Source organism: Neolamprologus brichardi, chromosome 4 (assembly GCF_056152115.1).
Source record: "Neolamprologus brichardi isolate AB-2024 chromosome 4, ASM5615211v1, whole genome shotgun sequence".
Lineage (NCBI taxonomy): Eukaryota > Metazoa > Chordata > Actinopteri > Cichliformes > Cichlidae > Neolamprologus > Neolamprologus brichardi.
The window spans coordinates 2,199,947-2,481,522 of NC_142107.1; the positions used below are offsets into that span (position 1 = coordinate 2,199,947).

The 281,576-nt window shown below is 41.9% G+C and overlaps 8 protein-coding genes and 1 non-coding gene across 19 annotated transcripts; 7 read left to right on the forward strand and 2 right to left on the reverse strand.

Annotated features, from left to right (window-relative positions):
- Window positions 1–6,273: 6,273 nt before the first annotated feature.
- Window positions 6,274–101,177, forward strand: usp43b (ubiquitin specific peptidase 43b). Of its 2 annotated transcripts, XM_087839583.1 has the most exons (16): window positions 6,274–7,245; window positions 13,228–13,374; window positions 39,587–39,690; window positions 50,201–50,293; window positions 58,275–58,410; window positions 58,565–58,709; window positions 68,521–68,683; window positions 71,277–71,388; window positions 81,915–82,018; window positions 87,260–87,337; window positions 87,417–87,546; window positions 91,804–92,146; window positions 95,332–95,490; window positions 95,929–96,102; window positions 96,960–98,099; window positions 98,554–101,177. In XM_087839583.1, the coding sequence occupies exons 1-16, from the start codon at window positions 6,616–6,618 to the stop codon at window positions 98,562–98,564; spliced, it is 3,669 nt and encodes a 1,222-aa protein (XP_087695709.1). In that variant the 5' UTR covers window positions 6,274–6,615; the 3' UTR covers window positions 98,565–101,177. The 2 variants fall into 2 exon arrangements, with proteins under 2 accessions (XP_087695709.1, XP_087695710.1); XM_087839584.1 differs by lacking the exon at window positions 50,201–50,293.
- Window positions 101,178–114,424: 13,247 nt separating this feature from the next.
- On the reverse strand, window positions 114,425–115,712 carry mchr1b (melanin-concentrating hormone receptor 1b). Its single transcript, XM_006798063.2, has 2 exons — window positions 115,649–115,712; window positions 114,425–115,468 (listed from the first exon to the last, which is right to left on the reverse strand). Exons 1-2 carry the CDS (start codon window positions 115,710–115,712, stop codon window positions 114,441–114,443), a joined length of 1,092 nt encoding a protein of 363 aa, XP_006798126.2. The 3' UTR covers window positions 114,425–114,440.
- Window positions 115,713–118,748: 3,036 nt separating this feature from the next.
- Window positions 118,749–146,160, forward strand: grb2b (growth factor receptor-bound protein 2b). 2 transcript variants are annotated; one of them, XM_006797900.3, is made up of 6 exons: window positions 118,749–118,927; window positions 120,318–120,578; window positions 138,530–138,627; window positions 140,995–141,117; window positions 141,673–141,841; window positions 143,991–146,160. In XM_006797900.3, exons 2-6 carry the CDS (start codon window positions 120,501–120,503, stop codon window positions 144,174–144,176), a joined length of 654 nt encoding a protein of 217 aa, XP_006797963.1. In that variant the 5' UTR covers window positions 118,749–118,927; window positions 120,318–120,500; the 3' UTR covers window positions 144,177–146,160. The 2 variants fall into 2 exon arrangements, with proteins under 2 accessions (XP_006797963.1, XP_035766749.1); XM_035910856.2 differs by having other exon boundaries at window positions 120,452–120,578.
- A 10,152-nt stretch (window positions 146,161–156,312) lies between these two features.
- On the reverse strand, window positions 156,313–156,394 carry trnas-aga (transfer RNA serine (anticodon AGA)). Its single transcript has one exon. It is a non-coding gene; the product is annotated as a tRNA-Ser (tRNA).
- A 702-nt stretch (window positions 156,395–157,096) lies between these two features.
- Window positions 157,097–185,795, forward strand: LOC102788071 (nucleosome-remodeling factor subunit BPTF-like). 6 transcript variants are annotated; one of them, XM_035910796.2, is made up of 32 exons: window positions 157,097–157,845; window positions 159,860–160,682; window positions 162,581–162,801; window positions 165,100–165,285; window positions 165,495–165,677; window positions 167,819–168,031; window positions 168,117–168,196; window positions 168,330–168,682; window positions 168,810–168,941; window positions 169,143–169,272; window positions 169,371–169,506; window positions 169,604–169,873; window positions 169,971–171,498; window positions 171,775–171,899; window positions 171,998–172,126; window positions 172,251–172,401; window positions 172,491–172,614; window positions 172,720–172,963; window positions 173,430–173,582; window positions 174,555–174,694; window positions 174,787–174,895; window positions 174,979–175,214; window positions 175,314–176,472; window positions 176,579–178,086; window positions 178,239–178,321; window positions 178,406–178,631; window positions 178,740–179,269; window positions 179,378–179,554; window positions 179,714–179,906; window positions 182,205–182,289; window positions 182,550–182,736; window positions 183,818–185,795. In XM_035910796.2, exons 1-32 carry the CDS (start codon window positions 157,344–157,346, stop codon window positions 183,831–183,833), a joined length of 10,332 nt encoding a protein of 3,443 aa, XP_035766689.2. In that variant the 5' UTR covers window positions 157,097–157,343; the 3' UTR covers window positions 183,834–185,795. The 6 variants fall into 6 exon arrangements, with proteins under 6 accessions (XP_035766689.2, XP_035766688.2, XP_087695706.1 ...); XM_035910795.2 differs by having other exon boundaries at window positions 184,873–185,795; XM_087839580.1 differs by having other exon boundaries at window positions 174,558–174,694; window positions 184,873–185,795.
- Window positions 185,796–187,570: 1,775 nt separating this feature from the next.
- On the forward strand, window positions 187,571–191,021 carry kpna2 (karyopherin alpha 2 (RAG cohort 1, importin alpha 1)). Its single transcript, XM_006797902.3, has 11 exons — window positions 187,571–187,667; window positions 187,893–188,010; window positions 188,104–188,244; window positions 188,690–188,778; window positions 188,886–189,154; window positions 189,268–189,362; window positions 189,529–189,792; window positions 189,900–190,133; window positions 190,249–190,431; window positions 190,521–190,670; window positions 190,769–191,021. Exons 2-11 carry the CDS (start codon window positions 187,954–187,956, stop codon window positions 190,856–190,858), a joined length of 1,572 nt encoding a protein of 523 aa, XP_006797965.1. The 5' UTR covers window positions 187,571–187,667; window positions 187,893–187,953; the 3' UTR covers window positions 190,859–191,021.
- A 7,480-nt stretch (window positions 191,022–198,501) lies between these two features.
- Window positions 198,502–254,300, forward strand: smurf2 (SMAD specific E3 ubiquitin protein ligase 2). Of its 2 annotated transcripts, XM_006797904.3 has the most exons (20): window positions 198,503–198,744; window positions 198,928–199,022; window positions 223,213–223,251; window positions 224,928–225,036; window positions 232,560–232,693; window positions 235,665–235,730; window positions 236,205–236,289; window positions 236,454–236,537; window positions 236,899–237,113; window positions 239,368–239,452; window positions 240,399–240,557; window positions 240,649–240,696; window positions 246,003–246,204; window positions 247,631–247,734; window positions 247,906–248,020; window positions 248,728–248,906; window positions 249,328–249,586; window positions 249,689–249,890; window positions 251,212–251,287; window positions 251,395–254,300. In XM_006797904.3, exons 2-20 carry the CDS (start codon window positions 198,971–198,973, stop codon window positions 251,492–251,494), a joined length of 2,313 nt encoding a protein of 770 aa, XP_006797967.1. In that variant the 5' UTR covers window positions 198,503–198,744; window positions 198,928–198,970; the 3' UTR covers window positions 251,495–254,300. The 2 variants fall into 2 exon arrangements, with proteins under 2 accessions (XP_006797966.1, XP_006797967.1); XM_006797903.3 differs by having other exon boundaries at window positions 198,502–199,022.
- Window positions 254,301–256,401: 2,101 nt separating this feature from the next.
- On the forward strand, window positions 256,402–261,867 carry LOC102789127 (putative ATP-dependent RNA helicase DDX5). Of its 2 annotated transcripts, none has more exons than XM_087839593.1 (13): window positions 256,402–256,572; window positions 257,300–257,471; window positions 257,583–257,679; window positions 257,759–257,892; window positions 258,011–258,076; window positions 258,230–258,371; window positions 258,478–258,638; window positions 258,764–258,936; window positions 259,026–259,136; window positions 259,227–259,288; window positions 259,378–259,437; window positions 260,705–260,939; window positions 261,104–261,266. In XM_087839593.1, exons 1-13 carry the CDS (start codon window positions 256,520–256,522, stop codon window positions 261,129–261,131), a joined length of 1,494 nt encoding a protein of 497 aa, XP_087695719.1. In that variant the 5' UTR covers window positions 256,402–256,519; the 3' UTR covers window positions 261,132–261,266. The 2 variants fall into 2 exon arrangements, with proteins under 2 accessions (XP_087695719.1, XP_087695718.1); XM_087839592.1 differs by having other exon boundaries at window positions 256,403–256,572; window positions 260,705–260,926; window positions 261,104–261,867.
- Window positions 261,868–266,140: 4,273 nt separating this feature from the next.
- LOC102783613 (envoplakin-like) lies at window positions 266,141–280,425 on the forward strand. 2 transcript variants are annotated; one of them, XM_087839595.1, is made up of 22 exons: window positions 266,141–266,261; window positions 269,468–269,567; window positions 269,784–269,938; window positions 270,128–270,251; window positions 270,348–270,479; window positions 270,560–270,601; window positions 270,700–270,861; window positions 270,980–271,087; window positions 271,181–271,276; window positions 271,353–271,463; window positions 273,101–273,247; window positions 273,340–273,494; window positions 273,587–273,684; window positions 273,813–273,982; window positions 274,076–274,254; window positions 274,997–275,135; window positions 275,239–275,432; window positions 275,521–275,671; window positions 275,780–275,863; window positions 275,975–276,115; window positions 276,394–276,486; window positions 276,647–280,425. In XM_087839595.1, exons 1-22 carry the CDS (start codon window positions 266,221–266,223, stop codon window positions 280,145–280,147), a joined length of 6,123 nt encoding a protein of 2,040 aa, XP_087695721.1. In that variant the 5' UTR covers window positions 266,141–266,220; the 3' UTR covers window positions 280,148–280,425. The 2 variants fall into 2 exon arrangements, with proteins under 2 accessions (XP_087695721.1, XP_087695720.1); XM_087839594.1 differs by lacking the exon at window positions 266,141–266,261 and having other exon boundaries at window positions 269,385–269,567.
- The last annotated feature ends 1,151 nt before the right edge of the window (window positions 280,426–281,576 follow it).

Consider the following 281,576-nt stretch of genomic DNA (forward strand, 5'->3'; position numbering starts at 1 on the left):
ATTAAATTTCTGAATTATTTTTAAATTATAAAAATGATGGTTGTTTTTCTTTTGGGTTTGCTTCTGGGGAACTACAGGCAATTATAAACCCTTTACTGCAGCAAAGCATCCAGTACGGGTGCCTGCTGTTCTACAGTTCCTGACAGATAGAAGCATCATTAACCAGCAGATTTCATTTAACCAAATCTAAGTGTTTTTTGCTATTCATCTCTCGCTTTTCTATTCAGTTTGCAGATACTTCCCGTCATATATGCCCCCCTTTCTTCTAGATGTCAACAATTATAACAGCTTCAAAACAAAACAAACGTTCTCCTTCCATTCATATACATAAATATAATATATATATATAAATATTTTTATTATTCTCGACAGGAATGGCGAGAAAAGTGTTTACTTTTGGGAGAGGACAGAGGATGGTGTCTGGTCTCAAAGCAAACAGCTTGGGATTGACAGCTGATGCCACCACCTGAACTAGCAAAAGAATAATGAGGATCGGGAAGAAAGATAAAAACACACCAGGGGACTTTAATAAAAATACATCTTTAATATTCATGATCTAAGCACGGTGCTGAGCGAAAGAAATAAACGGCATTCCTGCTACAGTGTTAAATGTGAGCCAGTTTGGTTCTTTGCTGAATTCTTGCTGTTACTGATAACAGTCCTGATACAGTGAAAATAGGACTGGTGGTGGATGAAATAGGGCATGAATAGAAATAGCTCAGTAGCCCGGGCACCAGTCTCTGGAGGGAGTACTGTGTTAGTTGCCTCATGTGTGCTGTTAAGCTGATGGCTGTCTATTCTCCATCCAGGTGCGTGTGTGGGAGATCCAGCCCAGGACTCACAGGCTCCTGGAGTCCATGAGAAAGCATAAGGCCTCTGCCAAATGCATTAAGATTAAAGGCATTGACAAGGAATGTGTTATTGCCAGCTCAGATGGGGCCTGCATAATCTGGGACCCGGTTGAAGCCAGAACTCGCCCACTCAACCCCTTCTGCTTTCTTTTTGCTGAAACGCATTCATTTAAAGAAATTATTGAAATGATTTTAGTTCCTAATATTTGCGATTACCTTATTAAACGTTTTAATAACTTTTGCAAAACATCCTGTAAAAACACTTTTTTCCTCAGGGTGTGCTGTTTCCTCTCCGTGTCTGTCAAGTGGTCACAAATAATGGTGATCTGCACTGCCCCACTGTACCTCCCATTATTACTGAAAGAACCACAGTGGGGCTTCCACACCATAAGTCAAATGAAACAAAACTTTCACCGTGCTCCATTATGTTTGATGAAGTTCAGAAATGTTCAGAAACTATAAACTGGTGTGCTCTCGCCTCTGGTTGTATTTTTTCGTGTCAAGGCAGCCCTAACAGGGCAGCGTGACAGTGATAGCGCATTGTTCTATCAGTTAAGGCGGTGTTTGTTCCCGCAGCATACAGCATATGTGACTCAGGAAACCAGATGGGCTCTGCTGTCTACTTCATCTTTAGGAATGACATTTTCTTCTTTGCAGTAAAAGTGTCACGGAGGGAAAACCGGCGCTTCATTTAGAGGAATAACATTAGTTAACTACTGGGCCAAGACGCTGCAGAACTGATTATATATGCTGCGGCACTCTGAAAGAAAAACACTCTGCTGTGTATTTTATCCTTATAATCAGAACTTTGAGTTGGTACTACATTAATGTTTTAAAGGCTTGCGGCTTTATGTGAGAGCCTCCTCACATCAAAGACAATAAAGCATGGGCCGTGCATGCAGGAACATATCAATCTGATTTATAGCATTTTTAATTAAATTCAATATCAATGCAATGCTATTCATAAAGCACCAAATCGCAACAATAGTCACCTCAAGGCAGTTTATATTTTAAGGTAGAGACCCTACAATAATCCAAAGAAAACCCCAATGATTGGATGACCCCCTATGAGCAAGCACTTGGTGACAGTGGGAAGGAAAAACTCCATTTTAACAGGAAGAATCCTCCAGCAGAACCAGGCTCAGGGAGGGGCGGGGCCACCCGGTACATCTGGTTGGGGTTGATGGGGATGAAGACAAAACAAAAGAGTAGAAGAGAGCCAGAGATGAATAATAACTGATGCAAATGCAAAGTGGTATATAAATCAATTCAATTCAATTCAATAAAACTTTATTGTTCCTGAATGTTGACCAAGAAAGGAAATTGGGTGGTTTCCTGCTATGTGAATACATAGTGAGTGAGAAAAGATGAGTGAAGAAGAAATACATCTTGGGAAGTCCTCAGCAGTCGCCTGCAATAAGGCTAGGCTGCTGGGGCCTGAGATGACTCAGAATCATCTAGATATAAAGAAAAGTCGTCCCTCTTCACCTGTGTGTAGTCTTTTCAGGTCCTCTGTGAGAGGCCTGGATGCTTAAGGGTCCTGCCTGGTATCATTGCCCCTCCTAGGACTGCACTTCTAGGCAAAAATCTTGGATGTCCTTCCTGGGATCTGCTAGAGCCACTCACCCTGAACAGACACCAGCAGGAAGAAAGTCCTGGGTTTGAATCCACCATGAGGCAAGGTTTGTGTGTTCTCCCCATGTCTGTTGATTCAGAATTTCTCGTAGGTGTGAATGTTTGTCTGTCTATGTTAGCTCTGTGACAGACTGGCGACTGGTCCAGGGGAGACGGGGGTTTGAAAATCTCTCTAAACATAACATCAAATAACTGAAAGAGGAGGCTGAAACAGGAAGGAGGCCACTGCCAAACAGAGGTGATTACGGCTTTGCCACAGACAGCTCAGCATTATAATGATAGATGGTCGCCACTCAAAGGTGCCCAAGGCTCATTATTTCCGAAGTTAAAAAGTTGGATAGTGAATGAAGCAAATATTTTGGTCCAAGACTTTTGGCTGACTTCCTTGTAGCTTCATTGGACTTCAAAAAAAAAATCCTGAGCAGATCTGTCTGTCTCAGATTTGCTGTGACTAAGAAAACATAAAAAAAAAACCAGTCTGTGCAGAAGCACAACTTCAATTTAAACATGATTTCATTTCATGGAAGTTAGATTTGCTTGACTATATTTTGCATTGCCTCTGTGGCTTCACGTGAAAAGGTGGTGTGTTTGGGAAGTGATGCATGACAGACAGAGAGAGACTTCCTCTTTGAGTCAGATGCTGCTTGGAAAGTAGGCCTCCGGCTTTGCTTGGTTGGGTACGGGCCTTCAGACTCAGCGTGTAGTATTCAGACTGCAAGCCCTTCTGCTGTATGCACTGACAGCTCTTTCAGGCTCTCAGCTTAGAGCACTTCATGATTTTTCTCTCTCTCCCTTCAAATTGAGCCTCCTGGTGGGATTGTTGTTTCCTACCGACAACAACAGCAGGTATTTCATATCATCATCAACGCCACTCTGAAGGGAAGAAGAGTAGGAGGCTCTCGGAGAAAACTTGGCTCAGTCTCACTCATCAGGTTGCATTAGAAGGCAGGAGGAGCTTTGGTCATAACGCTTTTGCTCACTGCTGCAATAAATCTGCAGTTTTTAGTGTTATTATAAATGACAGCCCTGTGTGATTAAACATATCTATGTGGTGAGCAAACGAGATAAGCTCTCCCATGCTTCACGGCCCAGTAATGATAGTAATAATCCAGAACACTGTAACCTGTGATAAAAGCTTCCAAGGCTTAGCTAATGAATTTCTGCTGGAGGCTACTGGGGTCACTCGCGTGCACACACACGCACACACACGCACACACACACACGCACACACACATGTTCATTCAAGATATGCACCCCTTCTTTTTTATTCAGAACTGCTAGAATTCAGGACATTAGACTAGCAGTTTCATTAGCAGCCATATCTCTGTGAAAGGCCAATAAACAAGAGTTTAATTTACTGGCATTGGCCTCAGGGGAGAGAGCTGACTGCAGGGAGCTTTGACAGCGTTACCCACGTAAGTAATATCATCTTCGCAAAAAACGATTCACTGTGTAACAGAAGTTGAGGTATGCTGGCAGTAAAACGTGGAATAATAAAGGAGATTCCATATAAAAGATGCACTGATGCAAATGTATCTTCAGCCAAAGGATCTGTGGAATGTGGAAATGTGAAATGAAAGATCTTACACTTGTGATGACTTTAGAATAGCATTATTGATTTCTTCATAAAACAGCCTCACGCTGCATTCGATTTTGTGCTGACGTCTAAATGGTTTTCTACTTCATTCCAGTATTTCCCGTTAATAGGGTATTTAAAGGTAGAATGGGAGGCACTTCAGCAGAGCCAATTCCCAGTTTGGATTCAGGAAACAAACACCCTCTCTACTTTTAAGATTAGACTTAAAACTTTTCTTATTGATAAAGCTTACAGTTAGGGATGGATCGGGTGATCCTGAACCCTTACTTAGTTATGCTGCAATAAGTCTGGGCTGCTGTCAGCTTTCCATGATGTTTATATGCCACTCCAGATTTAATTATTAGTTATTATTACTCTCTGGTTCTCTTCCACACTGTCATTTGTCTTGTCTTCCTCCCCTCACCCCCAACCGGTCACAGCAGATAGTCGCCCCTTCCTGAGCCTGGTCCTGTTGGAGGTTTCTTCCTGCTTAAAGGGAGTTTTTCCTTCCCACTGTCTTTACAATATAAAGTGACTTGAAATGACTGTTGTTGGGTTTTTTTTGACTCGGTGGTACATAAATAAAAACATTAAAATGAATTGTTCAGTTCAAAACTCTATCTGCCAGATATAAACTAAGATTTTACATTAAAATTCATATGATGTAAAATGTCTATATAATTGCTAAACAAATGGAAAAGTTCTTGAACATAAGTGCAAGGATAAAAAAGCTTTTTCAATTTTTTATTCAACCAAATTGTCAAGTATAAAAACAATTATTCTGTGCGGGGGTGGAGGGGGGGGTCGTGGCAAGAGAAACTAGCGATGCTAAACTAGAAATCCTTTCTTTCATAACAGTTCAGCATTCTCCGACAATGTCTTCCTAAAAAAATGTGACCAACTCTTTCATACAAAACTCATCCACATCTTTATTTTTAATACACATGCTGACTATTTCAAATCCCCCCTAATTCCAACAGGATTCAAATAGGCTATTCCATGACCCTCCCTTTTGAGCCATTCCTTGTTGCAAAGACCCACTCATAGTTCAACTCAAACTTTCAGGCAGATGGTCCCTCATTATCTTTTAGCATCCTGAGACAGGATGTATAACTCACTTGACTACAAGCTTCCAAGCGCTCAAGATAACCTCAGACCTTGAAATTTCCACCCTCATGCTTCACAGCTGGTATGAGGTTGCTCCACTGAAAAGATGTCTTAATTTTGTACCAAACATGTCTGTCTTACCAGAGCATTTGTCATTACTCCAAATGCTCTGGTGTTTTTCCATTTCATTGAAAAACTGTAACATTAACGGTATGTACTCTTCACAGCTCCTCTCACTCTGTCTTAAGAGTAGAAGAGGGTGAGTTCATTCAAGAATTGATAGTATCAATATAAATGTTGGTATTGATATTGGATCAATACTAGTGTGACAGGATCGATACTTTGTTTCTACCCTCAGTGTTCAGTATCCAACTGAATTGTGTTAAATTGTTTTTTCTTTGGAAATGAAAAAATGTACCTTAAACCACTGTGGACTATGAAAAATGTCTGAACCTTTTTGTGTTGACTGTCACATCATGTTATGTGTTATTTATAGCCTGTAGCACATTTAAAGAACAGAAACTGACTGGAAGTGCCTTAGAGACGGACACATTTACATTCCAGGTCTGTTTTTCCAAAAAACTGTTTCAGGATCCATGAAAAAGCTGAGAGGTGTGTTTTGTTGTATTAGCTAATTATTGTGGAAAGTAAAACAGTGATTTAGTGGTCATTGAGATGTGTTCATTTGCAAAATTGATGATGATTCATCTCAGAAATCGTGACACACTCCTCTCCCCTGCCTTGAGCTGCTTTTATAGGTTAAACGTATATTTATATTTGGATCTAAATGCTTATATATATATATATATATATATATATATATATATATATATATATATATACTTCATAAGGTAGCAGGTCCAACTCCAGCGACTCCAGTGCAACTGTATTAATCTTATAACGTCATTGGGGTGATTTTCTACCGAATTTGTTTTGACTTTAGAAGTGCATCACGTTCATAATATTTTATTTGTATTCAGAATTTTAAATGACCGGCCTGTATGACCACAAATCAAGCTATATACAGGGCTCTCTTAGGTCATTCGTGTGTGGGGAAAGTGGGAGGGGGCAGCTACACAATCATAAGCCTTCTTATGAAGGCGAAGTTGGGTGCAGTGGGAGAGGAGCGCGCAGTGCTGCAACTGGACGGCGCAGCGGCTCGCATTGTCCCGGCCATGACGAGATGCTGCTTGTGACAGCGGTGTCGGGATGATAATGAACGTCTTCAGTAAGTGTTGGGATGGACGAGGGAGGTTTTAAGTCAGAGCGCGGTGGAATAACAGTGTGCTGTTGTGTCTCTTGGCTCCTCCGCGATGGTGGCACCCCCGTGCGCTTTCCCCTCTGCTATCCGGACAAGGGACGCTGGCAGAGGAGTGACAGACCGGCATCGGAATTCCTACAATTATCAGTCTCAGAATAGCTCGGCACGGGAGTAGAGGTACTGTCATGGAGAAACAGAGCAGAGCCAACAAGGAGGAAATGCTGACATCGAAGGAGGAGAAGCGCAAAGAGAAGAAGCCGAAATCTGGGAAGCTTTTCCGCAAGAAATCGTTAAAGTCTGTGGGGAGTTTTATGAACAGAATTATCAAAACTTTGGGCACTTTCACCCACTTTGGAGACGCTGACGCGCAGGACGCGGAGGATGATGATGGAGGGTTTCGGAATGGCGCACCTTGCACCCTCAGCGCCAGCTCAGGAATAATCAGAGAGGATGTACAAGTAGTTCGGGATCGGGTAGTGAAAAACACTTCGAGCACGTCGTCTTCTCTGTGCACCGGCAGAGAGAAACTACTTTACCAATACGGAGACAAAATCCCAGGTGTGCTGGGGCTGAAAAACCACGGCAACACCTGTTTCATGAACGCCGTGGTCCAGTGTTTGAGCAACACCGACCTGCTCGCGGAGTATCTGGGACTGGAGCGATACAAGATGGACATGAGCCAAACCAGAATGAACGGGGTGGTGAAAAGCGACGGGACGAGGTTGGTCAGGGGAGAAGTCACGGAGCACTTGGCGTCACTTGTCAGAGCCCTCTGGACTCTGGAGTACACCCCTCAGCTGTCTGTGGATTTCAAGGTACACCTCCCCCCCCCCCCGAATTTAGTCTGCAGGTGGTTGTGAGGCACACATAGGCACAAAATGAAAGGTACTGGAAACAGTATTAAAAAGGGCACTGTAGCAACCAGTTAGTTACTGCATTATTAGCTCCTTGGTAAGTACAGGTGTTCTGTTTAGACACACATAATCACATGTTATTGAGACAGTATGCCTTTAACACCACTATGATTATTCTCAGTGTCCTGTTCAGATGATTATCATTTTATATAATAGCACAGCACCGACTCCTCTGCCATGGTCAACAACAAGGGCGCAGTGCTTTGCCCTGACACTCCAGGGTTTCCCTGACAGGTGATAATGACACTGGTGCTCAGAGTTGCAGCAGTCTGAGGGCACAAGGTGAGCAGGTGCCTGGCTCTCATGCTGTTGCTGGGTTTGCACGTGAAGACTTGATGGATACTACTAACTAAAACTTTAAAATGGTTCACTCTGCTCGCATTATTTTATGAGCACTGGGTTAGAAGAGGTTAAGGGGAAAATGGTTTAGATTTACCTGACTTGGTCACCTCAATATTACAGTATTTATTTATAGTAGGCGAAAAAGTTGTGATGCAAAGTGAGCACCAGAAAGAGATGATTTACTTTACACTTAAGAGACTTTCTTCCTTGAGGATCAGGGACAGTGAGCACTATCAGGAGACCCTCAGGCTTTTCTCTACCCACGCTGAAGATAGGAGGGGAAATGCAACTGTACTTTATCTGCCTGAAGCTCTTCTTTGCTCTGGATTTCTCTGAGCCTTAGCTCAATGCAAGAAGTAGATAATATTGGAGCGGCGAACAAAGAGACTCACAGTGGATCTATTCTTGGAAATGCTAATTACTCTGTGAAGATGACTGCTGGAAGATCTTGACCCCTGCAGCACAGACACGTGCATGATTTTTTTTGTCACACTTCATTGTGGTTACAGAGAAGCGGAAGGTTTACCTGAAAGCCAGTTAGCCAGATTATCAGGGTTTCGCAGCCTATAAATGGAGTGTTGATCATCATCATTTGTCTTGACTCTTTTGCTGTCCCATCTGTTGTGCTCTCCGAAAAAGTCCCCCGTCAAACATAATTGATGCTGCCAATAATTTTTTGATCCCACACTTTCATTTCCTTCTGATATCGGGAGATTTTGATATCACATATTATTACTAAAACAATAAGAGGAGAGCACGGAAACATCTTGCCAAGATTAAAAGAAAAAAAACCGCTAAACCCTCTTTTTTATATGTGATGAGATGTTTCCTGCTACACACACACACACACACACACACACACACACACACATACTGGATTTCTTGGCTGTGGTTTGTGACCATAGGAGGTCCAGAGTTCGTGCTGTCTGGGTTTTCTGAAATTGCCTGTTGAGTAATACCACAGCTGCCTGAAGGGAGGCATTATAAAATGATCAGATAGCTCTGAGGCCTGTTTCTAAGAGGCTAAATTAGCTCCCAGTTGCAGGAACTCCAGACAGCACAAACCAATAATAAACAATTCTCCACAAAGGACTAAGCTTTGCTTTAGTAGCTCTATTAATCTAGTGGGTTTTTTTTAAAAGTTGATTATCTTTCTTTACTGGTCTCTGAAAGTTGCGTCCTTTGTCAGAAGAGGACTAACCACAGTACCCATCTTCATATCAAATTGACTTTTATAAGAAATGACAAGAGGCCAGGCTTGGAAAGGGTTCTCATTTTGAAAATGACCCTAGGTAGAATTTACAGTGCCGCACTTTATATTTTAAGTAATGATGCTGCTGGTGCTGTAAATGTCGAATCATCCTCGTTTGATCAGCAGATCTTTACAGTTAATGACTCAGCAGAGGTCTGTTCCAGTCCTGCAGTGGAGGAAAAACAAGCTTTGTGCTACATTCCAGCACCACCTGGCTTATAGGACAATACAGGTAGAAGGAGGGAGGCAGCTTTTATAAGCATTTGCAAAAAAAACAAAAAAAAAAAGATTAAGTACCTCTGGGTTGCTTTGTGATAACACCAGCACTGGCAGTGTGTCCAGGGCTTCAGCTCTCACTGACGTGTCTCTCACATTGCGGCTGAGGTGCCGAGTTTCTTCAACCTGTGAGCAGATCTGTTGTTTTGATCTGTTCATCGTCGCCCCCCCAACGGGGTGGTGTGTTTGCACAGAGGGGCCTAGATAGGAACGGAGCCTGAAACTCAAACAATTACTCAACAGCCAGTTTACTGGTTTCCATAACATGAGAGGCCTGAGAAAGAAGTGAGTTAGGGTGAGCGAGAGCGACGGCTGGACGGGAATCCTCCTCGCGGCGTGTATTGATAGGCCGGTTTGGGAAGCATATGCTGTGGTGAAAGTGGCTCTTTGTCACAGGTATGTGTGGGTAATTACCAGCTCTATGTTAAGGTTTGCACAATTATCTATGCTGCAGGGTGCAGAACATGACTCACAAAGAGATCTACATTAGACTGCAGTGATAGTGATAATGGTCATTGTGTTGTGAGGTTGTTGTTATTTTAACTGAATCAAAAATACACAAAAAATATTTTAATAATTCATTTGATTACATTTAATTTTTCCATGTAATTTTGTTACATAAGTACAAAATGTTCAATTTAATGGAATCTTACTATATATATATATATATATATATATATATATATATGTTTAAATAGCTAAGTGGAAATAGATGAAATATAAAGCTGAACTTAAAAAAAAAAGTAAATAGTTAACTGATGATGGATGAACTGCATAAATATTTAACATTGTCTAAATACAGTGGCTTGTTATCATTATATCAGAGACACCAAAACAACAAAAAACAAAAACATGGCCTTTTCCACAGCCTTAATTATATCACTGACACAATTGCCACCTTCAGAGGGCTGATGGTAATTACTGTTATTACTTTGCTGTAATGACTAGCTGCACAAACGCTTTAGGTTAGCGCAGGTCATGGTTCACAGTTAATGTCAAAGCATTTCTTCAAAACGAGCCTGAATGCCTCAGGCTTGTTCCCCGGCTGTAAACGGCTGCTGTACTAGACTGACTTTCCCCTGATTGGTCTCATTCAGAAATGTCTGTAATGTAAGGTATGATACTGCGATCCTAGGCTGGGCTGTTGGACCGAATGTAAAGTCTGTTTAGCTCTTACAAGACACATATTTGAGACTGCAGAGGGTTTATTTCAAACACTGGTACATGCCTAAGACTTTTCATAGTAAAGCTACACCATCTATACTGGTAAAAATAAGCCATCATTGCCAGTGTCACTTTACCCATAACCCAGTGTTCATGGTCTGACTCTGCAAATAGCTCTGATTAGAAGTCTACCATAATAAAATATGTAGCTTCTGCACAATCTCATATTATGTTGATAATTCGTGCAGCAGCATCATAAATGCTGCTTCAGGACCAACAAATCACATTTTTTTTAGGCTGTAGCTTTGTAGTTTTGATTAAAAAAAAAAAAAAAGACCACACTTGGAAGAAGTTTGCCTTCAGAACTTCCTGTTTTTGATACACAATTAACAGTGTGAAAGGTCTAATTAAAAAAAAAAGTCACAATCCTTCCCTAAACAAAAATAAACCCCAACTGGCAATTTGTTTTGGGGTTTCTTTTTGTAGAATAAGACCTCTAAGTCCAAAAATTATAAGGTACTTAATGACAGTCCTGGATGCTCCAGTGGCAACATGAACATGGTGATATCACATACATAGTAGCTTCCAGGTCTTCAATTCAATTCAATTCAATTCAATTCAATTCAATTCTGCTTTATTTACATAGCATCGCCTCAAGGCTCCTTGTATTGTAGGGTAGAGCCCCTACAACAACACAGAGAAATCCCCCTGTGAGCAAGCACTTGGTGACAGTGGGAAGGAAAAACCCTTTCTTCCAGGAAGGAACGTCGGAAAGAACCAGGCTCAGGGGGCGGCAGCCATCTGTCGTGATTTGTGGGGGGTGAGATGAGGAACACAAGACGAGCGACATAGAAGAAGAGAGCCAGAGAAAATAACAAGTAATAATTTAAGTGTGGTGTATGAACACGTAGTGAGTGAGGCCTGCAATATTTGCAAAAACATACATAATTTCATATATATTTTCATCAGGGATTATTAAAGTATTCTGATTCTGAAAAAGAGTCTGTTCAGATGCTTCAGTTTATTGTTTTATGACCTCACAAAACACTTGGCTCGTGATGTCGGAGATTCATTTTAAAAGCTAAAAATTCTCAATAATGTTCTGACAGCATAGGCTTTGAAGCGTGTTGACACTGTTGTGTCAGCTGACGGGGACGCCTCCTAAATGAGGAGAGATTTTATGTCTCAGCTGACCTTGAGAATCCTCCAGAAGAGGCTGAGGAGGTGGCCTAAGATGGGTCTTGGCTTCTCCAGAAGTCTTCCAGACTCGGATGTGGGATAGCAAATGGAATAACAGTGAATGGATTGATACTACATATTTTTAGATTATATTGATATACGTTACCAAGAACAAAGACTGTGGACTATAGAGCTAATGTTATCTGAGCATTTTCACAGAAGGAGGCCGGGTGAATCATAAACCGTTGAAAGTGTCAGTGTCCTCAAAGGGTTAACATAACGGAAATGTTGGTCAACAGAGGCGTGGATTTCCAGTTGTTTCAGCTAAAAATAGCAGCTCTGCATTCATTAACTGTGGCGTCTCTTCTGACTGCCGCATCTTGAAGCTATTGCAGTGACAAAACTCTTCACTTTTTGCTTCCTCGAGATGCACGAGGCAAGGGAAACTTCGCTTTCATGACAAGATCAGAAGACAAGATTAGAGAACCTTATTGCTCAGCCGAGTTTATACCAGCATTTTTTATGTTTATGAATTTTTATGTTCACTTTTTGCTCCTGTCCACATTTCAGTAATTACTTTGAAGAGGCAGTCCCAGCTCCACATCTATCCCTCTATCCTCCTATCAAACAGCTGCACACAGTCAGGCTGGACAGCTGCCCAGCACAACTGCACCTTTTATATTGCAAGCTGAAGCAAAATTCATTTACTTGCTTTTGCACAAGGACACTTCAGGGCTGGTTTAGCTGTTTTTTGTTTTGTTTTTTTAAATTCAGCCTATCTACCCATTAAAGAACTGAAATGGTAGCTCTCGACTCCCAATCCTCCAGCTTAGGCAGACACCCTACATCACGTTGGGGTGTAATAGCTTTAAGAGGCATATCACATATTAGTGTCAGTCTTTTGTTCCCTCTGCAATGATCTCTCATCACAGCCTCTGCTTCTCCGGGCTGCCAGCTGCAGTTCACGAAGCAAATTCTTTGCCTAATTGAGTTGTGTGCAATTCACATGTGAAGTGACATTAAACTGTACTTGAGTTGATGCAGTCTTCAATCTGCTTTTAAGCAAAATGTTATTCGCACCTCTTGTTTGATATGAAAATCTTGAAATTTTTGTTAAATTAGACAACAAGGTGGGCAGATGATAAATGCAGATTGGCTAAACTTTTACTAGAAAGCATTTTTTTTTTTTTAAGTATTACACAAAAGGCAGATTTTGCACATTCTTAAGTCAAAGCGTGGGCTGGGCTGAGACGAGGGAAGCGTGAAGTGCGTTAGTGCAAATTTGCAATTCTGGGATTCCTCTGATCAGCGTTCTGTGGAGAAGCCCAGGGTACATCTGCCCATTCAGGAGGCTCAGCTATACCAGCGAACACACTGGGGCTGTTAAAACCAGTAAACAAGCAGTCCAAGAGATTCGCATATTGTGGGAGTAACTTGTGTAGAAAGGATATCTTAACAAGGCACTTTTTTTGGGTTCTCCTGACACTGCTTTAAATCTAACAGGCTGTCAAATTATAAAACTCAAATAACAACCAAAACAGAATGGGGGAGTATGTGAATGGAATAGATATTATTTTAATGAAGGTTTCTCTCTGAAGTCGATCCATCCGTTGAAAAAATAAATAAATAAAATAAGAGACTTAAATTGTGTCTGCTTTTCTTTTCTCCAGGCTACAGTGTCCAAGTATGGATCACAGTTTCGTGGTAATTCCCAGCACGATGCCCTGGAATTTCTCTTATGGCTTCTGGATCGCGTCCACGAAGACGTCATTCTGGCCTCCCACAATAACAACAACAAGACCAAAGCTCCTGGAAAGGTAGGACCGAAGTTAGCATGTATGCAGTTAATTTCCAAAATTTACATAGAAACTCTTATACATATGTACTCTTGGAAATGATCTTCGTAAAGTCATAAAAGAGTATAATGAACCATGTAAAATACGTCACATCTGGATCTCAGCTCTACAGACACATCAGTAATAATTTAATATAAATAATCTACTTGCTTAACTAATGCAGAAGTAATACATGACTAAACATGTGATTTAATGAATAATCTGTTTCTCCTTCTTTGGCTTGATATATTATACAGGCATTGTTATTTCGTGAGCTTAAATAATATTTAAGGAGTCATCATTTTGTCAATGTTAATCAAAGTTAACGCAGTTATATAATTAGGGTTATGAATCAGTGTGTTTGTAGTGTAAGTTGCCTAAACGCTCCACTGTACACTTGGTCTTTGTTTATGCATCTATAGTATTCATGGCCTGAAGCAGTGTAGCTAATGAGAGAGCATCCATCATTCAGATCTCATGTGCTTCTCTTCCCCCCAGTGGCTCATATCTCGTGTTGTTTATTATCAAGCCAACGAGTCTAACCTCACTGATAACGGCTTCGATAATTCCACAGATAACATCGCCATAGTCGCATCTTCGCAGGTTAGCTTCAAAATTTGTCTTGCAAAGCAGCTCTTCATGTCACCAGATGTAATGTGGCAATCTGCACTTTGCGATATTGCCCTGTGTCTAATGCATTGCCAGTGGACAAAGGGAATACAAGTGTGGCAATTTAGTGTTTGATTTGTTCTCAGCATGTCTTCTCCTGAAGCCATGCCTGCAGGCACGATGCATCCAGATACCCCTTGAAGAGAACTTTGAACTGCTCTGCCGTGAGACATTAAAGCAGAATTTTCATGCATTATTAAAAATATGTTTTTACTTCTGAAATAGATATACCTCTTTATTTGAAGTGTTATTGGGCTGATAACCAATTTATGAGAAGTGCTGTTGGTGAGTCATTGCAAATAAATCCACTCATCTCACTGCCCCATGTTTCCCAAGGCAATAATTTAGCATGTTGTTTCATCGTCATGTGATTGTGAGATAGGGATAAAGAAGCCTGACACTCCCAAGGTTATATGTTAATTAGCTTTAGATATGAAATGTGCCTTTTTCTATGAGTTTCGTATAATTGAGTTATAATACATAAATGAATGGTAGTTATGTAGTTTCTTTCTACTCAATTTGAGCACTCAAAGCTCAAAATTGCAAGTCTCATTCACCCAGTCACACACAGACACATTCAAAAGCGCTTTTATCTGTGCTTAAGTGCTTTTTATCTTTGATCACTCACATGTCAAAGATACTTCAACTGTAGATTAAAAACTTTACATCTACTAATTTCAATTCGTCGATGACCCACACTGCCACCTGAGTCAGAGCCGCCCCATGTTGGGGAGTAAGTCACTATTTGTAAAACAGCGAAACAGCCCAAAATATGCGTTCTTAATCAAAGTTTTCCTGGAAAAAATATGGTTTAAGTTAGTTAAAAATGCAAATGTTAGAGATTGTAGTCCAAATGTATTCTCTGTAAAAAAGATTGTGTAGAATATCACTTTTGATCCTTGTTTATTTTTGTTTTGTTTTGGTATGAACACGTCATCTGGACAAATTTCACCATCAGTACTAGATTTGCTAACGAGTAGCTGTCTCTACATCTAGTCAACTTTCACTGATTTTGGATCATCAGGTTATATTTTGAGTGTTGTTTTTGAATGGTTTTCTTGTTTGAGTTTAACCTCCTAGGATCTGATGTCCACATATTGGGACATCACATTTTGGGTTGTCTAGACCACAATACAAAATTTTGCTCTTTCAAATGGCTTTCAAATGAGCCGTATTATTCTAAGCAGCACAACTGTTGTGGAAAAATGCTGTTGTGTTCAGACACCAAATAAAGAGTTTTGCGCATCATTACTCAGTTGTACTTTATAGTGTTGTATCGAACACTACAAAGCCCAAATAGCAAAGAGAAATTAAAAATGCATGCCATGAAAAAATTTGGGCCTTAGGAGGTTAAACAGCCTTTTTAACAACAAACTGCTGTCCAAGCAGTGGCCAAGAACATGTTTCAGTACAGGAAATGCATCAATATCGAAAGCTGAAAATGGCTCTTGTGTACAGTGTAAAAGATGTTTACATAGAAGTGCAGTTGACATCAGAATCCAGTTTAAAACCAAGTAGCAACCTTCGACTAGCTTCAAATTTTACAGCAGTAATAATCACGGTTACAGTTTGGGTATCTTTATGTCTAATCTCTTTGCAACTAGATTTGTCTTTTATATGTTTTCTAGACAAATTATCAAAGAATATTTAACGGTAACAACTTACAGTGCTTTGATGAAGTAATCACCGAAGTTATATCATTGATTTTTAACAGGGTAACTAGCATCTGTAGCCTATTATATTTCAAAGTGACCTTCCAAGTACTTATTGGGATGTCTTTTGTTCTCAGTTAGAAAGGAGGAAAGTCCTTGTTTTCAGAAGGTGCACTGTCAGCATGTCATTAAAAGGCCAAAGCCACACTGTAAAGTATAGCATGTCTCCTGTCTTCTCTGTAGTGTAGCTGTGAGAATTTGGAGCACTGTTCACTTTGCCCTTTTGTGTGACCAGCCCGATGAATCACTTTTTTTCAAAACGTCAATTTTTTCTTCTATTTTTTTTTACATCACACAAAGACCCATCTGATGTCTCTTAACTGGAGTTTACCTCCTGCTGTAATCTCAGCTGGCTCCTCAGTTCAGAGTTATAGTGAAAGATGGGGTGAGGCTTTAGGCCAAAGGAGGGGGGGTCCGGACTGTATCTTTGAGTAAACTTGGGTGTGCAAGGGACATGAGAGGATCTTAGGACTGGAAAGCTGCTGATAAGGTATGTCACGCGCCTGCAGCACCCCCTGGGAAAATTTTGTCACACCTTGCTCAGCACAGCTGGTGTGGCTTGTAGGATATAAAGGTTTAAAAAAGCATGTTGACTTTTTCCTTGATCCTGATATATGATGGTGTCAGCATCAGGATTGATTTGATCAAAGGAGCTGGATGTTTACTGGGGTGTTCCTGCTCAACACCTTTACATCCAGTTAGAGAAAAATTGCAACAGTATGTGAAGCTCATTTGTTTTTTCTTAATCCTTAAATTAGTTTAATATTGTAACCAAAATGTTTTACCTTGTTAAATACTTGATACTTTATATCAAACAATGCAGATGTGATTGAACTGCAGACTTTAAGCTTTAATTCGAGGGGATTAACACCAGGTTAGGAATTAGTGCCATTTTTAAACAGTCTCCCATTTCCAGAGCCTCAAAACTAATTGGAAAACTGACTAGCAACCCATTTCATGGCAAGGTGGTGGTGATGCCTATGCGGTCGTTAAGTAATGACGTGACGAATCCTGCTTCCGGGCCTAAAGTAGTCTGCGTTTAATATGGCTGTTGCGTTGTTAACATGTTTAATGTTATGTATTTTCTTCTATTTAATCTCAAAAAGCTCCTAAAACAGTCAGTGATCACTGTTGACCTCCTTTTATTACCGCTAATCATTTATTTAAGCTCAGTTTTTAAAACCTTGGGATGTAACTACAGCCCAGCCCATGCAGCAGTATATGAATGACTAACCTCGTATTGTGGATGGATTATCTCAGTTGTTCTCCTGGCTGAAGTTTGGTCCTTTTACAGCATCCTGCCATGCGATTACATTTGTTCCTGACCACCGAGAACACTCACGTTGACTTTTATCGAGTGGAAAAAAAGTTAGCTCTTTTATATTATGCTAACATAGCTGTGTCACTAGCGGTCACGTAGCACATCATTATATACCAGCTAGCCAAACTTCAGTAACCCTACAAACGTCACTGCTGTTTAGTTTTCTGTCTTCAATTATGTTGGAAGTGATAACAGAGCTGTACGTTTTAATTTGTTTCCAAAACCCCGCAGTCAGGACATGCTATATTGTATTTAGATAGAAGCTAGCAAGCTAACTTCCTGCTAACTTCTAACTCTGTTAAATGTCATAAATTGCATTTTCATGGATGCCTGGATGTTAAACTCAATTGTTACACCTGGTAGAGCAGAACACTGATCATTTTATTAAAGATGAAAGACTTTAGACAGTTTTTCAACTCTCAGTAATGCCATAGTGATCGTTTGATATATGGACCTGCAGCGGAGTTTAGGCCCAGACACGGCTAGTGACGTCAGACTTAACAACCGGATACCCTCTTTATTTCATAGCAAAAGAACCTGAAGTTGGTTCAAAGTGTTGAATATGTGTTTTATAGATTGTCAATGCCATTTTAAACCTGAGACCCAAAGAGATAGTTAAAAAGAATGAATGCATCGACCAGCTCAACAACACCAAAGTGCCTGAAAGACCACTGAGAACAACTAAATTGCATAATGCCAGAATTGTTTCCATGGTTAAGAAAAACATCTTTACAACATTGAACTAAGTCAGGAAAACTTTAAAAGATGTGGGCCTATCATTAATAGGAGCGACAGTCTATAGGAGATAGAGGGTTTACGTCAAGATGCAAATTGCGCTCCAGAACAGAAAGGTCAGATTACACACAAAAAACCCTGCATTGTTTTGCAAAACAAAAAAAAACAAACAAAAAACTATTTGAACAGATGAAACCAAGATTAACTTATTAACTTATACCAGAATGGGAAGAGAAAAGTGTGGACGAATGGAGAAACAACACATGGTGGGTAAACACCACATCAGCTGTGAAACATGGGGGAGGCAGTGCTATGGCACGAGCATGTGTGGCTGCCAATGTGACGGCTGATAGAAGTAGCTGAATGAATTGTGACGTGTACGGGGCTGTACTCTCTGCTCAGAAGAGCCAAATGCTGCAAAGCTGATCACACAGCTCTTCACGGTACAAAGTGATGATGACCCAAAGCAAACTTCAGAAGCGACTCAAGAGATTTTCAATGCAATGGCCATGTCAGTCAACTCAGCTCTACCCAGTAGAGCAGCTTTTCAGTTACTAAAGACAAAACCAAAGTCATAGAGACCCACAAATAAACAGCAAATCACAGCAGCTGCATTTCAGGGGAGGAGACATAGCAGCTAATGATGTCCATGGTGTCATGAGCGGGCTGTGCGCAGCAGGCAGGATAGGACAGCTTAGGATAGGACACAGCTTCATTGCTGGTGTGCAGGTGATACAAAATTAAACTAAACTAAACTGCAAATCTGGAACCTAAACATACGGAGAAACACACGATGAAATACACAGCCATGAATGAGGGAGAACATGATAGTGGACTGAGGCAAACAGAGGCTTAAATACCGAGGGAATGACAAAGGAACAGAAAACACATGAGAGACACAGCAGAGACGAATTAGACACAACAAGGCCAGGGGAGCAAAACTAAACACACTGAACAAGGGTTGCAAGACTTTCACAATAAAACAGGAAACAACGGAACACAAGGCTATCAAACAAGCTTGACACAGGCAGATGGGGGGAGCGAGGGAACATGAGAGACAGAGTGAGAAAGAGAGAGGAGACGAGAGAGACATGACAGGCTGGGGATCCATGGATAAGGATGATGGGCGGGGGTGAACATGGAATGACAAACAAGGAAGGGAACATGGGCGTAGAAGAGGGAAACAAGGCACAAGGACTGGGTCAAAAGGACCCAGGACCATGACACATGGGTTCTAGAAATCAGGAAGTTATTGACTGCAAAGGATTTTTTTTAAATCCAAGTATTAAAAGCAATATGCATTTAAAATTATGTTGGTTTTTCCCAGTTAACTATAGATATCTCTGTTGTTTTCAAAAGCAAAATTTAAAAAAATAAAATCTCTGCTAAGAGACGTCAGACCCTGGAACAAGCTCCTCTGATGTGTTTTTATCAGTAATTATTTGAGAGCTGTATAGTGCTGTAGTAGTAAATGCAGCATATGAATTTATATGCTTGAAGGTGTAGGAGAAAAATAGAGAGGCAGTAATCAGCACTATGCCCTCTGCGCTGAGGTGAAAACCTCATAAGAGTTGTTTGTTCAGGCCTTCCACTGTCAGGCTTTTTTGCAGAAATCAAGGTTGTCATGGATTTCAGTTTTACTGGTAAAAAAAAAAAACATGTTGTCAGATGCTTAGTATCACATAAAGAAAGGAATATTCTAGTTATTCTATTTCCCATGAATCAGTCTACTCTTTGCCTTATCTTGTCTTTTGTCCTTCATACCTGTTACTTATTGTATCTCTGTAGGAGAAACAAAATGTAGCAAAGCTGTGGTATGCAGTTTGATTTCACTGCCCCTCCCACAGAGGAGCTTTGTGAGGGGCAGAAAGGGCCTCGCTGACTCTGAGAAGTGCAGCTGCAAGAAAGAGTGTAAATCACATTCCTTTAAAACTTTAAAGAGTCACTCAGGATCATGATTCTGTCTATGATTTTTGTGGGGGAGGTTTGCCTCACCTCACTGTTTAATGTTCTCCCCAGTCAGCTTTCTGTGGCTCTGGTGGCTGGCTGAGAGTCATCCAGGGTCACAGTCAGTTTACCAGTCCGTGCACGTTCCTTCTCACAGCCAAGGAGTCTGCAAGCGCCGTTCTCTTCTGCTGCAAATCAAGGAACCCGTTGGCTTTTTTTCTAATTGTTTTTAAGCATCTGTTCTTAGTTACCATTTAGCGAAGGAGAGCCAGAGCCAAAAGAAAAGAGAGGACGAGGGAACCCCCGCTATCCCTCTCTGCTGATGACCTGCTTGTGCTGGTTTTGCTTTGTAGTTGGAGCGTTTCTGTATTTGTAATCAAAGGTGACATCCTCCCCACGCACACAATCAGAGTTGAACTATGCACATACTAACATTCACTGTTGACTCTCCATGGCTTTGACTCAGGCACACACTTTCGCTCTTAGTTTGTTGATAATTTATCTCTTAGGAAACACAGTGCAAGTGTGAACTTTCCTCCCTCCCTACCTCTCTCTCCCTCTCTCTCTCTCTGTCTCTTGCTCTCTCTCCATGAATGTGTCTCTTTGTAAGTAGAAGGAAGAAAGAAACGCTTGTTGTGCAGCCTGTGAGGTGAGTCTGAGTTCTTTGCAACAGTGTGGCAAAGAACGGTGACAGCCAGTGGATACGAAGTGAGAAATTGCTTCAATTCTACAAGACAAAAAAATGTCTGCATAAACAGTTAAACGAGGCCTGACCGAACTGAACCAAGACTAAATTGTCATTATCAGGAAAATAAATACAAAGTGAATGTGCAAAGCTATCTACCCATTTATTTTCCTCAGCTTATCCAGTTCAGGGTCATGGGCCAAGGTGTCTTGTGCCTAACCCAGCTGTCATAGGTGAGAGGCCAGTTTAGAGTCACCCACCAATTAAAATGCATGTATTTGGACTGTGAGCGGAAACCAGAGTACCTGAAGAGAACCCACACAGAAAAGACCCAATGTTCTATATAAACCCAGTACCCTCCTATGAGGTAACAATGCTATCCATCACATCACTGTTCCACCAATGTACACCGATCAGGCATTTCATTATGACCACCTGCCTAATATTGTGTTGCTCCCTCTTTTGCTGCCAAAATAGCTGTGACCTGTCAAGTCATGGACTCCACTCGACCCGTGAACCTGTGCTGTGGTATCTGGTACTGAGAAGTTAGCAACAGATCCTTTAAGTCCTGTAAGTTGTGAGGTGGAGCCTCCATGGATTGGACTTGTTTGTCCAGCACATCCCACAGATGTTCGATTGGATTGAGATCTGGGGAATTTGGAGGCCGAGTCAACACCTCAAACTTGTTGTTGTGTTCCTTGTTTTGTGTATTATCTTGCTGAAAGTGGTAACAGCCATCAGGGAGCACCGTTTCCATGATGGGGTGTATATGATCTGTAACAATGCTTAGGTAGGACGTGCATGTCAAAGTAACATCCTCATGGATGACAGGACCCAAGGTTTGCATGTAGAACATTGCCCAAACCATCACACTGCCTTCAGCAGCTTGCCTTATTCCCTTAATGCATCCTGGTGCCAGGTGTTCTTCAGGTAAATGACACACAGCCTTGTGACATTAAAAGAAAACTGTTATTCATCAAACCAGCCCACCTTCATTGTTGGTGCTTTCAGTCGTGGATAGTCCTGCACCTATGCATCCCATGCACATCAAACTGTGATACACTGTGTATTCTGACACCTTTCTATCAGAAACAGAATGAATTTTTTCAGCAATTTGAGCTACAGTAGCTCGTCTGTTTGATCATAATGTAGGTGCCAGCCTTTGCTTGCCACCTGCATTAGTGAGCCTTGACCGCCCATTGTCCTGTTGCTGGTTCATCACTGACTACCAGAGATGGGCAGTAACGCGTTACTTTTTTTTTTTTAAGGTAACGAGTAAAGTAAGGGATTACTATTGCAAAAACTGTAATTAGATTACCGTTACTTTCCCGTAAGCACGCTGCGTTACTGCGTTACTAAAACCGTGATTTTTTTGCGAGAATGTCTCATGACAGTGACGTAAGCGAGTGCGACGTTCGTGACAACAGCTGTGTGCAGATCAACAGTGGATCATATATCGAGTGCGGGAGAGAGTATGAGTGTGCAGCGTTTAAAGCGTGGAAGTACTGACCTTCCTTTGAGTTTGATTCCATAAAAAGTGACAAAAACATTAGTGTCCGTTGTGTGTGGGAAGAAAACTTCTTTTTACAGCGAAAAAAACCCCCTAAACTTCCAAGCAAGCACCGGGAGTGCGCTACCACGTAATGGGAAACTCACAGAGAAACTCGCGGATTCTTCAACTGACCGCTGCAGCACACCTGCACCAGGGCAAACCTCCGCCTACGCCACTCCTGCTTTACAGGTGAAAATAGAGCAACAGGACTGCTAGTCTTTGATGTTATTTATTTACTGCGGAGTTTTACTTGCATCTATTTGAAAGAGTGAGTGTAAACACAAAAAATATATATTTTATGTGCTGGAATGTGCAGAAAATAAGTTTAAATGTTAAACAAATTTCTTCCAGTCAGAGAATGTTGCGTATAATTAAATTTTTGCTTGATGCATAAAGTTAAAAGATTAAAACTGATAAAACAAGTTTTAAAAAGAGACTTTTCCATTTGATTACATTTTGTATGATGGATTATGCAGAAAAAGTAGAATTGGGCTGAAAGATCTATCGCTTTATCACCTATTCAGGTTGTAAATTGTGTTTTTAAAAAGTAACTAAGTAACTAAGTAATTAATTACTTTTGAAAATAAGTAATCAGTAAAGTAACAGGATTACTTTTTTGGGGAAGTAATGGGTAATTAGTTACTGATTACTTTTTTCAAGTAACTTGACCAACACTGCTGACCACTCCACAGTTTAGCGCTTGTCAGACTCATTTAACTTCCTTAAGCTTGCCCAATTTTCTTTCTTCTAACACGCCAACATTGAGGACACAATGTTCACTTGCTACCTCATACATCCCACCTAGTAACAGGTGCCATGATGAGGAGAAAATTTGCGTTATTCACGTCACCTGTCAGTGGTCAGAATGTGATGCCTGATGAGTGTATAAACATTCCTTTTTCTGAAAAAGTGAGTTATGTACAACAACATGCATAACAGTTCAGGTTCTGAAGTAGCTGGCTGCAGTGCAAAACTATCAAATGCCTATAATTTGACGTATTATGTAACAACTAAAATCCAATATTGAGCAAGAACTGAGTAAACATTTGCTTTTCAAAATGACAGCAACTGGTTCCCTCAGTTTTTAAAAGAAGAGGTGATGCAATGCAGTGGTAAACCTTCTCCTGTACCAACTTTGTCGAATCGTGAGGCTGGCGTCAAATTCAGATGTTACATGTTGCCGAGACCATATCCTAATATTCTCTAACTAATATAGAGAGTGTGGCACCAAATCTCTGGGAATAATCTTAAATGATTATTGAGCATGTTACAAATTTATTAAAACAATATATTTAATACACCTGAGTGTTAATCAGCAATGGCAGTGTTACAGAGCACAAACAGTAAATAGACGCACAAAGTCATAGCGTCACCTAAAATTGCAGTGCTCCACCTCCCTTGTGTTACAGTACTTTTCAGCCAGTGGTCGGACATATTCAGCAGCTTCCAATTTGCGTGACTCATTTGTGTCTATAGACCCACAAAATCTGAGAAGTGACTGTTTCTTTCCTTTCTTCATAGATCAGGAAGCTTATGTCTGAATCAACATGAACTGGAGCAGATCTGCTCTTCAATTCCAAACCAGCAGCTGCGCTTTTCTTTATTTTTATTTACTCACTAGAGCCGCTTCTGCTGTCGCTAACTCTAAGATGCCTTTGTCCAGTTTTTTTTCCTTGCTATACTGGTCAACTATAATAATCGCTCCTAGGAAAAGGCATTACATTGATCTAAAAGGGGTGTGTGGCCAGTGGCAGCCAGGTGAATTTAAAGCTGCAAACACAAAAGCAGGAGATTCCGAAGAGAGCTTAAAAAACAGGCTCATCTAGTCATGACAGACTAAATGATTTGTAGGGTGTTTTAAGCAGACTCTAGAACAGCGTTTTCTGGGCCATAATCAGTCAACAAGCCTGATACTCGGCTGATTTTTCAGTGCATTCCCAGTAGTTCAGCTATTCGTCCTCAGTGCTCGTGAACTGAAATTAGACACATCCAGCCAGGAGCCGAGAAGTGGTCCCAAGTTTCAAACTTGGGTTGTTTTCAATTACTATAGCAGTGCACAGTTAAACCCAGAGCTAAGTAGTTGCCTGTGTGCGGTCAGTGCCGCTCTCCGGTAGGGTTGGGATGTGAATGGGTTTGTTGGGAATCCCGTGTGTTTTGTGCTGTGGGTGCGTGTGTGTATGCATTTCCTCTGTGCTCAGCCTTTGATACTGTCTGCCCTGCCAAGCAGAAATGGTGTCCTGTGGTTCAGAGCTACCCAGCTGGAAGAGCAGCTTGGAGGTTAGGGTGCAAATATGACCACCAAGTGTCTGAGCTCCTCACTCATCTTTGACCCACATCAGTGTTGATTGGCTTACGGTGCATTCCATGTCCAAGATCCAAGTCAGAACTCCCCCTTAAATCAGACTTCCAACTTAGAACCCCACCAACCCCATACCCAACTAATGCGCATGTAAACATTAGTAAAGGTTTAAATGTTGCAGTCTGTACTAAAGCTGTTGTGCATTTATGACTCGCTAAAGAAGCCATACACTTAGAACTGACCAGGCTCTATGCATAAGCGTGCTGCGGCACTGCAGCGTAATGCCAGTGATACATGAGTGGCTCTAAACTGCTAAGGAGAAAAATAAATAAATTTTTCCTTGCTGCTCCAACTCTACCACTACAACACACTCAACTCCAGTATATTGCCAGTCTAATGTAGTATGAAATCTAAGAAATCTTTGCTCACAACACTTTCCACTCAATGATATATTGATCTAAAAAAAAACACACAAAAAATGTTTAATAATCCACATTTCTACGTGGGCTGGACCAATGAAACTACATGATGTAAAATTGCAGAAAAAGTTATGATAGTTTTTGACTTTAATTTTTGTTAAGTCATAGAAAATGTCCTTGTTTTTAAAAAACGAACTGTCATTTAATTGTTTATCTGTTATTTAATTACTTTGGTTTAGCACGAATTACAATGGGGGTATTTATCAGTAGGAAACCTGGCGTCCTCACCGGGCTGATTCTGGCCCCCAGGCCTTATCTTTAAACCCTTGTGTTGCACTGTAGCTGTCAGTATGATTCCAAAACAATGATGTATATCCGAAACCACAATTTTTAGCTAAGTTCTGAGCATGTCATAGGAAGGAATAGCACGATAAGGGACTGATATCTGAAGCAGCACAGGAGCTGATCTAGCTGTAGTCGGTCTGTCAGTCTTAGGGCTGGATTTTTGCAAAAAGAGACACTTTTGTAGGCATGAGCTTGCTCACTGCAGCAGACACACAGCTAAACTCTAACTGTCTGACATCTCCAGACCAAACAATGTATCACTGGTGGTTTGAATAACAGTTTAAGGGCATTGCTATAAAAGCTGCTCTCATGCTATGCAGCCCTACCCAGAAAGACATTTTCTCATTAGGTTGTGGAGAGCTTTGAAATGAAAGGAAACATGGTTAGCGTTTGCTTTTGTGTCATTGTGAGTTCTCCGAGAGGTTAGATGGGTTTAATGTATTTAAAGCTTTAAAAGTCATTGTTTGAACTCTAACAGATTGGTCTACAAACACGAGCCACGAGTGAAGCGCCTCATCTTACCTGAAGAGAAATCTAGTTAAATGAACACACTGATTCTTTACTTAATATAAAGAGATTGACTTGCACAAATTATTCACAACCCTGCTGGGTCTGATTGGCGTACAGCACCGACCCCAACAATTTAAATGATTCAGATTTGCTGAGTGGAGGTTTTCCAGCGAGTGTGTCAATTCAATTGCCTGAAAGAGGCTGAGTGAAATGATTTAAACAGTTGTTGATAGAAATAATTTAAGGAGGGAGGTGTGCCTGTCACGCCAGGTCCACTTTTAATGTGTTATCTTGATTTAAATTGAAGCTGCCTGTAAAGATGAATGGAAAGCAGTAATTATCAATCCAGCCTCACCAAGATATGCCACGCTGGAGAAAGAACGTCGATCCAGAAATAAAAATGTGATTGAGTTAAGCTCCATTACTTGTTTTATAACACAGTATATGCTGTTTTTGAAGGCCATGAAACGGGTACCAGAGTCTCCTGTGTAGCTCTGTTGATGCGCATGTCATTTTATCCTCATCTGTGTCACCACAATTAGCAGCAGCAGCCGCAGAAGCAGGAGGGTAATAATAAACCTCATCAGCTCAGGAGGTCGACCTTCCTTCATTAGAATTAATTTATCCCTCAGCTTCTCCGGCTTAAAGTTGGAAGAATTCATCTTAAGAACCCTTTTCACCCAGAGGGTTTGTTTGTATGTTTTAAGATTTAACATCTGTCTGTTTTATGCCCATTTCCTATTTTAGAGAGGAACGAAGCTGTGAGGCAGAGTGAGTGACGATTGGCTCCACTGGGTTCATGCTATAGACTGTAAACAAAAGATGGATTCAGAGACTGTGACATCATCTGTTGGTTAGTGAGGCCCATCCTTAAGTCTGGAGAAACTGACTTAAACTGCATGCTCATATGATGGAGACTTATCAGTCGCACCATATCCTTGACCCATTTGGCCTTTTGGACTCTAAATGGGGCAGTAATTTTCAGCTGTGAGAAGAGGTGAAGCAAACAAAATGAACAAATGAAACATCATGTTTCAGACTTGAAACTGGTGATTGACACCATAAACTCTTTAGAAAAGACTTGACGTACCTATCTTCTCCACTTAAACAAAAGTAACAGTGACATGTTTGTTGCTCATATTCAGATGAATAACGCTATGTTATATTTTCTGGGATTTTTTTTAATATCTTGTAAAATTATTGACATTATCAAGTAAACCCTGTTCACCAAATGTGGATAAGCCTTTTTCTGTAACTCGCTCCACATGAACAAGATTGAGATCTGTTTAAGCTAGCATGCAGCTTTAACTGCAGGTTTATTCTTAAACAGTAGCGGGGGCCTTATCAGTGCACCGACTTTATCTGTATTTTCAGTCGTTACATTTGCTTTAAGCGTCCTATTAAAGGGTGTAACTACTTTTGATTCCTGAGATTTTCTCTTTGTCAGGTTTTAAACCTAGTTTAAGCCAAGTTCTTCAGGCTAAATGGCAGCAACATGGATTGTGTTTTGTCAGAGTACAGGGAGGGAACTTCTGGAAACATTACACGTTTCATGTTTCCGCATTGCTTCATTGTAAATGTTCATTAACAATCAACTTTAATCTCTCTTAAATACACAGTGAATTATCAAGCACTACTTCATGGAAATAGTGCTTTATGAGATTTTTAGAAGACCACACTTTGAAAAAAATTTAAAGCCACCACTGGTAGGCAGGAAGCTACGGAAGAGGATTAGGGCCACTGGAGAAAAAAAAGTGGGCATGTCTTTTTTTTTTTTTCTTCTTTTCCTGAAAAAAGTCAGAATTCTGACTTTTTTCTCAGAATTGAGACTTTTTTTTCAGAATTCTGACTTTTTTTCTCAGATTTTTTTCCCAGTGGCCCTAATCCTCTTCCGTAGGAAGCAGTTTTCATCCTATTAAAAGGGAGTTTTTCCTTCCCACTCTTGCTCATAGGCAGTCACCAGGTTGCTGTGGTTTTCTCTGAGGTGTCTGTTTTTGTGATTTGGTGCTTTATAAATAAAATGATTACTCTGGACCCCAGGAAGAGGCAGTGCGTCAGCAAGAACATACTGGCACCTAACCTACTATTAAATAAATAAATAAATAGTATATAAAACACGTTGATTAATCCATTTTTGTCACGCAGGCGAAAATGGACTCAGGCGCAGACCAGCTGAACTAGAATAGCAGCAACGGTCCAGGGGGAAAAGGGGAGAAAGTCCAAAACACACTCCACTCCTCTCGTATTTGTTTTCAGCACACTCACTCTCACTCCACTCCACACCACGCCACCAGGGAAACAGATCGGGGGTACCAGACGAGTCCGAGACCCTAAGCACAAGAGAACTGCGGTTAGCATAAACAGAGTACTCACACGAGAAACAGGGTTTAGCAGGGCTGTACTGACGAGAGTAACTCAACGATCCAGCGAAGAAGCCTTCTGAGCCCTCAGCTTAAATAGCCCAGGAGTCCAGGTAATCAGGTAAATTCACAGCAGGTGCATGGGCCAAGGGCGGGAGCCCAGCTGAGCTGGTGAGAGAGGCAGACAGGTGAGAGAGAGACAAACTAAAAACAACATGTAGCCTGAAACCTAGGTCCACCAAGGAGACACAGAGACCATGACATTTTTAGAAATACCTTCAAAGAGACATGAATCACTTTTTTTTTCCAGTGACATGAACGTACATTACATTACATCCACTGGTGTACAGTAATTTTTACCTTCATTTTACTGAACATACTATTCATCAGTTTTCTTTCTCTCTGCAAGAAAATAAACTAACTAAACTAACTGAATAATTTCAAAGTGTGTGTTGGATCAGCGTTAGCTCCTGTGCACAGGATCGGTCTTGATCAAGTTCACTCTTAATGCAGACAGTCACTCAAAGACACACTATGCCTGTGAGTGTCTTAAGGCACTGGTACAAAGATCTTTGAGTTCATTACCTGGTGAAAAACAAGAAGTATAATTCCAGCAGGGCCTTTAAAGTCAGACAGAGAAATGCAGCAGCAGATACTAAAGTGTGGGATATTCCTTTTACAGGTGACCAACTGCTGAGAGGAAAAAGTGCTCAGCTCACAAATACAAAGCTAAAAACAAGTAAATAAAAAAATGGAGAGAAACCAGGATTCATCATTTATCACTTTTTATTTAATCAAGCTCTACTTTTAGCAGCCCTTAGTCAGTGTCCTTCGTTTTTGTGACTCACGCTGAGGTCAAATTATTGGGGCAAGGGCTGCTTTGTCAAAACTGATGTCCTATTCAGTGTTACTCATAACAGTCAGCTCATGACCTGCTTTAAAAATATGAGTCATTCGTATGACACTGAATGGTTAAAAACACAAAGCAAAACAAACAAACACTACCTACTCTTTCACAGTGTGGTTAGTGGATATGCTGCACCCGTCACTCAGACACCGTGTTTACACCACACCAAGACTTTTTAGGCCACATGATTATAGCCTGCTTTCTGACCAGCTTTGCATCTTGGCTTGTTCTCGTGTCACCGTGTCTGTCTGATGCATCTTTTTTTCCTTCTGTCGCTTTCATTTCTTTTGCTGAAAGCCCGTTCTCTACCATCTGGTGATGATGATAATCATGATGATGATGATGATGAAATCCATTTATAGGTCTGTGTTCTGTTGTCATGATGTTCTTAGACTAGCAGAGCAAGTACACAAAGCTCCCTCACAGTGGCTTTGCATTACTCATTTTCACGTGATGGTTGCAAAGATCAGACTCTGTGACTGCTATGGTAAACAGTCAAAACCATCACATTTAATTTTACATAAAGTCTTTCAAAATCAGAAAGAATATCACGTATTTGCTAGTTTTATTCACATGTAGTTCATTGTTTTGTTTGTTTTTTTGGAGAATTTCAGGAGCGCGACCACGCCTGCAAACACGCTCCTTCCAGTTCTCATCTACATAGGTTCCCCCAGTTCTACAAGCTGTTCATTATCATTTATGTGCCCCATCCTCTCTCCCCTTTTTCTTTTACTTCTTCACTTCTCAAGATTCAAGATTCAAGAGCTTTATTGTCAATACAACAGTATACACAGCATACAGCTTACAACAAGGCTGTTTCACCCCAAGCGCCTCATGGTGTATATAAAAGATATATCTCCAAGAGATATAAAACTAGAAATTACAAATAAATAACATTTTGGTAAAATTTAGCGATAAAAGGGTACTAATTACTAACTATACAATACTATATTATACAGTACTATACTATGAAACCGTCTGCCAGATGGGAAGAGGAAGAACAATGCATGTGAGGGGTGGAAAGTGTCCTTCACTATGCTGTTTGCACGTCGGATGATGTGCCTATTTAGTACATGAGGATCTGCCTGTGAGCCACTTTCTCCAAACTGCAACTCAATTCATGTCCAAGCCAATCACCTTTACCTACTAAAATGCTGTTAAACCTAAAATGCGGACATGGACCCAGCAAGTGATTTGCCTTTAAAGTAAATTCAAAACTTAACTTGGAACTTTGAAGTATCCAATGAGCAGCATTTCTCTGGGTGAAAATACCTTTTTGATGAGGTCAGAGAATGGCCAGAGTGCTCTGAGCAGTAGCTCAAATAATCACGCATTACAGCTGTAGTATGCGTAACAATTGGACAAATCTCTGAACACACAACAAGCCAAATCCTGAACCATCAGACATGCTGCCTACAGCAGCGGAAGACCATGACGGGTGTTATTCCAGTCAGCTAGCAACAAGAAGCTGTTCACACAGGCTTGATTTCTGTTGCAACATCCAGATGGTAGGGTCAGAATTTGGATTAAAGATAATGATAATAATGATAATGTCACAAAGTAATCGTCTCAAACCTGCTTCCTGAACATGACGATGAGTTCAAACTCAAATGGCCTCCACAGTCACCTGATCTCACTCCAATAGGGCACCTTTGGGAAATTCTCAGCCAACAAGTCAACAAGTCAGGTCAATATGAACCAAAATCTCTGAGGAATGTTTCCATCACCTTGTTGAATCTATGCCATGAAGAATTAGGGAACCTCTGAAGGCGTCAGGGGGCTCAACCAAGTGCTAGCAAGGTGTATGTAATGAAGCATCTGGAGAGTGTGTCACATGTCCATATCTCACACATCTCCCACTCTGCACTGTTTGTGTGGCGAGTGGGAGCAGTGGATCTGTTATTGGTGATAGCTCAGGAAAATGATAGGATGATCTGACTGTGAAGAAAATTACAAAACCCATTGACAGCACAGCACAAGAAGAAATATTAGAATCCATGTCATCTGTCTATTCTGCCTTGGTCCAGAACTTTGAATCAGCACACACTGCTCTGTTGAGTAATTCATGTGGCATTGTGAGAGGAAACAGCGCTTTCTCTGCTGAAAAGTAATCAGTCCAGTGAATGCTGTGGGAATGCTATTGATTAGCACTGCAGCCCCATGGCTGTAAAGCAGGGGGACGTTGATGTTCAGTGACTGGTTAGTGGAAACTGAAACCCCTCCCCCTCAGTGCAAAGAGTTGACAACTTGGCCTCATGTCGGGCGAACGCCTATTGTTGTGGCTCCAGCTCAAGCAGTAGAGAGGTTTGTCCTCCTGATGCACGGTGATGCAAGCCCACCTTAGCTGGGGAAAAAAGAAATGATCATCTATAAATCTGTATCTCTCAGTCTCACAGACTAGAGCAGCTATCAAATGCTTTATTTTATCTACCGATCAATTCATCGATCCATAAAGAGATGTCATTGCCATGACAACATATAAGATGCAAAACAAAGCCAATTGATTACTTGATTATTTCAGAAGCATAGGAACAAATCTCTAACAGCACATGATTGAAGAAGTGGTGAAGATGGTAGTAACTGAAATCCAAAAGGGTGTTTCAAGGATGAGCATCTTATTGCAACTGAGCTCCAAGGTTTTCATGAGGCAGTGGTAGACTAAGCTGCTACACGAACAGATGGCAGATGGGAGGACAGGTTGGTGAGGGTCATTGACAAGATAGATGAGAGAGAGCGGGAGAAAGAAAAAGACGCAGACAGGTGCCATTAGGTATCAGGATAACATCCTTAGACCCACTGTTAGACTGGACTAGCCTGCTCCATTATTTTTTGCACTGATTTTTGAGTTGCCTTCGAATTCAGCCTTCTGAAGTTGATCATTTTCATTTCCATCAAACAATGTGGCATCCTTTTGTTTCTTACACCTTACCCAGTCCTTATAGATATCCAGCTTAATTTTTCCCCATTGAGATCTGATGTTTTCAAAGTTTTTCTGTAACTTTTTTTCAAGCAGTGTACATGTTTCCGTGGCTGTTGCCTAGCAGCACAGGCTCTCTTGATCATTTCTGATTTGTAGAAACTGTGGAAGATCAAAGTCAGTCAAAACTAGAGCAGACTGAAGCCATTATACTGTTAAGATGTGCAGCGCATAGCCGTCATTCAGTTACAACCAGGAGGTCACTTAGAGTCCAAGCCTTCATGTCTGGACGCTGAGCAAATAAATATGAATGTACCCCACAACGAGCGGTCGCCTGGGGAAGATGTAATGGGCCAAAAGGGTCAGAGAGAAAAGCTTCCAGAATCAGTTATTGAGACTATTTATAGAGAGATAACAGTGCAACAGCAGGTGGTGTTGAAAGAGACCGTCCATTATTTATCAACAGTCTTTTTGTCAGCTGAGTACACTACTGACTCACTACTTATATCAATAAATGCATGCATATGTGTGTCTTTACAGCTGCCCTATATCGCTGTCTATCCTTTTCTGACCCTCCCTGTTACGATCACCATGGGGATTTAGGTGCTGTTGTGGCTTATTCTCAATCACTTCCTCATAGTGCTTTCTCCAGTGTCCGTTCCTGTGCATTTCCAGGGTTTGTTTAAATTATTCACATCAGGGCCATTACTAAGAACACTCACCCCCTCCTATACGATCGGTCTCCCCCCATCGGGATGAGATGGGTGGTCTGTTAGGATGGGAGGGGTGCCACATTTCCTGGGTTTTCGCCACAGTGGAGTAAAAGCGCCTGAGTTCTTTTACAGTGGATCCACTCACAGATGAATCACTCCCGGCAACGCTTTTTTGGGGGGTGAATTATTGAAAGCCTCTCCGATGGGACAGAGTGCACTGTTAATCTGTGTGATTTCAGGCTTTCGTGCTGAAGTACAGATGTCCAGCAGTCAACAGTCTTTAACAGAGATGTGGTAGTGCGCTAGTCATCGGTGTCTACATCCGCACTGCTGAAACGCATTGTGAGTAAATGTAGTGCTTTTGCCAAGGGTGCCTAAAACACTATAGGCAAACTTCCAAAAGCAGCTTCTACAAGTGGTGTAACATTACATAAAGTTCTTCTTTCGGTATGACCCTTTGTATCACAGGTATATTATTATTGCACAGAAAACAATAAGAATGCAGAGCCTTGGTATTTCTGCTGAATATGAGCTCTGCACTGTGATGTTGCTAATTCAGACCGTGAGCATAGCATAAACTCAGTATGTAGTGTGAGTTAACACATTATACACATTTCTTAAAATTGGCAGGGTGTCTGCTCAGCTTCTGCCATGCTGGATGTAGGGTGGCTGCTGCTGCAGCTTTTAAAGCTTTGCAGTATTTACTTCATTTATCATTAACTGACATGAAACATGACTTTTATATCATCACTTAGATATAGTGAACGTCACTTGTGCCTGTCGTGTCACTCAGACATGAATCGGCCAGCGCTGTCAGCATGTTGTAAATGTTTGGCTTAAAGGGTATAGCAAAATAAGATGTTTTTTTATTTACCAAACCAAACAATTGGAATCCATATAATACACCATCACAATCCTAGTCAGTAATGTACTTACATTAAGGCAATGACATATTTTTGTTTCCAGCATGAATAACAACCTCTGCTTTTAAATCAGCTAGCGTTCTCTGATTTTTCTAGAAATTGACCCTTTCCAGGCGGCTGTCTGATGCTGAGCAGCCAACCGCACAACAATTTGCTTATCACGACTCGCTCTCAATCATTGTGGCCTCACTCTCTGTTCTTCTTTCAGCCGACTTAAAAAATCACACTTTGTGAACTCTGGCCTCCTGCTGACAGTGCTGAGCTGGCGGCCGGCCTCCAGCCCACCACTCAGTTGCGTGCCGTATCTTTGTCATTTATCTAAATCCCAGAAATCAATTACAGCACTCCAAGGTGCCAGGGTGAGGGATTTGAGTTTTAATTTACTCCTTGCTCCTCAGGCACTGGCACATGCCCCTCTCCTGGCATTGAGGCTTATTGAATTAAGCAGAGGTAGACAATTCTCAGGCTTTACATATCTCGGATATTGGCGGCTGCACATTTTTGTGTTTACATTTCCCAGTGTTGCTTTTGTAGATATGACTGGCCTTGGTTTTTATTTCGATTTCATTTTGGGGTCTTTTCTCTGCTTAGCAACTTAGTTTGTTCTTGGCAGTGTTCTTCTTCTGACTGACTCTATAAGTCAGAGGGGTCAGTTCTTTGGAGTTCCCCTTACTAGATTAATTTAATACTGGATTAGCGTGCCAAAATCAAAAGAATTTACTTTAAAGTATCCATAACAAAGTCCATATGCACTCTGAGACTCTTCTTTTCCTTTTGGTCCAGCTAAATTAACAGTCTTCACAATGAAAATGCATCAGAATTCACCAGTTCAAACAGATCTGGATTGAAAACGCACTACATTGTGTTCCCAACACATTCTCATTCCCAGGACATCAAAGAAACAGAAGAAAATTTTCATCCAGGATTTTATTTTCAAAATCTATTCAGGTAGTTTTGGTGGCTATACTGAGTCAAACTGAAAAAACAAAACAACTATCATTGACCTCAAGTTTGACGCGGGACACAAGCTCCTTTCTTCTGGGTGAAAGTCTCATGTGTGGCCCACGTATCCACCATGACCCTGTGTTTTTTCCATCCTACTTCTACTTAGGGACAAGCCATGTTATTGTATTTGTCCACAGTTACAAGGCTACAATATCACAGATATATGACTGGTCAGTTGCAACAAGAAGGGTGGGGTGATACCACCCTTCTTGTGTTACCATGTAAAACTATGAAGACCCAGTGTGTAACAGCAGCCTAACAGCCACAGGGATGCAGTAACGTTAGAAGCACTGCCACCAGTGATAGGTCAGCACTAGTCCCACGAGGGAACCTGCTGTTAGAAGGTAGCCCAGATTGAAATGACTTCAATCTGACTTCAATTCTTAGCAATGTTGTTTCAAATAAAAAGAAACTATAGCTACACATATTTTCTCTATTGAAGACCACAGTTTAATACTAACAGTAATGTTAATAGTGGAACATTAATGCCTGACATGTCCGGGGTCTGGTGACCCAGTGTGCTGTGATTTAGTGGTTTCTCATGGTTTAGTGTGTTGTATTTCTGGCTCTTTTAGTTATTCCTGAGTATTTTTGGTGATTTCTAGTCTTTAGGTTTCTGTCTCCCCTGTGTTCCTTCTGTCACGTTTAATCAAGTTATGCTTTCATGTCTGTGCTTCTCATTGTTTCAGTGTCAAGTCCGTGTCTCTGTGCCTGTCTCATGTTTCCTGTTTTACTTTGACGGTTTCATGTGCTATGTTAGTGTTTTCAGCTTTGCTTCCTCACGGTCTTGTTGTACGTGATTACTCCCAGCTCATTATTCCTCTGTGTATTTAAGCACTTTGTCTTCCTCTGATTGTCTGCTTATCATCCATCACTAACATCCCATGTCTCAGGTATTTGTGTTTCCTAGTGTTCCTGGTTTTTGTGTATTTAGTTTCCCCAGTTTAGGTTTTTGTGATTAGTTTCTCATTTGTCTGTTTTTTATGTTTGGTTCATCTTCTGTTTTTCGGCATCAATAAACGGCACGCCATTTGTTATAATACAGTTACGTTTCCACATTTCGTTCATCTGTATTTGGGTCCACTGCTTTCCACTCCACACGGTCTGCCTTGACATGACAGTAACAAAGCTGTTGCTGTTAGCTGGCTAGCTAGCAGAGGTACCTTCTGTGCTGATGATGTGCCCTCCTCCTGCAGGGTGAAGATTAGACAGCTGTCCTCAGTTCACAACCAAGTCGAGCATTAAATGTGTGAATTGTTCCACACTTTACTTTTGAGTTTTCCGACGAGGTTAGACCCAGTCTTGGGGTCATTACTCTAAAAAGTCATGTATTACACATTACGCATAACTTGACGTAAAAAAGCAGTGCAGTTTTTTATCATACATACTCCCTGGAGAAAGTAATTTGTTATGCCATTCATTACATTCATTTTACATTACACTGTAAATTGATAGCTATATAAACCTTAGGCTACAGTTCTACATACCTGTCCCAATGAGAACACACAAGTAATCTTTCTTATATTTTTTTAGGTATAAACACAAAACCAACCCAAAAGAGACTTTAAAGCAGTAATTCTACTGTACGTGTACAAATGAAAGCCATAATGCTGCTAGCCTGACTCCTTATCACTGCTGCAGTCTTCTTCCTGTTAAAAGAGTTTTTCCTTCCCACTGTCACCAAGTGCTCGGGTCATCAGATTGTTGGGGTTTTCTCTGTATTATTGTCGAGTCTTTACCTTACAATATAAAGCAGCTGTGTAAATAAAATTAAACTGGACTGGTAAAACAGTTTCCCCTTGGATGAGCCTCTGCTTGTCACAAAATGAAAATATTTGTAAAGAGTAGGGAACATTTGTGTGTGTGTTTGCTTCAAATACTGAAAGGTAAGTGTCAGAAAAGTAGTGATATTTTATATTGGGGTTTTTTCTCTTTTCCTTCGTGGCTCTATAAATAGCTGGGTGGATTTTTTTCTCTCTCTCTCTCTGTTGCCTGTCTGTTTAGTTACAGTTTTATCAGGTTGAAAGATGGCACATTTTTCTGACAAGCAATTTCAAAGATAGCATCTCAATTTCAGACTTGTGCATGCCATCCCTTGAGATGGCCCCCCTGTTCTGCTGGGGTCATTTCCCAACCTGTAAAACAATTTCTTAAACCAGCAGCAGACGCAGCTTCCTCTGTGGGAACTGATATCTGACCACGATCATTTAGATAACTCTTCAGAACCCCATATCAGCAGGCGCATAAGCTGCCCCCACTTTCTCACTGTGTTTAAATGTCCACGCCGTCAACAGCTACTGTTAGCACACATCTAACACCTTGCAGTCTACTGACACGGCAGAGCGGGGCATGGGTTTCCAGAGAGGTGATAAGACCAACTGTGTTTGAACTCTGTGGCCTCGGTGTTGCTTTTTATCTCTCCATAAAGATAGCAGTGGAATCCATTAGCAAGCATGTGGAAGAAAAAGAGGGAGTAAAATGCTGCGCTTGATGTCAGCTCGAAATGCAAATGCACGACAGGCTGCACTCTCGAGCTCTCACTGCATGTTGTACAGAAAGCGGTAACTGGAAGATCAGCCGTGTTGAACCTCCGCTTTTGGTTAATCCTCCTGTGACAGGAAGATATGAAAGCTCCTCGACTCCATGAAAAGAGAGGAGGTAGAGGTTTGTCATTGTGCTCCTCTTAAAGCACAGCGCAGCAGGGTGGTCAGGTTTCAGGCTGGGGTCTCTGTGAGCTCAAATGCTTTCAGAAGAATAGAGTCAGCATTTGGAAATGGTGGCAAACTGCAAAGGAGTCTTCCGTTACTCTGAGTGCACCTCACAACGCACACACCCTCCACCTCCCTCTCCCCTTTAGAAATTCAAAACCCCCTTTTTTAACTTTGTTTGTGAGGGGACGTCATGGTCGAGCTGCCAGCCTGGGAACAGCGGCAGCCAGTACGGGACCAGTAGCTAGAAACCTGAGGAATAGTAAACAGAGCGAGAGTGTGGGTCAACAGAGAAGGCTCAGAGAGTGCATTTCCATTTGGCTCTGCCAGCCCGGCGTAAAAAGCACCAAGATGATATGATGACTTAATGCAGTCTCAAGTACCTGACTTTTTACACCAGGCTATTGTGGGACTGATAGCGTGCGAGCAGAGGAATGCTAGCAGCAGGTCTGTATGCCACATTATGCCCTTTTAAAGCAGAACCACTTAAAGAATGTTTTCCAGCTTTTATTTTCCCCTGCCTGAAAAGGTGTGAATGAGTCAATACAGCACAGAAATATCACTGTGTGACTACGTGTCATAACGTTCAGCACTTTTAAATTTTAGTTAAAGTGTGTCATTATTAACCCCTTTAAAGCCTAAATCATCAAATAATTGCCAGAAAATTCAGTGTCCTGAGTTTTTATTGAACCTGCTGACAAATTGTAAAAAATGATTTTCATATTTTCTTTTTTTTGTCATTTATTGAGGTTTTGCATGGGGGGGATTACACTGATGATGCAGAATATGATGCACTAGGCATTAAAGCACAACAAACACTACTACTGTGTTCTTCTCAGCCCGCTACATAACTTTGGTTTACGCACACAGCCAAAAAGATCTATACATTTTGGCAGCATTATGAAGTGAGGCACATTATTCAAATGTTTATTGCTCATGGTCTGTAATTAGGAAAACATGAATTCATCTGCAAACTGATGCAGAAGGTTGTTCACATAGTTGTGTCGTCAGCATTCCTTATGATCCTCCCAGCATGTTTCATCCCACACATTTAGTGTGACCTTGCAATTCTTTGGCTGTTCACTCCTTTTTTTGAACTTTTCTACTTTTATCTCCATCCAAGGCCATTTTCCTCCCATTTGTAAGAATTTGATCAAATAAAAACAAAGGCTTCTTGAAGGGGTTATATGTAGGACGGAGCGCTCTTTTAAAGGTTTTTTAAAAAGCAGCCAGTAAAAACGTGCAAATGCCTTTGTTGAGTGACCGAGATGGACATCGATTAACACCTAATCGGCTGTTTAACATTTGTACATGTACAGTATATTTTCTTTCTCTTCCTCTAACGCTGCTCTGTTTCCTCCTTCATTTCCACCTCATCCACTTCCTCCTTACCTCAAGCCTCGTCTCCTAAACTGAAGTCAGGGCTCTAGCACACAAAACCGTGCGTAAACATGTTGATTTATTCCTGGTATTTTTACAGTTACTCAGAAAATTAGACATGCAACCATCCTGTCTTCGAGCATCTGACACAAAGCTAGCTAAAAAAAAACAGCTGGTTATTAGCTAACAGAAAAAAAATCACACTTTCCTTCAAAAAAGTTGATTACACTCTCACATCGTATGAGAGTTTCTTTATTAAGCGTCCAAATCCAACAATGTTGGATCCACTTCAAAGAAAGTTTCATTAGCTGTTGCTACTAAGCTTCACTATCTCTTTGACTGTTATCAGATTACTTTCACAAGGTTTTACAGCTTCTTCCAGAGTAGATAGATATGGACACATAACAGTTCACTACAGATGGATGGCAACCGAGGCTGTTTGTCCTACATCATCCCCCATAGCTAAGATTATACACTTGAATTAGGAAAGGGTAAAAAAAAAAAAAACAGAATTCGATGGGTGGTTGTCTGCAATCTACTGACATCTACTGGTGATATTTTACTCAATTTACCTTTAAAGTAGCACGGTGGCACGGTGGTTAGCACTGTTGCCGCACAACAAGAAGGTCCTGAGTTCAATTCCACCATCAGGCCGGGGTCTTTCTGTGTGGAGTTTGCATGTTCTCCCCGTGGGTTCCCTCCGGGTACTCCGGCTTCCTCCCACCGTCCAAAGACATGCAGCTTGTGGGGATAGGTTAATTGGATAATCCAAATTGCCACTAGGTGTGAATGTGCGAGTGAATGACAGTGCGAATGGTTGTCTGTCCCTGTGTGTTGGCCCTGCGACAGACTGGCGACCTGTCCAGGGTGTACCCCGCCTCTCGTCCTATGACAGCTGGGATAGGCTCCAGCGCCCCCCGCGACCCTGAAAAGGATAAGCGGAAGCGAATGGATGGATGGATGGACCTTTAAAGTACATATTTGCTGTCTCATTAACAATGCCTAACAACCTTTGCAGTATATATATAATAAATGTGACAATGGGATAGACTTTCTGTGTTTATGTGTGGCCTCCTTTGTGCCGCAGGGCCCTGTTGGAGCTGAGGAAGTGCCGTCTCCTGATCCATCCCAGTCACAGCAGCCCAGAGTCCAGCACAGCTTTGTCCAGGAGCATTTCCAGGCACAATACAAGTGAGTTTCTAAGGATAAAATTTGATTTAAATGAAGTCGACATTAAGAACAAATTATCAGTTTGTCACATCTTGCTGGCTTACAATCATTACGTGAAGAGATAATGGTACAAGTGACTGCTGAAACCTTCCCTGAGTCATTAATAGACTGTATTTAAAAGATGCGGGTAACTTCCTTGAAGTGGCATTTTAATGTGTGTCACAGAGGGAGACCAAGAACAAAGGAGTGGGGGCACACAAGAACACAATATAGAAAGTTAGTGGAGGAAAAAACTGTGTTTATATAGATGTATTACATAAAAGCAACAGTTTAAACATCGTTTTGCATTAAAAACCTGTTTTTCACCTTTCAGACTTAGTAAAGCATATAAACTATTTAAGTGAAAATCACAATACTACCTACAGTAAGTTACAGAACAAGAATCAACTCATCCCTAAGTACTAAAAAAAGATTCCTTTGTGCATCCAAAGGAGTCTATCCCAGTAGAAAGAATTGGGTTTAAGGGATTTTTGCAGAAGTTCAACAGCTGCATCCATCTTTTATATACAGACTATGGTTGTAACTTGGTCTAACAGTTACCAGACACAGAAGGCCTGTCAAACTGTTTCTCCCATTGAATGACTGTTGCAAGACAAAAGTGACTTTGTAAAAAAAAAAAATTCTTCTGAACCAAAAACTTTGCCAGGAGACATTTCTTTCTGTTTGGCTGAAATCAGCACATACCGTATCAAGCATCTTGTGAGTTTTGTTTGCACAAAGGTCCACTGCCATGTTGTCAAGTGGTCTAAATGTCAGGTTGCTCTGCAAGAGAAAGGTCACGACTTAAATAGCTCCTGCGGACACGTCTGTCTCATGGCACTCCTGTGTTTCGTCCAGGCTCACACTGTGTAGATAAATGACATAAATATTACTGAATAATACCAGTGAAGAGAGGGGGTCAAATCACACAATCCACTTACAGGCTCACAGTACGCGGTGTTCAGGGTTCACCGGTCAGATTGCAGAGTAATTGCTAAATACGGCCGATTTAATGGAGATGTCATTATTTCTTTTACAGAGAAGCCCTCAGAGACACACATGCCAGGTTAGAAAGACTTTAAATCTTCGCCCACACAAACACACACACACACAGCACTAATTACCAGGCAGACAGAGGCAGTTATTCTGAAAAGGCCCAATGAAAAACTGGCCTGCTTCTCTAACCTCTGAGCCTCTTAGAAAAACAGAAATCTCTTAAGTACAAGTACTTATTTGGAGTGCTTTCCTTTTTGTGCTGAAACAATTAGGGATGTCACAATGGTCGAGTATTTTCTCTGTTGTAATGCTTTGTGAATATTTTTCAATCAAAGACTTTTCTTCCTGTTTTTTTGGAAGGTGGGTTTTAAGGGGGGGAAAGGGGGAAAGCGCTTAGCACACTGTCTTATTAACATTTCGGTGCAGCTGGATGTCCTCATGTCTCCCACGGATCAGTCATCCTGGAGATAAAGAGGCGGCTGATGTACACGTCTGTCAGCTGCAGCCTCCTGAGAGTGAAACAGGTCGACTTTATCTCAATAGAATTTTTAATCTTGTCCGTTAGAAACTACGTTTATGCCGCAGTTTAACTTTCAAGGCTTTACCTCATTGGTTAGTTGAGTTAGGTTACAGTTTACTTCTATTATACCTAACATCTAAGCAGTTGTTGCTGCTGCTGCTGATTTCAAATCTCATCTTTTTATGAACAAGACTTTTTCATAAAAGTGCAGGCTTTCCAGGCTGAACTGCCTCTGATGCGTACTCTCTGTGGCCTGTACCTTCTTCCATCTGCTAATTCTTTGGAAAATTGGCAGCTCTGTGTGACTGCCAGTATTACATCTGTCAGAGCGCATCGCCTAATTGCCACCCTCACTCTCAAATGTTTCAGCTGTGACACACTGGGTGGGTCTACATAGGAAGCAGCAGCCGTAGCAGCCCGGCAGGCAAGATTTGTTCCTCTCTCCCACTCAAATAGTGTCCTAGCCAGCGAGAGTGGGTGAGGCGGCACAGAGAGAGTGCGCAGTATACAACAGGAGCGAGTGCATCGCTCTGCGGTAGCACGTAGATGTCAAAAGATTGAACATGTTATCACCTCAAAATAATTGCACCAATTTGAAGAGCGGGGTAATTGCTCTTATTGAAAATTAGAACCACCGTTTGAGGTTTACTGCAGTAAAAAGACGCGGCCCACAAAAGGAGCTCAGATCTGAAGCTGTTTTTTTTTCAACACTTCTTATGTCCACCTTTATTTTTGATGCTGCTATTGTGCAAATTTCTGAAGAAATGTTCTGCCATTCTTCTGAGACTCTTTTTTTCCTCCTGCTCGTCTTTGACGGAGAGGATGTGCTGCCTCGCCTTTCCTTTTTCTGAAACACCCCAAAGGTTTTTTATTGGACTAAAGGCAGGTGAAATGCTTGGTCAAGTGATAGTTTTTTGGGTTTTATATTTTTTTACATTTTCCTTCTTTAGAAACTCTTGTGTGATTCTGGCAGAGCTCTGTGGATCCTTTTTATGCTGGAATATTCATCTTCTGCCAAGCTTTAGGAGACGGAAGTCATCTTGTCAGCCAGCATTCAGGCATTGTCTGTGCCGCCTATAAATGTTGTCTCCCTTTTGCACTCGTCCGGGTCCATATCATCACGCTCCAACCTCTGCGTCATGTTCACAAGAAACATACTGGACCCCTTCTGAGCTGAAGCATTTAGCCTGCTCCCGGTGTTCGTTAGGCTTCTCTTCGTGCTCTTCAGCAAATTTGAGAGCAAGCTGTCACAAAAATTCCTACAGACAAGAACACCGCCGGCTCTGAATCGTCTGTTTTTAAGAGGTAGATGATGAAAGCAGTGCACTGTCAGTGGCATCACTGCAGACGGACAGCCATTGTGGTTGTATTTTGTGGTGCTTTACCTGCTCTTGTACATCCTTAATACTGCTGCAGCTGTGTTTTTAGTTTTACCAAGGACGTTCTTGGATCTTGGTGTAGATCAGAGGTGTCACACATAAGGCCCAAGGGCCAGAATAAGCTCAATAAAGACTCCAATCTGGCCCAAGGGACTACTTTGAAAAATGTGAAGGAGTCCAAAAATGGATGCACTACTCTGCTTTTACCACATTAAGATGTAGCAAAGATTAAATGTGTAGTTAAGCGTCTTTACACTGCAGGAAAACACAGTGTACTGGTCCGGCCCACTTGATATCAAACTGGGCTGTGAAGGTAAAGCAAATATTTGATCATGTAGGACTTTCTTATTTATGGGGACAGACTGGAGTGGTAAATGGCAAGTACATAAAAGCAGCACTTGACATAAGGATATCTGATATCCTGAGGCAAAATTGGAAATCTGGCATGTTTGAAAAGTGGTATGAGTGTATCCATGTATCTGTTTACATTCTGGATTATTTCAGCGACAGTTCCAGCTGGAAAATAATTTGCGTAGTTTAGGTTTGGTGTTATTTGGCGAGGTGTAGGTGGGGCAGATTTTTATTATGTTACATATGTTAATCACATACACTGTAGCTTGGGAAACCTTGGATATTAGTGTCATTATTTCATTATTTATTTATAATCATTAAATATATCTGCTGTATATTTTAGATTGACACCAAATGTATATAAGATAATAGAATAGAATAGAATAGAATTCAACTTTATTGTCATTGCACATGCACAGGTACAGGGCAACGAAATGCAGTTTGCATCCATCCAGAAGTGCTTTAGTGATATAGATATATTACAATATATATTAGCAATAATATAGATATGTAAGTATATTACAGAAATGGGTCTATTATGGTATGTTATAATGTACACGGTATGAAGTATGTTATGAATATTCTATAACTATAAGTATGTACAGGCTGTAGTGAGTACAGGCTATGTACAGGCTATGAACAGGATATAAATATGAAATAAAAAAACTATACAGAAATCTGAGATATACAGTTATACAGAAATGTGAACTATGCAGGTTATAAACAGTTGTAGGATTAAAAATTATCGTATGTACAGAATGATTATTTACACAGAGCTATACAGTAGTGCAGTTAAGATAAGTGAGATATGTGGATAATTTCTACAGAGGCTGTATAAAGTGCTAGTGGTTGTGAGTGGTGGTTCAGTCCATGTTATTATTGTGTGTTTGAGGGTACAGTTGTCCATTGTGTGTGTGTGTGTGTAGGTGGTTGTGGGTGTGTGTATGTTCAGTCCATGAGTTTAACATGGGTCAGATGTCAGGAGGCAGAGTTCAGGAGTCTGACAGCTGTGGGGAAGAAGCTGTTCCGGTACCTGGTGGTCTTAGTCTCCTGTATCGCCTCCCAGAGGGCAGGAGGGTGAAGAGTCCATGTGATGGGTGACTGGGGTCTTTGATGATTTTCCCAGCCCTTTTCAGACACCACTACCTGTAGATGTCCTTTATGGCAGGAAGTGGTGCTCCGGCGATGCGCTGGGCAGTTTTCACGACCCTCTGCAACCCCTTCCGGTCCGAGGCAGAGCAGTTCCCGTACCAAACTGTTGGTCAGGATGCTCTCGATGGTGCAGCGATAGAAGTTCACCAGGATGTCTGAGGACAGGTGGTTCTTCCTCAGAGTCCTCAAGAAGAAGAGGCGCTGGTGAGCCTTCTTGACCAGCTTGGAGCAGTTGGTCGTCCAGATGAGATCCTCGGAGATCTGGACTCCCAGGAACTTGAAGCTGCTCACACGCTCCACAGCCGTCCCCTTAATGTGGATGGGTGGATGTGGGTCAGCATTCCTCCTGTAGTCTACGATGGGCTCCTTGGTCTTCTCGGTGTTAAGCAGCAGGTTGTTTCTGTCGCACCACTCAGCCAGACGATCCACCTCCTCCCTGTAGGCGGCTTCATCGTTGTCACTGATGAGGCCAATCACCGTGGTGTCATCTGCAAACTTAATGATGGTGTTGGAACCATCAGCAGGTCTGCAGTCGTGGGTGAAGAGAGAGTAGAGGAAAGGGCTCATCACACAGCCTTGTGGTACACCGGTGTTCATTGTGATTTTAGATGAGCAGCGGTTATCCAGCCGGACATGTTGGGGGCGGTTGGTCAGGAAGTCCAGTAACCATTTGCAGATGAGGGAACTGATGCCCAGGTCTGTCAGTTTCCTGTTGAGTTGTGAGGGGTGGATTGTATTGAATGCTGAACTGAAGTCTGTAACGACATTGTTTAACTCTAAAGATATTTTTATTGAATGTAAATTTTTAAAGAGATTGTATCTGTGTTTGGACATGGGTAATTTGGTGATACATGTATTTATTGTTGACCCTCTGCTTTGTTTGTGTATATTTTTTTTTTAACTCAGCAGGGGGTCAAATGAGAATGAATAAGCTAAAGTATACACTGGTGTACTCTGACTTCAGGTCCTTTATTTACTTTACTTCAGTCCTTCTGTTGTATACTGTGTACTACAGGCTGAGTTTTCCTTAGCAAAACCTTTACACAGATACTCCAGCATATACATTACACTGTCAGTCTATTTTACCAGTGCAAGAGTTGCAGACAAGCATCCAAACACTGAGTTTTTAATTGCTTATGAATGTATTGCACTGCTGGAATTAGACTTGGAAGAAAAAATTTCCCAACTCCTGTCTCTCTCTCTTTTGGCTTCAAAGGAACTGAGTCCTGGGGCTCCATCACTGCTCGGGTAGCACTTTGCAATGCAGTGTCCAATGCAATACAACATCTAGAGTTGACAGACCGGAGAATTATCCTTGTAATAGCCCGGTTTGTCACTATGCAATCATCACGGCCATTATACATGTTCAAACAAGTCACCGTCCAAGCGAGCAGCGCCAACAATTATTAGATCTTTATTTATGTTATGTGTCATCACATTCTGGAGCTGATCAAAAGGCTCGTTTTGTGATGACTTTAGTTTCATTTCTACTTCGGTTCACTCACTGATCCATAAAAGTTTAGGCCCTCTAAAATGGACCCAGCTCAGTATTTTATATTATCGCATCTTTACATTATATGAAGTTTAATATAGAAAGTTGTCAGAGCAACACAGTTTGTTGTGTATGGGGCTGCAGAGCTGCAGACCAGTCAAGGTCTTCACCAACAATATTATGCAGCTGGTCATAAACAGAGATGGGCAGTAACACATTACAAGTAATGTGTTACTGTAATCCGATTACTTTTTTCGAGTAACGAGTAAAGTAAGGGATTACTATAGCAAAAACGGTAATTAGATTACTGTTACTTTCCCGTAAGCACGCTGCATTACTGCGTTACTAAAAACCGTGATTTTTTTGCGAGAATGTCTCATGACAGTGACGTAAGCGAGTGCGACGTTTGTGACAACAGCTGTGTGCAGATCAACAATGGATAATATATCGAGTGTGGAGAGAGTATGAGCGTGCAGCGTTTAAAGCGTGGAAGTACTGACCTTACTTTGAGTTTGATTCCGTAAAAAGTGACAAAAACATTAGCGTCTGTTGTGCGTGGGAAGAAAACTTCTTTTTACAGCAAAAAAACCCTTAACTTCCAAGCAAGCACCGAGTGCGCTACGACGTAATGTGAAATTCACAGAGAAACTCGCGGATTCTTCAACTGACCGCTGCAGCACACCTGCACCAGGGCAAACCTCCGCCTACCCCACTCCTGCTAAACAGGTGAAAATAGAGCAACAGTACCGCTAGTCTTTGATTTTATTTATTTTCTGCTGTGTTTTACTTGCATCTATTTGAAAGAGTGAGTGTAAACACAAAAAAATATTTTATTTTATGTGCTGGAATGTGCAGAAAATAGGTTCAAATGTTAAACAAATTTCTTCCAGTCAGTGAATGTTGCATATAATAAAATTTTTACTTGATGCATAAAGTTAAAAGATTAAAACTAATAAAACAAGTTTTAAAAAGAGACTTTTTCTTTTGATTACATTTGTATGATGGATTATGCAGAAAAAGTAGAACTGGGCTGAAAGATCTATTGCTTTATCACCTATTCAGGTTGTAAATCGTGTTTTTAAAAAGTAACTAAGTAATTAATTACTTTTGAAAATAAGTAATCAGTAAAGTAAAGTAATCAGTAATTAGTTACTGATTACTTTTTTCAAGTAACTTGACCAACACTGGTCATAATGTTATGTGTGATCGGTGTACACTGTAAACTTTGGCCATGTTGAATATGAGCATCTGATATTATAACAGCATGTATATGGCAGAAAATGTAAATAATAGGTCCACATAAAGTAAAGCCTAAATTAGATCAAAGATTGTAATCTTTTACTATATGTGGGTGAGTTACCGTAGCTGTAGTTAGTAAAAAAAAAAAAAAGAAAAAGACTTTCCAGCAGTGTGCACCAGATGAAGGCTGAATGACAGTCAGTCAAGTGTTTCAAATTACAGATATGGTGCAGTTTCAGTGGGAGTGTGGAGCTCGTCTTACTGTGGCGCCAATTTTTCCGAGGGATCTCGCTTACTCTCTCGTTCTAGTATTATTATGTCTCAATTGTACTTTTAATTAGAGAATTATGAGTCACAAATTAAGGTTCATGCCTTTTCAATTTCAGAACATTAACGTAGTCAATAAATTGCTCCCCAGCTCCCAGCAGAGAATAGCGACGAGGCTTAGTGAGAAAAATGAGGTGCCAGCGCGTTTCATTTCAACCCAAGTTGTTTTGTTTCTAATTACTTAGAAAAGAAAATGAAGTGGAAGCAGATAAGTAAATTAAGTGTTATTCAGGAAGGTTCAAAGCTCTGTGCTGTAGGAAAGCATCAAGCCAAGAGTCTCTTCAGCATGGCTGCATCACAGACGAGGGGATACATACCTCTCAACCTTTCCACGCTTCCTCCATTAGAGCATCACCAGAATATCACCTCTTCCTTTGCTGCTTTTTTCTTTCTAAGTGTTTCAGAGCAGCGCTGGGCACATCTATGTTTTAGCTAAGGCTGAGTGTGATTTGTATGCATGCAGTGCGGTTGCCCTCACTGTTTCCTGGCGAGAATAAGACATCCGTAGGGCAGCCATTCGACTCTGCCAAAATGGAGAGATCCACTAAGAGCCCATGTCAGCTGGGCTTGTTTGAATAGCACTTTGTTCACCAGCCTCCCACACCTCCCTTTACTCACTCACTGGGTCTGTCAGGTGCCTTTCTGTAAGGAAAACACATTTGATCAGTTTATCTATGTCTTTCTCATGGAGTGTGCTAAGGTCGGAAAAGGTTCACACGTCGTTAGCGTGACCTCAGTTCAATCAAGACATGATGTGAACTTCAGATCTTCTACTTACGCTTACATATTGCTGTGCATGAGCTGTATTTCCCACAAATCTCTTAGTTAATGTTCTGCCTGGTGCTTTCCACACTATTTCAACAGATGTATTTCTGTTGTTTTGATATTGAAGCAATAAAAATGAAAAGATAAATTAGAGTAATGACTGATCAACACTATAGTTCCATTGAAACATGCTGTGCACGCCACCGGTGTGGTGTGAGGTTCCTGTGCCAGTGGGAAAGGAAAACCCTCGGGAATATGTTTACAGCTGAACAGATGTTCGCAGCAGAACCGTCCGTCACACTTAAGCAGTTACACAGAGCCATACCAAACACCTGCAAAGTATAACCACACGTTTTTATGTTAACACAGTCAAATGGTGCTCCTGAGAAACTTTTTAGTAATTTTTACACTAAAATAATTTTTCTAGCTAGTTTGGAAATTAAACTTTTGAGCTAACAGCAGCCAAAGGGGAAGCTCAACTGTAACTGTTGCTTTTAATTAGCTATTGAATTGAGCACAGGAGTGCAGTTTATGGAAGTTACAAATTTTGATGGTCATTATCGTTTATATTTATAAATATATATTTTTATACATATAGTATGTTTAATTTATCTTATAAGGAGCAAATAATATGATGTGATGATGTATTATTGTTTAATCAGCCAATGACATGGCAGCAGCTCAGTGCATTTAGGCATGCAGACTGCAACTTCATGATTGAAAAACATGATTTGAGTGGTTTTGAACATGGTTGTTGTATTTCAGAGAAAAGTCAGAGGAGAGTATGACTGCTTCAAGCTGATAGGAATGCAACAGAAACTCAAATATTTAATTATAACTAAGGTATGTACATCTCTGAATGCACAGGATATTGAACCTCAAAGTGCTGAACCTGGTATCTACAGTAGCAGAGGACTACTTCTGTTAGCTAAGAACAGGAAACCTGGGGCTACAGCTCGCATGGGCTCACCGGTATTAGACAATATAGGATTGGAAAAATGCTGCCTGGTCCGAGTCTTGATTTCTGTTGCAGGATTTGGATAACAGGGTCAAGTATATTGTAAACAATATGAAAGAATGAATCCATCCTGATCAATAGCTCAGGCTGCTGCTGGTCGTGTAATGGTGTTGGAAATGTTTTGGCACACTTTGGGCCACTTAGTACCAACTAAATATCCTTTAAATAGGTTAGCTTACCTGAGTATTGTTGCAGACTATGTCCAACCCGTTATGACCACAGTGTACTCTTCTTCTGTTTGTCACAAACCCCAAATCATTTCCACCTGGTTTTAATTGTGTGATGCTATCATGTCATGGATCAAAATCTCTGAGGAAAGTTTCCAGTAACTTGGACTTTTAACTGGACTGGAAGGAATCTGAAGGAATCTGGTCTACATACTGACCAAAACCACAGCCTGAATTTCAGCACAAAGCAAATACTGCAGGTGGTACAGATGCCTCATTGTGCGAATTTTATTCATTTCATCTGTAAACCATAAAAACCATGGACAGGCTCAGTCTTCTATTGGTAACTTTAGAAGAGTGTGTATGAGTACGCCTGTTTTTGAATCTGTACTGCTTTTTTTTTTTTTTTTTCAAATTTGTTGAACATTCACATAATTAGATCTGTTTACAGAGAGTTGAGGTTTACAAAATCACTTCCAGCAATCCTGCTTTTAAATTCTGTGGGCTCCCTGACTCATTGTTGAGACAATTAGCTCACCGGAATAAGCTATTTCTTCCGATGACATTAAGAGGGATTAACTGAAAGAAGTGAAGCTATCCACAGAAGAGAGTGAATCAAAAATCGCTATTGTAGTCACTCCCTCCTTTCTGTGCATCCAGACGTAAAGGAACAAAGACCATCACTTAGAAAATTCACCTACCTCCTTTGCCTCCTTTAATGGCATCAAATGAGCAGCGAAAGTGACGCAACAGCGTGGAAACCGCTTTTGCTGTTTTGCGTTTATAGCGCCAATCATCCCAGGGGGGCTGCTTCAACTACCTCTAACCCCCACCCCCATCCCTCGACTCTCTCTCATTCCCACCAGTTACATCACTCATCTTTTCCTTTCTCACAATCAGATCAAGGCGTCTGAATGGAGCACTGTGAACACTTTTCCTGTGCTGTTCACTTGTGTAACAAGATTAAGCCATCTCCTTTCCTGCCAGACTTAATCAGGAGGACTTTGAGATTAATTGGAAGCCCGTGTCGAGTCAGTGCAGCTGTTTTTTCGAGACTAATGTGACTGTGTTCTTTCGTCCCCGCAGATCTTCACTGACATGCCCACACTGCCTGAAACAGAGCAACACCTTTGACCCTTTCCTCTGCATCTCATTACCGATTCCTCTTCGCCAGACCAGGTGAGCAGTGCTGTTAGTTTTGTGGAGCTCTGCAATTCTTCCTGTGTCTGAAACAAGCTAGCTTATCTCCATTCAAGCTAACTTTCTTCAGATTGCCTACACCTCACAGAAGCTTTGAACATCATATGTGCCGGACTTCTATGCTCACAGGTGGATGATTGTTTCTGAGATAGTCATTTAAAGGATATTCACTCTAGAAAAGTTCTGATGATGGACTTATTAATAAATTATATTGTAAATAATAGTTCTTCTTTTTGTATAGTTTAATGCCAACGACCCCGCCACCTCCATGTGAGCACTGTTAAAAAAAAGTTTCTTTCCTCCCCATTATTTCTGACTGTTTTCACTAGTTTTGCATTGGACTAGGGTGCCTAATGTTGTCACTTCTGGACCCTACCGAGGTTTCAAAGGTAGTCCAACTCCTCCAGGTTGGCACATTAATAAGTGCCATTGCCAGAAAGTTTGCTATGTTCCCCTGCACCGTCTCAAGAGCATGAAGAAGATTCCACCTACTCTGGGAGAGCTGGACAGAGCCATAGAAGGCCCTTAACCCAACAGCTGGATCGATATCTACTCCTTTGTGAATAGGATGAGCACTGCCAGAGCCACAGAATGACCTCCAGCAGGACACTGATGTGGATGTCACTGACCAAACAATCAGAGAACTAACTGAATAAGGCAGAGAGTACACTAGGGACCAACATCCCCAAGGAGGCCTTGTGCTCACTGCCCAGCACTGTTTTGCCAAGCCAGATTTGCATTTGCCATAGAATACCAGAGATGGCAGATGCACTACTGGCACCCTGTGCTTTTCATAGATGAGAGCAGGTTCACCCTGAGCACATGTGACAGACATGAAAGGGTCTGGAGAAGCCGTGGAGAATGTTATGCTGTCTATAACACTGTTCAGCACGACCAGTTAGGTGGTGGGTCAGTGATGGTATATCCATGGAAGGACTCACAGACCGACTAAGCAACATTAGTTATCAGGATGAAATTCTTGACACTACCCTGGTGCAGTGGGTCCAGGATTCCTCCTGGTGCATGAAAATCCCCAGCCTCATTCATCCAAGCAGTTCCTGGAGGATGAAGGAATTGATACCATTGACTGGCCCCTATCTCAACTGATCTAAATCCAATAGAAGACCTCTTGGACATTATGTTTGGGTCCATCCAACGCTATCAGGTTGCCCCTCAGACTGTTCAGGAAGTCAGTGACATCCTAGTCTGAATCTTGGACCACACCATCCGTCGTCTCATTAGGAACACTCCTTGATGTTGTCAGGCATGCCTACAAGCATGTGGGAGCCAAAAAAAGTAGTGAGCGCCATTATGAGTTGTTGCAATTAAATTTCACCAAAATAAACTAGTCTGCTGCATCCTCACTTTGATTTTCAAAACACTGCAAAACACTGCTATTTTTGTGACCACATTGAGTACCTGATATTGTGACATAGGGATTATTTTTGCATACATAGAGCTCATTATTTGAAACTTTGTGCATGTTTAATATGTGAATCCACTACTGTAGGTAGTGACGGAAAATAAGGAAATAAGGAAAAGCATGATAGGTGCTCTTGAAACCTCAGGCAATAAAACACCAAACAAATCGAGACACAATTAGAAAATAGGATGTACAACACCCAGCTTTGTTCATGCATTACATACAGTAGGAACACAGGTCATTGTGGAGCTGAAGGGCCTGGTATCAGAAAGGAAAAGCTAGTGGGAAACCTTCTCCGCATTAAAACAATGTGTTATTCAAATTTACATGAAAACAACCACTTCTCCTCCACGTTAGATTAACGAGGCCCTGAGCCCGTTCAGGAAATCCTGACATTTTCAGGGAGGGGTAACCCATTCCTCCTTTTTTCAGCCAGTGCCTCTCTATTTATGCATCAGGCTTTTTTCCCCTTCTTATCAAAAACACATGTACATATCTACAGATAGGTGACCAAGACTTTAAAGTTAAGAGACTTTCACAAAGTTTTTGCTGGCATGGATTAAGATGGGTCGCTGCAAAAACAGAGTTGTGGGAGTGGTCTCTTACAGGATGAAATGATATGAATCATATACTTTGGCCAGAATCACTCAGGTCAACCCAGGTGAACACAGATGTCTGAACCACCATCGTCATCAATAAACCAATGAGAGAATATCTTTTGGGTGAATGGTGTCTATCCCTCCAGTAAAGACTTTGGAGAACCAGTGCCAGGGAACACTAAAGCTGTTCTGGCAACACACAGTGATCCAGCACTTAACCCTTTATTTTATTTTATCACCTGTCTTTAGCAATTGGATAAAAATCTGGCTCTTAAGCACTTACAACACACTTCAAGTGCTTGCTTTTGATCTTTACTGTAATGCTGATAGTTTTCTAAAAACAACATGGAATATTTTGTCTCCCACAACTTGCCTGTTCTCATGTCCTGTCCTGTGGAGGTGGACTGTTAGTAGTTTAGATAGTGAAGCTCTTGCTTAGACAGCTGGTATGAGTTGTAATAAGGTAGGTGAGCTACAGAGCCTGGAGTGTTTCCCAGTATCCACAGGAAACAGCACAACGTGTTTCTAAACCCGAGAGCACAGTTAAGAATTTGGGGAAATAGGCTTGCTGCTGGTAAAACTATATGTGTGTTTGTGTGGGTGTGTGTGTTTGGTATAAAGCAAGAGCTAGGAGCCAGTTAGCTTAGCTTAGCATTAAGACTTGGGTACAAGAAACGGCATTTTAAAATGTAAAATTAGCAATTCAGACTTTTACGGGGAAGAGTTGTAAGGGTGTTACGTGGCAGACTTTTTCTAAGGCCATGTCCACACTAATTCGTTTTTGTTTGAAAACGCATCTTTTTCAATTAGCTTTGGACTTCCGTCCACACTGAGATGGTGTTTTTGGTCAAGGAGACCTGAGCTTTTTGAAAATGCTCTCCAAAGTGGATACATTTGAAAAATACGTTTTTGCATCGCAGTGTGGACTACGAAAAAACGGAGGTTTTCGAAAACGATGACGCATTTTAGTTATATGATGCAGTCATGTGACCAATTAAACTAAGATGGCAGCTGTTTTGTTTGCTCTCAATTGATTGAAATTTTGACAGCCCTACTGAAGATTAATATCAGTTTATACATGCTCCAGATAGCTTTTCTTCAAATTCTTTAATTCTCGCTCGCTTTTGCAACTTTGTACCTTTGCGTTATTTGCAGCAACAACTCCACCTCATTGTCAGTCCATTTAAAAAACTCACTGTTTTTCCTCAACATTTTGCAGCAATGTTTCAAAATCTGGAAAGTAAATAAATGGAAGACAGAAAGGTCAAATCGTCTTACATTTCATGCATGCGCAATACAGTAACGTAAGTATTGAACAACTGTTCGTAAATGATTGAAAATGATCGTGTGGACGCGGAGCGTTTTTAGACAAAAACACTGTTTTTAAATTTATCCGGATTAGTGTAGACGTAGCCTTAGTCTGGAACATACTTTGCCTAATGGTGGCTAAAAACAAACAAGCTATAAGGTGCTAATTTAATTTAAGCTTTAATGATCCGTGAAAGTTGGATTTTGTTAAGGAGCCGGACAAGTTGTGTTCTTTCATGCTAGCTAAAGCCTAGAGGTGAGTGGATTGATCCAAATATCCAAACAGTATCAATTACAACGCTGGTATTGGTATCGGTTTGATACTAGGGTGATAGGATCAATACTTTGTTCCTTTCCTCTAAGTTCAGTATATAGTCCACTGAATTCTGTTAAATGCATTATTTTTGGGGAAATAAAAAATGTACCTGAAATATGCGCAATGAATAATGTCCGAGGCTTTTTATCTATTTTATTTATAGCCTTACACATCAGAAGTCGACCCAGGTCTCCAAAAATACCACTTTCAAAATGCACAAAAAGCTCAGAGGAGCGTTTTGTTGCTATCAATTATATGGAAAGTAAAAATCACAGAGATTTAGCCGTCATTAAAATGTGTTCAGAATGTGATAATTCATCTCATAAATCGTGACACACTGCTCTCCCCTACACAAGCTGCCTTTATAGGTTAAAAGTATCAGGATCTGTATTTGGTATCAGATTGATACCAAACTTCAAAAGCCAAGCATTAACCTGGCTACATAATAAAAGGACAGAAATGGGAGTTTTATCAATTTTTCCATTTCACCTTCAGCAAGAAGATGAATGCATTTATATATATACATTTCCCAAACTGCAGAATAAACTGGTTTAACATGAAGACGTGTGTCTGATTGACAGCGTTTGTTGAGACCTGAAAATGAACATCACATCCTGTGAGTGTAGATTCGTCACTAAACATTTGCCTTTTATTATCCATTTGTTTAAATAGTTCATAAAAGTTCAGCCTACCTCTCTTCTAATTTAGGAAAATGTTTTTTAAGAGCTGATTTCTCGTGGTGCGCCAGGTTGAGAGTGCTGTGTTTCCAACCTGTCGTTTTTGGTGTGCAGTAAATAGGTTGAGAGAAAAAATACATCAGAAGGAATAAACAGAGGAGAAAACAGATGGATTATCTTTTAAAGAATTCATTATATATTTCCCTGTGTGAAGAAGTTCAGCACAATCACACCCAGATTATGTGTGTAAACCATAAACACATACTGTTTGTCACCAAACCAACATTTGCTGGGCTTGACGATCCAAACTCATCCATTGGCGGTCGTGTCTTTGTTTGCTATTGTTTACACTATACATATGAGTAGATCTCATGAAACTTGGATTTTTTTTTCTTTAATATATCTAAACAGAAACTCATCTGGTAAAAAATTATAAAATATAAAATATAATTTTAATGAAAAACTTGGAAAACTCAAAAGCACAGATTTCAGAATGGTGCCAGTGACTAGAACATCTTTGGGGAGTGACCTCTAAGGCCTGCAGGCAGAGAGTCACACATGAATCTGGTAAATTATTATCCAAAGAGCTAAAACAGATCATTCAGCTATAATAAAAATCATCCACACATAGCAAAGTTTTATATTAATGTCTGTTTGTCCAGGACTTGCTGCCCATTGTCAGATTTTAACAAACAGAATCAAAACATTTGACCACAGGTAACTTTTAGAGCTGCATCTACACTCACAAAGAGATTGCACAAATCTGACATACTTGAAGGCGTTTTGGGGGGAAAATCCTTTGATATCCAAAAAGAACATGCGTTTAAAAACTAAAGCATATTAACACCACAGAAGTCCACCAAGGAATTGCTTTGAAATACGAAATGTAGTTATGAAACTAGACTTGAATCCCCAGGAAATATTGAAAGGCCTTTGAAAAATTCAAGAAAACCATCAAATATCTAGAAACGAAATGAACTTAACATGTAAAAGTGGTGAAGAAGACACCCCATGACCAAGCAGAACCAAAGAAGAAACCTCCATCACATTGAATATTATTTAAAGAAATTAAAACTGTTAGTGAAGAGCACATTTCAGTCCCCAGTACAGCAGTCATTAATAGCAATTAGGTTTTGTTCATACTGGCATGAAATGTCTTTAGCACAAATTAGTCTTCCTTTGACTGTGGCTTGTTTGAAGTCTCCTATTTCCTGTCCAAATCAGCCGAGCAGGAGTAAATGCACCAGTTCACTAGTTGCAAATAGATAAAACAACACAGTTTTTACCTAACAAGAGCCAGAAAAGTCCTGTTGTTGAAACTTTAACTTGATGCTAGCACCAGTTATTGAGCCAGCTTCAAAGTGCTGCTAGTTTACACATCACTTAATTACTTATTGCCACAATATATTTGATATGCTTGGGAAACATAAAGCCAGCAGGACTCTTAGAGGTCTCAAACACATAAAGTTGGTGGTCCCAGAACTTAATGAAGTCCAGTTCAAAATAAATAATTCACACTAACTTGAGTGTGTTGTGACAGAAAAACTGCATCGGAATAATTCTGGAGGCGGACAAAAATAAAAAATTATGCGCAACCATATACAGTTAGGTCCATAGGTTTTTGGATTATGACACATTTTTGAAATTTTGTCACTGGAGTGTAGACGTTCAGCTTTAATTTGAGGTGTTTAATCAAGGTATTGTATTAACAGTTTAGGAATTACAGACATTTTCATATATAATCTCCTATTTTCAGAGGCTCAAAGTATCTGGGCAGTGGACTGACATGCAGATTGGTGAAGCTGTTATTTCACTGTACGCTAAGCAAATTGGAGATCTGCAGTACTGAAGTTGTATTTGGTATCACAATTATTGCACACATGGGCATCCTCAGGGTCTCCCCAGGATGCATAACATCCATTCTTTCAAATTTCCATGATGTTTTTTTTTATTTTATTTTACTGATTATTCATAGGTACACAGCTTTTAATTAGATTCCGTTTTTAAATGTATTTATTTTTTTAATTAATTCGAGTTAAAATCTTAGCATCTTCAGCTCTACACTGTCACTTCCAGCTCGGCCTCCTGTCCTTTTGTTCGTGCCACCGTCTCCAGGCCGTACATCACAGCAGCTCTCACTACCGTCTTCTAAACCTCTCCTTTCACTCTTGCTGCTATCCATCTGTCACAAATCAACACTTGTCTCTGACGTCCATCCATCTACGCGCTCTCTTTTCATGGTTAAAATATAATGACTTAAATGTTATTTTATAGATTAAATTTGCATCTACAAAATGCTGATAGCAGAAGTGGAGTATAAACCTCAGCAGAAAGCTATTAAACACATTAAAAAATCCACCTAGTGTCTAGAAACTTTCTAGCATTAGACCAACTTGTAGGGCTGTGAGATATGACCAAAATCTCATATCCCGATATAAGACATCTATCTTCTTATAACGATATAAATCACAAAAATGTAACATTTTCTGTAAATTATGTAAATCTCGGGCAGCTCGACTTGCGGGAAGTGTTTCCAGCTGGGCGTCATGTACCTGGAGTCGAGTGTTTTAACCGATGCATGAAACTATACATTTTTAGACATAAGTTGTAAAGGCCGCCGTTTTCTTTGTGAGTATTTATTACACAGCGTGCTGCGGGGGAAAGCCTGTTCTAACGTTTGAGTATTTTTTTTAGCACCTGGCGGCTCCTTTTTACTTCTCATCCGTAAATAATCTGCTCTTTCACGTGATTCAGTTTATTTTGAAAAGTCTCAACAGGATGTTGAGCCTTATTGTGAAAGGTTTATGTGGAACATAAAAAAGCGGACACGCGATGGTGTTACCGACATTGTTGCTAACCACAACGCATAAAAACAGGCGCTTGTCCGTCAGTAGTGTGGTTATATTAAATATAAGAGAAAGAGAGAAAGAAGAAATGAATATAGCCACTACAGTGACCATCAAAAGGATGAAAAAATATTGCCGTAAACAGTTTATTTTGCGACACCACGAAACAAACTATAGCATAAAATGAAACATAGACATTTTTATATCATCATCCGATATATATTATTATGTCGAACAATCCTACCAACTTGTGTTCATTTTAATTGTGTATACAGTTTTTTTTCTTTCTTACAATTTCTTTAAGTCTCCAGGATGATTTTTCTAATGTTTCTTATCTGTATTGTGAATATTTTGCTGTATTTCTTTTGCTTTAATCTTTTTTGTGATTAGAGAAAAATCTGTCATCAGCCTTAAATTCTTAAACATAATTGCTCTTGCCCACAGGCCATAGACTCAAACAGGTCCCTGACGGAGTTTTTGTACCTCCTCGGTGAGCTGTTATTCAGAGAAGCCATTATGTCCCAGCACCGTATGTCAAAGCTGCCTCTGTAGAGGTCAGAGCCGAGTGCTCCCCGTTTTTAAAAATGCAATAGAGATTCCATTATTTCGCACACATAAAACTGAGTCCTAATGATCTATTATTAATGTTAAAATGTATTGATTTATTCATGAAAGTCTTCTTTTGTCCCTTCTTGGCCGTAGAGGAGGCTGCAGTAGAAATGGCACAGAAATCAAAATAGAAGCCGCCCCGTTGCCCGCTGTCGCTGATTGTGTGTCTTTGTCTGCGGCAGGCCCTTGTGTGTGGTTCTGGTGTTCAGCACCAAAGGACAGCGTTATCTCCGGGTCGGGCTGGCTGTGCCGCTGTTTGGCTCTGTGGCCTTCCTGAGGAGGTTGGTGGCTGACGAGGGGAAAATTTCTCCAGACCAGGTAGAGTAAAGCAACTGTAACTGGTGTGATTGTACACAATCATGAATTGTACAACACATGAAGTAAATAATAGTAAAGTCATTTCCTTCACCACGTTAAAGGATGTACATCAAGGAACCAACTTGTGTTTGCGTGCATATCTGTTGGTCTCCAGGTGATCCTGACAGAGGTTTACTCCATTGGTTTCCAACGCTCCTTCTTTGATGAAGACGACCTGACTAGCATAGCTGAAAATGATGTCATCTATGCCTTTCAGGCTCCCCCACTCTACATCAGAGGCGGCTCTGCACGGATCTCAGGTATGACTGAAGCAAGTCAGTTTTTAATCTAGATTTAAACATATAACATGCTGTTTTCAGTCACAACAAAGCACTCACACTGTCTTTGAGTATTAGAACTAATTTGTGGTACAGCATGGATATATTTATACACATTAATGTGCAAGTGCACACAACTCTGTAAGCAAACAAGCTCATTTTATGAATTTACTTTGCTTAATGAAACCGTTAGGGAATGCACCTTACTGTAGGGGGTCCTCAGGGAGCACATTAACAGCTATATAACTTTACAAAGAGTGCAGTGAATTACATCCCATGTGCAGGCCTCCCTTGTGCTATCAGATTTATGTCTTCATTTCATCTATTTCTCAGCTAGCGATGTAAAATGTGTTCTCAGAAGTCCTTTAGTGCACAGTATCCCCTTGTTTCTTTGATTTGTGTTGGAAACAAATAGGTTCTGCACTGTCGTCCACTCTTACAGGGCTGTAAGTTCCAGTCGTGTCAACGCTGGAGGACTCCTTGAAAAAATGTGACTTTTAGTGCTTTAATTTATGTCGGTCAGCGACCGTACAGGGCAGTGCTGCCTAAAACGAGGTCCACGTGACAGTCTGTCTGGTCTCCAGACTAAATCTCTTGGTTCTCACTGGCTGAGTCATCATCGACGTTCAGCACTTTTCTGCCCACATGAGACTGTCCCATCATTCACTGAGAAATGTTTGCCCCGTGAAATTAGACGTAAGATATTATTATGTTTTAAGGAAATTGCAAGATATGTGTTTGTTTACTGCCTGACTTACACAATGTCTGCACAGGCTGTGAATAGTATGAAGAGTGTGTTAGCAGAGCAGCTTAGGCCCTCCGTCTGTGCTTGCACAGGATGTAGTCAGGCACCTGTAGTGCCAGTAAACACACAGTCTCAGTAGAAGTCACGTTGATTGAAATAGTTTTTTTCCATTTGCACAGGCTGCTGGAATATGAAAGAAAATTGATATTTTGCTTATTTTTCCAAAATGCTAGTAATTTTTTTTTTTCAATTATGGTGTCACTCTGTCACAGTAAAACCTGCTTTTAAATGATGCATCCATCTAATAATAGCCCCTTGGTATAATAAAGTTATTTGAGTAAAGCTCCTCTGCTAAACATTATCTCGCATTACATTATGTAATGTCTCAGCCTCTGTTTAGCCAGCTTTTCTAAGAGGGAAAAAACTGGCAAAACCCAGTGTAATGGGCTACCAGAAGAGAAGTTTTTATTTGCTCTGTTACTCAAAGCTGAAATATAAAAATACTTTACTTTAAAAGGGGTCAGTGATACGAAACAGCAAGCAGCGGGCAGATAGAGGATGTTGTACGCAGTGTGTAGGAAAATTAAGTGCTAGGCTAAATACAAACTCTAGCTCTCCCATCTTACTTGCTCTTCAGTGGTTGCCTACTAACTCAGTGATGATGAAGGACTGCCTTCATCCATCTTTGCATTCAGAGTTTCATACAATGACTGCCTATCATTCAACCTGATTGGTGCAAGCGGATATTATACACAGGGGTGCACATAAATGGTCCGCGGGTGCGCATGTGCTGTCAAAATAAAAAACGCGCACCAGATAAGAAGTTGCAACGCGCGTTTGCGTACATAAGATTTTCTGGAGGAGCACAGACATTTGTTTAGAACTCTTAAAGATGTCGAAGAAGCTCCTTTAAGCAATTACTTTGGTTTTCCTCCACCTCCAAAGAAATGTCAGAAGGAGTCCGAACCACAAAAGAAGCGCGTATTCTCAGAAAAGTGGTTGCAGGAGATGAGCTGGCTTCAAACAAATGATGAACGCACAGAGATGTGGTGCAGAATATGCCGTGAAAATCCCACTCTAGCGGACAAAAATAGTGCCTTTTATATGTACACAAACGCGTGTTGCAACTTCTTATCTGGTGCGCGTATTTTATTTTGACAGCGCATGCGCACCTGCGGACCACTTATGTGCACCCCTGTGTATACAAGGCTACTATCACTAGCTTGTTAGCATGCTAGCTTTAGTAGACATCTCAGCAACACAATACATAGACACTTTGCTAGTTCTTGCTAGTATGAAAGGCGGGATGAATCTGTGCTTTTATGCTGTTTATGCCAAATTCTGACCCTGCAGCAGAAATTTAAGACTTGACTCATTTTTCCAATCTTCTGCTGTCTAATTTTGGTGAGCCTTTAAGAATCGTAGCCTCAGATTCCTGCTCTTAGCTGACAGGAGGATCACTCAGCGTGGTCTTCTGCTGCAGCAGCCGACTTGCCGCATGCTGTTCTGCACACTTTCTTCTTCTTCTTCTTGCTGTTACCAAATAGGTATTTTCCCCCAGATAAATGATGCTCGCTGGATATATTTGTATTAACAAGCAGCTGAACAAGTGTATCTAATAAAGTGGCTGGTGAGTCTTTAGCATAACCTCATGTTATGAGTTGTTTGAAGTGTTTAATCTACAGATTTTCATTAAATATCCCACATATATATGTACACTCCTCTATGTCTAAATTACTTATGTACACAGTTCATAAGTAAAGATACTTTGCTCAGTTAAATTTTATCTCTGATTTCATTTTAGTCCAGGAAGACAAATGTTTTCTGTCTTATTACAAATGCAATAAAAATGAAATTAAGTCATGAGCAAAGTATGAGCTATTTTTATTTTTGTGCTATTTTAGTGCTATAGTGTTATATTTAAATAAACAATACTTTATTGCTTTTATCTGATTTCAGTGATTTCTAATGCTTTTACACAATCTGGCACAGTCTGCAATCATTAACAGGTCTGATCCATGAGAGACATTTATTTAACTATTCATAAACGGTAAAAGGAAAACAAAACTAATTTTGTTGTTTAACTATATGATATGATAACCAACACTCACCAGGAGTCTGATTAAAAACATTTTTCCGCTCAGTGCTCATGAACGGTGCATGGACCCGTGTGGGTTTTACCCTGAAGCGTTTACTTTAAGAACAGATCTAATACAGCTGGTGTGCAGTTACACCCCCCAAAAACTGTAACCATGTTTTATAATCCTCAGTTGCACTGATGTGTGGTCCCTGTTACTCCTGTCACACTTTTTTGATTGACTAATATTTACTTTTTCATGTAGTGAACATCATGGTAGCAGCTACTCATAAGTTAGCGTTATATCCAGCAGATGTGAAGTGCTGTTGGAGACAGCATGAGGTGCTCACTAAAGAGCTGTGATGAATGAAAAAATTGTGTGCTGTGGATTAAACCAAAGTCAAACCCATGACGATGTGACCTTTCCACTCAGAACTCCCACCATCGCTGCTGCAGTCATATTCCCGCATGACGCTTATCACCTGCCCTGTATACTAAATACGTCATTGCATCCTATGATTCACATGTTCATGCTGGATGACAGAATTATGACCATCTTTTATTAATTAGGATTTATTTATTGGAATACTTTGTTTCATTCATTTCAGTCTCACTTAAATTGACGTCTTAATGTTGAGATTCTTTAATGTACTAGTAAACAACTAGGTTGGATTTACATTAAAAATGTAATCTTGACACATTTAAGTGAAGAGGAGTCTTTCCTGTTTGGGATCTGATGGCGCTCTGACAACAAATAATGAGCACAATATCATTTTCAGGAAGATTATTGCCAGGGGTTAGACTTGAATAAAGGAGCGCCTGCCAGAGAATACTTGGAAACAGATATTTGGCTTCCGCGGTTATATATCCATCTCACGCGTTTTTCTTTTTGTTACAAACATAGAACAGTTTCTGCCTTTTTTCATTTATTGCCAAGTTTCAGTAAGATGACATCATCTCCCACACTGTAGTCTGTTTGAACATTTTCTTTACCGTTTACTGTCTCGTCATTTTACAGCAAAGACTGATTTAACATCATCATGTGAGCTTTCTTAATCTGCACATCCTAAAAACTTAGAGGTATCAGTTTCCTAACAATTCCTGCTTTCGAAACATGTAGACTTTCAGATCTAGTCATGACAGCGGCATGTAGTGTTTTACAGAAGAGCTGATGAACACACCACCCCCCAGCGTATTTTCTTGGTCCACAGTGTGCCTTATGTTGATTTTCTGCTGCTTGTCTTGTATTTCTTTATATTAGCCAACATCCTTGTGCGTCTTACTGCACTCTACCTGGACATCTTCACCTTTCTGCACTCTTTCTAGGCTGAATAATTGGCCAAAAATATTACTTCTATGGTTATAAACAGAATGTTTTATGTTAGCTGAATTAGAATTGTTCCTTTAAAAAAAGTGTACCAATAGCACACTCTCAAAACACCTTATTAGACATAAAAGTGTATATTTGGAACATTGTACATGAAGTACCCAAAGTAAAGTAATTATTTTCTAGAACAAGTGTTAAATGGATTGATTTTAATGGTGCAGATGTTAAAGGCTGAGCTTTTTTTAAGTACTCTATGTTCTGTTAACTCTACATTAATGCATGCAGAGCTACCCGCTGTGGCGATCACTTTGATTAAATGAACAACCAAATGTAGCTTCTTATTCTATTATTCGTTTGTAGTCCTGTGAGGAGTGTGTATCACTAAATAAGCTGCTTTTAATGAGCTCAAAAAAAAAGAAAGTTATTTTAAAATATCTTATTAGTAAAAAAGCACTTGAGCACCGTGTCATGGTTAGTTGTAAATATCTACAGATGGATGTTAATAAGGATGTAATGGTGGTTTATTGGCAAAACGGCAACTTTACATTTTGTCAAGTGATTTCTTAGAGATGCAAATATGGAAGAACTTTTGTGGTCTGAAGCTGTTCGACTTACCTGTTCTATTATCATTGCCTGTCCAACTAGCCAAATGCAGCCACAACATGGCAGCAGTTCACAGGATTTTGCAAACAGGTAATAAAAAAAAAGTTAACATTACAGAAGACTACCAGTTTAAGATGAGATTGCTTTTACTTTGGTTTTAATTCATGTCTGTTTTGGATATTATTGGACAAGCACTGCCTGCCTTGCTTGCCCAGTCAGAATGCCAATGAACCGTGCAGGCTATAAATAGGAGGTAGGTTTGCAAAGCTAAGTGTGTCCAGTGTTGGATGGTTTTTGGGGGGGTTGAGTCAATTTAATATAAGGCTAACACGAGGTTAATTTTATCTCAGGATGGTGGTGCGTGAGATGAGCCAACTTGTTCACAGCATTCCCAGAGTATGATTTGTTTGGTGTCCCTGTATCAATAGGCCATTACCATCCAAAACGTCACAATAGTATGCTGTATTGATTATTTTCCTCAACCATTCGACTGTTGTACCACATGTTTGTTGATATTAGTGATTTTAACTAAAATCCTATTTAATATTCAGTTTTATTGATCAGCGCCAAATCAAAATAGTTGCCTCAAGATGCTACGGTAAAGATCCTATAATTAACAGCAGTGTTGGGCAAGTTTCTTTGAAAAAGTAATTAATTATAGTTACTAGTTACTTCTTCAAATAAGTAACTGAGTTAGTAACTGAGTTACCAGATTCTAAAAGTAATTAATTACTTGAAAAGTAACTATTGCATTACTTTAAAAAATATATATGTTTAAGCCTCTGGGGTCCAGGGTATAATTGGCCATTTTAACCACTTGGATTTTCCCTCCACATTTCACCATTTACTTTGCCATGTTTGGTATCATTGTTTTCAGCATAGCCTCACATGTCTGAATTTACAGTTATGTTTTCATGTTGCCATACTGTATTAACACAATTGGTCTAAAATCAGACAAAAAAATCCGAGTAGAAAAAGTGATGTTTTTATTGTAACAACCACAAACGTGTTTAATGAATCATATTTCATAACCTTAAATGCAAATATAAATTGTGAATTTTAAAATCCTATGCACAAGTTTTGCAAACAACAAGTTATTTGCAGCCATTTACCTTTTACTCCTTTTTTATAACCATTTCAAACTATTAACATAACAATCAGCTGTTCTGCATTCAATAAGACGCCAAACAAATTATTTGTGCCACTTCAAAAACAATAATTTCTGTCCACTATAAAGGAAACATCACAGCCTGATACCTGCAGGTCTGACAGCAGCAGGTGTATCACTCCTGTTTTCTACCTGGAGAAAGCAGTCGCCTCATTGTTCTGACACACAACACTACACACTAACTACACACTCCAAACACACTAAACATCACAAATCTCTCAACATATCAAAACTCGCTCTCCCTCTTTTTCTGCTCTCTCTCTCTCTCTCTCGTCGTCACTCCTAAAACTGGTAAATATCACCTTGTTGCTTTGTCTTTAAGTGGTCATGTGACTGGCTTACCACGAGTACTTTATTCTTCCTCAGTCAAACAGCAGCACTCATGTGATTGTTTTCCCCCTTAGCTCTAGGTGTTGTGTCAAAAAGTGTCTACCAGAAAGTGATTACCATCCGCGAGAGCGCACGCAGCTGCTTAAAGCTGTAGCGTCCAGATTACTTACGTAGTCAGCTACTTCCGTGCAACTGATATAAGATGCTGTAAGCTGAACACAGCTTCAACCATTGACTGTAGAAAACAACTTTTCTACAGTCAATGGCTTCAACCGTCTGTTTGTTGAAAAATAGTAAGGCGACTGCATTTTCTTGTTAGTAACTGTAACATTGTTGTAACGATTAGAATATTGTTTGTTTGTAATCCTGTTTGTTCAACAAGACCGTAGGTCTTGTTGAACAAACAGTTTAGCTCAAATCAAATATTTGGCGGTATTATTAGGTTTCCCAATAATGAATGGAGCATTCGTTGTGAGTAACATCTGTCCAGCCAAACCACTGCCTTTCACTGTTTTGTTTATATGATTAAATCTGTTAAATGTGACAATAAATCACTGTGGAAGATAAGGTTACGCCTAAATGACATCAGTTCACTGAGACACACAACAGTACCAAGCAGGTCTGAAATCGCGCTTTGACAGCTTTCACAGACAATCTTCCTCCTTATGCATCATGTTTTCAGTGCTTAATTTTTTTGTCATTAATACATACTTGTTATGTGATATTTTACTACAAATTCAAGGCTGTAAATGCGCATCTGTTACCTCACGTCTGACTGCCTTTCCTGTTCAAAGACACGACTGTGCAGACTGCTAATGGAAAGGAGGGATAGCTGTTGCTGTGGGTAGAGTATATCCCATTAGGCGTAGAGGTGTTTAATTATGGGTTCTCATAGTCTGGCTGTGTTTAGTGAGGCTCAACCTCTTCATCTGTTTGACAGTGAAAGAAGCCTGAGAGTGCAGAGGAAGGAAGAGTTTGCCGGCCTCCTGCGGTTTCTTGGAATTAGTTAGAAGCTTTTTGAGGATAAAAGGTCAGGATCAACAGGTTTGTGGTTTAGTGTGGTGCACATTTGTGTGTTATAAATGTCTCATGGCTGCACTGTAATTGCCTTTTTATAGAATGCCTGTGGCAATAGACAAGTTCGGGTTACATGAATGAAAACAATAAAATAGACACACACTGAACTGTTATTCATCCTGGAAACAAGGTTTAAAAAAAATGATGAGAGCAGCAACAGGAGCTTTAAAAAAAAGCCTAGAAACAGTTCAGTTTTTGACAGCTTAATATAAAAAACAGATTTAATGACAAATGACAGGTAGGTCTCCTCCCAAGCACCCCTGCATAAATCTTAGTGGGACAAGCCAGAATATGGCTTATGAATTTCACTGCTGTTTCACGGTCATGTTTCATGGGGGATCTAAAAGGAGATTTTCACCCATAAATCATTCCCCTGAGGTCGCCCCTCATGTAAATGGAAAGCTCCTAGTGAGCAAGTTTTATCGCCCGCTTGCTTGATTAGGGCAACATTAGGAAATCAAAAGCTGTGCATATTTATTGCGCTCAATCGCAAGGTCAAGACACTGCAATCAGACGTTTAATGTTTGAGCTGTGGTGGTTCGACTCATTTTGAAGAGATCTTGTCCTTCATACAGTGAGCAGCTTAATGCCCTCACCATTCAACTGTATGTGTGTGTGCTGTCCAGTCTTCTTCCCCTCTCCTCCAACCAGGGCGGTGGCTTCCCCTCCCTGTGTCTGGTTCTCCTGGAGGCTTCTTCCTGTTAAAAGGGAGTTTTTCCTTCCCATTGTCGCCAAGTGCTTGTTCATAGTGGCTCATCTGATTGTCGAGGTTTTCTCTGCATTAACCCTTTAAGACCTACCATAGAACCAAGTCCGCCAGAGCTTATATTATATTTTTACATGCTGTAGTGCCATTTTTGGGAGCATTTGAAGTTGCTATACATCAATACAACCATTACAGCCTAGATTTTAATAATATGTATGAATTAAGTGCATAGTGATTACATAAATTGCAAAAAAGTGCAATAAACTACAAAAAAATTGAAAATCGTTTTTGTTTTTTTAACATATATTTCTAGTTAGAGAAATTTAAGAGGCTTATCCCTCAAAACTGTAAATACAAAAAAGTTGCACAAAATAGTTTCCCACCACAGGTAATTTATTTTGAGTGTCTTCATAGTTTTATTTTTGAAATACACCAATTTTTATACACTGCAGGAAAAACGAAAATAAATATTATAGTGCAAATTTGCAAAAAAGCAGCATATGCATCAAAATAAACTATTTCCAGCAATGCAATATGAGTCCTAAGCTTCCCAGAAACGACACAGAAAGTCATAAAGTCAAACATAACTTTTAAAAACACCAGTATAGGCTCATTGAGGCCCGGACCGTAAAAAACTACATTTCCGCGAAAATGACGTCACTTCCGGTTTCGGGCAGGTCTTGGCGGACATGCGATAGTTCGCGCTGAGGTCTAATCCAATGTAGGAAGTGCAATTTTTGCAAAGCTATATGTGGAAGGAAACTGTGACCTAGCACAAGCTGATGGCATAAGATGTAAGTACAACTCCTCAGGTTTCATAAAAAATTATTGCGCTAGCTTACGTGGTTGTAGAGCTACCGGGATTTAAAAATAGTTACGCAACACAGAGCGTGCCTGCTCCAACCGGTTTTAAAGGGTTAATGCATTCATTTATTTTACAAAATAAAGTGCCTTCAGGTGACTGCTGTTGTGATTTGGCCTTACGTGAATAAAACTGAATTAAACTGAACTGAGTTAAATTAAATGTGTAAGAGGAGGCACGTTTCAGCACAGGCTTGCTGCTTTACAATAGTCTCAGTAACATGACATTTGCTTTGTCATTGATGAATCATGTGTTAGGTGTGAACAGCATTGTTTAATGAAACATTGTTGTATGGGAACACAGCCGCTGTGGTCAATCAATACCGTCTGTAAGTAATTTAACGTGTGATTTATTGCCGTGAACTTCTGAATCACCTACTTATGTGCCAAGCATGAAGGTTGTCAGCTGTGTGATGGGAAAGCAGCTCCACTGACGTCACATCAAGCAGGAATCTTATAGTCTCCGCTTTTCCCTCATTCGGTCACACTCCTCTGTGTGTTGGTACAGACACGAGGGGACCGAGCGAGAAGTGGCGCTTCTTGGCACCCCACCAGGACGGGATGTGGAACAGAAGCTGTATCAGATAATACCTCCTGCTGAGAGTGCAGGCAGCCATTGGTCCATCTGTTCTCCCCTCTGAATCACTGTTCCCCAAATAGAAAGTTGCTGTCTCGCCACTTTATATATCTCAATTCTCCTCCTTACTCCCCAGTAGAGGTGTTAAGTTTCGTGAACACATTCTCGACACATGGAATCAGTTCAGCTTCCCTTCAACAGCAACATGTGAAATATTTGGTGCTGTAAATGCAAAGTTGTTAAAAGCTGACTCATTTTAGTGCCTCTTTCCTCTTTTGAGCACGCTCTACTTCTCAGACTTGTGTTCCCAATCCTCTTCCAGGGTACCATCACAGCCTACCATCATCCCCATACGCAACAGGTCCTGAGGGTCAGAGGTTACCCCCATCTGGGACGTTATCATCAGAGTTCCTCAACCAAGGTGCCCCCGTCAAGATTCTGCTGCTGGTGTGCAACGCTGCAGGAGCCGGCCAGCAGGCGGTTAGGTAATTACATCAATGGGCTGCTCACTGTAACGTCCTCTCTCACAGCAATTGTTCTGTAATAGCTTAGACATCACACCTAAGCAGCAGCAGACCTGTCAAATGATCGCTGTGTGGGAGCGTGCCTGGGGTCCCAGTAAGAGTGATACTCTCCATGGGAAGAGTTTGGAAGATGACTCCCTTAAGTATCAGAGTTCATCTACTTCATCTCTCAACTTTAACTTTATTCGCTCGACAACATTTGCTCCTTGCCAGGTCATACGTAGCTTATTCATGGCCACTGTAGTCTAAAAACACTCATATTTCCATCTCCAGTCATTTAGGATGATCGCATGAAATCAAGAAGCTCCTGAGGTCGAACCCACTAGTGAGACAGGGCCTTTATGTGTGGCGTTTGCACCCTCTCCTTATGTCTATGTGGGTTCTCCAGCTTCCTCCCAGTGACATGCATGTTAGGGTACCAGGCCTAAATCAGTTGTAGGTGTGAGATGGTGGCGGGTGGCTTGCAAAGCAGCTTGCAGATGCAGGAGCATCTTTGGGCAGGCTAAGCAGCTTTAATTCCATACACTATCATAGATTTAACAAGTGAATACATACAATAGTATAAGTCCATTGGTGTCCTGCCATCAAGTGGTGGACAACCTAATGTTGTGAGGTTACACTTTAAGCTGAACATTCATCCGTCCTGTTTTATCCGAGGTACTAGAAAAATGGAATTCTAAGCTCATGGAAGTGTCTTGCCATTGGATGTTATATTTGCCAGTGTCGTCAGTTTGTCCATACTATAAGATGCAGGCTCATACTTTAGAATTTAAAATGTTTCCTTTCTTTATTTTATATATTTTTTTTGTATATATAGAAATAATGAATCCAGGAAGTAGCCACTTGTCCTTTAAACCTAATCAACTTCGATAAACTTGTTTTATACATAGCCTTCCTCTAGGGAACCACTTCAAGGTCAGATTATCTCCCTGTCACAGAAAAGGCTCACATTTCACTCTGTGACTCAGTGAGATGAGTTTCAAATCAAACGACCGAGGACTCTGACATCTGGCGCTATACACAGAGATCCATCAGACACTGTGACAGAGTCCAGAGAGATCAATATAGGTGAGCTCGCCAACGCGACTGAGAGAAAGTCCGCTCAAATCTATAAGGGTCGGCCTCTTCGTTTCTTCTTCAAACGCCTCTCTGCCATTGCTCAGCCCACCCACCTATCTCGTTCTCATCAGATGACAGCTGGAGGACTGTGCAGCGCCAAGAAAATGACATTGGAGTCACATAGTTGTTTCGCTCTTTTTAGTCGAGCATCACAGACACATTTCTGAGCACCAGTGTGAAAACTTGGAACTGTGATGGGATATTTTTATGTGTGGAAACCCAAAGGTGTTACTTCTATTAGCAATTTGGTTCTTTTGCATTTTGCCTGTAGATGGCAATTCTTACACCTGTCGGCTCAAGTATAAAATATAGACCTATCAGTAGATAATAGATATTTCTGTATGACCCCAACTCTCACATCTCTTTCATGAAACTTCCAAAATATTGTGTGAAAGAAATAATAAACTGGGATCTCTGAAGGTAAGGCTATCTGTCACAAACCATAGAGAAAGACAATTACATTTCATACTGCTGGCAATAGCAGAAAAGCAGCTTCCAGTGAAAGAGTCCACATCATAAAGGCCTGCAGACAGCAGGTCAGGCACGTCAGGAGAGGGGCATGCTTGTTGTAGATGATGGCATATAGTGTGCTGGCATAATCTTAACCCACTGACCAATGCCTACTTGCCTGATCTGCCTCCTTGTGACTTTGCTTTCTCACCCAAAATAAAATTCAAGCTAAAGAGTGACTGTTTCGACAAAGTGAAGGGAATTTAGCACACATGGCTCAGGCACAAGTTCAATGGTAATCCTGCAAAGCCATCTAAAATTAGCTGGTGTTTTGGAAGCAGTGCAGGTAAATTTGGACACATTTGAATGAGGCACTGTTTTTGTTTTTTTTAGGTTTGGAGTCGAGTGGAGAACTTTGCAGATTATTTTAAGAAATCCATTCATCTTTTTACTTAACTGCTTATCCAATTCAGGGGTTGCAGGAGGCTACGGCCTCACCCAGCTTTCACTGGCACAATATGTTAAAATCTTTAGGATCGATGTCGACTGTTTTGCATCAGTGTCTGCAAAAATGTGCAAATGAAAAACCACAGTGTCTTTAAACATGCACCAGAGCTTTTCTTTCATTCATTACAATTCTGATGTGTATCTGGTTCTTATTTTGTCTCTCTATGGACGTGTATGCTAATAAATCTAATACATACAATAGCGGGTTGACCTCAATTAAATGAGTATTATAATAAATGCGTCATGTGATCTATCATGTCACAGGGTCTTTTCCATTTCTTATCTCCCTTCTGTAGATGGGCTGTAATGAGAATTCTGCTCTAATGCTGATAATGCTGATAAATAATTATTTACATTACAATAGGATAAGAAGGCGGTGAGTCAGTAAGGGGTAATATGGGATGGCTGATGGTGTTGCCATTTTGAATTCATCATCTTTTAGCTCCCGTGACACTAATTTCCTCTGTGCTGGTTTTAGGTTCGGGCCTCCATTCCTCATGAGGGAGGACCGGTCTATTTCCTGGGATCAGCTGCAGCAGAGCATCCTCAGCAAGCTTTATTACCTGATGATCAACGGAGCTCAGGCACAGGTAATACAAAGATAGATTTTTTTTTCTTTAATGATTGAAGGAAATTTTGTTTTGTTTTGTCTTCTCCTCATGTCCTATTAAGATATCCATGCCAGGGTAGGGATTCACAGACTCACGTACAGAGATGTAATCTGATTACTTTTTTCAAGTAACGAGTAAAGTAAGGGATAACTATTGCAAAAACGGTGATTTTTTTTTGCGAGAATGTCTCATGACAGTGACGTAAGCGAGTGCGACGTTCGTGACAACAGCTGTGTGCAGATCAACAATGGATCATATATCGAGTGCGGGAGAGAGTATGAGCGTGCAGCGTTTAAAGCGTGGAAGTACTGACCTTACTTTGAGTTTGATTCCATAAAAAGTGACAAAAACATTAGCGTCCGTTGTGCGTGGGAAGAAAACTTCTTTTTACACCGAAAAAAACCCCTAAACAAGCTCCGAGTGCGCTACCACGTAATGGGAAATTCACAGAGAAACTCGCGGATTCTTCAACTGACCGCTGCGGCACACCTGCACCAGAGCACACTTCCGCCTACGCCACTCCTGCTTTACAGGTGAAAATAGAGCAACAGGACTGCTAGTCTTTGACTTTAATTATTTTCTGCTGTGTTTTACTTGCATCTATTTGAAAGAGTGAGTGTAAACACAAAAAAATATTTTATTTTATGTGCTGGAATGTGCAGAAAATAGGTTTAAATGTTAAACAGATTTCTTCAAGTCAGAGAATGTTGCATATAATTAATTTTTTGCTTGATGCATAAAGTTAAAAGATTAAAACTGATAAAACAAGAGACTTTTCCATTTGATTACATTTTGTATGATGGATTATGTAGAAAAAGTAGAATTGGGCTGAAAGATCTATCGCTTTATTACCTATTCAGGTTGTAAATTGTGTTTTTAAAAAGTAATTAAGTAACTAAGTAATTAATTACTTTTGAAAATAATTAATCAGTATAGTAATGGGATTACTTTTTTGGGGAAGTAATCAGTAATTAGTTACTGATTACTTTTTTCAAGTAACTTGACCAACACTGCTCACGTAGAGAAATTCTAGCACAACAGAAGCTTAAATCATGTCCTGTGGTTAAACCCAACTGCCAGAGATGTTCAATTCAGTCTAGGAACCAAAAAAAAAAACGAACACTGATTATTAGACACACTAATTAGGCACAACTAAAGCTAAAGTAAAGCCCCATAAAGACTAAACTAAAACTACAATACAGGCCTGTGCAATAAATCAGTAATAAGTATAATAATAACAATAATAATATTAATAATACAGAAAAGATATTGTGCTGTACCCCCGCATTATGACACCTATGATGCTTTTAAAGCTTATATTTAACGGCAGTGTGCGTAGGCGGGTGTGTTTCAAGCACCAGCTAGAGTTCCTGCAGAGCCGGCTGGCGCACCTGTTCCAGGCCAGGTTTATTGGCTCGAGACAGAGCAAAGCATGCCCACACACTGAACACAGTGACACTGTGTATCACAGCCGCGAGATCTCAGAGCTCAGAGCTGGAAGCAGCAGAGACGAGCTGGTGTCCTCTCGCTGTGCCTACCAGCACACCAAAGTAGAGTCAGGTGTACTGGTATGACAAATGCTGGTTTGTGTCATAAAAAGAAAAGAAAAAAGAAAGATTCTTTGCACTCGAAAAACATTAGGGAATCATTTTGGGTAAAATGCAAATGAAATATATAAAATAAAATGTTTATTTACTGCATTTGAATAATTAATCATTAAATTGAAATATGCTTGGTATGAACTGAATGTATGCTAGTCAGGTGAATTTGACCAACTCATCAAAAAAAGCCTTTTATGTCGTACTTATGTAACCAATTTATATGTAATCCGGTTATTTTAAGGCAAATAAATATTTATTTGACTTTTGCACCCTAAAGCGATGCATGAGCGTAGCTGTTCTCTTGTCTAGGCTGTTTGTTTCCCTCTTTTTGTGCTGATGAATGAATAGATTGCTTCCTCTGTCTCAGAGCCTCATTTATAAGTCATTTATAGTCACATTTGAGCTGGGAGCATTACTTTTGTCCACTCATGCATTACGGTGTAGCGTTGTTGTTTGCCAATCACATTTACTGGTCCTGCTCAGTCTCAATCACGCTGTGTTATCTTTTCTATGAGCAAATGTTGGGATTTCTTAGGAGGTGAATGTGGATTCTTTACTAATACACACTGAGCTGTTCATGGGATGTGATTGGGGAGAGCAACATAATAAATAAAAATAATACACAAAAATTGGAATAACATGGTATTTTAGACCAACCCAAGGTCGATCTAAAACTGACTTTCTACTCCGTTCATACTCAAAGCACTTTCTTTCTACAAGCCTCATTTTCTCATTCAAATAACACTTTTTTGTAATCTTTGAACCTTCACATGGACAATAGATGCATCAACTTAAGATTGATGCATCCATCTCTGTGTAGGACACGGGGATCAGTCCAGACCATGTGATTGGAAGCAGCCCCAAAAAGAAGGAGAATCAATGTGTTCTTAATATAAAGGCAAACTCATCAAATTTCTTCTCTAGGTTAAAAAAGCTCAGGTTTATTGCCGATTTGACTCAGAGGAGAGCTACATTGTTACAAACTGTTACAGTTTGTTATAACTGATCTGCACCATTAAAAAGACAACACACTTCAGGTGTGTCTGAGTGTCAGTATCTGTTGTTTCGCTCTGTATTTGCACTGCTGAGAAACGACACGCACGAGATACGAGATGTTTTCATTGTGTAAAAAGAAATAAAGCTAACTCGCCTGTTTGTATTTTGTCCATCGGGTTCCTCGTTCCCCTGACGCTCTACATTCAGTTCACTTCTGCTCCCTTTCATCAAAATGCTGCTGTTAATGAGGACCTGAAATAGGTGGTGCTCAGCTCTGTACTCAGCATCAAAGAGTTACAGGACAGAACCAAATCATTGCGCACCTCGTTCACAGCATTGAGCATCCACCTGCAGAGATGGGCAGTAACGCGTTACGCGTTACTGTAATCTGATTACTTTTTTAAAGTAACGAGTAAAGTAAGGGATTACTATCGCAAAAACGGTAATTAGATTACCGTTACTTTCCCGTAAGCACGCTGCGTTACTGCGTTATTAAAACCATGATTTTTTTGCGAGAATGTCTCATGACAATGACGTAAGCGAGTGCGACGTTCGTGACAACAGCTGTGTGCAGATCAACAATGGATAATATATCGAGTACGGGAGAGAGTATGAGCGTGCAGCGTTAAAGCGTGGAAGTACTGACCTTACTTTGAGTTTGATTCCATAAAAAGTGACAAAAACATTAGTGTCCGTTGTGCGTGGGAAGAAAACTTCTTTTTACAGCGGAAAAAACACCTACACAAGCACCGAGTGCGCAACGACGTAATGGGAAATTCACAGAGAAACTCGCGGATTCTTCAACTGACCACTGCGGCACACCTGTACAGGGCAAACCTCCGCCTACGCCACTCCTGCTTTACAGGTGAAAATAGAGCAACAGGACCGCTAGTCTTTGACTTTATTTATTTTCTGCTGTGTTTTACTTGCATTTATTTGAAAGAGTGAGTGTAAACACAAAAAATATTTAATTTTATGTGCTGGAATGTGCAGAAAATAGGTTTAAATGTTAAACTAATTTCTTCCAGAGAATGGTGCATATAATTTAATTTTTGCTTGATGCATAAAGTTAAAAGATTAAAACTGTTAAAACAAGTTTAAAAAAAAGGACTTTTCCATTTGATTACATTTTGTATGGTGGATTATGCAGAAAAAGTAGAATTGGGCTGCAAGATCTATCGCTTTATCACCTATTCATGTTGTAAATCGTGTTTTTAAAAAGTAACTAAGTAACTAAGTAATTAATTACTTTTGAAAATAATTAATCAGTAAAGTAACGGGATTACTTTTTTGGGGAAGTAATCAGTAATTAGTTACTGATTACTTTTTTCAAGTAACTTGACCAACACTTTCCACCTGTGCCAATCATACATTCGTTCTGGTGATACCTTCCCCTCCAAATATGCAAACTGTCAAAACCACATCAGACACAAAATAAGCTGTGATTTTTGTTCCAGTGTTAAACTCAAATTTACAGTTGTGTGATATATTTATATAATCTCCCAAAGGTTTGTGACATCTTTACATCACCAAGTCAGCAGTCAGCAACAGGGCAACTTGCAATACTTGCAAAGTAGATATTTCATTTAAGGGAGGAAACACTACGAATATGCAAAAGCATTTGCTCACAAAACACACGATGACCTTAAATGAATGTCGTGTTTGTAATTCCGCTCCGGACTCGTAAATCTCAACCCAGCAGCAGCGGTAACGTTTGCACGTCCTCTCCCGTTAATACGGCAGGTAAATAATCAACTAACAGTGCATATTATGTTAGCGCGATCTGCCTTATTACAAAACCTGCCATTACTGTGCATTTAGGTGACTATGATGAGAGAGACAGACAGAGTCTGGCTGGCTCAGATGTTGGCAGTTCTCGCTGCAGTCTACCGGTAGCGTCTCCTTTCAGGCCAGGATAGACGAATGTCACCGAGCAGTGACTAAGTTTGTGGTCAAAGGCTTGAACCCATTTACCACAGCAGATGCCCCCGAAGTGAATGTGTTTAATTGTAGGCAGGGACATTACTGGATATTCTTGTGTAATTGCTACAGAATAATTTATGGTATACTTTGTTATTGCTACAGAAGAATATTTATTTTATTATTTTACATTTACAATTTTCTTCCCTGGGGACCCTGACACCCCATTGAAGAGCCATAGGCTGGATCTCTTAAGATCTCACTGCTGGGTTTGTAAGGCCATGTTACTCCTAAATTTCTATCTTGTTCAAAGAGAAGATATAAAACAAAGTTCTAAGCTAATCGATCTTAGTGTTCTCCTTTTTTTAAAAAAAAAAAAAAGAATTGATAAGAGAATCGAATCGTTAAACAGAATCGAAAATGGAATCGGAATCGTGAAAATCTTATCAATACCCATCCCTATCAGTCTGACCTCAATTTCCCATAAACAGAAGAAGTGAAGCTGTTGTAGCTGCAAAGGGTGGAACGACATCACATTAAACCCTATGGATTAAGAACGGGGTGTCACTCTCAGGTTACATGTTACCAGTTGCTAGTTACCCTCAGCAACAAGTACAAGAACAATCACTCTTTTCAGCTATTGTTATCTCAATAAGCATTTACAAAATTGTCTACACATTTATCAGTCGTATTGTGCACACAAGGACAAAGATAACTGCATAGCTCTCAACTCACCTTTGTAAATAATTTTGCTACCAAGACACCCCCAAACAAAGAGTCTATGATTGCACTGAACACATTCCTGTGCTTGAGCATATCACTGTGTGCATAAGCCTGTTGCTAATTGTGCAGCCAAACTGATTTTCAATCAGTGCCTCTCCCCGCGTGGTGCAGGTGCCATGCAGCTGCAATAAACAGCCATAGAGAGCACAAGAAAGGCGCAGACTTGCTCGCCGCTCTTTCAGAAGCGCCAGGACAGAGATGGAAGAGAAGAGTCAGGTGCAGCGTTTTCTGTAACTCTGTTGGAGATCTGCAGTCTCCTTTGTGCCCCATGCTGTCAGCTGTTTAATTAAAACCAGGCTCGTAGAGTATAATCAGTTCGCTGGAAGCCTACCTTTGCCAAGGAGGGAGCAGTGCTCAGAGCAGATGTTTGCTCTAAATCTTTCAACTCAGCAGAATATGTGGTTTTCTTGCCTCAATGAATTATGCTCACAAGTGGATATTTTCCGCTTTTGTCTAATTTTAGCTTTAGCGAAGGCAAAAAAACGCACGTCCTCTGCCATTTTTCCTGCTACTGACATCACTTAACGACGTAGTGTTGAGACTCGTGCCCTTCTAAGTAGACCCATATGACCGTTTGCATCAGAAAATGTCAGGTAGAGGTAAAGAGAGAGATGATGAAACTCAAAGACTCAAACTTGAAATGTGGTACATGATCTTCCATGTAAATGACTGATGCACCTCACATACAGCCTTTCTATCCAGGATTCAGGAAAACATGTAACTGTCTGTTTCATTACTTTAAATATATATATATTTTTTTTTTATTTAATTTGTGTTCCCATCAGTTGTTGATTGGATGTTAAAACTAACAACAACCTGGTATTGTTTGTCTAATTCTGTAGAGCCCATGTGAATCATAGCCTCAATTTCCTGATATTAGGTGACAGGAGTGGCAGCCGGCGTGGTCTTCTGCTGCTGCTGGTGCTTCAAGGTTCAATGTGTTGTGTGTTCAGAGATGCTCTTCTGCGCACCTTGATTGTAACTAGTGAATATTTGAGTATCTGTTGTCTTCCCATTTGCTTCAAAGTTACTTTACCTTTCTTCCTCACTCTGATGCTTTACTGTTTGAACTGCAGCACGTCGTCTTCACCACATTTGCTGTTGAAAATTGTCTTTAAATGTATATTCAGATACCTTTAATATCCTTATCACATTATATTTCTCAGAATGACTATATTTATGTTTCACTGTGGTAACTTCCACCCTGAGAGGCAAGACATAACATGAAAATCTACTTCTCTGAGGCCGAAGCAAACGCAGAAACAACTTCTATGTGGAAAAAACATTGTATTTATTATTTTGCAGATTGACAACTTCAGAAATACAAAATTGTCAGGGTGAGCTAAAGTGAAAACAGCAAACTAACAGAACTATGCATCAACACAAACTCAGAGACCTGACTGAAAGTGACAAAGCAAAAATATGGGCTTACATTTTTAGTCTATTATAATAAGAGAACACAGTTACAGAATAGCAGCAGCAGTTCACTCCTACTTACTCCTTCTATCCTCCCAGGCACGCAGCAAGTCTCAATCGCTGAGCTGACTCGTTGAATGAAAAGGGAATCAAACGATCCTCTCCAGACAGTGGTCCTTATGTAGGGCGTGGTCCTCAGGCTAGTGTTGCCACACCTGTTGCAGCCCGGCGCCTGCACAGTCTATGCAAATCTGCTATGGTTACGACACTGACCTGAGAATCCCTCGGCTCATTTTTATCTCATATTTACTGTCTGACACACAACCAACGGTCTGTTAGCTCCGCCTCGTTTTTGGCGTTGCCTTCACAGATTCATCGTAAAGCTGGGAGGAAGATAAGCGCATACAGAACAGTTACCAGACGAATATGCTACTTTTGTCATTTGTCAAGATTATGCTCTGACACAGTTACGAATTTAAGTTACAGTCTACCAGTCAAAAGGTAAAGGCATCTTTGAAAGCATCCTCTATAGACAGAAGGAAACAAACTTCTAACAGTAGAGTTTGATCTATTTTTTTAAAAGTCTTAAAGAAGCATTTGATGCTATATTGTGCTTAAAGACTGGGGCTCAAAGCTGCATGTCCTAGGGAAATAAAACTCTAGTTTCCCTCCTCGCCCACTAATGATGCTTATGGAACGTGGGAATATGGGAAAACAGCACTGATCTTGCATTGCAGTGCTGTTCAGACTCTTTGTATTTTCACAGCTCTACATTATGTAGAGACATCTCAAGCTTGACAGCTCTGCCATGACTCCTTATGGATGCTAAGCCATCTCTGGAGAATTGCAGCTCAAGACAAGAGTTCAGACTGAATTATCTCATGTGTGCGAGGAGAGGTAATGTTGTTGAAGGAGTCAAAAGAAGGGCATTTAAAAATATAAGTGCATGTATCTTATTGTAGAGGAAGTTTTCTCTGCTTCTTGACATGAGAATCTCGAGTTGGAAGAACTCATTGGGTGGTCGCTCTGCATGTACACACAAGCCTTGCAGTGGAACTCACAACAAGCCCGGCAAGGCTGTAATAAAAAGTCATTTTGGTTTTAAACTTGTCATCTAGCATTCCAAATAAACAGGCAGGAATGGTTTTGAATTCTTTGGAAAGGCCGTCCAAAGAACCTAGACACCACACGGAAGTTTGATGCCTTCACTGACCACAGACAGTGAAGATAGCTTCGTTATAAACTACTATGTATGTGTGTGTGTGTGTGTGTGTGTGTGTGTGCCCTCAAAATGCTACTTTCTAACGATAAGTGCTAACTGCTGCATTTCAGCAGCTAGCTGACATTCTGGATAGTACTGCGTGTGCATTTGTGAGGCAGTAATTCAAAAGTAACATTTAACTTTCCCCAGGGGTGCGTGCGCACCGGTGGGCTCAGCACGTCAATATTCTCCAGGAATGTTCTGTCTGCTCCGCTGTGCTCCTGGTCATCAGAAAGATCCTGCCGGTCTGAGCTTTTCCTCTCAGCCTCGTGTGGGAGTTTGCGTTTGAGGCCAGCCAGCAACAGATTTCCCCAGAACAAAAGGAAATCAATTTCATTTTTCCATTCCTTCGTTCCTAAAGCACTTCTGATCTAAGGCAGATCTCAGGGTAATATACTCGGGCTTCAGAGGACAAGAAACACTCTTTTTCTCTTTTTTTCTCCTGAACTCGTGTTTTCCAGCGTATAGCTGGAATCTCATAGCATATGAGAGAAAAGTCTGAGTCTGTTTGTGGTTTGGATTTAAGAAAAAGACACTTAATTGCTATGCTCCGTGCTGATTCAAGCCATGAGCTAAAAATGTCAGGTGCAGGTCTCAGCCTATATTTCACGATGGCCCATTTTTGTTTTTGTATCTCCCGAGCCCATACACAGCACATTTCTCCAACTTAAATATAACACAAAAACAGGCCATTGTTTTTTATCCACACTAATTTCCATTTCAGCATTTTTAAATAGTTTGGAACAGCTGTTCAAGAACCATCTTTAGCACGCAAGCGCCAGCAACTAATCACCGTCTGAAAGATATCAAGGCGGGAAGTTTCACTCAGGGGTTTTTTTAGTTTTGTTTTTTTTTTAACAAATTGCCTGTAAAGACTGATTTAGATCATTAGCCTTCAATGACGCCTTATATAAAGAGGCACCATTCCTTTCATAAGAAATTCTGGCTATGTTTTGGTGAGCCGCGGGGAAGGATGTACCTAATGGGATGGTGAAGTGGGTGATGTCTGAAGTAATTATTTGCCAAGATGAAGCACTGACTGATCGTGTGATGGGAAAACAGAAGCTGTTGTACATTCTGCACTCATGTGTCGGTGTCCAAAAAAACTCCAGAAGATTACAAAGAGGCAAATCAGTACTGAAGGCTCGGGTATCTTGTTTGTGACTAGGCAACCAGATGATGGCCTCCAAAAATCCTGCTCCCCTAACCCCACCGTGTGGTAAAACAGACATCTCACCCAGTTTTTAGACCTGCGATCATTTCCATAGTTTACCAGCTGCACTGACTCCCTCTCTGTCTCTGTTCTCTGCATCTCCCTTTTTCCTCCTATTCTTTTTTTTCTGACTTGTGATGTCTGTGGGTGGGAGGCTAGGTGGTTAGGCTTGACCTTCCAGATAGTTTTAGTGTTAAAGGGTGTGACAGTAAAGTGGTTTTTGATAAATAAGGCTTTTATGTGACTAAATGAAGTTTTCACAAACCTGTTTTTGCAAATAATCCCAGCTGATTTTTTAGCAACCTCTTAATATAGCTGCCGACTGTCTTTCACGTATTAGGTTCATAAAATAAATTTTTTTGGTCTGCGCTCGGCAAACTGAGCCATCATTTTGCCTGATCAGTACACAAAATCCTGACTGGACGAATAATAACACTCAACTCCAAGCAGCAGAGCTTCGGTAGTTGTTGTGGTAACATGCAGACAACAAGTCTGCAGCGATAATAGCAGCTCTTTGAGGCCGGCTGTACTTTGTGCTAGATTGTAAATATAAGAGAAGAGAATACCGCCCAATGCTTTAACTTCAACAAGTGATTTTAAATAATGTGATAAATCTCCAAAAGTTGATTCTGTTCATCTGGACGTAGCGTTTTGTGGGAGAAACATTTCCTCACTCATCCAAGTGACTTCTTCAGTCTCAGCTGACTGCAGGTTTCCCCAAATCTTATAAACAGCACATTTGCAATTACTTTCCTGCAACATTTGATTTACTTTCCTGGATGATTGAGATGTGATAAATCATATAAAAAGCAATAAGCAGTGTAGGTAGGAAATGTAAAAGAACTAATTATCTAGCAACTATTTCGAACATCAGTGTGGTTATTAGAAAAAAGGGGGAGAAATCCAAATGCCGAAAGGGTCGACCCTCTGTTGGCCACAGCTATTTATGCTAAACAGCTAATCAGTGAGTTTGTGTATTTGAATGTGAAGAATTAACCATCCATGTAGCCACACGGCACTAACATGAGTGAAAATGTGAGCTTTAACTTGTTTACCTGACACTGCATAGAAATAAAAGCACATTACATTTTTAAATGGTGTATGTGAGAACGTCTTAAGGAGCAAACTAACACTGACTTTCACATGCAGAAGCATTTATCTAATAATACTGCTGAGATCCAGAAAGTATAAAACACTTACAGTATCTATAGAGAGGCGCTGAGAGATGTTAAAGACGTTCAGGAGGTGCTGCTGCATGATAAAGTATCCTGATGCTGTCCGTGTGTTTACCGTGTGTTTTATGCTCCTCTTTCAGAACACCAGAGTGCTGTTCAACATCCGTGTGGTGGGGGGATCCGTGTTTTACAGCTACCTGTCACCTCAGGACGGGCAGCCTCTCTACCACCCTGCTGTCGACAGGTCAGGATGCAGGATCTTATAAGTTAGCGTATATCAGGGCATAACAAGTCCCCATGTTATGTGTTGGTTCTTCCAATTATCACTTATTCACTCATAATGACTTTTTCTTATTTTGGGGTGTTAATTGCAGTTCCTGTTGAAACTTGAATCTTCCTCTGCAGCTCTGGGGAGCCCCCACAGCTGCAGCAACTTTTATGGCAAACAAAAATTTGAAAGCGTGCGTGAAGCGAAAGGTCGCAGAATAGACAGTGTGTAAAGTATTTTTATATAATTAGATTTTTTTTTACAAATTTATCACTTCTCAAAAATGAAACTCTCCCTTTCGCAAAAGGATACAGAGGCTATTCTGTACCACTTCAAATTGTGGTCAGATGCATCCTGTTATCTTTTATGGCCCTTGAGGTGTCTACTTAAACTTGATTAGAGTCCACCGGTGGAAAATAGCAGGGATTGGCTGTATAGTGTACGGAAATTGACTCCCCACATCAGGAAAAAGATCAAGCTGTGAACATCCAAGAATAACTCTGTATGCTCCCGTGATAAAACTAAGGCGAGGCGTAGATCGGCAGAAGGGTCTAAATCCACATCTGAAACTTTGCGGTTTCCCAGGAGTGCAGTGGCCTCAATCACTGTCAAATACAAGGACACTGAGATCAGAGTCTTCTAGGAGCTTTACCAAAATGTGAAACCCAGCTAAGAGAGGTGATCAAGAACAAGACTTCAGATGTCCTCTGTAGAACTGGAGAAGAAGAGGTGGACAGGTTTATGTACCTGGGTTGCACTTTTAGCGGTGACGGGGACGTGGAGCATGACGTTAAGTGCAGAATTGGGAAAGCATGGGCAGCCTTTCAACGATTACAACCTATATGGATGACCACCGCACTGCCTTTATCAACCAAGTTGTGGCTCCTGAAGATCATCGTTATACCGACGGCACTGTATGCAGCGGAGACTTGGAAATCAACTGCAAAGATCAACCGCCATCTTGACGTCTTCCAACAATGTTGTCTTCGACGGCTGCTCAAGATCACATATCGGGATCGCGTTACCAATGAAGAAGTATATCGCTGTGCGGGAGTAGAGCCGCTCCATGTCCAAGTCACCAAGCGTCGGTTCAGATTTGCCGGTTCCATCCTTCGGCTAACGGACCCAAGACCTGCCCGTGTCGCGGTTCTGTGGAACCCGAAGAATGGAAAGAGACAGCGAGGAAGACCTAAAATAACATGGAGGAGGACTTTCCTTGAAGATTTACGTTCAGTCGAACTGTCATGGGATGAAGCAACAACTTCCGCGATAGACTGAGTTCGATGGCGTTCTCTTGTTGCCCGATGCGCCGATCGGCGCGGGAGGATCTAAGTCTAAGTAAGTCTGTAGAACTGGAAAAACCTGCTGAAAGGACCACCATCCCAGAAGCACTCCATCAGAGCAGCTATACAACTGAACTGTTTGGGACTGAACTCTTTGCACTGTCTTTTAAAATCAAGGTGCTGCCTATCATCTAGAAAATGCTAATAGTACAGAAGAGGTGGCGGTAGCATTGAGGACTGCTTCTGAACATCAAGGATAGGAAGGACAGTCAGAACTGTGAGATAATTATTAGTTTTGCGTAGCTAGCCAACTGGTAAGGGTTTATACTAGATAAGTGAAGTCCTGTCTTCCTCCCATCAACCAGTCAGTCCAGATGGCCGCCCCTCCCTGACCCTGGTTCTGCCTGAGGTTTCTTCCTGTTAAAAGGGAGTTTTTCCTTCCCGCTGTCGCCAAGTGCTTGTTCATAGGAGTCTTCTGATTGTTGGGGTTTCCTCTATTATTATAAGGTCTTTACCTTACAATGTAAAGCACATTGAGGTGACTGTTGTTGTAAATTGAAGCTATATAAATAAAACTGAATGTGACAGATCTCGTTTGAGCAAACTATAAGGCTGATATTGTCATGGTCCAGTGTTTTGTGTTTTTGGATTAAGTTATACTTTTTGAATTATGCTTTTCTGTTTTGTATTATATTTACTGTTCCTGGTTTCTAGGTTTCTGCTCTGATTCTGGTCCCTGCGAGTTTTATGCTTAGTCTTAGTTTTCTGTCTTTATGTCTTCCCTGTGCTCCACGTCTAGTTCCTTCTGTATCTGTGCTTCATGTTCTGTCTGTTCCAGAGTCTGTCATGTTACCACATCTCAGTGTCTATCCTGCCTCTTTATAAACTGTCTCGTGCTTCCTGTTTTACTTTGGTAGTCCATAGCTGTGTCCCAAAACGTCGGCTGCATCCTTCAGAGAACCCGGCCTTCGCAGTCTACGTGGGCCGGGTCCTTCGAAGACCGAGAAGGCGGGAAGTGCGAGGTTGTGAAATGGGACGGTCTAGCCTTCAGATTTGCGTCACCGCTGTCTTGGTGGAGTTTAATAAACTCGGCCGTCTGCTCCTTGCTATCTAAAACATATCAGGACACTGATGTAAATTCTCGACCGTCTCACACTTCTGTTTAACGTTTATTCAGCTGTGTGAAAATCCCGGAGGAACCCACCCGATGGATTAATAAAGTTTTATTTAATCGAATAATCTAATAACTTTGATCTCAGCCAAACCGATTTACTCCAGAACAAATAAAACACCAAAAAAGGCAAACAATTAAATTTTTATGGTATCCGAGTGACTTATATATCATGTTTAACCTGAGTAGCAAAAGAGCGGGGGTCTGGAAACGATGAAGCCGGGAGTCCGCTGCTCTCGCCGGCTGGAGTGACCATTGAACCCCCCGGCTTGCTATCTAGCCGGTGGGTAACAGACGTCTCCGAAAACGTCGGCACACTTTTGCAAATATACGATGTCTTGATAAACCAAGCAGATATTTGTAATTTACACCGCTACTTTCTGAGCTGAAAATATGTTAAAAGTTTATTTTGTGACCCAGAAAGATTAATAAGACTAATTTTAAAACTTAGTAGCGGCCGCCATTGTTGGCAGCTGAAATTTGGCTGGGCCTCGCTATGAATTTTGGGATATGGTGGGCCACGAAGGACACACCCGACCCATCCTTCAAATACGGGGAAATGAAGGACGCATTTGTCGGCCGCATTTGAAGGACGAATTGGGACAGCCTTCGTCACCTGGCTGTGACGTAATCGGGCTTCAAATGCGGCCTCCGGAGGATGCAGCCGACGTTTTGGGACACAGTCCGTGTCCTATGTCCCTGTGTCTCGTTATGTCAGATTAGCCCAGCTATGCTTCCCTCCTGTTTCCCATTCCCTCGTTACTCCCTTGTGTATTAAAGCCCTGTGTTTTCCAAATAAGGAATCCAGATATCCTCATCATGCTGTTTTCTCCCTTTGCGTTCCTGGCTTAATTCAAGTTCTCAGTTCCTAGTTTGTTTTCCTAGTCTGTGTTTTTTATTTTCAAGTTTCCAGTTTAATTTCTAGTTTTCATGATCAAGTTTTTTCTGTTGTTTGGTTGGTTGGTTGGTTTTTTTGTGAGTTTGTTTTTTATGGAAAGTCTTCCCCGCAATAAAATGTGACACTTTAAGTTTTCATTCCGTGTACGGGTCCTGCATTTGTCCTTCATCCTGTCTACTACAGCACACACCTTGACAGATATATTCATATTTTATTGGTCTAAAGAATTATTAGATCATTGAAAATATCTCCTGAGTTGTGGAATGACTGGTATTATGTTTGAAATCCAACAAACTCGCCTCAATAACCTGTTTCAATAAGCTAACTGATATTAGGTCTAATTTAATCAGTTTGAATGGATTTGAATTCCTCTCTGATCTAACCAGAAGGTTTCTTGAAAATAAAAGCTACAAGCAGCATGCTGACATGCTGCACACCACCATGTGTGTGGTTAAAAATAAGTTTATCATTCTCTGATTGATGCTGTCCTGAAGGCAAAGTTGGCTTTTATTTCATCTTTTTTATGTATATCACATTTACTGGAAAGATTGGCTTTGATTTTCACAGCAGTGACTGAAATGCGCAGACATTTCCTCTTTCTTTACAGGCGCATGTCTGATGGCTTTCAGTTGCAGAAGTGAATTGCTGTTTCAAAGGACCATTTTGGCAAGGTCTTTAAAGGACTTCCATTTGTGTGGCTGCGAAGAACAGTTCATTCACTCACTGAATGGTGCTGATGGGGGCAAATGCTTTTGAAATCTTTTGAAATGCAAATGCAAAAGCAGCACACTGTATCCGAGAATCTCGTGTAATGATAGCGTTTGAACTCTAATGATTCAGAAATATGTTCTGTCCCCAAGTCAGCCCACATCAAGTAGGCAAGAGTGTTCTAGTGCAAGTGCTTCACTACACTTTGTTCACTTCTTTTGGCCTCTGTAAACTGTTTGTGTTTGTGTGTAATGTCACACGGGTCACTGCTTCCACAGAGATTGCCTTGTTAGCACCTTTTTGCTCATGTTAGCATTAAAGCATGGATGTAAATATTGGATGGCAACTACTTTGGTTCTGTGTGAAACCTCTGAACCACTATCAGATTGAAACGGCACCACCTACTGACTTCAGTCATCCCCTGAGTCTTATTTTAGTGGGTGTCTCTTTAACTATTAAATGTTAGCATGCTGCCATAATTAGCTAGATGGTGTCAATTATAGGTATTGCTCTTGCTTACTATCAGCATGTTTTAGCATCCTGATCTAAGATTTCTGTATCTATGTACAGACAACAGAATGCTCTTCTTAAAATAATAATGTGCATAGTGTCACACATCACAATTGCCATAAACCGAATGACAGCTGCTGGTAGATTCCTGCTCTTTCTATTCATTTTCTTTTGAAACTTTGATTTTGTTCGACAGCTTCCACAGCACCTCAGAAATGCTCAAAGTTGATTTTTAATGGAGACATTTAAAGGTTCTGTCTTAATGGAATGACAGCAGTCTAACCTCACAAGCTGAAATCGACATCAGTTAATTCAAATATGTTCATCTGTATTGCACATCTCACATAAACATTCACTCCTGTGTTTAATGTTATGGGGATACATTGATCATCTCTCTCGGAGTCAATACATCAACTGCTTATGTCCCATCTAAAAACAACAACGATGCTGACACCTAGTGGTTTGAAAGCATCAGTGCACATGTACTTAAACAGTCCAGTAAATTGATAAATGTGTCATAACTTGAAACTGCAGCAAATGTTAGAAAAGCCTGATGGAAATAAAACAGATGGAGTTGTCCTGCTGACAGGATCGATGTCACGTTGTACCGATGGCTCACAGCTACCTTTGATCCTGTTGTCTTTTAGAGCTTTGAAGCTGTGCGGCTCAGGAGGCCCTCCACATGTGAAGCTCATTATCGAGTGGGAACATAGAATCAAAGACTGGTCAGTACATTGTGCATCCAGTTGTTTCAGTATTACTTTAGCATTCGCGCTAACCTTAACTAGCTCTTTGTGCCCGCAGCCTCTTCGGTAACATTAAGGAGGAGGTGGTGAAGGATGCGGAGAGCGTGAGGAATCAGCAACAGCAGCATGTACAGCAGTACAGCTGCACCTTGGATGAGTGCTTCCAGCTCTACACCAAAGAGGAACAGGTAGTGTGCTGTTATAGAGAGTTTGGAACAACAGTACAGCACGGATGTGTTGCTGCTTATGCTCTTTTAGTTCAGCGGCCTAAACTGTGTAATTGATTTCTGTTTTGTTTTTTTTTAAAAGTGGTAACTTGTGCAAAAAAATAAAAGAAAATATTAATATCTTAATATAATACAATATTAATGCTGATAGATCAATCAATGAATACATTTCCATCTAAACTATGTTTCTTACTGATACCCATCAGGGAAAGACAAAGACTTTAGACTTAAAACACTTTAACATTTGAAGCTAACAATGGGATAGAAGTTAGCAAGTTGTTTTGTATGTGTCAAGATTCAACTAAAAGTTTGGCCCAAATTCAGACCAGAATGAGGAATTTAAAAAAACCATCAAGTTATATTAAAAATTTATAGCTTGGCCAGCAGAGGTAACAAATCCAAAGTGACAAAACCAATCCAAAATAAACAGACGGCACTTGCAGGGGAGAGGAGCCGCATTGAAAACCCACACAAGCAAACCAGGAAGTACAACAAACAATCTGACGAAGAGGAAGAAGAAGGCAGAACTTTTTATACTCTGACCAATAAAGTGGAGACAGGTGGGGGACAAGGCTCAGCTGAAGAAAAACAAGATAGTCAACAGACAGAAAATAAAATCCAGAAACAAGATGCCAGAGGAAATGAGTTAACAGAATAAAAACAGGAAATGAACGAGCCACTATAACTGAAATGAGGAGGCGCTGAAACTGCAGTGACAGATGGAGGAACAGATGGGGAAACACTGAAGGAACTAAAAATAAATAACAAACTCAGAATAGGAACTGAGGCTGAATAAAAACCAAGGATTCAAAACCAACGCCGAAGCACCAGCAGTGCTTCTAATCTCCACAAGCACAAAACGATAAGAAGAGACAAGTGTTCGAACAGAACAAGAGCTAATGCTCGAAGTGCTGGAACCATACCAACCACCGTGGACCCTACAGAGGTCACGCACATCGTCCAACTCCTCCAGGATGGCACATCAATACCTGCCACTGCCAGAAGGTTTGCTGCGTCTCCCTGCACGGTCTCAAGACCAAGAAGAAGATTACAGGAAGCAGGCAGTTACTCTAGGGCTGTGTCCCAATTCAGGGTCTGCACGCTTGAAGTACGCACACTACGCGTACTACGTACGTGCGTACTATAAGTACGAGAAGTGCGGAAGTGAGAGGCTTGTGAAATGGGACGGTCTAGCCTTCGTCGCGCTGTTCAACCATGATACTAACCGTGAGAAACGTTACATACAGCTTTGTGTGACAGAAATGAAGGAGAAAAAATGTTTTGTTGGTCATTCATTTTTGTCATGACATCACTGTGATTAGTTGAGTATCTGAGGCTGAGACCACGGGACTGTAAAACATGATTGTTGGGCTTCATTTCTGTACCGAACAGTTATTCCAAGAGTAGTTAGTAAATAACAATTAGCTAATGTTGTTCATGAGACTAAAATCATCTCACTGTGGTAATGTAAATATAATATGGCCAATATTATAGTTAATGTCAGATTATTATGAGATATATACACACACACACACACACACATGTATATATATATATATATATATATATATATATATATATATATATATATATATATATCATAATAATCTGACAAATATATAAAAGGCTTTACAACTAAGTTAACGCTGAAAGTACAAACATCACTAATGTCACACAACTTTGCCACATGTGGCCAACAGCAATGTTTTAATGTTCTTCGTTATTAAACATTCGCACATAAATAAGTGACGTCATATTCAGTACTTACTTTTGACAGTTCACTCTTCGGCCGCTCCCTTCTGCCATATTTTGCGGCAAAATTATCCACACCCACCGCCGCGCTATGAATTGTGGGATATATGGGACCACGAAGCGTGCACCGGACCACGCTTGATATTTGGGGAAATTGACGGTGCATTTGGAGTATGCATTTGAAGTACACTTCGAATTGGGACAGCCGTCGTCGCTTGGCGGTGACGTAATCACACTTAAAATGCGTACTTCAAGCGTGCAGACCCTGAATTGGGACACAGCTTAGGAGAGCTGGACAGACAGAGGGTAAGAGGACGAGCACTGTCAGAGTGACAAAATGACCTCCAGCAGAACACTAATGTGAATGTCTCTTAATAACTGGCTCTGGTCATAGTATTGGTAGGTTCCTGTGCAGACCTGGGACAAGATCCCCAAAAACATCATCTATAGTCTCATTAGGAGTGTTCCCCAATGTCGTCAGGCATGCATACAAGCATGTACTGAGTAACATTTTGAGTTGCTGCAATGAAATTTTGCCAAAACGGACAATTCGTCCACTTTGTGGTGTTTTTGATCATTTTCATTTCTGTCACACCATGTGACATATTTTTATATCCTAACACATATTCCAGTCCATATCAGTATAGACATCCATTAAGTTTGTTTTTTCCAGGTGAGATCTGATGTGTTTTCAAAGGTTTCCTTTCATTTTTCTGAGCTGTGTACATTTTGCTACTGAACTAGTGCAGTGTGGAACTGGTTCCACGTGTTTGTGTTTGTCCATCCATCCATCCATTCACTTATCCTTTTCAGGGTCGCGGGGGGCACTGGAGCCTATCCCAGCTGTCATAGGGCGAGAGGCAGGGTACACCCTGGACAGGTCGCCAGACTGTCGCAGGGCCAACACACAGGGACAGACAACCATTCACACTCACATTCACTCGCACATTCACACCTAGTGGCAATTTGGATTATCCAATTAACCTATCCCCACAAGCTGCATGTCTTTGGATGGTGGGAGGAAGCCGGAGTACCCGGAGGGAACCCACGCAAACATGGGGAGAACATGCAAACTCCACACAGAAAGACCCCGGCCTGATGGTGGAATTGAACTCAGGACCTTCTTGCTGTGCGGCAACAGTGCTAACCACTGTGCCACCGTGCTGTCTGTTTGTGTTTGTATTGGTATTAAATCAGGAAGTAATCAGGTAGTTCAAAAATAGACAGTTGTTGTTGCTTGTAGATATGCCAGCGTACAACGCACTGACGCTGACTAAAACGGGAAAAGAAATGTTTGTTTTTGAAAGGTTATGTTTGTCTATCGTCTATCAGTAGGTGGTAAAGAGGTAAAAACAAGCAGGCGAAGTATTTTTATCGACTGCAACATGTCAAATGTCTGTTCATGCTCTCCTCTGTGGGCAGTACATGACACTGTTAGACAGCTTTTAAGTGGGTTGTTCCCATCATGTGGAGTGTCAGAATCATATGACTGTCCATGTGCTTCAGTGGAGCATTCAGCCAAACACTCCAGAGACAAAACTGTCTCTTTTCCCAGTAAAACATCCAAAAGGCACTGAAGATAGTTGTTTTTCCTGTGTTTTTTTGCATGGAGATGTAGATGAATGTAATTTATTATTACATGTTATTAGAATAATTAAGAGTAGACGTAGATTAGAAAGTAGTTGAATCCACTTTTTAGTCTGTGACTTTGTTACAGTTGCATTTTGTCACCAGCTGGTGGAGCTGCAGTCTCGTGGGAGACGCTGTTCAATCTATGTCGGTAAATGTTCCTCTGATTGAGCCAACTTACCAATATTTCACTGTATAAATAAATTCCTTTTTACAAATTGCAGATGTTGATTCCTTTCTAAACCTGATAAAAACAAGATAAAAGCATAAAATCATAATTATCTTTTTTTTCACTGCAGTCCAGAAAGCAAATGAAAACATTTACAAAGGTACAGAAGGCAAGTGGAGGATGTGTTTTTTTCTGAGATTCTCCGTGTGTTTGAGGTGATTTTCGCCTCACAGAGTAGCTGTGAGTCAGCGAAAAGTGCAGCTGTGCTTTATTTGCGATGGATGTGACATTAACAAAGCGATAAACAATCTTCAGCGCTTCTTTGTAAAGTTTGAGTGCATGACCTTGCTGAATGCAACAGCTCATCACTTCACAGTATTCAGGATGGTAAACATAGAGAAGCAAGAAAAGTGTGCACAAGTAGTAACCATGGCAACAAATTCTAAATGTACATCTTGGTCGAAGTCGAACTGAGTGCTCGTCGAGCAAAGGAAGAAAGAATTTCCAGGTTTTCGCTGCACCAGTGTGTGAGTTATGAGAATGTAATAAAACAGGAGGGGGAAACTGATTTGCAAACATATGAAGCAGAAGAGGGATTTTGAGAGACTGTCAAATATTTAAACGCCAGTTTTGTCTCTGCTTCCCTTCCTCTCTGTTTTTCCAATCAGCTGGCACCTGATGATGCCTGGAAGTGCCCCCATTGTAAGCAGCTGCAGCAGGGCATGGTGAAGATGAGCCTGTGGACCCTGCCAGACATCCTCATTCTCCATCTGAAGCGCTTCAGGCAGGTGGGTGAGCGGAGGAACAAGCTCACCACATTCGTGCATTTCCCCCTGGTGGGCCTGGACATGACGCCGCACGTGGTGCATCGCAGCCACGGCGCCCATCAGCACCCTCTACAGCCGGGCTGGAAGCAGAGCAGACGACCTGACCTGGCTCCTCCTGACTATCTGTATGATGTGTATGCTGTGTGCAACCACCACGGAGGCATGCACGGTGGACATTACACAGGTTTGAGTAACATCTAAGAAATGTACTTAGAAGTTTGTGCTTTATTTGTACAGTAGCAAAGTCCCTCACAGTTTAGATAAAAACACATTAAAACCAAGTGATCATATTTATAGATGCAAATTCGTTCCTGCATATGAACTCCTGTAGGAGAAGCAGAGGCCACAGATCACAGCAAAGGGATTAAAGATGATTTAAGAAAAGCTGACCTTCTTTTAAAAACAAATCACACATTCAGTCGACCTCTTAGGATGAGGGAAGCTGTTTAGTTTAGATGCTACAACCCTAAAAGCGTTAGGAGACCTTGATCAGAGCTGCAGTTGTAAGGTCTCTGTAGCTCTACTTTATACGCAGGAGCCTGGCCATGTAGGGCTTTATCCATCCATCCATTTTTTTCCACTTTATCCTATTGGAGCTGGAGCCTATCCCAGCTGCCACTGGGCAAGAGGCGGGGATTCTTGATAGGTCACTAATTTGTCACAGGGCAGACAACCTTTCACATCTATGGGCAATTTGGAATCGCCAATTAAGCTAATTTCACCAAGTGCATGTGACGTGCACGCATTGGGAGGAAAGGCCACAGCCAGATGGTGGATTTGAACTCAGGGCCTTCTTACTTCTTAAAACACCACCATGGGGATTTTTTAGGTTGTGCGAAGTCTTGTTAGCAGTCTAACCGCTGCCTTCTGGGCCAGTTGAAGATAGGCTGGGGAGATCAGAGATTTATGTAAAACCTGAGTTTTATGTGAGGAAGCAAGACTGGATGAGTTTTGGGGTGTGAGATTCAAAATTCAGTTGTTTGTTGCAAGGTTCTTACCGGAATTTTTTACACAGCTTTCTTAAGGATTTCAAAAATGAATAGAAGTTTGGAAATGGGCCTGTAATTGTCGGTGGGATCTGTGGACGTTTTGGGGGGATTTTAAGCAGACGGATGACAGAAGCTGTTTTAAAATAATCTGGCATGCGCTCAGATGATAGTGACAGTAGCAGATAAAGTCAGTCTGAAAATCAGTGAAAAAAGAACATTCCAGAAACCGGTCTTTCTCTGCACCAGCTCCAGGTTTTAATGCTGTGACTAATTGGTGTATTTGACCCCTCAGTTTTGGCACCATAAGTTATAATGATACCTTTCTATAGGCTACATCGTTCAGTATAAACTGGGCCTTCACACTTTATCCTGCGAGATGTGCGTGGCTTTTGAACCACGAGCTGAAAAGAAGCTGCACGGTCTTTCTTTTCTTTCACTCAGAGGATGTGTCATGACTTCCAAAAAGAATTTCAAATTTAGATTTTTACAACCATAGAGAACTTTTCCACTTAACCTCAGTCTGTATTAAATGACCTCAGGTCCAGAGAAGGCTGCAGCATTTTCTCCCTTAAAAGTGAGGATACATTTATTTTGACAGAAGTTTTTAGAGTGAACAGGAAAGCTGGGAGAGAGAGCGGGGGAAGACATTCAGCAAAAGCCCTGGGATAGATAGAACTTTTCTGCAGTAGCCTTATGATATACGGGTCGCCTGCTCAAGCTAGGCGATGAAATAAAATGATTTCAAGGCCAAGACCGATTTCTCCCACGCAGCCCTCGTGGAGTTGATGACGGCACTAACATCGCCCACACAGAAAAAGATCTTCAGTGCATGCTAAATGGCTCTGTCTGGGCAACCTTGCACATCGGCGTGACTTTAAAGAAAATAAAAAAAGACACCAAGGATCTTAATTAACCTCGGCAAGTGTTCCATAAAATAAAAATTGACATTGTAAGCCCCGAAAATGATCTTCTTGAAGAAGCAGAAACAAACAGCATGACCACCACCATCATTAGACACCAGCTGACATGCTGATTGATGTAAGTCTGATTCATGCCACACTAAACAGGTCCTCTGCCTACAACTAAATGACTGCAAGTAAGCAATAGAATAAAAAATAGAAACTCAAAGGATTTAACTGAGAGGACTTTTGGTAAAAAAGAATTACACCAAGTGCGAGAAGAAACAGTTTAATTGACTTGCGCTCATCACCTCTGTGGACTCATTCTGCTTCCTGGGTACCACCATCACCCAGGACCTGAAGTGGGAGCCCACCATCACCTCCGTCATTAAGAAAGCCCAGCAGAGGATGTACTTCCTGAGGCAGCTGAAGAAATTCAACCTGCCAACACGGACGATGATGCAATTCTACACTACAATCATCGAGTCCATCCTCACCTCCTCCATCACCGTGTGGTATGCTGGAGCCACTATCAGGGACAAACAGAGACTGCAGCGTGTTGTGCGCTCTGCTGAGAAGGTGATTGGCTGCAGACTCCCATCTCTGCAGGACTTGTACACCTCCAGGACACTGAGGCGTGCAGCTCGGATCACAGCTGACCGTTCTCACCCTGGACCCAGTCTGTTTGACCTGCTCCCCTCAGGCAGGAGGCTCCGGTCCATTCGCACCAGAACCTCTCGCCATAAGAACAGTTTCTTCCCCTCTGCTGTTGGACTCATGAACAATAACCATATGACTGTTCCCACCACTAACACATGACCCTACGCTGTGTCCACTGCATCATTCCATGTTTGGCACTGATCACCACCTGCACTCATCTATCTACTTAGCACTTTTAATTCTTATTTTTATGTCTATTTAAGCGTTATATGACAGTATGTTTGCACTAAGTACCGCAGCAATTTCCTAATGTTGTAAACCTGCTCAACATTTGGCAATAAAACCCTTTCTGATTCTGATTCTGATTCTGATCTCAGACAAGCTGCCAGAAATGAGCTGTAGTAAAGAAGGAAGTTCAATCACAGTAAAATAAATCTCCTACCAGTTCCAGAACTTCCAGTTTGAGCCTTCCCAAGTCTCAGAAAGGACCCATACAAGAGCCCAATCTGTTTAAAAGCCCAGTGAGGACACCCTGTGGCAAAGACATAGAAAAGCATTCATATTATCAGCTGCCTTGGTCATTAGCCGCAGCATGGGTATTAACAGAAAGCTGAACAGACAATTAAGGATCCAATTACCCATTCATTGTGTATTTTCCTGTGTATGTTTATGAGCAAACTCCCACAGACACACCCATCTGTGTACCACTTTTTCACTCATTAATTAGTCAAATAAAGAAACAACTGCAGTGACATCCTTTCGCCGGAGCCTAGCAGAAATCAAAGAGTTTGGTCTCTCTGCTTTTTCCATTGTAATTTCAGCCTATTGCAGGAACTCTGTTGACGGCCAGTGGTACAGTTATGATGACAGCAGCGCTGAGCCAGTTCCGGAGGCGGAGGTGTGCACACGTGGAGCCTACATCCTCTTCTACCAGAGGAGAAACACTATCCCCCCCTGGTCTGCCAGCTCCTCAGTCACAGGTCAGTCCTTTCAGATGCTGCAGAGTGCCTTGTTATTATTAGTTGGCTGGAATCTGCTACACCTCATTCATAAAATATAAATCTAATGGAGGCAACGTGAGAGTGTCACTTCACCTCACACCCTCATTATCTGGTAAAAACTCTATTTTTAGCCCCATCAGTGTTCATTTTCACTGCTACATCTTGTGTTGTAGCTAATAGCCAACAAAGGATGACCTGCTGCCAGTCACAGAGACGCTCTTTTTCATAGTTTCTACCTAATGTCTGTTTTTCCTAATGGATGAAAATAGATACTACTCCACAATCACAGATCTGTTGCCATCTCGATGCAGGATTGCTTCTTCTAATGCAGCTGTAGTTGGTCTTTTTCTCTTAATGTGCATGCTTATTATTGGACTGCAGAGCAACAAAACAAACTATTTTCATTCCTCTGTTTAGGTTCCACCAGCTCGTCCGCCTCTGACCACTGGCTGGTCCGGCTGACAGGGGGCAGTAAGAGGGGCAGTGTGGTGTCAGGAGGACCTGTGCCAGGATCTCTGGGAGCTGTACAAGCCCCTGAATCTCCTGAGTTGCCAGTGTTTAGAGATGAACCTCCCAAAACAGTGGAAACATGTAGGTATCTGGACTAATGTGTATAGTTTGTATATGTTGTATAAAACTCAAGAAGGCAAAAAAAAAAAAAACCTTTAAGAGTAAAAGATGAGGTGGATTTTATAGTTTACACTGCTACATTGTTACCAAAGTTTTGGACTCGTATTCAAATGCTTCCAGTCTCAATGATAAGCTATGGAAAGCTTGGTTAACTCCTTTCTCTTCTTAACAAAAGGAGAAAACAATTCCTTGTTTTGAGTTAGTATTTTATTGTTGTTCTTGCTGATGATCTTGATGTGATTCCAACCTCGTGCAGGTCTATAATCTTGACCCTGACGTCCTTTGACAGTTTTTTGGGTCTTGCCCAAGGTGGTGGAGAGGTTGGGATGGATGAAATGTATTCTGTGTGCTTTATTCACACCAATCTAACACAACCACAATCTCTGAGAGTCAGACTCTGGTTTGGTTGTTGAATACTTATTTCACTCAGTTACATGCAAATCAATAGATAATGTTTATGTGATGTGTTTTTCTGCATTTTTCTTTGATGTTCTGTCTCTCTCCATCAAAATGAAACTACTATGAAAGTCAGAGATTGTTCATTTTTGTGTAACGCAGGAGACCTACAAATAAGTTTTCCCCCGATTTTAAATAAGGACTATTTTGACTTTGTGAATCATGCAAAGGCACTCTAGTAAAAACAAATGAAAAGTATGAAGCTGGAAATGAGCACACTAGATCAATTTTACCAGATTTTTACAAATATATCATCCTAAACTCTCCTCCTCCTTGGAAGCGTATGAATTTTTTTGCAATAATCTATTCAGGTCATGTCAATTTCTTTTTTTAAACTTTGTCTCATGTCTTGTCTCCTATAGATGGGTCAGAAAACAATCAGTTTGTCAGAGGGTACCAGGGCAGGAGTGTAAGCATGAGATCACCAACTAAGCCCAAGGACACCCTGAACAAAGTTCTCCCACTGAGGTGGTCCTTTGGTTCCAGAGACCGTATCAAGCACTCTGCCCAGACTCAATCTGGAGAGCTGGTGGAGTACCTCGAGTCCGGTCGGCGTCCAAGATGTACCAAAGACCCCATCATCACGCTGGTGGCTACCCCGCCACAAAGAAACGCCCATGGAAGAGTCTTTGAAGCAGGACAGGACTGCAGTTCACCGAGCGGCAGCAGCCTCAGCTGTACAGACAGAGTCAGCTCTGAAAGTTGTTACTCCCCCAAAATACCAGAGGGACAGAGCAGAACTTTTGCAGAGAGAAATATCGGCCATGGAGGCGGTAATGGCAGCAAAGATGTCAAAGCTCGAGATGATGATTCTCTGAGAAGGAGATCATCTAAGAGAGCGAGGCCAGACCAGGGCAGGACCCTGGAGTTCCAGCTACAGAGAGGGGCCATTCTAGGCGGTCAGTTCAGCCACAGCGCACCCCCGAGCAGAGATTCTACACTGAGAAGATCTAAGGTCCAAATAGGGGCGACTCCCAGAGTACAAAAAGACTTGTTACAGATGGTCCTTCAGCCTGAGGACAGGAGGGTGCAAAGAGGACATGATGGTCGGAGCCAAGAAAGTCTCTTCTCTTTTTTTAAGCCCGGTTTCTTGAAGAAAGACATTCCAAGGTCACCAGTCAAGGGGCAAGAGAAGCGCCTGAAAGACCATGAAGATCTGGGAAGGCTGGCGAGTAGCAATTTAGCCAAGCTGTCCCTCTCCAACGGGACTCTGACCGCTGCGGCACTAGAAGAGAGGAAAGGCGCCGGTGGGCCCAACTGCGATGGCCATAACTGCAAAGTCCAGCTGGTCAACGGAAAGGCTGGAAGTCATGACCCTGTCGACATCAAACGCGCTCACAGCTCCAGCAACATCCAGACGAAACTAGATTTGACATTTCGCAGGTGCTCCTCCCTGCAGAGGAACGGAGAAGTCACGATCCCTCCAGCTCACCGCGTCCTGCTGGCAGAGAAGCCGGGTTACGCCACTCTGCAGCGAACGCGATACAGTACCACCTCACTGGGTAGGCACGGAGCTTTCCCTGAGGCTTGTTTTAAAGGTCACATTGCACTCTGAAATTAATTATTATGTTATGTGGAATTGTAAATAAAATCCTTTCAGTTTGTCTGGTCTAAAAAAACAAAAAGCACAAATTAGAGCTAATGTCAGCGGCATGGTTGATGTTTTTCTTATGTCAGCTTGGTTTTAAAATGAGAAACTGCCTTTGGTGAACAAAGAAGTGGTGGCAGTGGAAGCGGATTGGCCAAACATTCCTGCTGCTGTAATGCACTAATTGAAACTGTGGAATGAATTCCAATTGACGGATTAGGTGTAAGCTATTAAATTCCAGCAAATGCAGCCACACGTGTCAAAATGTCAGTTGAAGCCAGCTTTTTCTTTGTTACCAATGCTAATGCTGATTTCCTGTTTGACAGGTGATCAAATACTAATTGTTTCCTTTTATATCCCGTTATAAGTGCCTCTGTGAGAGCCTTGAATGACTGCTGAACACCCGAGCTCTCTACTGATCCCTCCACACCCACGCACCGGGAGAAGCCCACAGCTGGAGGCGTCGGCGAATCAAAGTACATCTTCTCTCTCCCCTTCATAGTACTGTTCTAAGTTCTCACCTGTGTGTGTCTTAAATGAAATCTATGCAGAGATGAATTACTAAGGGAAAATACTGCTGTAATGTGATTTGTTTCCTGCACTTTTTGTGTTGTTTTTACACTGCTGTCTGCTGTTACTACACAACATGTTTGAGTTTATGATCAACTTTTTGTGGAGGTTGATATGGTGAATTTGCATAGTTTTAGTCCATTGTGGAGTGTGGCATGTACTGATTGACTAAAGAACAGTTTACAGTTAATGGGCGATGATGTGTAAGATTGTTCTAAAGCGCTGCAAAAACTATACTAACACAGCACTGTTAACCGGCTGTATTATCAGTTAAATATTATATTTTGTTGCACTTTCTTTTTTGTACACTTTTCCATATCTGTCCAAAGTGACCAGAGCTCATTTGGAACAATTGCATTGTACAAATTGGGCAACAACAGATACAGATGAGGACAGAGTTATTAGCCTCCCCTTTTTCCAAAGTACTGATACACAGAGCAGGCAATTTTTAACAAAGCTTTTCCAAACATCCTAGTTTTATTTTGGATCCTTACGTTATTTTACTTATCGGGGCCAAAATTATTATCCCAGTCGATGTAAAAAGTCGAATGTGAATCCTTTTTGCTGGATAACCACCTGCCTGTTCTTCTTTGGTGAATCTCTCAAACTCCTACAGATTCGATGGCCTTCTGGCATGGAACTTGGTCTTCAGTTCATCCCACAGATTTTATGTAGGATCCAATTTAGGGTTTTGTGTAGGCCAGTCAATAATATTCACTTTGGGCTTCTCAGTCGAGTTCTTCCCCAGGAGCGATGTGTGTTTTGGGTCATTCCTGTGTTGGAAGATAAAGTTCCTTCCACATTGATGAGATTCTCAGTTCAAGATGCACTGGAGCATCCCCACAGCCTAATAATCCCACCACCGTGTTTCACTGTGGGGACGGTGTTCTTTGGTTGTAGGCCTACAATGTAAGCAGAGTCTCTGTGGCCGAAGAGTTCTAGTTTCATCTCATCTGACCAAAGGACACGCTTCCAGTACGCTTATTATTTCTCCAAGTTGTTAGTAACATACTTTCATCTGTCTCTTCTGCAGACGTTTTTCTTGCTCTGCAACCTCCCAATCCACTCCTGCACATGGTTCGAGTGATAGTCTTCTTGGAGACTACAATTCCCTACTTGACTAAGTCATTCAATGGTGTCTTGGCAGTTGTTGGCAAGTTTTCTTTCCAGAGTCTTTGAGATCTTTGGCTTCCTACGTCTGCCAGGCTCGTTCTGTACTCTGTGACTCTCTTTTAATTTCTTGATGATACTTCTCACTCCAGTTGTTGACACCTGGAAATGCTGTGACCACTTTGTATATCCTTGCTTTGGGATTATCAAGATTGCTCTGTTACAAAAGCAATAGGGAAAATTAGACATTTCATACAGGTGATAATAATTTTGTTCTCATCTGTACTTGGACTGGTGAAGAGTATGTATGGGGACTTTCATGACTAAAGGTTTGGTCTGGGGGGGGGGGGGGGGTTGGAGCTGTGAAACCCCATTCTTTTCAAATGTGCATTTTCCAGTGGTTAGTTTGCTCTGTGGAGGGAAATAAAACATCATGAGGAAATGTTAAGAAAGCACAGAAAACATGTTTTTACCACCTCAGTGGCTTGCACAGCAATAAAGGAGAGGGCTTTTTTTTTATCTCCACATCTGCTGCTCCAGTGTGTGGGAGAGTGAGTGTGTAGTGTATGTCTTTTTCACTCGAGTTGGATTGAAATTTTGCTGATTTAAAAAAATCGTGCACGAGGCTGTTCTTTCATCGAAGACTTGAAGATAGGCAAAGTGTTAATGGCAATCATGCTTCAAAGCATTCCCTGAAAATTGTATAAAGTAGCCGCCAGAAGCAGGAGCGCTTCCTGAATATTTAGTATCTGTTTAAGTCAGAGTAATCACCATTTCTGGAGCTGCACCGTGATAGCTTTCTCCGATGGGGCGGAAGGATGAGCAAACCAGAAATAACTTTTTTTTTTCTCTATTCAAACTCGACGATAAGCTTTTGATTTACAATAAACTGTTTTCAGTGTTTTAAATTTGTCACTGATGCTTTTCAGAGTCCCTGTTAGTTGCACACACTGTATCTGTCCTCGCTGTTTTATGTTCTGTCATTTGACGTCACTGTTTAAAATCACTATTTACCAAATTAAGTGATCATACATGAAGGATGTGTCTGATACATTATTTGGGAACAATGGCTAGATTCTATTTTATTAACTTTTTTAAAAGTCTACATTTTGTACCTGATGTGTAATTATGTAATTTAAGTACCAGATTAAAACTGTATGCTTCAGATTACCACGAAAGGTCAGAATAATAGGTTTGGTAGGTTTGAATGTGACACAACACACGCGAGTTCTTGAATCGGACTGTCTGTAACATCTGCATAACGTACTGAGAGTTTTATGGGTTGCAAATTAAACACAGCTTTTCTCACAAATCATGTCAGTGTGGCAGAATTATTTGTGGTGCATTTTTCTCAACATTGCTTCAAATAAATGAAAAACAGCTGAGTTTTTTCTTTTATTTCAAAAAAAGGCATTGCATGGCTCCTCTTAATTCATACTTAATAATCTTTTTTTTTTTAAAAACTCAAAGTGTGAATAATAACATTTTTAAATTAAAAATAAAAAAAAATGTTCATGCATACAAAACAATGTATAGATAATAACCAAGATTAATTTTCCAGAAACCAGTTTGTTAGTTACACCTGTTCAACTGCTTGTTAACACAACTATGTAATCAGCCAATCACATGGCAGCAACTACATGCATTTAAGTTTGCTGACATGCTCAAGGCTACCTGCTGGAGTTCAAACTAAGTGAAATTAAGTGAATATTTCAAAAACTGGTAATCTACTGAGATTTTCTCACACAACCAGTCCCTCGGGTTTACAGGCAATGGTCTGAAAAATAGAAAATATCCAGTATGTGGCAGTTCTCTGGGTGAAACTGAGAAAACTGAGGAAGAGTTTGCACAAGCTCACCAAAATTGGACAACAGAAGACTGGAAAACTGTTCCCTCCACTGATGGGTGTCAAGTTATGTTCTGACATTCAGATGATAGGGTCAAAATTTGGTGCAAAAACAAAAATTATTGACACACTTCAGACACCTTGGAACTGACTCAGCATCATTTAAACACCACCCTATCTGAGTATTAATGCTTCCACCAGGATGATACACCATGTCAAGCTCATATCATCTCACACTGGTTTCTTGAACATGACCATGAGTTTGCCTCCATAGTCATCACATCTCAAACCAATAGGGCATGTTTGGGATGTGTTGGAATGGGCGAGTCACATCATGGATGTGCAGCCAACAAATCTGTAGTAACTGTGTGATGATGTCATGTCATAATGGTTATTATTCTGATTAGTTAGTTAGGTCCTCCTGCGCCATTTGGCGCATTGGGCGTCAAATGTCCGCCAACGTACTCAATCAGCTCCAGCTGCTTCGCCCTCATCCCATGCAATGTCTGTGGTGCGTAAATCATCGATGAAAGTCCTCCACCATGTTGTACAGGGGCGGCCTGGTTTCCATCTTGGTTGGGGTGGGTTCCACATGATGGCAATCTTGGGCAGTCGGTGTGGGGGATGGCATAGAACGTGACCTCCAAAGCGCACATGCTGCTCAGTCACAATGTCCTGGAGGGGACGTGTGGCAGTCCGACGGTGTACTTCTTCATTGGTGACATGGTCCCGGTAAGAGACGCCCAGGTTCCCTCTTAGCCATCGCTGTTGGGCCACATTGAGTCTTCTGGCTGATGTTTTCCACGTCTCACAAGTACAGATTGCAGTAGGTATAACGATGGAGTTGAGAAGACGAATCTTCGTCACCAGATCGATCTTTGGGATTGACCAGATCGTCCGGAGCCGCTGAAAGACCGCACCTGCTTTTGCAAGCCGACAGACTGTAAAAGCAGAATGTAGCAGTGGGTGGGCATCACTGGTTCAGCTCTGCAGTGGTTTAGGTCCGACCTCTCTGAAAGGACTTTGTGTGTCATAATGGATGATTTGCGGGGATGTTTTTAGCACAGCTGTGCCACGATGCCGTGTGCTGCGGGGGAGTAAGAATGAAGTGAATATGTCCAAGTGTTTCAAAGCTTGTAGGGAAGTGCCATAAAGTGCTTCACACCACATTTCATACACTGATACAACACAGCACTGGGTGAACTCTATTTGAATTACTACAAGGTTGCCTCATCTCACCAAAGCTGTTACCAGCAGCATTTTGTTTCTGCCTACGCCTTCTTTTTCTTTAGTTTCCCAGGTTAAAGAAGTTTCTTGCACACTAACAGAGCCTCACTGGGTTAGGTGTTACAAAGATACATAAGATGCGCGAGATATTCTTTGAAAGAGCCTAAAAATCTAAAAATGCCTAAAACTATCTCTACGCTGAAGGAGTCTGTGCTAGAAGAAGAAATCGTTGCATCAGTTCCATTGAGACTGGGAGATGTACATTTTCAGGGTGGTTTTCAAACTGACCAGCTTTAGAATAAAATGAAATGGAGTCTAACTTTTGGCCTTTTACTAAAGAAGGCCAAACAGGGGAAGAAAAATAAGCCCTTTCATCTATTTAAACAGGAACATGGCTGTGTGTTAGTTGTTCAACACTTGTATGTATGTATGTATGTATGTATGTATGTATGTATGTATGTGTATATATATATATATATATATATATATATACCTGGTTCTTCCTGACCTTGTACTTTCTCCTCAGGTTTTCCTCTTTCCTCTCTCTTTCTTTGGACTGACAATCATACACAAATAGATTGTATTCAATTAGATTAAAAAATACTATTAAGATCACTAATAATAATATATATATATATATATATATATATATATATATATATATATATATAACATATATTATTGTTGTTGTTATTATTATTATTATTATTAATCACTAATAATAATATATATATATATATATATATATATATATATATATAAACAGACAGGGGATACTAACAGGCAAAACAGAAATTGTTAAACTGGCAAAGACAAAAAACAAAACAACTAATTTTACTCATACAATCTGGAAGTTGTGTTCTCCCAATATTAAAGCTGCTATACATAATCTGCAAAACAAACTGTGTTGTCACCCCTGGCACTGCATTACCATATTGAGCTTCAGTCAAAGGAAGTCACGGTTGCCAAAAACTTTTTGAAGCTCAAGAGTGAGGCTGGTGCCATTCCAGATATGTTAACATTGTACAATCTTCTGGATAATCACCTCTTCCCCACACTGAAAACTGTTATTCAGGTTGCCCTAACAAACCCAGTTAGCAGCTGTAGCTGTGAAAGGTCTTTTAGTGTCTTAAGTTAGCTCCATACCTGGCTGAGAAAGACCATGGGTCAAAGCAGACTCCAGCACCTGGCTGTGATGTCAGTTGAGAAAGAGATGCTTGAGAGACTTGACCACCAAAATGTGATAGACAGATTTGCCAACCTCAAGCTGAGGCGACATAGGTTAAAAGAGAAGAAAAAATCTGCAGAGCCATAGTATCTGCAGTAAACATATTTTCATACATTGCATACATTGTACCATAGGCCAAGGTGTCTGAATGTTTCTAATTTTTTTAATAATATTTTGTACATTTCAAGGACTCTTCTATTTTTGGAGTGTATTTTTATGTATCCATTTTATATTATACATACACTTTAAAAGTGAATCTCTGTCCAAAAAATGCACTCAGTTTACTTTTTACTCACTGTGAGCATCATTCATTATTCTCCCGCAGTAATTAAGGTTAGGATGTTTGTTTGTTTTTTTTTAATTCCAATCCATTCTTCTTTGGCAGCATTTAAATAACCTTGATCAGATTTGATGGTTTTGTTACAGACTTTTCAAAAAAGTGTTTTGCTTTTCTTTCACAAATGTGGGGATTCAATTGTGTTAAAATGTACAAAACAGTGATGTCATGTTTTGTGACGAGGACCCAGGCACAGAGAGACTTGATGAATTTAAGAATCTTATGATTTAATAAAGAAATTTGCAGATTTGCACAGAGAGGGTAAAATTATGATGACTGATAACGGAGACTGTTGAAGACAACAGAGGACGAGGACAGGGAGGAACAGGGGTTTAAATGCACCAAGGAGACAGTCAGAGGGAACTCAGGAGGATGCAGGGACTGACAGAGACAGGGAAGAAGTCTCATTGTGACGAGTAAAGTTTACCTTGCCTGGCTGGGCAGCTCTCTGGGTGCTCAGCACCCCCAAAGCTCTGATCCTAGAATCGCCCCTGGTCAAATATATTATAATTTTGCAAAATAACTTACTGCAGAAATTCCACTATTACTGTAAAAACTTAAGTGCCCCTATATACACACTCTAGAAATTACAGTATTACTGTAAAAACTTAAAGTATCAGGTGAAAGCATTAGTAAAAAAAAATCAAGTATCTTCCTATAAAAAAAAAAAAAAATCTTTTGTAGAGTCTGAGACGTAGCTCTTGGGGGTTTGGCAGTTACTACAGGCATTGCACGGTCTGGCCTTCAAATGGTTTCGACGTGACTTTATAACCCTCCCCTGATTGATGTGAAGCTGATGTCTTTCCTTGTTGGTATTGCATTAACACTGACTCAATTGTTCCAGACCTGCAAACTGACAAAACTTCTCCTTTCGTAGAGGTGCATTCACTTTCAGATGATCAATTAATCAGGTGTATTCGATTAGCAGCACCTGGCTCTTTCTCCATTTTCACAGGTTTTACAGCTTTTCCAATTTTCCTGCTGATCATCACACACCTGTTCCTGAGCCCTCCTCAAAGCCACTACTTATGGAGCTGCTGAGCTTCAGTCGTTGCTGTATTGTTGAATCGCTCGCAGTCAGAGTGACTCTGGCTTCCATGCTTCTTGTCTGGCTCTGTAATCTGTTTGGAAAACTTTCTGTTGTCTTCTGTGTGCAGACACCTGCAGAGAAACCCCTCTGAAAAAGCAGAGGGCAAACTGAGCCTGGGAGAGCTCCTGTGGAGAGACTTAGCGAGGACACTCACGCACACGATCATCAATACTGTGGACTTTTTGTTAGACTATTGTTGCACTGTTCCCTTGTAAATAAATTCCCTGTGTTATTGAAGACTGTGTCTGTCCTGACACGATTTTGACATTCAGCTATGTGAGCGTGAAGGTAGCGTGAAGGGGTTATCCCAGGTGTGACAGAGCCAGAAGCCAAGCAAGACCCCAAAAGTCAGCATACCCTGGACAACAGTGAGGGTTATAGACTGCAAGACAAAGGGATCATGGACTGAATCTCAAATGAGGAGGTCTGTGTTTCTTATTAACTTTCTTATTCTTGCCATGACCAAAGATCATTTTAAAAGACATTAGCTTATTTTGTATGCAGCAACATGCTTTAAATGTTCTCACAGCATCTGCTTCATTAACAGGACTTGCTGTGCAAATAAATTCCTATTTACATACACAGACTAATATAATGCCCAGTGTTGTCCAACAAGGCTAATGTGTTTTCTATGTCTAAGTTACCAAAAAAAGGGAGGCTCTGCTTGTTATAATTATACAATTATATGCTCTTCTGCAGCAGGAGGGCCAGATGCCCAACACGACACTGAATAGAACTGCTGATCAAATGTAAATAAAAAAGCTTTCACTGTTTGACATTTCTGCAAGACCTTTCAGGAAAATGGTTGCTAACAGAGAAGAGGTGTGCTGGAGCAATATCAATCATCATATTCAGCCTCTGGTGCTTTCTTTGATGTCAGCAGGACAACAAGCCAGGGTCTGGTGTGTTACTGCAATGTTATCAAAAGATTATAGCCTGATGCACACTCAAGCACTCTGATAGAACCCAGTAAACTCTGCGAAAAACACGTCTGTATGTCTGAACATGGCCGAGACAAGCCAACTTTTCTTTTTTAATGATTCCAGAAACACTTCGCTAACAAGTGTAAAACATAGACTTCAAAATACTTGTTGTTTCTTGTTATTCCTCAAGCACATTTTTCACAAATGCACCACTTTCCTGTTATTTTCTGCAATGCAGTTATCCAGGATGGATACAAAGGGAAATGGGACTGATAGATGAGGACTTCTTTTCTCCTCAAATCTGGCTCTGTTCCACTAGCAAGTATGTGATTTCAGAGGAAACAGAATTGAGTGTGGTGGTGCCTGATTAACAAACTGAATTACCTCTGCAGACACCCTACATCAACATAGGTTAGCATGGGGTATTATACCTCAGCATCACGATGGGTTTCCTCATGTGTTTAATAAGACTTGATGGATGTTCAGACGCACAGCGCTTGAATAAATCATGACTCCTTTGGTACTCTCAATGGGTAAATCAGAAAAAGCATGGCTTATCATTTATTTATGTATTCTTGTTTGTTCTGCAATAAGCATCATATTGCAGCCAGCAAAGTATAATTCATATAAATACTTTACAAAGTTGTCGGTAGCTTCATTTCCATTGTTGTATAATCATTTTTTATATGGTGATTAAAGTTTGTATAAAGTCTGAAGCAACTCAAGCTTTTAAATAAAACAAGAGAAAGAAAATTTCAGATTTAAATTCATGAACAAAGTCTGGGCATTATCCACACACGGTAGCAGCAAACCAAAGTATCATACAAAGAAAAGAAAAATGTAAATTGTACAACTTCCTCTAAATGATTCAATAACATTTGTGATTTAAACCATTAAAGCTTGAAATATAAAATAATTGCCATAAAATTCTAGTTAATGAACCATCTGACAAATTAGTTAAAAAAAATAATTACATTTTAATTTCCATATTTGTATCGTGTTTGCTACATCTGACTTTTTTTGTAACAATTGCTTAAAAATGTATTGTGCAATTTATTTCGATTTTTAATGGGGGAAAAAAATCACAGCAATGATGTCGATGCCTCAAAAACTCACAAAAAACTGTATCAAATATGATACACTAAGCGTTAAGGGGTTAATCAGTTGCATATATTAGAAACACTTCGTGTGCTGAGCTCATTTTGCTTTTTTGATCCACATCCTGCTGAGAAGACATCCAGGAAAAGGTGAGTACTGCTAATATTAACCATATGCCTGCAAATAATCTTAAAGTCTGCACAGTTTGTCATGTTTCGGCTGTGTGCAGGCAAGAGAAGGACCCAAACGCAAAACTCACCATGCAGGAATAAAACTCAAAAAGCTACTTTATTGCAGAATGGCACAAAAATATAACAAAACTAAACTGGGGCCTGGATAAACTGACACACAGGGAAACACAGCCATGAAAAGCCATCAAAAGCTAGATTTCTGCATTCTGTCACACACACATAAATGGCTCTAAGTGCATTCATGTGTTGAATAAACAAAGATTACATGTTAATGTTTTGTTAGTACCCTTGTTTCATTGTGTTACATTTCACCCCAGGATATGTTACAACTAACCCAGACTATGGGGTTAATTGTAACATTTCACTCTTTGTGTTTGAGGCCATATCATGCAATGGGTAATTGTGCTGCAGAGAAAATAGCTGCACTATTTAATAGCTGAGACATGTAAATACTTTGCATTACATTTTGAATCCATCCATCCATCCATTCACTTCCGCTTATCCTTTTCAGGGTCGTGGGGGGGCGCTGGAGCCTATCCCAGCTGTCATAGGGCGAGAGGCGGGGTACACCCTGGACATGTCGCCAGTCTGTCGCAGGGCCAACACACAGGGACAGACAACCATTCGCACTTACATTCATTCGCACATTCACACCTAGTGACAATTTGGATTATCCAATTAACCTATCCCCACAAGCTGCATGTCTTTGGATGGTGGGAGGAAGCCGGAGTGCCCGGAGGGAACCCACGCAAACACGGGGAGAACATGCAAACTCCACACAGAAAGACCCCGGCCTGATGTTGGAATTGAACTCAGGACCTTCTTGCTGTGCAGCAACAGTGCTAACCACCGTGCCGACCTACATTTTGAATCCACTACCTTAAAAGAGCTCTAATTTACAGACAGAAATGTCAAAAATGTTACAACTATCCCCGGTCTCCCCTACCAATGTTCTCATCAGACTCACAGAAGCAAGTGCTTCATTCTTATATAATGTAAGAATGTAATGTCAAATGTAAGAAGCTTTTCTGCTGCAGCTAAACGCGCAAACAAGTTGAGTTAGAGAAACTAACCGGATATTAACCATTTCATTTAATTATGCACTTATTCCTATTTGAAAGCCTTGAAATGAAGCATACCAAACAGAATATACTTCCCCAAATGTTAAATTATTCCTGAAACGTTTTTCATTAAAGTTGTAATTTATTCCAAGCACTTTTTTTATCAGCACATCTTAAAGAACCAGCTTTAAAAAGACTTTGAGCCAGTGTGCTGTGCTCAGAGTCTCATGCTCACCTGTTGCTGCAATATTGGAGTGAAAATGACTTCCAAACAAATTCCGGCTCCACACCAATGTGTTACTCTAATACTGAAGGAGTTATATAGTGATGGCTTTTTATGACTCTGACATTTTCACACCTTCACAAGGCATTGCTTTCTTTATAGTTGGGTTTGTTCATTGAATCTTATTTTTTGACATTTTTCCAGTTTTAAACCCTTGAAATGAAACATACCAATAGAAGCTTTTCCCAAAATGTCACTTAGAGCGAACAATATTATACAAGCTCATTTCAAAAGACTAGGTTTACTATATAGACTTACACCCAGATCCTGCACACTTGTTATTATAACGCTGCATTAAAACCAGATGATATCCAGCCCCGTGTCAATGTCACATCAAACAGACATGGAATAATACAGCTCTGAAAGTTCACCTGCCAGGGGGCGATCAGGGTGCAAAGAACACGTGTCTTTTATTCCTCTTTTTGCAATCCACGTGTCATTTGTTATAATAAATAGCATGGCATTACATCAATTTCCTAATAGCTACAAAGACACACTTGTGCTCTGATACAGAGCATAATAAAACAGGGTGCATCAAAAGGCTGTTTGAGGCCAGGAGGTGGACAAAACTCATCATAACAAGGGTAATTGCTGCTGTTGATGAGGCAAAAATTTCAGGGGAGGTTAACTCTCCTGTGGCTATAGCTGCTTTTGAAATTTATGAAATTGCGTCAGTGTAAATCAAAAGGGAGGTGGCCACACGCAGGAGCCCCTAACTTCCATCACAAGATCATGTGCTCTCAGCATCGAAATCATCCCTGCCACATTTGCACTGACACATTTATAGAAATCTATGCGGGCTGAGTGCATTTTAGCCACTCTCCTCCATCTCTTTGGCTTGAAGGTGATCACTAATGCCACTGGCAAGATAGCAAATGAGCAACAGCGTGCAATTCTTTTCTGAAGGCACTTCTAGTCAGTGAAAGTGGGTGTGAGGATACATGCACAACTATACCACATTGTGTTCATGAACAATCCATTGCACAGCAGCAGTTTGGCTCAATGCCATTTTCATACTGAGCTACAAATACACCTGTAGATGAAAAACATGGAATTACAGGCCCCTGGAAGAGGACACAGCCATCTGATTTTTCTCTCTGTCATTTTGAATTTCCTACTGTTTCTTTTCAACCTCAATGGGATTGTTTTCCACCACTTTTTGTGGTTCCTTTGTGACCAATTTATTTACACTAACATCACGTTTACAGCGTTAACGTCGACATTTAATGGAGTCTGAGCAAAGCAGGACGTGAGCTTCGCAAAGGTTGGCACAGCAAGAGTTACAAGTATTGGCAGTTCTGTCTGAATCCTCCATTCACGGGAGTTAGAGTAGAGAAAACAACATATTTTTGCAAAAACATCACGCTGCCCTCTGCAGCCCCTGCAGATTCTCTCATTCTGGGTCAGCCTGACCTTGAGTCCCTGCTGGAGTGGACCCGGTGCTCTCTCTCTATCCATATTACTCTTCAAGGCAAGGCAAGTTTATTTGTATAGCACAATTCAACAGCAAGGTGATTCAAAGTGCTTTACAGAGACATTAGAAACAAAAACAAATAAAAAGCATGATTTAAAATTGATTAAAACAAGCAAACAAGCAAACTAACTAATTAACAAACAAACAAACAAAACAGTATATAAAATCAAAACAGATAAAATCAGAACAGTAGATAAAATCAGTAGTTAAAATGTAAGTTTTGAAATTTAAGCTTAAAAGTGTGGATTTGGTGCTTTATTTAAATGCAGCTGAGAATAAGTGAGTCTTCAACCTGGATTTAAATAAACTGAGTGTTTCAGCTGATCTGAGGCTTTCTGGTAGTTTGTTCCAGATATAAGGAGCATAAAAGCTGAATGCAGCTTCTCCGTGTCTGGTTCTGACTCTGGGAACTGATAAAAGACCAGATCCAGATGACCTGAGGGATCTGGAAGGTCCATGCTGGGTCAGGAGGTCACTGATGTATTTTGGTCCTAAACCATTCAGAGCTTTATAGACCAGCATCAGAACTTTAAAATCTATCCTCTGACGGACAGGCAGCCAGTGTAAAGACCTCAGAGCTGGACTGATGTGGTCCACTCGAGCAGCAGAGTTCTGAATGAGCTGTAGTTGTCTGACTCATTTTTTAGGTAGACCTGTAAAGATGCTGTTACAGTAATCAAGCCTACTAAAGATGAATGCATGGACTAGTTTTTCCAGGTCCTGTTGAGACATCAGATCTTTTATCCTTGAAATATTCTTGAGGTGCAAGCATCATTTCATCTAGTTGGCTGTTGAGAATTTGTTTGCTGATAAGTCCCTTCCTGAAATGACCCCCTCCTTCAACCCAGTAACCCGATGCTCCTTAGCCTTGGAGATTCACTCACCCTCATGTTACCTTATGCAGTAAAAACACTACTTTGATTTGTGTGTGCTTTCCTGTTCACCGGATCTGTGTGACAAAAGTCTTGCAATTAAAATCTGAAGTTCATTCTAAAGCTTGATAATCTGTGAATTCATTTAGGGCCCCTCCAGTGTTATTACGCCGGTTTATGTAATTAAGTCCTTCCGGAGACTTTAACTGAAATTTAAATTCAAAATGCCCCCGCCGTGTTCGCTTGCAACATGGCGTGATAAACGCAGAGCTGCTCTTAGGAGGTGAGACGTGCAGGAGCAGAAAAACACTCATTAGCGGTGCCACGCAGTTTTGTCTTCAGGGCTATAACCACAGTCAAAGGTAATCTGTCAGTAGTGTTGACAGTAAATAGGCTGCCTTGAGATTTATTTATGAAGTGTGTGTGTCTCATAATTAAGGAATTACCATTTAAATGAGATGTAATGACAGCTTTATCCCACTCTGCTGGGTTTTGGGTTTTTTTTATTTGTTTGTTTTTTGATACTGAATACAGCTGCCAATACCTGGAACACTGTCATGACCAGTTTGTTAGGTACACCTGTTCAACTTCCTCTTTGACACAAATACCTAATCAGCCAATCACATTGCAGCAACTCATTGAAGTTAGGAATATAAAGATGGTCTGCTGGAGCTCAAACTGAGCATCAGAATGAGGAAGAAAGGTGTTCAAGTGACTTTGAGTGTGGCATTTGTGAACGCACAATGGGTCAAGAGGCGACAGTTTAGGCATGCTCACCAAAAACGTTTCCTGTTCTGATGAGTCTCCATTTCTGCTACCCTGCCCCGGATCAAAGTTTTAGTGGTTTGGGAGTTGCTGATCATGTCCATACCTTTATAACCACGGTGTGACGATCATCTGATGGCTGTTTACAGGAAAATAACACACAATGTCAAAAAAGCTCAGATCATCACAAATCGGTTTCTTGAACTTGAACTGAACTCAAATAGCCTCTGCAGTCACCTTTGGGATGTGTTAGAATGGGGTATTCATATCATGTCGAGATGGACCAAAACCTCTGAGGAGTGAATTTAGCTCTGAAGACAAGAGAGGGTGTACCTAATAAAGAGTCCACCAAGTATATATTATCATAATCATTTACTCTTTTACTTTTTTATTATTACTTTATTACTTTGTTTCCTATGCCATCGAGGATCAAAACAATAAAGATGTTTTGTTACAGTTTCTGTTAATTTCAGCTGCAGTTTGGCTGAATAAATCTCATCAAAACGAACATTTTTCTTCTGATGTTTCACTACTGATAATTACAAATTCAAATGTATTTGTCACACACACACACAACCATACACAGTATGACATGGGGGTGAAATGCTTGTAGCTGTACAATGCCCGACCATTAAATGACAGAAAAAAAAAAAAGTTTTACAGTATTTACAATTTACAGGTTACTACAAAATTTACAAATTAACTTAGGAATTTACAGTAAAAAATGTGCAAATAGCAGAAAGAGATTATCAAGATTATAAATTAGAGGAATTATAGGATTATAGGAAATGTGTGGTGGTGCGTGTGGTGATGTGATGTGTGTGAGAGTCCAGTCTTATAGTGATGTGTGTGGGAGAGTCCAGTCCTACACCTGGTTCAGGGCCCGAATAGCCTGGGGGAAGAAGCTCCTCCTCATTCTCTCTGTTTTGGCCTTAAGGGAGCGGAAGCGCATCCCAGACCTCAACAGCGATTAGATGATGTTCCAAACCACTGAAGTGAGAAACTGAAAATGAAATCCACTTTTCACTCACCCTTATATTTAGAGAATCGCAAGATCTGTTTAAAAGAAAAAAAGCTGCAATCAAGATGTCCCGTCTGATTTTACGGTGCAAAATGCGAGCCTTTGAAGACAAAAATCCATCACACACTGACAAATTCACACACACATTTTATTATTGATTAGAGTAAAACGAACCCACCCACTGGGTGAGACAAGAGCTTTCACAGTAAGCACAGTAAACACAGTTGTCCAGTAGCAGGTAAGAGTTCGCAGTTACAGTAAGACAGGCTGCACACGGCAACAGCCAATTCACAGTTAGTCTCCAAAGCCAGCGTGGAGACAAATGCCTCCAAAAAAAGTCACACAGTCACCAAGGTATAGCAGAATGACATTTGGAAATGCATGAATAATGACATTCAAGCACACACAAAGAGAAGATCAGTATTAAGTCTGCAAATCCTTTGTCTTTGCCAGTGAAGGCGTGCAGTCTGTCCTCGGTGATTGCATGAGAGGAGTAGCTCATCCTCCAAGTGTTACTAGAGGGCTTTTTTGCATACTGTCTCATTAGTGCATAATCTGCCCTCAGCCGTGTGTGCTATTCTTTAATGGTGCAGCTGGCTTGAACTTAAAATGTGTTAAATGTGCTCACAAGCTTTTTCTTCTCCACCACAACATTGATAAACTTACAGTGCACAACACAAAACAGTGACAAATCTGCACTTTTCTGCTACCACGATGTAGTAATTTAAGACACATTAAGTACAACGCAGCTGTGTGATGAAGTTGGCTTTACATCAAACCTTTACACAGATACCATATTGATAAATCAAGAATAGTTTACACAAAGTCAGTTTTTTTTTTAAATCGCACATGTCAGCTGCAAGTTGCCTATTGTTCCTTTTTTCATTCTCATTCTTTAAAAATATGACGACTACAGTTGATACATTAATTCCTCACAACAAACATAAACACATCTCCAAACTTCACCGGTAGTATCACCAATTGGCGCATTAACGCAGTGTGTGTGGCATACAAATTCCTCGTCTTGTCATGTGTTGATGTAAACAGCGGGTGCTTTCCGAGGAGGGAAGGAAAAAAGAGAGACGTCTGTACTGGCAGATGGCTCATTGCTGGGGGTGATAGTTAGCAGTGGTCGGGGGTGGCCAGATAGCTGTCGATCTCAGTGCACGGCCACGGTGACGGGCAGCATGTTTTGGAGCAGTTCCCGCGACGACTGCGAGCGGGATGGATGAGAGCTCTCTGGCGCAACCCGCAAACTCAAGCCTTCAGCCTGAGCAGGGGCAACTCTGAAGCCTTTGTGGGGTGGCCGAATAGCTACAATGAACTGCCTCTTGAATGTTTCGCTCAACACAATGTAGATGAAAGGGTTGATGCAGCTGTTGGCATAGCCCAGGCTGATGGCGATGTTGTAGACATACAGGAAAGCAAAGCTGGGCCGCTGTACTCCGAGGTGGGCCAGCTGGAGGATATAATAAGGGGCCCAGCATAAGAAGAAGGCCAGGCAAATGGCCACTGCCATGCGGGTCACCTTTCTTGTACGCACCCTGAGGCTGCGCTGGGGTAGTGGAGCAACTGTGGCTGACATATTTTGAAGAATCTTGAAGAAGACACTGCAGATGACCACTAAAGGGAGAGCAAAGCCCAAGAAGAACTGGTACAGGGTGAACCAGTATGTATCTGTGGCCGGGTTTGGGAGCAGGAGGGCGCAGCCGACCGAGCCATCCTTGAGACCCATGAGTCCAGTGTACATCCAGACCGGAGTAATGGAGACCAGAGAAAACACCCACACCAGCGCCACTGCCGCCCCTGCCACAAAGGGGGTTCGAACGTGTTTGAAGCGGATGGGGTGGACTGTTGCCAAGTAGCGGTCCAGAGTCATGACAGTCAGAATGTACGTGCTGACGATCTGGCTGTTGGAATCAAGCGCTGTGATGACAGTGCACATGGTGCCACCAAAGCACCAGGAGCCATTGCCCACGAGCTGGTGAATGAGAAAAGGCATGCCAAGGAGAAAGAGGAGGTCTGCGATGGACAAGCTGAAGATAAATATGTCTGGCACTGATGGATGAGAGCAGAACTTGGTCTTCTTCACAATGGTGTAAATGAGAATGCAGTTCCCAGTGATCCCAAAGAAACAAATAACACCAAAGATGCTGGGCATGAGCACATTGTTGTACTGCTCATGATCTGGTAGAAAAGACAAAAACAGAATGTTCTCCGTCAGCTTTCTTTCCTTATAACTTTTTTTCATTCATTTGTTTTCAAAGTCTCAATAACTACTTTTTGCATGAAAATGAACAACATAATATTTCATCTCTGGTGATAAATCTGTAAGCATGTGCCCAATTCAACAGAAGAAAAGCTTACCTTTTTCCAGATTGTCAGTTGAGCTGAGGTACGAAGAAGATGAATTCATAATGTAGTCCTCCATCCAACCTCGAAGAATAATACGAATATACTCTAAAATAACTTATATATCAGTTTAAGGCAAAGAAGATAGATGAGCTTGAGAAAATACGCATATTTTAAATATACATATACATACAAAAATCCAGCTTAAACTGTTGCTTTATGGCTTTGATAGCAGTGGTTCAGCCGCGCGCGCATGTTTTTGTCGTCCAAGACACTTCAGCAGGCACGCGACAGATAAAACGCGCGCGCTCGCGTTTGCTCTGAGTCTGGTATTTGGCAACAGCGAGATAAAGTACTAAGCAACTCGGAGACCCATAAAAAAATCATCATTCTTATTTCTAAGTTTGTGTCGTCACCCCTGAACAGCTGTGAGCTATACTCTCCGCCGCCAGTGTGAGTAATACTGGAAGTCATTTTTGAGTGAATACCTAATGGACGATTTCCTCGCTTCATTCCACCTTATTTTCTTTTAAAAAGCAACCAAATAGCTTAATCATTCACAATGCCGTTATGATGGAGGTCACACGATAGGTTATCTGTTATAAACAGTCTAATTAATTGTCCAACTGAACAGTGTCACTCTCCATATTGTTTGCTGTGTAATATTTGGAAAAGATATGCACATTTCTTATCTCAACTGTGCGGTAATAACATATGGCTAAGTACTTCTGGTAGCAACCCTTGCGTGGTTAAACACAGAAAGAACCCATTTTTGTTTATTCCCACTAGGTGGCAGCATTGTCAAGGTTTTAATACCTCTGCTGTCAAAGGCCAGGATTAAAAGCAGATGTGCAAGAAATGAAAACAGGAAAACAGAAGACCAAATATTCCAGCAATTAGCCAAGTAGAGCTTTATGAGATGGCGTTTATACATATCGTATTTTATGCCCGAAGCCATATGGATCCTTGAACATAATATTGAGAAATTTGCATTCCTGCGTTCTCTAATGTGTCCTACTTTAACCTAGTAGTCTAATTTATTACACTGCAGCTAAAATGCATGAATCTGTGTTCTTAATTTCCCATTTCAGACTGAATCAGATGGACATAAATGCATCTAAGTGAGAAATGTGTTATGTATGTGACTATAGTTAACAGTGATAGTAGTTAATTGTAGTTTGTTGGATAATGATAGATATGGGTGACAGTTTTGTGGCAAGGGGGAACGAACTAGGGTGTGGCGTTGGTAAATGTTTAGTTTACAGTGAACATGTTCACTTCTCTGCCTTTACATATTTGGCAGTCCTTTTGTCTTGTCAGATATGGTGTTGACAATCAGGTAGGCTGTTTAAAGTAAACTAGAAGATGACCAAGCTATAAGGTTAAGCCAGGACACACAGCTGAAAAACTCAATGAAAGTCTGTGAATGAATTAATGCATAGCCATCCTGCAGCTTGCCTGTGACTGAAAGAGAGACTCGAGACAACATGAGACAACATCACAAGTTTTCAGGGCCATAAAGGTCATTCACTCATTGGAGCAGGTTATATTCAAGATAACAGATCAACGCTTACAAATCCAACGCCTACTGACCAATCAGGTCCCTCTGAAGACACTGTAGTTATTCCCAGAAGAGCCCACAGATCAATGAGTTGTCAGTGAGATGGTCTCAAATTCCTAGCTTTCCATTAGGATCAATAATAAGGGACTTTATCGCTTGTTTTATTTTTTTGCTGCCTGCAAGCTTTTTATAACCAATCAATTCTACATGAGAGTCCTAAAGTATTGCAGGCTTGTTGACCTTAAATGCCTTCTATTCACCACAATTATGATTTTTTTGGCATCTCACGATCATTAGACACCACAAGATTTTAGCTCAAAGAATAAGGATAAACATATAGTCCACAAGACATGATGATGATGATAAATCTTTATCCCGTTTTGGGAGTATTCGTTTGTTACGCAACTGAGATGATGAATAATAATATATTAATGATAATGATAATATTATCTGGTAGGTGCCTCTCTGTCAGATATATTGTGATAGCATGTGGCAGTGAAGCTGAATCAGTGTTACAGAAGGTGGTCATCATTTTTGCTGCATACATTGAAGGATCTCAGCTTCAACGGGAAAGAGCCATCTCATCCTCTTGTTTTATACGGCTTCTTTGTTTAGCCTGTTGTCAGTGTGGATGCCCAGGTACTTTTAGTCCTCCACTACATCAACATTCATGTAGCCATCCTCTTCTTTCTGAAGTCGATCACCTGTCTGATCTTATTACCACTTACTACCACTCCACAACATCATCCTATAGTACTCTATACTTCTCTTTCTCCTGCTCATCACTAATACACCCAACCAGAATCAGATTATTGTCATCAGATTATTTCTATAAGTGCCATGACCTGCAATTGTACTGAACGTCTCTGTACAAACTACACGGAAATGGAGACAGCAGAGTCTCCTGTAGAGCTACTACTACTGTCACCAAATCAGACAAAGCTCTGCCTAATCTCACAAACTGCAGCCTGGCTATCAGGTAGTCACATGGATTCCTTGTGGACAAGTTTACTGACATTTCCTATAGCTTTTCTTTGCGGCTGAATCCATTAAGTCCGATCTGTTCACAGGTAGTGATGTTAGTGATAATACTGGCTTGCACAGTTGTCATCTTTTGCCGCTGAGTTTCTTTCATCTTGGATTACATATTTTATTTCCTCTTTTTCTCTCCGTGTTATAGTTTGTTCTTCTTTTGAGGATTATGAAAACAGTTTGGTTCTGCCCATGCTGTGGTGTCACTGCCTCTTGGATAACCTTTCAGAGTGCCATTTTCACGTGATTAGCTGGTGTAATTGCTGACGTTAGGTTTAGTTAAGCCAGATTATTTAAAAGTTATCTTGGCTAAACTGATCTGAGTGCCTTAATCACGTGGTACAAACAGGTGATATTTAGCTGTTGATAAAAAAAAAAGAAATTGAACGATTTAGAGTGAGTGAATCTTAACTACTAGTATGTCTCTGCGAAAAGTATTTTCCTTAACACTGAAAAAGACTAGCAGGGAGGAGCTTACGTACACGGAGGCAGATCCTCCCAGTTCTTTGGAAGGAAGCGGAAATGAGCGTCATAAACCTTATGCTAGTGGCTAGTTTTTTAGGCTTCTAGGACGGGTGTAAGCGACACCACACGTACCTTGCTGGTTGCCTCTAGAGGAAGCAGGGAGTGGATAATTACACGACAGAGTTTTGCTGATTTTTTTTATACAGTGACACTATCGAAACGGAATATCTAAAGTGGTGAGTTTTCACTACGCGTTTTGTCAACTCAAAAGTTGTGTACTGTTTTATTTCATGACGCTGTTTTAGTGAAGTTCAGTAACGTTAGCTGGGCTAGCAGTAGCAATAACAGCTTGCGCTATGTTTAAAAAAAAGAAAAAAAAAAGATGTTTTCTTCCTTTCCACATTTGCTAGCGTTAAACTAGCGACTAGGCCTCGGGTGCTAAGAAACACCCCACACTTATTTCAGACCAGCCACGAGCTTTAGGTGATGTCGATGTCAGATGGTCCGGTGCGGAAGAATTGAGGTTCGGGTTTGATAACCATACTGCATCGCAGTTATTGTTGTCCGACCGTTAGCCGGCATGCTAGCTGTAGCGTTCTAGAACAGTGGGCGCAGTCTGTTGGCTGGAACGGAATCGATTCACTCGAGCGCGACTAAAAAAAAGAAAAAAGCTGTATAAAACCATACTCTGTTGCTCTTCATGCCCTTTTTGAAATGAAAAAAATTCCACATAATTTTCACAATAATATGGGCGTGTGAGAAGGTTGTCATGTTTAAGGTTAGCTACAGTCTGCCTTTGGACTTCAAGCTTCCCTTTTTAATACTAAGCCTAATGCCACCTCTGACAGCGACGATGCCTTTTGTTCTTTTGTTTTCGGTAACGCTGACTAGCAATGAGTTGTTTGGCGTTTTGTTATTGCAAAAGACACGAACGAAAGCGAATGTAGTAACGTTTTGGACTTGATGAGCCGGTGACGGCAACTCGTTTTCTCTAGAAAAATATGTCATGTGTCGTTTGTTATTGCCTAACAGTTAGGTTCTCAAAAATAAAAAGGAAATGCAGATTTTCAAAAGAGGAAAAAATGATTTCTCATCCGTTTGCTGTTCCTCTGTGGTCATCTGGTAGACTGTCAGGTTTAAAGGCCTTATTAGACGCACGGTTGTATTAGCGAAAGCCCATCAGGGCTGTACGGTAGCATATTAGCAGCAAACTAATTAGATAGCTTAACTTTATCTGTTTAACTAAATAGCCATAGGTTTAGCCAGCGTATCACTGTCCTCTCTACTTAAGTAACCACCGTCTTATCTTTGATCGGGCCAGGTGGTTGGCTGTCTGGAAGGTCTGTTGAAATTGACACTCGATGGAGTGAACTTTGTTCCCTTATCCTCTGATAATTTCTGGTTAGAGCTCTGCCACTGGTCATGAAATTGTGCTGTGTTTTGGAGGTTGTTCAGAAGTCAAATGGGGATAAAGTTGAATCGTATGTCCAGTATGCATTTTTAGTGAAAATTTAAAGACTAAAAATGCAATATAGACTATTTTAATTTTGCTTCGTGGGTTAACATTTGCCTGTTTAGTTATATTTGTTCACATTGGGGGTTTTTGGTTTGTTTGTTTTTTTGCAGGTACCTTTCTGCCACCTTTATGTGAGGTCTCAAACCTAAGGGAACGGGTCATTGACAGGAGGAGAGACGCAGAGAAAGTATTTGATCACAGAAGCCTGGATACATTTTTTAGTTTTTTTTTTTTTTCTCTTCAGTCACTGAAACGGCTGCAGATAAGCAGTTTTACAGCACGCTATAAGGACCATGGAGGCCATTGCCAAATACGATTTCAAAGCTACTGCTGATGATGAGCTTAGTTTCAAACGTGGAGATGTCCTCAAGGTCAGTGACAAGTATTTGAGCATTAAATGTTTAAGATTTGTCTGTTTTACTCATAATTATGAAACTCTGTAAGGTGTATTCTTGCCCTAAGGTTTTGTTTTTATCCATTACTGGCACTGTTGAGTGCCAATAAAGCGAAATCTCGGCAGTAGTGGGCTATTATAGAAGGAAACAAAATCTAACACATCAGGTAGTTTGGGATGTAGCTCAATATCCAAAGTTCACTACTATCATGTGATTATATGCTTGGTAATTACATTTGATGGCATAACCTTTATGCTTAAATGTTTCTTCTATTTTTAAAATCATGAATTATTCAATTAAATGCATTTCTATAGCACCAAATCACAGCAACAGTTGCTTTAAGGCACTTTATATTGTAAGGTTAGAGCCCTCTAATGGTAGAGAAAACGCCTACAAAGAGACAATTATTGTAAATGGACATAATCAATGTGACTTGTGAGAAGTCACAATAAGAGATAAAAGCTGTAAAGGTTTCTTTTATGGACTAGTAATATAGTCTTCCTCATCACAGTAAATTGCTTTTGTGGGCAAGGTCTGCTTTGCTTTGTGATATAGGTGGAATGAAATTAGGGGCAATAACATGCAGCATGCCAATTTTGGAGTTTATTATTGGGAGTGGGGGGTTGTTTTTGTTTGAGTTTTTTTATTTTGTTGTTTTATCATTTAGTTTTACTTTGCAGTCAGCTTTGGCAGACAAGTTGACGGTTCTGTCAGGGGAATGGGTGCCGTTTTCCCTGAAAAAGAGATTTGAGCAGAGAGTCTTGAAAAGACGTCTTATCACAGCAGGAGGGGGAGAGGCCTAGAGGGAGAGAGAAAGTCGGATTAGGAAACACTGAGCTAAATATAAGTTCTATTAAATTTGCATATGAGACGAGGAATTATTGAACTTTTTCACTAATTTCTACTGCCAGCTGTCTTGTCAAGAAATCTCAAGCTTTTCACCAGATGGATGAGTTCCATCCAAGAAATTAATAGGAAATGTTTTTTTTTTTCTTTCAGTTTACATAATTAAACATTAAATACATGCATCAGTGACTGGGAAAGTCACGTACTTCTGTAAAAGACACTTAGAAAAATCGAACACATATGGCAACATTTTATTTTGGGGTTTTTGTTTTCTCTTCTTCCTTTTTCTGTTGTAATTTTCGAACCTTAGATTTTACTTTTCCATTCAACCATAATGCATAAAATATGTTATTTATGTCTTTGAAGAATATAAAATGTCTGACTTTCGTGCCCACCGGGTATGCAGGTTTGAAATTTGAAGAAAACTATTCATGTTCTCATTCATTGTTCCACACTAGTTGATGACCATGGGGTACTATACTGTAAGTGCACAGCTATAAAGGCTACAGAAATAAACGTAATACAGTTTGTCTCAACAGAAAAGGACTGTAAAATGGGGAAAGAAAGTCAGGATGAATTTTGCCCCTAGCAGTGTCCATATTTCATCTGAATCATTTGTTGCCTGCTTTGCCCATAGGACCAATTGTTCATTTTTGTGGAATTGAATGAAAGAATTGGCATGATTTTTGGTAGATACCCCCCCACCCCCACCCCCCTCAGTTTCTTTCACCCTCTTTTATCCAGTTTTTTTTCCTCTTTTGTGACTCACCTCAGTAGTTGTACATTAGTCTCAGCTTTAAATGTTTCCCCTCAGGAAACTTGCGATAAAGGGGAACATATTCCTGTCATTCACTGAATTACCCTCGCACACACACGGAGGCATGCTCCACTTTGATGTTTTACTTGCTTTAGTGAGCCCAGAATCTCAAAATGCATATATGACTACTGAAATGAGATTAATTGGCATTACCTCAGGGAATTTAAGTAATGTTTGTATATAATCTTAAGTTATGTGACCTGTGGAGGAGCATGTCACTGAGCACATTTCTTTATTTCAGTGTGGACTGTGCTGAGTAAACTCTTTTGAAAGCGCTTTTTAAATGTTACATGGTTGTTTTGGAATGCTGTCCTCATCAAGATTGTTCCCATTAATTTGCCTAGTTTTCATTTGGAAAATATCTGATGCTTGTGTAACTTGGGCTGCAGTTGCTGCAAGCTCTTTTGTCAAACAAATTTAGCCAAATATACTAGCAGAATTTAGCTTTAGTGTCATGGTGAGCTGACATACTTACTACAGAAATTTGACAGAGGGCCATAACAGAACTGAGAAAAGAGCCTCAGAGAATCTGCACTGATTGCACTGCTGGAGCTCAATAAGACCTCCCTCTCTTACTGTGTCACAGTGTGAGAGGTGGGTGATCCGGTGCTTCACGTAGTGTTTGAACTTTTTTTTTTTTCAACTGAGAGCTGCCTTCTTGTTTACTTGACCTCACCACAGTCATCTCTGTAGTAGGGTTCTGGCTTCTTATGATGGGGGGATTTTTCAGGGTTGGGTTGTCTCATCGCTTTTGTCCTCACCATCTCTGCTGTAGTGTGAAAATAAGTTCATCGTGCACTGTACCGCTTACTGAAATTTTTCAGAGTGATGGATGAGCCTCTCAATTGTCCAGGACCTGATGAGAGATTTACCACCTTCACGCAGTCCATGTTGCTGCCTTGGCCTGGCCCTTGAAAGTTGGAATTTGAATGCCGCAGTCCTGGATGTTATCCAGTGGCAGGATGTTACCAACTGAGCATTTTAAAGGCTTTGTCTACTCATCCATCTTTATGCTGGTCCCTTGGATTTAGAGAGTGTCTGCAGCCTGAACTAGCCTCTGTCACAAAAAGATGATTAGGTCGTCATACTGGTCTCTAGCTGTAATACTTTTGGCTTTTCACCCCATCCTCTTCTGTGTGTACCCTGTGGGTGTTTTTAGGCAACAGAATTCCAATAGTCAGCTGAACGTTTTCCAAGGCCTCTCCTGATAAGGAAAGGCCCTGTCCTGCCACTGGTTAACTCATTGAATTGTAGAGGCCGTCATCTTTGGCTTCTAGGTGTGGAGGTCACACCCCAGTCCACGTTTGGCCTAGTGTCAATTCAGGATATTTGTGTAGCACTCAGCAGGGTCACACTGGACACATTTTTGTGCTTTCACAGGCTCGATGTGGAGCAGCTGTCACACTGGACTGTGCAAATCCGGTTCATCAGCTCCAGCCTTAAAGCCTTGCTCCGGGTCAGTCTAACAAAAGTCTAATGGTAGTGGTCTCAGCTTGTGTCCTCAAATCTTTTTTTTCTTTTAAGTTGTCTACAATCTCTTTTAGTCCAAGAATCCAGTATTAGATTTAATTTTTTCACTCCAGAGCCTGCTGGATATTAATGATGTAACTATGTGGCTGCCGTTGATAACTGTCAGTTAAGCCTGTACTTGTGATTGAGCTAGTAATCAGTCTTAAAAAAAAAAAATTGTTTTATGCAAGTGGCACAATGTTAAACCTGTAAGAGCAGGATGTTGTGCATATTGTCATTGTCTTTTAAGTGTAGGATAGTCCCAAGTCCTTGAAGATCAGCCTTTGCCTGACCAACCAGTCTTATGTCAGTCTGTAAACTATCTACTGTTTTGCATTAGCTACAGTCATTTTAGTGAAATGAAGGTGTGCAAGTTGGTCTGTCTCTTTCTGACTACCTGACTCTGATCTTTGCTCTCAGCCTTGAGCCAAACAGTTTGATTACATAAGTTATTTAAACATTAATACCAAATTCCCGTCTTAATTGGTAACATTACTGTAAAAAAAGAGAGAGAGAAGGTCTAAACTGTTAAACACATTGATTTGCCTGATGCAACACAGCATACTTCATACATATAAAGAGAGCCTTTCTGAGGTGGACTATATTAGTTGGGGCTCCATTGCTTCCATCACCAGTGCTATCTGGCTGCTGATACTAATACTAAACAGCTTTGCTCTAAGGACAAAGGGTCCCACTCATGAGAGAGCAGCCCTGTGTTAAGGCTTTGCTTGTATGTAGCATCCTTAACTTTACACCATTTTCAGTATCACTCGGAGATGGTGGCCTCACGTTGGCGTTTTTAGACAGCGTCTCATCTAAGGAAACATTCTTAACCACAAATGTCAAAATAATCATCTAGTGGTGTATGAGCTCTGGGTGCAGTACCAGATATACTTGGAATAAAAATCAGTAGTCTTTTACTGAATTGCCTGTTTGACTTAATGTTACTGGTAAATTCCATTACTAGCTGCTATAACATTAATACACACCTAATATGATGGTGTTGCAGAGATGGTTTTCCTGTACTAGCTGTACTAAAGGTGTTTCAGTGGGTTTTTTTTTTTTTTGGGGGGGATATCCTATCGGTATTAGAATTGCATTTGGATCATAAGATGCTTTGGCCTGAACACCCACCACATGTGCCAATTGAGTTAAAAAGTCAGCACAATGGCTCATTTTCAAATCAGTACGTCAAATTAAAGTTTTCTAACTAGATGAAAGTTGTGGTGAATGATGCCATACTAAAGCAAAAAAAAGCTTATTCAGTTTTGTGTGTTGATGCAAATTTATTAGGAATGATTATTTTTCACTAGTGTGGTTTACTGTGGTCAGTCATACTTCTTCTTTGTTTTTTAATGCATAAACTGGCTGGCCCCTTGTTAGGCTATTTCTGTTTGCATTCTTGATACTGTTACAGCAACCCATTTAAGAATATTAATCACATTAAAAGGAGTCTTATCTTGTCCACTGTCACAAAGATATTTAGAAGTCATATTCTATTACTGTCAGCCAACTAGCGAGCACTGTGTTTAGCCCATCTGGTTCCCTATTAGGCTTCTGAGTAATTTGCAGCATGGAGTCGTACACCAACATTGAGTTGTCTCATTTTTCTAGGTAAGTAAGTTGGGAAATAGAGTGACATAAGACATGGTCTACCCTTCCAGTGTTTCTTCACAGAACATTTGTTTTGCAGGGGTTTTTTTTGTTGTTGTTGTTGTATTTGTTATAAACAGTTTTCTTTTAAAGAAGCGACCTAAAATTAAATGCATTTTATAAACTACTGTCTGTTAAAGTGAAGGCTGTGACTCTTTATTCTTCTTATTTGCTTCTTATCAACAAATGGCAGACGAAGCTGTGACAACAACCTTCCTGTTTTAGCCTTGCAATTCATCGTTACAACTTCTCTTAATCTGACCGTACAGACAGGTTAGTCGTTTAGACTTAAACCCATGCTTAGGTGTTTTCAGATATTCATAATTCTCTGGCATGATTTTATGTGTAAAATGGCTCACAGTACAAGTGTGCTGTGTGTGGGCCCATGACAAATTTGCATAGTGCAGACTAGCTTGGTCTCACAGTGTGATTTCCCATCATGCATAGACAAAAAAGGGGAAGATACCATATCTGACAGCTTACTGTATTTCCAGCATTTTTGTGTCATTTTTAACTGTGGTTCTTGTCTCAGTTACAGATGTTGGTGTTCTTTACTTTTTCAACACACACACACACACACACACACACACACACACACACACACACACACACACACACACACACACACACAGAGGAGTCTTTTAGTCAGTTTTCTGTGTCAGAAATTACATCTAGAGGCAAAGCAGCATGCATGAGGCTACAGTCAGATCTGGTCATTGCCCTGAGCACTGTGCACTTGTTCTCATTTCTTCTGTAAATAAATAAATTAAGCTTGCCCGTCCTCCTAGTTTGCAGAATTGTCTCCCATTAAAATATCCTTGAACTGCAACTGTAAAATATGCTCTGAAAACACTTTAAATAACTAAATAAATAAGTTTTAAATCTGTAGGCAAGAGTTCAAGTTATGCTATTCACATTTCAGGCATTAATTAAATTGTATGGCTTGTATCTGCCAACAAAAGAGAGGACTAATATTTTATTATGCTGAGAAATCAAATACAGAGTGTGCATTCAAAGACTTGTTGACACATAGGGTTGATGATATATGCTGCAGTTTGAACTTCCTTTTGAAAGAAAGAAACTTTCTGAATAGAAAGAGTTGTTTTGGCATTTGTCAGTGAACACTCCACACCATATTTTCATATATTTCCCTTATCAGGTCAGTTTCTGCTAGCTACATGAAGGTCTTCATAAATATGAGTAAACAACAGCTTAAACATAAGTTCTAAATTTTGGGTGTATTTAGATCACAACATTTGGTTTTGATGTAATCTGAATATTAAGGTGGTTTTATATTCAAAGAACTGTATTATCACCACCCACCCACTTTGTCCTGGTGCCCCAAACCTATTTTAAATCATACTTGGCTTAGTCTGTGGTAAAGTTGTCTAGTCTGGCCTATTAGCATGTCCATGCATCTATATGATTTGTTAATACTAAAGCTTAGCTGTTTTCACATCCTGTTTGATGTGTCTTCCAACCCCCAGCAACTTCCTGTGTTTCCACAGCAAACTCCAGCAGCACAGTGTGCATGTATTACACTGTAACAGTGAGTTTACAAAGAAAAGTACAGGCGTTGCCCTTTCTGACATAGATAAACCTAGGTGCTCACCATACTCACTGTAGAATTGTTGTCAAATTATTTGCTCTATTAATACCCCTCTGTAACAACCTGTTCTTCTTTTAGGAGTTGCATAATAAAGGAAGATGGAGCGTTTAGCCAGTTACTTGACTGCTTTCTCACAGTCTCTGCTGCTTAATCACACCCTCATCGCAAGTTAGGGAATTGATTTCCTTTTGTCCTCTTGACCACTAACTGGAGAAAAAAAATATATCAGTGCTATCTTTTAATGCTTGAATATTTTGAAATCACAAGTCTAACTTAAAAACTGATAAGCTGTTGTAAGATTTCTCAGGATCCAAATACTACTATTTTTATTTTCCTTTCCATCATTGGGTTTAGGTTGGCCGCGCTTTACTGTGTATTTCTTGGCCATCTTTGTAAACCAGTGCTGAATTTGACTATGACTAGGGTCAATAAATTCATGCTGTTTTAATAGAAATCCAACTTTTACACTGCCAGAGACTTGTAGGATCTCTGTGTCGTCTCGGAGACTGCATGTATTGAGATCAGATTTGTGTAGGAGCAGGCTATTTTCTGATTAAGTGTTGAATTTCTGTAGAGACTGATTGGATAAATATATTTATTTGGTTCTCTGCCTTTCTATTCTTTGTTCAATTTCAAATGGTTCTCAATAATGTTATGTCGATTAAGTCAATTTATCATTAATGTTTCTTTAAAGTACAATTTGTAACTGGTGTCTGCAAAGCAAAAATCCCATTAGTGACATTAAAATATAATCTATGCGATGTAAAGTTATTATATTCAAAACATTCTAGAGGCTAAGGCTCAACCAATATTAAATTCTACAAGTCATTGGAAGAGCTAGGCGCATTACTGCATTCATGAATGACATAATGTAACAGTCAAAAAGGGTCAGTGGTCAGCTTGAGGGAGTCAACATTAGTTACCACTTTCCTCTTGTGGCAGCACACATTTGTTTGGTGCCAATGGATAGAGATAAGGCTGGGGGGGCTATATGAGCAAATATTGCCTAAGGTTAGTAATGGAGGAAAGTGTGTTTGAACTAGCCTTTTTCCTGTCCTGTTCCTTTGTCATTGTTCAGAGTCAATACACAACATCAGGTCTGAACAGTTCACATACAGTTGACCCAGCGAGTGCACACTTTGAGCTGATGGCTGCCCAAATGACCATGGTGTACTTAGTCTCTTATGCCTGCAGCTAACACTTGAGTTGAAATCTGCTCTCTTGTATTGGCACTCTCCTTCCCTCTTCTCTGTGGCCTTGCTTGATAGTAACTTGTTAGTGCAATAAATTGTCTGTGCTAAGAGCCATCTGTAGACCATACGCAGCAGTCACACTTTCACAACTGATATTCAGCAACTTGACAGAGTATTTGGGACTGAGTAGACAACATGTAATGTGGCGACACGTGGCATTTGCTTTGTGTGATTGACAGCAGAAAGTAGGTTAGTGCAACTTTTTTGGAGGGGGCGGGGGATCATAAATGTAATACTATATCATTAAATGTAATTAATTGCACAGTAGTACACGGTTTATCTGAAGCTGTCAAAAGTGGTTATAAAAAGTAAGTTGTTATAAAACTATTAAAGGGCAGACCTTTAAAGTAAACTGCACTGAAATTAAAATGGTTGATAGTGCAGGTGATGGACACTCATTCCGGTTTGTAGCCGTGAACTAAAAGTCCCCTTTATAAAGAGATAGTAGTGTTGACCATGCTTACTTTAAATAGGTAGTTCCTCCTTACACGTCTGCATTTGCTAAAAGAAATGTGCATATACCCTAAAGATGTGGCCATCACATTAGCTCAGTCATTCAGTAATCAGCAAAGGCAATCTGTGTGGCTCATTAAATCAGTCTTCCAAAGTAGTAATGAAGCCAGCTCAAATCTCCTGACTGATTACTGATGTCACCCTCTCCACAAACGGAAAAGCCTTCATCAAAACCCTTATAAATCTATCCTAACAATACATAATATAATTGATCTTTTTTCTCTCTGTATGCCCTCACCCATTTCAGTGGCACAGCAGGTGCAGGTTAGATGTTGTCGCAGATATTTCTGAAGAACCCTTGGATGCAGCCTTCAGTGAATTCACAGGGTACCACATAAAAAAAGAACGTGTGCACATTGCAGAAGAAAACATAGCCTCTCTGCTCTGAAAAAGAAATGGCCTCATTTTATGTGATTTGCCCTTGAGGACTTTTCCTAAGCTGATCACAAGGAGTGTGAATCTTCAAAGTGCTCTCTCTCTCTCCCTCTCCGTGTCTTTCTTGCAAGCTAGCTATTTTGCTCTCTTGGTCTCTCTTGTCACACTGTTTTTTCTCTTGTTTTTCCTCTCTCTGCCTGATCCTGCGCCTTTCCTTTTTTTTTCTCACTAGTCATTCCCTCTGAGTGTTAAGTTAGAGCTGTAATTAGGTCTCGCTATTTCTCATCTTCACATCACTCCCTGATGATGCACCATAAAGACACTGACAGCTGTATTTAAACCAAAAGTTATAATTTATTCTCTTTCTGTCCTCCACCCCTTTTGGGTGTCCTCAGCTTTTGTTCCCACTGTGCATAGCGTAGGAGATGGGCCACAAAAATTGATATGACCATGGTGACCTGTATTCACTGGCACAACAAAAAAGTCACCTTGGACTTGGACTGCAACTAGTCTAATCTTGTTGCTTCAAGTGCAACAGTTGTTATTAATAGATACAATTGTCTAAACTGTCACGTCTCTTTACTGCACAACAGATCTGTGGTTTTTACGCTCCATCCATTAGAAGGAAGAGTGCACTGAGAATTAAACCTGGTATAAATAGCATCTTGGTGTGAAAGAGCTTTCCTTCTCTACTTTTATATATGTATGTATAATAAAATCAGTTCAATCACGACAGGGTCCTTTCTAATGATTTTAAAAAGATGTATGGATTCTGTATGGGTTTTCTCCATTATTGACAGTTATATCCTAGATGCATTATTCCATAAATGATAAAGATTTATATTTTTCTTCATTACCTTTTACACAATGCATCCATCTTTAACTTTGTTTCTGTTTCTTTCCCAAGGAATACTAGATTGGTACAATGAAAACAATGTTGTTTTCATTTGCTGATTTTCAGTCCATGTAAACTGGTTATTCCCCATGTGCCAGTAAAAGCACTTTGAGAACATATCAGGATTCAGTTTATTTCTGGTTAGATGTGTAATGAGTGTTTGAAAGCACGATTTCTGCCCTGTAATCGTTGCTCCACATTTGGTAGTGACCTAGAGCATTGTTTTAATTAAAATAGTGGTTCAAGCCTTGTTTATTAGAATCGAATGTAATCTGTCTCTTTTTGCATCAGGGGCACACTCATTGCCTTCCTGGCTCTTGCCTGCCCTGCTCTAAGTCTGCTACCTCCCTGCTGGGAGCAAAAGAGGTCAAACTCATTCTGAGCTTCTTTTTTTTTCCCCTCTCCCCTTAACGTCTCTAAATCTGCTGAAGTTTTAATTCTGTCGCTCCATCGGTCTCAAAGTACTGTTATCTCTCTTTTGAAAACAGATGTAGGGTATCTGGTCGGTGATGCATTAGTGTGGTGATTCTAAAGACTATCTCAGGATCCTGTGCACAGTCTTTAATTTGGCACACACACTATCAATCTATTATGTATACCCTAATAATACACTCGGGCTTCTGCTTTTCCTGACCTTTTCAGTTTTGTCTGCACGATTATATCTATAGAGTCTGCCATGTTGGTTTGAAATGAGCTTGGTTTGTTCATGAAATTAGCCATTATTATTATGATGATGATGATGATGATAATAATAATATTTTGTCTTAAACTTCAGGAAATGATCTTCTTCTTCAAATGGGTTGCTTTAAAAAAAAAAAAAAAAAAAAAGTAATAATAATAATAAAAAAATATATGTAGGCTCTTAGCTTTGGTTCACAGTGGCTTCTTACCCGTGACTTACAGTGAATTTGGTTATTAAAACTATACTATTCTTGTAACTGCTAATTTTCTGTGGTCTGATTAGATAACCGAGCAATATTTGAAGTATGCCAAGGTTATCCTGTGCCGTGCAGTCAGAAAACGGATGAGTCTCTATCAGGTCCATTAGAACCAATGGCAGATCCATTAGTCTTTGGCCTGTGAGGGTCAGATGAAGCTTTAGTGTGTCTGTGTTTCTGTCTGGGCCCCTCTCTGACCTGCTGCACATTGAGATTAACCCGCAGTCCAAGGTAATCCCTGCTGCTGATTTATTGCAATCCTGTGTGGACTTTGCAGACATGTGCTTTATTTAGCAACTTGTTTTTTTTCTGCAGCAGCTGTGTGTATCCCAGTGTACCTCACTTTCTCGTATTAACCAGTATTTGGTTATATGACCATTTCCACTCATGCTATCGTCATTGTGGATGTGTCTTCTCTTCTTTCATAAGTACATTTTGTAGCTTAAAGCTTGGGATTTAAGGTAATCTCCATGCAATCGTTACATATACTCCATATCAAATACTCACAATAATGAACAGATGACTCTATTGTTGTATAGGCCCTCTGATAGACAGTCACAGCAGCTTTTGGTTAACAGTTTTCTCTCCCAATGTCATGCACATAACAGAAGAATTTGGTACCTAATTTCTGAAGTTTTCATTAGGGATACTTGGATTTATCAGTCAGAATTTGCCTATAAGGCGCCTGTTGGCCTATCAGCAAATAAGATGACATTCACTGATGGCAATGCCTGATGGGTGTGCAGGGCTCGCAAAATTTCAAAATCCCTGGTAGCCCTTCGGGCAGGGACTCTTCAGTCTTTGGTAGCCCAAAATAAATTTAAGTAGCCCAAATAAAAAAGAGAACAATTTTTTTGATTGATGTTAATCAAAAAATTGTTGAAACACAAATTACAACATGGTATAAAAATTACAATCATCAACTCAAATACTTGGTTCTAATTAAACAGAAATTTCTATGAACTTGTAAGAACTGTAGAACATGAATCAGTCTGTGTCAGATCCTGAATTTGAATTTTCCACTGAAGTCACGGGTTTTTGAAGTTTGCAAAGACTGCTAAATTGTGCCAGTGGTAGTTCACTCTTTGCAACGTAGTACGCTGTTCTAAGCAGATTTTTCAGGTTTATTTTTAGTATGTTATTTGCAATTGGTGTTTGTTCTGGGAAAGATATTGCAGACTGAGCAATAATGCATTTCTTGCATTTCTCATGGGTTCTAACGGGGGCCTTTCTTAAAATTACTGGTCCCAGTAACAAAGGCGCTTGTCGACTCAGAAATCGAGGGAAAACCAACAACACACCCGGCAGAACATTATGTTATTTACACGGGTGCACATAAGTGGTCCGCATGTGCGCATTCGCTGTCAAAATAAAAGACGCGCACCAGATAAGAAGCTGCAACGCGCGTTTGCGTCCATATAAAAGGAACTGTTTTTGTCCGCTAGAGTGGGATTTTCACGGCACATTCCGCACCACATCTCTGTGCGTTCATTATTTGTTTGAAGCCAGCTCACCTCCTGCAACCACTTTTCCGAGAATACGCGCTTCTTTTGTGGTTCGGACTCCTTCTGACATTTCTTTGGAGGTGGAGAAACACCAAAGTAATTGTTTAAAGGAGTTTGCTTCTTCAACATCTTTAAGAGTTCTAAACAAATGTCTGTCCTCCTCCAGAAAATCGTATGTACACAAACACGCGTTGCAACTTCTTATCTTGTGCGCGTTTTGTATTTTGACAGCGAATGCGCACCTGCGGACCACTTATGTGCACCCCTGGTTATTTAGCTCGTCATATTGCAGCCACAGAAATTCTTTTGTCCATGAAACCATAAAGCTGCACTTTCTTTTTGCCTTATAGTCTGATTTGTCATAACTTTTCCGTTTTGTGGTTAGCTTTTCTTTGGCTGTCCCTTCTTCACCCTGACCTGTCTTATTTGGCTCAGCAGAACTAAAATATATATCCTGCTGCTTTTACACACGCACTCACATAACGCTCAGCGATTCTCTGCGCGATCAACCTCTCACATGTTTAAGCTGCGGGAGATTTCACTTGTCATGTTTGCATAGTAAGCTAACGATTGATAAGACGATGTCAGAGGAATTGGTGGGCAAATTATCATCACTCACCAATCAGTGCTGTCGTCGCTCTCTATACACAGTTCAGCGATTGCAAAGTGAAAGCAAAAAACAAGCGCAAATTCAAACGCGATTTCAATATGTCACATACTGACAGTGGCTCACCGATGCCAATGACATAATTACCCAGCTACATTTCCGAAAGAATGCAAAAGCATTGACATACATTTTTCCTTCCTATGATAGCCCGACGGGCAGGGCAGAGATAGATTTTGGTAGCCCGACTGGAAAAATCGCTAGCCCCGGGACGTCGGGCTAGCGATTTTGCGAGCCCTGGTGTGTGTCCCATCGACTTCACTGTCCTTATGTTGTGGTTCGAGTTTAATATTTTTAATTTGTAGTGTTGAATTTGCCCAGATAGTGTGGCGAAGAGGTGAAAGACTTTTAAACATTCAAGTGTAATTTGCTTGTTATATTTTGTTTTCCATTATTATGGTTTCTGTCGTTTCCCCTTTTGTACATTGACATTTTTATGTTTTTTAATCATTGGCAGCTGCAGGGCAAATTATTTTTAAAACATCAGCCCTTTTTAGTTATGCATAAGTGAAGAGATCCTGTTATGTGGCATCATTTTCTGTACATTAGTCTAAATATATGTCCTCTGTAAAAATGACTAGGCTCTGAAGATAAAGGGCATTGAAACACAGCAAGCCTCATTATGACATGGATTTATTCACTGTATTGTACATTTTATTTTATACACACATGCTGAATTAATAGTTGAGGACTGCCATGACATTTATTCATCTATAGTGTGCTCTAAATTTGTGGGTGGAAGTTGTATATTATTTTAGAGTGTGTGATGGAAAGAGCTGGGGGAGGAGGGAGTCTATAGCGGCAGCTGTGGAGGAGATAATCCCCTGCCTGTGTCTCAAATAGAAACTCATACAACTATTGTGGTTCAATCGGATTACAAAGGAAAAAAAATCTTCAGAGAAGGGGAGGGAATGTGTATCATCCACAGAAATGCAATGGCACAATACTTGCTCAGCTTGGACAGGAAAAAAAAGCACAGTCAGACAGAATGCTGTGGTTGTCTCCTCTATGGTTTCAAAAAAACTGCCAACCTTGCAAATATTTTATTTCTGCTTTTCCTCATGGACTGCCATTCTTTCAGTTTTGAAAGCCAACCCAGAAGCATTCAAATGGAAACCACTAATAAATAGTTTTTTGACCATGTTAGTTCCCTCTTTAAACATTCACCATGGTAACTTTGTGGCTGGAGGTCCTATAATTTTAACAAAGTCGAGCACATCTTCAGGTTACGTGAGATGATTTTACTTCCTTGCTTCCTGTTTAAAAGCTTCTCAGACTGTTTTCTATGACTTGGGGACATGCTGCTTGAACTTTGGAGATAATTTAAATTGTTTTTAAGATTTGAATGCATTTTTTAACTGTTACCTGTTAACTATTTTCTCACAGGTATAAGAAAAAACTAAAGCATACAGTATAATGCAGCAACCTCAGTGCTCTGTTATTAACTTTAGTCATAGACTAGACTTTTTTGAGTTCAGGAGGCCTAATGGCATGTTGCAGTGTCTAGCAGACAGTCAGTCTCTACAGTGATAGAAAAGAGACATGATTCACACGTGACAAACTTTAATTCCGGTAAATATATTTGTAACCTACTCTACACTTTACTGTATTTGATTGTGAAGGGGCTCCATTGTTTCTAATGTCTGAATCTAATGTGATCTTGTCACCTAGCTGAAAATGAAATGTAAAATGCCATTTCAAGTTTCATTTTCAGTTGCACATTCAGTCTCCTTTGCTCATATGAATCTACATGCAACAATTAATCGAGCTGAGAAAGTTTTTTTCCTTGAGGGGGGTCAGAGTGGAGGGTGACTTGAACAGCACGACTGCTGCTGTTTGGTTTGAAGGGTGCTTCAGCAGAGTGCCTGCTTGCCAACAAGTGGGCTTGAGCCTGGGTCATGAAGATGAATCATTGCCTTTCTTATTTGTTGGCAACTCTTCATCCTACACTAGAGTACAAGAGCACATTTTGTACTCCTACAGTATTTGTTGCTTTAATGTTTGTTTTTAGTAGATGGGAAGAAGACAACTAAGATTTCTTGGCACCTCTACCTCATAAGCAGCACTGCTGAAACCACAGGGTGCACACTGTATGCTGATTTCTTGGATGAGTTCTACTTCATCATACATAGATCAGGCAAATCAGTCACTCGCGCCATCACATGTTGCTCATGATTGTGCGCCCAGGGCGCTGTTTCTGTCTCAAAATGATCCACCCTGTGAGTCAACAATTTATGCGACCATGTGCAGTATATGGAGTGTGTGTATTACAAAACTGACTTGGAGTTCCCAATATCTCAAAGATATTGTGGGTAATAATCAGTCTTTGCTTTTGACTTTTTCATTAAATCTTCTCTTATTGACGGTGTTTCAGTTGAGCATGGCCTGGCTGTTAGTGATACAGTTAATGGTTTGATTTCTGCATATTAGTCTGCTAGTGTTGCTCTACAAATTTCTGTCAGTTGATCCAATAGTCTGGGCCATGCAGTAATTTGTGATCAATTATTTAGAAAGCATGAAAGTGTGCTCCCCAGATCTGCTCTGTTGATTTGACCCCCACCCTCACTCCGTTGCATTGCTATCATAAAGTTTTGTGATTCAGGTAAAACTTTCCCTACCATGAAATGTACTGGGATTTAGTCTTACATTTATGATCTGAATTTTTCTGTAGACCTAGGATGACCTGGAAAAACTTGTATTAGAAGCTATAAAATCTCATACAGCCTACCACCAGATTAAACACCTTTTTGTCTTGTCTTGTTATGCTCCACTTGCAGTAACTATTCAGCTTTGTGTTTGCAGAGAACTGAATGATGCCACACAGTATTAGTCTGGGTAGTCTGTCTTTCTAAAGGCTTGTTCTTAAAAGGCCAGTTTTGTGTGCTTGCATCCATCCCAGAGGCTAAGACCCTTTGACTTGTAGCCCTGACAGTGCTACATTCACTAGGGAAAACACAGTCACTCTTTCTTGTACTTCATTGTACTACAGTTTTCCCTGTATCCACTGTTGCACATGCGAATATGGACACATCTACCTTCCCACACTTCATTGCATTTTCTTTTTTTCTCCTCACTCTCTAAAGCCGCTCCCTCATTGAGTAATGCTGGTCTTGTGCATGGTTAGCAGCTGGGGAGTTGAGGGACAGCTGGCATTCTGCAGGCAAATAGATCCACATCACTCACTGGGCCAACAAGACAGCTGTCTGGGGATGGGCAAAGGGTAAATTGTGAATTTAAGTGGAGGGGAGGGGGCCAGCAAAGTGGGAAAATGTGACTATAATAGAGGGACACGTTGATGTGTGATGCTGCATTAGGGATGGGGTGCATACTCTAGCTAAAAATATTTTCTCCAAATTATGCAAAGAAAGTCTGATCCAAGATGGTGGGGGGATTTTAGCAGACGTTACTCGCTCAGAACTGAACCATCCTTCAACTGAGATTTCTGACTGGATGACAGAGTGGAGCTTAATGCCAGTACTGCTTTACTTAAAAGCTTCTTAAAGAATCAAACAAATGACAGCTTGGTTGTGTAACATGTGTGTCACATATTTATTTCATTTCAGGCTTTATGCACTGCTGGTGCTGGGCATAAGTCATTCTTGGATAGGATTTGAATCCTTTTTGTGTTGTCATTCACATAAAAGCTATGTGACTCTAAGCTAGAGCTTAGTTTCCTTCAAAGCTACATGTCAAGATGCTGCTTGAAAGCATAAACATGGTACCAATGTTATGTAATGCATAATTAACTTTAAGGAGGGATGAAGTGTAATTCTTCAACTTATATATTTGAAGCTAAATTATCAGCGAAGGCTTTTCCACAAGGATAAGTAGACCCAACTATTGGGGTCTATTTTACAGGGCATCTGATGCTCGGTATTTTATGCTATTTACAGATCTCTATAATTGTTGGTTTCAGTCAGTGGTGAAGTGGTAAAGAAGGTTTGGTAGGGGAGCACCAAAATTCTGAGCTTTAAAATAAGTTTTCCCCTTTGTGTCGGGGAAACAAAGAATCCCTTTTCAAATTTCTCAGCTTTTCATCCCACAGTTGACCATTTAGCGAGGGCAGAATTATGCAACATGCCAGATAAATATCTGACATTGATATCTCTGAATGCTATCTTATCTGCTGATATGCCGATCTCAGTCAACATGCCAGTATTGGCCAGTACTAATATTTGGCTACAACAATTTGGCTGAGATTTAACGTTCTTGAGCATTCCTTATTTACATCTCCCTTCTCTGAGAGTAATTTTTGTTCCTGCCTGCTGTTGTTTAGAATGGCACAGATGTGAGTGCGATGATCTCAGAGTAACACGTTGTGCTGCTGAGAATGGAGTACAAACACAGTTAGGCAACGTAACACAGGGGATTGTTCAGTAGCATTCTGTAGCGTGCTCCTCACACACACATCGTGGAGACAGACTATGCCCACAGAAATCAGGGTTACAAACCGAAAGAACTTGTGTTAAAAGCCACACTATCGTTGCACGATTGTCAACATGCTGTCACAGGTATTTTCTTAAGTAGCTTCTGAAAATGAGGATGTTCTGGCTTTGCAGTTAGATTTGTCATCAGTTATGTTCCTAATATTTGTGAAACACCTACAAAACACCCCCCCCCCCCCCCCCCCCTTCCTACTCGGCAGGAAACGGTGTCTCATCTGAGCACATTTAGAGCATGTCAGGGCGAGCATGATGCTGTCATTATCTACCATTATACTCCCATTGCACTGAATCGGAGACAAGAAATGTATGAAACTTCTGGTAGGCTCTGTAATTGACTAATAATAATAATGGATCAAGTGACGTGACATTCATTTAGATTAAGATTTGGGGTTAACATTGGGAAATGCCCAAATACTATTTTTTGCTTGTTGTTTTTTTCCCCCTCCTTTTCTCTTGCATGACCTCCCTCACACGCATTCATTTAGAGGCACATTAAATTGTGACACACATGGTTGAACCACAAGCCCAGCACACCTGCACTGTGGTTCTGTCTTGTCAGACTTGAATGGCCTCACAGCTGTCTTGTGTCTCTCTGATATTACTGGCTTGTTAGTTTCTATAGCTTTAAAGTTTAGGGCACATTCATTGTTCTTTTGCCAGCTTAAATCTATGGTTGAAGCTACATTTGTTTTAAGCTGCAGGCTGCTTTTGCCTCAGTGTTTTTTGTACTTTGCTAATATTTACCAAAAGCTTCTCTAGTATGCAGTACAATCACCACCTTGACATAACAGGAAATTAAACCAGTTGCCGTAAGGCTCACTTTATAAGTTTGCTTTTCATTTGTTGACATTTTAACTTGAATGACCTCTCTGTTTTGTTTTTTGTCTTTTCTTTTCTAACACCAGGTATTAAATGAAGAGTGTGATCAAAACTGGTACAAGGCAGAGCAGGATGGAAGAGAAGGCTTCATCCCCAAGAATTACATACAGATGAAACCCCATCCGTAAGTATTGTCACTTATGCATCTGTACTCTTTCATAGCAAATCACTAAACTGGACATATTAACTGATTTTTGAAGCATGAACAGGGGAGCTTTTGTTCAGTGATATGCAACCTGAGCAGACTTGACAGAGTGTGAGGGTGAGAGAGAGCCCTTGAGATCACTCCTGGCTTGATCCTCAAGAGGACATTTACCTCTGGACCTGTGCTTAGTGCCAAATTAGCTCTCTCTTTATTAATGTGCTCAAGGCCTCTTACAGTTAATTGAATATTGACCTACTGCAGCATTGCTGTCAGATGTGCCTTTCAAAGGAGATCTTATTGATCAGCCTTTTCTTTAGTGTGTGTTTGCCTATCATTTGTACAGATTTAACAACAATACTAAAGTGTTTGCAGAATTGTATTATTGTTATGGGGAATCAATTTTCAGCTGGGCTTCATACTTCTGTACTACTTCAGTCCGTCAGTAATAATTATAATTGTATGATGGTTCTCAACAGTGTGGCCAAAAACTTTTTTTTTCCTTTTTAAAAACATGTTTCCTTATCTGCTTCATAACGAGCATGCTGTGAGCAGATATTGTGCAGGCCCTCTCAGACACAGTTAATCTGCTGCCATCTGAACCTAAAAACTGCTGAATATGTTCCCCAGTTGCTTTCCGTAAATGTCAACATGACAAGCTTACTAAGTTGTACATACTTCTCACTTTCAACTCAGCACAAGTCAGATGTTCACTGAGAAAGACAGCCAGGTTGTGTATTTACTGTAATGTTTACAGATGGAAACTATTCAATACAGTAGTGAAGTAGAAATGGTAGTGACAGCAGTGATATCGAGTTTTCTTTGTTTTGAAAATAAAGAGCCAAAGCACCAGGCACTCGCTCTCCCCAACAGAAATGCACACACAGCTGTGCTGTACAGCAGTTCGCAGAAGAGCATTTCTGTTTCTCTTACCAGTAGTAATGGTGTTTTGTGGGTTATCCATGCGGTTATGTAATAATGGAAGAACACAAATGGTTTCAATAATTCCCTCTCACAGAGGTGGACGTGTTTCTGATGCCACTGCTTCTGTTTTCTTGGCTCCAGTAATTGCTCTGCTATTACTTTTATCAAATAGGGAAAGGGACTCTGCACGGGCTCACTGTCCTGCCAAGCCTGATACAAAGCAGATTAAGAGTTGGCCATTACATTATTGATCTTCACCGATGTGTAAAGGAGCCAAGATTTCGTCTTTGGGCTGACTATACTTTTTAATTATTTACACAAGCAAAAAGCCTTCACTTGCTTTGTCTCCCATTTTTCTCTTCCTCTCTCTGCCAGTCTTTATAAATCTCACTCACTGTGATATATTAAGCTGCTTTCACTCACAACAGAAGCACTGCAGCCCTGAACGTTTCTCAGCCTGTCCCACTCAGTCAACCTGGACCTTAAACAGACTTAACCCTGCAAGCTTGTTAGTACAGAATCTGTGTAGGACTAGATAAGCTAATAGTCTAATAAATTTGCATGGAACACAGTAGCGGACAGTAAGTGCTGTACACAGCTTCTCTAGCCAAACATTATTATCACTAGTAAACAGATTTAACGATTGGTAAATGGTAAACAGATTTGCTATATTTTAGAAATGACTACTGGAAATAATTATCCCAGCATTGTCCTGTGTTCAAGTGTGTAAAAAGAAAAAAAATAGTGCACTTTAAAACTTAATAAACACATCTCAAAACCTCAGATTGAATCACTCATTTCTAAGCCAATGTGAGAGTTGAGGTCAAGCTGTGTTTTCATTGCTCTTCATGTGTGGTTTCTAGAAAGATTATGAAAGTCTACGAGTCCCTTTTATCATTAACAGAGCCTGTTTAATTTTAATATGGACATCACTTTCCTTTCTTGAAGATAGGACTGACAAGTGTTCGTAACTTTCCCCTTACTTCAGTTGTGTATTCATAAAACACCGCTTTTGGCTTAGTAGATGCAAAAGTCAAGTGAGGTTGCGCAATATTACTGTAAAAGGTTATCAGATAAGGTTTTAAAAGGGACCTACAATACAGATTTATAAATAACTTTCTATAAATAACGGTGTGTGTTAAACATAAGTAGAAGCTTGCAGAAACATGTTTTTTAGTCATTTCTTAAAAGGAAAGATTTGTGTAGCCGAATTCCACAGACTGGGTTCAAAGTGACTCAGTAGGATGTTGTTTATGGTAAAAAGTAAAAGTTGCTTTTCTGTTATTTGTTTGTTTTCAATGGATGTAGTCTCAGTCATATTTTGTTCCCTGTATAACTGGGCTCGAAGCCTGCCACCTTTGGGAGAGCTTGGTGTTTTGTATCATCGGTCATGTGACACTGAGTCCTCTCTGCTTGCCTCTCCAGGTGGTTCTTTGGGAAGATTCCCCGTGCCAAAGCAGAGGAGATGCTAAACAAACAGAGGCACGATGGCGCTTTCCTCATCAGAGAGAGCGAGAGTGCACCGGGGGATTTCTCTCTGTCTGTGAAGTGAGTATCACATAGAAACAACTAGTATCACACTTGGTTATCTATAAATACAGTTTACTATTATCATTATATCAGCACATGGTTTCCTGACATTTGATCAGGTTCCTAAGTTTCCATATTTGGCATGTTTGAGTCATCAACAAAGCCACTTCCCTATTCTGTTGAAGTCTCAGTGATGCCCTCCAGTGGCCAGTGTTTGCCATGTTGGACCGGAGCCTTCAGTGTTCTTAACTTTACAGCCGACACACACACATTTCCTCTTGTCTGTCTTTGTTCATTCTGTCCTTCTGGAAAGAACAGTAGGCGACATGTAAAGTTGATGCCAAGATATGGATCTTAATTACTGTCTGACCTGTTCTGATTCCAGTTAGTTGCTTTGGAACGAATGCCAATCTGTTACCAGCATGTTGATTCATTTGACTAATACTTACAAGGCTGTCAGACATCCCTATTTGATAAGTGGTGGTTTGTATGTGTAATTTGCACTGCCTTCAGGGAAGCTAGGTACTTCTGTCAGACGTTGTCGCTTACTGTCCCCTCTGTGACCTTCTCTAGGTTTGGAAATGATGTCCAGCACTTCAAGGTTCTTCGTGACGGAGCTGGAAAGTATTTCCTATGGGTGGTGAAGTTTAACTCCCTCAATGACTTGGTGGAATACCACCGCTTGAACTCAGTCTCCCGCAATCAGCAGATCTTTCTTCGAGATATAGAGCAGGTCCCCCAGGTAAGACGTGACACGCACATAGCGAAATGAGCTGTGGGTTGGAAGTCTTTTTCTCCCCCCCCCCCCCCCAAAAAAAAAAAAAAAGACTGAAACCACAGTAGCACAAGGTGCAGAAAACGCTAAAAAAAACCACAGTGCAGTGTCTTTGACAGACTACTGTACGTAGATATTTCTAGACACAGACATGCGTTTAGCATCTTAGTGTTCGGATTTAAAAGGACCGCACATGAGGGCAGAACCATTAAGACCAATATGTAGTTGTGCACTTTTCATTTTCACTTGCACATCATGCAATGCACATGTGTGAGTGGAGGTAGTTGTTTTGATTTCTGACTGTTTAACCCTTTAAAACCGGTTGGAGCGGGCACGCTCTGTTTTGCGTAACTATTTTTAAATCCCGGTAGCTCTGCAACCACGTGAGCTAGCGCAATAATTTTTTTTGCATATGAAACCTGAGGAGTTGTACTTACATCTTATGCCATCAGCTTGTCCTCGGTCACAGTTCCCTTCCACATATAGCTATGCAAAAACTGCATAAAAAGCACTTGCAGCAACAAAAACATAATATTCCAGAAACACGCTTTGCCGATCCGATCAGCTGTTCATAACACTTCCTACATTGGATTAGACGTCAGCGCGAACTATCGCATGTCCGCCATGATCTGCCCGAAACCGGACGTGACGTCATTTTCGCGGAAATGTAGTTTTTTACCGTCCGGGCCTCAATGAGCCTATACTGGTGTTTTTAAAAGTTATGTTTGACTTTATGACTTTCTGTGTCGTTTCTGGGATGCTTAGGACTCATATTGCACTGCTGGAAATAGTTTATTTTGATGCATATGCTGCTTTTTTGCAAATTTGCACTATAATATTTATTTTCGTTTTTCCTGCAGTGTATAAAAATTGGTGTATTTCAAAAATAAAACTATGAAGACACTCAAAATTAATTTCCTGTGGTGGGAAACTATTTTGTGCAACTTTTTTGTATTTACAGTTTTGAGGGATAAGCCTCTTAAATTTCTCTAACTAGAAATATATGTTAAAAAAACAAAAACGATTTTAAATTTTTTTGTAGTTTATTGCACTTTTTTGCAATTTATGTAATCACTATGCACTTAATTCATACATATTATTAAAATCTAGGCTGTAATGGTTGTATTGATGTATAGCAACTTGAAATGCTCCCAAAAATGGCACTACAGCATGTAAAAATATAATATAAGCTCTGGCGGACTTGGTTCTATGGTAGGTCTTAAAGGGTTAAAGGTATATGAGTAAAACTGAAATGTTATGTTGAAGCAGAATGGAAAACTGTCCCTCAAATTTGTATGTGTGTATTCTGAGGACATGTTTTTGCTTAGATCATTTGCATTAATATTTTGGAGATGAGTAATACAGATGCACGATTTGCCTGATCACTCTGTGTTATGTTGTTCTTTCACTGGAGAATACGTACACACAGCTGTCAGTGTTGTGGCAGAAGGTTGATTAAAAATGTCCACATAGATGGCAGCCATTGGTCAGATGAAAATCTAGCAACTATTTCTGTAACACGTGATCTCTTCTCTGACAACCCTGCATGTTAACGTGCAGCTGTGTTTGGACGCTCGGATTGAATCTTGATGTCACATTGAACTAGCAGTAGTGGTTTTGTAGTGGCGTTAGATGCGGTAAAGCTGCAGACTGAGGGACATGTTGCAGGGTTAGTTGCACAGAGGATGAAGAGGAAACATGAGTCAAACTTAAAAAGATGAGAAGAAGGTGCAGGTAAACCAGAGGAAGAGAGAGACTGATAGAGAGTCAAGTGTATCTGTGGGTGTCGGAGGCAGGTAGTGGGAGAGGACAGAGTGAGGTAGCAAGTGTGTGTGAGCAAAAGCTGCAGACTGCAGAGGTTTCATAAAGATCACAAAGCAGACTGTAAGAACATGAAATGAAGGAAACTATCGATTTTTGAAGCTTCACAGAATTGATTTAATTTGTTGTAGTCATGGATATTGTCTGTTATTGTGGCGTTAGGGTGTAGGGTGCTCAGAACATGAATTTTGTCTCGTTTACAGTTGACAGTCAGTGTGGATTCTAGTGTTTTTCTTTAGTTTCATTGCATCCCCGTTGCTGCAGTTTTGCTAACCATCATCTTTCGATCCCGCAGAATCCCACATATGTGCAGGCGCTCTTCGACTTTGACCCCCAGGAGGAAGGCGAGTTGGGTTTCCGACGCGGCGACTTCATTCAAGTCCTGGACAACTCTGACCCCAACTGGTGGAAAGGAGGCTGCCACGGCCAAACGGGCATGTTCCCTCGCAACTACGTCACGCCTGTCAGTCAGAACATGTAAACAGTCAGACCATGTAAACAACAACCCCCACCACAACAGCAACCATCACCACCACCACCATCATCATCATCGTTTTCGATCTCATCTGAACCCCACCCTTCCCAAACCCAACCCCCTTCCCACCTCTCTCTCGGCCATCCCACGATAATGGGAGCAAAGAGAACGCAAACAACTGAAAGACAGAGAATAAAAATGACAGGAGCAACGCTGTCGTGGGCGACGCTGTGTGGGTGACAGCTGAGCAAAAAAATCAACTTTTATATGTGCTGAGAATGTTCACAGTGAACACCTCAGCGAGGACCGAACTGTCTTTGAGGGAAATCTAGATGCAGCATACATTAGCGTCCTGCTTCAACCGTGAAGATAACCAAATGATTCAACCGCTCCCACAGCTGCTTCTGTCTCCTCCTTAACTTCCTAACAGTCTGCCTTTCTTTTGTTCTGCTTTCTTTGCCACTTTTTGTTTTAATCAACTGAATGAAGAGCCTACTGATGAATCCTAACTCTGTTTTAAAGAAAAGAAAATACATAAAAATATATAAAATTTAAAAAAAAAAGAAGAAGAAACTGTTTTAGAAATGTACAAAAAGAAGAGAGGAAAAGATGATTGCATCAACAATACATAAAGTCTCCATGTTTAAGATCATTGGCACGAGAGAATTGTACATCAGCCTCAGGCTGCATAAATAAATCAATTATAGAGAGAAGTCATTTTTTTAAGAATATATATTATATATTTGTATGTGTTTGTCTGTTTTACCTCTCATCACAAATTGTTTTGGGGTTTTTTCCATTTGTAAATTATGTTCAATCTTCTGTCAGTCTGAATAAGACCTAGTAGCTCTAGAATGTGATGAATTGTCAATTTTGTTTCCTTTTTTTTAACCTTTACATTATCTGAGGGCTCTCAGATAAAACCACATGACATTTAAAGCTTCACAAGTTCCATTTGAAAAATGTTTTTGTCTGTAACGCAGAGAAAGTAAAGTCGATTCTCTGAAGAAGTCCTGTCAGGAAGCTAATGTTGACCAGCATAGCAGAGCCATGAATGCTGCAAGAGCTGTCACACAGAGCCCTGTACATAAAGGTCAGCAACCTTTCCGAAAGCCAATATATTTATTGCAGCCATTTTTCTTTTTTACCAGGGCAGTGAATGTAGCTGACCGAGTCTATAGACACAAACATGAGGGAAGCTAGGTCGGAGAACTGAATTTCACAACCACGCAAGGGATTTTAAGACTTGTAGAGAGAGAAAAAACAGCAAAAATAAAAAGAAATTAGTGTTTATTTGTGAAGAGACTGGTGAATGAGGATATGTAGAGGCAGTTAACACATTCAAACACATTCATTTCATGCATGCATATGCAGACACTCTCCTCCTTGTAATACATGCACGTAGCGTAGAGGCTGAGTTCGGATAATCACGTTGTGTAATAATCACCAGTGTAGATCTGCAGCTGGCACAGATCAGCAGTTCAGAAACCTGAGATTGTCTTTTATGCTTCAATTTGAGAGATCATCTGTAAATGATGTAAAAGATTTTGTTTTGTTTTTTTGTTTGTCGGGGTTTTTTTCGTTCAAAGTTGTGCTGCAGTAAGCACGGTGTTGTCATTTTAATTTCATTTCTGGTCCTGTGTGCGTGTGTGCGTGCATGTTTACCGTGTTTGTATAACTGGTTTCTGTTTTCTTGTTCTCTGGATAGTGCCTTTCTCTCTGGTGTTTCAGTGTCTCCGACCTGCTATTTTGAGCCCCCAGCCCCCTCCTGCCCCACCCTCTCTTTTTGGGGCCTGCCAGTCCTGCAGCGAGACAGTGTACATAATCCAAGATGTCCCATTCAGCAACACCCTTCCTCCACCTTCCTCCCGCATCAACCCACCTTCACCTTTCCCCTCACAAACATGGAACTCTTCTTATTTAAGTGTCTCTGCTTGTCTTACCTAATCATGTTGTTTTGGTTTTTGCCCTTTTTTTTTTTTCCTTTTTCAATTTGCATTTTTTTTGTTTTGTTTTTTGTTTTCAATTAATAAAATGCAATTATTAAAAAATGCAAAATTTTTGTAGTGTGTTCTTCTGTATTTCAAATTCCACAGGAACACAAGTTGTTGTTGTTGTTGCTTCAGAAATTCACGTATAGAAGTCTGGACAAGAGCAATGACCACTGGTACAAGGCAGACTTAATGTGCGTTTTCTTTTTTCTGGCATACACAGTGGCTGCACTCAAATTAAATATGGCCTATGAAACTGAGGTTACCCTTTGTGAGTAGCCCCTGTGAGCCAAAAGCACAAAAGACAATCCCCACACAACTGTTCACACCTGATTACGAGGGGCAGCAAATCATAAGACATGGCTTTGGCAGATTGGATTAACGTGACGCTCCAATCCCAGCAAAAAGTATAAATAAATAAATAAACAAGGACAATTTTGAAGAGTAAACAATGAAATGCTGCTCTAATAGTCCAAGAATGAAAATGAGTTGGCACCAAAACTTGTCGGTGCTAGCAAAAGCCCACAGTCATCCTGCTGCTTCACGTCTTGCAGCGCCTCTGCGGCAGAAAAGCCTTGCATGCAAAGTTCCTCCATGTGCAGTCGTGTCAACTTGCGTCAACAATAAAAATAGAAAATGGCAGCAGTGCCGCAGGAACGCGAGCATTTCCTGAATTGAGTGACACAGCCACATTTTTTTAATACACATTTCCCTGCTCTATCTTCATTTAAAGGCATAACACGTCTACACAAATAGTTGGATGTGCTGCTACTGGATCACCACAAGTTTGTCAAGGAGTTTGATCAGAACCACAATCATCTTTGTTTTGCAAAGTTTGTGTGGTGCAGCAGCTTTGGTTACATAGAGAAGTAGCAGTCTAAAAAAAAACACATGATGGTGATATCGATCTGCTCGTGTCAATAATTTATTAGAAAACTGAACTTTAATTTTCTAAATTGTTGCAGGTTGAAACACCTACGTGTTGTTAGACACTTAGTAGAATGTAGGTGGTAACAGCAGTAAGTGTATATCTGTATGTATCTGTATTTTCAACCTGCTGCTGAGTAACCCGCATCACAGAGTGACACATAACGACAAAAATAGCATTTTGTTGTTTTGTTGTTGTGTTCTTGTTTTGTTTTTAAACTAAAGACTTCCTATAAAAGATGGCCATGGCTTCTATCTTTAAAAGATGCAGAAGTGACTCAGTGACTTTAGACTTGACCTGTCAGCAAAGCAAACCCTCATGCGTCATGCTCGATTTCAAAACAAGCAACGGTGGCTACGCCCATCTTTTATATACAGTCTATACTTTTTTACCATAAAAGGCGATCTTTCTGGCACGAAGTAGCAAATACAGGACAAAGGCACATGGCGTTTTCCTTTGTTTGTGGTGTTTCAGGTGGCCCCGCAACAGGCTGGTGACCTGTCCAGGTTGTACCCCGCCTCTCGCCCTGTGACAGCTGGGACAGGCTGCACTGCTGAACTGGATAAGCTGAAGAAGATGGATTGATAGTGTTTTATGTTCTTTAACTTTTCTTTAAAATGTTATTTTTGTGCTAAAAATAGCAAACATTTCAGAGCTAAGACTGTATATAAACGACAGGTAAAAAAAAATAACACTATTGCAGAAATGCCTTAAACTTGCATTCAATCAGCCGGGTGCAACATGTCAAACTGTGGAGAAGTCGTGAAAATGGCCCTCAGCTCCCTTGATCTACAGTACTATGCAAAAGTCCCAAGCCACCCTGTATTGTTTTATATTTTCCTAAGAAAATGGGAGATACATCCAGCGATTCATGGAAACATGCAAACATACATGGAAATACAAATACAGAAGAAGCCCAAGCCATGATATAGCCTCCAACGTGTTTTACAGATAGCTGTGGATGCTTGCTGTTGAATCTTTCTCCTGACCACCTGTAGGAAAAGTGCTAAGGTGTCTGCAATTCTTAGACACAACAGTGGTTTGCCTCCTGAATTTCTTGACCTTGTATGATTCACAGATTGGTGTTAAATGGCTTAACAAACGTGTATTTTAATGCATAATTGTATGTTTTATGATTACATAAAGAGTAAAATAGAAAATAAAGCAGTATACAATATGAGCATGCAGAATCCCTTGTCACAGCTGTTTCCCACCACCACCACAAAAAAAAGGAAAACCACTGGATGAATTCCATCTTTAATATACAGTCTTTGGACTGTATATATGAATAAATAAATGTGCAACATAAGGTCAAATTTTATCATTTACAAATTCAAGTTTTCATCTGTAAGAGAGAAATGTGTTATGCTGACCAATATGACATGCTGTACTTTTAACTTTTAACCTTGCTTAATGTTTTAAAAAGGGTTTTTTCCCCAACTACATTCAGGGCAAGTGGTTTCTCTGCATGTCACTGCAGTATGATAATGAGCTTGCAGACCTGAAACTTGCTATGAGAAACAGATCGCAGCGGCAGGCCCACTTTGATTTTCAGCAGATTGTGCTGTAACTCGTTACGACTCACTGAAAGCACAGATTGTTTTATCATCTGTGAATGGGTGTTAAGCATTTATTGGAACCTCAGAAGGAAAAAGCAAACAACGACTTTTTGAGAGTTGCATTCATCGGTACTGATGTGGAAAAGAAACCCGATGTCATACTTAATGAACAGATGTTATTTTTAGACTTTCCGTGCATGCTTGAACTGCAGATAATACAGACTGCAAGTTTGGTGCAGGATTCATGTCAACTCATATACAGGACAGTATGTGTGAAGCGTGCATACAAAACAACATGTGAATGATTTATCCTTTTATACACTAGCATTGGGTAATCTCACTCATTCAGATGCAATTTGTGTTGTTGTTGTTGTTGTTGCTGCTGCTGTTTTGGTGGGGGGAGTGGAAGCAGCTTAGATTCACTCTGCCAGAATGTAAAGACAGGAAAGACCAATAAGTATTAGAGCATGTAAGAGTGTGAACTGTTGCCTATCTCTATGTTGGCCCTTAGATGCACCATTGATCTGTCCAGGGATTGGCACCAGCTTCTCTGCCAGCTTATTACATTATTACTATTATATGACAGTTTTCCCAGGGAGGGGCCACTGGAGGGCATCCAATTTTAGGGGGTGGCCAGTGCCCCCTCTGCCCCCCCCCCCCCCCCCCCCCCTTGGTGCCGCCCCTGTTCTCCATCACTCCATCAGACCTGTTGATAATACTGTTGGGAATCCTTCGAGAGTCCAGAATCGTGGCAGTGAACCAGTCAGTGAGTTTCTAAGAACGGGTAAGTCAAGACATTAGGCCTCATTTCACTGTAAAGCTTTCCAAATGTCTTTCTGTTTCCTAAGGCACTGATGACACGGCCGTGTCAGTTGATCTTTAGAAGCAGTGAGGAGGAAGCTCACAATTTCATTTCTCTCAGAGAGAGAACCCCGGGGTGCTCTGCGTGCAGCTCCCTGCTGCAGCCCGGCGAGATCTTTAACAGCACGTTAGCCACGGTCTGCTGCTCAGTCTGCTCCACATTTCGACTTGTAGCACTCAAGAGTGCCACTTAAGCTCTTCCCTTCAGTGTGGCTCCTCTCTCAGCCTTCAGGGTTTTTTGGGGGGGTTGCCACAGACCGCCTTAAACAGACACTGTTACATCAACGCTGCTGTCCTCTTTCTAGCCCGCTCAGCTGGAATGCATCCCAGGTCTGTAGGATAGCGTCCCGCTCCAGTGCATCTATTCATCTTTCTGACATTTGCCAGTTATGAAACCTGATGAGACGCTCGCTCTGCCACATCTGTTGACCAGTATAGCGACTGAAATAAAGTGAATGTCAGGGTTTTTTCTGCTGGGTATGTGTATGTTTAAACCTTATACAGTTATAGGCCACTCAGAATTCTGGGAGGCCTTTCAAAAAGTGTTGGGCCTGAGTACAAACTCTGCCCCAGGGGGTTTGGCCTCTCATGCTTGACAAGGCTATTTGCCATATGGTGCTGCTATAGCAGGCGACAACAGCAGCGTCAGCTTCAAAGGCTCTCTGCTCTGCTCTGTGGACGCTTTATCACGATTTGAGGATTTACAAGTGAGGAGCACATGTGACCTGTTTGTGCCATTCTGAGCATTTCTATTAAACTCTGTCTGAATACCCGTGTGCATTGGCATAGTTGTTCTTAGATAGATTATATATTTGTGTGTGACTGGATTTGGCCGTTTGAGGAAATGCATGACAGAGAGATATGCAATTTTTATGTGTAAAATACGCAAAGCTTATCATCCGATCTCATAGCTTTTCCCCTGTTTAGGTTATTTGCATAGGGCCACGTAGCGTGCTGCTTCAGTACTGAATGGCGTGCTGGAAAGATCTACAGAATGCATGACCTTGGCTCGGCCTCATTTGTCTTTTTGTGGATATAAAAATAATCCTTTGGCATTATTCGTTTTTGGGTTTTTCTTTTTTCATTGCAACTGTCTCTAAGATAAAAATGAAAGGGAAAACAATCTGAAACTTTACATAATGTAATGTGACCTTTTAAAAGACTTTTAAAAAAATTCCAGTCGCCAAACTAAATCCTAAAACCAGACCACGTAGTGATGACCTCGGAGTTACTGGCATGACACAAGGATATGACTGGCTGACATTCTGACATGCTATTACGCAATGTTGCAAGCAGAAGCGGTCGTTTTCCTTTCCTCTGTGGTTTTGTGGTGCTGTGCTGTTGTTAGCTTTTGGGCACCACTTCTGGTATTTTGGGGTGGAAATGCCTGGCAGCATTGGTAGAAAACATGCATTTTGTTTCTATAATTAATAAAAAAGTACAAGATTTTTCACATGAAACTGTTCAGTTGTCATTTTAAGCCTGCTTCATTGTATTAGAATAGTATTTGGCCATATTATTAGGTCATTTCAATGTTGTTACACATATAACACATACCTTTTATTCCATATAAAAAAAAATCTGTAAAAGTAGAATAAAGAAAATAACTGTATTTTAAATAACTGTCTCATGAAAATACAGAGATTTTAGAGATTTTTATTGCTGCAAATTTCCATTATTTTACTGTACTTTTCTTGCTCCCCAGCTGGAGGAAAAATAAAATCTTTACAGGTGCTTTTTGTTTTGTTTAGTTTTTTTTCCCAACAGTGCAGGAGGAATGAGGAAGTATGATACACGGTCTGCCCAAGGCTATGAACCAAATGGGGTTTTAGATTAATTTGTTACACTGAGTTAAAGAGCAGCTATTAATAATGTAAAACTGAGCGCCAGTCTGCAGAGCTCATCAGAGCCTTGTTTGCTCTGTGCTTGCTGTTTACTGCTGTTAAGAACACCTGAGTGGGCAGCGGTCAGCCAGACAGATGAAGTTAGATCCCATGGAAATAATATAGAATAGAATAGAATGCATTTATTGTCACTATACAGAGCATCTCCTACTCAGTGTAAACATGCTGGGGGGGAGGGGGGGGGGGGGGTGTACAGTTCTGCAGCGCTATATACATATGGACAGTATTAACATAGGGAAAAAGATATATATATATATATATATATATATATATATATATATAATGTACAAATATACAAGCCGTTTTTTTTAAAAAAGTAATATGTAATAAATAGTGTTGTGTATATACAGTTGAGTTATTGCACATAGAATTGGTATTGCACAGTGGTGGTCCATAGAGGAAGTGGGAAGAAAAAAATTGGGGGGTGGGGGGGGCTGTGTTATCGGTGCATGTGTGAGTTCAGGGTGGTTATGGCTTTGGTGAAGAAACTGTTTTTGAGTCTGTGGGTTTTTGTGCTGATGCACCTGTAGCGCTTCCCTGAGGGAAGCAGGCTGAACATGTTGAAACCAGGGTGGGAGCTGTCCTTGATAATGTTTGCTGCTCTGCTGAGGCAGCGGGAGGAATAAATGTCCATCAGGGAGGGGAGAGGGCAGCCGATGATCTTTTGTGCTGTCTTGACCACACTCTGAAGCCTCACTCTATCCGCCTTGGTGCAGCTGCCGTACCATACCGTGAAGCTGTAGGTTAGCAGGCTCTCAATGAACGAGCGGTAGAAGGTCAGCAGCAGGTTGGAGTTCAGCTTGTACTTCCTGAGGACTCTCAGGAAGTGCAGCCGCTGTTGGGCCTTCTTGACGACCGCTGAGATGTTGTCTGTCCAGGAGATGTCAGCAAAGATGAGGACACCAAGGAAGCGGAAGGTGTGGACCTTCTCCACACACTCCCCATTGATGTAAAGGGGGGCCAAGTCAGTGCTGTGTCTCCTGAAGTCAACAATGAGCTCTTTGGTTTTCTTAGTGTTCGGTGCCAGGTTGTTTTCTGAACACCATGCTGCCAGCTTCAGGACTTCCTCTCTGTAGTCTGCCTCGTCTCCCTTTGAGATGAGTCCGACTACCGTGGTGTCATCAGCAAACTTGATGATGAGAGTGTTGTTGTGGGTCGAACTGCAGTCGTGGGTGTAGAGAGAATACAGGAGGGGGCTCAGCACACAGCCCTGTGGGGAGCTGGTGCTCAGTGTGCGAGTGGAGGAGAGATGAGGGCCGAGTCTTACAGTCTGGGGCCGGTTTGTGAGAAAGTCCTTTATCCAGGCACATGTGAGAGGAGGGAGGCCAAGAGCATTCGGACGTAGCTCTGCCGCTGCTCTAGGTGACTCAGCACAGCGTGGAGGGCTGTGGCGATGGCGTCGTCTGTGGATCTTTGCACGGTATGCAAACTGGTGGGGGTCGAATTCTGGGGGGAGGTAATCCTTGATGTGCTGAAGGACTAGTCTCTCAAAGCATTTCATGATTACCGGTGTGAGGGCCACAGGGCGGTAATCATTCAGGCCGGAGATGGGAGACTTCTTCGGCACTGGGATGATTGTGGCTGATTTTAGACAGGATGGGATGGCTGCCTGATCCAGTGAGAGGTTGATCTCTGTGTAGGCGTCTGACACGAGATGAAGTTATCAGATCCCATGTTTCATTAGTGTATGTATTTATCTGGCATGCAAAGGCTGACACTTTCCACTCCACTCCCTGCTGGCATCACAGGTAAATGACATAAGCTCCCACATGTTCCTGCCCTGTGGGGACTTTTATGGCTGCGCTAAGTGGAAAACTGCGATACAAAAGTTGCATTGAAAGCCTGCACTTCCCAGCACCTCCAGAACAATATGTCATATTCTGCTGTAATGTGGCATTTTGTTTAACCACTCTTCATGCAAATATCACCTGTGTATTGCAAACATTGGTTTCTTTGTGCCCATGCCAGCTTGTTAATGCTGCCGCCAACTATCTCACACTTCAACTTTAGATAAGTACAAGATATGGTTTTACTTTATATCATTGTAACACAGCTCCGGATAATTATCCATACTTTTTAAATCGAAGGATTTTAAATTATTGGAGCTCCTCCATCCACAATGTATGCTGAGACCATTTTTTAGTGTGTGACTGCCACCTACTGGTTAAAAGCTGCTATTTATTCTACATGAGAAAAAACAAGGTGTACCTTTATTTTATCAGTTTCAACTCTAATGCTCACCTCCTATGTAGAGCTTCTAATTTACATCCTATTAATAACATTCTAATTCATAATTCATATATATTATTTATTTTATACGGTCTGAAATATATATTATTACATCTATAAAATGCAAAATATACATTTTTCTACACCAAGCAGTTCCCATTTTTAGGGATTGTCACTCAATGGCTTATTGAGCCGCTCCTTGGTGCATTTTGCTGGTGTGCTTATAAATACTTATCTCCTTCAAAGCTCCACGTGATGTTTGATTCGGTGACAACAAGTTGCTCGGTCCCTATACTGTAAGTCAGCAAACAATGTTAAACTGCAACATTTCAACTGTGGTGTCTTAAAGAAAGGTCATTGTTCTGAAGGCAGGGATTTACTGGTAATCACACATACCGACTCGCTTTTGGACCGATGGGCACCGATAGCAGCCCAGTCGTTCATTTTCATTACTGACACTGGATTACCCATGATCCAGGCCCCAGACATCCAGAGGCCCCCAGAGTGCGAGAGCCCAAGAAGGACCATCAGAAGGGCAACCATGCCACCCTCCTAGGAAGAGCTGAGGAGAGCCCCAGACGAGGGGTCACCTAGCAGCCACGACGGTGCAGAAGCCAGAGGGGGCTGCAGTGACGTGCCCGCGGGCTCTGCTGGCAGCCAAAGTGGACCCCAGGCCCAGAGGCCAGAACCCGACCTGACATATAGACACAGACGTACAGGCACACACAGACACAAACGTGCATTCCCACCCTCATGCACACATATAATAATCTATAATATATATATATAATTCATATAATCTATGAAGCGCCTTGAGGCGACATTTGTTGTGATTTGGCGCTATATAAATAAAATTGAATTGAATTGAATTGAATTGAATATACAAATACTCGGCACACACCCAATGTGGAGACAGACACAAATGGACACTGTACACACAATCACATTCCCCAAACATACTCTATTCCCCAGGTTCAGGGGGAAACCGCACCTATAGACCCAGGAGATGTTACCCTTTTCCCTGGGGTTGAGACAACCAGACGCTGCTGGCTCCGTAGTAGCAAAGAGACTCCGCATCCCAGACCCCAATCAGACAGCCAACTCCTCCTCCAAGTCCCTCCACCCCAATGGCTAACAGATATGCCCACTCATATGTAGTGTTGCTGCGTGCTGTTCTAAAGTGCATTTAAAACACTCGAGGACAATGTGCTTCCTACCAGAGAGCAGCAGGTGTCAGCACGGCCCCTCCTGAAGACCTTCAATGTCTACATGCATTTAAAATTGAGAAGTGGGCACCGGCGCCAGAGGTGAGGTTGAATACACAGAGCGTTCTCTGGACGCCATATAACATGCCCACCAAGGCCCTATATGTATGTGTTATGAGAGTGTGAGTAATGTGGATGTCTAGGTTGTGGAATAAAATTGAGGCACAGGCAGTCAGAAGGGGACAGCAAAATATCTTTGCCTCAACTACTAACATTTTGAGAAAATGTTACTTTAGGTTAAACAGTATCATTTGTAGTATTTATGGTCAGGGGTTAAAGTGGGCGAGTGAGTGCAGGCGTCCTATGTTGTAGTCAGTATCCGCTCCAGAGGAGGAGGAGCACAAAGGGAGTGATGCTCTACGACATAACGTATCATCTGTTTCACTCAGAGATAGATAAGAAAGACAGAACCTGGGGGGAAGAAGAGAGGTTAGATTTAAAGATAATGACTGCTCAGTGATACCTGATAAACTGCTAAAACTATTTTTTATCACATATTTGATTTGTATGTGCAATACTAGCTTTGTGTTATTCAAAAGCTGCATTAAAATGCTGTGTAGGTTTGTGCAAGATAACAGGTTAGTTTGCAGTAGTGTGGTGAATTCACAGTAAAGCACTGCAATGGACTGATAGACAGTGGCTGTGGTGGTCAGTCTTTGGTTACATCATGAAGCAAGCAGATAATGATCTACATTTAGGCTGATGATGCTTAGATTCATTTACTGAATTGAATCATTATACCAAATGTATACTGTCTAGTATAAAGACACTGTACAGTATAACGTTGGTGAAGGAAATGGAACTCAGTCGAGAAAGCTCTGAATCATCTGCTTACATCTTGTTGAATTCAGTTGTATAAATCCACAAAGAGCAGCAGGTTAGCTGATCACAGTATGAGTTGTTTGTATTTTCCCCATACAGAGCCACTGCAACAAATCTTTGTGTTTCCACGAAATGTTCAAATCTCACTGTGACTGTTCTCATTCTGCAATGTAGGCAACAGAATATATATTCTGTTAAGATGAGTACATTCATTAAAATTAGAAATTACATTTGGATAACATTTACATTCTCGTGCACCACTATTATTGTTGTCTCATCAGATAAAAAGGACAGAAAATCCCTCAAAATTTTAGACTACAGCATCCATCTGTGAGTCCGCATATGCAAACGATTCAAAGTTCCGAGTTTTATATGTGATGTGCGATTTTTTAAACTGCGGTGGTTATGAGAATCACTGTGTGGCAGGGCGCTGTTCTATCGTTTTAATGTATTTCATTAAGCGCGTTTTCTGAACGCGACACGTCGTATTCAAATGGCTTAATTTCGTGAAAATTCTCCGCTTTTGTGACACGGCATGAGGTAATACACGTCGAAGATATCTTTGTTGAAATGAAAAAGATGACGTTGTCGGCAGGATTCGAACCTGCGCGGGGAGACCCCAATGGATTTCTAGTCCATCGCCTTAACCACTCGGCCACGACAACTCACACGTCCCCAATTGCACAGACGTCAACTCATAGCAAAATTTCAGTCATCCTACTAGTTACACAAATAAAGCATGTTTTGAAGAGTATCTATAAGGCACTAGACGCTGGACCAAGCAGGGAAACGAGAGCCAATCTTAACTCAGTTTACCGCTTTATACTCGCCTTAATATAACCTCATCGACTTTTTTAATCTATTTAATCGTGCCAAATAAATAGATTTGCTGAATATTTTCTCTATGTAGTTATTAGAGTATCCTCTACCCTTTTATTAATACCAAGTATTTGTATTTGTTCAGTTCTTACGACTTAATATATTAGCACTGCACGTATATAAACTATTGCAATCTCTGAAAGAATGCATCAGCTGAAATCCTCCACACATGCATATGAGCTAATTGGCCAGTTTACAGCTCGTCGTAACGTGTAGTTCTACATTAGGTGCATTACTTTCGATTATTTTGTTGCCGTTTATCTCCCATCTTAACAAAACCTAAAGGGCGGCACTGAGCCATGGAGATGCAGAAAAACAGACGGCCTCAGTTATGTTCGGATAAAATTAAAATGTGCGCTTATTTCTATAAACTAAACAAAAACAGAAGTGTGACTTTTAACATGAGACTAATTTGGAGTAATTGTCATTTCGGTCATTGTTGCCACTGAGCTGGAAGCAGTGACACCACGTGACTCCTGTAGCGAGGGCCTGCTGTTTGTTCAGCCAGAGAGGCAGAGGAGAAGAAAAAATGGCGGCTCTCGGCGCACCAGAACGGGACGCCGGGCTAACGTTTTGAGCTTTCACACCCGAAAAAGACACGGGGGCTTCACGGGGACTATTGCACCGTCTGAATCCTCGCCGGTTCAGCTTTGTGGCGGTACCGCTTTCGCTCGCGTTCGTGCAGGCTAAAGAGACGCAAACATTGGGAGCGTAAAATAATAGATTTCGCCTATCATGAGAGGGAAAAGGGGCAGGCCGCCCAAACCGCTACAAACCGAGGAGCCATCTCCAGCTGCGGCCCGGGGCTTGCGACCTAGGAGGAATTTGAAGCCCAGGCTAAGGGATAGCGGGGACGAGGACGCTGAGAGCCCCACAAGGGAGACCGTAAAGACGCCGAAAAAGAGAAGAGGGGGACCGTCGACACGGGGCAGGGGACGAGGGAGAGGTGCTGGTGCTGGTGGCAGAGGAGGCAGGGGTGGTCGTGGAGGAAGGCGGACGCCTGCATCCAAAGCGGTTGTGTACGATGACCACGAGAGCGAGGAGGACGACGATGCTGTCAGCCTGAGGTCGGAGGAAGATGAGTTTATTGAGGAGGAACCTCAGTCCGAGGAGGAAGAGGCCCTCAAGGAGGACTCTGACTGCCTGGAAGATGATATGCTTGAGGAGGAGGAGGATAATGCCAGCTACTGCACAGAGAGTAGTTTTCGGAGTCAGAGCACACACGCCAGCACTCCGGGTAAATAAGCACTTAAATATAGCCACTGGCACGGTGTCTGCACACACTCTGCAGGGGTTTGAAAATGCATCCCGAAATGTTGCTGATGAGTGCAGGAAGCAGTTAGGTTATTGTTCAAAATGGAGAATGCACACAGGCCGCAGTCCCCTCATTAAGGCTACTGCAGGTAGACTGAGGCGGCAGCGGGATCACCAGCTTACCTGGTTGTCACAAACGGCTGACACCAAATAGCTCACACATATTTCACCTGTAACACCACCGGTCCCTGGCTCCAAGTATCAAATCTGCAAATGCATTCATCTTAGCTGCTAACGTGCTAACTTTAGCAAGAAATATTAGCATCTAGCTAATGTCTTAATAAGTCTGTGTTAGTTAAAGAACGACACCTGTATGCTTTTTAATCAGTGTTCGCAACATCCAGTGCTTTTTATGAGAGCAGTGTGTTCTACTTTCTACTTTGAGTGTTTTATTAGGAGTACACAAAAGAGCCGGCTAACTAACCTAGCCCACTAAGCTAGCATGCTTGTCATTTTTTGACAGCTTGGCTAACTGTAAGTAAATCAATCAAGTTCAAACTCATGAAAACACCGGCGGCAACTGTTTTCGTGGTGCAACTGAGCCAGGAAACATTGTATTGGGATTCCTAAGTAGATGTAACAATATTAGCCAGCTGACAGTCACTGTTTTCCTCGGTGGAGGGAGGTGGAGGTTCCCTCATTTAGCTAATAAGGACACTGGCCATGTGTCGACCCGGCTATGCCAAAGTATCGCTCTAAAAAGTTTCCCACCACTGCCCGATTCTCAAAAAGCCGTGGCGCTGTGTATAATGTAGATACTTGTTTTTTCAAGTTAAACTCTATATTAAAATAAAAAGTAGAGAAAATAAAAAAATCAACTATCTAAATTAGATTTTTAACAAAAAAAGGAAATTAAAAAAAGCAGTTGCTCGTTTTGAGTTTGAATCTGGGTTCTCAGTTAGTGTTGTGTTGAATCGCAGCTTCTTTTTAATAGTCGGTAAACCTGAGGAGAGCAAATGCTGTAGTTTTGAAAGTAAAACCATTCCCCATCCCTGCTTGGCACGGGGTTTCAGGGGCAGCCCTGCACAGCTGCCCGTGCTTTATGTTTCACAATGAACCATGGGGTTTCCAGTGGGGAGCTTTATGATAGAGCCATGCTGCTATAATAAGGCTACTTCTTGGTTTTACATTGTCTTACTAAAAATATAGACCTTCCCTTAGAAAGATGGACAGTGATTTCTTTCCTTTCTATTCTCATTGAGCACTCAAAGCACCGTGTACATGCACCGTATGTTGTTCCATAATCTGCATATGTATGTATCATTCATAGTCAATGTAGCCTTTAAAAATGCGCAGGTTCACTAAATTCTCCATAGAAAAGCAGAGAACCCCTTCCCATCATAAGCCAAAGGCTGAGGAACGGCCTAAAGGCGAGAGTCTAATTAACACGTTACAGCAGGTGTATTGCTTAGGGGTTCTCGTGACTTTTTGTTGCTAGTATCGACTAAAATGAGCTCACACTTTTGAAAAAGCAATGGCATTCTATCGTTTGTTTTTAATGTCACTCTATTCAAGTACTTATACGAGTTTGAATCGTTTGGAAGTTGTTGCATTGTGATTTTATTTACATCACACAGGACATGGACACATTGGATGCAAGGTTTTACTTTTTGAACCAGACTTGGAAAGTTAACTTTTTTTCACATTTAGGGTAAAATGTTCTATTTTGCCTTTTTATTTGATTTTTTTTCTGGCACATAAGTTTCACAGGCATATTTGAAAACAATAATAGTTAGAACTACCTTAAAAAATACTACAGGTGAGCATTGTAATATATTGCAAATGTATGACAATTCAAAAGCTGGTGATATCCTTAACATAGTTATTGCCATGACAGCTTTAAAAGTAATTGTGTTACTTTTTTCGTTTCTTACGTTGTACTTGGTACTTTGAGGTGCCGTATTTCTCGTTCACAAATCTCATTATGTTTCCCACAGGGAGGAAAAAAGGCCGAACTCCCCGACCTCGAACTCCCATTCTTGAAGAGAAGGAGATCCCTCCTCTTGAGCTTCCCGACACCTCTGAGGACCTCCTGTTGCTTAATGAGGAGCTGCTCAATGCCATCTCCATCTACGAAGTGCTACGGAACTTCAGCACGGTGCTGCGTCTCTCCCCCTTCCGCTTCGAGGACTTCTGTGCTGCACTGGTAGGCCAGGAGCAATGCACTTTAATTGCAGAGACCCATATTTCCCTGTTGAAGGCCATCCTGCATGAGGAGGACTCCTCCAACACTACCTTTGGCCCTGCTGACCTCAAGGACAGTGTCAACTCTACTTTGTACTTTATTGACGGCATGACGTGGCCCGAGGTGTTGCGGGCATACTGTGAGAGCGATGTGGAGTACCATCATGTTCTGAAATACCAGGAGGTGGATGATTACCCTTACAGTCCTCTTGGAAGTAAGATTAAGGTGCTGCAGTTTTTGGTGGACCAGTTCCTAACCACCAACATCGCCCGCGAGGAGCTCATGTCTGACGGCAGCATGCAGTACGACGACCACTGCCGCGTGTGTCACCGCCTGGGTGACCTGCTGTGCTGTGAGACCTGCTCGGCAGTCTACCACCTGGAGTGCGTGAAACCGCCACTGGAAGCAGTTCCAGAGGACGAGTGGCAGTGTGAGATTTGTGTGGCGCACAAGGTGCCCGGTGTCACAGACTGTGTGCCTGAGGCGCAGAAATGTAGGCCCTACGTCCGCCAGGAGCCCATTGGATATGACCGCCACCAAAGGAAATACTGGTTCCTCAACAGACGGATTATTGTGTAAGTCGGAGCCCTCGTTTCCCTCAGTATTATTCTGTGCTGGTCTCTTTGGCTCCAGCAGCTTATTTCCAAGCAGCAAGCATTTGATCATTGTTATTTAAGGTGGTCAAAATCTATTCAGATTGTTATTCTCAAATGTGACTTGGCCCAATTGTAACTTGAATGATGTAACACCAGAGATATTATCAAACCAACCACTTTGCAACTTATTCAGAGAAAAGACTGAAGCACAGTTCGATGAAATGAGTGTCTGTTCGGTTATCTCAGTTGCACTGTAGATTAGATTTGCCCGATTTGCAACATCTAGTTATTTTAGAGTTTTAAATGTCCTAATAAGTTCAGTCATCCTTGGTTTTCTGGCTAATTTTTAGTTAAACAAATGTACTTACATCTACATGGTCTAAGTATAAATGGTATATTACAAGCTATTAATGAATGATACCATAAGCAGACAGGCCCCAGCTTTGAGCATACAACAAAAAAAGACCATGCAGACATAAATGCATAAAGTTGCATACCATTTTCTAAAAGATGATCCCTCATTAATCGCCCTTTTGTGTTCTAACCTTTAGAGTGAACAGCTGCAGAGAGAAAGTGAAAGTTGTTGGGAAACGATATAAGCTTTCATAAATTCAGTCATTTGTTTGTCAAGAAATTATAGAAGAGCCCTGCAATCCAAGCCCTTTATCTTTTAGTGCCAGTCATGCTTTTCCTGATTGCATCTCATGCCCGGAAATGATGTTGTGTTTGAGCATAGCCTTTACAAACAACAGGTGAAATCAATCTCAGTGCCAGGCAGTATTTGCCATAATCTTTTTAATCTCATTGATTCAGGGAAAAGAAACTTTATACTTGAGCCGAACGCATGATAAAAGCAAAGAATCGAAACCCATTTAACACCTGGTAGTCATCATTTCTGGTGTGTGGTCTGGTGGTTAGCCCTGTTGCCTCACAGCAAGAAAGTCCTGGGTTCAAATCCACCATCTGGTCGGGCCCTTTCTGTGTGGAGATCGCATGTTCTGCCTAATGTCTGCGTGGGTTCTCTCCAGGTGCTCCGGCTTCCTCCAACAGTCCAGAGGTTAATGTAAATTGGCTGTAGGTGTGAATGTGAGTGCTAGTACTCTCTGTGTTACCATGGTGTGACCTGTCTTGTGTGTAACCTGCCTTTCACCCTATGGCAGCTGCTACACCTGAAGAAGATGCAGTGATGATGTTTCAGTTATTCTTTATCTTTCTGGTAGGGCACCAAGGAGAAATTCTTCAGAATAATAGTAGCTGAATGGTAATTCAGCTACTATTAACAAAGTACACTCCTGGCTGCATGCCAAATATCCTTGGGCAAGATACTAACCCCATATTTGCCTACTGGTGGTGGTCAGAGGGCCCGGTGGCGCCTGTGTCCGGCAGCCTCGCCTCTGTCAGTGCGCCCCAGGGCAGCTGTGGCTACAATGTAGCTTGCCATCCCCAGTGTGTGAATGCATGTGTGAATGGGTGAATGACTGAATGTAGTGTAAAGCGCTTTGGGGTCCTTAAGGACTAGAAAAGCGCTATACAAATGCAGGCCATTTACCATTTTATTCCGGCAGTCCAGAATGCCCACCCACCTGCTGTTCAAAGCTTCTGTTTACAAGGGGCAGCCAATCAGCACAAAGCTTCCTTGAAGGGGAAGGAGTTAAAACAGCTTGTTTCAGACTCTGTGTAAGACACATAAGGATTACTGTGAACTTTGACTCATGCAAAGCTGCTCTATTGGAGCCCAAAAGAAAAATGTGCAGTTGGAGTTCAGCCCCTTTAAATTATATTCCATTTAAACGTTGCACTGTCATAGCCAAGGAAATAATGTTTTTTTTTTTTTTTTAATCTAATGGTTAATGGTCTAGCCTTTTCTCTCTTCCTAGTGAGGAGGATGGGGAGCATGAGAAGAAAAAGATCTGGTACTACAGCACCAAGGCTCAGCTGGAGGAGCTCATGGAGTTCCTGGATAAGGAGTACTGGGAGATGGACCTGCATGCAACCCTCCAGGAGATGAAGGAGGAAGTCCAGACTCACATGGACATCACAGAGGACCTTACCAACAAAGCCCGTGGAAACAATAAAGCCTACCTCACTGCAGCCAACGGTACACATCATGGATTTTTTACTTTTGTGCGATAGCTGCAAATAGAGGGAGCTCAGGCTCGTAGTAGTGGATTTTCATACTATAGAGATGTAGAATGTAGCGACACTTAGCTTGAAATCATTGATTTGACAGTGATCAGAGCACGTGCGACTCGAGCTGTGATACGCTTGCATCCTTGCACGTTTAGGTCCCGCAGGGTTGCACTCTGAAACACGTCGATGCTTCAGACGATGCTCTGCAGGCAGCAGCACTTTGCATCTCTGACAGTTGGCGCAGAAATGTTAGGTGCTGCCTTTTCTTCCTGCGTCGTGTTCTCTCAGACAGCAAGCAACTGTTTTCCCCCCCTGTTTTCCTCCAGGGAGGCAGTGGTTAGAAGATTTTGATTACTTAGCCAGCAGTTTCCGTTTGAGTTTGACAGGCTGCCATATCTGTCCTGTGTTTTCTAACAGTTTTCCTGTGTATGTCACAAACTGCTAGATGCTGTGTTTTATTAAGGATCTGCCAAAAGATAGAGGTTTGAGTAGGTACTCTGAAGCCTGAAGAGGAAGAAAATGTTTTGTTTTTTTTAAAGCCACTGCAGCCAAAAGAGAGTTATGAGTAAAGCTGGTGTTTTTCATCAGTTAAAAGCTTTCTGCAGCTGCACGGTGAGGCCTGCACCTGGTTCGTGTCAGTGGGGACGCAGTTGTCTCTGTCCCAGTGAAAACTAGGTTTATGACACATGATGTCATTGAGATGTTGAACATTTGATAAAGGAAAATCCATTCCATCTTAAATCTTTATTTATGGGAATAACTTAATTTTTGCTGGATTAGTGAAGTTATAAAAACATAATGCGGGTTATACTGGAACTGAAAAGTATGATATGGATGCCTTATTCTGTAGTGGACTCTGGAGGATACTATACTCAAATTGGAGCTGGAATTTTTACCTTAATGACTAAGATATAGTCCATTTTAGTTATTTTACAACATTGCCCTTAAATCTGAGCTGTATAAGAGCAGTGACAGCAAAATGGTCATCTTTCTTTTAGATGGATTTGCAGATAAATGGAGAAATGAGAAGATGTCTGTCTAATAACTCGTATATGAAACAATTAGTCAAGAAAATGATCATGAGATAACTCAATAAGGGAAATGTCAGACAGGCATGCATTGATTGTGATGTCCTGATACAGATTTTTCTTTGAAAGAACTACAACTGACAGCATGACAACTTTTCTTTAATTAACCTTATTATGTTCACAATAAAACCATTTGTTAAACTTTACCATTTCTCTCAAACTGCAGTAAAAGTTACAGGATCTTCGTTTACTTAAACAACCCTGAAAATAGAAAGTGGTACAAAGACCTGAAAATGAGTTGCTGTACGCTCACCTTTACCTGATATATTTCACCTACCACACAAATGCAAAAGAAGAGCAAAACAAATGTCAGTGCTTGCATAATTTTCCATTGTGTTTATAACTTCACTAAATAAAAGGACACCCAGCTTTTTCTCTTTTTCCACCCTTTGCCATAATTTTCTCTGATCCTTTGCTCTTACCGAGGCTGCTGGCTTGCGGCGGGCCTTGACCTTTGGCTGGTTTTAACCACTTTTGCCTTTGTTAGCTTCTTTGAAATATTCATGTTCAGCTGGATGAAGGTGGTTTACGTGTCTGATTAGCTTTGTTGTTCCGAAACTTCGTGGTTAACCTTTTTCATTTTTGTTTTACTGTAAGTACACCACAAATGTGGTGGAGTACAGTAGGCAAAAAGAGAAGCTATTTTGATGCCATTTATACTTGCAGAATTTTTATTTCTATGCCATTCATTCATTATCCTTTTTTTTTTCTTTTGTTTTGGTCTGCTGCACTATATTTGTCGGCTCGTTACATCTTCTGTCTTTTAAGAAACGATCAAGGAAATGTTAGAGCCTCTGTGCATAATTTCTTTACAGCAGTTTTTAATTATTCATTATTTCAGTGATGCTGGAATGTAAGCCTCTTGTAAACAATGACTGTCTGCACGTAAACATCTCACAAACATTGGTGGGGTTTGGTTAGATGCTGGTCTGCTCCTCACTGCTATTTAGTACGTCTAACAACATGTTGTCAGACTGTGACAGGCTGGCTGTAGTACATGTTTGTTTATTTATCCCTCGTGCCCCAGAGCAGCAGCTCTGAAAGACCTCTTATTTTACTTTTAATGCTTTAGATTTAAGACTTAACAGTTTTAAAGTATTACTTTTGTACATCATGTGCACATATGTGTAATTGTTGCCTTCTGTGTCGAATGAATGAATGTTTCCGTTTGTTTGTAGAAGTTGTCGTGGAGCGTTTGAAGGTCAGGCGGGAGGCACGGGAAGCAAAGACTCGAGCAGAGGAGCCGAAGCAGGATTCAGATAAAGGCTCTGTAAATGCAGCTGACGCTACTGCTGAGTCCACATCGCAGCCCGACAACGGAGAGAGCAAAGCGGTTAAACCGATGGGAGAAGCTGGTTCACAAGGTAAAAAGTTTCTCCGATGTATTTTTATTTTTTTTAATTTTTTTGTTCACCTGCCCACTGGAACTTTCTCCAATTCCTCAAAGTAAAGAGCTAGCCTCCTACACGCAGAAGCTGAAATTCTGTCTGCAGCGTTATCAAAGCAAATTCATTTTTACCTCTACTTGACCCATTTTGACTCTTCCGGTGCTGTTCGTCTTGTCGCACCACAGCGGCTAGCGCTCCGGCTGCTGCAGAAGAGAGCCGTGCGTCAGATCCTGACCCGGGCTCTGCCGCGCTGGACACAGCCCTGCCTAAAACAGAATCCATTGAATCAAACAAGGAAGCGCAAGTTTCCCATTCTGGGAGCCAGGAGAGCAGCGAGTCAGCTCCAGATGCGAAGCGGGAAAGGACAGGTACTCAGACTCATGTTTGGTCTGCAGTCCAGCTGTCGTCCTGCACTTCACACCTTGCTGCTGGGCTGTGCATCCATTATCATCTGTCGCTTTGTTTCCGCTGTTTCTTGCTCACCCTGCCTTCATTTTACCCCGCTCATCTGTTTTGTTGGATTTAAGTGTTCGTCTCAAACCTCGTTTTTAAAGACAGAAAAGTCAATCACGCCTAAGAACATTTTTTTAAGGAGCAGAACTGGTCTGATTTCGTCTGAGCAGGCATTTAAACCAGAGAGAGAGTTTCAGTATGATTATATTTTACAGGCTACACCAGTTACCATCTACATGTGTCTGACCTGATTTTTATCAGCAGAGATGAGAAGGACCCTGCCCTAACATCACCCATCATACTGGGCTCCGGTGTCACCATACCTGTGCACAGTGAAATCTTTTCATAAATTACGTTTATCAAAACACTTGCAAATGTAGGAATAGAACTGTGGTTTTGTTATACTATAATATAAAAACTAATTCCATTCCTTCCTTAATATACTTAAGTTTTTTAAACCATGCCACTCGGCTGCAACACTTTTTCTGGTCTCCGTTTATTTTTTTTCTACTTATAGCTTATTTGTAGTGTTGGCTGTCCGCTCTGTTACGGTTTGCCCTGACTTTAACGGGCTAGTGTGAAACGCTGTGATGCATATTTCCTAGCGGAGGCCGCTCGGGTGCATTCCATGCGTCTCGGTGGGCGTGAAAGAAAACGCTGAAGATCTGGACACAGGGAAACATTTCAAACAAAAAAAAGCCTCAGTGGCAGTTTTTACACATCCATCTGTCTCTGAACATTCAAGACCTGACGATACTGGAGTGGCCATAACTGTGAGAAGATGATTTCTCCTTTCACGTCACTGCACAGAAACCCTTTCGTGTGTTGCTCCTACGCCTAGCTTTAAAAGAAGGCAGGTGCATTAAGCGCTGCTAGCAAGCTCTCCCAGTTATTCCTGGTGCATTTAATTACTTATCCTGTGCTTTGTGTTCTCTGCTGCACGCTTGGTCTTGAAAAGCATGTCGTTTTTTTCCTCTCTCTCTTTCTTTTTTTGTTTTTGGCACTGTGATAAACGGCGTCCCTGGCAGCAGCTACCACGCCATGTCTGTCACAAGCAGCTCCTTATTCTCTTTCCAATTTATGGCCATTTGGTCGGGTTCTTGTCGCTCAAGACAAAAGGCTCCTTCCGCCGTTTCCCCACCTGCTACCTCGTCAACAAAGAGCTCCATGTGTATGCAACGCTCTCCCGTCACGACTCTGAGGCAGAGCCGACGTTTTAGGTTGCCGCAGGTGTTCGCCTCATTTTGGAAGTGTCATAGATTTCAGTTATTTTAGGTCTGAGGAAGCTTTGAATTGTCGACTAAGCATTCTTCTTTTATAACAGTTGGTTGGGCATATGCTAATTCACATATACACTTCTTTTTTTCACCTTTTTTTGAGGATTGAATAATTGTTAGTTTTGGTTTGTTCTTTTTGTTCACCAATGTTGTGTACATTTCTCTTTTTTTGATCAGTTATTTACACACAGTTACCACTTACAGCTCACTGTCACTACCTGATCTGCACCATGGGCTCTTTAGGCAGACGCACTGCCTAGTTGCTGCACTCTTGGAAGTTCTTACTAATGAGCAACTGAATAAAATCACCAAGTTTTGGGTTTTTCTTTTCCTGTTAAGTAAAACAAAAAGCAATTTCATTTTGTTTTTAAAAGAAGCAGTTTAAAAAAATATTTATGGTTAGAAGATGAATATTTTTTTTAAAGATTTTTTCTAGTTATCAAAATAAAGTCTGACTTTAGTTAAAGTTGTGTGTCTTTAAGAGAAAAAAAACTTTAAAAAAAGATCTGATTGCACTGCAGTAAAAAAAACCCGATAAGATGAAAAAGACTTTGTAGAAGCAAGCATAAATATGTGGCTTACATTTCTGATGGCGATGTGAATATAATAAGCACATTTCATAATTTTCCACATGCATGCACGGTATTTTAATACTTTAGTAGTGATGGGAGTAGGCCCATTTTCCCACATGCATAGAGGAACTTTTACTTCCTAACACCTCGCACTGCTGATACTGTTATTGTTAACGGCACTCAGTCTTTTTTGCCGTATTTCTGTAGACGAGGACTCGATAGAGTCTAGCAGTGAAGTCAGGCGAGCCGGTGATCTGCAGGCACCAACTCAAAATCAACCACAACAGCTGCAGTCGTCTCAAGCGGAGGCAAATGGTGGCAGCAGCCAGGTTCCTGGATCGGCGAGTTCCAAGAAACCCGAGCCACCTGACCTGGCCGATAGGTCCTCTCAGTCCTCTTTTACCAGCCAGGATGGGACAGGTGATAATTAAATGGGCTTTTTCATTTGTGGTGAATTGCCTTTGCCTTGGTGATACTGATAGTAAGTGTGTGTTCTGATTAACAGAGGAGTATAATGAAAGGGTCAAGAATGAGCGAGGAGCGGCGCAGGAATCTAATAACCATACGCCCAGAGGGAGCAAGGAGGTGAGGAAGAGGTTTGGTCCAGCTTCACTGCTGAAAAGTGAAATGTGCCACTTTAGTCTGTTGCAACTGTCATCCTGTTTTGTTTTTTAAATATAAAAACAGGTTTTTATGTGCCTTTGTGCTCGTGTTTCAGTCATCGCCCGTTCGCTCAGACGTCGAGTCCTTACGTCTCACCTATTTGAAAAGGGACCTGACGGTGAATTTGAACAACTTGTTCAAACTTGGCCAAGAGGGTAAATACAGGGTCTACCAAAACCAGTACAGCACCAACGTCCTGGCCCTCAACAAACATCAGCACCGGGAGGACCACGACAAGAAGCGTCACCTCTCCCACAAGTTCAGCTTGACCACCGCGTCGGAGTTCAAATGGAACGGCTCCATCTACGGTTCGAGAAGCCTGACGATCTCCACCCTGCGTCTTACCATCATCCAGCTGGAGACGAACATCCCTGGACCGTTTATGCATCCCAACTGGGCATCACACAGGTATACCTGGGACCAGTGGAAACGCCCCCCGTGTAGTTCTTAGACGTGCTACATTTGGGCAGAGTCACATTTCAGATATGAACATAACTATCAGTAGTTTTATGCTGCTTGTGTTTGGTGTTTCTAGGACCAACTGGAACAAAGCAGTGCAAATGTGCAGCAAGGCCAGAGAATTTGCTTTGGCCTTGGCTATACTGGAGTGTGCCATCAAACCAGTGGTCACGCTGCCTGTATGGAAGGAATCCCTTGGACACACAAGGTAAACAAAACTAACGTGGCGCTGTGAAAATGTCTGGACAAACAGTAAAACACAACTAAAGGGTTATTTGTGAGTCACTGGACCTGGGATTTCTTCACTTTTTCCTTTTTGGAGTGCACGGCTGACAAACTCGGTAATGACTTTCCTGTTTCCAATACAGTCCTTTTGCTTTATGTCTTTGCTCATGTTTTTTTAATACAGGCTACATCGTATGACCTCCATGGAGCGGGAAGAGAAGGAGAAGGTGAAAAAACGAGAGAAAAAACTGGAGGACGAGGAAACACTGCAGCAGGCCACATGGGTGAAATACACCATCCCCATCAAACACCAGGTACAAACAGCAGCATCTTAACTCTTCTCTGTGTTAATGTGTAAACTACCTCGTCTGAAAACTACTTTTTAACCTCTTCGTAATTTTTTCCAAACAAGGTGTGGAAGCAGAAGGGGGAGGAGTACAGAGTGACGGGGTATGGCGGGTGGTCCTGGGTCAGTAGGACCCACGTGGCCCGTTTTGTTCCGAGGCTCCCAGGAAACACAAACGTAAACTACCGCAAAGAACTGGAAGGTAAGAGATGAAGTAGCTTAATTTCTTAATGGTACTTGATATGTTCTCCTGCGGCTGACGCTTTGGGTGCATAATCTATTTTTGCTGTCTTCATTAGCGGCTAAAATGAGGAAGGAAAATGCAGCAGACTGTACAAATAAGCAGAAAATGCCAACAGAAATGGAGACTCAGGCAATTCAAAAGACAGCCGACAAGGCCAAAGAACAAGCATCCGTCACAGAGTCATCTCAGAGGGCCTCGTCCGAGGACGACCGTAAATCTGAGAACTCCACAGAGGAGGAGAAGCCTGCAGAAGAGGCGCAGGGAAAAAATTCTGAAGCAAAAAGAGAAGATGAGAAAACAGAGGTTTCTTCAAATAACAAGCAGGGTAAGTTTAAATTAAGATTTATTTATTTTTTAGCCTGTATGCTGTCCATGAATGTGCATCTCCATCATCCACTAACCCCTGCTCTTCTTTGTCATAGATAATCCTGATGGCAAAGGCCCTTCCTCACCTGCTGCACATCCTGAGAGGGATGAACCAACCCAGAAACTCGATCAACCCAAGGAGGAGCCTGCAACATCGAAACTCTTCGCTGACGTTGTAAACGTCAGTGAGGGCTTCCAGCTGCGCACAGTTTATAAGAAGAAAGTAAAGCCTTCCAAGCTGGACGGGCTCCTGGAGCGCCGGGTGAAGCAGTTCACCTTGGAGGAGAAGCAGAGACTTGAGAAGTTAAGACAGGCAGCCGCAAAACCTGCTCCTGTTATTAAGACTGAAGGATCAACCAGACAGCAGACAGCTACGACGCCGTGCGTTAAAGTAGAAGAGAAGGACGAAAGCCTACAAGTGAAAGATGGCGTGGTTAAAAAGCTTGACTTCGATCAAGAGCACATAAACGCAAAGACGGACGGCCTGGAGGTCAAATCAGAGGAGTTAGGACCTGACAGAGGTCAACAGGGGGAATTAAATTCTGTGCACGGAAACAGCGGGGAGGTTTGTGCCCATAAAGAGGTGAATGGAGGACCCTTAACTAACCCTGGCCTTAACAATAAAAACAACTGTATAACAGAGACATTAGAAAACAGTGAAAAAACACAGAAGTCTGAGAATTCAAAGAAACGTGCCTATGAAGAAGTTGAGAAAGACTCTGAACAGAGTGACACAGAGAGCATGGAGGTAACCCAAAGCAAGACCAGTCCAGTACAGGTGAATGGGAAAACCATGGTCACAGAACCCGTGCACTCAAACCCAGAAACCCGAGATCAAGGTGACGTCAAAGAGCCCGTCAAGTCCCTGATGAATGGAAACCTCTCGCAAAACGATGTATCCGATATATGTCACCCCCCTCCTATGAAAGTCCCCAAATTAGAGAACCATGTTGGAGAGAAAGGAGACTCTGTTAGTAAGAGTGAGGCTGTGGCCATGGATACCAAGGAGGCAGTGCCTGCTACGCTTCAGCCTTCAAGCCCTTCTTGCCAGAATAATAAAACTACAGATAATTGCTCTAGTGGTGAAGGTTTGAAGTCCTCTGCCACCAATGACGTCGCCACAAAAGTATCTCAGAACTCCCTGACACCAGACACGCCCAGCAGCACCAGCAAGCTCGATGTGCCTGCAGGAAGTAGCGCCGTTTCCAGCTCCGCCACCCAGCCCAGCTCCGGAACGCCCGTTTCCCAGAAGACTAAACTTCCAGCTGCTGACACCAAAACGGGCGCCTCTGGTTCAGCCAGCTCCATGACAATAAGTAAAGAGTACTCCACCAAAAATCGAGTCAGCCTTCTAAGGTTCTCCAAAACTAAGAAGGCCCGCTCGGGCACAGCCCTGCCGTCTTACCGCAAATTTGTCACCAAGAGCAGCAAGAAGAGCATCTTTGTCCTCCCGAATGATGACCTTAAGAGACTGGCGAGGAAGGCAGGCTTCAGAGAAGTTCCCATCTTCAACTACAATGCCAAGCCTGCTCCAGATATTTGGCCGTACCCTTCACCTCGGCCCACCTTTGGAATCACGTGGAGGTCCGTAACACATTTAACCTTTTCTTGAAATTGCCTTTAGATCTATTGCTACAGTATGATGTCATTGCAATAGCCAGGTTGCCATAGAGTCAATCCCTCAAATAATTTAGCTGCTTCTTTAATGAAAGGCTCTCGTCTCACAGTTGGCTGTAGTAGTAGTGGCCTCTCAGCCACTGTGATGAACCCCGGGGAATGAGAGAGCAGCTGAAAAAAGTTTAATATAAACTGAATTACTGTTGGAAGATTTAGTAACTAACAGCGTTGGTGACTGTTCAGGTACCGTCTTCAGACTGTGAGGTCGCTGGCAGGGGTCAGTCTAATGCTGAGGCTGCTGTGGGCCTGCCTGAGGTGGGACGACATGGCTGTGAAGCCCTCTGCTGCTGTAGGGACAACACGAAAAGGTTAGAAAATTCTTAGCACATGTTGTGTACAGTTTTCTGCTTTGTGTTTTTTATTTAAAATATGAAAATGTGGCAATGTGTTTTATCTTTCACCAAAGAAACAACGGAGACAGACATCACCACAACTGAGATTATAAAACGAAGAGACGTGGGGCCCTATGGCATCCGCTCTGAATACTGCATCAGGAAGATCATCTGCCCCCTCGGAAACAGGGACACTCCCAAAGGTAGAAAACGAAAGTCTGTTTGGACATGATGTAGGATCTTTGCGAAGCTGTTAATGGTCCACTTGAAGAAGATAATCCATTTCTAAACATAATTAATTGTTGCTTTCTGACTTTTTGTGAGCAGAAACCCCCACTCCACAGAGGAAAGGCCTGCGCTCAAGTGCTCTGAGGCCTAAGAAGCAGGAGCCCACTAAACCGACTGGTCCTGTTGCTGTGGAAACGTGGGTGCCTGAGGAGGAGCTGGAGCTGTGGGAGATCAGAGCCTTTGCAGAGAGGTGAGGAACTCCCTCAGCATCACCTCTGTATGTTTCTTCATAGCGTCACTGTGTTAGTGAACACTTTACCTTTTTTTTTCGTGCTACAGGTTGGAGAGGGAGAAGTCACAGGGCGGAGATCCCTCCAAGACCGGCAGTAGTCTGAAGACAGCAGAGGAGGTCAAGGCCCATTTAGAGAACCAGCTGAAGCAGGCCAGACTGGCAGCCCAGCAGGTAGAAACTGCGCACTGCAGTTACACGGGTGTAATCAGAGATTCTGGCTCTGGGTAAAGCGGCGCACCAGCAGAACATTTAAATGGTTGGACGCATTTCTTTCAGAAACGTCTCGAGCAGCAGAGACCGACCACAACTGCCACAACAACCACGACAACGTGCACCACCACCTCAGCCGGCACTCCCGGCACCCCAGTATCGGTGGGCCAGAAGACAAGTCAAATAACTTCAGGAACCAAGATGGTGTTGGCCTCCAAACTGAGCTCTCCAGTCCCGTTCCAGCAAGACAAGAACTTCCATCAGTCATTTGCTTCCTGGGTCAAGCAGGGTCAGGCTAACAACGGCTCAGGTGAGCAGCTGGAAGATGAGGAGAGGTTTAGTCATCTTCCTTTTCACTCATCATCATCCTCATCATCTGTAAGAGGAAGGAACCGAGGAGGGTGTCATAAGATTTCTTCAGTTTTTACCCTTTTATGTTTTTTCTATTTAAGTAATATTGGCATCCATAACAAATACATCATCTGCACGACTTCAGCGTTTTCATTATGAGTACGATTCGCATGCCAAAAGAATTTTGTGGTTCGTGGTGTCCACTTTGAATCCTGCAAAAACTCTCAATTCTGTATATCCTTTGAGGCATTCATGCAATATCGTGTGTCATTAGACTCTAAATCAAGATACCCGATACCAAAATATTCAAAACATCAGCCTCCTTATATTGACTCCCAACAGTGGACACCACAGCCGTAGACTGGCTGTTGTGGTGGTCCTTCTTGGGTTACCCATGACCACAGGTGGCGTGGTGTGTCTTGCAGCCTCCTCTGTGGCTGGTAGCATCACCACCTCAGAGCAAGCCTTCCAGATCGCTGGTAGCCCAGTGACTGTGGCTGGCCAGGTCCTCGCCGCCAAACTGCCACTGCCCGCTAACAGCAAGATTGTCACCTTGAACATGCCCACTACTCAAGGAGGTAGGGAGCATGAGAATGACATCCATTCCTGCCGGTTTTTGGCGTATGTGTGCCCAAAAAATGGATGGTGAAGTATTATGTGAAAATGTCAGACTTGCGTTGAAGTATTGATGCTGAGCTTAGATAATGCCACATTTTCTTTGTGTGTGTGTTTGTGTGTTTGTGTGTGTGTGTTTTCTTTGTATTCTGAAAAGGTTCTCTGGCTAAAAGCTGATCACTGTTTTGTAAAACCGTTTATAAACCATTTCTGGTCTTTGGCTTGTGTGTATAAACTACTTTAATCTAGTTAACTGAGGCTACGTCCACACGTACCCGGGTATTTTTGAAAACTGAGATTTTCCGTTTTCGTTTTAAAAAATAATCCCGTCCACACGTAAAGGCAGAAATGAAGGAAAACGCTGCTAGGAACATGCCAAAGCAGCAGGTGGCGATATATTCCTAACCGTGTAGAAATGTTGGCCAATCAGAAGTCTAGAAGCCTCTGTGGGAAAAAGTAAACAAAGCTGGGGCACAGAAGCAGAACCAAGTCGTATGTTTGGAGGGACAGTAACTGTGTGTGTATATGTAAGCATTTAAACACTGCAGAGAGTACAATTAACAGTAACAGTATTGTAGAAATTCATTTCACCGAAACGATAACGTGGCGTCAAAAAAGGCGCACAGCTTTGACGCTGCGTTTTCTGCATTTTTCTCGTCCACACGTAAATGCAAAAACGGAGTTTTCAAAAATATCCACCCTGGCCGGAGTTTTTAAAAATCTCAGTTTTCACTGACCAAAAACGCCGTTTACGTGTGGACGAAAGGTGCAAACGCATAGAAAAATCTGCGTTTTCAAAAATACCCGGGTACGTGTGGAAGACTTTCAGACACGCATACTCAGTGCATGCTTTTCCCTTCTGTTCTTGTTTACCTGTATCTATGTTCCTAGCACATTTCTGCTTTTTCTCCTTTTAACATAAATGTTCCTGTTAGCAGGTGTAGTGCAGCAAAAAGTCCTGGGTATATTCCCCTCTGGGCCTCCTGCGAACCTTAGGACATACAGCACACTACATCCTACAACTGGCAACATCAACCTCAGAGCCACAACCTCCACCTCAACCACCCAGCAACAGGTCTTTTGTCCTTCACCCTGCATTTTTCACTTATTAACTAAAGATACTAAGTATGATTACTGATGTTTTCAACCTTGGGTTTGTTTTTCTAGGTCACCACAGCAGGAGGCCAAACACAGCCCAGTACCGCAGTGAATCAGCCACTCACTCAGTCTACCTCTGTAGGCACAGCAGGGGTCAGAAGTTCAGCAGCTCAGCCAGGTTTGTGTGTGAATGCTACTTTTTATTCTCAGGTTAACATCCCCAACATTTCAATACAAATAATAAATCTTGATCCCTTCCAGGTCAGGTTCATCAGGCTGTGGCTCCGATGGGCCGTGGCCAGCCTGCAGCTGTGCCTGGTTCTACACCTGTGCAGGCAGCTTTGGGTCAGAGGGCTGCAGGTCCTGCACCATCACCGTGTGCTGCCTCCACAGCTCCTGGACAGTCTCCCGGAGCTCCTCCCCAGACACAAAGACCACAGCAGGGTCAAGTTAAACTCACTATGGCACAGCTCATGCAGCTTACACAGAGTGCACAGGTTTCCCTTACTCTTTCTCTCTAAAAGTAGTTTATAATATCTTAATCGTATAAATATTACTTAAAAAAAATGAAAATCCTTTTGTGTGCAACTCCACAGGGAGGAAACCCAGGTCTGACGGTGGTGATCCAGGGTCAAGGCCAGACCCAGGGACAGCTGCAGATCATCCCGCAGGGTGTAACAGTCATCCCCGGCCCCGGTCAACAACTAATGCAGGCAGCTATGCCCAATGGCCAGGTCCAGCGCTTCCTCTTCACTCCGATTCCACCATCATCTTCAGCTCCAACTTCAGCACCTGCTGCTGCTACCCCTGCCAAACCTACTGCAGTCCAGACCCCCCAAACCCAAATGTCAACTCCTCTTCAACCTAGAGCTTCTACACAAGTCCAGACGACTCCCTCGTCTGTAGCCCAAACCCAAATGACGGCCCCTTTGCCTGCCCCAATGCATGTCGCAGGCCCGACACAGATGCCAAGTTTAGCTCCAGCTCCAGTCCCCGTGCAAACCCAAGTCGCAGCCCCCGTGCCCACTTCCCCACAAGCTGTCGTCCAGGCTGCATCTCAAATGCACCTTTCAGCCGCTACCCCGTCACCCATCCCTGCACTCTCGCAAATATCCACTCCCATGACTGCTTTGCCACAAGTTGCAACCCACTCCTCCACACAGATGTTGCCCTCCACACCAGCCTCAGCTGTTGCACAGCCCCAGCTGGCATCATCGGTTCCAGCCCTCCCAGCACCAAATGCAGGCCCGCCTATGACTCAGAAACAGGTTTTGACCTCAGCATCATCACAAGCTGACCTCCAACCTGTGGTCCAAACCCTCGTCTCCAGCCTCGCACCCAGTTCTCTACCTACACAAACCCAAACTGCAGGCTCACCACCAGGACAAGCTGCCCCCAGATCCCAAGTCCAGGCACACGCCTTCAGTTCTGCCCCAGGGTTATCCTCCACCCCAGTTCAGGTGCATGCTGCTGATCCCCTGCTCCCCCAGGTTGCTGGTGTAGCAGCAGCTGGTCCTAACTCTGTTCCAGTGCCCATTTCTGCCTCTCTTCCTTCACCTGTCCAAGCTCCCACCCCGGCCCTTGCACCCGTCTCTGCTCCCGTCATAGCCGTCATGTCCACACAGATCGCTGTCCCGTCCCCAGCCAAAGCTCTTACTCAAATCCAAGCCACAGGTCCTGTCCCCCTCCATGCTGCTGTGGCAAATGCAGTTGTCACACCAGTTACTGCCACCTCAACAACACCTTCAGTGCCAGGTAAAGTGCCCACCATCATCAGCACTGTCCTGTTGTAGTGGACCTTAGAATGGTTTTGCTTTAGTTGACTTTAAAATTTTCTCTTTGCTTCTCTGTCTCGTTGTAGCTTTGACAGAGCAGAGGGCAGCTCAGCCTTCAGGATGGACTCCCACCTCGCCTCAAGCGCAGACTCCAGTTCAGCCAGCTCTACAGGCAGCAGATGCTGTTCAGCCACCCGCTCTGGCTGCTGTACCCGCCTCCACCCCTGCTCCAATCGCCACTCACTCCCCCGTTACTCCGCTGCCTCAGGCATCCCTGACTCCTCAGTCTCAAGCACAAGTCCAGCACCCGGTCGTCGTGTCCGTGCAGCAGGTGGCACAAATTCCGGTCTCAGCAGTGCAGGTTCATATGACGGGATTGCCGGTTTCCTCTGTCGTGACCACCATGAGACCCGCTCAGCCTCAGCTTCAGCCCCAAACCCACACTCAGCTTCAACCCCAGTTTCAAGGCCAAATCCGTGCACAGGTTCAGGTTCAGCCTCGCGGCCAAGTCCAACAGTTGCCACACATTCAGGCTCAAGCGCATCTGCAAGCACAACCTCAAAGTCACCCCCAGGTCAGAGTTCAGTTTCAGCCACGAGCACAGATCCAACCACAAACTCAGCAGCCACCCCAAGGGCAAGTACCCCCTCATGCTCAGATTCAACCTCAGGTGCAGTTTCAATCCCAAACAAAAACCTTGCCTCATGTTCAGGCTTCAACCCAGGCCCAGATCCAACCGAGGGTCCAACCTCAGTACCACCACCAGGTACAAGCTTCATTCCAAACGCAGCCGCAAACCCAACCTCAGGCTCAGCAACAGCCTCAGGTCCAACCGCAACCCCAGGTTCAGCCCCAGCCTCAGGTTCAGTCTCAGGCCCAAAGTCAGCTTCAACAGCAGCCTCAGATCCAAACCCAACTCCACCCGCAGGTTCAGGTTCAGTTCCAGCAACAAAGCCAGATTCAAGCTCAGGCCTCTCAGCAGCCCCAGGTCCATATTCAGTCACAAGTTCAAACTCAAGTCCAAACTCAACCCCAGTTTCAAGTCCAGTCATCGCAACCAACTCAAGTCCCACAACAGCTTCAGGTCCAGGCCCAACCTCAAGTCCAAGCAAAGCTCCAAGTCCAGTTCCAACCTCAGAACCAAACTCAAGTTCAAACACAGCCTCAGATTCAGGTCCAGTCTCCAATCAGGCATCAGCTCATCACAGTTCCAGGTCTCCAGCAGCCCGTGCAGCTGCTGTCAGCTCTGCCGCCCCACGTTGCAGCCCAGATCCAAGCCCAGATCCAGGCGCAGGCGCAGCAGCAGGGTGGCACGGTTCCTCAGCAGATCAAACTGCAGCTTCCAATCCAGATCCAGCAAACCGGGGGACAGATTCAAGCCCACCAGATCCAGAATATGGTAACCATACAGGCACCGGCAAGCGTCCAGGAGCAGCTTCAAAGGATGCAGCAACAACAACAACAACAGCAGCAGCAAGTTCAACAACAGCAGCTACAGCAAACACCAAAGAAGAAGAAACACCAGGAGGCTAAAAGGGAACAGAAGGAGCAGAACGCACAGGCGATCAGCCCTGGAGACGGCATCCAGAAGCAGGTATGAGTCAAAAGAAGAACAAAAATTAGGGATTTCTCACAAAATTTATATCTGTGTGCAAACGTTAGTTATATAAAGACCTGTTTTAGACCTGACACTGTATTACAATCGAACATATATTAAAATAACTTCTTTGTTTTTTTTTATGTCAGACGGTAGTGAAGCAGAATGCTACAGCAGAACAGCTGAAACAGAGGAAGACCCTGGCTGCAGCTGAGCGAGAGGAGAACCAAAGGTTCAGGAGCTCGAGTCGGTTAAAACTATTTAAAACCGATGACGCAGATGAACCTGCGACTAACGCGCTCTTTTCTCTCTTCAGGATGATCGTCTGCAACCAGGTGATGAAATTCATCCTCGACAAGATTGAGAAGGACGAGAAGCAGGCAGCTAAGAAAAGAAAGAAGGAAGAGGTGGTGGAGCAGAAACGCTCCAAGCAGAATGCCACCAAGCTCACCGCGCTCCTGTACAAGCACAAAGAACATCTCAAGGCTGAAATCCTCAAAAAGAGGGCCCTGTTGGACAAAGAGCTGCAGCTGCAAGTGCAGGTGAGCACATCTCCAGCCTTCTCAAATGTATTTTTTTTGTCTATAGACAGAGAGAGTGGGAATATTCTTGTTTACTTTTATTCCTTACATGTGCTGTCTCCCTCTCAGGAGGAGCTGAGGCGGGACATAGCCAGGCTGCAGCGAGAGAAAGAGAAAGCTCGAGCTGCTATTGCCCAGGCTGCTGCAGCAACAGTCAAGGCTGCCTCTTCCCAGTCTTCCCAGTCCTCCCAACTCTCTCACTCCACACATTCCTCTCACAGCACGCGCACAGTGACCTCACCTTCATCGTCCCACAAGCGGAAGAGAGAAGACGAGAGAGACAAAGACAGAAACAGGGAGAGGGAGAGGCATCACGACAAGAGTAAGAAACGGGACAGGGACAAGGACAAAGACAAGGAGAGAGAGCGACACAAAGACAGAGATAAAGACAGAGATCGGGAGAGGGAGAGAGACCGCGAACGGGACAGACATCGGGATAGGGACCGGGACAAGGACAGAGATAGGGACAAAGACAAGGACAGAGATTCCAACTCTTCAAAACACAAGAAGAAGAAGAAGAAGCTGTCTTCTACCTCAAAGGATCACAAGAAGGACACCAAATTGTACTGTATCTGTAAAACGCCCTATGACGAGTCAAAGTAAGCTGTCTTGAGGGAGGGGGGGGAGGGGGGAGGGAACTTGTAATAAGTCATTGTAATTTGACTGTGAGGCACTCTGCTGTCATTAAATCACCTGATTTCTCTCAGGTTTTATATCGGGTGTGACCTGTGCTCCAACTGGTTTCACGGCGCCTGTGTTGGCATCACGGAGAAGGAGGCTAAGAAGTTAGAGGACTTTGTGTGCAATGACTGTAAACGCGGGCAGGAGGGAGGAAGTAATGAGGAGCTGTACTGCATTTGCCGGACACCATACGATGAATCGCAGTAAGTCACCATATTGATGGCTTTACGTTAGCATTGTCTGCTCTAATTATAGCACCGCTTTTGTTTTTCAGTCTGTGTCAGACGTTTCCTTTGTTTGCATATTTGTGTGGAGTCTTCCTTCAGTGTGCTAACCGGGATGTGTGCGTCGCTCACCCACAGGTTTTACATAGGCTGTGATCGCTGCCAGAACTGGTACCACGGCCGCTGTGTGGGGATCCTGCAGAGCGAAGCCAATCACATCGACGTGTACGTGTGCCCGCAGTGCCAGTCGACAGAAGACGCCATGACGGTCCTCACGCCGCTCACTGACAAAGACTACGAGGGGTTGAAAAGAATATTACGCTCGTTACAGGTATGAAAGTTTTCAAGACTGTGTCATTTTTTTATATTAACAGTAACAAGGTGGTTTCCAATGTGTGGGCTGAGGTCAGTGAGAGGTACTTTCAGCTGTTTCCTTATTTCCCACACAAGGTTTTTATTTACCAGTGGGTTGGGGTCAGCACTAGGAATACGCAGTGTTGGGCAAGTTACTTTGAAAAAGTAATTAATTATAGTTACTAGTTACTTCTTCAAAAAAGTAACTGAGTTAGTAACTGAGTTACAATATTCTAAAAGTAATTAATTACTTGAAAAGTAACTATTGCGTTACTTTAAAAAAAATGTTTAACCTTCTGGGGTCCAGGGTATAATTGGCCATTTTTAACTACTTTTGAGTTTCCCTCCACATTTCACCTTTAAAAACTATTTACTTTGTTTGTTTGGTATCATCCTTTCCAGCACAACCTCACGTGTCTGAATTTACAGTTATGTTTTCATGTTGACATACTGTATTAACACAATTGATCTAAAATCAGACAAAAAACATGAAATCAGAATAGAAAAAGTATTTTTTTTTACTGTAACAACCACAAACATGTTTAATGAATCATATTTCATAACTTTAAATGCAAACATAAATTGTCAATTTTAAAATCCTCTGCACAAGTTTTGCAATCAACAAAGTTATTTGTATCCATTTACCTTTTACCTTGATTTTTTAAATAACCATTTCAAACTATTTACAGAACAATCAGCTGTTCTGAATTCAATAAGATGCCACACAAATTATTCGTGCCACTCCAAAACAATAATCTCTGTCCACTATAAAGGAGAACATCACAGCCTGATACCTGCAGGTCTGACAGCAGCAGGTGTATCACTCCTGTTTCTACCTGGAGACAGCAGTCGCCTCATTGTTCTGACACACAACACAAAACTATCCACAACACTACACACTAACTACACAAGACAACACATTAACTACACACTCCAAACACGCTAAACGTCACAAATCTTTCACATCTCAAAACTTGCTCTCTCTCTTTTTCTGCTCTCTCTCTCTCTCGCCGTCACTCCTAAAACTTCCTGTTTTTTTTGGTTTTTTTGCTCATAAGCAGAGAGTGCTCGCTGCGCTGTCCTTAGACAGTAAACGTGACGAAATGATTGAGGAATAAACGCTGTGTATATATTGTTTATCATGACTCTGGTTTTACGTGGCCTATCAACACAATTTATAAACTGGTATAAATCACTTTGTTGCTTTGTCTTTAAGTGGTCATGTGATTGGCTTACCACGACTACTTTATTCTTCCTCAGTCAAACAGCAGCACTCATGCCATTGTTTTGCCCCCTTAGCTCCAGGTGTTGTGCTACACAGTGATAATGATTATCGTCCGCGGGAGCGCGCGCAGCTGCTTAAAGCTGTAGCGTCCAGATTACTTAGTCAGCTACTTCCGTGCAACTGATATAAGATGCGGTAAGCTGAACACAGCTTCAACCGTCTGTTTGTTGAAAAATAGTAACGGACCGCATTTTCTTGTTAGTAACTGTAACGTTGTTGTAACGATAGGAATAGTAATTAGTTAGATTACTCGTTACTGAAAAAAGTAACGCTGTTACTTGTCACTCCGTTATTCCCATCACTAGGAATACATGAGCTTGTCCTGCCCTCAGTCTGAGTTTGTGTCTTTCCTCTGGGAAGCATAGGTGTGACCTTTATAGAAATGAATCCTAGAGGATCAACTTATTGGATTAGGTTAAAATTTTACTGGAGTTTGTTCATTTTATTTTAAATTCCTATGAAGTATTTGCATGGTATTACAATAATATTGCATAATTCATAATTATGCATCATCATTTTTAACCATTATAGTCGTCAAGTAGAAGTCTGATGTAATTAGTAATCTAAAAAAAAAAAGAGAGTAATAATGTTAAAGATGCTGTAAACTCTAAAATCAAACCTATTTGATTGTTCCTTTGGCTTGGCTTGAAAAGAAAAAGGGAAATGGGGGATGGGGATGTTTTGAGTCAATCTCTATTTAGGTCTTTTATATTTCAGAAAATGCAGATGGCTCCAAAACTGGGTGAAACTGTAAAATCTATAAACTGTAGAAAAAGTGAGTGAAAACTATGGATTTTGAGATTAAAACATGGCAACAAGACACAATAAAAGACTTGCTTTGTCTTTACATTTAAGTGCTTTGATGCTATTTATGTGTGTTTGTTTGTGTAGTCAAGGGATGTTGAAAGTGAAGTTTTATTTTATGCCTAAAGTAGTTGCAGTAACAAAACCGCCATCATTTCCTGAATAATTTTTTTTTCCCTTCCCCAGTCTCATAAAATGGCATGGCCTTTCCTGGAGCCGGTGGATCCACATGACGCGCCTGATTATTATCGTGTGATCAAGGAGCCAATGGGTAAGACTGTGTCACAAAAGGTCATTTTAAAAAAAGACAATGCTTTTTAAAGTATTTACTCACGTGTGAATTCACCACGTACGGGAGAATTTTGTTTTAACTTATTATAATTATTTAGTTTCTCCCCCAGTTACAGAATTTATTTGCTGTTTTTGCCTCTCTTTGTCAAGTTTGCATAGACTAATTATGTGATAAAAATTGTGTAAATGTATGTATTTTTTGTGATGTAAGCAATGTGTCGTGCTTTTCCTTCCTCGCAGACTTTTCCACAATGGAAACCCGTTTGCAAAAGCGACATTATCACAAGCTCACAGAGTTTGTGGCAGATGTGACCAAAATCTTCGACAACTGCCGCTACTACAACCCCAACGACACGCCCTTCTATCAGTGCGCCGAGACGCTCGAAGCCTTCTTTGTACAGAAGCTAAAAGGTTTCAAGGCGAGCAGGTGAGTTTACGCGCTGCTGGTGCCGCAGACTCGGCCTACAAGTTTCTCTCCTCCATGCTCCTCTGTTTGCTGTAAACACTCGACTGGCCTGACCGGCTTTTTCAGTAATTCTGCCATTTCATTTGTTTCTTCCTTAAAGGGGACCTATGATGGTTTTCCATATTTTTGATACTGCTATGTAATGGTTTATGCTTAGAGCCTATATAGGATTGTTAAGACTGGTACCGATATTTAGTGATTTTAAAGAAATCTGATATTCTGGCCAATATTTAGCATGAAACAAACAGATTTCCTGACATTTGTTCTTGCTAAGGTTGGATCAGCTGGTTGTTTGTCATGTTTCTAATCTGTATTGCCAACAGGGCAGTGCCCTCTGGTGGACAAACCACGCAACATTAACACTCATAACATGGTTGCCTGGTTTTTAGGGGTTTTTTTTCTCCCTCAACTTTTTTATTTTATTATTTTTATGTTTTGTTTTGTTTTTTGCCATTTCTCAGCTGTTATAAATGCCAATGCCAGTATATCAGCTGTGGTGTATTTATGCTCATATTAAACACGGGTAAGGTTTCAAATAATGAGCAGGTATTCTGTTGCCGCAGTCTTGGCTCTGCCTGATGTCAGTGAGTCCTCTTTACAGGCATATAAGTCCCGCCCACTGCTGTTACAAGGGGCAGCCAATCAGCAGAGTTTTGGCTTAAAGGGACAGAGCAGGGCTGAAATAAGAATTAAGGAATACTGTAAAGTTTCAAAGCTACTATAGTGGACTTTTAATAGGTTCCCTTTAATGTGTGCATTTATGGCTTTCCATTCACGGTTTCTTTTCTTCTTCTTTTGTTTTATAGCACTAGCATGTGTGTAGTGACGATGTTTTACTTGTGCTTTACTTGTACGTTGTAGTTGCTTGGCAGTACTAAAAACCCAAGAGAGCTGACAGACTTTAGGCCATTACATCCAGTGTCTTGGCAAACCCGAGTGCCATGTTTACATCTTGTATTGTGTATCATCTTGCATTTGTGTCTGTTCACTTTTGCTGCATGCCTTTTTGATTTATGCCATCCCATTTTCTTCTTTCTTACAGATTGTCAGATTCTTAAGTGGGCCAGTCTAGCTGGAGTCTGGACTGGATGCTGGGGTCTCTAGTAATATTGATATGAAAGCAAAACAAAAAGAATAAAAAGGCACAAGAACACAAACAAAACACCAGAAGTTTTCAGGAACCCGTTGTGATCACGGTTTTCAGTGACAACACAATGGCAGCCATGTTGACAGGTGTCAGTGATGTAATTGAGGGGCATGCTGTCTTCACATCGTAAACATAGACTGTATATAAAAAAAGAAAGTAGCCCCCAACTTCTACTTTTTATCTGCTTTCTTTCTTATAGCTACAGAAAACAAGCCACTGACTTTCACTCTCAGTCAACAGTCTCAGGTTTTATTGAATGCAACATTGTTGCTGTCAAAACTGATAATGGTGAGCCACGGTGGCTACTTCCATCTTTTATATACAGTCTGTGATCCCGAATCAGGAGTCGTGGCCTTTATGAACAATCAGTCACACTAACGAGGGTTGTGTTCAGTAGAAAATGCATTTTAGTTTCTCATTCTTGTATTTATTTCAGTTCTACACCCGAGTTAATTTGGGAATTTTGACTCAACGATATAAAGCTGCATATTTTAATATAGAGAGATATTTATAAGACGTTTTGTATACTGCCTCCCTCCTTGAGTTTGATTTTTTTTGTTGTTGTCGTCCTGGCTGTTAAGGTGGTTGTCTTGAATGTATATACCCTACTTCTTCTTCTTTTATTTTTTTTCTCTAAATCATGTACAGCGTTTGTAAGATATGCCTGTATTTGACTGTTTTAAATAATAATGAAATAATTTTTAGATAGTATTATATTATGAGACTAAAATGTACTAGACGGAGTAAGGAGTTAGAGCAAAGTAACCTCAGTTTGTAGTTGTGGAAGATTTCTTCACTAATAAAAAGCATTCCCAGTTAATTACACCAACATGGCTGTAGGATCCCATGCAGACCCCTTTGCATCCTCTTGTCTCTTGTCTGATCACTGTTATAGCAATAAACAACCTTGCGAAGGGCTCTCAACTTTCCCCTCTCTTCACGTTCTGTAGGTCTCATAACAACAAGCTTCAGTCTTCTGCAGCCTCTTAGGATACATCGCACATTGCGCGAAACAAAAATGCACTTGCCAAGAATATGGCTTTCCTGAACTGTAACTCTGTGATGGACTCTGCCTCACCCTGTGTTTGGGGTTTGCTCCTCTTCGCCGCTGCAGCGGGAGGTGGTGGTAGTGGTGGTGGGGGGAAGCTGGACAACCAGCTTGCTGCTTTCACGGGATCTCTTTTCCAGGCAGAGCCGCCCTCTGCTCATTTCAGCTGTAAGGGACCTGTTTTTATGGACCTGCTTTCATCAGAGGAGCGAGAACAACTGAGGCATTTCAGAAGAAAGTTTACCTCGGAGAAAAGACTCTTACGAGCTCTCATATTTCCATGTACTTTTTTTTTTTTTTTTTGATCTGAGTCTTTTTATCTTTTTTTTCTTACTTGGTTTAAAAAGAAGAAGGAAAAAATCCCTCAGACCATTCCTGTGGTCATCATGTCCAATGTAATAGAAACTGAATACTGTCAAACAATGGCTAGGTTCTACTCAGCATAATGAGTAGAGTTTTGTGTCTAAATTCATATATCACAGTGGAGCAATGTTTTTTCTCCCATTTCCACTCATTGTTTAGTCTGATGTGGCATGAAAGATCGTTTAAGTACTAATTATCTGGACATCGATAGTCTGCTTGGTTAAACTTCTATAACCTACTGAAAGTAATAAGCTATTGTAAATGAGTTGCTTTGCAGTAGTGACTGAGAAGGATGATGTATTTGAAGGTTCCTGCCCTGTTTGTTTAACAAAACAAAAAAACACAAAAAAAATCATCAGATTTTGACTTGATTTTCTTTTCCTTTTTTTTGTATTACAACTGAAGAACTATTGATGTATATGGAACTTAATAAAATGGAAAACACCAATTTCTTTCCTCTGATTTTGGCACAAAAGAGATTTTGTTAGTGTCTCTTAACTTGCAGACATAAATCATAATGTAAAAACGGACAGAAACTCAGGTTATGCTGTACATAACCTGAGTTTCTATATCAACTGAGTGATCAGCTGACAGAAAATTCCTTTTCCTTTTTATTTTATATGAAAATCCCAATAAATATAACCTCATGCTAGCTGATCCTGTACAGAAAAGTAACCGTTACAGTTCAAAACAATATGCAGTTGTGGTCAGGAATATATATTCACTTATTGGCACGGATCTCATGGGCATGTAATGATGTCCTCGAACTTTTCTTTATCAAGGGTGGAGTGATTGTACAGCGTCTCTTTAATGACTTTAAAAATTGATTTTGGATTTTACTAATCCATACAAGGTCAAAAGTAAACACACATCCCCACTATTATTTGGTTAGGAAGTTCCACTTCAGCCTGACCCTTTTGTTATCCATAAAGAAGTCCTTGGCATAGTTTTGGATATTTGACCACTCTTCTTGGCAGATCTTTATTTAAAATGGCTGATTTCCTGAGACGACTCCAGCATTAAAGTGTATTCCACAAATTTTCAGAGTTGAGGTCGGGGTTTTGAGGAGGCCGTTCCATAAGCTTAACATTGCCCTGTTCTATCTATTACAAAACCAACTGTGTCTGGGATCATTGTCCTGTTGGAACACCCAGGTGTGTTTGAATTTAAGCCGGTTATTTATTTGAGCAAATTGAAGAATCTGAAAGGTCGTCCCCCAGAGCACGATGCTACCACCACCATGCCTGGCAGCTGGTACAGTGTTCTTGGGTTTGAAAGCCTCACCTTTACCCCTCCAAACATATCTCTTGTCACTGTGGTCAAAAAGCTTAATCGCAAACAAGCAATTTTTAGCTGCGTTTGAATGTTTCCGTTTCTTAGCAGAGGCTTCTCTCTTGGTCGGCAGCCTCTCAGTCCAGGGCGATATAAAACCTGTACTTATGTGCAACTGTTTAAACCCATGATCATGGATCCTGCAGTTGTTAAAGAATGCCACAAATTTGTTTAAATGTAAAATTCTTCAGAGTTCTTCTGACTTTGATGAATCCAGTGTATATATCCTGTCAAATTATTCATTTTCATGCTCGCAAAGAGAAACTACCGGTTATAGTCGATCGTGATCACTAATGAAGCAGGCCAAGTTAAAGGACGCTGTCGAACATTCAGCGCTACTTTTTAAAAGATTTAAGAGAGTGCATGTATACTTTTGAGCCTGTATTGATTACATATCCAACATAAATCCAAACTTGTTCACCCAGTTCTTCTTTTTTAAAGTCATTAAAGATGCATCCTGGAAAAAGAACAGTTTAAAGAAACTATTAAAATCCCAAATTTACCATGACATTCACGACCATGATGTGTACACCCTAAGACCACACCTGTATTGCTAAACAATGGTTCATAATGTAACTTCCAGATTTATTGTTAATGTATTTTATTACACGTACTTTTTAAATGTATTCTATTAAAGATTAGTTAAGACATGGGAAGGTAGTTATTTTGTGGGGGTTGTTTCCCTGCAAGAGCAGCGTGATACTTGAACAAATATGCACAGATCTGGGAGCAGTGCTACCGTTCCAATATTCAACTCGGAATGTACAAAGTTGGCACAAAACCGACCCGCAGTCAGATCTGACGTAATAGCACCCACTACCGAGCTCTCGCGATATTTAAGTGACGACATTTCCTGTGTTCGCCGTGATTTTTTTAAACGGCCCAATAAGCAGAGGCGGCAGAATGCTTCAGCTTGAACAGCCCAATCAGAAGGCTTTAAAGCAGGAATTTAAAGGTCTGTGCGGCGTTTTCGGTATGCCATAACTTCTGCTCGAGCAACAGGTAAGCATGTGTTAACTCTTTACTGAGACTTTTAAAAGTGTTTTACGATTAAGTTTTGAAAAAGAAGTTGTTGTCTTTCTGCGTGCGGTTATTGCATCAACTGTATTTTCCACGTAAAACGCTTGCCCGATAGCTTAAGTCAAACAAGCAGTACCGCCATATGTCTTAATGCGCGATCACGAGGCGCTTCCGTGTGCTTAAGGACTTCTTTTAAATGTCTTTCAGGAATAAACACGACTAGACGCTATTTTTATTTTTCGCTGTTGACATTTCCTGTTACTTAAAAATGGCTGAGAACTCCCCCCGTCTAAACCAGTTCAAGAACAAAGGCAAAGATGTCAATGTGAGTTTCATCTGCACTATTCACAACTGCCCGCTGAACGGCAAGCTTGTGAGACTTGATTATTTTATTTATTTGTATGTGACATAAATACAGGAGCTTCGACGCAGGAGGGTGGAGGTGAACGTAGAGCTGCGCAAGGCCAAGAAAGATGACCAGATATTCAAGAGGAGAAATGTGTCTGCGATGCCTGAGGAGGCCACTTCTCCTTTACAAGAAAGAAGCCAGAACTGTCAGGTGAGCACTTGAAAGCATCATTTGCTGTTTTGCTTCAATCTGGCATTGAGTAAACAGAAAAAAAACGGATCTAGTCCCAACAGCTTGGTGCTAGTGCTGTGCAGTCCTGCCAATTTTGATCTGATACTAGGGGCCTCTATTGCCAATATCAATACTAATCATTTTGTTTCCATGTCCACAAAAAACTAGAAATTGAGTGGGTTACATACTATCCTTTAAACTCAGTATCAATCTTATCGTGCTAGTCGATCAGTCAATACCAATACTGCTGTTGGTATCAATACCATTGGGATTGATCTGCCCATCTCTGTTAGGTTTTTGTATGGGTTTGAGTTCGTTCAGTGTGATATTCATTGTTAACCCACTGACATGTCAAAATATAGCAACACAAAATCCAGTTTTAAATTTGCATGTCCAATAAACTGCTTTCTTTTGTCCTGTTCAGGGGCTCAGGCAGTGGACGGTCGAGGAGATTGTCGCAGGAGTGAACAGTGGGAATTCTGAGTCCCAGCTCCAGGCTACACAGGCTGCACGGTAATGACTGTGCATTAAAGAAATCATCCTTTTTCTTTTTTTTTTCTCATAAATAAAGGCTACATAACTACTGGCACAGTAACTCTTATGTACCGTTTTGAATACAGGAAGTTGCTGTCTCGTGACAAACATCCTCCCATTGACCAGCTGATTAGCGCTGGTCTCATCCCCAAGTTTGTCTCCTTCCTGGGATATGTGGACTGTCCTCCAATCCAGTTCGAAGCATCCTGGGCTCTGACTAACATCGCCTCCGGGACGTCCGAGCAGACGGCCGCTGTCGTGTCAGGTGGGGCCATTCCTGCCTTTATTAGCCTGGTCACATCCCCCCACCAGCACATCAGCGAGCAGGCGATCTGGGCCCTTGGAAATATTGCTGGTAATTAATATGAAAATATTAATATTTGTTTAAATTTTAGTGGTGATAAAGTCAGGGGTTTTTTTTGTTTTTTTTGTTTGTTTTTTTTAAATATATTTTTCCCTCCTTTTTAGGTGATGGATCAGCTCTTAGAGACAAGGTCATCAAGCATGGAGCTGTGGCCCCTCTGCTCAGTCTGCTGGCTGTCCCTGACCTCAGTGCATTTAGTGTGAGTGTGGATTCTGTTTCTCTTCATGTTTATATCTGGAGAAAGTTTCAAAAGTTTGACATGATCAGACTCAATCGTTTATTCTCCTCCTTGGCCAATAGGTGGTTTCCCAACTCAAATATAACTGACCTTGTGCTCCTCTCTCTCATATTTGAAATCTTTGCAGGCTGGCTACCTGAGAAATGTGACGTGGACACTGTCGAACCTGTGCCGCAATAAGAACCCCTCCCCTCCTATGACAGCCATCCAGCAGATTTTACCCGCTCTTGTCCGTCTGCTACACCACGATGACCCGGAGGTGCTGGCTGACGCGTGTTGGGCTGTTTCCTATCTGACAGATGGCCCCAACGACCGCATTGAGGTGGTCATCCAAACCGGTTTGATCCCTCGCCTGGTGAAGCTGCTTGGCTTTGAAGTCTTGCCTGTGGTTGTACGTATAAAGTCTTGCTTGAGTTTCTTTTATGTCGTAACTTCTCACCCAGTCCCCCTGATGTGCAGCGACTTGTTCTCACTGCATTTCCTCTCGCCTTTCCTCAGACTCCTGCACTCCGCACCATTGGCAACATTGTGACTGGGACAGATGAGCAGACACAGGCGGTGCTGGATGCTGGAGCCCTGGCCATGTTCCCCCCACTGCTTCGCCACAAAAAGGCCAATGTTCAGAAGGAAGCTGCCTGGACTCTGTCTAACATCACAGCAGGAAAGGACTCGCAAATCCAAGAGGTCATCAACGCAGGCCTCGTTCCATACATGGTTGAGCTGCTCGCACGGGTATGTTTTTGTGTGTGTGTGTGTATATGTAAAATTACATATTTTACACATTTTTTTTTTTTTTTTTTTTTTTTTAAATTAAATGATCTATGTGCCTTAAATTTTATGTCTGCAGGGAGACTACAAGACTCAGAAAGAGGCTGTATGGGCAGTTACAAACTTCACCAGTGGGGGCACTGTTCAGCAGGTGGTCTACCTGGTTCAAGCCAATGTGATTGAGCCACTTCTGAATCTCCTCTCCTCCAAGGACAGCAAAACGATTCTTGTCATCTTGGATGCCATTACCAACATTTTCATGGTGAGTTGATATTTATATTTTTGCAAGATTCGATGATGGGGTTTTTTGTTCTGATGATAAATGACAACACTGGTGTGTTTTGATCTTAGGCTGGGGATAAAATTGGTGAGTCCGATAAGCTGAGTCTAATGATTGAGGAATGCGGTGGACTGGACAAGATTGAGGCACTGCAGTCACATGAGAATGAGATGGTCTACAAAGCCTCCCTGAACTTGATTGAGAAATACTTCTCTGATGAGGTGGGTTATACTCCTGGAGAGTGATTTCCAAAATGAGCATTTCTGTGCCTTTAACTTTAATAAGAATAATTATTTTATATATTTTTTTTTTTTTAAAGGAGGAAGTCGTGCAGAGTGTCATCCCAGAAGCAACCAATGACGGCTATGCGTTCCAGATCAGCGAAAGCCAGAGCACTTTCAATTTCTAGGATGGTGGACTTCTAATACGCCTCCTCTCCCTACTGTACCATTTCTGTTGTGCGTCCTTTGTTCATGTCTGTGTGACGTTTTACTATTTTGTTTGTATGTGTTGTACATACTTTTTTAACATGGCTGATGAAACAAGTCTGTAAATAAAGTTGTCAGATTGTGTGTGTGTGGTTTTAGTTTATTGTATCTAAACGGAGTGCTGTAGTCTGAATGTATATAGTGTATTCATAGTAACGGCTGTTTAAATGCTTTTTAAGAGTTTGTGTTAATAAACTTCTAAAGTCACAATGCATTAGTTATAAACAGGAGCCCTGGAAAAACTATGTAGAGCTTACATAATACATATAGTATAATTTCCTAAAACAGATTTTTAAAGTTCATTCCAAATCTCTGGACCTCCGCAGGTCATAGTTTTCACACACACAAAAAAAAACAAACTCAGTGGATTTGATCTTTAAGTAGAACCATGATGTGCTGACAGTATAACCTAACTGGTGGTTATTTGAATTGGCTTTGTATGGAGCAGCAGAAGTGGGACACACATTAGATTAAAGAATTTGGTGCTCCAATTGTGCAACAAAATATGCAGTAAAAAGTCTAAAATTAAAAATCATTTAATTTTATTTAGTAAAACATTACTAAATGTATCATTTAAGTAAAGTAACACTAAATATTTCAAAATTCAATTCTTTAAATGATGGATTTTGCAAAGAACTACTAACTCAAACATTGAAAACATTTTAAAAACCCATCCATTCTCTTCTGCTTCTGACTTCTAAATCAAACAGTTTCTAAATCTTTTTTTAAATTCAATTAAATAAAAAGAAATGTGTTCAAAAATCAAAGATTTATTTCTGACCTTTAAAATGGTGAATGCAGACCTCATTTTCAAATCCATTTCCTCACTGTTTCCTTTTCCTGTTAGCTCATGGATCATATTAGAACATGTATTAGCGTATTAGCCTAGGTATCCCATTTAGCATTTCCATGACTTTTCTGGTCTTTGGAGAAAAAGCTATCTAAATTAGCCACACTGTGCGATGCATGAACACCCAGTTGGTCTAACTTTCCTACCAAAGCTCTGATGTGCAAGGCACACTTGTGGGGTAACCACTCGGGGTAAAGGGCCCATCTATTAAATCTGCTATGCCCTGCAAGGCCAGCTGATGTGTGTCCATAGTGGGAGGTGGTCTATTAACAGATTCATTTAGGCCACATTTTGGTTCTCCGCAGTCAGAGTTTAAAGATGGTTGGTTGCATCTCACCTAGTCTGTGAATTTTGGTGGTTAGTTGATTTTCTGGGTCCACCTCAGAGGTTGGATTGATGGGAAAATGTCATCAACAGTCAATGGTGCAGGTGGTCGCCAGTCTTCCCCATCCATCTGAAACGTAGCTTCTCTTTTAGACTGGTTTCCAGTCCAGTCCATAGTTGAAATATGTCAGACATATTATTATCTGGGACTGGTAGACCAGGCAATAGTGGCTGGTTGGTGAAACTGTGGAGAAGGACTACTGGCTTCTATGTGATATTTCATCTCTAGCAAGGCTGTCTGTAGTCGCCAAATTTTTTTTCCTGCCTGTTACATCTGTTACATCTACTGAAGCAGATGTAACAGGGTGGTGGATATTATTGTTTTTAAGACAGATTAGGGTTAATTTTTAAAACTGCCTGCGCCCACCTCAATGCGCATCCCCGCAGTAACTCAACCAGTAAGGCTATTTTTGTACAGTCTGACGAATAGGTTCACCTCTGTTGTCTAAAAACCAAGAAAAATTGCCTTAAGAAATCTGAAAAAATACCTCAGGGGTTGGAACAGGTCTCTCCAGAGGTTTGGGAGGTGACAGTGGCGAAGGAGGGAGCAAAGGCTGTGCCTGGGTAGTGACAAGTGGAGGATTAATAGTGTGAGATGGGTGAGACGCAGAAGAAACAAACATATCCTAGAGTTCAGCAATCTTTTGCACAATGGCATTTGACAGAGCATGTTTGGATGTGTGCTCAGCTTCTGTTCCTGTAGATCCAGAGAGCGACTCAGCATCTGAGTCCATGTGAGCCTGATCATTCTGTCATAGTCTACAGTACAGACTGGACTCAAGATGCAGAACCCAGAAAGATTCAGTGACGGTGTGTTTATTTACAGTGCAGTAGGGACGGCAGAAGAAATGTTAGTCCACAGAATCATCTCCACACAAGGAGAAACCCACTCTCAGAGACCCACTCAGGATTCCCGCGCAGAGAAAAGGAAGAGGTGAGGAGATGACACAAGCCAATGCATACAATACCTCAGATTATGAGCCGGTAACACTAACTAGTTCCAGTTCAACAACCAGCTTAAACAGCAGGCAGCTGAGATGATTACCAACAGGTGAGTTGGTTATCTGCATCTTCAATGTGCACTTTATTTACAAATACTGATAACAGGATCACATAAGTACCAAGACAAGCACTAATCCATGTAGTACAATAAATAACAGCATTCTTTCAGTGCAAAACTACACAACCACAGATATCACTGCAAACCTTCAGCGGTCAGTAACCGTGCTATTAACCAGCTCATTAACGTGACAGGTAAAAAAAAAGTTTTTTTCAAAGCACTTCAAACGTCTCCTGGAGCTCAGTAGCAGGATATCTAAACATACACACCGCATTTCCACAGGATCCAGCTATACAACCATCATTAGGGAAGTAAGATTTAACAAGTTATGTGAGAGTACGGAGGCACAATGAGACAACAACAGCCAGAGATGCTCACATTAGCCACAACATTAAAACTGCCTGCATAATGTTGTGTACAAGCCCCACTGGGGTGTGGACACAACACCTTGGGCTGTGAAGTCTAGCACTAGGATGTTGGCAGTGGATCCTTTGGGAACTGATGGTTGGGGAGTGGGTCCTCACTGGATCTGGCTCCAATGTGTTCCTTGGATTCTTAATTGTATTTTGATCTTGGAAGTCTGGCAACACCTTGGCTTATTTGTCATGTTTCTCTGGCTGCTCATGTAGTCGGGGGCTGTCACTGTGAGGGAGTGTGCTCAGTCTGTAACAGTGTTTGGGCAGGTGGTCCACGTCAGGATTACTTCCACATAAAACCCAGGACCCGTTAAATCCTAAATAAGTAAGTATAAAGGGCCACCTGGGAGGAAGTAAGTCAGGCATTCTGCAGGTTGATGCTTGGACTGCACAGCAGTGATTACACCTCTTTTCTTACATGTCTTACATCTCTCAGCTTGATGAATGTTACAAGTCCAGACTTTCTAAGGACATATGTGATATTCGAATCTTGCAAAGTACCTGGCTAATGTTTTTGTTAGCACTCTCCAACAGTGCTGACATGGAAAAAAAAACTTTGTTTGCATTACATTCAGTTTTTACAAATATATGAAAAATAGCTTTTAGTTAAAATCGCTGCAAAGGATTTATGCGGGGCTTAGCTATGCCTAACAGTTCTCTGATTGGCCGATACAGTTTACTCAACTAAAATGTTTGGGGGTTTTTTGGTAACCTTTAAGTGCTGCAATTCAACTGCCTGAAACCAGCATGTGATCAGTCACTATATTGCATTTAAAACATCAGCCGTGCACCTGGTGAATACAGAGCAGCTCATTTGTGATCTCTATGAGTAAACCCAATGAGCATGTGTCCCCACAGACCCCACAGTGTTTTTATCTTGCTTTTCCCTGACACCTAGTGGACACTGATGGGCATGTGGTATGTGATGTATATGACTGAATAGAAAAGCCAAAATTTGTGTGGGGTGTTATAAGACATTTCACAGTGTAAAACCACTCTGACCTATGGCACACTGCATACTGTGAAAAGTCTTAATGCTGTTTATTTACTTTATATACTGTGAAGAGTATAACTACTGTATATTTAATCATCATTAGTTGATTAGTGTGTTTATTGGACTACAATTAGGCCTCATTTATACCAAGGTAAGCACTGGAAGTATCCAAGACATTATAAATTCATAATAAATGCTAATAAAAACTGGAAAATTGCAAAAAGATTTCTTTTAGTTTCCATATAATGGCTGATCTATTAGAAAGTAATGTATTTATCTCACAGCTTACAGGATGAGAGTTCATAGGTTAGGAGCTTTAGTGGCCCACATGTTGTGCTCAAGCATTTGCACTAAAGAGGCGATCAGTGTGTTTGTGTGCATTACGCTTGGACACGACACTATGTGTAATCTGTCCAACAAAACCCCTGCTGAGCTCTTCACCTCCTTTTAGAGTCACAGTCGCAGGGAGGAAATCAAACTCCAGCATGAAAGATGTGCCGGCTTTGCAAAACTCCTTTTTTCCCCAAGAAAGACCTGCAAGAGATTTGGAACAGATAATTAAAGATCAAGCCATCATTTATAATAACACACACACACTTGTACCTCATATGAACGACTGCTCCAATCCAACTCTACATTTTGTGTGTTCATTTTCATAGAATTTAAACAAATAAAATACTTTAATAAATAATGTAACATGAGTAGATAAAACCTTTTGTCACTACTGACGGAGGTGAGACACTGTAGTAGAGAGGCATCCCTCCTTGTTTACAGTGACAGAGGCATTAGTACGCAGCTACTCTTCTTATTCGCATTTCTTAAATCTGTTAGTGTGATAAAACAAAGAGTACCTTGACCATTGCTTATGCCAACCATATTTTTTCTTGCCTTTTTCTACACTCCTAATATGTATTAAAGTCTGATTACCATGTAGTTAGATGGACGCTATGAGCTAATTTCTTACTGTAGTACCAGGCAGACTGCACATTTACATTTTATTATGATTGCCTTTCGTGCTGTTGCAGCTATATGATGACCCAGAGGTGTTCAGGCTCAAAGCTCATTTAAATTATCTTCAATACTGTCAGTTTCAGCCACATCACTCAGGCTGCTAGTTAGAGACAAAATCCTCTGACTTGTATACAGTGAGTTTGTTTCTACCTCATTGTTCATTTCTGGCAGCTTATGTAAGAGTTGGCTGGCCATAAGCTGAGTGATCACAACTGTCCCCAGTTACATATAGCATTTGATTTAAAAGCTCCAATTATAGTTACTAGTTAATATAAAGAGACTTAATATTAAAATCCCAAAAATCAAATGGGCAAACACTTGGCAACATTGATAAGGAAAAATTCCCTTTTAACAGGAAGAAACCGCCAGCAGACCCAGGGTCAAGGACTGGCAGCAATCTGCTGTGACCTGTTGGGAGTGAGGGGAAGGAGACAGGACAAAAGACACACTGTGGAACCAGAGTTTCATAATAACTAGTATAAACATAAAGACATGATTGAAGAAAAAACTCAGTGCATCATGGGAACCCCCAAAAAGCCTAGGCCCAATTGCAGGCTGACTAAGGGGGAATTCAGGGTCACCTGATCTAGACCTAATTATATGCTGGAAACTTTTAAGCCTAATCTTAAAAGTAAAGAGAATGTCTTTCTCCCAACTCCAGATTAGGAGCTAGTTCCACAGAAAACAGGCCTGAAAGCTGAAGGCTCTGCTTCCATTCTGCTTTTAAATACCCTATTAACCACAAATAAGCCTGCAGACTTACTTGTGGTTCCTATAGGCTTGCATTGATACCCAAACTTAATTTGGAGTGTTAATTCAATCCTAAATCTAACTGGATTGACTCCTAATCAAGTGTAGCCCAAAATTGTCTAGAATCATTTGATGTGATTATGTTCCATGGCTCCTGGTGTAATTATATTGTTTACATTAACATAGTAGAATTGTACATTTTAAATAAAATTCACAGCACCTGCCTGGGGATTTCACTCTATGTAATGTACAGGAAGGGTTTAGTAAGGAACGGCTTTGGCTCAAAAAAGAAAATCAAATATCCAAAGATGAGATCACGATGATTGCAGAAGGATAGGAAACCAGAAAATACATTATTTGTTGGTCTAAAGCATGGCTTGGCTATTAATTTTCCCAGGGGACCACATTAGCTTATAAAGAGATAAAATAAGGATCAGGCAAAACTGAGTCGAGTTTATTGGCATAGCAATCCTCAAGAGATCCGCAGGAGATCCATGTACAGCTGATCTATTAGGTCGAGTTCATTCGCTGCGTTTACTGCCCCAAATATCAGCAGCAGCACATTGGTTGCTAGCTGGAGAGCTAAAGTAGCATGGAGCAAGCTAACAGCAAAGGGTCAGCAGCTTGGAGAAGCTTTAGCTACCGCTTTTATTTGTGTGTTTGCAGTAGTATAACTGTGGTCCCTCTGTCACGCACTTCTTTTTACTGTCAGGATGTTTGGTGAGACTCATTTGAAAACTTTTTCCTCTATCCAGAATAATGAGTTCAAGGTGCAGTCATATGGGGTTTTTTTTAAGTTTATTTCATGTAAAAAGTTATAAATATTTATTGATGTTTGTTTGATTGAGGGATTTTGATCTACTTAAAATATTATTATTATTATTGTTGCTGTTGTTGTTATGATGATGATGATGATGATGATTGAACACAAACGTGGAACAACTTTTCAGATGATGGTTATTCACTGTTGAAATATTTACTGGGGATTCTCAGTTTCTTACTTGCAGTGAAGAATACAACTTATTATTTATCACAGCCATTCCCAAATTCAAGCGTGCGGCTTCCAACTGAAAGACCAGCAAACCCCAGGGGGCCCACACAATCTTGAAATTTTCACTTTAATCAAAAAGGACAGAGTGACATATTTCCTTTAATTTTTGTTAATGATGATTTTGTTACTTACTTATTTAGGATTGTTGTTTAATTTATGCTATTACTGCTTATTAATACAGATCATTAATTAGATACCCATATACGGTGGCCCTGAGAGGTCAAATGCAGTGCAACTTAAGAAAACACTAATAAATAGAAAAAGAGCCAAGGTATCCGTGTTAGTGCTGTGTGATATTGCAAATTTTGATATTGATTCAATACCAAGTAAACACAGAGCCAGTATTACCGATATCAAAACTGATACTGATACTTTTAACCTATAAAGGCAGCTTATGTAGGGATAAATAGTGCCTCATAATTTATTAAATGAATCATCAATTTGCAAATGCTGAACACACTTTAATGACTGCAAAATCTCTGTGATGTTTTACTTTCCACTATGATTAGTTGACAGCAAACAACAACAAAAAAACTGTCAGCTTTTCATATATTTTGACACCTGGAATGTAAATGTGCCCGTCTTTAAAGCAATTTGGGCATAAATAAAACAGAAATGACAGTGAATACAAAAATACATTTTTCATAGTGCATGTTTTAGATATATTTTTAAATAAATGAAATAAATAAAGTAAATAAAATAAAGTAGGATCAACCTCATACCATCTTTCGTAACTAATATATCAATGTTTGGATTGTTCAGCTCACCTCTAATCTGTATCAAGTGGGAAGTAGAAAAATTACAAAAAAGGCAAGAGCTCAATTAAATAGAGAAAAGGGAATTAAGTAATAAACATAAGAGCAGGGCAGGGTGGTATATGGGTGCCTATGGCCCTACAGACTGTAGCTACGCCCATGTTAAATTAATAAAGGGATATAAACACAGGGAGCTGGGCTTGCCTGTGCCATCAAAGGCGGTGCTACTCATCACCAACCCTTACACACGCTGTTGAGGGTGGGTGGGGGGCTGTGTATATGATTCATAGTTATATGCCACATGTTGGAGAAATGCTTCACTCCCACAAAGCGTGTTGTCGTCACTGGTCAGCTCCCAGCAGCAGCCTCCTGAAGGGGGATCTACCCCGGAGGGCTCCGCAGTTCAACTCTCGACGAGCAGAGGAGGACTCTCACAGTCCGAGGCAGAGGTTCTCAATGAAGATGTGAAGATAAGCAGCGCCTCGGCTCCACCACCAGCTCGTTCACACGCTCCAGCAACGGCAGCCTCATTTCTAGTAAATGCAATTTGCAGCAGCCCTCCACTCGCGCTTTTCTTTTTCCTTTTCCTTAATTTTTCTCATTTGTGAGCGATCGCTATGGCAGTTCAGTCCACATCCGGGCCACAATGCTTTGACTCCATTATTGTCTAAAACTGGCGGAGAGGTTGATAAACCTTGTCATTTTTTACATTTAAATAGACATTTTTTTGGGACGCGCAGTGACGGCTGGGGTCGAGAGGAGATGTCTAACCAAGGAGTTCGGCGGAATGGCCCCGTGAAGCTGCGATTAACAGGTAGCCTGCAACGCTTTTAAATCCCCACATATTCCCACACACACACACCAGCTAGGAAGGCTCCGTGTATTTGCTGGCTGGGAACAGTACACATGGGCTACGGAGTTGGCTCGCCGCCGGTGCTTTCTGCTTTCATTTGCACAGATTTGTTAGCAGCAACAGTGTATTTAAATTACTAGCTGACTTTACAGGGCTAAGGCAAGCAGGAAATTCGGGGAAAACGCTTAATGAGGATATTGTTGCTCTTGGAAATAGTCTCAGCCTCGTGATTGTCGCCAGTAAAGCACCACGAGCCATAACACTGGTACCCGGGTCGCTCAGCTCCAGTAATGAGCCGCCTTCCAGTTGGAGCTGGTTGTCGCTTATCAAACCTTAGTGTGTATTAGTGTCTCACATTTATATTCCAGCTCGTAAAATTCAATTATTTTTAAACAAAGGGGAGCTTTACAAGTGTTGGGCTGTTCCGCTGACAGACGAGCTCACACAAAAGTTGGCTAGCTGAACGTAGCATTCCCGGTTAGCTGTAATCAAGTCTTTATGGCAGGACAAGCTTCGGCTGAGATGATAAGCAGCTCAGGTCACTGGAGTCTGAGCAGTGCGCCAGAACCGACAAACGGCTGCCCCCCTTTGTTTTGTTGTCGTCGTTAAAGCAGGTTAAAGTTGTATCCGTGAACCCGTGGCCCCCTTTGTACCGCTACGTTATGATTCACTGGGAAACACTTGAATGTCACTTTGTTTGGAAGTAGCATGTAGCTGTGCTGGTCTGCTTGGACCTGTCGCTCTCCTCGGCATCCGCACAGTCAGGAGGGGGGAAATAAAAAGGTTTACATGAGAGCAGCTCACTGTTTTGACTGGAAGAGGGGGTCAGACGGCTGCCCCCTGGGTCCCTTTTTTTTTGTTTTGTTTTGATGTGCGTCCAAGGTCCGACCTGAATCCAATTAAAGGGCTGTTTGTTCCACCAGGAACTGCCGAGGGAAATATTTAAGTTGGTGATGTTTCTGATAGGAACAAGTGGAGATAAGCAGGGGATCTCAGTAAGGTGAGTGGGATACATGCAGAGTGGCAGAAGGCAGGAAAGCTTTCAGCAACAGTTTCACAATGACGCAAAAATTAGATACTGATCATTCATACAGTTGTATATGAGTGTATATTTGAGAATGCGTTGCCTTCAAAACTGTTAGGATCCCAGTCCTTAATTTCTCTACAGGGATGTTCCTCTGAAGTAAGGCTGCTAACAGAAACTAGACACTGTTATTAACATATAAGCTCGACATGGACAGAGCCCTGCTTATATAGCAGAGCATCTCAGACCCAATGACTACAGCTGGCCTCTTCCATTCTCTACCCAGGGTCTCCTAACTGTCCTTCGCTCTGATTTTAAAACCAGAGGTGATCTTGCTTTTTAGGTTTTGGCATCCAAGCTGTGGAACAGCCTTCCTCAGCCTATCAGGTCAGCTGATTGTGTTATTGGTTTTAAAGCTGAAAACACATTAGCTTTCCCTTAGTCTCGTCCCCTTTATTTTTGACCATTGTTTACAACTATTTGCATGTATTGAAGTGTGAATAGTTGATTATATGGCTGTCTATGTGTCCATATTTTGGATCATTATACTTTGATGTGTGGATTTTACTTAAACTGTGAAGCACTTTGTAACTCTACTTTGCAAAGTGTGATAAAATGAAGTTATGTCATTTTTTTAGGTACACAACTTCAAATTAAAGTGGACCTTTAAAGCTAAAAGGGCTTGTTGCAGACAGTATATGAACTGAGAAGCTATACAAGTTAAACAAGGATTATTTTGAACCCTGTGTCACACAAAGCTACTCTAGTAGACTTGCAGGGTTGAGGAAAAATGCGACTTTGGAGATGAGCATAATAAAAGTCTCGGTTGTGAATTTGTTTGTCACTGCAGTCGTCTCCTGGTGGAATTCGAAGAATGTGAGTCCACTGTGGGGAAAAAATGGTGAGAGCGGGACGTTGCAGCGCACCTCTCCTGTTTAAGCTCAGTTAAACTTGTGAAACACTCATCAAGAGTCAATATTAAGCTCCCTACTTATCAATCAGCAAGAGAAATAGAAGCTACTACTTGCACATATGTATGTGTTTGGCTTTCAGGATCCTTGCATGTTTTGTTTTTTCAGTAACACCAGCTATCCCTGCTCATGGAAAGTTTTTTTCCCCCCCCAGACTTATGTAATCTGGTGCTATCTCATCCATATGGTCCGCTCTGTTCCTTCGCTCAGGCCATCGCGTTCCCTTGTTCTCCAGCTCGTGCAAAGCGGAGCTCAGAGGAAGCTCTGTAGGAAGGCAGACAGAGTCCTCACTTTCATATTTGAAGCTTCACTCCACGTTGTCATTATGTTTCTTTGTTTAGCCCTGCACAGCTCTGTGTACTACGTCGCCACAGAATGAGTTCAGAGTGTTGCTACGTCGTAGCTGCGTGTTGTCATCTCCAGTGGAGGTTTTTTTTTTTTTGACACATAACTCTCTGATTAATTTCTTCCCCGACAGGTTGTGAGCGATGAGTTGCTGCATTAAAACAGGCCCAGAACTGTTTGCGTCTCTCCTCGCTGACAAGCCTCCTGTCCATTTAAAGCAGATGTTGCAGATGTTTGCCGGCTATTAAAGCAGGGGAAAAAAAATATCACAAGCAAGCTGCTAAAGCCCACACTTTGACTCCATTATAACCTGCAGCTGATGTCTGCTAAGTTATGTCATGAAACAAACACGGCTAATGGCGTAACATTACATCACACGCACCTAAGTGAAATTGCTGAGGAACGACTCGTCTTTTCGTCCGATGAATCTTAAGCTCTGTCATGCACGCCTGGCTTCTGGCATAACTTGGGATGCTTTCCATCATCTGTGCCTGAATTTTTTAAACTTTGCAGAAAAGAGAGCACGTCATTTGTACCCTCAGCAAATATAGAACCACAAGCTCGCCGGTCATAGAAGTAAAATCAGACCCATAAAACCAGAGATGGTTAATAATCAGGCACAGTCGGAGCGATGTCCTCGTGAAAAATGCTTCTATCTGGAAAGATGTTCACCAGAATAATAAAACTGACCGATGTTTAATTTAATTTTTTTTTTTTTTGTCTCTTCTGGTTAGGTCCTTTACGGGTTATTGCTGTTGTGTCTCAGCTCTGAGTTTACATGTGACTTGTTAAGCATATGGTTTGCTCATCTGAATTCTTTGGCGCGGCGTGAACCGCCGAAGAGAGCTATCTCAGTGGGATTCCCTGCAATTCTCCATTCACGTTCCCACCTCTTCCTCTCTGAGTCACTCCTGTTCTTTCCGACTGTAAGCCTCTTCCCTCTCAGACCAGGGTCCAAAGCATATTTCACTCCCACCCTCTCTAACCGAGCTTCTTCATCACTCTCCGATCGTCCTTCTGTCTGATGCACTTTGTATTTAGTTTCTTTCTTTCTTTCTTTTTTGTTTTAAATAACCACACATGAGAGTTTGACAGTGCTGTTATTTTTCATGAAGTGGTTCACAATATACCAATGAATGAACACGCAGAAAAAAAAACACTTATTTGAAAGCTGCAACAAAGGCCCAGTGTGGGTTGGAGTGAAAGACTTGGGTCTTTTTTAAATTGCAAGTCCTCGCTTTTCAGTGCAGCTCATCGCCTCCAGATGAGGGTCTTTTGGATGCTGCTTAACTTAAGAAGAAACACCCCCCCCCCCCCCCCCCACACACACACACACACACACACACACACACACACACACAGCTGGGCACCGATGAGGCTGTGGAGGCACACAGGACCTGATCATCAAGAATGTTTTAATGTGGTCTGAGCTGGCTGCTCAGTGCATTCATGTGGCCTCAGTCAGAGCCATTTTTACAGAGTGGCTGTATGGAAGTGATTTGGGTGCATCTGGGTGTTCAGACAGGATACACTGTAAATACACAGTGATTAGCTGCATGTGGTGAAATGTCGACTCTGCTCGGCCCATCGCGGTCACGCATCTTGAGCAAACATTTCCACATTTTTACTTTTTGATTTGTTTTTTTCTAAGCTTTTGACAGGTTGTAAAAGAAAACAAAAGAATAGATGAAAAAGACCGGGGAGGAGTGGGAGAGGTGGAGAAAATAAAACAACAAGGGTGGAGGAATGTAACGAGCAATTATGGCACATCATTTGTAAACACCCCCCCACCCCCCTCCGCTGTGAGCCTCCCATAATTTTTAAATTGTCCCATCAATTAATTGACTGGCTGAAGTTGGCTTTCCTGTTGGTTCAGCTGCTCCTCGATGAGGACAAAGCCTTCTTGCGGTTGCTTTAGCCCTCAACTGCCGCCAGCAACGGCCCAGAGGAGACCAGATGTAGCAGGCGGGAGAGAAGAGTGGGCAGCTTTGTAGAGAGGAAGTGCTCCCCAGACTCGAACACTTGTCCAAACGTCACCCCCGACAGGTGGGGAGCAGAGCAGTCTAGATCCCCTTATGATAATAAGTAAAGTGAAGAACCGCAGTCGTATTACTCAGCGGGACTTCAGGCGTCTTGTGTGTTGCTTGTGTCACTGGGTGGCTCGCAGCTGCATGTGCTCGCTGAATTATAACAGTGTGTATGGGTTTGATTAGTGGGCAGCGTGTGTGGTTTTGGGAGATTAACTCTTCCTGCTGAGCAGAGCTTCAACACCTCATATTGGTTGCTTTGTGATATTAATATTCGAACAAACAGTATTTTCCTGTATCCACACACTCTGTTTTATTTGGTGTCTGAGAGAATAGGGAAAATCAGCCGCGGTGTTCCCTGTTTGTACTCAAGTTTTCGACAGCAGAGATCCTCAGCCGGGGTGGCCTGTATCCGAAGGGGATTCGTTCTAGAGATACCAGTAGGGTACAGAGCTCATAGTCCTTTGAGAAGTAAAGCAGACCACTCATGATCCATCCTGGTAGCTTATCTGTAGCTGTTATTTGGGGAGTAACTTTTTTTTACATTTCGATCCAGATGTTGAAGCTGTGTGACAGATATTTGGGAATGTCAGTGCGGCCGTTTGAGCTCTTGTTGGCAGAGTTGGGACCACAACTGAGACAATTCAGGTCCCCGAGATGCTCAAGTCTGACACTTAGGCCCTCTGTGTGCCTCAGACTTCCTGTATTGGAGGTTGCAGGCCTTTATGCCTTTTATTTGACAGCACCACTAGTGGCCAGGACAGTGGAGTTATCGAAGGCAGAATCAAACCAGTGTTGACCCAGACAACAATCTAGATGAATAAATGGGACTAAAGGCCAAATCGGAGGGGGGAAAATGCACTGCTTTTCTCAAGCTTGTGTGGTTGCCTCACATGTAGGTTGTGCCGCCTCATCTTCTGACCTATTTAAACACTAAACACACACGCAGATGTACATCTTTTGCACTGTGTGTCAATTGGCCCTCCAGGTAGAGAAGGATGATCATGTCTGCTGTTATCTTGAGACAGGGACTACCTCCATACCTATGTTTTATGCAGTGTATGTGCTGGAAGCCACGGTTAATTACAGTTTTTAAAGAATTTAGATTAGCAGGGTATATTCAGGGTCCGGGATGAGTCAGATCAGGATCGCTACACTCCAGGATCGCACTAGTAGTGTGGCTTCTGTGAGCCTGACAGGGCAAAAAAAAAAAGAAGAGTGCACAAAGTGAGACCATCTCTTTGGCCTCTGGAAAAATGCTAATCCTTCAGGGTGGTTTGGGGAAGACCTTCAAAGGCCTGCTCTCTTAACCTGGCTGTGGTGGTTAATGGGCTTGAATTGGATTAGTGGTGAGTGTGAGGGAGGGACGTTCCAGTGAAAACTAAACAGATTCTCGCCCGCAGGCACTTCTCCTATCATCCCCTGCATAGCTGTTATACATGCTGTCGATCCCAAAAGCCCAACCCTCCCAACCCCAGCTCCATTTCTTGCCTACTTCCCAAACTGGTCCTCCCTTTGAAGTTAGAAACTCCACTTGAGGGTATTTTTTCCATTAGAGAGTTGCATGCATAACCAATATCAGTCCAGAACCCTGTTTGACTTTAGATGCCCTTGCATGTCTAAAAGAAGTGTATACTGAAGAACAGTATCCATCAGACATTGTGATTATATCTTATTTTACTGACAATTTGAGGGTAACTTGGGTCAGAATCACCCATGTGTGCATGAAGCTCGAGTTGTCTTTCACCTGATGGTCAGGGTGTCTGCGATTATTTATTTATTTTTATCACTCAGCAGCTTGCCCAGGTGAGATCACTCAGCACGTTTGCACAAAGTCTCATTAGCACTGATAAACATCGACGCATGCAGGGGTCATTTCACTTTCCTTAGAAACAGAGGCGGAGGCGAGTTCCTGCCCCGCTATCACCACCTCCGTCAGCCTCGCTGAGTAACCTGAGGGGTGGGGTGAGTAACCTGAGATTATTTCTTCAACGTGCTAGGTTCACTTTAAACTCTGATGGACAGGGGTAGACAAGATTATCTGTGTAACTCTGACTAACTTTAAGCAGATGGGGTGCTCTTTAGTCTCAGTGTTACCAGCTGGTGGTGGTGGTGGTGGTGGTGTTGGTGCTAAAGCCACAAGACGCCAACAGCTGACTGGAAATGTCTGTTCATGCCTTAGCCTGACGTTTGAGCCCCCTTGAGTGCTCTTAGGAGACAGGATCAGAAGAGAGATGTTTATATTCACACCAGATCACATTTCCAATGGCATCTCCTCTGAAGCTGAGAAAATACACCACTGGATTCCTGTGCAGTAAAAAAATCTGACTGCATACGCACAGACAAGTAACTATGATATTTTAGCAGCGGCGCTTGCCTCAGAGTTAGAAAAATCCTAAATATGTGCAGAGGCTCGTAGTTACTCACTATGCCCCGTCTACTCTCGAATGACTGTCTGGTTGATAAGCGTTGCGGTTTCCTTCGCAGGAAGTCACTTAAGAAATCAAACTCGAGATCCAGCCAAAACTGGGAGTGCCTGATGAGTCAGCGCTCGGGCAGATGCTACAGACACTGAACTCACTCATGTTTACAGATGTAGTCTGATATCTGCTTTTAACCCATATTATTACAGGCAAAGTGTTTGATGTACAAATGGCTTAAGACTAAAAGCGCTTTTTTTTAAAAGACCAATACAAACCAATACAGCAGGAGACTTGTGCACTAATTGTGTAGGCATACTTAATTATAGATAAACACGTCTAAGCATGTCTTTGAAATGTCTGCATACCTATACACTTTAGTAAGTATTGGAAAAATGGGTTAAACTATATGGAATGTGCATTTGATGCCTTGAGCTAGGCGCTTTTCTAAACATGAAACAGGAAATCATCAAGTCATCAGGGCCCTGCAGTGTGTGCCTACTCATTATTTAGTCAGCACAGTTTCTTTCATCTACTGACCAAACAGGACTCCGTTTAAATTGTTCTCTCTGTAGCCACATTGGGTTGTAAAATCTCTGCCACTGTTGCCACACGGTTGTTGTTTTTGAATTATTCCAGGCCTGTATTGACCGCCACTGGTATTGCGGGTATATAGTGCTGTTAACCCCCTCATCTGCGCTGGGTCTAATAGTTTTTTCTGGTTGATACCCAACTTCGGATTCTAGTGATGCAACCAGCCACCAACGGTGCTGCTTTTTCCCTCTCAACCAAAAATATTTGTTTTTGCGGAGCAGTCCAATGCAGAAAAACGATTATCAGCAACAGGCTTGCAGAGTTTCCTGCACACAGACTTTATTTTATTGTAGGCAGCAAGGAATATTTGGTGACTCATCTTAGCAATTTTTCCAACTGTCTGAGAGAGCAATTCTATCTGCACTCGGTTTACCGGCGGATGATTCCCCCCCCCCCCAGTCTTATTTTAAAAGTTCAGCTAGCCCTGGCCTCTCCATCTCGTATTTCTGCTGTCTCTCCAGAGAGCTTCTCATCCCACGGTCAGACACGGTTCAACTCCACCATCTTGCACCGCAGCTGGTGATTGTACTTTGGCTCTTAAAATCCTGAACCTGCAGCCAGTGGAGAGCTGTATGCACGAAGCTCACCGAGGTTTCAGAGCGGAGCAGGGACTTCCTTGGCCAGCTGCAGTCCAAGGTGATGGCGTTTCTCTGCAGGATGAGACAGACTGTGCCTTATGCTGTTTCATTATTCATTTACAAGCTATCAAATTCTACTTTATTAAGATATTTTATTTTGGCTGCTGTAATACAGGGATTTCTCAACTTTTGAGCTAAAGCATATCGTCTCATATTTAACAAAAAACAGGAGCATCTTTAAACAAGTATTACTTAATAATTTAGAAAAGCACGGGTGTGCCTCGTTTCTTGCACACATGGATGCCCTCACAAATGGTTTCAGCATGGCTAAATTTGGGTCAGACATGATGACGCATGTCCTGTTGACACATGTCAGGCACTTTAAACGCGACTCGCAGCGCATTGTAAAAGCCGTTTATTGCATGCACCTGCACACAGCGGCATTCGGCTCTAGTCAATACTGACAATTACTATTAATGAACATGTGACGTCACAGCGTTAGTCGGACATTGCTGGCGTGCAGCGGAGCGCTTTCATCTACGATGACCGTGCTGTTATTGTCCCGAGATCCACCCAGTGCTACGCATCCATTGGCGAAGTGCAGAAGGGAAAATATGGCATGGTGGTAATGATGTAACGGTGCTCCCAGATGAAGCTGTGAAATCATTCTTAGAAACTAAAAGTCCCCGGGAAATTTTGGAGGGAGCACGCGGTGGTCCTCAACTTCTGTTAAACAAGTTGGTACTAAGCACCCCTCCACTGCAGCTTGATCCAAGCCTCTCCTCTACTCTCCTCCATTACATCAGAGCGGGCAAAGGAGCCAAGAAGCTAGAAGAGCCACGCAGCCACTCAAAACAGCTCAGGTCCAAGCCAACAGTGGTGCAAGCTTGCAGAAGCCCGAGCGGTGCCTCTGCTCTGCTCTGCTCACTGTTTTGACTTCTCACTTAGTAGTGATGGTACTGTGGAAGACTTTACTCGTCTGGATGGCTCTCTGTCAAGCACATTGTAGCACACAGAGTGGAAAGAGAGAGTGATGTACTGCGCAGGGGAAGCAGGAATGCCACAGTGCCATTGTGGCATGGTTTCCCACTATTTGGGAGCTGAAAATAGGAGGGCTGGACTCCTCTGTTATGCAATTGCAGCGGACTGTATCACGGAGGGAAAAGGTGACGTGAGGCGGATGAAATGCTCTCACATTAAGAATGCTGCCAGCCTCTTTCCTCTCACGTGTGGATGTGTGTGGCAAGTTTTCTCCATGTCATAGAACAGGTTTTTTGCAAAGGCAGATGACCTGTTTGATAATCTCCCTTTGTGTGCATCTTTGTATCGGCATCTTCTCTTTGTTTAAAGACTAGTTTGGTCAAAAGGTAATCTTAGTTCAACGTCACGAGGTCCTCTTGTGTGTTTTGACTGGGAGACCTTATGTAAGAGGAAAATGGGCTTAACGTCACTTCACAATGTGGACACACTTTCTTACGCTATATAGCTGCAATAATCATTTGTTACACCCTGAAAGCCATGTGATAGTTTTCGCGGCTGCGAGTTTGCTAGAGTCCACTTGTGTCCAAGTGATACAAATTTTGTTATCAGATGGTGAGCTCAAGGCTCCTTGTGGATGTCTGCACCCCTGCCAATGTTTTGCTACCGTACTACAAGCAACAACTACACATGCTCCCGTCAGCCCAGATCCAAGCGGGCTTCAAAGAGCTATAACAGGAGCGACTATCTTTCTCCATGGTGTCTGCAGCTGTTCATGTCCACTACAAAGTTTAATCCCCATCTGAGGAGTGTGAGGCATCACAATCATATCAGTTGCTGCTAGCCCTAAGATAACATGGGAGGGAGGCGTGGGCACAGTATACTGGCTTTATTGGTGTAAATAGTCCCTGCTTGTGTGCACTTTTTAATGGTCCTCTGCAATTTCCTGATTTATGGCAACTTGCTGACTCCTCAGACTGCTGTTCTAACTTTTATTTTCTTTCTTAATGCATGGCGTGTTTCCCAAGGTGAATTTCCCCAAATGTCTTCTGTTAAACAATCCAAGCCCCCAAAAATGAGTTTACGACAATAATGGACAAAAAACAGAAACCTGAACTGGATTCTGTGGTATCGTCTTCTCTTAAAGCTCCCGTGTGTAAAATCTCCCCACTAGATGTCAGTAGATTGCAGATTGCAGTCAACTGAATTTAGTTTTCTTGTACCTCCCAATGCAAGTGCATATTCCTTGCTACAGTGGCGGCTGTAGGACTAACAGTTCTGGCTACCGTTCATCTGTAGTGAGTTTAGGCAGTCAGTCCGCTCTTTACCTTCGCTGGAGGTTATTTGCTCTGGAGGAGGGTGTAAAACTGTGAAAGGAGTCTGTCATCAGACAGTAGTGAGCTTCACTGAGTCATCGATTTGTATCGGAGATACTGAGGTGAGTTGTTGAGCATATCCTGAACTTTTGTCTCAGTAAGTGCTGCTGATTTTGCTGTTGTTAGTGAAACTAAGCGCATCTAATTGTCAGACACTTGGCGAATAAACTTTCCTCCTTAGCTCACTCAGCCTAACATTAGCTAGTGTTGAAGTACGCCGACTTCACGGATTCTTTTTGATGGTAGCGATCAGGCCGAGACTCTTACTTCCAAAACCAGATGTATTTATTTGCGCTTTACAATAAAATACGGATGCATCCGGAGACCTAGCTAACTAGCCTGCTTCTGCTACGTTTAGCGAGGTCTGGCTCACAACCGGAAGTCAACACAATCTTATGGGTTCGGTGTCCCACCCATTGTACAACCCCCTTCAACTGTCCTGCCTCCGGTCTACCCCACCTCAGCACTATAAATAAAATCCTCTAAGTTTAAACCTAGCTCTGTAATCCTCTATACCTACAATGAAAAAATATACCATCATGTCCCACAAGCACCCCTGTTGTTATCAGCTGCCCGGAGACGGTACGGTATCATGTCTAACCTGCTGACAATAAGTAACTGTGACAATACATGCATGTTTTCGTGTCTTTAAAGCCTTGACTTTAATTCGGGAGATGAGGCTTGAGGTGAGGTTTTATCTAGATGTCTCTTTGTCTCCTGTCCTTCATGTTTTCACTTCTTTTCATATCATTAATCACAGGCATGATCCTTCATGTCTTGAATCTAAAAGTGTAGACACAAATTAATATTAATTAATATACTAGTTTTGTATTCCTAAAGTGTGGTTAGATGGAACAGTGATGTCGAATTCAAAATGGCGGTGCAACATGTTGACTTCCACAAATTGGCGCCTGCTTTTAAACAGGAGTAGTCTGTTATTCCAGTCACTGTGATTGTTGCTGTGAGACATAAACATTAATACAGTCACTTCCTTTGCTCATTAAATCTCAAATGTCACCAAAGAACTATTGGTGAGAGCAGCCAGCGCTTAAAATAAAACCAGAGCTTATCTTCCCACCTAATGACTCACCTCGACTGGTTGCCCAAACATTAACAATATCATATAATCACTGGAATTTAATACATCCTTTTCTAACTACGTCACATCATTTGCGTTTTAACGCCACCTGGAAGAACAGGTCTTCGCTTCCTGAGCGTCTCAAAACATTTCACGAGTGCTCTCATTACTTTTCCAGCAGGTGCTGAGTGTGATGTATGATGATATATGGCTTCTCATAGTCACGGCCTTTTATCCTTTTTATGAAAAGCAGCTCTGGGGGGATTTTATGTCTTCTGTGGTTTTTCTTCCCTCTAATTCCATCACTTTTTTTTATGCTTCTGGTCACACCGATTTGGGTGCAGCAGATGTCCCCAGTCATCCTTTCCTCCTGCAACAGGAGTCCAGGGAATCTTGAGTTTTCCATCTCTCTTTGTGCCATATACAATGGATGTCACAGGGAGTTTCTTTAGTGCGTCTCACTGCTGCTCATTTGTTGACATCGGTCTTTCCCCACCATGCTCAAGACACGTGCAACTTGAAAGTTTACCTTTTCTGTTTTTCTCTCCGTTTAAAATGATTCATGGGGATATTATGTTGTTCTTTTTCCTTTTCTAATTTTCAAAACCCTTGAAATTGCAGGTCTGTTTGGAGGTTTTTAAAGAGATTTTCCTGGCAGCTAGCTGTTCCATGATCACTCTGCTACCAGTGACTTTAATATCTGTATAATGTGACCAGAAGTCTTATCAGATTTGCATATTACATAAGTGGATTTACTAAGATGTAAAAACCTGCCAAAGCGAAGTTATTTCCCAGTACCTACAAGTCAGTTTGTCTCAACCACATTTCCATAGTTAGTCTGTACCCCATGTAGAGTTGGACGGAGCTCCTGAAATTCTACCCAGCTTCCTCACTCTACTCTGCCTGACTGCAGTTTAAGGGCTAACGTTTAAGTGGTGGAGCCAGGTCTTTAAAAAGTAACCCACTTTGTTATAAACAGGGAAGCAGTGAATGGGCTCGGTAAATAGGTGGTGCGGTTGCCTCTGTGGCAAACATACTGCCCTTTAAAGCAGGGTCTTAAAGCAGGCCTTCTTCTTTTAAAATTTTGCATCAGCCTGAGAGATAATTAGACTCTTCAATGTTTCATCCATCATATTTATACTATGGAAAAGATGAGAAATGAAATGGAATTTTGTACATTTTTAGCATATTGACTGGAATTCTCAGTTTCCCAGGCGACTATGAAACCGTCAAGGAATCTAGTGCCGGTTAAATCCTATTATGCTGTTCCTTGAGACATCTGCCATGTTGGACGTGATGCAAACACGGGTTTCTGGCTCTCACCAGGTGAAATTGGTTGCAAAGAAACTGAACCACAAACCTCCTGGTGATTAGTTAGTTGTTAGCAGGTCGCCTGCAGTGTTTTGTTTTTGTTTTTTCTCCTCATGCTGGTTTGCAAACACCCGCCAACTACTAGCTGAGCGGTACGGAATCTTGAGAAATGGGACAAACGTGAATTGGAAACGGTTTGCCTTCAAAGTAAAATATGTTCCTCAGAGCTGTAGCTAACATGTGCATGGTTTTTGCAACGTGTTGGGGAATGTACATTTTTCCTAAGCGACAGGCGGGTCCCCGAGGGAAAAAGGTCACTGAATAGTCTGTAGGCATGTATGGGTGGGGCTTTAGTGATTATTTTCCCTGATATATTTACTACCAGGTTACATGTCGATTAACAGAATCCTGTGCCCTCCTTGGTAGTCGCTTCAATCGCTTGCTGGGAAGTTGAGAGAAGATCATCTCAGGTCCCGCCCACTTTGCCTTGTTTGTGGTCATTTCCCCTGTAGTCACTTAAAGTCTAAACAAGAACTCGAGGACTTCCTTATGCGTGCCCATTATGGGTTTAATCTTTGTGGCACATTAGAAACACAGTCTTGGATTAGTTTCTCTAGCTCTCTAGTTCCTCGAACTGTGTTGTCAAAAGAGCAATTGGATACATCACAGAGTCATTTCTCTTCAAAATGAACTTGGACTTGTTCCTGCTGGACTGTGCGTTATTTCCTCTTTGTGTCAGGCTCGATAGCTGCATGCCAGCGAGCCTGTCTCGCATGGAAGCTCCGGTACCCAGCGAATATCAGCTTCCCTTTGCTGCAGTTACAGTGATAGTGGTCTGAAGACATGGTGTTCAAGACTAAACGTTACCCAGCATGCTGTCATTGGAGACGTATAAGGAAGATTAGCAATGAGCCGTCAGAATTCTTCATCTTGGCTTTCTCCCTCCGTTTAGGTTTAAAATCCCACAAAGGTTAGGGAGGAGTGGAAAAGGGAAAAGGAAGCCCTTTGTTTATAGAAGAACAATGCGGCGCATGAGAGTGCATGGCGCTGGGCCTGCAGTCAAAACAGGGCAGACAGGCAGAGGAAAGGTCTGGGCCTGGACGAGAGGGGAGGAGGAGATGGGGGGTAATGCTACTCCCTGAAGATGTGACAGACTGTCTGGCGATGCTGGGTCAGTGCACTGAACTGGAGGGACCAGGTGGACAGGAAGCGATGATCAGAATGTAGTCAACCTGAGTTGGCAGACCTACGGGGATTTCACGCAAACAGACGATCTGCTCATGCTCTCCATCTTCCTCTTAGCAGCCTACTTTTCCAGACTTTTTTTTTTTTAACTCATGGATAGGGATGGGAATGGTGGAATATTACCAGGCGGTTGTCTCTGTTCCCACACCCCCATTTCCTCCACCTCATGGGCTCTAGTGTAATGGTTAACCGCAGAGCAACAGACTAGAGGCAGTGCGAGCCCTCTTTTTCTTTTTTTTTCTTCCCTCTACGGCATTGTGTTCCTTTCCCATGCTTTGTTGTGTTGCTTTGAGTGAATGTAACCATTATAGTTCCTACATATGTTTAGCTCACAACAGACCAAAGTCAATTCCTAGTCCTGACCAGCATTCACTACCACGACCTCCACCCTCCCCACCTCCCCTAGACATCACGTGACCACTCCCTTCCCAGGTGTTTGGCTTGCGTCTGGTGGACTTCATTGATTCGTCTGCACAGTAGGGCTCTTTGTGTACCAGCCTGTGAGAAACTGTGCCCATCCTCTCCCCACAGGTGGGACTTTTTAAACGTCACCCCCAAGGCCTCCATCTTTGCCCGCATGGAGCGGCTGTCGCCACTCTGCGTATTTGATTTTTATTAAGAGACAGGCCGGCAAAGGAAGGAGCTAAGTCAATGCAAGCCGATAATCAGTTGTATGCTGTGTTTGTTTAGCTTTCCCAGCTGTCCTTGGGGGGGTTGGGGATGGGTGGGGGGAGGGAACAGCTCTGTTTGGGCTGTAATGTGAAAAGCCATTATGTGACTAATAAGTTGCAGTCAGCCGAGGCATTTCCACTCGCTCACTGAGAAATTAGGTTTTGTTTTTTTTTTTGGAGGTACTCTGTAAATCTACAGGTGAGCGTTGGGTGACATAGCATCTTGATTTTGATTGTTTAAAATGTTTTTCTCCCTCTGCCTGCAGTCCTCAAATCATTTTTTACCCAGTTCTTTGTGGTTTATTAAAATAAGAAAGTAAAATGGGCTCTCAGGCTAAGAGGTTGTAGTTTTTTATCAGATGCAAGGAAGTGAAACTTATGATCCACTTTCAGGACAGGAAGATGGGGACGGCCAAACAGTCTGAAGTGACACATCACGACTTTACCCCAAAAAAAAAAAAAAAAAAAAACCCACTCAAAGTGAGAAATTCGAATGACAGATTTCCGACTACTGTGGAAAAAGCGCACATGCCCACTTGTCGTTCCTATCCAGTCGTTCGTCGTGGTGTGAAAGGCTCACAGCCTCGTGATTGTAATGTTAAATGTCTGTACCCATATCGTGCTGCGAGTGTCTCAGTGGCATTCATCCTGTCTGTAGTCTCCGCAGTGGTGTTGTCCCCCCCCCCCTTTCCCATCAGTCCTATCAGTCAGCGCCGCAGTTACTGGCTGTGCGAGCCGCTGCGACCGGAATGAGAAACACAGGCAGCACAGAGAAACCCTTCTCTCAGCTTTGCCTCGATACTTGCCGTCGCTATGACGACAGAGGATTCTAGATGGGCCCGAGATGCGAGGGGTTATTTGATGCTTTTCCGGAGTGAGCGACTGTGTGCCTATGTGATAGAAGAGCAAGTCAGGAACAGTCGCGTGACGATACAGTCGTCCCATAGATTGCGTGTGTGTAAAATGTAAAATGCAGATAATGGTTCGCTCAAATAAAAAAAAAAAAAAATTTAAATCAAAAAAAGGGTTCTACGTACCAGAGCTACAACATTTACTCTGATAGCTGATCAGTAAGTCCTTAAGCAAATTGATCATCTTATTTAAACAATCTCTTCAGTGAGTTAAAAAAGTGTCACAAATATCTCTAGTTAGAGCTTTTCACATGTAGTGACTTTTCATTCTTTATTCATACTGGGGTTTTTTAATCTAATCATACATTTTATTAAATTGGATACAAAATCAACACAGAACAAGGATGTTCAAAGACACTGACTAGCACTATATTGCCAAAGATATTTGGCATCTCATCTGCCTTCACACACATGAACTTGAGTGACATCCCCTCTCCATCCATAGAATGGATTAATGTGATGTCGTCCCACCCTTTGCAGCTATAACAGATTCATGTCTTTTGGGAAGGCTTTCCATGAGGTTTAGGAACGTTTATGGGAATTTTTGACCATTCTTCCAGAAGCACATTTGTGAGGTCAGACACTGATGTTGGACAAGATGGCCTGGCTCACAGTCTAATTCATCCCAAAGGCGTTCTGTCGGGTTGAGGTCAGGACTCTGTGCAGGCCTGTCAAGTTCTTCAACACCAAACTCGCTCATCCGTGTCTTTATGAACCTTACTTTGTGCACTGGTGCACAGTCATGCTAGAACAGGGTCCATCCCCAATATGTTCCCACAAAATTGGGAGCACTCCTTCCAAAACCTAAGAAATAGTCTGGCACAAGTCACTAAGCCATTCCATTCTTATTCACTATATAGACTGATTCTTATATAGCGCTTTTCTACTCGGAGCGCTTTAGACAACATGCCACATTCACCCAATCACACAAGCACTTCGTCCATGCTTTTAATTGCTTACTAACAAACATTCACACTCATTCATACTCCGATGGATGCATTGGGGTAAGTATCTTGCCCAAGGATACTTAGATGCAGACTGGAGGAGCCAGGAATTGAACCACTAACCTTCCGATCAGTAGATGACCTGCTCTATATATTTTAGGATTAATATTACCTTCAAAAGATTATGGAGTTAACGCTGTGTCTGTCTAAAATCTTTAAAAAAAAAAGTGCATTATAGCCATGGAATAGTCTAGCTGGCCTCTGAAATGTAAGAAAGTGAAGTTTGTTCTTTTTTTTTTTTTTTTTTTTTTTTTTTGTGGGGTTGGCTCTTTACATCATGCCTTTCTTCCAGCTTTATGTACATGGAGAAAGAACACATGATTACATTTATCTGTATGTGAGCTCAAGAAAGCCCGTCAGCGGTGACCCAGAAAAATAGCAGATTTACGATGTTACCCTGTAGGTGAGAGCTCGCCCACTTACTTTACTTAGAAAAGGCGTCGGTCATCATCACCCCATCCTGTAATGACATAAATTTGGATGAAAAGCCATTTCACTTAAAGTCATTACATAAACCTTTTGCATAAGAGGAAAAGAACCTGTTTCTCTGTATGGTCGGTCATTTACAGTGGGGCAAAAAAGTATTTAGTCAGCCACCGATTGTGCAAGTTCCCCCACTTAAAATGATGACAGAGGTCAGTAATTTGCACCAGAGGTACACTTCAACTGTGAGAGACAGAATGTGAAAAAAAAAATCCATGAATTCACATGGTAGGATTTGTAAAGAATTTATTCGTAAATCAGGGTGGAAAATAAGTATTTGGTCAATAACAAAAATACAACTCAATACTTTGTAACATAACCTTTGTTGGCAATAACAGAGGTCAAACGTTTACTATAGGTCTTTACCAGGTTTGCACACACAGTAGCTGGTATTTTGGCCCATTCCTCCATGCAGATCTTCTCAAGAGCAGTGATGTTTTGGGGCTGTCGCCGAGCAACACGGACTTTCAACTCCCGCCACAGATTTTCTATGGGGTTGAGGTCTGGAGACTGGCTAGGCCACTCCAGGGCTTTCAAATGCTTCTTACGGAGCCACTCCTTTGTTGCCCGGGCGGTGTGTTTTGGATCATTGTCATGCTGGAAGACCCAGCCTCGTTTCATCTTCAAAGTTCTCACTGATGGAAGGAGGTTTTGGCTCAAAATCTCACGATACTTGGCCCCATTCATTCTGTCCTTAACACGGATCAGTCGTCCTGTCCCCTTGGCAGAAAAACAGCCCCATAGCATGATGTTTCCACCCCCATGCTTCACAGTAGGTATGGTGTTCTTGGGATGCAACTCAGTATTCTTCTTCCTCCAAACACGACGAGTTGAGTTTATACCAAAAAGTTCTACTTTGGTTTCATCTGACCACATGACATTCTCCCAATCCTCTGCTGTATCATCCATGTGCTCTCTGGCAAACTTCAGACGGGCCTGGACATGCACTGGCTTCAGCAGCGGAACACGTCTGGCACTGCGGGATTTGATTCCCTGCCGTTGTAGTGTGTTACTGATGGTGACCTTTGTTACTTTGGTCCCAGCTCTCTGCAGGTCATTCACCAGGTCCCCCCGTGTGGTTCTGGGATGTTTGCTCACCGTTCTCATGATCATTTTGACCCCACGGGATGAGATCTTGCGTGGAGCCCCAGATCGAGGGAGATTATCAGTGGTCTTGTATGTCTTCCATTTTCTGATGATTGCTCCCACAGTTGATTTTTTCACACCAAGCTGCTTGCCTATTGTAGATTCACTCTTCCCAGTCTGGTGCAGGTCTACAATTCTTTTCCTGGTGTCCTTCGAAAGCTCTTTGGTCTTGGCCATGGCGGAGTTTGGAGTCTGACTGGTTGAGGCTGTGGACAGGTGTCTTTTATACAGATGATGAGGTCAAACAGGTGCCATTCATACAGGTAACGAGTGGGAGACAGAAAAGCTTCTTACAGAAGACGTTACAGGTCTGTGAGAGCCAGGGATTTTCCTTGTTTGAGGTGACCAAATACTTATTTTCCACCCTGATTTACGAATAAATTCTTTACAAATCCTACCATGTGAATTCATGGATTTTTTTTTCACATTCTGTCTCTCACAGTTGAAGTGTACCTCTGGTGCAAATTACTGACCTCTGTCATCATTTTAAGTGGGGGAACTTGCACAATCGGTGGCTGACTAAATACTTTTTTGCCCCACTGTAGCTACTGATGATGTACGGTGTCTCTACAGGGGATTGAGCATTGCAGAGGCTCCCCAGTTAAATCTGTAGGCCATGCCAAAAGCATTGAGGGGAATGCCCAGTCATGAACTCACAATAACGGCAAAAAAATATTTGTGTGTAAAGCCGCAGGCATTGGGCTCTGGGGGTGGATGAAATTTGCCTGGAACGTACTTGATGTTTATCAGGCTGTTTTGATTGAAACCACTGTGTAGTCTTGCATAAACCTCGCAGACGGTGCCTCTGGATTGGCAGACTGGCGTATTGCGGTCTGTTAAAGAAGGGTGTGTGCCTGTTACCAGGTTATCCCTCTCTCCACCTTCCCTGGTAGACACCATGGCAGGATACTGGAAGGGTGACCAATAGGTGTGATTGAAACACACCCTCTCACTAGTGATGGAGGGGTGTCTGGCAGGTTGCCAATCCAGTCTACATGCTTTATAGACTTGGAGAAGGCTTATGACGTGGTTTCTCAAGGGATTCTATGGGAAGGTGCTTTGGGAGTGCCCTTTCACATCCCGTCTGCAGCGTTAAACGAGACCTGTTAATTGTGGTTGTTGGACTTTGCCAAGGCTGTACTTTGTCTCCACTCCTGCTTGTGGTCTTTAGAGTGTAGGCTTCCAGGCAAAGCTATAGTGAGGAAAGCATCTGACATAAGGATCAGTAGGTCACACCTCTGCTTTTTGCTTACCCAAAGGGCTGAAAGAACAAGATTGAGACTACAGGTGGCTCAATTTTCTTTACCGGGCGGTTGGAAAAAATCCAAAACTGGATGAGAACTTCAAAAATTCAGCAGGGGCTCATGACGCACTCCAAATTAAGAGGAGCTGGTTAAGTTGGTTCATCCTTGTTTGATGCTCTACCAGGCATGGTCAGTAGGGTTCCCTGGGGCTCAGTCTAGGTGTTACATAATTGTTTTTCCTTCCTAGAATGGGATTTCGGTGGGATAACTTCTCACATAAGCTGTTCATGTAAAGACTGCTGGTGGTGGTGGTGGTGGGGGGGTGGGGGTGGGGGGGGGGAAGAAGAGTGCCAAACAACTCTCTATATCATTTAGCTAGCTTAGGAGTAACAAGCGATTCCTCAGGAGGAGCTATCTGGAAATAGTTTGCTCAGGGTAGTGCTGCTTCCCATGTAGTTATGGCAACTTTCAATTGGATGAAGGAGTTGGAAGATGGATGTGTGGATGAATATGTAGGAGGACAAATTTCATTTTCTCATCAACATTGAGCTTTGTTGAGTTCCTTTCTACACTTTGCACTCTCCTGCCTGACAGAACCCACGCTCAGCTCCTCCCCCCGTGTTTATTTATTTGATGTTTTTTCAGGCTAGAATCGGAGGATCACAGCACTTACAACAATCTCATTAGAGAAACTTTACAAGCTGGAGGTGTGTGAAATTCAGAGTTTGTGAAGAGTGACGGTGATTGTCAGAGCGAAGGCGGCAGCCACCCTTAGAGAAGTTTCATGAAACTTCTCTGAAGCCAGTGCTTTTGCAAAGTGTGACAGTCGTTTCAAACCAAGGGTCCCAAAAACCCAGCCTGCCCTTTATGTTACCCCTCTGGGAATCCTTTGATTCCTCAGCACTCGCAACATCAATCACTTCGCTTCACAAAGACAGAAAGACTTTGCTGATACCCTCATTTGAAGCCTTTGGGTTAACTAAAGGAAATGGTGCACTCAGTGGCTGGCAGTTCATTTGTTTGCATGTAGACGTTGAGAAGGTCAAAGCTGCTGTCATGTTGAACTTTAGAGTGGCTGTTTCCTGGAATCAGGGCATATCAGAACTGGCAATCCTTTCATTCCGTTGTGTCTTGTGGCTGTCTGATCACACACATTATAATCCTTCTAATGTTGCAAAATCTGTAAAATAATGCTCCACTTAGGTTTATGTACATTTTTGCTTTTTCTAATGACTGTGTTTGGATGGCTGGATGCCACTCCATCCTGATTGATGTCCTTTCTCTCTCCTTCTCGCTGCACAGCAGCATCAGACCTAACTGGCTCTCTCGCTGCTATTGTCTCTGTGCATCAACCATTCCAGCGGTTTTTCCCTCTGTTTTCAGCTGTCGTTCGGCCCCTTTTATTTTTCCATAAGAAGCCTATATAGGTATAATTGTAGCGTTGCCTTCCTGCTCTGTGGCTAGTTGAGTGCTGCTTTTGCCACTTACACAAGGGTCTGCAGCTTTTGCAGGCTGTGGTTGTCTTGCCTTTCCCTGGAATGGATCTCATAGGGTCCTAACTCTTGCTCCTTTGGGCCTGGACTTTAATTAAATGTTTTGTTGTCTATACATTTCCTTGCTGAAGAGTCATATTTCTCAGTCTTTTGCTATTCATTTCCTCAGTCATGTTACAGTCTAATCAACTGTCTGAATTAATTTCACTATACTGGATGTTTTTGGAGACACCATCACCTGTTACCTCAGTCAGCCCTTTAGTGCACCACGCACACACACAAACCCATGCATTCACTCCCCAGTACTTGCTAATAATTATGTTAATAATTAATTAGATCACTGGAGTTGGAGAGGAGAGTGATGTGTCTCGGGGAGCATGCGTGTGCTCACATGCTTTCCTCTGTGTTCAGGAAGAATGTGACCGAATGTGATGTGTACCAGATGTTTTAGAAATGAGGTGGGTTTCGCTGGAACGTAATGCATTCCCAGGGATGTTTGCGGAAAGAAATTCTTCCTCATCTGTCGAGCATGTTCTTTACCCCCCCCCCCCCCCCCCCCCCCCAACACACACACACACACACACGATGGCTGTTTTTAGTATCACGTGCATGCTCACTTGTGTCACTTGTGTGTCTTTCAACACCATAAAGCTGATTGTCGGTTCCTTTAATTTTGTCCATGCAGCATGTCAATAATATGTCTTTCTCCCTCTGATTTCTTGTGGTAAAATTCTTTGAGCTCAAACCAGACTCAGATTCAGACTGATGCTTGACATGGTGCACGTTTGAGTATGTGCAGCATGGGGGAGAGGAACAGGTAGTTCTGCTGCAGGCTTGAATGGCACAACCTGCAGCCCTCTCACCTTTAACATAAGAACTAACCAAGCCAACTTCTTCAAAGTGAATGAGGGGCAGGAGCACAGAAGCCTGAATCAAATACATGTGAAGCATTGCTTAGACCAGTCTGTTGCTGCTATAACAGTTTTTTATATATGCAGTTACAACAGCAATGATGAGTGTTTTTTATATATATATATATATATATATATATATATATATATATATATATATATATATATATATATATATATATATATATATATATATATATATATATATATATATATATATATAGGAGTTGACTACATAAGAGAAAACATGCTGACATTTACACTGTGTCCTAGCATGACAGTTCAGCAACACCCCAACTGTCCTCTAAAATTTGCTTTTCTTTTTTCCTTATTTTTCTGTACTTTTAAAATTTGCATTTGTTAGCTGTTATAAATGCCAACACTAATATACTGGCTATTAGTTAACTGAAACCCAACCTTGATGTTGGGGCTGAAATATTGGTCGGGCTTTACGTTTTTAAACAATACTGAATTTGACGACATTCATAGAAGTAGTATTTATTTTAAATTGCACTGGAATGCATTAGTTTTAAGTAGGTTTACATAATACTAGGATTTGAGAAAACAGTTTACAACATTATATTTGTTATATTACAAGGAATTCTTCCTTCCCTCATCACCCTACTGGTTGCGGCAGATGTCTGCCCCTCTCCAAATCTGCTTCTTCCTGTTAAAAGGGAGTTTTTCCTTCCCACTGTCACCACGTGCTTGCCCATAGGAGGTTGCATTGGGTTGCCTCTGTATTATTGTTGGGTCTTTACCTTACAGTATAAAGCACCTTGAGGTTAATAGTGTTGTGAACTGAATAGAATTTAATTAAAGGAACTTTATGGCTTCTCAGGAGCCATACTTAGTATCTTCTCAGGTGCTTTTGAGGACTTGAGTTTCATTTTGTCTGCTCAGAAATGTAATTGTACTGGCATAAAAACATGTATATACCATTGATAACACAATATGACCAGCTCTGCACTCTGTACACCATTTTACGCAGTAAGAGCCAAGCATCCAAATAAAGTTACAAGCAGCAAAACAGATTCTGGAGTAGACTGAACTTTAAATGACAACATTTACCCTGTGTAGTGTTTAATTAACAAAAAGAGGCAGAAGTGAGATTAGTTACTTTGTGTCACACTTTGCATCAGCTAACCATTTTTTTTTGGCACAATTTCTTCAAAATAAGACTAACTTGGCGCACTTCCCTCTGTACTAATAGTGACTGAATCATAAACCAGACTTTCACTGTTTTATGTTTGTATTACTTTGGTGTAATGTATCATCCCTCTTTGAACCCATGACTCAGCCACATCAGTGTCCAGACCAATTAGGGGCTGCTTCTCAGAAGAGCTTTATTCCTGAGAAAAGCAAAACTATTTCCATGTGCCTGACTCACCGGCTGCAACCGTGAGCTCCAGACACCCAGGTGGTTACTGAGCTTCCTAATCCATCCACACTTGCACAAGAGGGAGTAAATGGCTCTGCCTCATCACCTCAGCAACTGCCACCAAGGCTCTCAGAGTACAACAGTAGTATCGAGTCTGCACAAATTTTGGAAGGGAGAAGGAAAGACTAAACAAACACTCACTCCTGCAGCTCAACATCATGTTATAATGAAGAGCGCAACGTGGTGTTTTTTATTATTCCTGTTTATTTTAATGACACCAAATCTTAATTGTGCTGAAGTTTCAACTTTAAACCTCCAGCAAGGGAGTTGGTCTCTCTGCTGCTGTCGACATGTGCTATAAATACGCAGTCTAATCAAAGGAAAGATTGTTTGTGTAATCTGTACCAGCCTTGGCTTGTGTTTGGCTCACAGCTGTAATGTAGTCGTACTCAGCACACTGTTTTCCGACTCGAATCCTAAACTAGACGAATCGTTCCCTGCGGCCCACCCATGCACATTCCTGCCACTTTTCTAACCAGGGAATTAAAAGAAAATGCATAAAAATAAAAAAAGATATCCACAGTTTCAGATGGAAGAAAAAAAAAACATGCTGCAGATTTTTACCCTTAAGTTGCAAAGTTGTATATTGCAAACCAGACAGGAACACGTCCAGAATTTTTTTTTTAGGGGTGGCCGTGTATGGGGGCCACTAAAAGTCTTGGGGCAGCACACTAAAAACAGAACAGTGCAGGGGCACAGCAGAGGGGAGGGTGTCTTCCTCTCTCGTACTCAGGTTTATTAAAATGATTACCAACATAGGACAGTCTTGCCAGGGATCAGGGGCCAGCAAATTTTGGGGGGTGGCCAGTGTCCCCCTTGGTGATGCCCCTGAAACCTGATCTTGTTGGGATGAATATTAAACATATATCTAATGCTTGACTTTTTGCTTTTGTTTTTCAGTCCTCTGCGCAAAAAACCTGGTGAAGAAGGACTTCTTCCGTAAGTATCTATTGCCTTTTATTTATCTTTTCATCATAAACCTGAAAGTGGTATGAGGACACTTTGGGCTGACAGAGAGGCTACTGTTTGCAGCTATGCTAGTATTTAAACAGTTTCATTTCAACAGATTTTCTCCAAATGTTCCTAATATGCAGTGTTTGGTAAATTCGTCTCGTATCGTAAAATGCCTTTAAAACCCTATAAGTGTAAGTTTTGTGCAACTGTTGCTTACTAGGTTCTTCAGCGTAGGTGTCAGCAAATGTCACGTTTTGGTGTGTTTGGGTCAGGCTGTCATGGTGAATGAGCATTTAAGACCCTCTGCTCACTCAGGAGCTAAGCAAACATTCAGTTACGTGGAGAGTGGTGCTGCGAACATGGATACATATACAGACTTGGCTCTTGTGGTGTATTACAGTGTACTTATGTGAACATACTGATCCAAGCCACAACTACTTTATTTGTAGATAGGAAAACATCAATCATAGAGGCCAGGCGCTTTTTGTGAAGTAGTCACGAAAAAGTCTGTTTTGTGCTCAGGCACAATTTTTCATGAGAGCATGGCTTTAACATGTATTTCACGTCTGCAGCTTGTATTTTGCCCAGACAAAGCAGGGATGTGTCTCATGCTCACAAGTGAGGAGTCAATCCGATTGCAGGATGGGAGAGGCTCTCTGGAGAGCAGCTAAAAGACAGGGAGTGCCACAATAGCAACCTGGCCAGTGAGCCAGCCAGTAACCGTAGCTGGTTAGCAGCAAACTGAACTTTCAAAATAAGAGGACGGAAGATTTTCTGTTACTAAGTACATCACAGTTCTCTAAGACGGATACAAAATACAAGTCTCAAATCTAGTCATTGTGGGAAAGCTGCTCACCATCTGCGCTGCTATCATGCTACTCTGCTACATGTGCTGCAGACAGTACTAGACTGATGTAAAGAGTGCAGCTGGAGCCGGTAAGCTAAGTAAACGGTGTTATGACACTATTTACAAATTACCCTGATCTTTGTTTTCTCCCTATCAGAGAATTTTGGAGAACATATACAGCAGGGATGCCAAAGATAAGGCCCGCGGGCCAGAATTGCCCTGGCAAAGACTCCAACTTGGGTTCCCCAGTGTTTTTACAATTTAAGTCCAACGAGTTGTGTTGATAGATTTATTTAATTAAATAGAGCAGAATATATTTAGCTGCGCTTCTTTCTCTTTTATTGAGATATCGTAGGGATTAAATGTGCAGCTAAACTTACGCAGACAGAAAGTGAATTTTTACTTGTCCGGCCCACTTTAGATCATGTGGCCCCTGACAAAGACTAAGTTTGACACCCCTGATATACACCTATCAGTGATAGGCTGCTACAGGCTAGTAGCTGGTCCCATATTCTCAAACTGTTGTGGAGCACAAGAACTGTAATTATCATTTGCACCATTTGTACTGTGAATTAATCATTTGTTATGTAAGGTGTCCCGTGCATCCTTGCACTGCAATGCGTTAACACCAGAGGATGTCAGTTGTCATGAGAATAGAAAAAGTTTGTGGAAGTAATAAAATGGTCATCTTTAGCCTGCCTGGACTCATCCTGCAACAGAAATCAGTGTTGTGTAGATCACTGCATGTGCATTGTCTTTGTGTCTTCTTAAACTGTTTATTCTTGTGCTGCGGCGTGCTCTTTTCTCCCCGCAGGCCTGCCTGATCCCTTTGCCAAGGTGGTCGTGGATGGTTCAGGACAATGCCACTCTACAGACACTGTGAGGAACACGCTTGACCCAAAGTGGAACCAACACTATGATCTGTGAGTCTCAGAGTCATTTTTCTTCTTCTTCATTTATTTCTTTATTTCTTTATAACACTGAATCATTTCTGACATCTGTTTGTAAGGATTTTAAAAGTCTTCTTTGGTTTATTTGAATACCTCCCACTGCCCCACAGACTAAATCTGATTACAAACAGCAGTTTGAGGCCATGCTTGGCTTATTGCAGTGCCTCTCAATTAGTATGTCTTTCTTTTTATAACCTTGAAGTGTGAGACTTTGCCATTAACAGGATCTAAACCGATGGAAACAGCTCTTGCATCTGGCCTCTCACTTATTTAAATACTGTGTAATGACATAACCCTTCAGTCTAAAAATGTCCCTTGGAACAGTATTTAAGGAATCAGAAAAAGAGGGCCGTCTCCAATAGTATTTTCTTCCATTGACTGAAACACGTGCATGTCTTGTTGTACCCCGATTGCCTTTTTCCCAAAAATGGTGTGTCTTGCGAAAGTAACCTGGAAAAAACAGAGACAGAGCGTGAGTGAAAATGTGAGAGTGAAAGTTTCCAGTATTGGCCCAGTGTTTATCCAAGCCGTCATGCGTAGCCAACAGCGAGAGGAAGCACGTGTCTCCGTTTGTTTGGTTGCTGGGGATACAGGACCCTCTCTCTACAAGGCCCCACGCCTGTCGCATTTGACAAGAGGGAAAAAGTCATGCGCACGTACGCACACCTCAGGGATGAATTGTTGGAGCGGAGAACACAGACTCGTGGCTCAGTGGAAACGTCTCTGCTCTAATTTGTCCCAAGAGCCTGCAGATATCGTAGACTGGAATTTATGTGAAAACGACTTGGGTTTTTCTGCACCGGTGATACATTTACCATGACTGTATCCCGTTTTACTGTCTGTGTTTATTCTCGTGGTGAACAGCAGAAGGACCCTCAGGTGGTGTGTTGGAGGAGAGCGGTTTTAATTGACTGAGAGCAGCTTCTCTGGCTGTCTGGCTGGCTCACACTTATTAAAATAGGGCCTGCAACACCTGGTGTTCCCAAAAGAGCTTAGTGCATTAAAGCTGTTGGCAGTGACTCTTTTTTTCCATTTGTTGTATGTGAGGGTGTAGAAATGATGTGTGTGTGTGTGTGTGTGTGCTGGGTCTTCATTTCTTGGGTACGCTGCAGAGAGCAAACTGGCCCATGGTCTGTGACCCTTCAGCATTGTTGCAGGATGTTGCCAGCATGCCAAGAATAGTAGACGCAGTCTAGCTAGCTGCCTGGGTCGCACAATCCTTCTGCTTGCTCTCGGTTTCTAAAACAGATCCGTAACTCTCATAGGATATGACTGAAATAAAGGAAGTCTAAGCTGAATAACTCCTGTTGGGGATTAGTAGAGGCAAGGATACTGTAATTATGAGTAATAAAACCGTTCGTCTGGAGGACCTTCATCGTTGTAGTAAGTGACGGGAAGTGCCTTCCTGCATTTTTGCACTCTTTTGTCATGCTGTCACATTTATTCAATTAGGAATCCATCAGATACAGTGTTATTAAATAATACATCTGCACTGTTAAGTGCCCTGTCTAGACTCAAATTTCTTTACACCCACCCACTTATCCATTCCCCTCCCACCGTCTGAGCTGTAATTCTGTAGAAGCGACAAGTTCAAAAGAACTAATAGCTGGCTATTCCAGTTTCTCAGCTTTCCAAGGTGCTACCAGTACTGTGCAAAAGTCTTGTGCCACCACTCATTTCTTTAGGTACGGTAATTTATTGAGACATGTGCAAACATACATAGTAATATAAAGGCATAAACAGAATTTGTACAATTTTGAGTGCCAATATTTGGTATGATCACTTTTATTCTGAACTCTTCCATCTTGTCATTTCTTTAATAGTCTTCAGGAATAGTCGTCTGCCTTTCTGTTTAAATGACCCCGTACTGCTTCAATAATGTTGAGGTCTCGGCTCTGGGGAGGCCAGTCCATGACTGATAGAAAACACCATATATAATTCTCCAGCTATGCTTTTACTACATTGGCAGTGTGTTTAAAGCCTTTGCTAGTCAGACACTTTCCTGATTGCATACATTTCTACTAGGGATGCAACGATACCAATTTTTTCAAACCGATACGATACCGATACTTGGATCTGAGTACTTGCCGAGAGTACAAAAACCGATACTTCTACCACACACACACACACACAAACACAATTAATTGGAAGACAGGTTTTATTATATTCCCTGCCGATAAAAAAATAAAATCTTAATAAAAATGACCACAAAAAAATTTCAAGTGAAAAATTAATTAATTATTAATAATTAATTATTAATTGCAGAGTCTCCACATTGTAATTTTACAAAATATCACTGAACTATTGGCACTGTCCCGAGCTTTCAGAATAATAAATAAACACTTCTGTTTGGAATAAAATAAATACAAATTAGGTTTGCGAATAAAATAAACTTTTAAATTATTGCAGTCATTGCGGTCCACACTGCTGACATTTTGTTTAGCCTAGCTACAGCAGCCTCCGGTTTCTCTTTTTTATCTGGAGTCGCCAGTCTGACTCGCCTAACCCTGTGCCTGTTTAGCGTGGGATGTCCCCCTAGTGGCCAATATAAAAGACTACAACAGAAATGACAAGCCACCCTCTGATTATTGAAATAAGTTGGTATTGGTTCATGGTATCGGTTAACTTTTACAAGTATGAGTACACACACATTTTACAGTATCGGTCCCGATACCCGATACCAGTATCGGTATCGGTGCACCCCTAATTTCTACATTCATAATTACATAAATTTTTACAAGACCCCAAAATCACTGGCTCAAATGCAGCCCAAACCATGACAGGGCCTCCACCATGCTTTACAGATGTACACACGTACTGTTCTTCTGACCACTTGTGTATATATTGACTAGACTTTGAATCAAAAATGTCAAATTTGGATTCATCACTTCATCAGACCTGTTGCCACTGATTTTCAGTCCAGTTTTTCTGTAATTTGACATACCTCAGCCTTTTCTCCTGCTGCTTTAAGAATAGCTTCTTGTCAGCCATTGAGTTTTTTTACTGCAACTTTTTGTGTGTGTCAGATGTTGCTTGTCCTATTTAGCTCTATCCACTGATGTTAGGTACTACTTGACTGGCAAATGACTGACCTTGCAATATAATACATTATTAATTCTATAATAAAAATGGTGTATTCTATTACTTTGAGCTATTTCAGTTGCACATCTGTCATAATTGCTTTTGTCCTTTTGGTCTTAAAATATCTTAAACACACATTTGCTAACAAAGGACCTTAAAAGATATCGTCTTAAAATCAGTTTTCTGTTTTGCGAGGGTTTTTTCCCCGTTAAATCACTGGGTTAAGTGGTTTTGTTTTCGAGTCCAACTCCTGACTGTTGTTTGTTGCTTTGTTTTGGCTGGGATTTGGCTTAGTACATGTAATACATTGAAAGAAACCCTGAGGATAATGCTGAAAGCAGCCTTGCTGGGAAGCCTGTTTGTTTAGGTCCAGTAAAGTCTAACAAGAAATGACTTGAGAGCGATGATTGCACTTTGTGGTTAATGCTGTAACTGTTGTATTTGTAACAAGCAAGCTGTTGTGTATGATGAAATGGTTTGGGTTCCTTAGAACAGCGGTCCCCAACCTTTTTTGCGCCACAGACTGGTTTATGCCCGACAATATTTTCACGGACCGGCCTTTAAGGTGTCGCGGATAAATACAACAAAATTAAACTAGTAGCGGTACCAAAAAAAAGAAGATTTATTCATAACACACGTGAAAAGACCCAGGAAAACCGAGTTAACGATAAAAACGATAACAAAATAACGCTGAAAACCGATAAAAACCCTGAAAACCATACATTTCACACCTGAGCCTCAACTCTCACGGCCCGGTACCAAACGACTCACGGACTGGTACCGGTCCGAGGCCCGGGGGTTGGGACCGCTGCCTTAGAATACTTCAATTTAAACTTTTTATATTTGTTAAATCAAAGAGGTATTTTATTACTGCCCTTTTTTTTTTAGAGTCTTTAGGAAACAGATTTATTTTTGTTGGTGTTCGTCCACAACACAAATATTTGACACTGATTCGCAGGTCTGGGATTTGTTGCATTTGTATCTCTGATTATGAATTTTTCATTTTGGTGTGTATTTTTTCTTAAACCTAAAATAAAACCAAAGATTCCTCTACTTAATGAAAGGTGTATTAAAAAAGCACATCTGGCTCTTTAAATCTGCTCCTTTTCCTTTAATGCCAGTTTTCCCATTGTGTGTGTGTGTGTGTGTGTGTGTGTGTGTGTGTGTGTGTGTGTGTGTGTGTGTGTGAGAGATTGCCTATGACTGTATGAAAAATCTTAGCCAGACTAATGAATTTTATTACAAGGATCCAGATGACTTTGGTTTGGTTATAATACTTCCCTCCCGTCATGTCTGTCTGACATAGTAGCGCTCTCTCTCACATCGCACCCCAGACAGGCATTTGGCACTGACTCAAAATGTCCAGACGTCTTACTCACAGCCTCATTGTTTCATATCCCTTTTGGTAAGCAGCATGATAATTACAGTGGGATGCAGTTCTCCGAATCGTACAGACGATTAGTTTTAGACCGAAGGAGGGAGCCCACCCGAGCAGATGTGCCGCAACAGGTTCACATGCTGAGATTTTATCACACTGAGGCCTGACACACGAGGAGGCAGACACGATAAGGAAATAATTCCACTTATTTAGATGCGTCTCTCATTGCCAGCACATCTGTAACTCTGTGTGTGCCTGATCATGTCCTTTACTTGCATAGTGGTCAAACCAGTCAATCTTTTAAAGAGAAAATTATGCCTATTTCCAGCTCCCTTTAAATAAATAAATAAATTCATGGAGTCTGCTGGCCTATCCCAATTATTTTTCCCAGTTCCCCCATTCCCACTCCCTCAAATGCATCTTATTTCTGATTGGGTACCCCTTGCTGACATAAGATTTGACCCACCGAGTGGGAGGGGCTTTTGTACCTATAACCTGAGCTCGGTGCCTGTGGTGGTGGTGATGATGATGATGATGATCTCTCTTTGAAATCAGACAACAGAGCCAGGATGTAAAAAGAGTGTTGAAATGGAGCATTTAAAGTAGTTTGAAGCCTGAGCTTTCTGCCTCTCAGGAGTTTGTACTCAAGCTGACCTCATTATTTGAAAGCTTGACCAACAATAATATTGGTGTAACAATGTACACCAGTCAGGTACAATGCTATGACCATTGAATAAGATTGTGTTGGTCCTCCTTTAGCTGCCAAAAAAACAGACCTACCCATCGAAGCATGGACTCAACTCGACCCCTGAAGGTGTGCTGTGGTATCTGGCACCAAGATGTTAGCAACAGATCCTTTAACTCCTGCAAATTTTGAGGTGCTCCATGGATTGGACTTGTTTGTTCAGAACATCCTAGAGATGCTCAATTGGAACGAGATCTGGAGAATTTGGAGGCCGAGTCAACCCTTAAAATTGCTATTGCTTTCCTTAAACCAATCCTCAACCATTCGTGCTTTTTGGCCTGGTCCATTATCCTGCTGAAGGAGGCCACAGACATGAGGAAATACGGTTTCCATGAAAGGGTGTTCATGTTCATGAAACAATTTGGGTAGATGGTACGTGTCAAACTAACAGCCACCTGGAGGACTCGAGGTTTCCCAGCAGATCATCGCTTTCCATAGGTCATCCTGGTCTCAGGTGTTCCCCAGGTAACCAATGCCCACAAATACCCAGCCATCCAGGCCGCCTTCTCTCATCGCTCCAGTTCTGATGCTCACATACCCATTGTTAGTGCTTATGGTCGTGGGAAGGGGTCAGCATGGACACCCTGACTGGTCTGCAGAACCATACACAACAAACTGTGATGCTCTGTGTGTTCTGACACCTTTCTATCAGAACCAGCGTTAGATGGAGATAAAGAGAGATAATCATTGTTACTCACTTCACCTGTCAGTACTTATTTTCTGTCTTACAAACAACAATCAGGCATAACATTGTAAGGAAAACTATAATAGGACCTTGTAATGTTCTCAGTACTTGCAGTACAGCCGTAGCAATCGCTGTCAGTCATAACACGGGCTAGTTTTTACGCTAAGTTTGTGTAGTATTTACCTAGAAAAACTTGTATACCGATACCTGTTATTATTTCCCTCTTTACTCTCAGTCTCGTGACACCATTCCCATTCAGTTAGCTTGAAATAACAAATAGTATCACAGTGAGACTAAAGCTGTTTTTTTACACAGGAACTACAAAAGATGTCAGAAGAATTGGGTCAGGACATTGTCTGAGGTTTTCTTTTGTAGATGTAGCCCACAGCTGGAGATCATTTACATCAGCCATGAGCCGCCTGAACGAGGCAGAACACAGGACAGCCAATCGACAACCGCGAATTCACCTGCAGCTTTTTTCACATTGCCACAGATCGGCGCAGTCGGGCATCACAAAGACTTTGTACTAGGGAGCTGCATTTACACTTGCAACTCCTTCCACTGCTGTCTAGAAAAGCTCATGTCTAAAACAACCGTAGACTATCAACCTCTGAAAAACAGGAGCCTCTGTGATGTTTAATAGGGTGATATCCCCTCAGAGCTGCTAGCGCTGCTGCAGAGTCGGTCTTGCTCTGTGATATTTCATCCTATAATTATTGACTTGTCATTTTCATTTTTTTTTCGTCCTCTTTAAGTGCAATCATTAACCAGCTTCAACCGAGATTACAGTGGGTTTTAACATTATGTCGAGGGCTTACTGTACAGTTACTGCACTTCTTACCTCATCATAAACTCATAAAGTCAAAATAGTTTACTTTGAGGCAAACAGCCTTCAAATTATATAACTAATGTTACGGGCTTCCATGTTTGGCAGAGCAGTTAATGACTGTTTATACCCAATCATAATTTCAGTGCTGCTGGTTTGATCAAAGAAGGTCATTTGTACTTTTCATATATTGAGGAAAATGGTTTTCTTAAAATGTCTTGTGTGTAAATTGTATAAGCCAAAAGAAAACTCGATGTCAGCCCAAGTTTAAAAATCCATTTTGTAGCAAAACGTAGGGCTTTTTTCATTTCCCCTGCACGCTGGGAGAGTATTTAAAATGACGACAGATCAGGGAGCATTTTACAGTTAAAGAGGTTTTGTTGTTGTGGTGTCATCGCAGGAGTACCGTGGCCTTCTGTCCCACTTTTATTGAGGATGGCTGGTGTGACTGTGATAAATGATTCAGAGAATCCCACTCCACTTGTGGTGCTTCGTCTTCTTCTCAGGCACAGAGGATCAGAAAATCCCTCTGAGCTTGCTCACCTACCTCTTCCACATCCATGTGTGCCGACTCCGCCTCACTTTGTAGTCCTTGACAAGGAGTTTTAGTAGTAACCTCCGTGACGTGGGTGTGTCTTTGCTGTAGTGCCGGGGAAATCCTCAGGGAAGTTTCTATTACCTTTCACCAGATGTCTGTTTGTTGAGCAGTAAAAGAGAGTTTCTATGGCACATCTCATTAAATACGTGTACTTATTATGTCTCCTTTTCTCGTTCCCAACAGATACATTGGAAAATCCGATTCCATCACCATCAGCGTGTGGAATCACAAGAAGATCCATAAGAAGCAAGGAGCTGGCTTCCTGGGCTGTGTCCGCCTTCTGTCCAATGCTATCAACCGCCTTAAAGACACAGGCTGTAAGTGCCAGTGATGCTTTAATGTATCTGCCGCACGTTTTGATGTTTAATTTTCCCTTTTTTTCCTAAACCCTCTTTAACAGTGTAGCTCTCTGTGGATTAACAATATATTTGGCATTTTGTGTCAGCACAAGTAGCAAAGTGATATACTTTAATGCGTATAGATTTCTGCATCCAGGTTAAGGTCTTGTAATATTCAAATCTCCAGCCCAACCTCATACCTCTGAAAAGCTTGTACAAACATGACAAATGACAGCTGCTGGTTATAGGTTATACTTCATTATCAATATGAACATTATGACCAGATGGATCTTTTTAAAATTTTGCCAACTGGCCTCGTACTTTTGGCCCCAAAAAAGCAACTAATTATATTAATTGTTGAAATTAGCAGCTCGAAGTCTGTGTTGATGGATCTCAGTGGGAAAAGGATGGACTGCACTGTTTCTTGTCTAATGTGCGTCGGGATCTCGTACGTCAGTAGTCGGAGAATGGATTGAGAAATTGACAGGCAGATCGTGGAGTGTCTTCAGCGATGTGGAGAGATGGGAGCCTCAAGCTGTGGGTGGTGACCTAAAAAATAAGATCACAGATACAAGCGGTGAAAATGAGTTTCCTCCAAAGAGTTGGTGAGGGATGAGGTGTGAAGCTCAGTCCTTCAGAAGAGACTTAAAGTACGTCTCTTCTGCAATGAGCCAGATGAGGTGGGTAGAATGCCTCACAGATTCTTCCTGGGTCAGGTGAAGTGTGCATGTCCAATTGGTGGGGGGGACCTGAGGGCAGACTAGAACAGGCTGAAGAAAATCTGTCTCCGGCTTGGCTTAAGGCCGCCTCAGGGGAGAGGGTGGTCAGTGTAGCTCTGCTGAGACTTTGATTAAAGGAGCACTAAATTCCCAGGAATTAAAGAAATGTAAAATATTTTGGAGAATAGTTAATAGAAGGATGCTTCCTAATAGTTGTCGGTTGATTATTACGAAATATATATTTGACATATTAAAATAATTTTGATTCAGATAATGAAGGTTTTGATTCAGATTTTGATTCAGCATGTGGGCTCCACCCACATGCTGTTCAAAGCTTTTATTTGCGAGGGGCAGCCAATCGGAAGAAAGCTGGCAGAGGAGGCCAACCTCAACAGCAGGCTGATGTGAGGTTTATTTTATCTGGATCTTGTACTTTAAAATATGCCTGGATCACCTCAGGTTTTTTTTTCTATTAGGTCTTTATGTGTTATTTGATTTACTCGGTTTATTACAATCTGCTGGAGAAGATGACAGCAGTTAAATTGTCATTTACGGCCATCAGACCTCCACAGCTCACTGAAGCTGGACTATCTGTCCACACCGCTGCTGCCAGAGCTACGCGACTGCAACTTGTGCCCTGTCTCACTCGCTAAGCCTGACAGAGGCCAGACCGGGGTGTGAGAGGGGTCAGCACTCTGCCCCTGGCAGAACAGGAAGAGCCATTTAACATCACCCAGCAATTACGGTAAAAATGTCTCATGTCAGAAGCTAACTGGATAAATGAGACGAAGGTCTTAGTTAATGGCTCCCTATATAAAAGCCCTGCCAGATTGTTGTAGCTTCAGCAAAAGCGGTCTGGAGTGAGTCTGAGCCAGTACCTGCTCCATGGGCCTGCAGTCTTGTAGGCAGAACCGTGAAAGAATCCCACCAGTTTTCCTAGAAGCTCCTGACATTGTTGTTTTCCTGGAGGGACACAGGAAACCTGAACCTTGTGCCACAGCTGTGAGTGGTTTGCCGCCGCTTTTCCCCTCGCTGTCTCTCTCCCTCTCCCTCTCTCTCCTGGCCTTCTCCTCACCCCTCGAGTTTCTCCTCGAGTCTCCTCTGTAGACTGGCAACATGTGCGCGCACACACACACACACACACAAATGCCATTGTGACTAGCCTCGCTCTATCTCCGTCTGCCGATCTAGACAACCGGTCATTTCACGCAGACATGCATAATTGTGCAGCTATTTAAGTGTAAGCATAGATATGTAGTGTTGTGGTCTCTCCCCTTGTGTGCGTTTGTCAGTCTTTTGTCTGTGTGTGTGCTTTTACCAGCACTTGCCGTTCGGTCCCCTCCACAAGCCTTACCGAGGGCACAGAGTACAACTTTTGTGTATAATTGTAGAGCGTCTCGGGTGGACTGTAACATTTATATATAATTGCAGCGTTTATGTTTCATGTTCTCTTGTATATGACTGTGCAAGTATTTACATGTATACACTTTCATCCAACCTCAGCACGAGTACATTTTCTGTTTTGTCAGTGGCTGCTGACCTCCGGCCAGCCTCGTAACGCTTCGTCCGTTGCCAGTTTTGGTCCCTGTTTAGTCTAGACACACATCCTGAGCTGATCTGCATGACACCCAGACAACAGAGAGCAGATAGTGGCATTTCTCATGTCTGCAGGCAACTTCTTTTTTCCTTTCTCTCTTTTCCGCCTGATCTCTCTCCGTTTCTCACTCACTCTCAAATTCCGCAGACTTTAAGAAGTTCAGACAAAGAGTTTCCAGACTTTGGCAGAAGTTCATGTCCACGCTAAGGCTGAGCGGAATAGTGCAGGCTTTGTACTGAAATTTGTCAAATGTTTGACCCCAGCATTTGAACTGAAGCCCGCTCTGTACCGATGCTCAGTGAGTTTTTGTTTTTTACTGCCAGTGGCTGTTCCACGGAGCAGACCATCTGTTCCAGGGCACAGCCAAGCTGTGGTCTGCAGACAGAAGAATGAGAGACAGATAATGACGGAGACTCTGAGTGATGTAAATGATACAGAGCAGCGGGAATTATCCAAAGTGTGCGGGGAGACGAATACATCCCAACACACGCTAGTTTACATGTCTTTCTGAAGTTGATGAATCCTTTTTTTTCTTTTGTTCTTTTTACTCCTCCTTTCATCTCTATTCTCATTTCCTGTCTGTCTGATTGGCTTCTTCCTCTCCTCTTTGCCTCTCTCACTCTCTCCTGAACAGATCAGAGACTAGACTTGAACAAACTGAGTCCCAACGACAGCGACACAGTCAGGGGCCAGATAGTGGGTGAGTACGGTTTTGTGTGCCCGCTGTAAAACTATCCGGTGATACTTTATAACTTCCTTTGACAGAGCTTGTAGAAGAATCGCAGTGTTCTGTTTTGCTTCTCGCGTGTATAAACAGCTCAAAATGAATGCGACCTGCCAAATGTTGCTTGAAAATCTGCTCCATTTGTCACACACAAAATACATCACTGTAGCTCAGATTTACCACGTGCTCCCTGCACAAGTTTAAAAACAAAAAAAAGATCTGGAAGGATATGCATTTTTGTTTAACCAGACCCTTCAGCATACCTCTGATTTTTTTAAAAAAAATAACCCTTTCCCTGCTTCTAATAAAGACACAAAGTTAAATTTTGTGCATGGATAAAATATCTGTGCCTACGCTGTGAGCTGCAGTCTAGTAACACGTGTGTGTGTGTGTGTGTGTGTGTGTGTGTGTGTGTGTGTGCGCGCATCTGTCTGCCATGTGTTGCTGCAGTGAGCCTGCAGTCGAGGGACCGGATAGGCACAGGAGGTCCTGTGGTGGACTGCAGTCGGCTGTTTGACAATGATCTTCCAGATGGGTGAGTGAGTCGGGGACCTCTCTTGTCTTCTCAGAAGAGATATTATTTTTGAAATTCATATAAGAATACGATATCTGCATGTAGTGAAAGGGGGCAGCGCGTCTACTAGATGCTTCTGTGTCTGCTTAACCGTGTGCTGTGTCTGTGTACGTTTCTGCTGCCAGCTGGGAGGAGAGGAGGACCGCGTCTGGGCGCATCCAGTACTTGAACCACATTACACGCACCACACAGTGGGAGAGGCCTACCAGGTGAGTACACTCTGCAGCCTCTGCAGAATCTCAAAGCCAGACCTCTTAAATCAAACAGCAGCAGGCTGATGGAAATCCACATCACTGACCTCAGTGCTCCCAAACTGGGGAGCTCTGGAGAAAAATTGAGTGGGCTCCTTGAAGGGGGGGGGAAAAACAAAAAAAGGTGTCAGACAAATTGCTTCAAACAGTGGCGTTAAATGATATGGAGGAGCTGAGAAATGAAGGCATCTCTTTTTTTCCTCTGCCTTTTCTTCTTAGGTTCTTTTTTTTTAATGTCTCAAGCAACTTCTTTTCTGACGTCAGCCACACTCTTCTGTTAATTACTGAACTCCTCCTACCTGCCTTTTTGCTCTCTCAGGCCGGCATCAGAGTACTCCAGCCCCGGCCGTCCTCTAAGCTGCATTGTGGACGAGAACACGCCTATTAGCACGAACGGCGCCACGCCCACCACAGCGTTACCGCCGAGCGACGGCGACCAGCGGGCGCAGGAGAGACGGGTCCGTTCGCAGAGGCACCGCAACTACATGAGCAGAACCCATCTGCACACGCACCCTGACCTTCCCGAGGGATACGGTTAGTATTTGTGAACACGCGCACAGCCTGGTGAAAAGACTAAAAATGTCACATTTACATGCTTTTTGCAGGTTGTGCACCGTTCTGAGTAAGTGATTGCAGAAGATTGACAAACTGTCCTCATTTGCTGCAAATGCACTGAAAGAATTCCTATACGAGTCATGGCTTTCCACAATGCACGGGGCATTTCTTCTTCACTGTTTATTCGCCACTCTGAATGTAATCATTAGTTGTGATTCATCTCTGGCTCTTTTCCACAGTTTGTCTCTAGTCCTTTCTTCTTCCCCTCACCCCCAACCGGTCTAAGCAGATAGCTGCCCCTCCCTAAGCCTGGTCCTTCTGGAGGTTTCTTCCTCTAAAAAGGGAGTGTTTCCTTCCCACTGTCGCCAAGCTATTGCTCATAGGGCATCTTCTGATTGTTGTTTCTCTGTTTTCTTTTCTGAATTTTTTATATCTTTTATCACTTATAATAAAATCATTCTTACTGGTGGCAAGAGTGATAAACTCCTACTCCTCCTGACAGACAAACAGGTTATTAACTAATCTGACTAATCAATTCAGTTCTTTTGAAATGGTGAAGTCGAACTTGAGTTCTCTGAAAAGATTGGAAGACTATCTTTAAAAAAAAAAGTGATATAATTCAGTGCACTGTGCTAATAGTTCTGCACTTGACCCGGATTTTCTAATCTTAATGCAGATAAATCTCCAGCGAAAGCCGCCTCCACAACGAATAGTGCCATCATTCTACTGCTGTTGTGTTAATTGCTTGGCCCTCCTCCCTGCTCAACGCTGAGCCCAGCTAATCTGCGTCCTCATTCAGTCGGCCGCTGCTCACATGACTCTGCAGTTTGACACAAGGAGCCTGAAATACTGGCTCCGTTTTAGACCATCTAATTGAATTGATCTAACTGTTAAAAGCTGGCTGCAGACACAGTCTTCCCCCTCTGTTCCCCTGATTTTTTTTGTTTTTTTGGAAGCAGACAATCAAACGCATTCATATAAAAGCAAACACACACAGGCTGCGTTTCCCTGCACAGCTCAAGGGAATTTTGTTTATCCTCACAGTAACATCATCTGCAGGATTTGGGAGCCAGAGCCATAGAAGCGTATCACAGCTTTGCCCTCAGCCCCTCAGATTAGGAGGCTCCAAGCATTGCTATGCTTGGTCCTCTACCTCCTTTGCTTCCCATCTCTGTATCTCTTTCTCTTAATCGAGTTAACATGAGTGCCAGAAGAAGCAACCTCGGCTGGACCGAAAACAAGTAAAGATTATGATGTTTAGGCATCAATTCATTCAATTTTTTTCTGATAACACCAAAAGCTGCTGATTCAGAGAGTGACCTTTCATTTGCACATGTAGCCAGTGTAACAAGACCGTGAAAAAGCCTCCTGTACTTGCTTAGCATGTCTGAATAAAGCTCTAAGGATCCTGTGGCTTAATTAAAGCAGCAGCTAGAGCGAGGGGGGTTCATTGTACAGCCTGCAGGACAGAACAGACCTGCCAAAAAGATCCAATCTGGCCTATTTAGATGACTTTCCAGGGGGAGCGTGTATTTATTTATTGATTGATTTTTAAATTGGATCTATGAATTGACTTTACAATGTTGTTTCTTTGAGATTAGGCTTGAACCGTCCCATAAACTGAAACCGCACTTGGAGCTAGACAGATCCAGCAATATAAGTACGTCCTCACTCTGCCCTTACTTTGTTAATTCTTCGGGGTTTCACGTAAAACCTGTCAGCAGCTTTTTGGTTCCCGCATGAGCCAAGAGATGTCTGCCCGCGCCTCGAGCGTGCAGCGAGCTCATCGGCTAAGTGGTGGGTTTGTAAGGTCGTGTGTACGTGCGTGTTAAATTAGGCTAGCACAGCCAAAGGGATGCCAGCGAAGAGCTCTCTCTTGGCAAGCAGCTCCATGGAAATATATGTCATGCCATGATGAATGAGCTCACCAACTAAAGAGTCAGACATCCCCCCCCTCCAGTCTCTCCAGTGTTCATCTCCCTGTCTCTCACCTCACCCCCTCCCTGCCGCCACTTTCAGGCTGCCTTTTGGGATCTCCACTGACTCAAGCAGTTTTTTAAACTCCATCTGTCTATCACGCTCGAATGCAGACGGGGGTCGCCCAGTGGCATACAAACTCAACTCTGTTTTTTCAAATTCGTCTGGATGATTTGATGCACATTTAATTGCCTAATCTAAGTGTTCAAGCTAACATATAATGAACGATTAATTGTATGTTTTTGTCTTACTACAGAGCAAAGGACAACACAGCAAGGACAAGTTTACTTCCTCCACACTCAGACAGGTGTCAGCACGTGGCACGATCCCAGGGTACCCAGGTATATTCTTCACAGGACGTCCACATGCATACACATAACACTAGTTTAAAGCTAAAAATGCTTCTAGAATAAATGTAGTCAAACCTGTTGCTTGGCTCCAGTTTTCATGATATGCTGCTAGGATCAAAAGTTTCACGTCACTGCACACAGACTGTCTGTGGTAGACAATTGGCTATTTTAATTGGGGGGAATGGGGAAGACACCAAAATCACTTATCCTTCTTTCTTATACTTCACGGTCCCCCTGACAGAATCCATAGCTCGTGTTATTCCCGGTCACCTTGTAGTGAGCCGTAAACCTGGAGCTGATTATGAGCCCAACATGCTGTGAGAAGACCCATGTCACTGTGCTCTGAGAGCAATTTGGTCCTCTGGCATGAGTACCGAAAGGCCCGAACCACATGGCCAACAGCACACAGGTCTCACTCAGTCATACCAGAGGCTGTTGAGTAACACCCGCTGAGGCATGTGCATCTTATTGATTACCGTATTCTGAAAGAATGCACAATCTCTAAAATGTGTAGAAACAGACTTCAGTGCGCTCGCTCAATAAATCACGACTGATCTCTTCTGTCTTGCATCCAATGAAGATTATGAGTGATTGAGGATGTTTTTATTGGTCTAGATAGGAGCCTGTCAGGAGCCACAGCTTGTGAGGCTCTGGTCACTTTGGCTTCAAATCTTAAAAACTGAAAGGTTAGCGCCAGCGTAGCTGCAATTTCTGAACGTCTTGGTCTCCCTGGAGTCCAGCTGAAAGGCTGAAGGGCAGCTGTAAATAGTTTTAGATGGGAGGAAGAAAAACAGAATAAAAGTGATTTCTCAGACATTCAGAATCCCACTGTCTGCTTTAATTCTTTTCAGTGCTTAGTGCTTTCACGTGTTTCATATCTACCCTACATTAAATTTGCGATTTCTAACTTTTTGTTTGCTGTTTTCGTACACCTCAGAGATCTGAGTAATGTAAACTGTGAGGAACTGGGTCCTCTACCTCCGGGATGGGAAATACGGAACACGGCAACCGGGAGAGTGTACTTCGTCGATCATAACAACCGAACCACACAGTTCACAGACCCGCGCCTCTCTGCTAACCTGCATCTAGTCCTAAAGTAAGCATGGCACGCTTCAATCAGGGGAAAAATGTGAAATAGACCGATGCAAAAGCAAAGATTTATTTTTCTTTCCATTTTGTCTCTGCAGTCCAAGTCCAAATGGTTCTCGAGGAGGCATCGAGAGTCAGAATGTCAGGTAAGGGTCGGGCTTCGTGCCAGGAACACACACACACACACACACACAAGCAGGCGCTGCCAGACTTCATTCGTATAGTTTACCTCCCTCTGAGCCAATGTTTTTGCCCCGGGATCCTGCGTGTTCACCACCTGCAGACGTTCAACACCCAGCGCACTGCTTCTGCTGAGCAGACGTCTGTGAGCACTCACCCACAGAAATACATACACAGGGCACTTCCCCCGCACGCTCTTTCTTTTCAAATTTCCAAATTCCTCAGTCCATGCAGAGGGTTTTGATCGTAAAGGCGTTTTAGCACACTATCCGTCACAAAGCTGTCTTTGGCCAGACATCAAATAGCAAAGTGGAAACCGAGGCTGGCGTGTCTGCGGCCGAGCAGCGTCTCAACGTCCAGCAGGCGAAGCATAAATTCTATGCCCAAAGTAAATGAAGGAACCGTAATGGCCCGCGCTCGGTGCATGTCGGCGTGCGGAGATGCACATGCTCAGAATTTCTTCCCCTGCGCAGCTGTTCAAACACACACTGCGTAGAAGCATCAGCAGCCGCCGTAGAATTACCCAGAGGCCTTTGCTCTGCAAAAGCTGCAGAAGTGTACGGGCGCTTTGGTGGGCTTTCTCCGCCTGACCTCATTCCTGCTCCGTGCAGAGATGGAATGCATCGACACGGAGATCAGGTTTCTTTCTTCTTCTTTTTTCCTCCTCCTTCTCTTTTCTGATGGATCAAAGGACGTGTTTGGGCTTTTGGATTAGCTGGGCCCTGTGGCCCTCCTAACAAAGTTAAAAAAATAAAATTGGTTGCTTTGCATGCCACATTTGTTTATTATAATTTGTCATAAGCATAATTATTACCAGATGTATAAAGGAGAAAAAACTGAATTTTGATGGTGTATAAATTATGATATGAAGATTAGTTAATAAGTGGGTGTGTGTTTTTAAAGTAAGATAGAAGAATGTCTGCAGTTATTGGAGTTCTTGTGCTGTGTGGTTCCTCTTTTTTTGTGTGCGTGTGTTAAGTCTTGGTTACTCAAGAACACTTGGACCTTGGTCTGAGATATGCAAAACCTCCATAAATCTATGTTAATCCTTTCTCTTTACAACTACCATATAATAGATCATCTATAGGCTTTTTTACGTTCTGTCACAGCTTTGGAATGACTTTCTAACTTGTGACAAAAGTCTGGAAAACACATCATTCTTCATGCATTTCCTTCAAGACATCTGCCTTCTATCAGATTTTTAAAAAATGTTCCGTCACCCCAGAAAAATGTTTGATATATATATATATATATATATATATATATATATAATCTGTCAGTGTTATAGTTTATTGCCCTCTTTTTATTTGCTAAAGACACTGCCTGAGCATCCACAGTGTGGTTTTGGTTAAACTTCCTCTGTGATGTTGCAATCCTCTGCAGAATCCAGCCGCTTGAATGGTCAAGGTCACTGTCCAATAGGTAACCGAATCCTCGTCTGGTTTTAAGACCTGGCTGCAGAATTGCCCGTCTGTGCAGTTGCATGAGAAATGATATTAGCCTCTCAGACGTTTGTGATTTGTTGCGCAGCGAAAACATTGCTTTTATTGCAACAACTTGTCTTTGCAGTGAGCGTCTTCAGGTAACATGCACCAGAGTCGTGCTCCTCGGTGAGCTTTTGGAAGGAGAACAGAGCCGTAGGGCCGACGACTGTGAGCGAAAGAGACAGAGAGACGGAGCAGGGACGTTTTGATTTATGGGTGAAAGTGCAGCGAGAGATGCTTGTGCCTCCTCTCCCGCTCCTTCCCTCCCAACATCTGAGTGTCTACAGTATTTTGGGCTGTCAGGAGAGTGCCCTTCCTGCCTTCCCTCCCTCTAAGTCTAGTCTGCAGGAAATAAAGGGCTTCACAAGGAGGTCTTCAGTGTCCTACGGGGCCCTGTGGCTTTCTGGGATAGCAGGAAGTGATTGAAAAGCCAAACTGGATTCTGTCTGGCAGTCACCAAAACCAAACTCAGTCACTTTTTCAAGAAGTTGTCATTGTGGTGCAGGGGAATGCAAGCTGTTGGGTGGATAGTTTAAGGTAGTGCTGAGCTAAACGAACTCTGGACACGTTTTTAGGTCTCCTCCCTGTGTTTCTTTGCCTCACTGAAAACCTGATAAAAGTTGGCGTGGACATGATTGTTTTAACCTTGGCGTCCCTTTTGAGTGTTACTTCCTACATAGCCATACTGTGCCCGCAGACTGTGGTGTGTGTGTGTCAGCCACCCTCTGTGCTCAGCTCCACAGTCTGGTGTTTACGACCCTGCTCATGCCTGCCCCCCCGGGCCACTGAAGTGCAAAAGGCCACTGTGTAAATAATCCTTTAGTGAAGGCCTCATAGAGGCTCTTTTGACTCTGTGTGTGTGCTGTGTACCCCCCTCTGAGGCGTTCTTCCCAAACCAAACTCAAAAGTTGTATTCTACACTGGAGTCGGGAGCTTGGTCATCATTAGCCTCAGACAAAGATCACAGTCTCGCTATTGATCGGGCGGTAAGAACTTTAAAAGGCAGCAGTGTTTAAATTAAAACATTAGTGTTTTATTCTCTGCTTACTTTATACTGATGTAGAGCAGTCTGATGCAGACAGAAGATTAACATGACCACCCAGTGGTTTGTGAACGACCTCTGTTGGATGAGATGGTGAAGCTATTACCTAGCGAGCTGAAACATATAGACATAGTACTAAGTAACATCAAATAAAATACCCAAACTGTCACACAGACTCACAGGTGGGTTGTAGGTACATTTAACCACAAGCCATCATTCTTAACAGACAAGTGCTTTACAAATGCTTCAAAACAACATCAACCGCACGATTCAGTTCAGTGCCTTAACTGAAAACGAACAGCCTACTCACCTCCAACCCGTCAATCAAAGTGGCCGTGTTCCTAATAATGCACAACTTGAAGCTTTTATAGTTTAAAGAGTGAGTTATAAAGAAAATTCCCTCAACACTTGTCAAAAATGAACCATAGAAACACCCTCTTTAATTTTGAACATTTTCAAATACTTTGGTCTTAAAATGAGGTAAATACGGCTTCAGATGTACAACAATGCAGATGCAGTGTGTCAAAATCCAACCTTTTCACTGGTTTCATAGGAATTAAGAGAGTAATGCCAGCCAGGTGCTGCTAATCAAGTGTAGTTTGTTAACTGATGATTAGCAAGTGTGAGGGTCTTTATATAAACTGAGGTTTTGTCAGTTCGGGGCTTTCTGGTGTGTGTTAACACAATGCCATGGAGGAAAGAGACCAGCACTCATCGTAATTAAGCAAATGTTGCTGCCCATCAATCTGGGAAAGATTGGTTTTAAAACCCATCATTCTACATTCGACAGATGGATGGATGTAATATTACAAATATGTAATATTTGTAATATTACATATTTGTAATATTACAAATATGTAATATTACATATTTGTAATATTACATATTTGTAATATTACATATTTGTAATATTACAAATATGTAATATTTGGTGAAAATCAAACGCAGTGGTGTGGAGGCATGATGATGTAACTGAGTCGACCATGAACTCCTCTGTATACCAAAGTATTCTAGAGTCAAATATGAGGCCGTCTGTCTGACAGCTAAAGTTTGGCTGAAATTGGGTCGTGCAAAAGGACTCTGATCCCAAGCACAGCAGCATTGTGCTGTTATTAGGGTGCACTTAATTTTTTACACATTCCTTCTGCATTTCGGCTGAATGTTTGTGTATTAATAACGACACAGCGTAACAATATGTGACCTTTTAGTATTCATCTCAGGTTGTATTTGGCTGAGGCTACGTCCACACTAGCCTCAGAACACTCCACGTCCACACTAACCTGGATAACTATCGTTTTCACAGAGTTGTGCGTCTACATTGAAACGGCTAAAAACGCTTACGTTCCAGTACTGTGCATGTGTGAAATTACTCATTACTGTCTGCTGTTTATTTACTTTCCGGCTCTCTGAAACGTCGCTGCAAAATGTCGAGTTTTTTATATGGACTGACAATGAGGTGAAGTTGTTGCTGCGAGTAACACAAAAGTACAAAGTTGCAAAAACAAGTGAGAATTAAAGAATTTGAAGAAAAGCTATCTGGAGCACGTACAAACTGATATTAATCTTTGATAGGGCTGTCAAAATTGAGAGCAAACAAAACAACTGCTGTATAATGCCCTCCGCTATCTTAGTTTAATTGGTCACATGACTAAAACGTGTCATCCTTTTTGAAAAGGCTCCGGGTTCGCTGTCCACACTGTGAAGCGAAAACGGTATTAAATGTATGCGTTTTCAAGAGCGTTTTCAAAACGCTGCGTTTTCCTTGAACGAAAACGGCGTCTCAGTGTGGACGGGAGGCCAAAACGGAGAGAAAAAGATGCGTTTTCAAACGAAAACGTATTAGTGTGGGCATAGCCTAATTTTAAGACCATTTTCGTGTTGTGATATGTAAGACTTTAGACCTGACTGAGGAGTAGCTTTAGTGAAGGCCGACTGTGGCTCTTCTGTTTAGCTGTATAAAAACAGAACAGCACATTTGAAATGATAAACTCTTTTATAAACATCAAGTTTTAGTAATACTGATGTTTTGATATTTGTTGTTTGGATTTTTATTTTATCCAAACAAGATCCATGCTTTTCTTTTTCCCTTCCACACAACATTTTCCATATGCCAAAACAGACGGTAAATCCTGCCTTGACTTACTTTTGACCAAATATGTAGTTGCTGCTTTTCTACTTTGTAGGCCAGTATGCGGTACGACAGCGTGTGTAGGCTTTTCTCTCGCCGACTGTTGGTGACAAACTTTTGGACTTGTCAGAATGTGCCTGCACATCTCTGAGGGATGGCCTTGAGGACCTTACATTAGCTCAAGTTTATGTGATGAGTCAAAAACAACAGAGTATGTATTTTATTTTTAAAAAAAGGGAAAAAAAGACAGTTTTCAATTCAGTCATCCCTGTGTGCGAGACTATCAGGTTTCTGCCAGGTGTGGGGGAATGTATGCGTGCGCACGTTGTGATGTCTTACCTCCAGTAATCCCACCTCCACCTACTGTATGTCTGTGTGTATGTGAGGAGCTGTTTGACTTGATGTTCTTCCCAGATGACCTCAGTGTGTTTACTCCTCATTCCCTGCACTCAGCAAAGGACTAAGAAAGTACGCGTTTTTGAGCCTTTTGGCTTTTCTCTTGTTATTCTTGCACTAGTGCTTGCTTATTTTTCTCACAAGCGATGTTTGTCTTTCTGTCTCCTTCTTTTGGCCCGTTCTCATTTTCCTTTGCCTTTCCGTGTGAACTTTCCCCCGCAGTCGTCAGAACCAGTTGAAGGATCAGGCCCAGCAGGCTCTGGTGTCCCCCGGTCAGCTCCCCGAGGAGGCAGAGTGCCTCACGGTGCCCAAGTACAAGCGAGATCTTGTTCAGAAGCTCAAGATCCTTCGCCAGGAACTGTCTCAGCAGCAGCCTCAAGCCGGCCACTGTCGCATTGAGGTGTCCCGCGAGGAGATCTTTGAGGTGAGTAGGGAAAGGAAAAGTCCTCGTTACAACTAAAGCTCGCATGTTCAGAAACTGGTACGTGATTTAAACCAGGAGAGTATTCACTTGAGAGCCAGAGCATGTGCGAAACATTTGAAATGAGATTGTGGAAATAATAAATGCGCTCCGTTGCACAACCACCTGATCCTTTAACCTAAAACTCCAGCCAACATATTGACATTTGGCAAAAAAAAAACCTCCCCAAAAACACAAAACAGTCAATGCCCTCAATTTCTCCATAATGCTACAAAATTACATGCCTTGTAAGTTGAGCAACTACCACAATTACTTTTGTACCCGCTGAGCAGCTTGTAATTGCACACGTTATTTATAGGTATTTTTCTGCCCTGTTCTCCGCGTGTACTCCCATAAAGGTCGTTGCCCATAGCAGTTTGGCTGTAAGAGCGATTTCTCTCTCACACACCTGCACGCACGCACACAGTTATCTATGATGTGTGAAGGCAGTCTGTTCAAAATCTAAAGCAGACCCTCTTGTTCGAGATGAAGTACATTTTCTCAGCGGGGGAGGGTTTTTTGGGGTTTTTTCTCCTTCTTTGCTTTTTTCCTCCCGTGTCTTATGACGTGCAGGGCCTTCACCAGAACAACAACACCTGCAACAGACTGCATGACCCTCATAAAATATGCACTGGAATGTGCTGGAACAGCCACGTCTGTTAATCTGAACGAAGACATTTTTGTTGGCTGATCTCAATGTGAGCGAGAGAGAGGGTGGAGGTGGGGGGGGGAGGCGGGGCAGAGGACATCTTGAGGTTGAGCGAGACATAACTGCATAGTTTCTCCAGACCAGCTGAAGCTTTAAATTATGAGTGAACAGGCGAGTGTTAGGCGGTGGACTGTCAGAGCTGTCTCCGTGTGTGCTTTTTCGGCGCAGATAAGACATTCCCATTTCTTCCCCAGCACCCTTCAGCTGTCTGCTCCGTCTGGAGGGCACGGCGGAACCTGGCTCTGGAAGAGGCGGTGTTATTATAGTCTTACGGCTGTGTTTATTATAACTGCCCCTAATCCACTTTAAATGAACCCCCACACACACACGACACTGTGAGCCGGTCGCACGTGGGAGGAACGCTGATTTAGGTCGTCCTAAATCCTTGGAAGCAACTGCTAAAAAAGCAAACAAATGCACTGCCATATTAGCGTAAAAGACCTCAACGTGGCTTCTGAGGCATTGCCTTTCATTTCAAGGGCCACAAAAGCTGCAGGTGTAGGATCAGCGGTCAGGGCTGTGTTCTTGTATGTGTGTTTCATGACCAGAAGGTAACGGGGGAACTGGCCACGCGCGATTTTTGACAACGGCCGCAGCATTACGCGAGTCTTCTCAGTGACTCTAACATCAGCATCTAGCTAAGTCGACACTGTTCCTGACATGTTTGTGTCTGCGTTGCAGGAATCCTATCGGCAGGTGATGAAGATGAGGCCAAAGGATTTGTGGAAAAGGCTGATGGTGAAGTTTAGAGGTGAAGAAGGGCTCGACTATGGAGGAGTGGCGAGGTAAAGATGAGCGGCGTGCCTGAAACTGACAGAGTTTGACCAACTGTGAATACGGCATCTGCCTCCTGTTACCCGTCTGTTTTGTTGTTAGGTGCTTTTCCTGTTTAGGTCCGGGATTACAGTGCAGAGAGTGTAACTGCTTTCTATTCTGTTCTTCCATGCTTGTTGCAGGGAGTGGCTCTATCTGCTGTCACATGAGATGCTGAACCCGTACTACGGCCTGTTCCAGTACTCCCGTGATGACATCTACACTCTGCAGATTAACCCCGACTCTGCGGTCAATCCTGTGAGTTGCACATGTAACCTGCAGCCATGTTGGAAATGTGCTTTTAGAACCAAGTGTCCACAAAAAAGATGGGATTTTCTTTTTCTTACATAAATAAGTAAATAAACACACATAAACATCTTTCTTATTTCCTCTTTTTTTCTTCTTATTTCTTCTTCTTACTTCCTTCCCCTTCTGCCTTCTTCTTTTTTCTTCTTCTTCCTCCTTTCTTTTTAGTCTTTTTCATTCTTTCCTTTCTTCTTCCTTCTTTCCTCTCCTTCTTTCTTTTCGTCTCCTAATATTTTTTTCTCTTGCTTGGTTCCTTTAGATGTCGCCACTGTCACACCAAGGCCGTCCTCCTTCATAACAGCTTGCTGTGCAGCTGCCATCAGCGACTTCTTGGCGTTTTGTCTTACCTTACGCGGCGTCATTGCGCTATGTTTAAGCTGGTGTCGTTTAACATTAATTAGCACTTTCATGTTTGCGTGAGTGGAGAAGCAGCCTCTGCGTAGTGTGGTTGAGATGTAGGTTCACCTTCGTTATTTACTGCTTCTGCCATGTAGAAGCAGCTTCATATTACTGTACATTCCTCCTGTCAGAGAGGTGTGTGTTTATGTTGAGCACAGTCTGGGGGAAGAGTCCAAAATACACTGTGAACATTCACGTCTGCAGATAACTCGCCGCCATCTATTCATTTGGAAACTGAAGTTTGTTTTGTCTGCCTTCAGGAGCACTTGTCATACTTTCACTTCGTGGGCCGTATCATGGGAATGGCAGTGTTCCACGGCCACTACATCGATGGGGGCTTTACTTTGCCCTTCTACAAACAGCTGCTGGGTAAACCCATCACCCTGGATGACATGGAGTCTGTTGATCCTGACCTGCACAACAGTCTTGTCTGGATCCTGTACGTACAAGTCAGAGCAGCGTTCCTTTTCTTTTCATTTTTTGTTGTGATTTCTGGATCATTACAACACATCACTCACAATTTTATTCCCATTATGTCAATACGTGTTATGCAAAGGGGTGGGGTGGGGGGGTATAACTGTGTTTACTTCTTCTAACTTTGATGACAGCGCCCCCTATGGTTTACAACCAGTTTTTACATCAGTGGTCTGTTAATCACATATTTTCAGACTCATCAGAGTCAGAATACTTTAATAATCTCTAAAGAAATTATGTAATGTGACATGATGTCAGGTCATTACTCCGGCTTAGCAGTCTACCTGCTGATTACCACTTATTTAAAATATTACATTACTAATGATGCCTTTTTTTAAGCCTGTTTTGACTCTTCAAAAGTAATTTAAAGGTTTATCTTCCTCCAGGGATAATGACATCACAGGTGTGCTGGACCACACCTTCTGTGTAGAGCATAATGCTTATGGAGAGATCATCCAGCACGAGCTCAAGCCCAATGGGAAAAGCATCTCCGTCACCCAGGACACAAAGAAGGAGTACGTGCGGCTTTACGTAAACTGGCGTTTCCTGCGAGGCATAGAAGCCCAGTTTTTGGCTCTGCAGAAGGGCTTCAACGAGGTCATCCCCCAACACCTTCTCAAGGCTTTTGATGAGAAGGAGCTAGAGGTAGCTTAACATCTCCTTATTTGTGAGGATGTTATGTTGCTCAGCTTAGCTTGTGAGTCTGTTCACTCTAATTGAGGACTTTCTCTCTCTCTCTCTCTGTAGTTGATTGTGTGCGGCTTGGGTAAAATCGACATCAACGACTGGAAGTCCAACACACGACTCAAGCACTGCACTCCAGACAGCAACATCGTTAAATGGTTCTGGAAAGCTGTGGAGTCTTTCGATGAGGAACGCCGAGCCCGGCTGCTGCAGTTTGTCACCGGTTCCTCCAGGGTCCCCCTCCAAGGTTTTAAGGCTCTCCAAGGTAATCCCATTCAGGATGAAAACATGAAACACGGGTGCGTGTTGGAGTGTTTGCCTGTCTCTGACTTGATATGCACCCTGGTCCATCCTGGCAGACAGATCTGTGCACAAACACATTACCCTGGCATGAGCAGTACACAGCGATCCACATGCAGACAACACCTTACATCAGCGGTCCCAAACCCCCGGGCCTCGGACCGGCACCGGTCCGTGAGTCGTTTGGTACCGGGCCGCGAGACTTGAGGCTCAGGTGTGAAATGTATAGTTTTCAGGGTTTTTATCGGTTTTCAGCGTTATTTTGTTATCGTTTTTATCGTTTACTCGGTTTTCCTGGGTCTTTTAACGTGTGTTATGAATAAATTTTCTTTTTTTCGGTACCGGTACTAGTTTTATTTTGTTGTATTTATCTGCGACACCTTAAAGGCCGGTCCATGAAAATATTGTCGGGCATAAACCGGTCCGTGGCGCAAATAAGGTTGGAGACCGCTGCCTTACATAACGTGATCGTCCTGTCTTGAGTAAAATATCTGCAGACGCCAAAAGACAACTCTCATTCTTACATTCTTAAGGAAGGAAAAGAAGGAGAAAAGGCTGAGATATGCTGAATTACACAAGAACTAAATGAGAGTAAACAGGTCTGATGGAGTGATGAATCCACATTTGGTTCAAATCATTGTCAGTTTATATGGAGGAGAGATCAGGAGAGAGGTGCAGCAGTGAGTCTCTACACCCATCTGTAAACCATTATGGAGGCTCTGTCATCGTTTGAGGCTGCATTTCAGCTAATGGTGTTGGAGATCTTATTAAAACTAATTATGAACACAGAAAAGTACCATCAGATTTTGATCCAAAATACAAACTTATCGAGAAAGCATCTGATTGGCCACAGCTTAATTTTTCAGCACAACAATGATCCCAAACACACAGCCAGTGCAGTAAAAGCAAACCTGGATATACAATCACACAATGGAGCACAATTAGTCATGCATTGGCCTCAATGTTACTGAAGCAGAGAACAGAACAAAGAAAACATCCAAAGAAGAGCTTTGAATGTCCTTCAGGAAGCCTGGAGAACGATTCCTGACGACTACTTAAAGACATAACAAGAAAGCTGCCTAAGAGAGTTTAGACTATGTTGAAGAATAAATGAGGTTGTACCAAATATTGAATTCAAGCTGGTTACAAATTGTAAAAACTGTTGTTTTTTTTGTTTTTTTAAATTATAGACTAAATTTCCATGTTTGTTCTGTTTATGTGGTCCTCAGTTCTACACAGTACAATGCAGGTATGTAAATATCCTTTTTATTGCTTTTTTTATACAGGTGCTGCTGGTCCGCGGCTCTTCACCATTCACCAGATTGATGCCAGCACAAACAACCTGCCCAAAGCCCACACCTGGTGAGCAAACTGTTGACATTATAATAGCTTTAGTCCTCTCGCTTTAAGACTCGTTGCTCCAGCGTTGACCCACGATCCTAAACTCCGTCTCACCCTCTGTCTTCCAGCTTCAACCGGATTGACATTCCTCCCTATGAGAGCTACGACAAGCTGTACGACAAGTTGCTCACTGCCATCGAGGAGACGTGCGGCTTCGCTGTAGAGTGAGTCTCCGACGCTGGCGGAGCTCACCGACGACCAGAAGCAATGTGGTTCGGCCACGATGAGCACCCGTCCATTCCAACTGGGGTTCATTGATGGATGCTTCACAAAGGGGTGCTCGAACTTCCCAGAGGACAAGCTAAAGGGGGAGGGTGGGCAAAGAAGACCTCAAAATGTCACCTGACTCTGGGTATTTTTTTAAAGACACCCCCCCCCCCCTGCCCCCTAGCCCTCCTTAATATCTTATTTTTATCTTTGAAAAGGATCTCTTCAGCTGCTAATAACTCAAACTATTTACTAACTTGTTGAACTGGCAAAGTTTGCTGGCTCTTCCCTTTTTCTAAGTTCATTTTAGCATTTAAAAAAAACAAACATATTCCATGTAGCAATTGTCGATCTTGCCAAGCAGAAAACAAGGTCAGTCCGCTCTGAAACAATGGCCACTTTAAACAAGACTGTTGTTTGCTAGAGCACAGAGTCACAAGTGGTTACAGCACAACTACTTGGAAACACTAAATTTGGACGCCGAGAGTGCGTGACTCGGGCTGTGTGGTGCCTCGGGCTGTGTGGTGCCTCGCGGCGATCACGCTGGGGTTATCTCGAACGCCAAGGATGGGAAAACTGGGGATGTGCGTGGATGAGAAGGGCAGGACTCGAGACTGAATTACAATCGACGGTTTACAACCTTCTCCAAAGACAGCAGCGGGAGACCAGCGCTCCTGTGTCTGCAAACCCAGAAAGCCTGTTTTCACCAGTTTTGACAACTGTCCGTGTTCAGAAAAAAAGAGTAAATGGATGAATGGCTTGAAATGTGTTATTTTTATATAACAGGGAAAATTGAGAAAGAAACACTAAAAAAAAAAAATCTATATAATATATATAATTTATTGCTGTTATACTTCAGAAACCCCTTTCCATTGTTTCAGAAAAATAAAATCTTTGTTAAGTGTTGCTGTTTAAATTATAGAAGACAAATTGTGAAAAACAAAAGTTAAGCTTGACTCAATCTCACTAAAGAATGCTGTGGTTTATCTCTCGCCGTGACCCCTCGCACTGTACGAGGAGACGTTTGTCAGAAAGGGCAAAACAAACAAGGTCTTTGACACACACGCGATGTCCTCTCAGTGCCATACCTGTTCTGAATGAATGGATCTTTGCAAATATTGAGCTGACCCTTTAAATTCTACTGATTTTCATCCTGGAGCGACAGACGTGGTGATGTGAGCCCCCACCCGCTTTTTTGAATTTTTATTTAAACAGTCATTTGTAGCTGGGCTATATTAATGTCACAATGCCTGCCATTCATTTCTAAAGCTGTCCAAACTCTGTTGGTGTCTTCTTTGCGCTGGCTCCATATTGCTATTGTTTTTTTTGTTTTTTAAAAAGAAGAAGAAAAAAGAAAAACCTCTACTACCTTGTAGCCACGTGGTGCTAAATAGCATTAACACTTGTCTTGTATCGGCATCCTCGCTCACTGACATACTACTGCTTAAAGTGCACAATACACTACTCGCACTCATTACCTGTTTGTGGACACCAAGAGCTCTACTTAGCCACGTTCTCAGGAGATGTCAAAAGTAGTTTGGGATGTTGGTTTGATTTGAAATTAATTCTATTTGTCTCGATTTCCTGAATGTTAAAGGGGACCTATTGTGTTTTTCCTTCTTTTGCGTCATATATCTGCTGTTACAGTGGGTAAAGTTTCAAATGTAGAGGTCACAGAGTAATCCTTGTAAGCCCAAACCTCAGACGTCTCACTGCTCTAAATGCTGTGTTATGCTTTATGCTTCTTTTTTTTTAACACTCCTGCCTCTGTGTGAGTCACTGAGGAGAGGATGCTCAGACACACAGCCCCGCCCACCTATTAAAGTAAAGCTGGCTTGTTTCAGATGGTGGATTGGACTGAGGCGGGTGCACTGGGCCCAGGATCATTCTGAGCTGTGAAATCATGCAAAGCTACTCTAGTAGAATCCCATGATAGGTCCTCTTTAAGGTGTTTAAAAAGTCATGTTTTCAGTGTGCCCACAGAAAAGCATAAACGCACACTCACTGTTGCATGTCTCCATCGTTTGTTTGAACGTGAACTAAAATGAGACAAGTCCTGTGTTTTTGTTTTTTAGCCTGCTTTCGCTCCGTTTTAATCCAGACAGAGGGGGTGGGGGGGGGGGTGTTTTCTACAATTTTTGAAAATGAAACTCTTGAATGTTTTTAAAAGATGCTGCCTGTCTAGCAATCTCTACGACCGTGGACTGTTCTTAACGTTTGCATACGCTTGAAAAGAAATACATTTAGACCGAGCGCTCGCAAAGTGAAAAGTGTCCTCAGATGGTGCTTTTTGTACAGTAATTAAAAAATATCGTTCGTATATGTGGATCAAACCAACTGTAATTTATCTTTTAACTTAAGCAGAAGAAGACTTTTCTTTTTCTTTTTCTTGAACCGAGTAGAGGAATTGCACATGAACAGATGGAGGTTGCCTCTTCTTCGGCGACCTCCGTGCCAGATACTCATTCACCTTTAAGTCCAGTGCACAGGCTGATTTGCCCAATTGTCTTTCTACACTACGTCGCTCGGCAACGCCCCACAGCTGCCTCTCCATTGAACTACAGTTTTTATTCAATAAGTTGAGAGATGCCGCTTTTTTTTTTTTCTTCTTTTTTTTTATAGCATGATCCACTAGCAGGACTATATCTCTCATAGCTGACTGATGCAATTTGATGTATGTTAACACTATCATTTTGTAAGAGTATTTTATTTTTGTGTGTAATTAGTTCTAATTAAACTTGCCTTTGTCTAACAATGTAAGGCCTTGTACAAACAGATGTCCTGTGGTTTCTTCAAGAAGAGTGTTTTGATTATGATTAGTATTGGGGTGGGGTGGGGGGTACTTCAGGTAGTATTGATCCTAAACGGTCTCTTTATTTCAGTTTGACTGCATCATTAGCACCATCTAATATAAGAATGGCTCATGTGGGTGTGCAAAGTCTTTACATGTGAATGGGATAAGGCTGTGACCACCCACTGAGACCACTCCAGATTAAACGGCTGGTACTTGGCTGGGGAGGGGGGTTTCAACTCCTCCTGTAGATTAGTACAGGAAACTGAGCTGAGCTGTTCTCACTCTGGGAAAAAATACTTGTGTAATATAAGGAGAATGTAGGTCACACTGGTTGTGTTTTTTACACATTTAGACATACAGATAAGAAGGAACCAGTCTAAACAAAGACTTGTAGATGTAAAAAACAACCAATGGGAAAGTCAGCGGGTATGCAGAGATGGCCTTTTAGCAGCAGCATGTAGAGGACAGTGATGTACATGATTTCCACAACCAGTAATTGAAAATAAAACCCTGTCAGACAGTATCCAGCTTCTTTAGTTACTGGCCTGGTGAATTCATAAAGAGCAGATCACTGTAATCCAAATAAGGTTTGTGGGGGGAAAGTTGCAGAGATCAAGTGTTTCCTGGCTTGGGGAGAGAAATAAGATTTATTCCTGAAAAATAGGTCTGGGCTTTGACACTGGCGAAGTTCTGATTTATAATGGCACCCTAGACACTAACAAGATGTGGCCTTATCAATTTTGGCCCATTGAATGGTTTTGATCTTGGGAAGTGCAAATAAATGTAAAGAAGGAAAAAGAACATTAGACTTTTCGTGTCTATGTGGGTTTGGGTTCAAAATGTTGACAACACTGGTAATGGAGAACTGGATTAAGGCTCACTTATCTTAACTAGCCGGTTAAGTCGAATATTGCCCCAAACAAGTTATTGACATAAACAGTCAATATGTCAAAGCTGACAAATGTAAACAAACAATGTTTGGGCTTCAGTCATGCGTGTTTTTGATACGTTCACTGACAGTTAATACAAATTTTCTTTAACCTCTCAGGACCTGGACATCACATTTTGGGTTATGTAGACTAAAATACTCAATTTTGCTCTACATGGGCCTGATATCCACTTACGAGGACATTATACTGCTACTGTTCTATCAAAATTTTAAACAAATATCCTCATATGTGGCTCTTATTTTTCTTAAAAACAAAAATAAGGAAAAAAAATTCAGGTAATTCTTTGTTTTTACATTCATCAGGCCCCAATGTGACCAAATATCAAAGAGAAATTAAAAATGCATGTCGTGGAAGAGTTTGGGTCTTACAAAGTTACAGCTCCCTAATCAGAGACACAGATTTGTTTAGTCTCTCTTTGTTAACGGTTATCCAGATAATGCTCTGTATTCTTTTGTTGCTATGGGATACTTTCTTGTCGGGAAAAAACGCTTTTCCCTACTCTTTAAATATTTTCTCTGATTATTATAATACTATTATTATTATATCACAATATTTTCTAGTTATTCGTTCGAGTATATGTAAAACACAAGTTTACACGTGCCGCGCGGGGTCTGGCTGACTGTATACAACATACGATCAAACAAACAAAAAAAGTTTATGTGGTGAAACCTCTAATGACGTCACTTACAGTAATAAGTCGGAAGTTCAAGCAAGCCGCGTGACCGCTTTTCTGTCTCGTACATATTCTTCCGCCAGTATATGCTTCAGTAACCGAGGTCAAAGCGATCCTGAGTTTTTTCCTTTTCTGACTTGTGCTTTCAGATTTAAGAGAGATTTTTATAAGCATGTTATTCAGGAATAAAACACGAAAAACATTTCTTTGAGTTATTATTTCTGAAGCCTTGCTGACGTTTCTTCTATTTTGCCAAGCTTAGCTTCTAAAATAGATTTAGTAAAACTCTCGGAATGCAAAGACAGCTTATAGCTTAAAAGTTATGGTGAGTTTACTTCTTTGTTGTGTGTTATTGTGTGTTTTATTCACATTTTGAGCATTAAAAGTCAAACCCCGTATGGCGGATGAATACATCCCGGGTGGGTGGAACTTCCTCTTGTTATAAAAACCGGACCCCGTTTTTGTGATACCGGTATTTCAGCGTCAGTGCCGGTCGGAATTTTTCAGTCGGCAGGCCAAGTCCGTTGTATTTATCTTTTTCCTTTTAATTTATACGGTTTGTATACAAAATGCCTGGATATTCCGACAGAGATCGTGGCAGAGACAGGGATAGAGATAGAGGGTAAGTACATTATTTGATATATTTAGACTTTGTTTTTTTTAATCACCGTCTAGTAAAAATGTCCAAAGGCTTTCATAGTCGAAAAAAAGAACCACTCAGCTCAATATTGTAGTTTTTGTCGATGAAAAAACAGGCAAAATTTATCTGAATTAACAGAAAGTGTCTCGCTTTGGAAAACCTGGCTTTTGACTGGTATATTTCAAACCCAAGGCCTAGGCCGGTGAGAGAAGCCCGCTGTCGTTGTCTTTGGCTCAAGGCCTAGTTTGGCCTCGTGCCCTGGCACACCGGGTTTTCGTTAGCTTCAGGATACGTTAGCAAATTCGGAAGGAAGCAGGGAGCTAATTCAAAATGTTGGTGATCGGAATCGCTTGGCCACGCTTCCTTGCTTTTCCCACCTTTGTGATTAAATCTAGCCTTTTCTGAGAAATGTTTGTGGTCAGCGCGAGTGATGTTAGTAATGCTAACACAGCTGGCTAGTCGGCTTTTCGCCATGTGGTAGCGTGAATGCGGATACAAAATGCCGGCTTTTTCGCCCCCTCTTTGTTCCTCTGGTGGCTGGAAAGTATATAGCAGCTATGTAATTTCAGAGAATGACGCAGTTAATAAGAAGTTTTCTATATTATAATAGTCTGTGTCTAAAGTGACAGCGCAAGTTATTTTTAATAATAACTGTAGGGAGACTCGGTAAAAAAAAAAACTTACACAAGAACTACTTTATTAATTTCAGTTATGGCGGTGGGCCCCCTCGTTTCGGTGGAAGCCGTGGCGGTGGTGGTGGTGGAGGAAAGTTTGGCAATCCCGGTGACCGGCTGCGGAAGAAACACTGGAACCTGGACGAGCTCCCCAAGTTTGAGAAAAACTTCTATCAGCAGCATCCAGACGTTGCCCGGAGGTCTCATGTACGTATGACATGTTTTGTAACGCCTCCCGACATGTGCTCTGCCTTGCACGTGTTAGAAGTTATGCAATTGGTTGTGACCACTGATCTTATTTTTCCTCACTCTTTGCAGCCAGAGGTTGAACAGTACAGGAGATCCAAAACAATTACAGTGAAGGGGAGGGATTGCCCAAATCCTATCATGAAGTTTCATGAAGCAAGCTTTCCCTGTAAGTTTGAAAACAACTCAGTGAAATGGTATTGCAAACAGGTTAAATTATTTCAATTAACATTTGATTTCTTTCTTAGCGTATGTGATGGATGTCATCAACAAACAGAACTGGACTGAACCTACACCCATCCAGGCTCAGGGCTGGCCTCTGGCTCTTAGTGGCATGGATATGGTTGGCATTGCTCAGACTGGTTCTGGCAAAACTCTTGCTGTAAGTTCAGTATTTTTTTTGTCTTTAAACAAATTGCAGCTTTAATCATCTGAGCTGACCAGATAATTTAATATTTCCTTAATACTTTCCTTACCTATGAAACTGTTTGGACTTGCAGTATCTGCTGCCTGCAATCGTTCACATCAACCACCAGCCTTTCTTGGAACGTGGAGATGGTCCAATTGTAAGTAACGAAATGCTTTTACTTATGTGTTTTACTTTTACTTATTAGCTTCAGTACTGGCTTGAGTAGGGGTTTTCATGTTTTCTTTCTCAGTGTTGAAGTTGTGTAGCCTCCCTGAGCCGTTTGTAAAAAGCTATTATCTTCCTCTAACAGTGTTTAGTGCTTGCCCCGACCAGAGAGCTGGCACAACAGGTGCAACAGGTGGCCGCTGAATATGGCAGAGCATCTCGTCTAAAGTCCACCTGCATCTATGGTGGTGCGCCTAAAGGACCCCAGATTCGTGACCTGGAAAGAGGTACTCTTGCTTATTTTTAGTTTTGTTTTGTTTTTTGGGGGGGGGGGGGGGTCAAGTGCTTGCCCTGTATAGTTAAGATGTTAACTTCTCATTATTACCTTTAAAGGTGTGGAGATCTGCATTGCCACTCCAGGCAGACTCATTGACTTCCTGGAGGCAGGAAAGACCAACCTCCGTAGATGCACGTACCTTGTGCTTGATGAGGCTGACAGAATGCTGGACATGGGCTTTGAGCCACAGATTCGGAAAATCGTTGACCAAATCAGAGTATGTTTCTGCATATATCTATTTTTTTTGCTTTCCAAGTAGACTTGTTGGAATAAAGTGATTCCCTGCTAGGCATGTAATGTGTTGCAATTTTTTTTACTTTTTTTTTTTTTATATATTTGCAGCCTGACCGGCAGACTCTGATGTGGAGTGCCACTTGGCCCAAAGAAGTTCGCCAGCTGGCTGAAGATTTCTTGAAGGAATATGTTCAGATCAATATTGGGGCACTGCAGCTCAGTGCAAACCATAACATCCTGCAGATAGTGGATGTGTGCAATGATGGCGAGAAGGAGAACAAGTGAGTAACTGTTCTGTAGTAAAGTGCCAACTGTAAGGTGACAGGATGTGTTCCTCAGTTTTACTTACGGAGTGTCTGATTTCTTGTAGGCTCATTCGTCTGCTTGAGGAAATAATGAGTGAAAAGGAGAACAAGACCATCATCTTTGTAGAGACTAAGAGGCGGTGTGATGACCTTACCAGGAGGATGAGAAGGGACGGGTAAGTGTTAAAACTAAACTACTGCTTTAAAGTACTGCTTTTGCTGAGATGTAGTAACACCACTAAATTTGAGCCCTTGTTTACTTTTAGATGGCCTGCTATGGGAATCCATGGAGATAAAAGCCAGCAGGAGAGAGACTGGGTGCTTAATGGTAAATTTAAACCACTGGTTAAACTGAGATTCAGAATAAAAAGTGCACATCATGGTTGAGTCTTACAGCGTTTAGTTTCTCTTTTCTAGAGTTCAAATATGGGAAGGCGCCAATTCTCATTGCCACAGATGTTGCATCCAGGGGTTTAGGTCAGTATCCTCCATGATGTGTTTAATACCTATATTGTACCTCTAAAAAGAGAGTGTATTTGCTTTCTTTAACTTTTCTGCTTCTTTCTGAGTTTCTCCCCTGGCCTTAAGGAGCAGTCTATGTGGCAGGGCCTTGGCATGACAAGCCCAGGTATCCAGAGGGGGAAGGAGGATTCTTGGAGGTGTCCCGACTGGCGAGGCACGGGTCTCCCAGTTGTGCAGATGTACAGAGGTGACCAGGCCCAAGTGCAGAATAACGCTCTGGCCTGCCTAAAAGAGGGGGAAGTTGAAGGACTCCCCATATGCTCATCTGTTCTCTGGCAATGGTTTGGACTGCTTCACACACCCAGGCTCTAACTCTCCCAGCTCGAAGCCCACCAACACAGCCTCTGATTGTCTTGCATTTGTTTGGGCATGGCAAGTCATTAGTCATATTAGAAGGTGCTTCCTTATTAGACTTTTAAAAGCATGGGTGGCTTAATGTTGCAGTTTCCTAAACTTCTGTCTGAAGAGCAGTCTGTCAGATCGGTCATACCTTCACCTCTGTAAAGACATGGCTACTGGCCCTTTTGGTGACAGTGGGACATGCTAGTTGGACAAACTTGGACAAAATCCAAGCTCACACTCCTCCCTCGCCTGCGTTTCAAAGTCATGTCGAGACCTGCCAACGAGAGACATTGTGATCAAGTGAACAGTGGGTCTGGAAAAGCTGAGAAGGGGTGCACTTGTAGACATCCTGCAAATGGGTTCAGAGCTACAGTTTCTTGCCAAGAGATGCACATGTGAGCTTTAAAACAAAGGTCTCATGTGTGCGTAACAAAGGGACCTCGGTAAAAGCTAGTTCAAGCACACTCGGAGGCAGTAGTGTGCATAGCAGCCCTACTGTGTAGCGACATGAGGTCACTTGACAATATGAGGGGCGTGTTCTGCAATGGGAATGGACTAGTGAATGCATACTCCAAGAATGGTAAGGCTGCTGATCCATTCTTTTTTGTGTGGTTTGGCAGTTGCTTAGCAGGGAAGGCTTTTATTTTCTCACTGGATTAGGAGCTAACGGAGTGTGCATCGTTTCTCTCTTCCCACCGTAGTCTCCCCGAGGATTACGTGTCTAATGCCAGTCAATTTGCAGCCTTTGTGGGTTAACCAGCAATCCCACCGTCATGACCATACTAACTTGCCCTCTTTTGTTTTTGATCCGGTTGTTGTGGTGGCGCCGGTGCACATTTTGTGTGCTGTCCTCTTTTTATGCCACACTGCAACATTACAGATGTTGAAGACGTCAAATTTGTCATCAACTTTGACTACCCCAACAACTCCGAGGACTATATCCACCGCATTGGCAGAACGGCTCGTAGCCAAAAGACAGGCACAGCCTATACCTTCTTCACACCAAACAACATGAGGCAAGCCGGCGACCTCGTCTCTGTGCTTCGAGAGGCCAACCAGGCTATCAACCCAAAGCTCCTCCAAATGGCAGAAGACAGAGGAGGTAAATCTAATTGGTGAGATACAAAAATGGTGATGAGTCTCTTTAACCTGCTCCTCCTCTCTTTTAAGATTAATTTCTTTATCACGACTTGATCTTTGCATCAACTAGGAGTTTAAATTGCTTTCACTAAAACGTGTTCCTGTATCGCTTTTCTAATGTTGCCGCATCTCTTTTTAGGTCGTTCAAGGGGAGGCAGAGGTGGTGACTATCGAGATAATCATCGAGATAGGTATTCCTCAGGAAGGCGCGATTTTGGCAATTTTAGGGACAGGGACAACAGAGGCTTTGATAATGGACCAGCTAAGTCTTATGGCATGAGTTCTCAGAATGGAGGCTATGGGGGCAACAACGGCAATGGCTTCAATGGAGGAAGCTACAATGGTAACGGACAGTCAAACTTTAGCAGTAACCAGACTGGGTCATTCGTAGGCCAGAACAACTTCCAGGGCCAGCAGTTTGGTGCTGGTAAGGCTGTTGCGCCGAATGGTGTGAGTCATCCCCCATTCCCCTTCCCCCAGGGACAGGCTCCGCCACCGCCGCAGCAACAGCAGCATCCTCCACCGTCACTGGTGCCGTACCCCATGCCTCCTCAGTTCTCACAGTAAACTTGTCGTACACTTGAAAGAAGTAATTTATTGCTTTTTGTCTGAGTTGTATACTTGATCCAGATTTTTTTTTTTTTTTTTTTTTTTTGTATTTACACAACAGGGTTACAACAACTCCAACCTCTGTCAAACCTTTTTAAGATCTGCAGTGCAGCACTAGTGATGTTGCACACATTTTTCCTAATGCTATTTAATTTGTTACATTCCTGTTTAGTTAAATTTTTGTACTAGGTAAATACAAATGTATCAGTTTTCACGTGTATCATTGAAAGTGATGTTAAGTTCCTTTCTTGAAAGTGCACTGCATGATCTTTCAAATAAACTCCTGAAAAGACAGTTTTGTGTCTCCTTTACTACAACATGAATGTTGCTGAGTCATTAGAGCTGCAGTATTAGTACGACTCTCAATGTCCAGCAGGTGTCAGGGTCCTGCAAGAATTCAAGCGAAGTGTGCAATCAGGTACAACAATCCCTTAAACCAGCATTTGACCTAACGACAATCAGAGGCGTCATAGGGTTTTGGTGTTACTGATGTTGCCACAACAGGAGTAAAAATAAAAATCACCTTGCTTAATCTAGTAGCTGAAATAGTATTTGTTTTGCAGGGAGGGTAGTGCCAGGTGATGGTGAAATGGTTTAAAAGGGTTTCATCCTACCACAACTTACTGACAGTGTTCCTAAAACATGAGTTTTTGGGTTTGCATAAATGTTAAATTTTGAATACCTGTGGAGCTGCTAGTAGGCTGAGATGAAGCAATGTCTCCATCTGCTGGTAGAGAATCGAATAGCAAAGTGATTTGTCTAAGTTAAGTTTTACTGCAGTATGAGCAGACTAACTACTACTGACTACTGGGCAAGCTTTTCAGGCAGTGCTCCACTTAACTATCAGCAGCAAAATCTATTATTTCATATGTTAGGAATCTCTGCAGTGTCAAGATGGAAAAGGGCAGTCTTGAGCTGTGTATCCCACTCTGCATTTACACCTTATAGCAGTTTGCACATGTTTGGCTACTTCCTGAGAACATCCAGTTATCCATAAAATGTACAAAACAAAGTGTTATTCAATATCTATCTTTAGGCAAGCACATGTTAGGTTCACAACTACAAGCTTCTATTTAAAATAAGTCACAGGTAAAGAAATTTTGTGCAGCAGAAATATTAGGAACAAACTAAAGGAATCAAGTGTGCTTCATGTACACTACATAAAGATATGGAGATATCACTGATTTTGCTAATTTAACATTGCAGACTTTCTCATTAAGGTTAAAAGAGGATGTGGGTCCCAGTTATCACAGCCCAGCTGGTGCTCCACCCAATGAATGTATATATTCATGATAAAGAGACTGAAATCTGGTCACAGGTCAGTGACAAATGATTACAGATAAGATCTCTGGATGAACAGTCCCCGCTGCTGCTCACAGGTGCTGTGGGTGCGGCTGATTAAACTGCTTTCTACATGTTTACAGAACCATAACGTAGAAGTATGTGAGGAACGCACGCTGTGTAAATACTACACAGCCAGAGAAGAGCTCGTTTTTTGTGACAGCCACACCTCAATGCTGACAGCATTATCTGAAATGAACACACGCTTGTCTTGTATGTTTTTTTCTTTTCAGGACTACAACCTTTTTTACATTGTGAAATCAATTTACGGCAGGTACGTTTGATTGGGAGAACAAGCTTATCTTTCATGAATTGCATAATGTGTCATTTAAACAGATGGGCTGGGTTTAAGGACAGAGGTGGATCACACCATTGCTGCCTTTGAGGAAGCTTAAAATGTGCCTATGACCTCACTGCCCTGGTCTTACTCATTGCTTGTGTCATTCTGAACTTTTTTTTTTCTAGAAACAGTTCATGGCAAAACACTTACACTGATAAAAGTTCATCATTAACCCTGCTGCTTCAAAGCAGAGCTGTTATAGTTTTGAATGAATTTTTATCTTATTTGAAATGAATTAGATGCTTTTTCCTCTTAGTTTACTATAATATCCTCTCTTCTGAAACATCATCTTAAGGCTTATCCAAGTCAGGGAGTAATAGTTGTAATTAAGTGTGGGTGGGGTACACCCTGGACAGGCTGCCAGTCCACCACGAGTCAGACAATCATTGACATTCCCACCCTAACACTGTCATCTTAAAGCTGGGTGGCACAAGGGGACCAGGATTCAGCTGAGCGTGTCTTCTAGCAACATATATTCACATTCATATATACTTCAACTGTAGTAACAAAGGCATTTCTCAAATTAATTTCATCTAATTAATTATAAACAAAGAGTAGAAAGCAGTCAGCCATATTTTAAATCAGGTCATTTGAAAGTTTGTTAAAGTTGACAATTATTTACTGCCCATTAGAGTTAAAAAAAAAAAAAAAAAAAGTTACATAACAATAAAAATATCCATTATGAAACTTAGCTGCCCTGTAACATTAAAGCACAAGGTTTAAAAGACAAGTTAATGGTGCTAATGTGTTTCCCTGAACGCCAGGAAGTGGAGCAAACCACTGTGAGGTGTTTCTATAATGAAATTCAAATTCATTTTATTATATTATTTTAAATCATATAGTTACATTTACAATTATGCATTGATATGGTGGCCCAGTGAGGCAACTTAAGCAAAGACCAGTAAAAAGAAATGCACATGAAACATGACTGATATGGAAGAATATGGAGCAAAAGTAAAAAAATATATATATATATGTATATATATATAAAATATCACAAAACACAGTGGAGGTGGACATGACAGAACAGCTGCGGAAGTGACTCCTGTCTCAGTGCGATCCTTCGTATGTTTTGGTTTCTGTCTCTTCGGAAGCTGTTCCGTCACAATATTGTGTACCCAAAAACATTTCTGTTGTATTTTGTGTGCTTTTTTCTGCATTTGTGCCTCCTAGTGTTAACCACGCATGGCTTTGGTACACTGGGGATGAAAACACCAGTTTGCCTAAAAAGGGGGAAGCAGCCCACTTGGGGGAAGGGGGAACCCGAGACCAATTCTTTAGCTGTGCCCTTGCCCCATAGACTATGTGGTGAAATCTGGAGCAACCTCAGAATGCATTGAAGCTGCTGAGTATTCCCTCGGTGATAACTCTGTTTTTGTTCTGTACGAGGATGTAAATCTGGCTCTTCAAGCTCTTTAATGTTCCAGTGAATTCATCGGGTAGTTAGTACATGTCAGGTGTTTGATTGCAGAACAGGGTGATTTAGGGTGTTAGGCTGTAAGGTTATTATTAGGTCGAAACCTCAACCAAAACTAAAACTTGGTATGGCTGCAGGCTCAGGCAGTAACCGTCTGCCGGTTCATTACTGTGGGAAAAACATTTCATGCTGTCACTGTTGATCTTGCAGATTCAAAGTGCTGCAGGGGTCAAGTGTCACGTCCATGACCCCGGACCTGAGCTGCTTTTAATGTCCGACCACCTCTGTTTGATTTTACTTCCTTTTACCTTTTTCTGGCTTCTACTCAATCCCTCCCTGTCCTCTTGCGCAGGTATGTAGGAGTTGGTTTCCTGAGTAACTGCTCTGGGTGTGCATCAGACACACCTACAGCAAGCATGAGAAGGAGCAGCGCGCTGAACTAATTTCTTACAAACTCATATTGTTCGACTCCACGAGCAGAGGTGCATCTAACTCCAATCACCCACGTTAATTACTAAGCATGCTGCATACTTACACAGGCACACACACACTCAAGATACAATGCATGCTCTGCAGCGCTGCAGTTTATCTTTGTTATCAGCTCTTTTCTTTTCTTTATTTACCTCTTTTGGCAGCAGGTGTAGTTTGCATTCCTCACATTAGACCTTGACTCCTGTCTGGTAATTTCACAGGGTGTGTGTGTGTGTGTGTGTGTGTGTGTGTGTGTGTGTGTGTGTGTGTGTGTGTGTGTGTGTGTGTGTGTAAGCACAGACAATATCGACATGCTCACCCACGCTGAAAGGTGAAAGGTCAACTATTTAGAGTACCACCCAACATTTAATGAAACTGTGTATACAATTTAGATTTCATACTCTGTCTTTTCTGTTTTTATTCATACTTCTCAGATAACAAATACTGAAACGTAGCACAGTGAAAATCTAGGTTAGACTTTTGATTGTCACATCTAAACAAAGAGAGTAAGTCCTAAAGATGAGCCTGATATCCAGTCAAGTGGCTAGTTTTTCTACATTCCTCTGTGATCATCTCTGAGGGGACCACGAGTGTGAGAAGCAACTTTAGAGCCCATTACTATGATGAAATTCTGTAAAATGACCCAAAAAAAGGAAAACAAATCCCACTGAGCTGACTGTAAGTCACATATGAGCTAATCAATGATTCTGGTGTAACCTCAGGAGCAAAATGATGTTCTGTCAGATTTCCTCTCGAGTTTCCTGCAAAGGGATTAAAAAAGAGAGAAAAAAGAAAAAGCACACTCGCACTTCTGAGAAAGCACAAGCGCACAAAATTACAAGGGTAAACACAATTATTCTCCTAGAATGTGAGGTTGCGGGAAGGTGGAACAGGTCCGCCCGGTCTGCCGCTCTCTCTGCTTTTCCTGGCGACACACCTGCTGGCCCGGGGAGGAGCTGAGACAGGTGAACGCTCCCTTAACTGAGAGGGAGACGCCACGGGAGGCAAGAAGGGAGCAAGAGGAAGAAGAGAGCGTTAGGACTTGGACTCAGATTATACACACAAGCGACATCCCGAGATGTCGAAGAAACAGGATCCCAGCACTGTGAAGTTAAACAAGTGAGTTGGAATTTACTCTCTCTCTCCCTCTGTGTGTGTATGTGTGTTACTGTATTGTTTTGGTTTCTCTCTTTTAAATGCCTGACGGTGTTTTTTTTGTGCCATGATCCCATTTATGTTTGCACAGGCTGTTTCACTTTCCCCTGACAATCACACTGAGTGTTAAAGTACAGCCTGTGTTTTTACGTGCAAACAGATTTTCTGTCTCATTCATTCTCGTCTCCATGTCACTAACTTTAAAGTCAGTTTGTTTGTCACCTCGCCCAACTCCTTCACTTAACCACACACATTTTTAATTGTTTCTTTGCCCAAAGGGTGTATCACCAGAGTTCACTGATTCACCATTTCTGGTGCCACTCAATGGGCTGAAGTTCTGACTCACTCAGCCGATATGTCAACAACGTCCCTGTCGTTTCATCCGACAGCGTGTATAGTGTGCAGCTTGCAGTACTTGCTTTGCAGTTGTTCGAGGGGGAAAAGTGAGTTGACTCCTGACGATGTTAAATGTGTGGACTCTTGAAGCGATTAAGCAGGCGTTGTGAGGAGACACAGGCAAACACACTCATACTGTTACAGTGGGGCGTGACCTGAAACCAGACCTGAAAGTGTGACTGGAAAGAAGGCATGAAGGAGCGGCAGGGCAGGGTTTTCCTGCTGCTGCTGCTTTCTTAATCAGCGCAGTGACAGTTGTACCTGAATGGAAATGTATGTTTATTCCGCCTGCATGCCTGCGATAGGCTCAGGGTGGTGGGAGCTTCCCATGATGCACTGTGTTTATACACCACTGTGCATTTTCATCGTCTTCTGTCCTTGTCTTCCTCCCCTAACCATGGCCGTGCTGGAGGTTTCTTCCTGTTAAAAGGGAGTTTTTCCTTCCCACTTTCCTTTCCAAGTTCCTGGTCATCAAGGGGGTCGTCTGATTATCTGGGTTTTGTCTGTGCTATTTTAGGGTCTTTACCTTGTAGAGGTGACTGATGATTTGATTTGGCACTATATAAATAAAACTTAATTGAATTGTGTTGTGGCCATTCACATCATTTCTGATGCACAGAGCTGAACATTCGCGATTCATGGGGGTCACGAGCTCCAGCAGCGCTGCGTATTTCTTCTGCGGTTCTCAGAAATGAAGCACGTGACCCGCATCTTAGATGTTTGTAGTAAAAATCAGTTTGAGTAAAGGAGAAATCAGTGCTCGAGGAAGTATTCTATTTATATCCTGTTTTTCCCTAAAAGTACGTCAGAATTACAAATTGTGAAATGAAAATGTGTGTGTCATTTAATTACACACACACACACACACATTTATAGTTTAGTTTATAGTGTAAAAAAATTGACATTTTAAAATACTATTTTATATGAAATCGTTGTTGTATATATTTATGTAATTTTAGTTAAGACAACTGTTAATTAAGCTGTGGCTGTTTTAAACAGGACTGCAGTTTATTTATTTATTTTAATCATGGACCAATAACATAACTACATGATGATAAAGAGCTGGCAATGTAAAAACAAAAAGGGATAAATTCTTACTCATACCAATTTCAAATATAATAAAATAATCAAAAGAAACCATGAAATATGAAGTGCTTTTTAATATAAAGCGAGCAGCTGTCAAGCACTGGCCAACCAAAATCACCCCCCCCCCCCCCCCCCAAATAAAATAAAATAAAATAAAATAAAATAAAATTGAGACATACTGTTGAAATTGCTCTTCTTTTTACTATATGAATTAAATATAGATTAAAGACATGCGACAGAGTAAATTAATCCCAACTCTTTTAACCCTGCAAGAAATGAAAACAACACCCTCCTAGATCTTAACCTCCTGCATCAGTGCTCCTTTGGAAGCCATCATGTCTGACCACAAATGTCAATCACTGGTTAATCATATGATTAAAGGTGCAGCAGGAATGTCTGAGCTCGTCACAGACAGCATTCCTGACTGCTGAAGGGAGGCGACAGGGGGACACTCCCCTCTACCCTGCAATGTGCGTCCCCTTATCTGGGGTGTGTCAGGATACATAGTTGTCTTTCATACTACAGCCAAGAAGGAATGACAGAAAAAACACATTTAATGAGAACAAAGAGCTGCGTGAAAAGTGTTTGATGAGTGACATTAAAGTGAAGAAACACGAAGAGCCACCGAGCTGGTTTTTATGTTCACAGCTGAACAGATTTCTTTAGTATGTTTTCGTAGCAGTGAAAGGTAAATAACACCATCATTTAACTTTAACCACTTTCACAATTAGGATGTTCTTTTTCTTCGTGTTTATCTGGAAATATTTAAACTGGACTTTTATGCTTTTCATTATTTTCTGTCACAGATTTAAAATAATGGACGCTCATGTTAAAATGACTAAAGTAAAGTCAGCATATGTGGCAGGGTTTTGTTTTGTTTTTCAAACTCTTGGCTCTGTATGATGCACCAGAGAAGGGATATCCTCTCCAGACACATCCATCCATCCATCTTCTTCCACTTTATCCGGGGCTGGGTCGTGGGGGCAGCAGCCTAAGCAGAGAAGCCCAGACCTCCCTCTCCCCAGCCACCTCCTCTAGCTTGTCTGGGGGAACACCAAGGCGTTTCCAGGCTAACCGAGAGATATAATCTCTCCAGCGTGTCCTGGGTCTGCCCCGGGGCCTCATCCTGGTGGGACCTGCCCGGAACACCTCACCCAGGAGGCCCCCCTGGAGGCATCCTTGTCAGATGCCCGAACCACCTCAGCTGGCTCCTTTCGATGTGAAGGAGCAGCGGCTCTACTCTGAGCCCCTCCCAGATGGCTGAACTTCTCACCCTATCTCTAAGGGAGAGGCCAGCCACCCTTCGGAGGAAGCTCATTTCCGCTGCTTGTATCCGCGATCTCGTTCTTTTGGCTACCCACAGCTCGTGGCCATAGGTAAGGGTAGGGACGTAGATCGACCGGTAAATTGAGAGCTTCGCTTTTACGCTCAGCTCTCTCTTCACCACGATGGACCGGTGCAGCGTCCGCATCACTGCGGCTGCAGCACCAATCCGTCTGTCGATCTCCGGCTCACTTCTGCCATCACTCGCGAACAAGACCCCGAAATAGTTGAACTCCTCCACTTGGGGCAGGAACTCGTCTCCAGACACACCCACTTGTATTTATGAGGAACACCCAATCAGAGGAGATAAGGATAGTGATTAATTGGGAGCATTTTCACCATCATCTGTCTCTCTTCCTACCAAGGACTCAGGCCCAAGAACTGGCTGTGCTGATTACTCGCATGCAAAAGAATGCAGACCAAGTGGAGAAGAATATCCTGCAAGCAGAGAAACTGCTGGCTGTGGTAAGAACGAAGTCCTGATGAATCATAGGTGGAGGCACTGTATGCCAGCATTTCCTTTACTTAACTTATCATTCTGCCATAAGTGTTAAAAATGCAAACATGACATGAATCTCTGAGGCACTTCCTTTCCACAAGAAGTTTAGCAAAAAATGTAGAGATTTAAAAAAATATATGTTTGAAACGCTACTTTGTTGCATTTGCGGTTCTCCTGTGCAGGACAAAGAGCGAAAGGGGAATAACGAGCAACTGCTCCACAAGAAGGAGAATGCAGACAACCTGGCCCAGGCCGAGAAACTGCTCAAGGATCTTTTCATGGACGTGGGCGGAGCCAAGAAGCTTCAACACCCTCAGGCTAAAGAGATTGAGAAAGAGTGAGTGTGTTTAGGGGTGTCATGGCCAAAATTCAAACATGCACAAACGCTAGCGTGCATGCCAAGCAGACAGAATTTGATCTGTTACATGCCACGGAGGCACACTCGCCACAAACAATCATTTCCACAATCCCTTTCATTGCTCTCCACCCATCTTCTCACTACTAACTTAAACATTTTGTCTCTCAGTGTGGGAAATCTCCACTATCGCTGGGCCAAGGACTGTGCTACCTTCAGGGAAGTGTATGAATCGGTACAAGACGTGGACCTGACCCAAAAGATTGGCTGGGGTCCTCTGTTTGATGAGAAGCTGGTCAGTTGAACAACCAAAATTTCTGCAACCTTAAAGTCCTTCAGAGGTTTTTAGTAGCTGCTTGAATCTTGAATGGTTCTCTGTTGTGTTTTACAGAAACAGCTGAGAGCGGAGGCATACGGCCCTAAGCTTTCTGATGTAGAGAGGCAGATAGCAGCTCATAACCTTCGCCATCAGGAGATTTTGGCCTATCAAGACCAGCTGAAGCCCAGCACTACCCTCTCAGAGGTAGCAGAGCAAAGCTTCACATGTATGTACAGTTCCTGCGTGCAGGATGGATCATCAACGTGCTTCTTATTTGTTCACAGGAGCAGTACGCTGCCGTCAAAGAGAAATATGCTGAACTTTTTGTAAGTCGATTTAATTAGTAAATTTGCCACTTGGAGTTAAACTTGAGGAGTGTTGTGTGTGGTCTTCATATTTTGTTTGCACCTTGCGTGTTCTGCAGGAGAGCTCCGAGCGACGGCGCAACCACCTGGCTTCTTTATACGAGTACATGCAAAGCTGCAGCAAGGAGCTGATCTACCTGTCGAACCAGCAGAATAGGATCCTCCAGAGAGACTGGAGTGATCACATGGTTGACCCGCCGAGCGTCCGCATGGAGTATGAGGTGAGAATCCAGCATCACGCATGCTGAGTGATTATCATTAGTTAAAGTCTCTGTTTGTGATTTTATCGGTGCAAAGGGAACTTTGAGTTGAGCACTTGCACGTTTCATTTTTGCACAGAAATTCAAAGCTAACGGACTGTTAGCACACGAGCAAGAAGTCAACCAGCTGCAGGAGGAAGGAGATAACCTCATTAAGATGAAACACCCCGGCAGCCCAACCATAAAAGTACATTTTACATCTGTGATAAATCATCCTACTGTCCCGTATGGCTGTATGGTTGTAGCATTAATTAAACTTGATCGTTGATGTTTTTGTCAGGCACACAGAGATACGGTACAAGCTGAATGGCAAGCCTTTCTCAACCTGTGTCTGGCACAGGAAGTACACCTGGACAATATTGACAACTACAAAAAGGTAAAGAGCTGTGAGGAAAATTAAAAGTTTCCAGTTGACGAAGAGCCTGCTGCTAACAGCTGACTGTTCAATGCAGTTCCAATTGGATGCAGAAAGGTTGTCAGAATCTCTGGAGAGACTCAGCTCGACTCTGGACTCAAAGTCCATGGAGAACAAGACCAACCCCGAGATCCTGTTGGCACTCGAGGTAAGACACAGTTTTTTAAAAAATATGTTGTGATTTCTGTGCAACTTGTAGGAGTCTTAACAAGCATAGAAAAGCCATGTTTTCATGGCTGACACAAGAGGGACCGACAACTAGTCAAAGGTGGTACATGGAAAATTCTACCAAAAATCAACACCAAACCAAACCAGACAACCGTTTGGGAATTGAGTCTGTTACAATTTTAAATGCACGGACTTCCATACCCATGAAATTAGGAGACTCAGCTGGACTGTAACAACAACAAACTGCTGTGATAATTGACACTGCTGTAGAGAGGAATGATTTTAGGCCAATGTTCAAGTTCAGGGATGTTAAAATGGTTATTACAGCAGTGCTACTGTAGTTGTTAAGTGTGTGGGATTTATGACAAAGTTCAAATGTCTGTCTCCTGCCTATTAATACTGTGTACAGATAACCATTCGCACCTTTGGTCCATTTAGAACCACCAGTTAGCCTAACCCCATGCATGGTTTTTTTGACTGTGAGAAGAAGTCAGAGTACTCAGAGTGAACATGTAACCTCCACAGGCTGGATTTAATCCAGAATCTTATCTAGATAACATCCTGGGTCAACCCACCTGAATCAAATGATTAGTTCATTACCAGGCCTCTGGAGAACTTCAAGACATGTTGAGGAGGTCATTTAGCATTTGAATCAGCTGTGTTGGATCAAGGACACATCTAAAACCTGCAGGACACCGGCCCTTGAGGCCTGGAGTTGCCCACCCCTGCAATAGAGCAAACTACACTGCTGGAGGCTCACATATTAATAGCAAAAGCAGTTTTGTCTTTAACAACAAGTGAATCAATCTGTAAGAAGTAACTTGATTGATTGATTGATTGGTAATTTATTTCAACATGTGAACAATATACAAGTACATTTAGAAAAGAAAATAAAATAAGAAAGAAAAAAAATACTGTACAAATTACATACAAAAAAAATTATTAATTTACATGTTGAAAGGGAGTGGGAAGAAGTAAACACTTCATACTGCAGCTCGTGTGTTGACTTGCAGTATTTGCTGATCATTTGCATCTTCTGTTTCAGAAAGCAGGTTCGCTGCAGTTATCTGAAAAACTTTGCCGAGTTCATTTCAGAAAAGCTTTTTCAACTTCTCAGTTTTATTTATATAGCGACAAATAACAACGACAGCCACTTCAAGGCACTTTATACTGTAATGTAGAGACCCTACAATATTGGAAGGAAACCCAAACAATCACACTGGCGCCCCTTTGAGCAAGCACTCGGTGACAGTGGGGAGGAAGAACTTTTAAGAGGAAGAAGCCTCAGGCAGAACCAGGTTCAGGGAGGAGGAAAAGACACACTATGTTTAAGCCCATGTTCAAAATTTCACCTCCTGAGAATCTGCATTCTCATGTGAGGGCATTATACTTCGGCCTTTATTGACCTTATACTTAATTCTGCTCATTAAAGTGTTCATTTCCTTGCTAAACAATGGTGACTTTGTTGTGTTATGGTGCAAAATAAACCCATTGTCCCCATTTAAGGATATACTCAAGGAATCAGTTTGCACACTGAACTATAGTTGTACCTCTAACTACTTGAACAGTGGGAAAACATGGAAACTACTTTGAAACTGTTTTGAAATTCACCTTCAGGGAGATGAACCAGCAGTGAAGAGGAATGAGCAGCGCCTGGCTGCCCTCAAGGAACTTAGCGATAGCGTCGTGCCTCTGAAGTTGCGCAGAATGCAGCTCAGCAAACCGACCACTGTAATATCCCTGTGTGACTGGATCGATGAAGAGGTACGATGTCAACAGGTGTCTTTTACAGGCAGCCACCTTATGTTGGAGATTGTAAATTTAGGGATTACTCTTTCCTTCTCTATCTGTTTTAGGGTGCTGTACGACGTGGTGAGAAGCTAACCCTGAAGTCCATCTCTGATAATAACAACTGGAAGCTTCAGGACAGCAGTGGGAAAACCAAAACCCTCTCTGCAGCATGTTTTATGATCCCACCACCCGATCCTGAGGCCTTGGAGACAGTGAATAGGTATAATCACGACTCCTTCAGCATACTTTATTGGTGATTATAATTCAACCTAAAGCTGATTTTAAACCAGCACTGTGTGTGTGTGTGTTCAGTCTGGACGGACAGCTGGCTGATCTAAAGCGTCGTAGATCTGCTCTCATAGCCTCCTTAAAGAGCCCCGCTGTAGAAGTGATTCAGACTCAGAAAAGAGGTGAGAACAAAAGCAGTGACTTCACTTCTTCTCATCTCCTCGGACTTTCAGACCAGGACAGAAGTCTTTTCTGAAACGATTGGGCTAGTCTATCTTTTCATTGTAGAGCCGTTTTCCTTTCTCCTCAGTTGCTGTTAAAAGTCCAGAGAATCCCAGAGTTGCAGAGCTCCTCAGTGAATTAGGCAAAATCAATAAAGACCTGGAGGCTCTGGAAAAGGAGATCCTGAGGCGAGCGAGGACCCCGCTAGACAACCGTAACCCAACTCAGGACCTGGCAAACAGATTGCAAGAGCATGAGGTAAACATGACGAGCATTATACTTCAATGGCACCACGAAGGTCACAACGCAATTGAATTATGTCCTATCTAAACGTGTTCCTTTGCCCTCCAGAAATCTGCTCTTGCTGTGAAGAAGCTAGAGTCAGAGAAATCTGCCATCCAGAGAGAGGTGGATCCTATTCTGGCTAAGAAACCTCTGGGTCCCACCGCCTCTGCCCTGCCACCTAAACTCAGCGCCACCAACAAAAAGTTTGATGACATCAATGCTCTCATCGACCTTTATAATAAAAAGTACGAACATTAGAATGAAATTCTAAATAAAATCTCAAATCTAGAATGAAATCTTCCTTAAAGTGCAGTCATTATAATGGACTGTTTTAATGGTGTTTTAATAGAAAAAAAAGCCTAGTTTACTCATAAATATACATAGACTAGCGAGTAATTATGTCTTGAATAAAAAATGATACGTCATAAACTTATAATTAAGCCATTAAAAATAAGCAGGTTTGTGGAAACCATCATGTTCCCCCACCATAATTGAATACAATTATCTCCCTTCCACCTGATCGTGTTTTATATATGTGGCTAGAGACCGGCTACATATGGATTACACCAAAGGTGGAGGAGAAGAGAATTTGTAGGCGTTCGCGTGCTGTGGATGGACATTTCAGTCCGTTCTTGGACCTTTAGACTCAAGATAAAAGGCATCATGCACATGTTTTATTGACAGAGGAGGGGTCCCCTTCACCAAAGAAACATAAAAAAAGAGACAACAGTCAGAAGTGAACTTCTCTGACTGAATGACCTATATTGGACTTATTTCAAAAGGTTTTACAGCCTCTGTAGTAAATAAAGATGGACACCCAACATTGACAGCTGTGGTAAACAGTGGACAGAAATAGCCATTTGTTTCAATGGATTTTACCATTAAATTGAGCATTTAGCAACGTGTCAGTTCAGATATAGTAGAGTAGCATATCTAGTGGCATTTTCTTTATTTTATCTAACTTTGCTACTTCTCTGCTTTCATCAGAGCAACAGCTTCCATGTACTTAGAGAAAGAGATAAAGAACGTAGAGGGCGTTGTCTCTGGGTTTGAGAAAGAACTGGCTGAAGACGGCACCATTCTTGACCAACCAAACTCTCTTCAGAGTTGCAACCAGAAGCTTCAGGTGTTGTAAATAAATCTAAAACTTATACAACAATATAGATAACTGGAATCGTGCAAATGTGTCTTTTCTCATGCCTTTTCTTTGTCGTTATGTTGTCAAACAGGCAATGAGTAAAGATGTGGCCTCAAAGAAAGATGAGCTGAAGAAATTAGGCAAAGAATTGGACCTGACAGAGCAGGTGTGCAACTCTCTGCAACAGAATCTCAATGAGTATTGTCCCGACATCCGCCGCCAGGAGGACCAGGTGAAGAACCTGAAAAACCGTTACACAAGCGTCAATAGCCAGCTTCAGGAGAGGTGAGAGAAAAGTAAAGACAAAATCAGGCATTGTGGTAACCATTGCACATGGGTATTGTTGTAACTCGCGTGTATGTTTTTGATTTAGGTCTGCTCTTGTGCAGCAAGCAGTCAATAAAAACCAGGATTTTCAGAGTGCCGTTCAGTCGCTGGACTTCTTCTTGGTCAATTTGCCAGATAATAAGATCAAACCTACGGACGGAGTGGCACAAATTACAAGCAAGGAGAATTCTCAGAAGGTGAGTGGAAGTATTTTGTTTTGTAATTTTCATTTAATTAACAGAGCATTAACAAGACTCTGATGTCTAAAATAAAATAGCTCAAGTCTGCTTTTGGTTATTTTTTAGAGAGTGGTAGAGGACATAAAGAAGAAGTCAGGTGATCTAAACCGCGTCAAGGACCTTTCCCGCAATCTGCAAAATGTCTTAAATGTGAGTTCTGAGAATAAGACCTAAACCTAGCGAAATATTTACTGTATATTAGGCATAGCCTCAAGATGATGCCATTCTTAAATGTTTAAATGTATTTCTATTTCTTTTCAGGACTATGAGATCAAGTCAAACACTTACAGTGCCATTCTGACAGATGATGATGGTGCTGACGAGAGTGAAGAAAACGTTGACGAGGGACCAGTTTCACTGAAACGTCAAACTTCAACTCTGGCTCAGGCAATACAGAGAACGGTATGGTTTCACACAGCTACACAAAGACAATAAAGGAGCTACAAAAATATATTTTTCTTTGTCAATCATTAGTTCAAACACACCATTGGCTCAACAGAGTCAATAAGTGACTCTGCAAGCAGCTTTGCAACCCACCTTTTTGTCATGCTGTATTTGACTTATTTACTGTCATAATTCACAGTTCCCTGCTTTTTTCTCTGTTGCGGTCTTGCCGTTTCTGTATAACCAAAATTTTAATTATTGTAGATGGAAATAAGAATCTTCTTCTTTTACTACAGGAGAAAGATCTGTTGAACCGCTTCGCTGAGGTGTCTGCAGAGAACAACCAGCTACTAAATCAGTTGGGTACAGCAAAAAACATCATGGCTATGGTAGGAATAATAAAATAAACCCAGCAGCATTGTTGTTGTTATTTCACTGTGTGTGTGTGTTTTTGTCTTCTGTTTTGTTTTTTTTTACATTAAATAATACTCACCACCTCACCTCACCTGCCTTCTCTGACCTCCTTTGTGTCCTTTTATTTATGCGCAGAATGAAGAGAAAATCAGTCAGGTGGCTGTCACTCAGCAGCTGCAGCTCCAGAGCCAAATGAAAGACCAGGAGCAAAGCGATAGTCTGAAAAAGGAATTAAGTGAGGAGGTCAACAGGCGTCTTCATGCTGAAAACAACCTGGATACATACCGCAAGAGGTTTATGTCTCTGAAGAACAGGAGAGGAGTGGAGAGGTTGGAGGAGAAGGAGGTCGTGCAGTATTACCGCGATCCCAAACTGGAGATGGAACTGAAGTCGCTGAAAAGTCGGATCGAGGATGAAGCACTGAAAAGGTCAGGCACCAAAACAGAGATTGAAATCAACAATGAGAAGATTATCAAACTGGAGCTGCAGCTGACCAAAGTCGAGCCTAAACTAGTGACTAAGATCCTCACCGAATACGAGAAGGACCCCCAGCTTGATAAAGAAGCAGCTAAGCTTCGAGACGAGATACAGAGGTTGCGCCTGGAACTCCAAACGAGGAACACAGAAGCAGTTCAAGTGAAAAAAGAGATAACTGTTTTGGCTCAGCAGAAACAAAAAATCATAGAGAAAGTTGTTAAAAAGGAAGTGGTGAGACTTGAGAAAGATCCAGAGATGCTGAAAGCTGTTCTTCTGTTCCAGAGTGATATTGCAGAGGAGGAGTACCAATGCAAGGCCCTCAATGATCACATTTTTAGCACAAGGAGCCAAATAAACACACTGGAGAGGGTCATCCCCACCATCCAGCCCAAGGTTATTACCAAGGTTGTGAGCCAGGTACGACAAGATCCGGAAACGGTTGAAGAGTCAAACAAGCTGCGGATGGCTTTGGAAGAAGAGAAGGATGAAAACGTCATCTTGATGAAAGACCTGACCACCCTTCAGTTACGTTACAGTGAACTGGAGAATCTCAGGCCAAAAGTGGAGGTGAAGGAAATAATCAACGAGATTTACAGAGTCGACCCCGAGACAGAGGTCGAGATGATACGTCTGAGAAAAGAGCTGCAGGATTCAAGCCAAAACCGCACGGACACGGAGAAAGAAATTGACACAGTGACGAAAACTCTGGTTACACTGCGAGCTCAGAAGCCCAAGGTGGAGTACAAGGAGGTGACCCAAGAGGTGATCAAAGAGGAAAAGAGTCCAGAAGTCATCAGGGAATTACAAAGACTAAACAACCAAATGAGCCGTCTGCAAGTCAACTATGACACCACCATAGAGCTTCTGACCCACCTGCGCAAAGAAAGGGATGAGCTGAAAGCTGAAAAAACTAAAGTGGAGACACAGCTAGTGAATAAAGATATCATTAAATATGAGAATGATCCTCTTCTGGAGAAAGAAGTTGACAGGCTTCGACGGAACCTCAGAGAAGAGACTCAGCAGCGCCGATCTTTAGAGGAATGTGTCTTTGACCTGCAGAACCAACACATCACCCTCGAAAGGCAGAAGCCAGAGGAGAAAATTCTAAAACAAGAAGTGGTTCGCCTTCAGAAGGACCCTAAGCAGATCCTGGAGCATGAGAAATTAAACAAGAAACTGGATGATGAAACGAAAACCCGCAGAAAACTTGAACTGGAAGTCCGACAACTCAGAGCTCTGATTCAAGATAAAGAGATTATGCTGGCCCAGCTGGATGATCGTCAGAAGAAGATCCAAGTAGAGTCAGAGCTGAGACAGATCAAAGCTCGTATTCTTGAACTGGAGAATACCCCACCACCCATTGAGGAAAGAATAATTGTCGAGGAGGTCTTGAAAGTGGAGAAGGATCCTCAGCTGGACAAACTCATTGGTAGTATACATGACAACTTGGAGACAGAGGGCAATGAAATCAATCGTTTAGAGAGAGAAATCCGCAACATAAAGCTCAAGCTTGAAACTCTGCAAAAGGAAAAATCGATTGAGAAGGTTGTTTACCGAGAAGTTGTCCGTGTGGAGAAAGACCCAGCAGTTGAAGCTGAAAGGGAACAACTCAGAGAGCTAGTAACAAAGGAGAGAAATCTCAGGCGGAACCAAGAAGATAACAATCAAAGCATGCACCTCAAAATGACCCATCTGCAGACGTCAAAGTCTGTGACTTCTCAGGAGGAGACCACTCTCATTTCCATCAGAGATGCTCTGCAGAGAGATAAAGAAGATCTCCTAAAGCAGTTCAAAGCCTTAGAGTCCCAAAGACAGAGCATCAGCATCACCTTCCAGCAACAGTCCAAGTTGATGAGTGAGAGGAACCTGATGGTGCGGCAGAGAAGTCTTAAGACGTCCTCTGAAATACAGCGGCTTGAAACAGAGATCCTAAAAGAGAAGGACAAAATACACGAGAAAGACAAACTCATCATCGAGATACTGGACAAAATAAAGCATGAGGACCATTCTGAGACTAAAACCAGAGAGGCAAATCTTTCCACCAAGGTCACCATCTTGGATCCAGAAACTGGTAAAAATCTGTCACCCTACGATGCCTACTTACAGGGACTAATCGATCGAAACCAGTACATCAAACTGTCAGAGCTGGAGTGTGACTGGGAGGAAATCACTTCAACTGGTCCAGGTGGAGATACAGTCATTTTGCACGATCGAAAAAGTGGGAATCAGTACTCTGTGATGGATGCTCTGAGGGAGGGCCGTTTGACTCAACGTGACGTGAGCCGCTACAAGGAAGGGAAAATGCCCATTTCTGAGTTTGCTCTCCTCGTTGCAGGCGAAAGAAGCAAGCCCTACGTTCCTCCATTAATGCCAAAATCTCCCACCAAAACAATTCCAACCACTCCTACCAAACCCATCTCAGCCTCTCCCATGAGCTCCATGTCTTCATCTCTGAGGTCCTCCTACACTAACCTGAACACTCAATACAGCGGCAGTCTCGGCAGTCTGACCAACCTCAGTGCTTTACCAGGTGATGAGTTTTTCCCAATCTCTGGCATTTTTGACACCACCACCGAAAGCCGCATGTCTGTGAGAAGTGCCCTCACTCGCGGTCTCATTGATGCCGACACTGCTCTAAAGCTGCTGGAGGCACAAGCAGCCACCGGTGGAATAGTTGATCTGGGCAAAAAGGACAAGCTGTCTGTCCACAAAGCAGCTGAAAAGGGCCTCATTGACACAAACCAAAAGTATAAGCTTCTGAATGCCCAGAAGGCCTTCACCGGAGTCGAGGATCCTGTGACCAAACAGCGTCTCGCTGTAGGACAGGCAGCACAGAAAGGGTTCATTCCCCAAGAAAATGCCAGGAGGTACTTAGAGGCGCAGTATTTGACTGGCGGGTTGGTGGATCCCACCAAAGCAGGCCGCCTCACTATCAAGGAGGCTCTCGCCACCGGGCTGATTGACAGCACAACGGCAAAAGATCTGCAAGATGAAGCTTCCCACACAAAGGAGCTGGTGGACCCCATCAGTAAAGGGAAGATATCATACAAACAGGCGATGGATCTGTGTAGAAAAGATTTCAGCACAGGCCTCTTGCTCCTTCCTGCAACCTCCACTGACGTCGCCAATGCTCCATCATACTCAATCTTCCGTTTCTAGGAAGTTTTAAAGTCTAGATTTAGCTAAAGATTTAATTTTCTACAGACTGTGGTGCTAGAGGGTGCATGAAAAGTCTATTTAACATATTTAGGGGGGAAAGAAAAAGAGAAAGACAGGTGTTCATATGTTTTGAAAACACTGGAAAAAAGTCTGTCTGGTAGAGCTGCACACTTTTATCTGTTTCTTTTTTTCCAGTTCTACTGTTGGTCTGCTGTGAAAACAGTTATTTTTTGTTATGCATGTGCTGCATAGGGGCTTATTAAAATGCTTCACTTTGATTTTTTTCTGCCTTGTTATTTAAAATACAACCACCTGCAGCCTGTGATAGGCTTTTGACCAGTCCCGGGTGTAACCTGGACATCAAAGTGCTGCAGAACTGAGTCGATATGATCTGAAAGTAGCAATAGAACCTATAAACTCATCTGGAAAGCGTTTACTCAGGTCATAAAGCAGACTTCTGTACAACTTTGTGTAGCTGCATTTGCTGCTCCCTGCTGGACATTGCAGGTTCAAGCCACTTTTCCAGTTCTCTGGCCTTCACTTTTTAGTTTGCGCAGCTTTGTCCATGTTTTATATTCAGTCCATGATGACCGTGGACTCCTAGTTTTCAACATTAATATGAGGGATCTGGCATTTCCAGAAACAGTGTTCTTCATAAGACAGTGACGCGTGTGTTGCAACTACAAATACCCCTCTCATGAAAATAGTTGTACAAAGCTGCCAACCCCAGCGAGTCATATGTTTGGAAATGGTGGATTAAGGATACAGATTAAACATGTGTCACATAAGAGCACTGTAGTGCGTTAAGGTTAACAAGGTCGACCTCGTTGAGGCGTGTGTCTAATAACAGACTGCCCCAGCGACGTGCACGCCTTCTTGTCTCCAGGCCGATGAGCAAAGGAGCATGCAGAAGCTGATTTGTCTACATGGGCCTAAGTTGTGATATTGGTTATGGTCTAACACTGCGGTGGTGATAGAAAACGGTGTTGGGAATGTGTGGCCTCCATGCTGGGATGTCTGCCTGCCAGATTACCCGGTGACTGTAAGGACTTTGTGGGATTATTGCATGTGAGCCTGTCTGGAGACTGCAGTAGCCCCATTCTGTGTCCAAAGCCAGGGGGATGAAGGATGTCCCCTGATTTGGTTGGGTCATCTCACTTAATGTAGTTGGCTCACGTGATGATGTAATTTCTCATTTTTTCAAAGTGAAAATTGGAGTTAAATTGTGGATTTCAGATGTTTTTGTGTCTAACCCCATAATGCGTGTCTAATAACTGCCTGCCTATTAAAAAGCCTGCTGAATGATGTAGAATATGGCAGCATCACTTGTGCGTAGCAGCAAAAGTGGTCCCTTTGGACTCACCGATTATTGCCCGAGTGACGTAAAGCTCCTCTTTGTTTTGTCTGATTATTGCAGTTATAATTCTAG

Coding starts and splice junctions, on each gene's coding strand:
- usp43b (XM_087839583.1), top strand. CDS start 6,616: ATGGAGAAACAGAGCAGAGCCAACAAGGAGGAAATGCTGACATCGAAG. Junction 68,684..71,276: donor GCCGGCCAGCAGGCGGTTAG/GTAATTACATCA, acceptor TGCTGGTTTTAG/GTTCGGGCCTCCATTCCTCA. Junction 71,389..81,914: donor TCAACGGAGCTCAGGCACAG/GTAATACAAAGA, acceptor CTCCTCTTTCAG/AACACCAGAGTGCTGTTCAA.
- mchr1b (XM_006798063.2), bottom strand. CDS start 115,712: ATGGAGGACTACATTATGAATTCATCTTCTTCGTACCTCAGCTCAACT. Junction 115,469..115,648: donor AACTGACAATCTGGAAAAAG/GTAAGCTTTTCT, acceptor CTTTTCTACCAG/ATCATGAGCAGTACAACAAT.
- grb2b (XM_006797900.3), top strand. CDS start 120,501: ATGGAGGCCATTGCCAAATACGATTTCAAAGCTACTGCTGATGATGAG. Junction 138,628..140,994: donor ATACAGATGAAACCCCATCC/GTAAGTATTGTC, acceptor TTGCCTCTCCAG/GTGGTTCTTTGGGAAGATTC. Junction 141,118..141,672: donor GATTTCTCTCTGTCTGTGAA/GTGAGTATCACA, acceptor GACCTTCTCTAG/GTTTGGAAATGATGTCCAGC.
- LOC102788071 (XM_035910795.2), top strand. CDS start 157,344: ATGAGAGGGAAAAGGGGCAGGCCGCCCAAACCGCTACAAACCGAGGAG. Junction 169,273..169,370: donor CCATCCCCATCAAACACCAG/GTACAAACAGCA, acceptor TTTCCAAACAAG/GTGTGGAAGCAGAAGGGGGA. Junction 169,507..169,603: donor CTACCGCAAAGAACTGGAAG/GTAAGAGATGAA, acceptor TGTCTTCATTAG/CGGCTAAAATGAGGAAGGAA.
- kpna2 (XM_006797902.3), top strand. CDS start 187,954: ATGGCTGAGAACTCCCCCCGTCTAAACCAGTTCAAGAACAAAGGCAAA. Junction 189,155..189,267: donor GGCCCTTGGAAATATTGCTG/GTAATTAATATG, acceptor CCTCCTTTTTAG/GTGATGGATCAGCTCTTAGA. Junction 190,671..190,768: donor AGAAATACTTCTCTGATGAG/GTGGGTTATACT, acceptor TTTTTTTTAAAG/GAGGAAGTCGTGCAGAGTGT.
- smurf2 (XM_006797903.3), top strand. CDS start 198,749: ATGCAATTTGCAGCAGCCCTCCACTCGCGCTTTTCTTTTTCCTTTTCC. Junction 223,252..224,927: donor GGTGAAGAAGGACTTCTTCC/GTAAGTATCTAT, acceptor TTCTCCCCGCAG/GCCTGCCTGATCCCTTTGCC. Junction 225,037..232,559: donor TGGAACCAACACTATGATCT/GTGAGTCTCAGA, acceptor CGTTCCCAACAG/ATACATTGGAAAATCCGATT.
- LOC102789127 (XM_087839592.1), top strand. CDS start 256,520: ATGCCTGGATATTCCGACAGAGATCGTGGCAGAGACAGGGATAGAGAT. Junction 257,680..257,758: donor TCATGAAGCAAGCTTTCCCT/GTAAGTTTGAAA, acceptor TTTCTTTCTTAG/CGTATGTGATGGATGTCATC. Junction 260,927..261,103: donor AATGGCAGAAGACAGAGGAG/GTAAATCTAATT, acceptor ATCTCTTTTTAG/GTCGTTCAAGGGGAGGCAGA.
- LOC102783613 (XM_087839594.1), top strand. CDS start 269,385: ATGAGGAACACCCAATCAGAGGAGATAAGGATAGTGATTAATTGGGAG. Junction 273,495..273,586: donor GCCTTGGAGACAGTGAATAG/GTATAATCACGA, acceptor GTGTGTGTTCAG/TCTGGACGGACAGCTGGCTG. Junction 273,685..273,812: donor GATTCAGACTCAGAAAAGAG/GTGAGAACAAAA, acceptor CTTTCTCCTCAG/TTGCTGTTAAAAGTCCAGAG.